We start from the raw sequence: 244133 nt of genomic DNA, 5'->3' as shown, positions 1-244133 counted from the left end.
ATCAGTGCCTGTACAGGTGTACCTGCTCAGCAAATCCATTTTGAATGAAGTGGCCTGCACACAATGTGCGTCAAGTTACAAAAATTGGGAGGCGCACATCACACGTGGCCAGTGCCTGGGGTCAGAAGTGCCAGTTACAAGGTATAAAACTGAGCCTAACTCACTCACTCATGTTTAACAAACTAAAATCCCCCCACTAGGGGGTGCTATTAGCAGTCAAAAAGCTTTAATTGTTTCAAAGGTGCTGTGCTTTGCATTAATGACACTATGTGTCCTTGTTAGACAAAAACGGTATATCAATTACTAAGAGACCTCAGGAGTCGTTTGTCATTCCATAGTATTCTATAACAGGAGCTCTAGGTCTAAGCTGGTGACAGACGTTAATAAGATTTTCAAAAATTGCTGCTACTGCAGCCTTTGGTAAACAAAAATGTTCTAAAGCTCATATGCTTTAATGTAGACATTTTTTTCTCTGAATGTTTCCAGATCCTCTGAATTCTGAACTTAATAAGGAGCTAAGGTTTCTACGTGCAAGCTAACACTGCTGTGCACTGAACTGACATCCTGGTGTTAATAATGTTGAAGTTTGATGGTAGACTTCTTTTCATGCGGTCATTTCAGTGTGCAGGAGTGTTAGCTTGCTTGTAGCACAGATGTAGCAATGTTCGTATTTTGACTCCTTAATATCCTCATAATTTGAGGACCCAATGATGTTCACCAAATACACGCAAGACAAAACGTGTCAGCCATGGAGCATTTCTGTTTACCACAGAACGCAACAGCAGTGCATTTAGAAAAACCCATTCATTTTTGTTATAGAGAAACCAGCTTAGACCCAGAGTTCCTAATAATGGTGTACCGCCGACTACAGAATGACGACATGACTTGAAAGGTCCATAGACTTCAACTACCATAACACACAATTTGTGTTTCCTTATTTTAACAGAGCAGATGGAGCAATTCAAAATCACATTTTAAGGTGAATTACAGTTTTTTTAAATTAATGGTCAATATGAAAACACAGTCATTCAGAGTGGTTTGATGTCAAATGCATCATTCTAGAGAAACATGCAGTGTCAGAATTTTCACAGCAGTGATGATGGGAGCCAGGTATCTGAAGAGGTCAGTGCCTCCAAGCTAATAATAATAAATTATTACATGAAATGGTTATGAATGCATTGCCTGCTGCCTGAAACATTGTTTTACGAACATTCTGAGATCAGGTTTTGAACTAAAATATATTTTTATGATCTATTCATGGAAAAAAGGTATACATTGTAAGGCAACAATCACTGGTCATTTTGGACAGTAATTAAAAAAACTATATTCGTGTTGCAGACAATGTAACCCCTGTTTCCTATTACCACTATTGTAGAGAAGTCTGAGTCTTTAGGTTTCTCTACAATGCTGCATTTCACATTAAATCACTTTGAATGACTTTGTTTACACCTCAGTGATTGAATTATATAGATATTCTAAACTATTGGTGGAATTCCCCTTTAACCATTGGCCAAGAAGTGATTTAGTGCCCAAAACCCCCAGAGAGTCTGCTTTTTTGCTTTCCCCTATGCCTCCCAACAACCCTTAATCAAACCGTCACAAACACTGAATGCCTAGGTGAAGAGCTGTGATAGAAAAAAAGGTCTGGACTGTCTGGGAGATCCCAAGGGCTGGGCTGGGAAAAAATAAGCTAATGATGTGACTCAGGTGCAGGAAAGCACAGAACTGCGCAGAGCGGATGGACTACAGTACTGGAGGTGGGAAACACTGGCAGAAGTATGTTATCTGTTCCCAGAGGCATCAAAGCTGGGGTTACAGTGGAACTGACAACAACCCAGAACCATTTGGTAGAGAGGTAAACCAAGGAGCCTGGACATTTGCTTTGGTATTCAGTTTCAAATTTGGGGAAAAGGCCAACATTTGCACAGGACCCAAGGTGTTTGTGTCACCCATGCATGTGACAACAATATTAGTGATCCAGCACCTTCTGGAATTATTGGCACCCTTGGTGAACAAGACGGAAAAACCCAATGCCACACTGACGTCCAGTTTTCAGTGAGGCATCAGTGATTCTGGAGTGTAGTGTACCCAGCTCTGTAGTGCCAGCTGAGCCTCCATTACTGGAATTGAGATATCCTGCTTCACAAAATGTTGTGGAATGTGTACACAGTGAGGTATGGTGGTGTTGTTGTGAAGCTCAGGTCAAGTACTTCCAGAATATTCACACACATATTATTGTAATATGTAACATATAGGAACATATACATGGTTCCATTTTAATACTTCTTTTTAACATGCTCTCACCAACTCTGGCTCACAGCACTAAGGAAAGAGGGGACAGTGAGGAGTGGAACACCTTGCCTTTAGCTGGGTTAGCCTTAGTGAGCTAATTAGCCACCCAGTAGTGCAAACATTTTATAAAGGGCTCTACGTCTGAACACAACATACATAACATTTATAATAATTGCTTTGTCTGGCTGTTAGCTTTAGTTTACAGCCATGGTGTGTATTGCCCCTAGTTTTGTTGGTAGCTGTGTATCCTTTAGCTTGCTAACTAGCAAGCTAGCAGGGTAAATTACTGAAGTTTCATCAGCAGTCATACACAACAGAAGGAGTAGTTTCACCATAATTTCCAGTTTGAACCGAAGTCATAATAAGGGAGGAGACTGGTTAATGGGTAGAAGATGAATGGTAAAGCTTGTAATGCTCAACATGGCGTCTGTTTAGCAAAAGTACTGCCGCTCAATAAAAAGAGCAAATGGACTTCTGGTTAAGCTGCAAGTGCGAAAAGCTCCTCATTGTTGTGGAGACACTTTGAAAAAAAACACATTTTTAGCCAAACATTAAAAACAATTTAGGCTGTTTTTGTCACATTTACCACCCTACTGAAAAAGGGCCATTAGAAACCATTAGAATTAAAAACTAATGGTTTTGCTTTATAAAGGGAATTGGCTAAAAGGACACCTCACATTTAGATCCCAACAGGAAACAATCAAATGCATTTAGAATCAGTCATTGATCACCTGTTAAACCAATAGGATCCTTCACACTGCGATATCAACCCATTAAAAAAGCCAAAACACATTGCAAAACCAGTAACCAACAGAAACACTTAATGGTTTCTGTGGGTTTTTTCAGCAGGACAGTAGTTTGGAACTCACACAGAGACAGTAGCCTGGTCTTCTATGACTGGAAATAATAATGGGGTGTCACGAAGAAGGCTGTTGAGTGGACAGGCTTTCCTATAAAGACCTTTGTTTGAACACAGCAAATTTAAGTTATAGTTTTAAAATATTATATATTTCCATATGGAAATCTGATATATGGCAATATATGGATTTCAAATATATGACATATATTAGCACATATGGATTTCCTGTGCATCCAACTTACTTTAGTCACATACGGACATATGAGTGATATTATTTGAAACTGGCCATTTTTATATATGGAACATACATTCCAGTCATATATCAACATATAAAACATATATGTGTAACATATTTACCAGTGTATGATAGAAAACATTATTCCTGGTGGCATATGTTACTCACATATGCTAGCTGCATGTTATTTAAGATTTTTACTGCATGTGTGTCGCTAGTGTATTTCATTTTGATTTTTCACTTAAAAAAATCTTTGGTGTTTGTATCAGACATATGATCCATGTATCAGACATATATACAATTCATATGTTATGCATATGTCCAATATATAATACTTATAGTTATGTATATAATATATATGTACATATATTTTAAAATGCATGCCAGACCCTTTAATATATATGTGCTTATATGGCCATATATCAGATTTCTGTGTGGGTTATTACATCTGAACCTCCTTATGTCCACCATTGCACCAGACTGTAATGATTTCTGAGCTCTTATGTTCACTTGATCCCTTGACCCTCTAAGGGGCCATCTAACACATTTCACTCGAGGTAGTAAAGTAATGTAACGGACCTTAAAATGGCATTCATGTTAAAATGAGTTTTCAGATGGGCGGCGTGTTTAGAAACTACCCTGAGAATGCTGATTGAGGGTCAATTTTTGCCTACCACATCCCTATAAGCGTAATGATGTGGACGTGACAGAACTCATGTCAGCAGTCTTAATCTGAGACACTCGAGCAGGTCATTGTTCATTTGTCCATCCAGGATGACTAACTCAGACTTAGGTTATATATGCTTTTTCCATCCAGGATGACTAACTCCAACTCCAGCCAACTTTTTCAGTGGCTCTGAAGTGCTTACCTGTTTGAAGTGCCTAGAAATTACACATGTTTAACAATGTACAGGTTATGGTATATTTTGTATGCAAAGTATATTAATAGCCACCCAAGAATATTTTGTCCCATTTTAACAATTCCAACAAGAAAATATTCTATGTTGTCATAAACAAATAAATAAATAAAGAAAGAAATGAATGACACAGTGTCAGTGATGCAAAGCAGCACTGTTTTTCCCTGTGGTCATTTCCACAGCCTAAAACACTTTAGCTGCGTCCAGGAGATGCTTCACAACAAAACGATGGAAGGTTTAACCTTCACTTATTTGATGGCTGGTTTGAGTACCCAAATAAGTAAACAAATGCTATGATAAGTTTGGATATCCCTATATTAAAAGTATCTCCCCCACACCCCATGGTGTGTCCCCCAGGTTTGTTTCTGGCCTGTGGGAAACACTGTACAGCCTTTTAAAAATGAAATAAATTAGTGTATACAACACTTTACCTCACCAACGTTTACTGTGTCACTGTATTTGTCAGTAGATTAGGTGCTGTATGATACAGTCTGTAGTACAAAGCCATGTGCTGAAGTACAAGTCAAGCAAGCAGGTTAGAAGCAGCAGTTGAACCAGGACTGTCCACTCTCTCATTCAGGCCTTCTCCTGTGAGACTCACTCTCTCCCTCTACATTCGTTTTAATTCATAAATTCAGACACCCCCCGACGCCCACACAGGTCTAATCGTCTTGCCGTCTCTCAGCATGCAGGGCTCAAATCTGATAGCTTTAATGCAGGAGGCTTTTCAGGCCAAGAACAGAAAGCTTTTATCTGCTAAAGAGTGCTTGAGTGTGCTGCTACCGCAGCCACCATATGCAAACACGTGCACATGCAAACACAAACACAATAATGTGCTAATGCTCTAAAACTGCTAGGGTAAACGCAAATGTACGAAAGATTTAAAATCATTGTTTCAGAGCAAGACTTCTATTAGGCTGTTGTAGCTTCTAGGCTGGGGCCTGAATGCCTGCCAAGCTGAGCATAAAGAGCTGCAGCCCCACATGAAAAACAATGCATTTAACAGCACGCAATTCAACAGACATGCAAGAACCTCCCTGCTCTGCATACACATGCACACATGCATGCATACACTTATCTTCCCCCTCATCCCTCCCTCTCTCATACTAAAATATTAGTGAGGCGTGTCCAGTAAAGTGGAGCAGTTTCAGCTGAGGGGGGTATATATAATTCAGAGGTGAGGGTCTGCGAGGGAGATGCCGCTCCCTCAGGGAGCAGCTGTGCATTAGCTCTGCAGGTAGCGCAGCCTCTAGGAGGCCACTGCCAGAGCCGAAGCATAGAGGCTGTGTCTCACAGACGCTCATTAAAGGAACACTTCAGCTTTTTCAACCTAATCTCGATCTGCCACATCTGCAGCATATGGCCAATTACCAGAGACAGTCATTTCTGTACTTAGAAAGGAACAGAAAATTTGTTGACTCAAAAAAAGCACTTATATTTGGGACACCAATAGGTCAGGAGGTTTACTTTTCATTTAATAATATCAGGGAGATTTACATTATTGATTAATCATGTCATTATTTGTTTAGCAGGCCAAATATTCTCAAAAGTGGAGCTAATAGCACTCAAGTTAGTTTTGTGTTCATCACTGAAAAAGAGGAAACCCACACCAGCAGGATCTCACAAATGCATGCATGTTTGTAGTTATGAATTGCATGTATATGTAGTAAAATTTAATGTTTGATGTTACAAATTGCAGGTATATGAAGTGAAAAGGTTTTGTTTAACTAGGTCTAAGCTGAACAGCTCATCAGACACTCAAAGCAAAGAATATGCTACTTGAATGTACGTTACAGGCTTCAAATGTTCAGAGCTAGTATTAAACCCTGTGTGGGAAGTGAACACCACTACTAGTTTGATGCTAACATAACACTGAACATAGAAGTGCTAGTCGAATTTAGCATAAAATAGCATATCATAGCAATCATACTTGGGCTACTTAGATTTCTGCAGTAAATGCTTTATAACATGCGCAGCCCAGTTTATGAAGTGACTGGTTAAAAGCAGCATTGAAGACAAAATGACGTTAAAATGGAATTTGATGATACATGAAGATACCATGGTACTGATATTTAAATAGTCCTACTGGTCTCTTTTTCAGTCTAATAGTCACACATTTTTGTGTATTTTTGCCACAGTGTTTTATTTCTATATGAAGCATTTTTAAAGTATTTTTTATTTTTCAGTATTACCAATTTTTTAAAATACTCTATTTTGTATGTTATTTCTAAGCTTATTTTTATTAGGTGACCTTTAAAACGACCAAATAAATAAAACGAACGAATTAATCATCATGTTACTCAATTAATCGTCCCAAAAATTGCTAGATTACTCAACTACTCATATATCAATACTGACAGAAGACTGTAGGCTACAGATACATAAGATAGAGATAAGGTTAAAAAAGCTGCAGCCTTCCATTAATAGGAGTGTGAATCTCTGACCATGATTGATTCAATAAGTTCTTTAGGAAATGATTCAATGATTCGATTCCATTTGTTATGATTCAGAATTATTCTTACATTAAATACACTGAATATTTAAATGCGACAGAAGGAACTATTTACACAATAGTAGAATACAGACAATCAAAACTACACTTTTTTGCTTAAAAATTTCAGACTATATTCATTCTGGGCATAGAATTAGCAACTTAGTGAATATTATTATAATTAATAATAGTCAGTTCTAACATTCCAAACCCTGTACAGCTGAATCAGCACCTTCAGATCAAGGCATCATTATGCATTTTTACACCGTTACTTATTACACTCTGACTCCACTCCCCAGCATCTTCCGCATTATGACCCAGCCCTTTCCAGTGGAGCCCCTGCAGTGTGTTTGAAGAATGAATGATGGCAGGATATATCAATTACTGTGATCCCCCTGCATCTTGAGGAACCATGTTTATCTTCATTGAATTTCTGATAGCCTTAACCGCCTCCTCTTGTACTCATACAGAAGTGTTACATACCATAAAAAGTCACTATTTTACATGTAAAAACACATTTACATTTAAATCATTTAAATCATTACAGTTTAGAACCTTGTTATTCGTTTCTTGGTAGACCTCCTTTTTTTGGGATGGGGTGGGTGGGTGAGTCTTGGTTAACAAATTGTATATATAGTAATATGCAAAATTCAGTGATCCTCCCCCCCTTATTTATTTCACTTCCAGTCAAAACAGCCATTAAGTAAAATTATACGATTTTTAGCATCAACAAAAAAAAAAGAAGAAAATATACAATTACCAAACATTTTATTAGGAACAGCTCTTTGTTTCTACACTCATTGTCCATTTTATCAGCTCCACTTACCTCATAGGAACACTTTGCATACTTTGTTAGCCCCCTTTACCCTGTTCTTCAATAGTCAGGGCCCCCACAGGACCACCAAAGAGCAGGTATTATTTGGGTGTTGGATCATTCTCAGTACAGCAGTGACTCTGATGTGCTGGTGGTGTGTTAGTGTGTGTTGCGCTGATACGCGTGGATCAGACACAGCAGTGCTGCTGGAGTTTTTAAATATCTCAAAGTCACTGCTGGACTGAGAATAGTCCACCAACCAAAAATATCTAGACAACAGTGTCCTGTGGGCACTGATGAAGGACTAGAGGATGACCAACACAAACTGTGCAGCAACAGATGAGCTACTGTCTCTGACTTTACATCTACAAGGTGGACAAACGAGGCAGGAGTGTCTAATAGAGTGGACAGTGAGTGGACACAGTGTATAAAAACTCCACCAGCACTGCTATGTCTGATCCACTCATACCAGCGCAACATTCACCAACAGCTCGACACCACCACGTCAGCGTCACTGCAGTGCTGAGAATGATCCACCACCCAAATAGTACCTGCTCTGGGGTGGTCCTGTGGGGGTCCTGACCATAGAAGAACAGGGGTGAACAAAGTATGCAGAGCAACAGACAGACTATAAAACTTTAAAGTAAACCACAAAGTGCTCCTATATAGTAAGTGGAGCTGATAAAATGGACAATGAGTGTAGAAACAAGGATACGTTCCTAATAAAATGCTCAGTGAGTGTATATTTAACAGAAAATTGCACAGAAGACTAAATGTATTATCAAATTTTCAGTATTTATTGTGTCCACTCTTTGTCTTTATTTCAGCTTGCGTTGTTTGCCAGAGACTTGCTTTCAGCTTTTCAAAGAAATCTGTAGGGATATTTTTCCACATCTCCAAAGTTAATTAACCTCAAGTTCAGTCTTAGAAGTTGGTTGCATTTTCTGCTTCTAACGATCCAAGCAATCCCAAACACATCCAATGGCTGCGTTTACATGCAAAGGTTTTTGCCATTCTGATTGAATACATTCCGATTATAGATTAACACTGAGGTGTTTAGGTTCACTCGACTCAATAATCTGATTGAAAAACCTCCATTTACATGCACACAACAAGTAATCCGATCCAAAATGATGCGTGTGCGTAGAGTACCACTTAGTGTAGACGTTACCATGACAACGAGCATCACGTGAGTCCAGTCAGAGTGAGACAAGCAGTAAAAAGCAGCCCTTGTGTTTTTAATTACTTTAAAATTATGTCAGGCTCAGGAAAATGTGCTTCACATGTCCTTATTAAAGAAGGCCGAGAGGAAGACGTCGTGTTCTGAGACACATAAGCTGGACGCCCGTCCCACCGCTGTCTTTTAAAGATCAGAGCATAAACTTCGTCTCCTCTGCAGACCAGTTTCTGCTCCGCCATGTTGAACATTATAAACTTCCACTATGATGCGACGCACATGCAGAACATACTTAAACTTTCTGAATGGGAATGTAATCGGATACAGGCATTTACACGGATATTATTTGTTTTTATTATTTACAGGATTACCCACCTCGTTCAATCGGATAGAAATTGTATTCCGAATGGCCTCAGTTGAACTTGCCTATTCCGATTGAGGTGTATGCATGGATGTATTCTATTCCAATTGAGCTATTAGATTTTTAACGGATTATTAGGCTCCAGGTAAACGTGGCTACTGAAGTTAAGCAGCTTCTTTGCAAATATTTCACCTTTTACCTTTTCTCAGTGAGGTTCTTCTTGACAGCTACACATCCTTTCAGACCCATAGCGCTGAGTTGTCTTCTCACAGTGGAAGGATGGACAGAAACACCTGTGGATTTTCTCAGATCAGAAGCAAAAGGTGGAGGTTGACTGTTAAGAGTCTCATTTTTTGAGCTCCATTTTTGGAAACTTATTTTCCACTTATCTTCCTTTGACTTTTTGCTTCCTTATGCAAGTGAATTAACTAATCTCCCCAGAAATATCTCCTTAAAAATGTTTGACTTCAAATTGAATAAATTATGTGGTAATGTGGTGGGCGTGTCATTTGAATGTGGGCCGTATTGCTGAACTCTCAGCGTATCTCCCTCTCTCTCTCACTGTCTCTCTCTCTCTGTGTCCCACTTCTGCACCTCCTGAGCTCCTCTGCTTCAGCTTCCTCTCTCACTGTGCTGTAATTAAAACAGATACTCTACTGCAGTCCCGTGCTGTTTTTCCCTCTCACATCCACTGAATCAGCCATCAGTACGTTCCTTTTTCTGAACGCTGATTGATTTGGCTTTACTCCGAATACTGGCACACGTTCAAACCTGTGGAGAAAAAAGCACTTCCAACAAAGATACAAGAGGACTTTTAATGTGCAGATGGGTAGGTGGGAGCTCACTTGGGACGAAAGAAAACGGGACAGCAATGAGTGAGCTGCAGAGAGTGGACAATTAGAGACATGATGCAATATAAATGCATAGAAAGGGTTGGGGCTGACTGTCTCTTTAAGTGCTTGATTTTTCTTATTCATATACTGAACCAGATGTCCTTTTGAGCACTGCAAACAATGATATCTTGGCAAGTAAAAGCTTCTTTAATGTAGAATATACCTAATACTTCTTATTATGAGATTGGTTTAAAAATATTGTAAGACTACACAACCTATTTCCAACATTTTTACTTACATAAACTGATCAAGAGAAATGATCGTACTGCACTGATTTTTAAATAACATAATTTGCTGCAGTATGTAAACATGTTAAAGTTAAAAAAATGTATTCACTCCTCACTACATACAGTCCATATATGTAAATTAAGCTGCAAATCAACCCATTTTGAATTCTTTGGAGCAATACAGGGCAGCCAATTAGAACGGAGAACAGAAATATCCTTTATAAATGATAGAAAGAGCAGTTGGAAAATGGCCATGCGAAAATCCATGACTATTTTTGGTAGAAAAAAGACAGAATAACTGGACCTGGAAAAAATAAAACATGAAAAAGTAAACATGCATAGATATGGCTTAAATAATCTTAGAATATTCTCACAACAATTGAAGGGGTTCATTCCAAAATGCTGTGCGTCCATTTAAACCAGCTTTTGAAAACAGAAAAGAGTGGCCTTTATTGTTTCTTAATGAGAAGTAATTGGACACATCATCTACTGTTAAGATGCTTTCACAAAGCATCAAAACAAAGCAGTGCTTATAGGATATGCAGGCTTCAGACTGATAGAGGGCAAATGTTGAAAGAGCTTCTTCAGACTGTCAATGGAGGGCTCCTAAAGGGTTAGAGGGAGGGAGAAAGAGAGGGGGAGAGAGAGAGAGAGAGAGAGAGAGAGAGGGAGAGAGAGAGAGAGAGAGAGAGAGATAGTGAGGAAGACAGAGAGAGAGAGCAAGCGAAAGAGATAGCGTGAGAGAGAGAGAAAGACATGGCTTGAGAGAAAGAGATAGAGACAGAGAGAGCAAGCAAAAGAGAGAGATAGAGATTTAAAGTGAGAGAGGCTTAGGAATAGAGAGAGAGAGAGAGAGAGAGAGGGAGAGAGCGCGAGAGAAAGAGAAGTGTATAGGAATAAAATGGAATGGAATGGGAAGGAAACCTGAATGGTGTTTAATAGTGTGTGGCGGGTTAAAAGAGAGAGAGAGAGAGAGAGAGAGAGAGAGAGAGAGAGAGAGAGAGAGAGAGAGAGAGAGAGAGCGCATACAGTAGGAACGTGAGAGGGTCGAAAGATGTGGAGAGAAAAAGACCCCAAGGGAGAAAGGAAGCGTGAGTCAGAAACAAGTTCTGTGAGACGAAGCGTTTGCGTTTGTCTGCATACAGTAAGCAGGCGCACGCATGCACACACACACACACACACACACACACACACACACACACTAAATGGAAGAACGGAGATGAAATGTGAAAAAAGCAAGTGAGGAACAGAAGAAAGGCAGATAGAGAGAGTGAAAGAGAGGAGAAAGAAGAGACTACTCTGAGGCTATAGTCTCAATCAATCCAATCCTGCCTATTCCCAGCACTCTATCCCATAGCGAGGGCAGCGCTGATGTTTTATTTATGCGAGAGATTCCGGCTGCACATGTACCCTCTCCATAATTCATAACGCCCAGCATTAGGGCCTGCCTGCAGAGAGATGGCGAGTGTTTGTGTGTGTGTGTGTGTGTGTGTGTGTGTGTGTGTGTGTGTACTAGGGAAGGTTAGATAACTGTGGCATTGCCTCGGTGGTAATGAAAGCAAGATTTGGATTCATTTGAAAGGATGATAGTCCTACACTGAAAATAGCCTAGCATCATCACTACTACAGCCACACCAACGCTTCTGCTTGTTTTTATTCTAGTGCAAAATGAGGACGAGAATAAAGGCTTTTGTCTCCTCATCATGCCTCGATGGCCTTAAGAAAGGAGATAATGCACAATTAATATTTATTGCCTTCATTAAGTGCCAACTTTAACTTTTAGCTGGTTCAATTAACACAGCATTTAATTTTGCAGGGCTGTGCAGGGCAGATAGAGCTTGTGCATGCTGGAATGAACTGATCAGACTGTGAGAGCTGGACATGACGCTAACAAGATTTGAGGGTCGGCAAAACTCCTCCAACACGCGAGCTGGGTATGAGTAACTGCGCCTGCTGAGAGGGTAGAAAGCGGTTTTGACTCCTAGATTTAACTAGACATGGCCACGTTTCCTGTTTTTCTGTAGCCAAACAGCACTGAGACAGCTTATTTCATGCTTCACTCAGGTGCAGCTCCACATTGTTGCCTATGGGTACTTTATTTAAAGGGCCCATATCATGGAAAACATGACTTGATTTCAGAAAATAAGAGTTTGATGATAAATGCAAGTTTCATTACCATTCACTCCCCAGTCCATATACGGTGACTAAGCTACAAAACCGTCTGTTTTGAATGAATTGCTTTTGTGATATCACAAAACATATTTACATAAATCCTCCTATTCAGCTTTCAGCTCGTACTTTAGCTCTGCCCATTCAGGCTTTAGTTATAAGGAGTGTTACAGCCCGGATTACTTTATGAACACGACACAACACAAGGCAGCCAATCAGAACAGAAGTTATTTACATGTAGTGCTGTGCAAAAGTCTTAAGCACTTAACAGCGTTGTTTAAAACCGTTTCTTCAGCAGTGTGTTTTTCTTGTAAAATCACCATATAATATTAGATCAGATGTAGGTAAACATAAATACACTAATGTGACCAGAGTTTTTTAATTCCCCAGGCTTTGCTTGGATTTTTTAAATTCCATCGTCAGCAAGGGCCGCGGGCCAGATCGGGCCCACAACACAATTCTATCTGGCCTGCAAAAGTATTTCAATTTCCTGTTAATATTAGCCCATTTCACAGTGCGCTGCACTACAGTCCCCAGCATGCACTACAACGTAATGTGTGCTCTGACTCTCCTACCCTAACAACAATCAACAGGACAGCAGTTACACCTCAGTTCTACACAATTCTAGCAATTCCACACCAGTCATATCACCAAACACACTAGCTGCATTTCAGCTGCAGTTAAACCAACATAAACACTTAACATCAGCTCAGCAGCTCAGAAACTGAGCCCAAGTAAAAATGAACTTGCAGCAAAGAAAGGAAGCCTAGTTCAAGCAAATAGGCAGGTTTAAAAGACTGAGCTCCTGCAGACATTTAAATTTTGAATATTTCAGGTATTCATCTAATATTTCAAGGTCTATTATACGTGCCTATATTTTACTGCTGAAGTTTTTTTTGCATATTTTGAATAAACAATGGCCAGTTCACGTTACAGCACCTTAATTAAAAAAGAAATAAAATTTTCTCTGGCCCACGTATTAAAAAATCTCAACAAACTTAACTGGTTAAGTTTGCCACCCCTGATTTAGCATAACGAAGCACTGATTAACCAAAAAAAATGATAATGTAAGAATGAATTAGGACTTTTTTGTTATCTATCCAATATCTATAATATATAGTGCTGTATATCTATCCATCTGTATAGCCATTGAATAGGAATGTTTCACTTTGATGAAAAATGTTTTTAACCTGATTGTTATTTATTGTCATTATGAATAATAATGATAATAATAATACATTTTATTTGCATAGCGCTTTTTACAATCACAGGGTTGTTTTACAATGCATACCTTGATCATAACATTAACAAAAATAAAAAATATGAGGCAGAGGAGGGACAGAATTACTGTTTAAAAAGGAAGGTCTTCAGAAGAGACGAAGAGAAGGAAGAAACAGAAAACAGAAAACAGAAGTACAGTCTTGAAGAGACTGGTGTAGGTAATTTCACAGTTCAGAGGGCACGGCCCTAAAAGATCTGCCCCACTGAGGAGAGTCTAATGTAGGGGACTGTGAGAAGACTGCAGTCAGAGGGGGGGGCTGTAGGGGTGGAGGAGCTCCAAAAGATACTGCAGGTCAGACCATAAAGGGCTTTGACCCCACATCTTATGCAAATAATAAGACATTGGCTCAGACAATGAAGGGCTATGGAAGTAGTGAGCAGTGTTTTACACTTAATATGTGAGGTTACTGTTAACTAGAGCAGCTGACTAAGAACAAGGCTGAGTAAAACAGAATTACAGCAACCAATGTTTTGTCATCACTAGTGGTGGGTAATGGCGGGAGATGGGCAATATTACAAAGACGAAAAAATGCAGTCTGGGTTAGTGATTTAACTTGAGCCCCAAAGGTGAGTGAAGAAACAAACAGTACTCCTAGCAACTAGCAAATGCCCCACTGATACACCATTCTATGTCAGTAATGTTGTTGGACATTCTAGTAATGAGTTTTTATTGCCCTACAGTACCTCAGTTTTTTCTGTATTCAATTTTAGAAAGTTGTTATTCATCCAGAGTTTTAATTTAAGGATGCATGGTGCCAAAGCATAGGATGGAAACTAGGATTAAGGCTGCAGTCAAATTGGCAAAAGGGGTAGCATGTAAATGATGAAAATAAGGGGACCAAGAACAGAACCTTGGGGAACCCCTTAGGAAACAGGTGCTCTGGCTGATCTATATTTACCAACAGTAATGAATCACTGTCTGTCTGAGAAGTAGGAATGAAACCAATCTGTGACTGTTCCTGAGAGACGGGAGAGAAGTACATCATAACTCATTGTATCGAACGCAGCACTAAGATCAAGGAGGAGAAGAATGGTAATGGTACTACAATCACTATCAGCAGCCAGCAGATCACTGGCAACAGAAGATTCAGTGCAATTCTGTGTACAGAAACCTGATTCAAAAGGCTCATAGAGATTGTTTTCTATGAGAAAAGCTTGAAGTTAAGCAGCTACCACAGTTTCCATTACTCTTGCTAAGAATGTTGGGTCAAGCTGACATTAGGAAGAGGGAGGCTTACTGATTAATTCTGAAGCAGAGGGGGGATCTGTCATAGTAAAAGCAGTGAAAATTTTAAATATACTATATGGCCAAAAGTGCCATGTGTGGACATCTGCCCATCACCCCTATATGAGACATCCCATTCCAAAACTATGGAGTTGGCCCCACTTTGAAGCTATGACAGTCTCCACTCTTTTAGAAAGGTTTTCCAAAAGATCTTGGAGTGTGTCTGTGAGAATTTGTGCCCATGCAATCAATTTGTGAGGTCAGGCACTGATGTTGAACAAGAGGGCCTGGTTCACAATCAACAACCCAGTTAATCCCAAAGGTGTTCAGTGGGGATTAGTTCAGGGCTCTGTGCAGACCACTGTAGTTCCTCCAGACCAAACACGCCAAACCATGTCTTTACGGACCTCACTTTGTGGACTGGGGCACAGGAAAGGGCCCTCCCCAACCTGCTGCCACAAGATTGGAGCCATGTAGTTGTCTAAAATGTCTTTGCATGCAACATTACTCTTCACTAGAACTAAAGGGCTGAGCCCAAACCCTGAAAAATATCCCCAGGCCATCAACCCTTCTTCAGCAAAATTTTCTATTGGCACTAGGTGTTCCTGTAGGTAGTGTTCTCCTGGCATTTGGCAAACCCAGATTCATCCATCACCGCCACAAGCATGATTCATCACTCCACAAAACACGCTTCCACTGCTCCAGAGTCGGTGTGCTTTACACCACTCTGCCCAACGCTTTGCATTGTGCATAGTGATCTTAGGCTTGTGCGCTGCTGCTCAGCCATGGAAACCTATTTCATGAAGGTTCTGACACAGTTATATCTGATGCAATATTAGAATAAATATTTTGAACACACTATGTGGTTCAGCATTCGTCAGCCCCGCTCGGTGAATTTGTGCAATCTGCTATTTCATAGCTGAGCTGTTGTTGCTCCCAGATGCTTCCCTTTCAAAATACCAGCGCTTACAGTTGACTTGGGCAGATCTAGCAGGGTAGAAATTTCACTCACTGACTTTTGGCAAAAGTGGCATCCTGTTATAAGCCATGTTTAAATCACAGAGTTCTCCAAAATGACCCATTTTACTGCCAGTGTTTGTCTAAGGAGATTGCATGGCTGTTTGATTGTATACATGTGTTAGCAATAGGTGTGGCTGAAACACCTGAACTCGGAGGGGTAACCACTTTTGGCCATATCATGAGGTACCGCGGATGGTATTTGAAAAGAAGAAGAGGATGGTTGTTTAGGGTAATGGGAATTAGTTTGTCATCCTGAAAAGGGTTTTGGGGTTTGAGCGGCTCTTATAAGAGCAGAATAGTAGGAGGAGGAGCCACATTAAAGTCATGCATATTCGTCTTGTTTTGCTGAATGTGGAGCACAGATTAGATAGTAAGACCTATGTTTTCCTATACAGACGTTCAAGATGTCTACCAAAAAGGTTCAGATGTGAATCATGGGGAGGAATGGGAGGCAGGGACCATCCTGGTTTCTAGAGGGGCATTATCATTCAGAGTACCAGAAATTATGTTGTTATAGTGAGAGACGCTAAGATCAGGGCAGGAAAGCTCAGGGAAGTCAGACACACAGCCTATGAACTCTGAAAGGAGACAGAAAACAGGTGAGGAGCAACGGACATATTATGAAAGGAGATACAATGTTTTCCAGCAATTTGGGAGTACTGACCCTACACTCAATGAGTTTGTGACCTGACATGCTAGCAGGAGAACCAGAAACAGAGATAGGCCATTGAGGCCAGTGGAACATAGTGAATCCAAATCATGACCATGTGAGTAGCTGGTCATTTGTGACTACTGTTATTATCATTATTATTATTTATTTTATATTAAAGGCACAGTGTCCGATTCTGGAGACTGATAATATTTAAACAGCAGCAAAACAAGTACACTCCACCATTCTGTGCTCTTTCAGAAGCTCTTTCCCTCAAATTCATGGATGTGCATTGCCAAGGCAAACGACAATGGCTAGCAAACTTGTTTTTTAAATCTTTGTGGCCATTAAACCCTTTGCAATTGTTGTACAGTCTAATATCATAACATAACATTAGACCAAACAACCACACAGTAAGTAACTAATGTTAGGAAACTGTCTTTACAGTTGCTGCCGCGAATATAACCAGTTGCTATCAGAAAAATTAGCATACAGTACAAAACAATAATGACATATTGGTTCTGTGAAACAGCAGAAATAACGTTACACACCTGTCAAGCAGAAACGGAACAACCTCCATATCCCTTTTTATGCCTTGCAATTCTCGTGATGAAGCTGCAGTCAGCTTATTCTTCGCCAGCTTTTTGTTCAAATTTTCCTGTTCCACCTTAAATTGTGCAGCAGTACCATTCAGGCGCCTCAGATGCATAATGGAGCTGCTACATGATTTAAGGTGGAACGGGACAATGCAAATAGAAAGCCTACTTCAGGAATATTAAGTATTTGGAAGCCTCTTAAAGCTCGAGGAATATTCAGTGGAATATTTGGAAGCCTTGTCAACTTCAAGGAATATTTGATGGAGGAATATTTGGAAGGTCTCTTTCACCTGAATGTTTCCCACTGCACTCTACTATCTTGCATGCACAATGCTGTGTATGCAGTCATTGTCTTTGTCTTTTGGGGAGCACTATACAAAACGGGAGGGCCAACGCTTTCACAAGGCAGGATAACATGCATGCACGGACCGATCGGCTTTGAAAACAAAAAAACAGAAAAGCTCGGATTGCAACACAAACAGATGTGGTGTGACTTCTTTCTCTGTTTAGGATGCCGTTATTCCACTATATCTTTACATAGACAATAGTTGTTTGCTGCTAAATTAATGTTAAAAATGTTGTATGTAGAACCTTTAATATTATTATTCACCATTAATGAAACTTAATACTAGTAATGGAAAAAACACTGAAAAACAACTACCATCATAAAAAGTAGCATAAAATGCTATTCTGAGGGATCCTGTCCAATCTGGCAACCCTGACCACATTACTGAAACTGTTAGAACGTAGTGATGATTACTACTTTTAACCACATTGTCTTAAGAACTGAAAACAGCTTTTTGGTCAAATTTTGTCACAGAGTGAGAGGGTGACCATGTTTTAGATTCTATTTGAAGAATCGACACGATGTAAGCAAAACCGGTTCATACTCAAGCATGTGCTAAACTCATCTGTAGTATTGCTTCAAATAAGAAATATAGGAGTCCCAACCTCTGACCTACTGTCGAGATAACAGAGGACTTGACAGGAAAGGACCATCTGATAGGCATGAAAAAATGCTAACCATAAAGTTTTTGTATGATGTGCAGGGAGATTATCTTTAGATGTGCTGCTCCTGTGCGCTACTGGTGATTTGCTAGTGTTTAGCTTCATAAAGTATATTTTCTGTCAGACTGATAAAAACTGATGCATAGAAGTGTACACTTTCACAAAAACAAGTAAAAGTACCAGTTATTAAAGTTGCTTTTCTGTTTTCGCACATTTTAATAAATCAACTTTCTCAAATTTTAATTTTAATATTCATCGCAGCCCTACATGACACCACACAAACGTTATTAAAAACAAATTAAAACATGGAGAATTTTACCATATGGGACCTTTAATGCAAAGAAGTTAGAGAAAACACTTTAATGGCAACCAAAGAAACAAAGAATACTGGAAAAAAACAATGAATTGTAGCACATTATAAAAAACTTCTGTCCGTCCATTTTCAGTCTGATTTAACCCAATCCTGTCTGACGCAACCATCATTTACAGTATTATACTGTACTATAATGTAACTTCAGGGAACCTCAGGGATAAATTCTAATGGGAGAGGAAGAGAGTAATTAAATTATAAAATATCAAAGCTCTGCCCCAGATTTGGCTGCTTTACCTCAAGTCGCAGTCCAGCTCTAGGGATCGGTTGGCACTGTTACTTCTCTCCTTTTATTCTTTTTTTTTTTTCTCTCACTTTCTCCTTCTCTCTTCTCTTCCAGGAGAAAATGGAACGAGGTAGGAGAAGAAGAAAGTAGGGCATGAGCTTGGGAGCTGATTGATGTGCTGTGGCTAAAGCCTGTTTTTCAGACTGTCACCTGGTGACTCACACACTCCGGCCTTCTCCATCCTACCTCGCATCTTCCTGACAGCGCTGTCCAGCGCAGACATTGGCACGGCTGCTTTAACATTTTAATTTCATTAGCTGCGCTGAAATCCAACTGCAGGGGTCCAAATCACGAGATGATCAAGAAGAACCCTTCCTGGGAATTGGACCATGATCTGTATGGTCTGTAGTTGTTTGGCTTTGGGGAAAAATGCTGAATTTTGGTCCTCATTTGCTTTGCATTCATGTGCACTTGGCCTCCATGTCATAGAGCTGCAGCAGTTGAGTCATTATGTCTTCAATTTGAGTTCTGGTAACATCCTCACAAAGAACCTGTTAAAATATACAATTAGTGATTCCAACACATGCAATTGGTTTCCCAGGCAGTGGTCAAGTCTAGTCCTGGACTATATAGCATTCTGAATGAAGGTTCTCCATTAAAAGAAAATGTAGTCCAGGACTAGACTTCATCCCTGACCAGGAAACCAAATCTACATCGTTTAAAAACTGTTACAATTTTAGATATTTATGACCATGATTCTCTTAAGGTTCAGCCAGTTTCACAAGTTCTGTCTTTGCCACATGCCCTGACACTAATCTGGAAGAGCAGAGGCTGCAGACACTTTCAGTGTACATCAATCTTAGCTGCTTGACTCTTCCGCACAACCTTGCGTAAGTGTGATTAGTCGGCATGTTGAGTATCAAAGAAGGCAGATAAGGGCACTGCAAACTTTGCTGCCAATTACAATATGGTCAAATGTATCCTCGGAAATAGCCTGACCATGGACTGCATCTGAATCTCAATGCCAGCAGTGTGACTCAGCTAAGCAGTAGGACTCACCTAAAAAAGGGGAAGTCCACTGATTTTTCACAATTACTGCATAATTCAATAACAGAGATGTAAACAAAGTCATTCAGGGTGGTTTGAAGTGACATTACATTGTAGAGAAACATACTGACTTAGGTGGTGATAGAAACCAGGAGTCACAATGTCTACAACACAAATATAGCCATTTCATTTACTGTTAAAAATGATCAGAGACCTACATGTGTCTTCTGAGTTTTTGTACATGATGTTGATAATGGTAAAATAGTCATAAATCTGGGAAAATTAGCTTTCTTTAGGGACTATTTTGCCTTACGACATCTTGCATGTACCTTTCTGCTACAGATAGATGTTTCAAGCATCTCCCAGCAGAAGGATTAAACTCTTCAGATGTTTTTGTTTCCATCACTACAGTACAATGATAAGAACAGTTCTGACTTGACAGGTTTCCTTAAAATGCAGCGTCTCACATCAAACCACTTTGAATGACTTTGTTGACAATGATTTCATTTTGCAGAAATGTCGCATACTCCACCTGAGGCATCTACCTATTGGCTTTTTTTTTCTAGAAAAAAAAAAAAGTGTTTTAAAGTGTTTTACAAGTATTCTGTTCTTTTCTAGGTACAGGAAAAGTTTTCAAAGATACTGTCTGTGGTAAATGACTACGCTACAGATGTGGCAGATAAACATTATGTTAAAAATGCTATTCAACTAAAAATTACTAACAAAAAAAGATGGAATGTTAAGCTTATTATTAAGCTATTCTGACAAATAACATTATGAGACAGCAATACAACAGCTTGTTCTTGCAGTGTATCTTGTGACTTTAGAACAAACTACTCTTTCGTCTTAAAAATCATTATCCTAAATCTTTGTTCTTTTTTGGTGATCTAATGTTCTGCCTCTAAAGCATAATTTTCTTTTAATGAATGTGCCTTAAAAACAAATGAATCATGGTGTACAATGATTTCCAGAATTCAACTACATCAGTAAGACAAGACGGTTTTCTCTTCTACAGAACTGTGATTGTCCTCACCTGCCACCATTCCCTTTCCCCTCTGGGGACCTGCACTCCATATGTGTGCAGAGCGAGGTACAGTGCAGTGAGGGCGAGGTGCTGGGGTCGATGCTGGACACAAACTGGCCCATGGTAGCTGTCTTTGAGCAGGGCCCAGGCTGTTTCCGCGATGGGTGTCCGAGACCAGGCATGACGATTCAGCAAACTCCTCACAGACAGCAGGTAGTGTAGCAAGTACTGGCACCACACATAGAAAAGAGTATGGCTGAAAATGTATTGCTTTTATATCAAAATCATAATTTAAAAGTAAGCAATTTTCAAATCACAAGAGCTGCAATTTTAATTATATGTTACATTATTCAGTACTGCCTTAACGAGGTTTAATTGGGTAAATTTAACCTAATAAAGCAAAGCTTGTGAACTGGCAGTCCGGCACACCACAATCAGCATTCAAGCTTCAAGTTTGAAAAATAGACGTGCTGGTCTTCTTGGCAAAAATGTGTAGAGAAAATTATCACATTTAAATCGCAAACACAATACTGGTCAGAAAAATTGTAATATTTTACCCCAAATCATTCAGTCTTAGACGAGAGTGGCATACAAAGCACAAGTTTAGCAAAAGAAAAAAGTAGCCATAGGTGGTCAGGCAATCTCAGATGAACTTTCTAATGTGGATTCTGACACTGTAGGCCTGTTATCTGTGTGTTATCAGCATAATTTTAACATAGACAAAAAGTAGTCTACAAGAAGCCTCTTACTACTGACTTCAGCTGTACATAGCACTTGTGTCTATTCTTTAGAGAACAGTATATCAAACATTGTCAGGAACCACAAAGTAAAGTCTATCTGAGTTTAGTTAACAACTCAAAGCGGTTCTGTGGTTTAAAGCTTCTGGGTGATGATTTAGAGACATGGCATATCAGTATCAATGGCCTCTTTTCCACAGTAGAGCCAAATGGTTCCCAGGGCGGTACTGTGATGGTTCACGCTAATGTGACCTCATGAGATTGGTTACGGTTTCTTTTCCATCTGCAGTGTTGCTAAATCAGAACCAGGAAATCCTTAAGAAAACTACAGCAAGAGTGGTTCAGCAACGACTAACAGGCTAAACGCTACAGAACACATCTGACTCTGGCTGCCAATTCAACTCCAATCATTCAAATTTTGTGCTCTCAGAGTCGCTATCATTTAAAAGGGTGTTATTTAAGCTTCAGTTAGCTGGAACCGAGCCTGTGCTGGGTGGAATCTTAAGCCTTCGATCTCAAACAATATTCAAAATTTTAATATGAGTATCAAAAAAGAAAAATTGGTATTGTGTCATCTCCAACTGGTCAGAAGCTTCATAAGCTGCGCAAAGCAAAAGAAGCAGACTTAAGACTTTTCATTTAGCTTAAGGGGGAAACTTTTTTTTTTTGTTTGCTAAACTACCACTTTAGCTGAGAACATTAGGAAACTCGTTCAAACCAATATGTCTTACCTTATGAGGGTGCTCAAAGGACACTTGAAAGTTGAGCTGTCTGAGAATGAGGAGCTCACACTGCACCACGCTGTCTCGCAGCTCCCAAAACTTGCTGTCCAGCTCCAGCGGATCACGTCCAGGGTGGAAATACCTGAGAGACACAGAAATACATGATTGAGAGGAAGGGCAAAATATATTATCCCAAATGTAATGCGCTTAGAAAGGTTACTACTCAGAATGGCTGCCTACCTGTGACAGACATTAATAATGTCCCTTGTCCTGAGGTGCTGTTCTTCCACTTTACCTGCAAGGTATATGCAGGACATAGCTACTAGGTATGGCTCATAGACCTCTAAGCTGGCTGACTGGAAGAACTTGTGGTACAGAGCACATGCAGTGGCCACAGGGACTGACCGCATGCCCAACTTCACTCCTGAAAAACCACCACCACCACTTACATTTACAGCTTGTAATATATAGCCACACCACATTATGTAATCTAGAACCTAGGGCTAAGCAATATGACTACATGTATTATATTTTCATGATTAATTATGTCACAATACAACACAATATGCTTTTCTGAACATTTCGAGAATATTCTCAGTAGAATGCTGACCAACTGCATGCTTCATTATAAAGAAGGCAAAATTATTCATATTTAACTGGATTTAGTGCAACACAGTATGCCAAATATGGAATAAAAATCATTGTGCTCACAGTTAGTGATAGTATTTTTTTCAAATGTAACACTGTTGGCTCTGTTTCTGGTTGGTATAGCGTAGTGGGTAACACCTCTGCCTTCTACGCTGTAGACTGGGGTTCAATCCCCTGCCTGGGTAAGCACCCTACACTATACCAATAAGAGTCCTTGGGCAAGACTCCTAACACTACCTTCACCTACCTGTGTAAACTGATCAAATTTTAAGTCGCTCTGGATAAGAGCGTCTGCCAAATGCCGTAAATGTAAATGTAATGTTAAACATGATCAGATGACTGAGAAAAATTTATATCGTGACGTCAAGTATTGTGAAAATTTCCTGAAGTATCGCGATATTATATTTTTTGCCATATCGCCCACCTCTAAGGAAGTGCTGGTAACAGTGGGCAAATGGCTCATTTTAAGACATAATACCACTAATTAATACAGAAAATATGAGAGTGGAAAATGAGAGTCAGCTACCTGTCTCGATGATGAAGCGGCAGACTCGAAAATGTGTTTTAGTATCATTACTGGAATCCCCCACAGCCGCTGCGTTCTCCCCTCCACCGAGCCCCCCTGTTTCGGCCACAGGTGCAGACCGTGGCGCTTGCATGTCTGAAAGCTGAACTAGATATGCAGTTTAAACGGTTTTAAACGAGACATGTTTAATTCACGAAACACGCAGCGCGGCGGCTGCCAGACACACAGTCATTACGACCGCTAATGTTAGCTTGCTACGCTAACCCAGGTGAACGTTACTTTAAGCGAGCATTCAAAAGAACTGGCAACAGGACTTCACTTCGCTAAACGCAAATGACCCATTGCCGCAGAAAGATACCTGTATACAGGTAAAAATAAAATAAATAAGGTAAAAATATATTATGTACTTCTGGACAGCATGCACAGTCTGACGTCACCCATCTTTCTCGCCTACACTCACGTTGCTCTAGAAGCCGTCCACATCCAACCACCGCGAGTATCGCCACCTGCTGGACGGAGCGTTGAGTTGAAAGTTTTCGTGCGCAAGACACTCACCTCGGATTATTTGTTTTATTTAACCTACACAGTAATTTCCATATCCACTGCAATGTTGTCTGGAAGTTAAAAATCCTGTTATTTATCCTGATATAAACGCGTAACGTTAATACAGCACTGAAAGACTGCGGGGGTTTCCGTTGGTCTGGTTGCTAAGAGACGGAGCTGTCAACCATCAGAGCAACGAAAAATGTCGTCCAATTATACCGCTAACCAGGTATTTAAATAATCGTTATTTAAGACAGTTTTCGCAGTATTTATTTTTGTATCTATGCGAGTCAGTGTTTGTGTTTTGTAATGTGTTTGTGGGCTTTTTTGGCAGTATGAAAATGCTTTCAAGTCTCATAAACTGCAGAACTGGACCGTACCAAAACATTACAAAGAGGTTGGTTAAGTTAAGGCTGTTTGTTCCAGTTATCCGTTTACAACACAGGACTGAAATACGTTAAAGCCATAGATATACATACATAGGTATGTATATACATAGATAGAACGCTACATAGTTACATGGGTATGTATATACATAGGTATACATACATAGGTATGTATATACATAGATAGAACGCTACATAGTAACATAGGTATGTATATACATAGATATACATAGTTACATAGGTATGTATATACATAGATAGAACGCTACATTGTTACATGGGTATGTATATACATAGGTATACATACATAGGTATGTAACCTATATCTATGGTTAAAGCTATGTAATGTTTTGTTATAAGTAAACTAAATGAGAATTCCACCGTTTAATTATACCATCTGTATAATTCAGTCTTTAGGATAAACAAAGTCATTCAGAGTGGTCTGACGAAGTGCACTAGAGAAGTTTCTAGAGAAACTGACCGAGTCAGAACTGCTCAGAGCGTTGGTGATAGGAACCAGACGTCCAAACAGAAATGCACTACAAGAATTGGGTACGAATACAATTGTCTGATGCCTGAGACATCGCTTTAAGAGTTGAGATCATATTTTCTTTTTTCAGATTTACATTATTAACCTTACATTATTATATATAACTATACATTTTCAGAAGACGTTTGTAGGTCATTTTAGATATAAATAGCAAATAAAATGGCTATTTTTGTGAGGCGGACAATGCGGCCTTCGTTCCTATCACCTCTATTGTAAAGAAATATGAGTGAGTAAGTTGCTCTACAATGAACGATTGATTTATACAGAAATTTAGAGAAACATTTTTCTAAGATGAACTAATAACTAACTAAGATTAACTTATAACTAACTCGTTTACTAATATGTGTTCTGGCAATCTCAGAGACCATCAGCAGCAGAGGGCCACACTGCATTTATAGGCACAGACCGAGGTCATCTGCTTCCTGGTGTGAAGGTAAAAGTTTGAATTAAAGATATTAATGTGAAATATACTGTAAGCTATACATACACATAATGTTCTAAACTACATAATGACCACACTATAGTTCATAACTGTTGTCAGTGCAACATGATCATTCATCCTTTCAGCTTGAACACGTTCTCTTTTCTCATTATTACATCTTTGCCAGCGTGGAAGCCCCTGGACATCATTCCAGGGAACATGGGACTTACCAAGACGTATCCCTCCAGTTCATATAAACCCTACAGCTCGCTCCCTGGAGGGCCAGGAGCGCCTCAAGGCTTGGGGGCAGTCCCAGCGCCTGGTCCAGTCAGCTACTGATAGGCCTCATGAAGGACATGTAAGTAGCAGAGCCCCCAACAGAACATGTGATAAGGTACACAGAGCCAATTTTTACTGTGGTAAATTCTCTACTAATAATTCAGACACTGAATTGAGTAATCAGTCTGTATTTTTTCAGAACACTGACGAGGAGCTGCAGTATCCAGTGGGCACTCCTGCTCCAGATGGTCAAGAACCCATTCCAGAGAAGCCATCCAGTCAAGCTCAGTCCAGGCCTGGAACTCAACAGAGTCAAGCTCCGTCTAGACCAGTCACCCAGCAAAGCCATGTTGAGTCTAGACCAGCCTCTCAGCAAAACAAGGCTGACTCTAGACCCACTTCCCAACAAGACCAAATTGAGTCTGGACCCCTGGCGAAGGCCATCCAAGCTCAGTCCAGACCAGTGTCCCAGACCAGCAGAAGAGGGCAATGACCAATCATCCACCTTAGCAGAATAAGCATAGTGCCTGTCTGTGCTTTAATAAAATAATTAGATATTAGTTTGAAGACCTGCATTCTTAAAGATCTACACCAATATGCAAAATCAGGGATCATTTTTCAGCATCAAGCAACAAAGCAGAAAACATATACAACTCTCTAACACTAAATATGATATTAAATCTATCAGCATCTAATTTTTCCACTCTTTTGTGCACTCTGTTGTAACTTTAACTCTTCCATCCTTCCAATTTTAAAACCAACCAGTTACAGCTGAATCCTTTCAAAAATGGTACCAAAAATTACATACCCCTTCAAAGAGACACTATATTAACACACTTAACAACCCAAACACACCTCAGCTGCCTCACAAATTCCTCTTTCATGTGCATCTAAAATAGCTGAAGATTATATATAATATTGCTTAAGGAAGGGAAAAGCTAAAGGGAAATAAAAAAAATACAAGAGCTTCCAAAACTGAGCTCAAAAAATGATTAAAAGATATAGAATAAAACGGGTTTCCTAACATCCATGCACGACCTGGTAGACCACCAAACCTGTTACCTACATAGTTCAAGCTTTCATGTTAGGGAAATAGGACAAAATCAATCTTTACTCTTGCTTCAAATCTGGAAAAAGCCACAAAAATCTGTCCATCTTTCCACTGTGAGAACACAATGCTATGGATCTGAAAGGATGTGTAACTGTCAAGAAGCTATTGCAGAGAAAAGGACACCAAAGTAGAACAACGAAACTGGACATCTGAGATGTGGAGTGAGGTTTTTGGACTGATGAGTCTGAATTTGTAATTGGGGTTACTTGGATCATGAAGCATAAAATAAAACCAACATCTAAGACTGAACTTTGAAAAACTGAAAAGAGTGGAAGCTGTGCTAAAGGCAAAGGGTAGACACACTAAACACTAGAAAAAAATTAAATTATGTTTAGGTGTTGTGAGTTTAACTGGAAATTAAAGAAAGGATGGACATTTGCACAGTACTCTATATTACATACTGACCCTGTGCTGAATCCTGTTTCTCTATTGATGTAACACAGAGCTGTAAAATGTGCAAGTCTCATGCTTGTTTACCGGCAGTCATAATATACATACATACACACATGCATACATACATATAGGCCACCATAGTTTTTACCTGAATTTTAAATGGTTTGCGAGAGCAGATAACCAAGATATTTATCTTACAATAAACTGAACATTGTTTGACAGTGATTTAAAAAAGACAGATGGAAAAAAACAACAATAAAGCCACAGTAAAGTCCTTTCAACGTTCTTTATTTATCTGCTGAATGGAACTGTTTTACATAAAGCACTAGCACGCCTGTAGTCCCTCAGGAACAGAGCATCAGCCGGTTTCACTAGTCATCGGTAAATCGTTTTTAGTGCTTGGAAGCAAAATGAGTCGTTTTGTAACGCTACCAGCAGACACAGTAACCCTTGGGAACTGGAGGTGTGCTGAGAGTTCTTGAAAGTCAGTCACAGACTCTTAGCATCAATATTCAAGGACCCTTGTTAAAGCAAAGATTTCAATCCAGCCATCTGTTGACGAGAGTACAATCAAGCAGTTACTTCACACAATTTCAGTGTTGTCTGCAATGCATTAATGTAAATGTTATTTGATCTATAATCATTTGGCTCCCTACTATCGGCAGCAGTTACTCTTAGACCTAAATTATTAGCAACTGCGATGCTAATCATGATTCTTCACTGCAAACTAAGGGTCAATCAGCACTACCATTTGAAACCCATTATTAAGGTTTGTTTTGAAAATGACCTTTAGAACATGTTTACTTCAAAGAATATGGATTCATACTTTGCAATTAGATATGTGATGTAAACAAAAATAAACAGAATCTCTATAAACCAAGAAACTAGAACTATATCTTTATGCAACCGGCGTCAAGTCAGACGGGAAAATAATGATCATATTATAAGACTACCCATAGGTATTCAAGTAGATTATCACCATTACTAAACATATTATACAAAACTACTGTATTCACTAAATATATTAGGATCCTGCAAATGTTATAAGCAAAGAGGTGCCTTGGATACACGTTAGCAAGCCAAGATATATGTGGATCATTCATACTACTGTTTAAACTGTACCTTACAATTTTAAATGACTACAGTGATGAATAAATATCAGCTTTCATAATCATAATTGTATCTAACCATCCAATGTTTGGACTATAAAGGCATTAGGGAAAGCTGTTTGAGGCTTGATCAACTGCAAGTTTCACATATTTGCAAGTCTTTACACTGCTAGTCCCAATGATTAAAGATTAGGCAGTGCATAATCAGTAAAACAAAACAAACACCTTGAGACAGAGAACATTTCAACTTAATACATTCAAATAATCATTTGTGATATTAGAGAACACGAGTGATAAAGTCTTGTGTATCTTTCTACAGCATGAGTTTAAGGAGTACTGTTTATGCTGTTCAATGTTGGCAGATTCAAGGGAAAGTAAATGATCTCATTAACGGTCACATAAATATCTACTGCTAGTCAGCAAAGAAGTTCACATATTACATATGGTACTGTGCAAAAGTCAGAGATCACCCTTTGTTTATTTCATTTCTAATCAAAACAACATTTTTCAGGAGATATTTCTGAAGAGATTACATACAAGATATTCACTTGCATGAGGAGGAAGACAATCAAAGGAAAATAACTGAATTTTCCAAAGCTGGACCTCAAGGAATGATTTAAAGATGAAAAATCTGCTAACAACCGTGATAAAGATCTGGTAGACACCAAAACTGTCATCATCAGATAAACAGCACTTAAGCCTTTCATCTTTGAGAGAGAGGAGAAAATCAAGCTGCTTCAGATCTGAAAAAATCCACAAGTGTTTCTGTCCATCCTCCCACTGTGAGAAGACAACTCAGCGCTATGGCTCTGAAAGGATGTGTAGCTGTCAAGAAGTCTCACTAGGAAAAGTAACTTGACAAAAAGATCATTTGCAAATCAGACAAATAAGCTGCTGGCGTTCTTTGAACAACAGACTGACCACTCCAGAGTCCGGAACTCAACATGCAGCCAACTTCTAAGACTGAACTTTCCACACTGGAGGTGTGGAAAAATATTTCTGCAGGTTTCTTTGTAAAACTAAAAGCAAGTCTTCTGTAAAGAAATGTAATAAAGCCAAACATATTAAATACTGCAAAATGTAATATATAAAATAGAATTCAGAACCATTGGCCAACTGTGTTCGCACACAGAGGAATTAGACCTCTGCATTTAACCCATCCATGCAGTGAAACACCCACATACCTGCACACTGGTGAACACACACACACACTAGGGGGGAGTGAGCGCACCTGCCCGGAGCAGTGGGCAGCCCTATCCACGGGGCCCGGGGAGCAGTTTGGAGGTTTGGAGGTTAAAGTGCTCAAGGGCACTTCAGTCGTGTCCTGTCAGCTCAGGGGATCGAACCATTGGTTCCCTAACCTGCAGCCCATGACTGCCCCAGTAAGCAACTTGTACTTACTGGCCATTTTGACTGGAAATTAAATAAATGAAGGGTGGTCTCTGACTTTTGCACAGTACTGTATATAGTGATAACATTGGGCCTCATTCACTAAGTTTTTTCTTAAATTTGTTCTTGAGAAAGGTCCTAATAAAAAGTCTACATAAGACTCATTATGTGTTCTTAAAGCACAGAACTGTTCACACCTTTGTGCTTTTAAATGTGTGTGCAGATTCTGTTCTCACCTAAGAATACATAAGAAAACACTGTTGAACGTCAGAATCTTCATGAAAATTGCACAAGTGCGTTTTAAGAAGACAGTCGGTGAATGAGTCCCAGTGTTATGTGATAATTAGAAATTATTTTCAGTCATGGAATATTTAAATAAATAAATAAAAAAGTTTAACCGTGTAATATTTTGCATATGGCAAATGTTGGCTGGGGTAGAATTAATACAGCTGATGCACAAAGGCCCAGAACTATTTAGCATTATAGCAACATAGCAACAGATGGAGTTCACACCTCCTTAAAATTAATCCACTTAACGCTGATAACTTTAATACCTTAATAACAAAATCTATTATATTAGAACGTTCTAAACTGAATCAAACTAACAAGCTAGAGTAATTTATTATAATGATAAAAACTACGACCCATTTGATATATGATTTGCCACCTAGTTTACTTCTCACTGATTGTCTAACCAAAACCAAAATCAACAGAGGCACCATACAATAACTCGATCAAATATACTCTATTAGACTCCATAACAAAAATATAAATAGTGATTTGAGCAGCTTAAAGAAAAAAACGAGTCAGTGCTCACTGTTAGAAGAACAAATGTCTCTAAAACAAGAACACGAACCTGTGCAAACATGTGATGAACGTTTCCGGAGCAAGACCAAAAATAGTCCACAGTGATAACAGTCTGCTCAAGCGCAAGATCACAAAGCAGTGTGTGCTGATTAGAAATAAGAGGATCAGAAATTAAGCTCTAGTATTACTCCGACACACCAGTGCGAACTAATATGTGTTTGTCTTGGGGTTTGAGAACATATGTAGTAAGACGCTGATAGAGACTGGTTCTAGAGTGAGAAAAAAGGCACAGAGAGACAAACCCACACGGTGGGGTGAAGATTAGCAGCTGACAGCAGGCTGGCTGAATAAGCACACAGGGACTAGCACTGGTGCAAGTGTCTCTACAGCACAAGTGCACACGAACAGGTCACTTTCAGGATACTTTCAACTCGGCTCTCTCTCAGATCCGTCCCATGGCAGGGTGAGCTTCAGAAGATGGTACAGCAAGTTTGTGCAAATGACACCATGCCAGTGTTGGAGATCCTCCAGAGGGGAATGAGCAGTTAAAACGTCACCCCTGTTGGTGGACCTTCAGTGTAATGACACCTCAGTGCAAAGCTCCATGATTTTAAAACAGAAAACGAAGCAAACCGGCATGTTACAAGTGCACCATCCATTCGAGAAATTACCCTGTATGGTACTTGTGCCGATTGTTTACGGACTACGTGTTTGCCATCAACCAACTTCCTGTTTCACAACAGCTTTCTGAACAACACCTGAACTCTTGTTGGCCACTTTAGAGTGGGCATGCTCCAGTTTGGGTGCTTGAGTGGAGAAGACACCCAGTTTTCCCAGATCTTTGCTCCTGGCCATGGGCTTGGCTGTAGGGCGAGTGACATTCCGAGGGGGCTCAGACTTTTTCGGAGGAGGATGAGGGTCTTCCCCAATGTTAACGGACAGGTTCGTGTACAGCGGCTCGAGCTCTTTGGACAGAAGCTCATAGGTCAATGAGTTGAGACCATCTGATCTCCAGTTTAGCCTGGTGCGCTTCAACAAGTCAAACCTGTTTATCAGAGATTAGACAAGAGTTAATCAGACAGTATGTATGCGCCTATGATGGATTAGATCATTAGAACTTGTGAAGTAAAGGCAGAGGACTATGACATTCAAGTTCCCCCTACGTCAATGGTGGAAAAGGCAGCCATGCTTGATTACCTTCTGGGGTTCTGCTCATTACCCTGGTCCCCTTTATGCTTAATCATCTTATAATGGCCAATGGCCACAGGGGGGCGCACTATCTTCATCCCAGAGAGACGAACTCTGAGGAGACAGATCATACATCAAGGAGAAAAGTGATGCAAGAACAATATGAGAGAAGACACCAGAGAATGGATGGAATGACTCAATGAAAAGACAGACGAAAGAAAGAGCACTACTAAGTCTTACTAAATGTAGCTTAAAATAGGCTTAGGAGGTATGAAATGATCATCACAACCAGTGGCGTAACTAGGATCTTAAAGGCCTCTGTGCAAAAAATGAATGCCCCCTATATGGAAATTATTTGTAGTGAATAAACAAATGTAATTTTCTTGTTTACTTGTTCTTGATATGTCTCGTACAGATTGATCAAGGCATGCCATTCCACTCTCTAGCATCTAAAATGTACCTACATTTTTATGTTAGACCTCCTGTTTGGCTTGTAACACATCATAATAAGCTGTCTGAAATGCAACAGGCCAAATTAGAAGACCCCTGAAAACCCCTGCTGTGCGATTTTGCTAAAATTCATATTTTTATATATTATTTGAGCGGAATCATTATGAATAAGAGGGGGATGAACAGACATCACAGTGATGATGGAAGCTAACTGAGGTATGTTGCTAAGAAATTGGACCTTTCTGTAAGTCATGGTGTGTCAGTATCTATATAAGGGGCCCAAAAAAAGATTTTAAGGGGCCTGGTTGCCAGTGTCCCAGTGCGACTGCCCCCTCACACCCCCTGTAAACACCACTGGTCACAACTCATAAGCTAACAGTTACAATACTAAAACCCAATAACGTTGGGTTGAGGTGCCTTTTATCAGGTTCTTGTACCGTATGACATTTCTAATTAACTGCTGTAAAAGACGATACTGAAAGCTAAAGTTCTGGGTTCCTTTGTCTGGGTCCTCCCCACCAGAGTCATCTGGGTCAGGCAAAACGTGCTGATCTATTTAACAGGAAATCAATGGGACAAAGTACCTTCTGTGCACCCAGTTCAGGGAGCACACCAGGTTCAGGAGCGCACAATCAACGGATTTTCCAGCAGAACTAAAGCATCCATGCACTAAGAAGCCCTGCACTACTGGGAACGGGCAGCCAGTCTCAGTGACAGTTTCAGTGTTTGTATTATAGGACCACAGCAGAGACAAAGGAGAGAGCAAACCAGAGAGAAGGAAACCCAAATCTTAAAACAACTTATTGCGAACCTGACCACTGTTACAAAGCTTCAACTTTACTTTAGCTTCCCAACACACTGTAGCCTTTATCATGTAGTTCCACACTCAACAGTGGAGAAAAATGAAGGTTGGGGTTAAAGAACCAAACTTAGGTTGAAGCCTTGAACATCACATTAGGGCTGGTGATTCAGTTTACTTACTGACCCCTCCAGTGGCTATGCAGATGGACAGATGCAGTGGTAAGGAGCATAGTGATCAGAGGGTCAGTGAGAGCATAATGGAAAGAGAGGTAAAAGACAACCAACAGACAACATGCAACAAGTTCACACACTCATTTCACACGATGCATTTTTAAAATGGTTCTTGAGTGCAACTGCAAGAGGTTTGTTTGGTCACCTAGTCGCAATGTCATCGTCTTCTCCTCCCCAGCCCCAGTACTGGTTTGGAAAGCCATTCATTTTGAGGTATTGATCTGGAGTGACGGCTGACACCCCTCCAAAATACTGCGGATATGGGAGCCTACAGAACCAACGAGAAAGGAGACAAAGATCAACGCTGGTCAAAGCATGAATTTCCTTGAGAAGATCCCAACAGCAGCTCCTCCAGATGGGGCTACCTGTATCTGAACTTGTCCATAGCCACAGAAAGGTGAGTGGGGTACTGCGGGTGGCAGGTGTAGGTGTTGTGGTCATTTTCTGGGAGTAGGTCAACATCATGAAGGAAGATGCAACTCCAGTCCTCCTCCTTCAGAGCCTCTCGCACTCCTACGTTCAGTAGCTTCGCACGGTTAAACGTTGAGTTCCCTGACTGACCACAAAGACAGTAAAATCAATTCAAGTCTAGAAGTCAGCAGAGAAATTACACTAAAGAATTATTCCAAAGCAACTGTTCTTAGACCACACGGTCCCATTTTAACTGTATCTAAGCTGCCAACACATAAAGACATAACAAAAATGGGGATCTGTAGGGACCCTTTTGAGAGCCACTGCTAAGGATAAGAATTAAAGCAAGATAAAAAATTTCCTTTACTCAATGATACACTCATGTTTAAAAATAAAGTGCGCTGCATAGCTATAAACAGTAGTAGCAACTGTCTTGAAGCCTGAATTTGGTCAGTGGTTTCATCCATTTTTATAGATACCAGTATGTTATACAGTTATGAAGCAAATCTGCTTGAGAATATTTAAAGATGAATTGCCGTTTTTCCAAAATTTCTGCATCACTAAATGGTTAAGATGTAAACTAAGTGTAGTATGAGTGTTTTCAGATTTACCACTACATGACCTAGGGCTGGGCAACATGACATTTATCATTATCGTGATAAATTCTGTCACAACATAATGCGCTTTTCTGAACATATCGCGGAACATATCGCCAGTATGTCCAGAACACTGACCTGTTTCATTACAAAGAGAGCATTATTAATCCTGTTTAACTAGATTCTGTTCAGTGCAGTGTATGAAATATGGAACAGAAAATGTCGTATTCATAGTTTTTGATAGTATTTTATAAAACGTGGGACTACTGGTTCTTTTTTGTGTTTTCCAATGATGTAAGAAAAAATAAGAATATATCATGCATCATCAAAATTTCCTTAAGTATCATGATGTATTTTTTGCAATATCGCCCATCCCTAACTTTACCATTATAAACATTGCTTTTAAAAATTCAGCAGATACATGTAAATTCACTGGTGGTTCTCAATAGTAAATAAAATGATAATATTGGTAAAAGGCCTTGCAACCTCTGGTTCCTATCACCACCACTTTAAAGAAATCTGAGTCTCTAAGTTTCCCTACACTTTCACATTAAACCAAAGTGTAGGGAAACTTAAATGATTTTGTTTACATCTGAGTAACTGAAATAACCCAAAATTTTAAAAAAGTACATGCAGTTCGCACAATGCTTGTTTGGTGGTTATAGGCTTCTATTACTTGTGAACATGAGTCTCGTAGCTCTACTATAAAACTTAGGGTTAAAACTTCAGACACCAAACATTTCTTTAATTGGTTTAAAGGGAATAATATCAGACTTTATTCCACTGTAAATACTGGTGTTATGGAGAGACCTGGTGTACAATATAGATGCTGTAATGTATCTGCTGTCTCTGCAGGAAGGGATGCAGGTGGTAAAGGAGTGTTCTTAGGTGGCTCTGCCGATTCCGGTAGGGGACCACGATGGCCGTATGGTGCCTCGGCTCACAATCCGGTGGGCGGTAACGGCCCCCCAGCGTCACCAGAGGGTTCTTCTCTTTTATCTCTTCCAGGGACGGGGGAGAGGACAAGCGCACAGATACAGGCCCCACTACAACACAGAAACAGAAAGAAAACCAGCAATGCATCAGTTTAAACAGGTTATTGCGTACTTTGTACAGATACTACAGCGGCGTATAACACAGACTACTAGAAGGGTGGGTCTTCTAATTACAGGCATTGGGTATTAGTTATAGGCATTTTTTCTCTCCATTTACACTAATATTTTTCCCACACTCGTCCAGCACTTCCGCTATTCACTACATAATTTATCGTCCCTGTTCTAAGAATATTACAGACTATAAATGTCAGAGGGTAATTCCACTGATTTTTCAAAATTTCATAATTTAATCATTAAGATACAAACAAAGTCACTCAAAATGGTTTGATGTGAAATGCACCATTCTAGAGAAACGTACTGAGCTGGAATCGAGCACAGCAGTGGTGACAGGAACCAGATATCTGAACGCCTCCAAAAGCTGCCTGACAGAAATCTATTACCGGAAATGCCTGAGACATTGTTTTATGTTTGTTTTGAGATCAGGTTTGGTGTAAAAATATATATTTTTATACATTCATGGCAGAGAGGTACATGTAAGTTGTGGTATGGCACAACTGGTATTTGCATTGTAGAGATTGAGACCCCTGGTTCTTATCACCACCAATGCGAAGCAAAGGACACAGTTGTATCAGAACTTAACTTTGAGTTTAGCTTGGTGTAGCCAAAAAATAGGCTTGATGAGTGATAATTCTGAACCCTGGGAGTAACATTTTTTTAGACAATGCTAGTGTGGCTACTACCTTTGCTGCAAAGATGAACCCAGTGAGCTTATCATCTGTAAATAGCTGACAAAATAAACAGAACAAGTTGAAACAGACCGACTTTTTTCTCCTTAATATTGAGAACAACAAAAAATAAAGCTAACTGCTTTACTATATATACACTATACACTATATAAGTTTCGGGGATTTGGAGATCCCTCTGGTGGAAATATGTAGTTACATGCAGAGAGCATTAGAACATTCTGTAACACCAGTTGTGCTTTGGTAAAGAATATATCTTTCGCGTACGTAAGTGAATTATCAGCTACTTTTATCATATCTTCATCAGTATAATGTTGATTTCACATTTGAGACCTAAACTTTGAGCCAGACCTTCTTTTCGAATCTGTGCGTGTGATGTACTATGTAAAGATGCATGACACTCCTGCAAAATCCAACCTGACACCTCTGACTTTTAAATTATTATTTCAGGCTTCACAGGGTGATTCAGAGCAATGCACACGCACCATATTTCGCACCATACTATTTTTCCCTCCTGACTCAGTAATGCTACAAACCCAGTTCCAAAAAGTGATTTATAAATCTACTTTGACCTGTATTTGGAAAAAAAACCTACAAAGACAAGCTACGTCTTTGAAGATTGTCAACTTTATTCTCTTTTGCAAATATACTCATTCTGAAATGTATGCCAGCAACGTGTTTCAAAATGGTTGGGACAGTGGCAATTTAAGATTGTGTATACTGTGAAATGTTTAAAAAGCATCTTGAACAGGTGATGCAATCATGCTTGGACATAAAAAGAGCAAGTCCTTTATTAGCAAGAATGGGTCAAGGCTCACTACTCTGTCAAAAATGCATTAAAAAATCCAATAGTTTAAAAATATTGCAAGAATTGTAGGCATTTCACCCTTCTCAGGGCATAATATCATCAAAAGATTCAGGGAATTCCGATCACCCAGATGGTACTGCATTAAAAACTGGGATGTTTCTGTGATGCACTGCATGGGCCTGGGAATACATTGACAAACCATTGTCAATAAACACTGTTCGTCACTGCATCCACAAATGCAAGTTAAAACTGTGCTATGCACAGTGGAAGCCATATATCAACAGCATCCAGAAATGCTGCCGACTTCTCTGGGCAAAGCTCATCTGAAACAGACTGATGCTCACTGGAAATGTGTACTGTGGTCTGACAATAACCTTTCAGCTTGTTTGTGGAAATACTGGATGTTGTGTTCTACGCACCAAAGAAGAAAAGGGCCATCCAGATTGTTACTAGTGTAAGATTCAAAAGCCAAAGTCCACCATGGTTTGGTGGGGAGTATTATTGGGTAATCTGCACATCTGTGAAAGCAAATGTGCTGCCTTTTAGTTGCTTTCTTTTTTTTAGGGACACACTTGCTTATTTTAACATGACAATGACATGACAATTACAGCAGCATGGCTGCATAATCAGACAGTGTAGGTGCTAGACTGGCCTGCCACTGAAACTGTTTCTCATTGAAAACATGACCCTGTACGGTTGCTCAGCTGAAGTGCTCAGCAGACAGAAGTCTTCTGCTTTCAAAACTGGATCGATTGGCATCTTCAGTCATCAAATGATTATTATGTGTTGTTAAAAAGAAAAATGAAGAAATACAGTGGTAATCATGCTCCTGTCCCAACTTTTTTGGTATGTGTTTCAGGCATCATGTTTGGAATGAGCATATATTTTAACTTCATAAGGTAACACAAAATACTGTGGGTTTTTTGTATCATTTTCAACCAAATGCAGGGCAAACAGAATATACTAAAGCTTAAAAAAGCACTTCTGCCACCAAACATGCCTTGACTGAAAACATCTGAGGTGAGGTAAGTGACAAGTACATGTTTGGCCAAACCATTTCTTTAACTGTAAACTGTGAACCAGAGCTCACCCAGCAGTGGAGAGGGCAGCAGGCAGTCTCGGAGCTGCTGGTTCGCTCCGGTGGGGCCTGGCTGAGGAGGCAGCAGGGCACTGAGTTGGCTGAGGTTGGTGTAGACGTCATGTGGGCGGGAGTAGTCGAACTCAGGCTCCGAGGAGTGGACCAGCACGGAGACCAGACCACGGAAGCCCCCCAGGGAGAAATAGAGGACAAACGCAAACTGGAAGCCCACCAGCAGAGCCAGAGTACAGGGAGAGTCTAGTGCTCGGCCACAGCAGACCATTATGGCACTGGGCGCAGAGGAGTAGTGAACGGGGTACAAGACAAACAGGTGAAAGGTACAGAGGTAGAGAGGGGGAGGGCAGGCAGGGGCAGGAGGGTCAGAAGCATGAGGAAGAAAGGGCTGAGAAAGGTGCTGGAGAGCACGAGGAGCGAGAAAAGGAGGGAAGCTGAGGCGGAAGAGGTGAAGTGATGGGTGATAAAGTTAGCTTTGAGTGGCACATTTATAGTGTTACATGGAAACTAGCTGTGTGGTGGAGGGTAAGAGTGGCACAGCCATATCTTCTGCAAATGGGCCACTGCAAAAAAGGGAAGAGCTTGTAAACCCAGTGCAGTAGCAGCAGAATAATTTGTATATTCATTCATGTTTGCCATGCAAAAGAGGCAAACATTCAAGGCAATAATAAGCAACTGTGCATGCATATTTATTTGAGAGCAAAGCTGCATAAAACACAAAGGCATGAAACTGTGCGAAATGCAGAGTACCTGGGTTCTGGTGTTCTGGACCGGTGATGAAACAGGCCACACTATTCAGAGTGTTTGCCCTCCTCTTCCTCTTGAGAGCAACAGAACATCCTGCAGCCTGAATATGAACAAACCATTCAATTTACAGATCTGACTCCTGATCTTACAGTATCACACTGACACAAACACCACTAGCATCAACACCACCTGGACCACCAACACAAACAAAACAATGCTAACAACACAACAATACTAACACCAACAGTGATGACAATATAGGCTTGATAATAATAATAATAATAATAATAATTTACACAATATCATTATAAATAATAGGACAATGGTAACACTAATAATGATAATGCCTTTCAACGATCCTAGAGTAATTCAAACTAACGTTAAATCCAGATCAGAGTATTTTGTGCACGCATTAAATGTTCACCTGAAATTGTCCGATTCTTGGTTATCACTAACTCACCCTCTCTCTCTCGCGCTCTCTCTCTCTCTCTCTAACAGCGCCGTTTCAAATCCAGCCCGAGGCTCCAGCGCTGCTCGGCAGTCAGGCCTCGGTTGGAGGACGAAGCCTGTGATTTTAGCGTTTTCCGCGGTCACTCCGCCATGTCGAGCTCGAAACGAGTCGAAAAGCGAACGCGCTCGTCCACACGCGCCTCCATGTCGCTCGCTCTCTCACAGGGCGCGCGCATCCTCCGCTCTGCTCCGGCTCGTGCTGACGGCCATGATGGAGGGGCGGGGCGCTAATGGTCAATACAGAAACATGAGGGAGCGGAACCGGAGCAAAACAGCTGAAACACGGCGGGACAGACAGTGTAGAGTTGCCTGACTGCCGAGTTACCTACAGAAATGACAGACAGTGTAGCGGTGTCTACAGTACTGACAGTGTAGGGGTGCCTACAGGACTGAGAGACAGTGAAGGGGTGCCTGCAGTACTAACTGGCATTGTAGGGGTGCCTACAGCACTGACAGACAGTATAGGGTTAGTTACAGAAATGACAGACAGTGTAGAGTTGCCTACAGAACCGACAGACAGTATAGGGTTACCTAAAGAAATGACAGGCAGTGTAGCGGTGCCTACAGTACAGACAGTGTAGGAGTGCCTACAGGACTGGCAGTGTAGGGATACCTACAGTACTGACAGTGTAGCGGTGCCTACAGTACTGACAGTGTAGGGGTACCTACAGCACTGACAGTGTAGGGGTGCCTACAGTACTGACAGTGTAGCGGTGCCTACAGTACTGACAGTGTAGGGGTGCCTACAGGATGGAGAGACAGTGAAGGGTTACCTACAGAAATGACAGGCAGTGTAGCGGTGCCTACAGTACTGACAGTGTAGGGGTACCTACAGTACTGACAGTGTAGGGGTGCCTACAGTACTGACAGTGTAGGGGTACTTACAGTACTGACAGTGTAGGGGTGCCTACAGCTGTAGAAGTTGGTTTGGTTTGGTTGGTTTGGTTGCTTGTTTGCACTGACACAGTCTGTAATGCTGTCTGGCCAGTCTTCAGCCCACAAGCTGAGAAAAGTGATGACCACTGCAGTCTGTGACATAAAAGCAGAAGGCTACTCAAATGTCAACACATGATGATTTGAATTGATTTTGATCGATTTTATAGATGTTTCCAAGGATACCTGGTTCTGTATTGGACTTCCGACAATTTAAATCTATCCAATACTGAGCCATAAAGCCTCTTGAACTCTTGAACTCTTGTCATTCTGTTTTTAATTGCCTTTATGGATAAAAAACAAGTACCTGCTTGCCACCCCACCCCCTCCCTACCCCCCCAGCCTGCCATACACCCTGGGATTCATGCTTCAGGGCCGTTTTTTTATTTTTTATTTTGTTCTTTCTTCCATTATCTGGCTAAACCTACGGCTAGCAGTTCACATGTCTGCTAGGAAGCCCAATCGTTGTATGATGTATTTGCATAATGCATGCTGCGTAGTAAGAGAACAACTAAATAGAGTATTCTGTCAGACTGATGAGGCTGAGGGATGCAGTGATGTGCTAAAAAATATTACAAACCATGACATATAACATATTAAATCCTCATTTGTGTTTTTCCAATGCCACTCATCAAAACTGCTTAGTTATTAAATTATGTTTTATTTGTCACAGCTTTCAGACCATGATCATATGTCATTTCTGCTCTTTAAGTTAAGCTGAAAGGTTTTTTTTATTCTCAACATGCGGAAGATCAACAGAGTACAGAGCATGCTCACGGGGTTGCCACAAAACTCTACGGGGTAAACCCGTCGACAAACACCAGCAAGTGCATCAGGAGGAATGTGGAAAGGCATTGTGCAAAATAACACATCAGAAAGGACAGTCCCGTTTCCTGCTCCAGGACTGGTGAAGGTCCTGAATGGGTGTGGGGCCTGGATCTCTGACAGACTACATAAAGCGATAAGCTGAAGAAAAGGTAATGTGGTTCTATATAACATACAGTACTAATTTAATTCAGAACAGATCCCTGAAGCACAGGTAGCAAGGCAGTGACTAAAATCTTACTCCCCAAAAAGACACTCCTAGAGATAGGAATAGACATAAAGAACAACATAACATTAAAACTCATAATGAACTTCTCATCTCACCCGGTTTCAAGCATAAAATAACTAATATTTGATAATAATAATAATAATAATAATAGTAATAATAATTGCACTGATATCAATAAGAGTATATGTCAATTACACTACTGTTGAACATATTTGGTAAACAATAAGAAGCCCTTTAAATAAGAAGCTGGCGTTTATGAATTTTTGAAAATATTTGTGCCATTTGGCCATGTTTTGAACTTTTATTTGGAACGTCTTCAATGTTAGTTCATTAAAAGGTTGAGTGAATGTGCTTTGGAACGTAGCCAGTTTGTGCTGTCATGCTCTGCATTCTCCACAAATTTGAGCATGATGAAAGCCCAATTTCTATTTCACCTCCATGAATATCTCCTTCAACCTCAATACCACACAAACGTAGGCATACTGTGCATTATATCCCCCCTCCCCAACCTTCTGATTAACCCTCCTCTTTTCAGTTTGTTTGACTGTCCTTTATCCGTTGTTTTCCCCTCTCTCCCGTAGGCCTCCTCTCAGCTCTATTTCTTGTAGTTTCCGAAATGAATGGACATCCGGTCATTGACGCAGCGGAAAGTTGCGGGCTGCACTTCCCAGTACTGGACGGGGTTGCCGAAGAGACTGATGCCATTGTAGAAGCTCCTCTTCACGCCGAAGTTACGAGGGCAGAAGTCATCCACGTTTATCCGGCTTATGTTGTTGGAATGGAGGTAGACCACCTGAAAGAAAGGACACACACTGAGTTGCTGTAGTATCAGGTAGACCTTCTATGTAGATGTACTTTGCAGGTTTTTGCCGACTGTTGCGTTTCTGTTACTGCACTATTTATCAACCACTTCCTGATTGCCCATCAATAAAAAGGGACCACCACAGGATCCCTGCTGACCAGATATGGACCATTCCCAGCACAGCAGTGACGCTGACGTGGCAGTGGCATTTTAGTGTGTGTGGATCCGGTATGACTGTATCAGGCGTTGCAGCTTTTTAAACACCTCACTGTTAACACTGGGTTGAAAATAGTTCATTGACCAAAAATATCCAGCCAGCAGTGGCCATGTGGTCTGACCACTGATGGAAGGCTGAGGATGACTAACATAAATTGTGCATGGAAAAAGATGAGCTAGCGTCTCCTACTGCACCCTTACAAGGTGTACCAACAAGGTAAGTGTTTTCAGTAAGTGGCCAGTAAGTCTACTCATTGGTTTGTGTTTTCCCTGCTGTAACACACCCACTTCAACTCAGGAATGGCTTGTTAAGGAGTTGATTAGTTAGATCGGGTTTATAAGAGCAAGGAAAACAACAAAAAAATGCAGGACGGGGGTCCTTTAGGACCTGACATGGTAAAAAGTAGAAGAGAACGTACAGAAAATTTAAAAAAAAGCACATTTTTAACTGTTTCTGCTGCTTCTGGTGTCTCTCTCTATAATTTTAGAGACTTGTCACCCACTGTTTGGCTTTCCTCAGCCAGCCCTCTACTCCTGTGGCCTGCTTTTGTACTTTCGGCACTGAGCTCGCTGTTCCTCTCACACGGCGGTAGTCTGACCCTGCCAAACAGATTTACTGCGCTCTCTCTTCACTGCCCCCTCTATCCCCACCCACCTGCAGGTACTTCATGTCAGGCAGGCCCTTGGGGATGCGACTCAGCCGGTTGTTTTCCAAATGCAGCTCTCTGAGATTTGGCAAATAGGACAGGCTGCCGTTCTCAATCATGCGGATGTGATTGTAGCCCAGGCCCAACCTGGCAACAGTGAACAAGCACAACAATGAAAGCGTGAGAAACAATAGAAGAGGCCCGCAGATTAAGGCAGGCACCAAACGAAGTGTAATCACAATGAACCCGAACACACTGTAAACGGTAAAATGCTGCAGCCTCACAGGGCAGAGTGAATAAAATCCCTTGTCCCATTGCTGCTGCAGCCTAGTGGAAAAATCACCAGCACTAGATTAGCTCCAGTGCATTGGTCATAGTAAACACAAATGCCTCCTTTGGATATAAATAAACCTTTTTTTATTTGTTTTTTATTTGTATTGGTTGGTTTATTACAAAACAAATACTACACACCACTACCTGTTTTCTGCAGTGGTGTGACAGTCAAACAGTGTCTGTAGGTAATTTAATTCTGAATTTCACTGTGCATCCTCAAATGACTCACCTTGAAAAGCACCACTGAATTAACGAAAAAGCTTTTCAATGTGTCCTTATTCTCAAATGTACTTATAGAGTAAAGCACTAGGTGGCACCGTTGCCACAGGGAGGCCCCAGGGGCAGTGCTTAAAGGCCTGAGCTGTCATGGAGCGACTGACCTGTGCAGTTGCTTGTAGCGGCTCAGGTCCTCCAGCTCGATTGCCTGGATCTCGTTATGATCCAAATGGAGCTCATGGAGGCTTTCAGGGAGATCTAAGAGAAAATGGATCATTCAGAATATGATGAAAACAGGGAGGTGGTTTATATTGTGCACAATAGCATGAAACTCAGAACTTGCATAGTGTAACTTAGTGTAAGTTAGTATGCTTTTACATTTAGCTGGTCAATCTGGAAAACACAACAAAATATCAAAATGAACAATCATTGCTTTCAAGCCCGCATAAGACAACAGTGAGGTTGCCATCTGGCCAGGTTTTTTCTTGGATTGTCCTGGATTTTGGTTGTCTGTCCAGGAAAATTCCATAACTACCCGTTCACTAAATAGTAAAAAATCTAGCCACTTATCAAATGTCCCAGAATTTACATGGCTGAGGTGGTAGCCATAATTCCACTGATTTTTTTAGCATTTTTTTTTTTAGCATATACACATTTTCTGAAACCGCTTATCCTTCTGGGTCATGGGGTATATATATATGTATGATTGAATTAGGCAGAAATGGTAAAAATTGGTGAAATTGCCCTTTAAGGAACTTACTTGGCACCACACTGTACAAAAAGTGTCATCTGTACCACAATGTATCACTATCAAATGTCTATCTCACATTGTAAAATATTGTGGTATATCATGGTGTATAATTTGAATATCTTTTGAGACTTTGTACATATTTACTGCTTCCTTTTATATCTCCACTCTATTGCTTTAAGGCATTTACATTCTATCCTATTATACTTATAATTTATTTTAAAGGATTACTTTGAAGCAACTGAAGCAACCATTAGCTTATAATACAAGAGTTTTTGCTCATATCTAGGAAAACAACCTGAAATTATGTGTATGGTAATCAAATATATGATACAGATACAATAACTAGAGATGAACTTGAATAACACTGACGTTTTCCTTTAATTACACCCTTTTCCATTATATTTTGTGTTGCTCTTAAAAGTTTGTCTGTGCTTTGTCTGTGTATTGTGTTACATATTAAACATCTACACCGACCAAGATAAATTTATCATGACCTGAAATAAAACGGATACTGACTCTGATATAAAAGTCCTAAATGTGTGACTCACCTTTGGGAATGCCGGTTAGTTTGGCCTCTGAAATACGCAGGTAGTTGAGTTTCAGGCCTTTGAAAGCTCCAGGCTCAAAGCCACTGTTCTGGAGGGGGTTCCCACCCATTTCTATAAGAGGCATTTCAAAAGACAGTCAAACATTAGTCAGAACATCCACCACAAAACCAACCGTCTCCAGCTAAAAAAAGGGAGCTGTTGAGACAAACTGCAACCACTGCTACGCATAATGGCGAGGGAGCTTTCAGACCTATGCAGTTCATGGTGCCCAGGCTGGAGAAGGTACCCTCAGCCACCTTCTTAATGTGGTTCTCGTGGATCCTCAGCTCCACCAGCGAGGCAGGCAGGTTTTTGGGTATGGCCGTCAGCAGGTTTCTGGAGAAGTAAAGCTTCTGCAGGTGCCGCATTGGCACGAAGGCCCGTGGATGAACCTTTGAGATTTTATTGTTGACCAGTGACAAAGCCTGACAGGACAAAAGGAAAAGAAAACAGCAGGGACAGTTTTATTGCACCAATCCAGAACTGAACACAGAATGTTTGAATCACATGATATTATTTAATAGCATAATCTCATTGTTAACCAGCCTGTGAGGACAAAAAAGACAATAATTTTTATTTGTCACCATCTAAAATTGAACAAAGATGGTCAAATAATACATTCGCATGTATGAATCAAATGCTAGCCTATAATCTTACTGTTGACCGGTGACAAAGCCTGACAGGACAAAAGGAAACAAAAACAGCTCAGGCAATTTTATATAAGAAATAATGAAATAAAACATCCGCAAAATGTATGAGCCAAACGCTACTATTTAATAGTATAATCCTGTTTCATGCATTGCCCACATTAAATATTGTGTTTGGTTGGCGCTCTAAATAAACATAGAGAAAGAAACACTTGGCTGTGAGTCCAGGAGGGAACTAAAATATTCAGTTTGGCAACGGCCTCCGCTCTCAGAACAGCAGGGGCATTCTGCTTCAGGACAACTTGATCTGTTCTAACATCCTGTTGGATTGTTTTATCATCTATCCTCTCACACTTTCCCTCCCTTCCCTATATAACAGTCCATAAAGAACCATATTTCATTACTTGCCTCAAAACCCTACAGGAAACGTCTTTCTAAATAGACTCTTTTATTCTCTCTCTCAGTCTTAGCCTCATTAAGCAGTGATTTTTCTTACGTAGAGGTTGGAGAGGCCTTTGAAGTCATTTTCCTTCAGCTCGGTAATGCGGTTGTTCTGCAGGTCCAGCAGCTTGGTGTCACTGGGGATGTTTCTGGGGACTTCGGTCAACCCTGAACATGCACACAAAATGTACACATGCTAGTTTATGGCACTTGTGGAACATATACAGCTCTGCATACATCAATACATCTCACTGACAAGTATAGCTTAAAACGGGCAAACACACAAGCAAACAACCACAGTGGAATTCACATAGACACTCATACACATTCACACAAGCAGCACATCATATGCTCCCCAGCTGGTTTCAATCCACAAAGCCTCTTAGGCCAGGGCTTCCTCTGTGTCAGCAAAATAAAGGCAAATAAATAAAAATGTAATGAAATGGGACACTCTGACCGCTACATCCTCTGTCACACGCCCTGCAGAGATATAAGGTATTTACTGTGAGCGAAAGCTTAACGTGTGTGAGACGTGCAACAAACCATGAAGCTGTTCATGTTTGGGTCAGTACAGAAACCACTTGAGCGTCAGTTAAAATGTGCTGGCTTTATGTAAAAGTATAGCACATTTGTTTTATTTTCAGTAAAACAAGTTATACATTTCCATTGTATAATAAGGAAGGGAAAAGTAAAAAAATAATTAAAAGATATAGAAAAAATGGGACTCTTAACAACATGTTAGACCACCAAAACTGTTACCATCAGATAAACAGTGTTTAAAGCTTTCATCTGATAGGAGAAAATCAAGATCTCTTGCTTTAGATTTAAAAAAATCCACAGTTGCCTCTGTCCATCTTTCCACTGAGAGAAGACAACTCAGCACTATGAGTCTAAAAGGATGTGGAGCTTTCAAGACATCCTTACAAAGAAAGAAAACAGGAAAAAAGGGAGAGAATATTTCAAATCAAACAGACGCTGCTGGGGTTCTAAGAACAATGCACTGACCACCTCAGAGTCCAGACCACAACATCACTGAATGTGTTTGGATTACTTGGATTGTGAGAAGACTGAGCTTTGGAGGTGTGGAAAAACATCACTCCAGAATCCCTTGAAAAACTGAAAGTGAGCTCCCCGAAAAGAATGAAAAGCTGTAATGAAGACAAAGAGTGGACACACTAAATACTGAAATTTTACATATTATATTTAGTTTTCTGTGAGGGGCAATCACACTGGGGTCCACGGTGCAGGAGAACCCACAGCAACTGAAAATCTGTATTGGGCCCCTTGTTTATACTGACACAATAGGTGTTCTAAAGTAAACATTTCGAAAAATTAAACGTTGAATGTGGGTGGAGTGGTATACCTTAAGGGGATCAACTTCTTTGAGACATAACAATATAGAGTAAACAAGTAAATTAGATTGTAAGTTTTGTATGGGGGGCATCATTTTTTGCACTGCAGCTCATAAAACACTGGTTATCACAATGGAAGAAATAAAAACCCAAAAAATTGATTTTGCTTTTTAAACGATGTGTTACAGTGAATCATGCTCAATATGATCAAGAGCATAAACTAAATAAACACCTATTTTGAGGTTGACTTTATGAGTATATCAAGAACATATGTGTGGCCTTTAGCCAAGCTGAGCCCATGTCAGAAACAAAGACTCTCCTCTTACAGTAATTCAGTGCCACATAATCTACAGCAGGACATTCATGACCCCCAGTAGAGTCCAGTGATTTATACTAGCCCCTTTTGTGCCTCCGTCTAACTCCTGCTTTTTAAAGCAGTAAATGTGAAATGTCCAAAGGCTTTGCTCCAGCTTCTTAGAGGTGGTCAAGAAAAACATGAGTGAGAAATGAAATACCTTTCACCTCATTCAAGGCCTATATTTTTACTCATTTCTGGGCCATGTGTGTTTTACTGACTGTTATAAAACACAGTTCCAGTTTTAAAATCTTATTGGCTTATGGGTTTATTGTAGATATCATTAACAATAAATGACATTATGTAATTTACATAATTAAATGTATTATTTGAAAACAGATTAACCCCTCCAGGCTTATTGCTCTATTACAAAGTCTGAGAAACAGAAACAGATTTGTCTCTTGGTTGGAAAATATTGGGAGGATTTCTGCTTAATTTGCAGGGACGTTGGGTATTTTATCTTTGCTGGTCTCCCAGCCGCCACAGATGATGAGCACTAAGCCAGTACAGCCCACCAACCTACCGAGTCAGGCCAAAGTCTGACCACTAGCCCGCACTAAATTACACACCAACTACAGCCCACCAGCCACAGCTTCACACAAATCTGCCCCCCAAAAATGATGTTTCACAGTAAATGCAAACACAAAAACACTTATAACTATGTATCAGCATCTGCTGGGAATAAGCACCAGCAGTGTGGTGAGTTATAGCATGTCAGAGAGGAATATCTGTGGAATATAATGAAAAGGAAAAAAGGCACATATTGACTGATATTTGTGAGAAGATGTTTTTAACAGTGATACGACCAGCTGGTTATAAACAGCAGCGAATTACCTGAGCAAAATATGCATTTATCACTTACACAGATGACCCCGATAAGACAAAAAAGCAGGGGTGCTCATTCCCAGTCCTGGAGATCTACCATTCTGCAGAGCTCAGATCCAACACATCTGGCTGTAATGTTCAGATGCCTCTGAAGGCCTTCATTACCTGGATCAGGTGTGTTAGATTAGACTCTGCAGGATGGCAGATCTCCAGGACCAGGATGGGGCACCCCTACAAAAAAGTAAGAAAAAATAATGTGTGTTTTGTGAATAGTAAGCTCTTGTTTCCTGAGTTGATGCTGAGATCAAAGCTGTCGCTATTGATTGATATACTGTTGATTATATTAGTTATCATGCAATCTAGCAATTAATTTAACAACTGAGTAATAAGAGTTTTTAAAATGGGCCAAACAGTAAAAACGTGTCTAATGAAACCAAGCATAGCCATTTAAAGATTCTAAACATGGAATATCATTGCAAAAAAATAAACAAGGAAGCCTTCACAACAAATATAATGTATTGTCACTTTCTGTCAAATAATTTCTTAATAATTATCTTTTAGAAAATACAACTTGAGTGAAAGTGCAAAAGTATCAGGCTACTTTTTACACAGGAATTATACAGATTTTTATATCTTTCTGCATAATTCAATAGGTGCAATGTAAACAAAGTCATTCAGAGTGGTTTGATATGAAATGCATTATTCTAGAGAAATATACTGAGTCAGATGTGTTTACAGTGGTGGTGATAGGAACCAGCAGTAGCACTGTCTACACTGCAAATTTTATTTACAATCCAGGACGACCAGCAAGCCTACACAGATCATCTTATTGTTATATGTAATGTTGATAATGGTAAAATAATGGAAAATTAATTTTAAAAGTGGAGAAAAAAAATCTTTGAGGACTATTTTGCCTTACAACACCCTGCATGTACCTCTCTGGTTTCGGTCAAAATCTTATCTCAAAACTACAGTAAAACAATGTTTCAGACACTAGAGAGTGTATCCATAAATATATTAGGTAATAACTCTCTGTGAGGCAGCTTCTAGAGGCATTAAAACTCCTCCCACATCTGGTTTCTATCACCACCACTGTGAATCATTCTGACTATAGAATAAAGCATTTTACATCAAACTGAATGACTCTGTTTACATTTTAATGATTGAGTTATACAGAGATTTAGAAAAAAATCAATGGAATCTCTCTTTAAGTTACCCAGTAAGTACTTTTGGTCGAAAATCAACTGTTTAAAGCCTAAAAGTTAGTGTTGTGAGCAACAACAAAGCAGTCCAGGTGCTGAACCAACAGAACAGAATGAAATTGAACAGAAAAAAAGAATTAGTAGCTAAATGACAAACCTGGGATTGAGTAAAACATGGATTATTTTCTTCACATATATAGTTAGGTCAAAGTAAAAAGTATTATCATTTGGAAAAACTGGATATACTACTTACTACTGCCACCCACCTCTGAAAACAGTCATTTCTGATTCATAGAGATAGTAAATAAAATTTTTAAAATATATATTTATTCAATGTCTGTCTGTCTGTCTGCCCTGCAATGGACTGGCGACCTGTCCAGGGTGAATCCTGTCTTCGTCACGATTGCCGCTGGGATAGGCTCCAGCTCTTGCCGTGACCCAGAAGGATAAGCGGCTTAGAAAATGTGTGTGTGTGTGTGCGTGTGTGTGTGTGTGTTTATTTAATAATTTAAATGGATTGAGTTAATGTGACTGCAAATTTGCTGCAAAGTGGAATTGGGAAGAAACTAGCTGGATGAATTATACTTTTATATGTATGAGTGAAAGTCTTTATGTAAAATAACTGTGTAATAACTAGGTGATCTTTAACTCACATTAATGACTAATAAGAAATCAAAATATGACTTACGGCAAATGACAAATTTATTGCTGGTACGTTTCTCCACAAAATAACAAACTGCCGTATTTCTGTTATTTTCCACCAGTGGAAAGAAAAACAGAGGGAGAAATAAGCCGTGTGAAGCGGACCTCTGTTTGACTCGAGCTTCTGTTTGCAAACGTGACCTTTTTGTACACGTCTATTGGTTGACATGATGGATTAATCATCCCTTATTTTATCCTTAATTCATAAATAAACAACAGCTCTTCAACCCGAGGCTTTCAGCATGTCTCCGTGTGCAGGATGCTCCCTCTGCCCCAACTCTCTTTCTCCACTCCTTCCTGTCAAACATCCTCTGCGTGTCCCAAGAACAACACGCCATCGCTCCTCAAAGCTTGCGAGGAAATTACACAGAACCATTTCATCGTTTGAATCAAAGCCTCAGTTTCCTCCATGTTCTTTGGGTAAATCCCTGAAGAATGCCTTTCTTTTTCTCCCCATCTCTTCCCCACCTCTATCTCTCTCTCTAGCACACGCTTTCTTTTTGAGACAACACTTGTGACTGACCACTCTGACTCTCGCTCCTTATCGCTTCCTGACCTGGAGGCTATCCAGTTGTTCCTTCCTTCTTTCACTCATCCACCACACTGGTTATCCCTTCATACTATAAACATTCATCAACACCCTAAAATAACAGCTTACGCAATTTCAAGCTCCTCATCTCATCAAGAGGCCCAGCCATGCCTCCATTTCCTCGGGAGGCTGATTAGAGTCAGCCTGCCACATCAGCTGCTCTGCAACCTCTGCAGGTCCACAGTGGAGAGCACACTGACCAGCTGCATCACAGTCTAGTACAGCAGCTCCACTGCTGCGGACAAGATGGCCCTGCAAAGGGTGGTGAACACTGTCCACTTCATCACTGCAGCTGTCCTCCCAACCATACAGGGCATTTACAATAAAAGATGTCTAAAAAAAGCTAGCAGTATCACCTCAGACCCTGAACACCCCAGACACTTCCTGTTCCCTTCGCTGCCATCTGGGAAGGGATAACAGAACATCTGAGCCAGAACCACCAGGTTCAAGGACAGTTTCTACCCTCAAGCTGTTAAACTGGTCACACGCAACAGCACCTACCAGGTCATAAATTCAAACACAGCATATGCAAACTACAGTATATGCACGTTGCACTTTAAGCTTAGTCTGACTGACTTCGTATATATGCTATATGGACAAAAGTATTCGGACACCTACACATTACACCTACAGGAGCTTCTATGACATCCCATTCTAAATCCGTAGGCATTAATATGGAGTTGGTCCCCCTTTGACATTATAACAGCTTCCACTCTTCTGGGAAGCTTTCTACAAGTTTTTGGCACATTTATGAGATCAGACAGTTGTTGGATGAGAGGGCCTGGCACGCAATCTCCATTCTAGTTCATTCCAAAGGTGTTTGATGGGGTTGAGATCAGGGCTCTGTGCAGGCCAGTCAAGTTCTTCCAAACAAAACCCAACATGCCTTTATGGGCCTTGCTTTGTGCACTGGGGCTCAGTCATGCTGGAACAGAAAAGGGCCAGTGACAGCCGGCTTTACACCACTCCCCCCGACGCTTGGCATTGTGCATTTTGATCTTAGGCTTGTGTGTAGCTGCTCGGCCATGGAAACCCATTTCGTGAAGCTTCTAACACGCAGTTCTTTTGCTGATGTCATTAAAGCTGCACTATGTGAGTTTTGAGATATGGAGATTTGGAGACCTCTTTGATGGAAATTAATAATTGCATGCAACATGTGGAAGAACATTTTTTAACTTCAATTATCAGAATAAATGATTATATATGAATAAATCTGATTATTGCGCGTGGGTTGAAAAAGTATTAAAAGAGAACTTGGCCAAAACTGAGGACGTGTTCCGAGAATGTAAGTGAATTCTTTACTACTGTCAACATATCTTCATTAGTATAATGTTGATTTTGCATTTGAGACCTAAACATCAAGCTGGACCTTCTTTGTGACCCTGTATGTGTTATGATAATATGTAAAGACATATGACTTGGTTGGAAAAAGTCATTGGACCCAACACCTCTGTCTTTTAAAGGATTATTTCAGGCTTTACAAGGGGACTCACAGCAGCGCATGCACACCTTATGTCAGTGTGTTTTTTCCTAATAACTCAGGACTCATAAAACAGCTTACATAGTGCAGCTTTAACTAAATAAATTTCACATCTAAACCAGTAACCGTGCAGTTTTGCTGTCACTCGAAAACTGCAGTACACATAACTGCAGTAAGACACGCTGGCTTGCTAGTCGACCAAAACAGATAATAGTTTAATAGTCATTTAACGATGCTATGCACCTTACACTTTACAAGGATTTCCAGTCAAGTAATATAAATACTACTCATCTTTTAATTCTGTCTATTCTGTTGTTGGAGTGGATACACATTGTTCTTTTATACACACTCATATAGTCCACTCTGCTGGTTAAATTTGAAAAATCTACAGCACAACTTTCTCTCAGGCAGTGTTTGTTGCCTCATATAAGTGGTGCCTTGCATCAATGGCATGTAAATAACAGTATACCATACAATGAGCATATCACTGTCCAGAAAACAACAGGTATCTCCATTTTTTTCAGATTTTTAGTTTTCAACATCATTTCAGCACAGCAGTTGTTCATTAACTCACTTTAAATGTAACAACATTTTTGGCCTTTTCCTGTAAAGTTACCATTTTGTAGATTTTTTGGACAACAATGATCAGCCTGTTCAAGATCACTTAAGAAAATGATACTAATTTATGAGGGTTTCAGTACTTCCATTACTTGTTAGCTACATTAGTAGCTGGAGGCCAAAGCTAAAGTAGCAAACTGTGTGCATGTCCTGGGTTGACTGACTACATTTGAAGTAAGAGGAAAACTGTATAAATGTGATTTTTTTTGGTTGAATTGTTGCCTCAACATCTCTCTTGTTCTCTCATCATCTCTATTACATGCACTCGTGTCTCTAACACTCACCCAGATCTGAGCACTGCACGACTTTCAGCTGACAGTGACACCCAAACGGACACACAGGGAATTCCGGAGGTGCCGGGTCCTCCACGGCCGAGCCTTCTTCCACATCCCTCATCATCATCGTCGTCAAGCCTCCGCCATCACCATCGATGCCGAAGTCCCAGAAGCCCCTCTGCTCAAAGGGCAGTGCCAGGGAGAGGGGGGTCAGGCTGAACACACTCAGCAGCAGCAGGATGCAGCAGTGGGAGAACATCACTGAGACACTTGTGCCACACTTACACACTCTGACCTGCAGGGCAGAGAGAGAGAGAGAGAGAGAGAGAGAGAAAGAGAGAGAGAGAGAGAGAGAGAGAGAGAGAGAGAGACAACATTGCTAAAGTTTCATTCACTCAACAAACATTCACTCCCCAGTTCATACAGTCCATCGTACTGTCGCTGTCCAAAGAAAAATCTCCAAAATAGTTTCTTCTTCACAGGAGAAGGCAAAAACACTTACTTTTCAATGTAATGTAAAGAGATTTTATTTCAAGTGATTTAAGAACATTCCTATTGGTCCATTCATCATGAAATTTTCACATGACGTGAAGGACAGCTGGTGTGTTGAAATGACGCAGAAAAATAAAAATCGACAGAAATGGAGATGCATGGTTTTCTTTGGACAGCAACGAGACGCAAACTAAGCTTCAAAAACAGTCCGTTTCAAATTCATTGTGTTTGTGATGTCATTCATCAGCCTATTCAGCTTATATATGTTTTGCTCTGCCCATTCACAGTGAAGTTATGAGGAGTGTTTCAGCCCAGACTGCTCTTTGAATGAGGTACAATGCAGGGCAGCCAATCAGCTGTGGTGTATTTACATATCACTGCTGTCGGGACAAAATCTTGTATCTCCATTTTTAATTTTTTGACACTATTCTTTGACAAAAGGCACTATGTTGTGTCAAAATGTCATGATGAACGGACCAACAGAAATGGTCCAAGTTTACTGGGAAAAATAGTTCTCTTTTTACTTCCATTACAATTTAAGAACATTTTTCCTTGTCCTGTAAAGTTACCTTTTTGGAGGTATGAGGTTTTGTTCCAACAGATATATCAGTCCTAAAAGGCACAGTACTAGAAACAGCCTGTTTAATTCTAAGGGATAAAGAGAGGCTCAAAAATAGTCATATAAAAATGAATTAAGGTTGTTTTTGAATAAACCCACCTAACCATCATAGGTAGACATCTAGGAAAACAGTAAAATACCCAAAAAGTGGATTTGGGCCTTTTAACATAACAGAAAGTGGTTTAGATCTTGAAAGAACATCTGAAAACGTAGGATCTTAGGAGTAACACCATATCTCACACATTTTATACCCCCGGGTTGTGCTCTTCAGGGCCTACAGCAGGGCATCTTGCAATCTATCACCCCTCTATGTAACATGCATACAAAATGCAACACTTTTGAGAAGTAACAAACATTATTGTATAAGTTTGTCCAGTTACATGCAGTATATAATATTAATATGCAGTCGTGTTGCTTAAAATTATATTCACAGCTTGCTGCATGCTAAATAAGAATTGGAGTTATGGAGCAGTATAATGCTGTGATAAGGGGGAATAAGGTAAGATAAGGGGCCCATGCTAAATATTTTCAGGGGCTGCAAAACTGCTACTGACACCTATGCATGAAGTTGAGTGCCTCAAAATCTACCCTTTAGTAAATAAGTAATATACAGAATTATTAGTAAATTGATAGCTATTATTAAATGTCTACAGGCAGTTTTGCATAAAACGTAACTGTGAAACGTTATTTGGAAAATTACAGAAGAAGGCAAGGTGCTCTAAAACCTTTGTCAGACAGTCTTTTAGTCTGAATGGTGACTTGTTCTTCGCTCTGTGAACTCTACTAAAGCAGGTCCTGAGTGTGGACGTGGAGTAAAAAGACAAGTCAGTATGTTTCTCTTCAACATTATTATAGTAGCAGGGCCATTTTCCCTCCGGCCGGAGGTCAGTAAAATCATTATGTGGTGACTGTCTGCTGAGTGCTCTTTTCAACAGAAGGCTATGAATAAATAACCGAATGGTTCGCTGCCTTCTGCCATGCATAGATTTAATGTTCCACCCAGCACGGATCACCACACACCTGCACTGGAAATGAATATTACACAGAAATCCATTTAAGAAATTTTTGCAAGCACTTGCAAAAGGTTTTTATCTGTGAAAAATCCCCCAAATTTTGGCAGAAAGGGGAGAATAATGAGACAGCTGGCATGCATGCATGTGTGTGTGTGTGTGTGTGTATGTGTGTGTGTCTGGGGCGAGACTGGTCATACAGTTTGTGGTGGCAGTGAAAACGTCTAACAGGGATTTGCAAACACTCAAGCCATTCATTAGACAGGAAGGGGGGGGTAGTATTTCTGAACGTCAGTCAGTGTGTGTGTGTGTGTGTGTGTGTCTAGGAGGGTGGAGAGCATGTTCATGATGTCATAGCTGAACCTGCTCCAGCTGAGCATGATGATGTCTCTGCTGTGACAAAGACTGAGCTGAGCCGAGGGTTCACTGTGTGGCTGAGGGGTTGCAGTAACTACTGCACCACTGATGATACTCCAGCCATTAAAGGAACACTTCAGCACTGCTCCTCCTAATCCTTGGCCCAATCCCATGTCACCTCTTGCCCCTACCACTTAGCCCTTAGCCCTCCGTTTTGCACGTTCACACCTAGGGGTAGGGAGTCCCAGTTTTTGTTGAGATAGAGGGGTATGGTGAAGTGTTAGGGCTCCATGGCAATCTAAATGCTTTTTCAGAGGCACACTTTAAACGGAGTGTTATGAGAAAAATTAAAAACCGGCAAGACAAGTGACCAAAGAAACCCACAAATGTAGCTAGCTAAGTATTTTCTCTATTAAAAAATTCCGATAACCATTTTATTGTCTTAGTTTAAAGTTGTTTCAAAGTATTTTTGCCCTTTTCTTCATAATAAGGATGTATATAGATATATACTATATACTAATATATAGAGATATATTTTATTTACATGACATCTATCATATGTTTTTGATGAATCAGTGTGTAAACACTTCTGTTCTGAATGTATGTGGGGTATAAATAGACTAATCTGTTTACTGTAGGAAGCTTAGTTGTAACACTGTGTTAAAACTAACCCCACCCAAATTTGAGGATAACATTGCTATGAGATTGTGAGAACATGGCTAAAGTTATGTCTACTTGAATCGGATTAACTAGAAATCTCTAATAAACGTCCATGTTACATTTTACCTCATAATAGTTTGTGTCCTGCTCTCCCCTACATGCAAAAGAATCTGTTGATTGAAACCTTACAATACTTACAATAAAATGCATTGGGCAGTTGCTGAATTCCATCAGTTCTTCAGTCAAATGTATTATTTATTATTTATAAATAAAGCAGTCTGCATAACTTGGTCTTTTAGTGATGGGACTGTTTTCTAGAGGGTAGAATTCAACATATTATCAGCATAGCTGTGTTATTAGAAGTTTCACAGGGAAACTGTGGAGAAAGTAAAGGTAAAAAAGGTTGTATTCAGTATATTGTATCCAGTATTACACAGTTGGATAAAACGTCACTAAAACACCATGTCTGCCTCAACCTAATAACTGTGTTGTTAGAATGTAATAACTGTAGTTTTGAATTCTTGTTAGATTTCCATTTCAAACGTTTATTTATAGAATTCAGCAACTGCCCAAAAGCATCTATTATAAATGAGTTTTAAGTGAATGTGTTTTCTGTTTTTTTTCTGAGTGCAGGAAAATGGCTCAAAATGACTGTCTGTGGTAATCAACAGTATGACACAGATGTGTCAGATAGAGAGTGGGTCGAAAAATGTTGGAGTTTTCCTTTAAAGTCACCTTTAAGCCAAGGCTGATACACCTTCCAATGTCTTGCCACTTGACAGCCTGTAAGTGTGACCCTGGCATTAAACCTACTCAAACCACAGCTTAAATTCTGACTCGTCACCTGCTTCCCGCTTCTAAACGTATACTTAACTCTATAAAACAAAACTGAGCAATTACCACTCGCTGCCAAGAGTATTTTCTTTCCTCCTCAAAGTTAGAACCTTCTTATCCGTAATGACAGAGATCATAATCTTTCATTTGTAAGTGCAATGAAAGAGAAAAATAAGAACCAAGTTTCTGTCTCAAACACCACTCAGCCTCCATACAAGCCCTTACTGAAAACTTGTCCTCCGTCACTTCATTACCATGCTGTCATCATAAGAGACACATGGCTGAACCAGAAGGACCAGATGTCATCAGATCTAATTTTGTTCCTGGAGCTCAGAATCCCCGACTTTTCCTCTTGGAGGAACTTCAGTGATGCACAAGCAAAAGAAACATCTGCAGTGGAAATTCCGCCCTCGTCTCCGTCACTATTAGAACAGAGGAGATGGATCCTCAACATCAGCACAAGATGGACAGGACGTTGCAACAGGCAGCGGATATAAGAGTGGATATTAAGCTGGTCCAAAAAAAGACATTATGTCCCAGACAGTGGCCTCATGCAAGATAGTGGCCTTAATAAATATACTTCCTCAATAAAGTAGCAACCATATCAATGACAATACATACAAATAGTAATGAGAAGAACTTAGAGGTTGTTTATACACTACTGTCCAAAAGACAAAGGACAATAGGTTAAAAAACAGGAGTTTCCAAAACTAGAGTTCAAAAAATGATACAGAGAAAGATACAGAGAGAATGGGACTCCTAACATCTGTGTAAGACCTGGTAGACACCAAAACGTCACCATCAGTTAAACAGTATTTAAAAGCTTTCATCTTTGGTAGAGGAGAAAATTAAGCTCCACTTTTGCTTCACATGGTGATCCTGTCCATCCTTCCGCTGGAAGAAGACAACTCAACACTATGTGTCTGAAAGGATGTGCAGCTGTTAAGAAGCCCTTACAGAGAAACGGAAATAGACAAAGTAGAAAATGTGCAAATCAAACAAATAAGTTGCTGGTGTTCTCAGAGAAACGGACTGTCCACCCCAGAGTCCAGACCTCAACATCAGTGAATGTGTTTGGATTACTTGGATTGTAAGAAGCAGAAAATGCAACCAAGTCCTAGGACTGAAAAATATGCAGATTTCTTTGAAAAAACTGAAAGCAAGACCCCTGACAAGAATAGAAGCTTTAATATAAAGGGTGAAACACCTTATACTGAAAACAAAGGGTCACTCATCCGTATGTTATGGTCTTGCTCACATGTAATATCTTTCTGGAGGAGTATTATTGAACATCTGTCTAAGATCACTAATGTTAATATACCTAATCAAGGCTAATCATTTTAGGTGACACCTCTGTATGTACGCTCAGTAAAGTACTAGCTAAAATGAGTTTATCCTCTGCACTTGTAGCCAAGAAAACGATTTTACTTTAATGGAAAGAGCCACAACCACCCTCTCTAGCTGCATGGAAATTTTTTTTACTGGAAAATGTACTACTGGAACGAGTGTCCTATTCTTTTAACCCAAAATGTATATTATACTGTGAAATGTGGAACAAGGCTGAAGAGTATTTAAATTCAATTGACTTGTAGCTTTGTAACACTTTGTAATACTTCTGTATTGATTGTTTTCTTATTGTTACAATTATTATTAAAAAAAAAAAAAACTCTGAAAGTAATGTATGCCTATTCTCCTAGATGTGCTATCATTAACTGTGCCTGTTTGTTTGTTGAGACGGAATAATATGCTACTCTCCTGTGCATAACAGTTACTGTGAAAACAATAAAAATTAAATCTTAAACCTTAAAAAAAGATAAAAAAAACCCCATGATATTATATCAATTATATATTTATATATTATAGTATTATAAGTTGTTGAGGCTTCTGTGAAATCTCTTGTAAAATATACTGTGTATAGACTATATTGACTATTTGGCTCTTTGTTATCTATTATCGTCTACCAGCTAGATGACTAAAGGAAAACTGAAATCAACCTTACTGGGAACAAGATGAAGAAAAAAGGTGCTACCAAAGGTGAGGTGCTTCCGAAATTTCAAAAAGCTCAGATGAAAAGGTGCAACGCTCACTCTATCCAATGCAAAAGGGCAACTTAATTTGGTTAAAAACATGTTTCGCCCTACATGCAAGGCCTTGATCAGATGTGACAAACAATACAAAAAAAAAACTCTCTATTTAAAAACAGTTGTGGCCTCCTAATCAATCTCCCAGCTGAAAAAACCTGAGCTAATCGCTTAAATCTAAGCTGTACTCCCCTAAACTCTCTGCCATGTAGAGGGAAATTGGTCATAAAATGCTCATAAAATTCCAGTAGAATGAACCCTAAAAATTCAGGCCCAACCAATTTATAGTTCTCTATTTCTTATTGTTGAGTTTATTTTCAAAAGTTATTTTATGTAATTATTTGTATAATTTATCATAGGACTAATTTGGCTTTTAGGTGTAAATGGTTCTTCTGTTTTTTGGTAGCACACTTATTTTTTCATGTTAACAAATGTAAAGAATAATAGCTATTTCAATGTTATCAGCACCTCTAAAGTATAGAAGACACTGGTAAGTTAATCAGCCCAAAATAGTTTTAGCAGAATCACAGTGTGGTTTCTGAAAATATCGCGGCACTACTACATCTGTCAATCATGGTTGTGTGTATTCCCGGACAAAGAATTGCACAGATCAGCACTTTTTTGCCCTCCTTGTGGCGCTCCACAACCTTCACTCAGGCATAATGAAACAAGCCAGGCTATGAAATGGATCTTTTCTGCACAGAGGCCTATTACATCTTGGCAGTGTAAACCAGGCCATTGAGCATGCATTGGTCCACTGGTTATCATTCAAGACTTTAGGACTAGAACAACTTCCATCCTGCCTTTGTTAATGGCTCGTTTTATTATCAACTTTAAAATGCAGGTTTAGTGCATCTAAAAACTCACTAAGTTTGGCAAAAACACCCTCATGTTCTCTGCTGCCTCTGAAGGGACTGATGATCCCCAGCCTAATAAAACTAAAAGCTTTCATTAGCCTGAATAAAAAAAATGCAAAAAAAAGAGTTCTTCTTGGTGCTTAAAGGAATGATTTAATGAAAAAATTCAAATTTACCTTTGTTGTAGCTGATCAGCCAAGACACATAAGGTGTCCAAGTTTCACTTCTTTATTCTCGCACTGGAGCTTCAAGGCTGACATTGCTAACAAACACTTAAACACTTACCCAAATCTTTTTTGTGGATACATCCTCAAAATTTCTCTCAACCCACTGAAACATCATCCAGGTCTTCATTAAGGTCACACAGGCTTGTCAGTGTGGTTTAGGACATGGGATGACTTGCTGTAAACTATAAAACTGAGCAAAACATCACCATGTAGCTGAACACTGAGGGCAGTCATTTCAGACAAATTAAAGATTTGTACACATAGTTAAAAAGAAACAACAGAAACTGAGAACAGGATCTGTAGCACTCATTCCCTATCATTTCAGCACGCTGTTGTTTAAAATGACTCACTGCAGTGGTCAGCTACATGGTGAAGTTTTATTTTTGTGGTTCATAGATAGTAATTGTGTTCACTAGACCCCATTCGCAAACTTAACGAAGACGTGGATGTGGTTTGGACAGGTTGTTTGTGTTTGTTAGCAACGTTAGCCTCATAGCCCCAGCACTAAAATAAGAAGCCAAATTTAGACACCACACATGTCTTTGCTGATCTACCACATCTGGGGTAAATGGAAAACTGTTGAAATGTGATTTTTTGCCAAACTATTTTAATCAAACAATACCTTCAATCTGTGGACAACTACATCTCTCTTTTTCTTTGCCTCATCCCATCTCATCTGACTCATCTCTCCCTCTTAACCTCAGTTCAATACATTTATCCCACTCCATCTCTCTCTGAGTTACTCTCTTTTAAACAGAATCTGTACACATTTAACATTAAAATGAATGCCCTTTTGTTCTCTAAGGCCAGATGCATTATCCCAACAGTTTGGCCAGATTTTTCTTGTTAAATCTTGGCATGTCAGGGTGAAAGGCAAACTGGGACTGATGAATGTACTCTTAATAAAAGATGCCAGTCAACAAGACCTCTAGGCCTAAATGTAGTTCTATGAAAGTGTGTTCGTACATCCCTCTACATTTATCTGCATAAGTGATAGTTAAATGAAAGAAAAATAGAAAGGCACAATTACAGAGAAGTCTGCATCCTGCTCAGCATGACACAGCCTACAAATTATATTATGGACACCATAGCACCATAATATAGATAAGTATATGTGCTTCTACATGATTCTACATAGAACCATGGACATTTAAAGAACCATTTGCATGATTAAAAGGTTCTTTGCATTGTGAAAGGGTTCTTCAGATTGATGGAGAATGTACGGTTCTATATAGCACCAAAAATGTTCTTCTATTGTTACAGGCTTGACATCATAACAGTAGAAGAACTCTTTTTGGTGCTATATAGAACCCTTTTCAAAAAAGGTTCTATATAGAAACATACACAACACATTCTCCATCAATCTCAAAAACCCTTTCACAAAGCAAAGAATACTTCAATCACGCAAAGAGTTCTTTGAGTGTCAATGGTTCTATTTAAAACCATTTTCTTTACTAAAGAACCTTAGAAGAACCATCTTTTTTAAGTGTGTATGTAAACCCACCCAAATGTAATTATATAATACAGGGGAGCCACTTCACTGATAAGAATGAAGAATGAAACACAACACAGATTTATGATATGGCCTGATTAATGTCTGCTAGTTGAATCTTTGATACGACTCTTCAGACATACCAACCCACCCTTTCTCACTGCTTCAGTGTGAAGTACTAAATCAGAATGTGTGTGTGTGTGTGTGTGTGTACTCAATTACTCAGTTACTAACTGTATACCAGTATTTGAATACTGAAATCAAAAGGATGTGTTGTTAAGGACACAACTGAGAAGATAGTCATGGCATGGCAGGTTCTGGTGTAGCCTATTTGCTAACTAAACTAACTAGCTATCTAGCTGTTATTATGTAGGTCCAGGTTATATTTCTTTAATGAACTAATATGTTCTCACATCATCCACTGAGAAGAAAAGACTTTGTGTAAAAGACGATGGGATCTACTCAGCAGCCAGTGATGTATTGGTTATCGCATCATTTTTTCTCCTTTTTGTTGCTTGCAGTTAACCAGATATCCATTCATGAACAATTACGGTTCCTCAAATATCCAAATTTGTCAGGATTCACATCCATATGCTGAATTCTTTTATCCTCTCAGGTATAAAAATGACCAGAAATGGTCATAATTCATTTTTGCATGACCATTTTCCAACCTCTCTTTATCTGCTAGAATTAAACATGCTCTTTTGGTTCCTGTGCCTTTAAAACTGATATATGTAAATGAGCAATGTTCTAATTGGCTGTCCAGCATTGGGCCTCATACAAAAAGCAGTTCTATATAACTTCAATGTTAATGAGCTAAGCTAAACTGCTGTAGACTGAAAAGTGGATGTACATAAATGCATTGTTTTTTGTGACATCACAAAAACAATTCATTCAAAGCACGCTGTATGGACGGGGGAGGGAATGATACCATTGAAAACTTTAACAATGTGTACACACCAAATCAACTCTTATTCAAAAAAGTTTGTTTTTCCATGATATGGCCCCTTTAACAGCTCCCCTTATCTACTTCTAAATCATCTCCACATATCTAACATTCTTTCTGCTTCAGGGACAATAAATACAGCTTGACCATTCATGCGAGGGCCTACAGAATAAGCCTTTGGTCTTTTAGATTTAAAATGGTATGTAGTACATCAGCATCCCCCTTACGGCCCACCAAAGAAAAAAGAGTCTTCAAGCTTCACTAAAGTATCTACTTCACAACAGTATTTCTCAGTGGGTTTACATTACAACCTAGAATATTATTCATAGAGACAAGTCAGCCCTATAGATCAGCAGCTCTAAATGCTGTGTCCACCCTTTGTTTAAGAAGTAAACATACAGGAAGGTGGCAGCATTTTTCTTACTGTTGAATAGAGAAAAACAATCACTATACAGTGTCCCTTTTGGTAAAAATAGCAGCTAAATTATACTGTGCTCCCTAAAAATGGCCCAGTTTGGCTTGGCTGGAGGAATGCAAGAGAACTGAGGCTGGACTACCAGACGTCTCTGCATTCTGCTCACCGTGCAAAAGCATATGAAGTATATTATGAATGCCATAGCACCATAATATGCATAAGTATATGTGCCATTTTTATAGTACGGAACATCGTTGTGCACAGCAATTTCTTTTGAGAACCTTTTTTTAATCAGCTGCTGCTCAACAATACACAGAGGAGGCTATGAAGGTTTTAAAGTCCAGACTAACTTCCATCAAGGGCCCGATTAGCAGGCTAATGCGGCAGCAGAACACGCAGATGGGGGCCGCAGGACGGATCTCATTGTGAGCTGTAATTGATAACAGAAACATCTGGCTGTAAAGTGGGGCTCAACCACTGCTGAGTTGATCCTATTGACACAAGAACAAAGGGAATGAGAGACAAAAAGGAAACAGTATTAGGAGAAGAGGAAGCCTAATCGCACGGCTAGAGCCAAATATACGGGCTGACAGACTGACACTTCCAGTTTCCACTTCTCAGGGCCACTGTGCACTCGTGGAAATGCTGTAAACATGAAAGCACGCCTGTCTAACACATGGTTATACAACAGAATGGCCAGAGTTTGACAAAAGAGTAGCTTCTGCTTACTCCTGGTAATTACATACACCACATTCCCCTTCGACAGGGGCTGCAGGCTGCTATTTCTGTCACCCTCACCCCATCCATCTCTGGGGAACTTTGTTAGTCTTAGAGGCGCGGTGGTGTGTGAAAGGGACAAGAAAAAAGAAATGAAAACAGAAGGGAGGGAGGACAGAGTGTGTGAGAGAGAGAGAGCGACAGAGAGAGAGAGAGAGAGAGATGCAAAAGATGGAAGTTGCAGACAGAAATGCTCAACATGAAAATAAATATGAACTAATAACACATGCACACACTGCGCACATGCAGAGTCATATTGCACAATAAAGACAAAGACAGAATCTTACACTGTGTGCAAAAGATTGTAGACACCTTCTCTTCTAAAATCAAGGGTATTAACAGGGAGTTTGTCCCCCTTTTCCGCAGTAACAGCCTCCACTCTCCTGCGAAGGCTTTGCACTAGATACGAGTAAGGATCTGATTGCATTCAGTGACAAGAGCATTAGTGAGGTCAGGTTCATTTTTGCATGACCATTTGTCAACCCCTCTTTATCTGCTAGAGTTAACCCCTAAACAAGCCATGGGCCTGCTGGTGAGTTTTATTACACACTTCTATAACCTCAGAATAGCTCCACTAGTTTGCACTGAAGTCCCTGTAGTTACTGAATAATAAGATAAGCCTTTCTATGAAATATACCTGGAATGTCAAGGGGTAAAACACGCTGGTTTTTTTGCTGTGCCTTTAAGACGGATGTATGTAAATGACCTATGTTCTAATTGGCTGTCCAGCATTGGGCCTCTAACAAAAAGCAGATTAGCCTGAAGCACTCAATGTGAATGGGCTGAGCTAAACTGCTGTAGACCGAAAAGTGGATGCACATAAATGCATTGGTCAGGTGCTCCATCACTCCAGAGAAGGCACCTTCTAGACAATGCTTGGCACTAGACATGGTGACCTTAGGCTCTTGTGTTGCTTCTCCAGAGTGTCACAATCTACTGGCAATCTTTCTTTCCCTCCCCACTTTAGCTGTAGTGAGTTCTCACCCGCTAACTAGGTCTCCCCATTACACAATGCTACCAACCTGGATGGGTGAAGGTTAGCACATGCTTCTTCTGAGTCAGGTGAAGCCAGCCACTGTGTCTTTTCGAACTGCTGCTAACACTCCATCATTGTACATCTCAAGATGCTAACGGCCAATTCTGCAACAGATGCCTGCAATGGCTAATGCTTACTGACACTAATTCACCCAGAGGAAGTAGGGCCAACTGCCTACTTGGACTCCCAGTCACGGATGGCAGTGGCATCGCCAGGGATCTAATTCGTGATCTCCTGATGATAGAGCCAATTATAAAATGGTTGTGCAACTGGGGAGCCAAGAGGTCTTTTCTGTGAAGATTAAACAAGCTTTGTGTGCGCAATTAAACATTTGTGTCAATAGTGGGTGCATCAAAAGTAGTTGAATTCACCAAATAGAAGAGGTGTCTGGATGCTTTTAGGCTACCAGTGCATGTCATTGTTTTTGGTATCAATTCAGAGCATTTCAGTATCTTGAAGTCGACAGAAAAGTCAGCAGAAAAGTGAAGATGTCGTTCGCCTTGCTAGTGATAACGACTTGGCAATGTAGTAAAGTTTTTAGCTAACATTAGCTGCTAGCTAGAGGTAGTTTCAATTAGGACTGTAGCAATATTTGTAAGTCTAAGGCATCAAAAAACCAGCAACTGTCAGTAATTAACAGTCAAATGCAACTTAGCACAGCAAGCTATGATGTAGCTCACTCTCCCCCTTCCACTTTCACACAAAATTAGACACCCATGGACTAATGACAAAGTCACATCAGTTAAAAAGGCCACTCCCGAGTGCATTCAAAAGACTTCAGTTTGGTCACTTAATAAAACAATAGTCTTTGACCTTCAAGCCCGTTTGAGGCTCTGAAATGCACCAAATTGCTCATAAAAGCATTTACTGTGGTACATTAGTCTGTCTCCACCTAGTCTGAAGAAATACTATATGTCAAATCTTTAATTAAAATATACTCAGCTCTCTAAAATGAGATGTCATTTATCTAGACAACATTTGAACGTGTCATAGTCAGTGCATGAAGGCACATTGGCATATTTGATTCGTGTAATAAAAAAATTATGAGCTAAAAACCAGCCAGAGGGAAATTTCTACTCTCATGTGTCTGTTTATGTTTGTGTCTGTATAAAATATGGAGCTTTTAATATGGAAAAACAGCTATGCAACACTACCACTGCTGTAGCACTAAACCCGAGGTAAAACATGGAAAAAGGTAGGCCTCTTTCTCACCAGAGGATTTGTTAGCCTTCTTAGAAACTGACATTAAAATAACATAATTTCTCTGAAACACCCCACAAACAAAAACATACACTTTTTGTCTATAGACTGAAAAACATTAGGGGAAGTATTAGGTACAGCCAGGAAGGAAACTGAGTGTCTCATAGTGTTGAAAAAAGTAGCAACATTCAATTAAGATAATGGCACAACTTTGGCCGCTGGCATACTGAAGTTGGGAGGAGGAAAGTGTGAAGTTATTGGCTTTTCACTCTGAATGGCAATGAACTGAAATGACCTCATCCTGCAACTATAGTGCATTTGCCGGTGAGGCCAAGATTTTGTCCTGCTGTGCCTTATTCTGTGCCCCTGACACATACAAGTGCTGACATCCAGGGTCAAATAGGCTGAATATCTCAGAACACCATGCTGATCCACTCCAGTCTAATATTATTAATATAACATTATTGCTTTTAATTTCCCCTTATATGTGTTACTGAAGTAAATACCAATAGTGTTATCAGTGTTTATGGGAATAACTCATCTATGCACTGTTCTAATTCCTCCAGTAATGTGCACCCACTGCTCTTGTTCTCACTCTTCCTCTGCTCCCTAGCTAACCATTGGGCGGTTCCAGGTTCCAAGCACTCGGCTGGAATTAACTACCGTCTCGACTGTAATTTGGTGACTTGTGTCCCTAAAAAAGCCTCTTCCTGGCAAAGTGTCTGCTACCGCTCTGCTTGGATGTGGTGCCTGGCACGAAACCAGGCCAAGGCAGGCCTAATCAACAGAGCACAGAACCAAATCCAGGCCTGGCCAGAAGAAAACCGAGCCTGTGAGTCCAGGAATCATTGGAAACCTGTTTATTGCCGTGGTCAGCTGACTGTCACTGGAGTTCTATGTTATAGAGTGTAATTTGAAAATGATGTACTCATTTCCAGCACTTTATTTAAAAACAGCACTCAAAGGCTGATGCTTCCTATTCCCTATACAGTGCACAGAGGGGAATGACCCCAGTTAAACATGGGAACTAACTCTAGTTCAATCAGGTTTGTTTAAACAGAAAAATCTGTGCTGGAATCTGGCCCTACAGGACCGACGTTCCCACCCTCTGATCTAGGTCATGAAATAATGGATTTGTACCCAAATGGTTCACTAATGAACTATTTCATGTACAGTGGAGCCATTTGAGACTCAGAAAAAGGGTTGGAAAATGGATAAAGATATTTGGACAAAGAAACTATTTCCTCTGTTCTTAGAGAACCAGAACCTCAAACACAGTTTTTTGGGACTTCTTTAAATACTGGAAATAATTCACCTGAGTAAAAAAATAGCTACAACTTTATGACCGTCTAACCAGATACACATCCATATCTGCTGGAGTTCTTGTATCTAACCACAGTTGTCCGCACCTTGTGATCATCCACTGGCTAAAAATGTCCCCCTCAAACCACAGTCTGAGTCTTTCCAATACTTCATCCTAAAGCCAAGAGAGCGTGTAGTGTGTCTCCAACATTCAGCCGCAACACTCTTGTTCACCCTTTCACTCCTTCCTCTCTTTATTGTTAAAGGCACCACTGGAAATCAAGAAATGTTGGCGCACTTTTATTTTCCCTTTAATACCATGTCTCAGTGTAAGTACCCAAAGGATTCTTCTATTACAAGCTTGACATCTAGAACCCTTTTCAAAAAGGTTCTGTGTAGAAGCATATACAGCACATTCTCCATCAATCTGAAGAACCATTTCACCAAGCAAAGATTCCTTTAATCATGCAGTAGGTTCTTTGAGTATTCTACACACATGTATGTACAAATAAATATATATATATATATATACATATATATATGTGTGTGTGTGTGTGTGTGTGTGTGTGTCTGTACATATACATACGTATACATATATATATATATATATATATATATATATATGTGTGTGTGTGTGTGTGTGTGTGTGTGTGTGTGTGTGTACATTCTGTGCATACACATGTATATGTATATACAGATGCATCCTGTTTAGTATAATATAAGCATTTAAGTATAGTATGATATACTAGTATTTTAGTATAGTATAAGCAAGTATAAGCATTTACATTTCACTCAAAAAGGCAGTAATACTCAGCTTAATGCTTAACATTTATATTATAATGCGCTGTATTATAATTAATATCACCACAAATATCACTACAAAATCTCAGACTGGACAGTTATCATGTAGATTTCTGAAAAGGCATCCTTGAACATCCAGTTATGAGCCTGTCTGCTCGTTTTCCCTCGTAATTCGTAATCTAATAACTTTTCTTTCTCCTTCCAAGGCCAGAGAACTGAACTCTCGCAGACAGTCGCACCTGAGCGCTCTGAGTGTTTCAGGTGCGCTGCAGCGACATCTAAAGGTCCTGATGAGAATTACCACACAATCACAACAGCTACTGCTTCATGTCAGCGCGTACATGGTGGACCGCGATAAGAGCATAAAGGAAAGAGGAGAGAAAAAACAAATACCACATACGAGTTGAAGTTTTTCAGAGGTGTTTTCTTTGGAGGGTAAATGTTCAACATGCCCCCCGCCATCGTTTCCCATCGTTACTTCATAGCAGTCCATTAATAAAACTACTATAAATAAAAGTTAATCAAGATATTTACTTGAACACGAAACAACAGGAGCAACTTTTGGCCTCGGTTCAAGAAGATAAGCAGGCCAATCTCCTAAATAATGCGATATGTGCAACAAATGAAGAACTTACGACGTGCTAGATAGAACTTTTAAATATATCTGTGAAAATTCACAGCTGACATCTTAAGTTACCTTAAACAGCGGAATCCCAGTGTTGTGGCGTCTGAAATAGTTCCTCGATGATTCGAATCTCTCCGCGTAAAAAAACTCTAAACATTAATGTTTTTGTATTGTTACAATTACAGAAGGTGTCTCAGCTTTTCAGGTCATGAAGTCTGTGTGTCCGGCTGAGCTGCAGAGTACCGAGAGCGCGCGCACCACTCTGAGGAAATAGCGGAGGAGCAGGGGGGTCCAGCCCAAAACTTGAGCCAGCCTCTCACTGAGGATGCTGGAAACACGACCAGGGAGTGACTCTCCATAGGACAGCTCAGTCAGCTTTAAAGAGCGCTTATAAGTCAGTCATATTCGTTTCTTTTCTAATACTAGTTTAAATAGAATTCCTTCTTTTTTATTTCTGCCACACTGAATAGTTAAGATAAAAAGTCATTAAGTGGTTTGATGTGGCTGTTCTAGAGAAGCTTACTGAGTCAGAACTGCTCAGTGGAACATTCTCAACAAAGAGGATTATTGTGCCAAAAGGCTCTGTGGCCGGCAACAATAGAGGAACTCTTTTGGGGGCTGTAGAACCATTTTAAAAGTTTCCTTAAAGAACAATACAATAGGTTTTTCATCATAAGGAAGAACTCTTTCAGCATTCAAATGGTTCTTTGAGCCTTTGTCCTTACTAAAGAACCCTTGAAGAAACATTTTGTAGGGTGTAGGAACCTGATCCAAAGCATTTACCACCCCAAAAACCTAAATCACAGAAAGTTCTTACATAATATGTTGCCTGATGCCTGACACATTATAGTTTTATGATGGTTAAGTGCATTTTGTAGTTGTACCATTACAGACTGTAGTCCATCTGTTTCTCTGCATACCTTGTTAGCCTCCTATCACCCTGTTCTTCAATAATCAGGTCCCCCACAGGACCACCACAGAGCAGGTATTATTTGGGTGGTGGATCAGAAACAGCAGTGCTGCTGGAGTTTTTAAACACTGTGTCCACTCACTGTCCACTCTATTAGACACTCCTACCTTGCTGGTCCACCTTGTAGATGTAAAGTCAGAGACGATAGCTCATTTGCTGCTGCACAGTTTGTGTTGGTCATCTTCTATTCCTTCATCAGTGGTCACAGGACACTGCCCACAGGATGCTTTTGGCTGGATATTTTTGGTTGGTGGACTATTCTCAGTCCATCAGTGGCTCTGAGGTGTTTAAAAACTCCAGCAGCACTGCTGTGTCTGATCCACTCGTACCAGCACAACACACTCTAACACACCACCAGCATGTCAGTGTCACCGCAGTGCTGAGAATGATCCACCATCCAAATAACACCTGCTCTGTGGTGGTCCTGTGGGGGTCCTGACCACTGAAGAACAGGATAAAATAACAAACTACAGTCTGTAATTGTAGAAGTGCATCTATATAGTAAGTGGAGCTGATAAAGTGGACAATGAGCGTATTAGAGGTACATATAATCTATTAATAAATGGAAGAAAAATTTGTCACCTGTGATGTTTTTTTTAGTTTGACTCCGTCTGCATTACATAATGGCTCTCATGCAGGCTCTTGTGCACAGTAAACTCCCTGCACTTCATCAGAGAGTTATTCAGAAAGATGGTTGCTTTAGTTTTTCTAGTCAAAGTACTTTTTCGAAAGAGCCAGATTATTTAAACTAAACAAAGCAATGAAATATTTCCAGCTGCTTTGAACTGATTTATATGACCTGGTAACAGGCTGTGTGCCTCCTGGAGACTGTTCGTTTTCTTGTCGTAAACCAGAAAAAATGTCCGCAGAGAGAGAAAACAGTGCTTTAATCTAACATTCGTAAAAACAGGATTCGTGGGTGCGTGGCATGTGCACCTATTTAAACATAAAAACCAGTTGTGATGCCTGAACCCCCTAAGAGATTTTTCTGTTGGATTACTTTGTAAAGAACCTCACCAGCACAGCAATGCTAATACCCTGAAGACTAGGCTGGTACTGGTGCAGTGCTAAGGGGCCCTACAACCTTCAGTGTAAAGTGAATCATGTTATAGTAACAGTACATGTGAAGGATCTTCAGGACTCTGAACATGCGCATTAGACTGTGACTCCTTGGTGATATGCAGGTTAGCAAACTTTACCAGGTAGAACCTCTAATGAAAAGGTTCTTCTGATCCAAGGCTTGTCTTGTAATGGTTAAATGGTTTGACCTGATGTGAAAGAACAGTGCTTTAATATCTTGATGTTATTTTGTGCTGTGTCTAAATCAGTGTGCCCCCTGGTGCCCCTCACGTCTAACAGCACTGCAGGAGAAACCTGTGATTAATGCATGTAATTAGTCAGTTAATCAAAATCTAATTACTCTTGTGTTAACTGCAGAGCTTGAAAGCTCCCCAAAAGTGACAGCTGTCAGAACAAATCCAGCTCCCTTGGGTGCCACTTATGAAAGAAAAATGCGGCATATTTCCTCAGTGGTGCCTTTTGTGGTGAGCGAGCTGCTGAAATGTAGCATGCACGAAGCAGAGGAACCGCAACGGAACGTGTGTTTAGGGTCCATGTTGCACACTGCAGAGTGGCTTATAGCTGTGGTTCTCGTAAGTATGGTTTCAGCCTCGGAAACTGTGGCTCTTGCTCAGACTCCCTAGGGTGGTTCTAGAGAGAGGCAATACCTGCTACTCTGACAGCACAGCGGTTATGGTTCACACAAGGCTGTTTTGCTCTGCTCACAGTTTTCAGCTTGGGTGTAACAGCTGGGGCACAAAGCAAACCAGATGCATGATGGGAGGACCCATCAAATTTTTGTGCAAGATTGAAATCAGTTTATATGGGAAGAGACAGATACAGTGTTCTGCTAATGTTATTATCATTCATGTTATCACTTGATTAGGTTCTGTTGACTGCAGTACTTGGCTGAAAGCACCCACAGATAGGAGGCACGCAGAAACATGTACAATACTGTGAAAAAGTTAGAAACCATCTTTAATTTATTTAATTTCCAGTCAAAGAGATGATAAACCTCTTAAAATCCCAGGCTTATTACATACTAAGACTTATTATTCAGTAACTACAGGGACTTCCAAAACGACTTGGAAAGAATTCTGGTTCCATTGACTTACATTAAAAGTAAAGTAGGTTTTTTCCTTCTCCTGTAAAGTTACCATTTTGGAGATACGAGGTTTTCTTCCGAGAACAGCGATAACTAAGAGGGAAATCAAAGGACTGTACATGAAAAAACAGGATTTTCCAAAACTGGCATTCGAAAAAATACTGACAAAGCAAGACCTGGTAGACACCAAAACTGTCACCATCAGATAAACACCACTTAAAGCTTTTGTCTCTAAGAGAGAGGAGAAAATCAAGCTGCTTCAGATCTGAAAACATGCACATCTGTTTCTGTCCATCCTTCCACTGTGAGAATACATCTCAGTGCTTAAAGGATGTGTAGTTGTCAAGAAGCTGTTCCTGAGAAAAGGAATCAGAACAATGGAATGACCACCTCAGAGGCCAGACTTCACACTTTCACCAATCTGACTGGACATAAAATAAATGAAAGGTAGCCTCTGACTTTTGCACGGTGCTGTATATACATCCACACCTACACATACTTTTAAACACATCAGAATGGACCATTTCTGATCACCATCTTAAAGATTTATGATCATGTGTGTTTGATTTATTTGTAATCTAGAATAGTGAATAAAGCATTACACACCTCAGAGTGCTGATGTGTTTCTACAGCCTGTTTCAGGTTTGCCATTGGCAGCATATGCTGTTACTGACTTCTGCTTTCATTTAGGTATCACTGCCAGCACCCACTTACCCACAGCATCTGGAGGCCTATGAAGTTTCAATGAACAGTTTCACCAAGTGAGAATGTACAATCGTTTACCTGCCAAATACAGATATCAGGCCAGGTACAGCGTTTTATAAACTTAGAAATGATGAACATATATGATATTTTTATTCTGTATTAGTTAACATAATGTGGAACAGCCTGGTCATGTGAAGAGCTTCAAAGAGTAGTGGTTGGTTGGTACTTGGTACTATTAGCTGTGTTACATCTTCCTTGGTCCATCCATCAAACTCAGCCTGTCCAGTGGGGGTCACTCCTTTGGTCTGCTGCAGTGTACTGTTTATAACTTTTCGTGTTGCGTGATGGTGAGGATGTGTGCCAAGTATATTTTGGCTTTAAGTACTATTAGATGGGAGTGTTGGGGGTGTTGATTAACTTTAGTTTAGTATTTTGTAATATATCGGTGCTGTCAGAACGAAACCTCTCCATTTTTGTCGTTTTTCAGTTTTGGCATTATTTGAAAGTACCTGTGGTCCTTTATATTGTGGGCAAATTTCATGATGAATGGACCAACGGAAATGACCCAGAATTACTTGGAGAAATGTCTGGTTCCATTGACTTACATTAAAAGAAGAGTATGTTTTTACCCTCCCCTTTAAAGTTCACATTTTGGAGATACAAGGTTTTGATCCAACAACAGTGATATGTAATATTTGTAATATGTGCCACAATTTCTGATTAACACAAACTCTCAGCTAGCTCAGAGAGCCTCCTATTGTGTCTCTGAGCTAGCTGAGAGTTTTACCTCTGTGATGGGGGGAGTTGGTGGAGGTAAAAGACAAAATTATTGATTAATATAATTCTCCGTGCCTGCTGGTGCACAGTGCGGTGATGTAAGCAAAAGCAGTCTATATTTGGGGACAATCAAAAGTCCATTTTAAAGGAAGATTACAGAAAAACTCCCCCCATTCCAGCCCTGACCCAGACACATGGGACTTACAAGAGAAAAAAAACATTGCTACAATATAGGACACACGAGAATTACATCATTCAGAACTTAAGCACAGCATATAGTTAAGCAAGCACAAGGGTCCTGACTTTAGACATTCCGTGAATCCATGTATTAAGAGTTTCAGGGCCAGCATTGCCAATTCTTGCAGATGACAGTTCCAGAATCAGGTATGGAGCCAATGACGTATAGACAGGTTGTGAGGGGATGCTGTCCAATGCTGGACAATGACTTTTTTCACTGCTGTTAGGCCAGCCAGCCGTATTTTCTGGGAACTTTCCGTAATGGGGAACTTAGAGTCATCATTCAGTAAATGAAGTTCAGGGTCCATGGGGAAATATGTCTTGGTCAGAGAAGAGATGGAAACAACAACCTCCTCTCAAAAAGCATAAACTTTTGGGCAGTCCCACATAATATGCATAAAAGTCCCCAGAGTCCCATGTGGACAGAAAGTACAGAAGGAGTGAAGGCTTAAGCCCATCAAATGCCTTACCCTGGGTGTCAGATATGCCCTGTGGCATATTTTCAGATGGATGAATTGATGATTGGGGTTATGTGATGCCCTAAAAACATTAGCCCATGCAATTTCCCAGTTTACCTGCCTTCCTCTCTGTCGCATAACTCTATCCCACTCCGTTTGTCCAGAAACATTTACAGACACATGAAGGATTTTACTTTTAAATAATATGATGAGTCGTGCATTATACACACTTAAAAAAGATGGTTCTTCAAGGGTCCTTTAGTAAAGAAAATGGTTTGATACGGAACCATGAACATTCAAAGAATCCCTTCAAATGATTAATGGGTTCTTTTGCATCACGAAAGCGTTCTTCAGATTGATGGAGAATGTGCTTATTATGGTTCTATACAGAACCTTTTTGAAAAGGGTTCTATAGAGCACCAAAATGGTTCTTGTATTGTTACAGGCTTGATATTGTCAAGTCAAAGTTTATTACTGTAGCGTTTTCTTACAACAGATGTTGTCACAAAGCAGCTTCGCAGAAAAATCCGGGTCCAAGCCCCCATGAGTGGTGTCAATGGTGACAGTGGCAAGGAAAAACTCCCTAAAAGCAAGAGAAAGAAACATTGAGAGGAACCAAGTCTCAAAAGGGGAACCCATCCTCTTCTGGTCGACACCGGATAGCAAACAGACACAAGAGCAAAATGAACAGCAGATTTAACGTTAATATACAATATTAAAACGTTTAAAATTTTAACATTGTAACAAGAGAAGAATCCTTTTTGGGGCTATATAGAACCCTCTTCAAAAAGGTTCTATATAGAACCATCATTTTTACAGTGTAAGACCAAAGACATGAACTAACAATGTAACAAAGGTTAATTTTGATTTTAGAATTATTAAATACTTCACGGAGTATCGATAATATGTTGCACTGTGGAACCAGGGTCAGGGGGTCATTTAGAGGCAGTGCCCCACCAACCAACACCAATCAATGCCTACTAAACCACTACACCACTACACTGTGCACGCTTCTACAGTGTCAATGCTCGTCACATGCTTGGTACATTGTGGGGATGTAAATTAACAGACAAATTTCCTAAATGGACTGACTTTTGGTGACCCTCCATGAGTGTTGTTGAAAGCCTCACTTATGTTTTAGTTCTGGTGCCAGGTCTGCCCCTTTAGCTCATATATTTGTATATGAGTGGAATGTCAACGAAGTTGAGTTGAACAGTTGGTGCACTTCTGCTGCTGCTGCTTGGCAATATCTCCAACGCGTCAGTTCAAAAGTTTTCTCTGCCTTGTCTTAAGGTACTTTGAGGCCTCTGTTTATTTGGAACAGCAGGTATTAAGAGTTGTAGTGAAATCATGAACATGCTGCCTCACACTGATAAGACATGGGACTGGACTTCAATCAGCTAATCCTCTTTACTCCAGGCCATCTTTATGCAGATTTTGTAGTTTATTGTATTTATGTTCTCCTGTTCTCTTTTAGTTAATCTGATTGCGTGTTTGTATAGGATCCTGTTTGATTTTGCTATATTAGAGTGCTTGTGTTTAAATTTCATTCTCGTGGTTGTGTAGCTGTGTATTGAACACAATTGCAGCACATCTCTTTCATTCTAGCTCTCGCTCAGTACCTCAGTGATCTCACGACATCCCTCGTTCCCTCTCAGTGACTATGGAATGCCCTTTGGGGTGTGTGTGTCGTTTTGGTACATGTGTGCTTAGGACATTTGGGGGGATATTGGCCTCTGCCCCCCTCCTAACCTCCTCCAATAACAAACACAGGAAGCTGCTGTCGCCGGGCAAGAGCAGACAGAGAACAGGCAATAGAAGTTAAGAGTTTTGCTCTTTTCGAGATGAAGGAAAAACGAAAAAGCTTTGTCCATTTGTCATATTGATATCGGTGTTATAATATAAACCCAATTCCAAAAAAGTTGGGACAGTAGGTGAAACGCAAATAAAAGCAGAAAGCAGTGGAAGGAATTTAGGGGTTTCACCATCTACAGTCCATAACATTATTAAAAGATTCAGATAACCTGGAGAAAACTTTGTGCATAAAGGGCAAGGCCGAAAACCAATGCTGAATGCCCATAACCTTTGGATCCCTCAGACGGCATGGCATTAAAGGTGACATGCATCTGTAATGGATATGACCACAGGGGCTCAGCAGTACTTCAGAAAATCCTTGCCAGTAAACACAGTTCGTGCTGCATCTACAAATGCTCTACTACTCTACTACTCAAAGTGGAAGCCATACAATTAACAACATCTAGACTTTTCTGGGTTAAACTTCATCTGAGATGGACTGATGCAAAGTGGAAATGTGCTGTGGTCTAATGAATCCACCTTTCAAAATGTTTTTGGAAATAATGGACAATGTGATCTCCAGGCCATGGAGGAATAGGGCTATCTGGATTGTGACCAATGCAAAATTAAAAATCCATCATCTGTCATTGTATGGGGGTGTCTTAGTGCCAATGGCATGGGTAAATTCCATTTGTTAAGGCACCATTAATGCTGGGGGGTATGTATACATTTTGGAGCAACATATGCTGCCATCCAGACAACGTCTTTTTCAGGGATGTCCCTGCTTGTTTCAGCAAGACAATGTCAAACCAAATTTTGCACGTTACAACAGTGTGGCTTTGTAGTATGAGAGTGCAGGTGCTAGACTGGCTAGCCTGCAGTCCAGACCTCTCTGTAATACAGATATTGGTGAGATACAGTGTGAGAGTATGTGTGTTTGCTTGTAGGGCTTTGTACAACATCTCAGCATTAGGTTTATCTAGGTGACACGTGTTTCATGTGTTCAGACATAGACCCCAAGGTCTGCTAATGATAAAGTTGTAGAAATACTTACCAGAGCTGCATGAAATCGTAGCATTTACCGCTATTAAAGAAGACTCTGTTTATGCACAAGTCATTGTGCTTTATTAGGCAGCTGTAGTTGGCCACAGCTACGCTGCACATAAAGAGAATTTTGGCTCTAAGCCTATAAGCTCTCAGCTCACATTTGCACCCTCTAGGCTTCCAGCTCCGACTGACCCAGTACTTGCTGTTCTACAGGCATTAATACAAACAGCGGGCAAGCCCTGCCTTCATAATAAAAGTCCTTGTCAGAATAGCCCAGTGAGTAAATGCTACGGAACACATTAACCTAAAACTAACCTGAAAACATTTCCCAAACACGCTACAATATAATCAAAATACCATTTGAATATATTGCTACATGATGAATTATATACTCTTGGACAATGAGATTATTATAATTCTTATTCTTATTCTTATTCTTATTCTTATTCTTATTCTGATTCTTCTTCTTCTTCTTCTTCTTCTTCTCCTTCTTATTATTATTATTAATTTGTTTGTTTTCAATATTTACCTAATTTTCTCCCCAGTTTAGACATTCCACCCATTTGCACGGTCCCCCCCAAGCTGAGAGATGAAGGCTAGCACATCATTCCTCTGAGTCAAGTGAATCACCACTGCATCTTACTGAACTGTGGAATCACCAAAGATCAAACCTGCAACAGTCCAACTACAGGACCACATCGGTCAAGCACAAGGCGTGTCAGGCCCGTAGCACCTATGTAGGTCCCAAAATTATTATAATTTTCTATTAATATTAGTCCATTTCACAGTGCGCTGCACTACAATCCCCAACATGCACTGCAAAGGAATGTGCACTCTGACCTCCCTCTCCAACAACAACCTAAGGGACAGTTTAACAGTTATCTGTAGCTAGTGTAGTTGTTTTATATACATATGTGTGTACACACACACACACACACATATATATATATATATATATATATATATATATATATATATATATATATATATGTATGTGTATACATATTTATGTAGATATGGGCCAGAGAATTGAATATATATATATATAGGCCTACCGCAAGTCTACCACTGCAAGTGGGTCAATTCTCGGGCCCATGCTTTTTTTGTAATTTTTTAATTTGACCCTTTTAGCAGTTGAGTTTGACACCCCTAGTTTAGCCAGTTGGACCATTGCTGGTATTATTAAAGACTGTGCTACATTATACTGACCAAAATGTGAATGCCCTGATTCAAAATCAAAATATCCACAAAAGCTCACTTCTGTGATATTAGTAATGCAAATCAGCATCACTATCAGAATAATGATCAACAAAAATAATTGTACAGCTAGCTAAGGTGAAAGTGAACGCCAGTGGCCTGAGACTGAAAGCCGCTCATCTGTCAGTTGCTGTTGACCCCTTGCATGTCTAAGAGCGTGCGTCAAAGCCAATCCTCGCTTTCCAAACCCATGCCACATGTAAAAACAGCCCGAGGTGGGACAGTGAAGAGAGGATAAAAGATGGAATTGATTTTGATTTTAGGCCAGCGAGGATATGATGGATAAGGTAGATCTCCTCTTGTCCAAATAGCAAACAGTCATACATCCTCTGAGTTCCCTCATCAAAGGAATTGAGGCCAGTCACAGTAGAGGAAGCTGGCAGGGAAATAACGAAGCTGGCGCTGGAGCACTGCTGAGGTACCCGAGCGTGCTGAGATAGCTGGCTTCTAGATGATGGTCAGCAACAGTGAGGGAAGTGCATAGAGGAAGATACTGCTGCTGAAGCATGACATTAAAGATGACATTTTCTGAAATGCACTGAGGCCAAATACAACACAGCCAGACACTTTCTGTAAGACAAAGTGAGAGTGTGAGGAACACGAGCACTGCTGGGATGGATGACTGGTTTCGTAGACAGTAATGCTCGCTCCAAAACGACTGTGCAATTAAGGTAACCACACGCACACAGCGGAGGCAGCAGGCGGTGAGGTGGGTGGACACTAAGGAACTTAGAGGAGTAACGTGTGATTACATGCTCAGCAGAGAGGGAAAGATGCTTTGCTGTACATACTGTCACAGGGCAAAGATGGAGGTTGGGTGCTCATTAGGGCCAGACACTTAAGGACAGAGTTTACATCCTCATTATGGCTGCATGAGATGTAGGCAAAATATCAGCAGTATAAGCAGCATAAATATTGCATTTTTATTGCTGCACACTGCCATTGCACTAAGCTTTGCAGTATTCAGTTAAACAATATACAGTATAAGGACAAAAGTATTGGGACACCTACAGGAGTTTTGACAAACCATTTTAAATCCGTAGGCATTAATATGGAGCTGGTCCCTCACAGCTTCCATTCTTCTGGGAAGCTTTCTACAAAATTTTGAAGTGTGTCTGTGGGAGTCTTTGGCCATTCATTTAGGAGAGCATTTGTGAGGTCAGACACTGATGTTGGATGAGATGTCCTGGCTCGCAATCTCTATTCTAGTTCATCCCAAAGGTGTTTGATGGGGTTGAGGTCAGGGCTCTGAGAGGGCCAGTCAAGTTCTTCCACACCAAACTCACCCAGCCATGCCTTTATGGACCTTGCTTTGTGCACTAAGAAAACTAAGAAAAGGGTCTTGACCAAACTGTTCCCACAAAGTTGGAAGCATACAATTGTCCAAAATGTCTTGGTGCTGAAGCATTAAGATTTCCCTTCACTGGAACTAAAGGTTCTAGGCCACCCCCTGAAAAACAACCCCATAGCATTATCCCTCCTCCACCAAACTTTATAGTTGGCACAATGCAGTCATGCATGGAATGTTGGCCTTATATTCGCCAAAGCCAGACTCATCCATCTGACTGCCAGATAGATTAGCGCGATTCGTCACTCCACAGAATATGTTTCCACTGCTCCAGAGCCCAGTTGTGCCATGCTTTACATCACTCCATCTGATGCTTGGCATTGTGCATTTAGATCTTAGGCTTGTGTGTAGCTGCTCAGCCATGGAAACCCATTTGGTGAAGCTCCTTACATGCAGTTCTTTTGTCGATGTTGCTGCCAGAGGCAATCTGGAACTCTTTAGTGAGTGATTCAACAGAGGATAGGCACTGTGCGCTTCAGCACAGCTTGCGTGGTCTACCGCTTCATGGCTGAGCTGTTGTTGCTCCTGTTGCTTCTATTTCACAATAGTAACACTTGCAGTTGACCAGGGCAGATCTAGCAGGAAAGATATTTCACCAACTGACTTGTGGCAGACGTGGCATCCTATGACAGTGCCATGTTTAAAGTCACTGAGCTCTTCAGTACGACTCATTCTACTGCCAGCGTTTGTCTATCGAGACTGCAAGGCCATGTGCTTAGTTTGATCCACCTATTACCAATGGGTGTGGCTGAAACAGCTGATCTCAATAATTAGGAGGGTTGTCCCAATACCTTTGTTTAAATTATGTATGTACACATATACAGTAATTCCTAATATGTAAATATATGCACAAAATATGTCAAAATATGATACCTTTCCAATTATCAGTAACAGCTCTTCTTAACAGCCACACATACTTTCAGATTCATAGTGCTGAGATGTGTCTTCTCACAGTGAGAGGGCGGACAGCAACAGCTGTGGTTTTTTTAAAGATCTGAATGAAGAGTGGAACTTGATTTTATCCTCTCTCTCAAAAATAAGTTCGAAGTACTGTTTATGTGACGGTCTACCAGGTCTTGCACAGCTGTTAGAATTTCAGTTTCTCTGTATCTTTTGATGATTTTTTTGAACTCCAGTTTCGGAAACTCCTGAAATGTCCTCATATCCAAAACACATTGAGGGTGTAATGAAACATGTTCACTGGCCATGTTATGAGAAACACCTACCAAATAGGTGCACTTCGTAGGTTAACAGTTGCTGACTGTTGCCCTGTTAATTTACGATTTGTCAGCCTCCATTTACTCCATTCATCAATGGAAAAAGACCATCATAGGACACCACATGATGCAATGCACAGCAATGACACCAACATAGTTGTGTCTGGAATGACTGATATCACTGTATCAGGCACTGCAGTGCTGCTGGGGTTTTTAAACACTGTGTGCACTCACTGATCACTTTATTAGACACACCTACCATGTTGGTGCACCAGCAGCTAGAGACCATAGGTCATCTTTGTCTATGCATAATCTGCATTCGTAATTCTCTTGCCCTTCATCAGTGGTCATGAAGAGAGAAATATGGCTGGATATTTTTGGACTTTGCTCAACTCAGCAGCAATAATGAAAAAAAAAACAGCAACACCACTGTGCATAATACACTCATAGCAGTGCCACACACAATACCATGTTAACAACATTCAGCAAATGAGTTTCCCTGCTGTGCTGAGAATAGTCCACCACCCAAATTATGTCTGAGCAACGGTGGTCCTATTCCATTGTTGCATGGCTGAATGGCATAGACGACAACCACAGGTGGGCTACAGTCACTAACTGTAAACCTGCATATGGTAGGTATACCAGAAAAATGGCCAGTGACTATTTCATGTGATGTTCCTGTTACTTTGTGCATCCTGTATATCCCAATATGTCAAAATGTGGCCTGTTTTAAGGATGCACTATTTTGCATTTGTTGGCTCACATCAATGCCTTGGGTTAACAAATCATCCAGGAACACTTAACAGGAACACTTGTTGTGTGTCAAGATGTTCCCTGTATACAGGACAAATTTAGAGAACCCTCTGTGCTGTCAGCATTGAGAAGGCCAATGTTGAGATGACGACTAACAATATATTGTATGACCTATACATTGTGGTACTACATATAGTATTGTATATAGTATAGAGGCTGCATTTTGTTATCATGAAGCTGCTAATTATAAAAGCTGGCTGGACCTTTTGGCTCACTGAGACGATCTTGAAGCTTGGAGGCATTAGATTTCAGAGCTGAACATGTTCAGTCAAGAGGCTTCATTTAGAGTCAAATAATTGTCAAAAAATCAAAACATGGTATTTCACATCTAGCTTTGCTGTATTCCACTGTGCTGACAGGTATAAGAGTGGAAACATTAGGTAGAGAGAAACCCTCAGGACAAAAACTGATTGAACACAGCTTGACTTAGCATGCATTTGAAGTGGGCGCTGTTATGTGGAACACTGATGTTACACATTGAGTTGAAATAGCAAAACAATCAACATCATTGATTTCCACATGTCTTGGACACTGAAAAAGTGTGCGTAGCTGTTCCACCGCACTGACATACAAGGAGAGATCAACAACATTAGGAATCAGATAGAAAATTATTGTAACATGAGAAAATATGGAAAACATGGCTTTAAAACAACATTAAAATATGATTTTATGTTCAGTGGCAGAGGCTGTACAAATGAGATGAAATACAGTTGTGGATTTTGTGGCCTGTACGACAGCAGGAGGTGAAAATCTAAAGATAAAACCAAAAGTTGAAATATTAGGAGTGACAGGAATGCCAAAAAACAAAATTATGATATATTAGATCTCATATTTACTGTCATGAAATAGTGGTTTGCTCATTTATGAGCAGAGCAGTCTAGAGTTTTCAGCAGGGAGATGAGGCATACTGGGTAATTAAACCAGTGTGTGGGAGGAGGAGTACGAATAGAGGAAAGAGAAAAAAGAGTCTAACAGAGATGAGTTATATTCTCTGTGGAGGAGACATGGGGGATTAACCAAATCTCAGAGTCCTTGTGGAGATCTCGCTGGCTTCACTTGCTGTCCGACTGCGGAAAGAGAGAGAGAGAGCGACGAGCAAACAAGAGAAACATTGTGGAGAACTGGAAGAGGCACAAACATGACCAAGATCGCCTAAAGCTCAAAATTAGAGATTGGAAAAAGTGTTTTAGAACATTTTTTTAGAGAGGAGACGGACTCGGGCCATGCTCCAAAGCAAGAAAAAAGGTTTATAGTGATTGCTGTGCGATTTGAACATTTTGCACAGTGAGGCCTAATAAGTTAATGATAGGACAGGGAACACTGAGAACTAAGAACACTGTGATGTCACTGATTGTTCAGTGTTGGCACAGCTCTGGAGCTTTTATGGCTTGGGTGTGCTGAAGAGGAGCTTGGAGAGGTCCCCAGCTTGGAGCTCCACGTCTGGCCCTAATTTCTTTTTTACAGAATTTCTTTACCCCCATCTCCCCCGCTGCTCAGGGAATAGAAGAGCTGTAAGAACGTGGGCATTGTATTCTGCAAACGGAGCAGCCACTGGGTTATAAAACCATCTCCTCTTGGGCAAAGCCAAATAATCACCCCAATACACACGTGCACACACAGCATGTACTTCACGGGTATTATCGATGCACAAAAAACTGGACAGAGTGTCCCATTCAAGGAAGCAACTTTGGTCTTTTAAGTGGGGCGGAGGAGGTAATGTCAGGGTTCTATAGTTTGCATACAACAATTTAAATGTAAAACTACATGAATAAAGTACCTACATTAGTTAAGGACTAAGCTAAGTAAATTAGTTAATGGAATCATGTCCTGTGTTTTCCAGTACATACTCAGTATAGAGTAGTAATAAGAAGATTTTTAATAGTATCACTGAAATACCTCTTTTTATCTGATATGCATGCTACTAAAATATCTCGTATCTCCATTTTTGTCATTTTTCGGTTTTTGACATAATTAGAAAATGCCTGTCCTTTATATTGTGTGTGAATATCATGAAGAATTCCATTTTTTTTCCAAAAGAAACGGCCCAAAATGACTTGGAAAAAATTCTGGTTCCATTGACTTACATTCAAAGTGAAGTAGGTTTTTTCCTTCCCCTGTAAAGTTACCATTTTGGAGATCCAAGATTTATATATATATATATATATATATATATATATATATATATATATATATATATATACTATAAATATTTGAGAAAATACTTTGAATTACTATAGATTAATATTCACAAAATGATAATAGTACAAAAAATGTTGCAAATCCTTCATTTATAAAGGCAGGGCTCATTCTCCTCATTCTCATATCTTCTTAATTTCTTCTTAAATTTGTTCTTGAGAGAGGTCCTAATAAAAAGTCTGCGCCAGATTCATGACGTGTTCTTAAACTACAGGATTGTTCACACCTTTGTGCTCTGCAGTGTGTGTAGATTCTGTTCTTACCTAAGAACAAATCCTAAATAAGAAAACACTGGTGAATGTCAGAATCTACATGAAATCCATGTATGTGGGTTTTAAGTGGAAATTTCTCAGAAACAGTTGGTGAATGAGGCCCATTCTGACCTTTGATGAACTTCACACTGTTCTGTCTGTAGGTAATCAGATTCATATTGATGACTTACAAAACTGAATATTCACTCATAGTCAAACAAGTAAAAATCAACAATTTTTACAGTGTTTTTCTTCAAAAAGTAGCGATCTCCACCCAGACCCCTGGCCAATTCTTCTGCAAAGGCAACAAGTCTAGAATGTTTCATTGCCCTTTGATTCTGTAGTCCAGATTACATATTCATTTTGCATTTACATTGTCTAATCACTGTAGTACTTCCACTCCAATTTCGAATGCACCTCTTATTCTTGGCCCCAAAGGAGTCCCTGGGGTGAAATTTTATTGCACTTACTTAGAAAGAAGCAAACATTTTAGCACTTTGCCCAGCTGCCTTTGCATGAAGACCTATGCAAACCAGAGAACGCACTATAGAAGACAACAGCTTAACAAGAAATAGGAGAAGAAACTTATTTACATTGGCATAGTTGAATTAGTTGGAACTGACAGGTACAAGAAACAATAGGTTGTCTCCTCCTTCAAAAGGAAATCCCACATATGCAAAAGTGGGCCTTAAAGGGGGCAATTGCAAATTCCTAAACTGTTCTGTAACAGTCTTGACCCAGTAATATTTACACCCTAAAAATGTACATACAACAGCCCTCTTTGTAGCCCAGTGAAACAACGACAACAGAGCAACAGGAATGAAAATGGAGGCTATGTGCAGAAATGTTCCGTTCCAGACTGTGAAGGGGATGTCGACAAGGAACCAAACGTCCAACAGCATGGCTGATGTTCATCTTTAATCAAGGCTGAAGCTGGCTTCCTATTGACAAACTTCCATTCCACCTTAAATGCTGCAGCTTGTACAGGTAACTTAAGATGGAAAATTCCCAAAACAAGCTTCCACGTCTTTAACAAGGACAACCTGGACAACTTGAATTCAAAGTTGTTAGTTCGCTGTGCACATTTCACCCTGTACAGTTTCTCAAACCTTGGACATTATCGAGCAGCTTCACTCAGCGTTTGACACTGAAGAGATGATGAAGCAGTTCCAACTTTATTAGCATCACAACCCCAACTGCAACCTGTAAATAGCTAACCATGCTGTGATTTTATCCATTTTTTGACGTTTGAAGACAGGTCACCTTAAATTGAAAGTTTCATAGTGAGCTAACAACTTTAGTTTACTTTGTGTTGCTGTTGAGATCGAAAGCAAGTAGCTAGTGTAGGTAGAGTTAGCTACTAGCAAGCTCCAAGTAACTAGCATAGCTAACTAAATAGTATGAGGACCTAGCTTATTTATACAGAGCTTCATTTCATTTTTCTGTCTGTGTCTATTTCGACATGTTGCTTCTGTTTGAGCCATCATGATGCCTCACTGTAAACCAGCAAATCAGAGCTCATCAAATTATTCATGAGCCCAACAAAAAAGGGAAAACAGCTCATTTGATTCTAGAGCCAAATCATAGGGATGTAAATGGGAGTGTAAAACCACATCTGGGCATTTTTCACCCCGACCAAAGTGACATACCTTCTATGTAGACGTCAGAGAACAATTAAAAATACTGAATAAATGCATTCTTTGGCAACTTCAATGCGTCTCAAGCTCTTGGTTATGAAAAACGTAAGGTTCTTAAGCACTGAAGTGAACTTCTTCACCCAAGGTCTCTGGCATCGACTCTGCCAAGAGGCCCTACTCAGACATGAAGGCACAAGTCATTTACACCTGAACTAACAAGACATCATAGCCCATAAGCTCCATCTCATTACCTTGTCATTCAGATTATCTTAAGTCCTTTTGAATTATTTATCTACTCACGCAAAGCCAATGACTGTACGCCATTCTGCATGCAGTATGATAGACTTTCAGTTACTAACCCGTATAAATGGGTCCAATTATATAAACTATTTATGGAAGGGACATTAGTGGCCTATAAACATGTACTATCACTGTTGGCTAAAGTCGAGCAGACATCATGCAGACATTAACATTGCAGGTTCTGAATTCTTCACTGCCAGTTGTCGTTGTGGATTGCTTTGTGTTGTAAGTGATGATTCATATACATGCGAATCAAGAAGACATTTAACATAAATCTGGTTTATCATGATAAAGAAATAAGAACAAACATATACTGCAGAAAAAGATCATCACGTATTTGTGAAAAGACAGTTTATACACTTACAAACATTTGGCAAAAGAACTGTTATACCAGCACAGATATCAGCACATACTGAAATAGCTTTGGCATCAAGACAGCCCCGTCCAAAAAGAACAGTCTTGTTGTTAGAATAAGCAAAAGTACTGCAATGGTATGGAGACAGGAATGAGCAGATTGGCTGGGGATAAACACACAGGCTGCAATCAACAAAAACATTAAGACTTCATGGGAAAGAGGACAAACGTTGACTGAAAAAATGTAGAAATATCATGCTTTTAATTTATAACTGAATAAATAATTCAGACGATTGTAATTTAGCACCAAACACAGTTAAAAGAACTTGAGCAGAAAAGTACTGAGGCATTTTGTAGGGCTCTACTGGATTTCATTAGTAGTTTGGGGTTCTAGTTTGACCCTGTGACGGTCCCGGATGCAGGAGAGAGCGGTTGGGCGAATTTTCTTCACATCGATGTGGTTGTTCTCCAGGTGAAGAGCCACCAGAGGGGAGGATTCAGTCATTCTGACTTTACACACTGACTTCACTGGAATAGAGCTGGAACACATAAGTTATATACGGAGTTATAAACAGATAAACCTCTGGCGCGTACTTTAGCACTTTAGCAAATGTGTTTAATCAATGACATCCTGTAATGACTGGTTAAGTTGTTTTTCTGCTCATGTCTCTGGAGACAGACAGTTTGCTGAGGCTCAGTGTCACGGAGCTATGGAAACATGACGAGCGGATTCAGAGTTATGTACTGTATATTTGAATCCACACAATTATTGGCAGGCTGCCAAAGGAAACACACAAATATTCTAATTAGTCTGGAGTTTTCAGTTCATGCAGTGCACTATTCCCTTGGGTAGGGCATGCACACTGTTCAGCCTGCCATACTTGGATAGGATGGCCTGAAGGCAGCGAAAAGCTTATGACTGTGAAATGCAATCCAAACCAATAAAAACTATGAGTGGATTTTGTGAGAGAAGAGAGGGGAAAGCGAGGGTGAATGGAGTGACGATGGGAATAGGGCACGACAACAAACTGAGCTCAGTTTCAACCCGTTGAAGTCTCAGTGAATCCCTGGCAATAACGAAAGCATGCTGCAGTGTTATATCAACTATATCTCACTAGTTTATTGAAACAAGTGAAGGAATTCTATTGAAAGTGCAGATTCTAGACCTACAGTCGATACCACATTTACATTCGTACATGGAATCAAATTTCATTAAAAAGTTTTAATTTGCGAAAAGAAAAAACAGGATTTTTTGCAATTTTTGCCATTGTTTAACCCTGAAACAAAAACGTTGGGAATGCAGACCTAAAAACAAATAGAGCAAATGCAGACATAAAAACGTAGCACCAATATAGGAATTTTGGGCGGATACCGATATTTTTCATACACACATCTGCCAATGCCAATACTGATTATAGAGAAATTTAATATTTGCTGTAAAATTTCTAAGTGCAGATATTTTAATGCAGTAGCCTGGTGTGACTAAAACATTCAGCTGTTCCAAAGTATAAGAAATACATCATTGCATATTAGTTTGAAATATTGGTCAATTATCATAATTCCTAGAAATATGTATTTACATTTATATAGTATAACAAAATAGCAGTAATAACTGTAGACCTCTAAAGGTTGCAGTGCCTACGTGCCAAGTTGAGGAGGTCAGCACCGCAGTATGAATATGCTAAGATGAAAAACTGCAAAGTTTGATTTAGGCTTCACAATCACTTCTGAATCTAGTTTCATAAAGTAAAGTCTTCTATCTCTGCCTTGATATGAATTAGACTGCGAGCACCAGGATCACGAGGTGAGACAAAGTTGTCCAGAGTGTTTTAAGAGAAGGTTAGAAGAGACTGGCTACAGAGGCTGTGTGGAGACGACAGTCAGACTCCAAACTCCACTCATACTCACGTGATGCGGTTGTGATCCAGTCGCAGCAGCTGCAGGTACTTGAAGTGGCGGATGTTCTGCGGGACGCTTTCAAGCCAGTTGTTGTCCAAGAGAAGCTCCACCAGTGTTTTGTAGGCACCCCGGAAGGACTTTCCCTGGAGCCCCTCCTCCACCAGCTGGTTATGGGAGAGGCGCAGGGACTGGAGGCCTGGACGAAGGTGACTCAGCGTGTAGTGGGGGATAGCACGGATGTGATTGTGCTGGAGAGACAGTTGCCGTAAAACTCTGGGCAGGTAAGGGGGCACCACAGACAACTGATTGTGAGACATGTCCAGAGCCTCCAGCTTCCTGTGAGAGTAGGGGAAGAAAGAGAGAGATGTACTCTATGTGTGGCCTCGACTACACTCCTAAAAATAAAGGGTCTTAAATAGGCTCAGACTGTTGTAGAAAAATCTTTAATTGGTGGAGTCCAGGGGTAACCCTAATGTTAAGAAGAGCCATTTTGTCCTTTCAACAAGAATCAAACCACTTTGGCAGCCACAACATTTTATGTCCATTTTACCACCTTGGCTGTAAATATGTCTCAGTATGTGTTAATGTACTAGCATAGGCTAACAAATATAATATAAATGAAAATGCAGACTCACTTTGCTCTGCTTTAAGTTTTAGCTCAGCTATAGCTGCTTTTTTTCGCATCTCCGGCAGGAAACTTTTCCAGAAGTGGAATAATTTCTTCTAAAATGTTTCTTAATGTTCTATTTTTTACGAGGCTGAAGTCGCTTCTCATTCACCAGCTTCTTGTTTGAATTTTCCTGTTCCACCTTAAATGGTGAAAATGAAAATATAAACACTCATCTCCTGCTGTGTAGTCAATTCCAGTCTGTTGTCCATTTAGAAAGCAAAATTGACATCTATTTATATGACGATCAGCTCTGTTTTTTCACTATTTTGCACAATAAAAACATTTTAGACTAACTTCAGTTGTCAGTTGGCCCTTATATCTGCTTATACAGAATAATAAGACACTGTTAAGCCTGTTAAGAGCTCCCAACACACCTGAACCAAGCCATTAAGAACACTGAATACCTTGTACAGGTGTGCTGGCAGCTAAATGTGGTCTGTCTGGTTGGGGCCATCTAAACATTTCACAAAGTAAGACACAACAAATCTGCTTAAACCCAAATAAACACACAAGAATAATACTTTAATTGCCTTGTTTAGTGTAAGCAAATAAAACTTGTTTTCATACAAGACCAAGTGAAAGTATAGTTTATGGTCAGCGCACAGAGTTTACATCGAATTCTCTGTGGTTGATGTTTTCCTGAAGGACTGAAGATGTTATATGGGCAGGAAGTTATTCACCAGTGTTTGCTTTGAGGCTGGGCCTCATGGCGGGTCATTAACCCTGCATTAGGCTGCCAGAGCTAGCGTGAGCCACAAACGAGAAAGGGTAGACGCATGAGCGTGTGTGTTTGTGTTTATGCTGTTGTGTGTGACTGGAGAAGGCAGGAAGACAGAGAAGCACATTTCCTTTGGCACTAGTTCCCTCACAGCACTGCTGGACGTGCAGTCTGCAGTCAGCATGGATTTTGAGGATATAGCTCTACCATGGATGAAGTACATTCATCATCAAAAAAGTTCTGTCCAGTTTTCCTTCAGTATTAGTCATGATCAAATCCCACCCACATGCGCTTCATCTCTATCACAGCACAGCTAACAAGAGTTTGGGTGTTCCTTCACTGTAAACACTAACTTGTTAACACTAACTTGTTTGTTTATGTATTTATTTATTTATTTATTTATTTATTTTTGGCTTAGTTTATTTATGTGCTAAATTAGTCATTTTAGCAGCTAAAAAACTAATTCAGATCTAGTCACACTTCTTATTTCTGGTATAACCTTTAGTTATTTAGGAAAATTTAGTTCATCTGGATAAATTCTACAGGCTAAAGAGTCTTTTGTTCAAAAAGCTTCCTAGCTTTCTTAGCAGTCAGTTGGTTTCTGTTAAATAACTCTTATTTTACAAATTTTAATTTACAAATATATATATATTTTTGTAAAATGTTATTTTTATTGCCCTGCGATGGACTGGCGACCTGTCCAGGGTGTATCCTGCCTTCTGCCCAATGGCAGCTGGGAAAGGCTCCAGCTCCCCCTGCAACCCAGAAGGATAAGCGGCTTAGAAGATGTGTGTGTGCATATGTTATTTTTAGTTTTTATAGCATATTCTCAAGTTAAATGGGAAGTTTGGACACATTTTGCATGTTTTTGTTTTGTGTTCAGGTTTACTAGTTCAGTCTATTAATGTAACAAGATTTTATTTGAAGTAATTTTGCACTTTTTGTTTTGGTCCATTCATCATGAACTGTAAATGATAGCTGCTAGACTTAAATGATGTTCACACACTCACACACACATTATCTAAGCCGCTTATCCTTCTGGGTCTTGAGGGGAGCTGGAACCTATCCCAGCGGGGCAGAAGCCAGGCCCATCACAGGGCAGACAAACAGACATATACGTTCACACACACACACTCACACCTAGGGGCAATTTAGCGTGTCCAACTGGCCTGACTGCATGTCTTTGGACTGTGTGAGGAAACTGGAGCACCCGGAGGAAACCCATGCAGACATGGGGAGAACATGCAAACTCCACACAGAGAGGACTCAAATTATGTAAAAGAATACAAATCTAAAACGACATGATGGTGACAGAGGAACATTATCTAACGTTGGTGGTGCTTGGACCCCTTCCCTTCCCCAAAAGGATGAATCCTGATGATAACAAGCACGCTGAAGAAGCATTCAAAGAGAACTCAGTCAATACTTGGTAAATGTCTTCTGAGCATCTAAGTGAATTATCTACTATGGCCTCATATATACATCAATATAATGTGTTTTCCTTTGAGACCTGAACATTGAGCTGGATCTTCTTTTCGAGCCTGTGTGTGTGACGTTAATATATAAAGGCGTATTGCATAGTCCGAAAAACTCCTATAAAATCTGACCTACATACTGATTTGAAGAGAACTGAAGAATTTTGGGGAAACATATGCTGAAAATAAATCATGATTTTAATATACCACATAGCTTACTTGTTTATTTTTTAAATATGGTGAAAACTGCATAATCCTTACCAGCAAATCTACAAATTGTTCAAGCTCAAAGTGAGCCTTGTCAAAGCCGTTCAGAGCCAGTACGAAATTACAACGATGGACACCCTGCATGGGAAAAAACCTCAACAGTCAACCAGCACTAAAGACAGCCTTGTAAAAAAAGTGAATAAGGCATAATTACAGCGCTCCAAAGAGTGACAGATTGTAAAAGTGGTTTTGATCTTCAGGGTTATTGGCTGGTGCTGCCTGTGACGGATCTGCTGGCGCTGAGACCCTGTTCCTTTGTGGATCTGTACCAATAAGCCAAAAGCAATCAATAAGACATGGTGGGGGGGCGGTTCCTGAGGGAGCGCTGGCTTAATGAGAAGCAGAGATCCTGTCAATGCCACCACACATCCACGGGCACACACCGTAACCAGAGTTACACAACCAAGCTTACGCAACCCCCACACATGCTGGCCAGGACAGTCGCTGTCATGATGAGGCAGATTTCACCAGTCGGGATGCTGCGGCGCAGGCCTGAGCCCGGCCTGCTTCGCTCCCTTTATTTCCAGCTTTGTGAATCAGATAAGAAAACTGCGGGGGAAAGGGGACACTGCCATAGCTGCATTTTGTCGGTTCTTGATTGGATTACAAAAACTTTCTGGTTAGGTAACCTTTATTTATTTTTTTTTATTTGTGAGTGTGTTTGGCTCAGTGCGTCCTGCCTCATATTTGCCCAGCTGTTTGCTCCCAGTCATCCCCACAGGCAGGGGGACTTTTACATAACTCATTATGAAACTGCTGTTGTGTGCGTTTCTAAAGCAAAATCTCACCATGCAGAATGCTAGCTTGTGTTTTTAGCGCTCTGAACGAAAGCTTAGCATGTCCTCCAGTTCACCCTCCCTTAACCCCCCCCCCACCACAACACCCCCAACCACTGTGATTCCTGCTCTTTGCCCAGAGCAGAGTGCCTTCAGCCTGGCTACAGAAGCATCATACACTGCAAAAAGTGATTCACTGAGTTTAACTGATTCAAATGTGTGCATCAATTGCCTCATGAATTAAATTATAAAAAATGAATATTATTATTTTATAATAATAATAATAATGATAATAATAATATCACCGCTTAAAGACATCAAACTTACACAATTTTCCACATACCTCAGATATCGTCAATCAGCCGTGACATGTGCGGTGTCCAAATTTTTCTTCTTTAGTGGTACAAAGCTAACGCTGGTAACAAACACTACAAGTCAATAGTCACCCAAATCTTTTCTATAAATATACAAAACTGTATGCAGGTCATTATTCAGGTCACACAGGCTTGTCAGTGTGATTTAGAGCATAATATGACTCACCAGCCATGTTTACATGCAGTCTAATAATCCGTTAATAATCCGACTAATAGCTCAATCGGAATAGAATACGTCCATGTATACGCCTCAGTCAGAATAGAATAGACTGATGGAGACCATTTGGAAAACAATTTCTATCTGATTTAACGAGGTGGGTAAGCCTGTAAATAATCTGTTAAATAGAAGAATAATATCCGTGTAATAGCCTGTATCTGATCACATTCCCAATCGGAAGGTGTAAGCACGTTCTGATCATGTGCGTTGCGTCATAGCGAAAGTTTATAACGTTCAACATGACAAGAGCAGAAACTGGTCTGCAGAGGAGACGACCTAAAAGACTGCCGTGGGACGGGCGTCCAGCTTATGTGTCTCAGAACACGACGTCTTCCTCTCGGCCTTCTTTAATAAAGATATGTGAGGGATGTTTTCCTTAGTCTGACATCATTTTAAAGTAAATAAAGCACAAGCACTGCTCACTGCTGCTCATGTCACTCTGACCGGACTCATGTGGTGCTGGTTGTCATGGTAACGTCTGCACTAAGTGGTACTCTACGTATGCGCGTAATTTTGGATCTGATTACTTGTAGTGAGCATGTAAACAGAGATTTTCCATCAGATTGTTGAGTAGAGTGAGATATAAACACTTCAGTCTTAATCTATAACCAGAATGGCAAAAATCTTAGTATGTAAATTCAGCCATTGTGAACTACAAAGATGAATCAGACTTCACTGTGTAGCTGAATGCTGGCATGCCACATGCACATTGACGCTACTGATTTCTGTTGTTCCTTTTCATAAATGATGTTAACTGTTTAATCTTGAATTTTCTAATTGAAGATAGATGTTTAAAAATAGAGACAACAGAAAGCCTTTTAGCTCAAGCACTGAACTAAAAAAGCTAAATCTACACATCAAACATGTCTTGACTGCATCTGGGGTAAACTGAAAACTGTGGCAATTCAACCACTCAACCTTCTATCTCTGAAACAGTAACAGTAACGTCTAGTTCATTTGCATTATTTGCATTGGTATCATTAATGGATAAAGGGCAGGTGGCATTTTCAAATATAAAAACAGAAAAAACAAAACTGTGCTAATGTAACTTGTTTTATTCATGTGAAAATAATGTACACATTTGAATGGAATAAATTCCGTGCATCACTTTTTTTCAGTGTTGCAACAAACGATCCACAACAATCCCCCCTGCCTCTCTGGCCCGCAGCAGGACCTAGACAGCCTGTTCCTGAATCCGATCTAACCAGAAACAAATGGGAGCTCTCCCACTGACACAGGACCCCCATGTCATTTCTCACACAACAAACACAAACAAGCGCACATTTGCGCACTCATGAGCCCTGGGGCATCACCCCCGCGGATCTCCACAGGGCCTTCACCCCCGAGCGCCTCCCATTCCCATGACATTAGATCAAACAGCACAGACATGAAGTCAGCGGTCAGCATTGGTTCACTGCTAAAGGAAGTTCATTACTACTTTGTAGCTGCTTCACATGGCTCTCTGTGCTTATGCATACTTATACATAAAGTATACGCTGAAAGAAACATAGCTATGTGTATAAGTTAGTGGACTTTTAAGGGAGCACATTGCGAAAGCTGTTAAGAGTAACCCAAACATGGAATGAGAGTTTATGAGCAAGCGCCAGGGTCTGAGGGAGGGGCAGGAGGGGTGGGGAGGGAGGAAGCCTGGTGTTTTTAAGTGTGCCCCTGGCTTTGTGAGTAAGCAAGGATACATTCTGTGGCCTGCTATGCATTTACAGTCTATAGTTTAAAGACATGAAATAGCAAATAAAGAAGCAGCAATTAAAAGAACTACTGCCTTTGCGAATGTCAGCATTTTAAAGCGTGAAATAAAAATGGATAAAAGTAAGGATAAAATTCCAGCTTCAAGGTGGTTGTTACTACCTTTTTTTAGCTGTACGATGTAATTTGTCCATTTTTATAGATAACAATATGTCATACAGTGTCAGTAACCACAAGTCTATATGAGAACCCTAACCAGCTCTACATAGTTTGAGGCATTTTCCTTCCAGAATGTGAAACATCAAGGAGGTATCAGGGAGAGTTTCTGGGCTAGCTGAGCTTTTTTGCTTAATCCCATAAAAGGCCAGGGCCCAAAGTTTTACTACACACTTCTATAACCTAAGAACAGCTTAGCTAGTTTGTCTTAGTATGTAATAAGTCTGGGATTTAAGGGGTTAATTACAGGTGGGAGTGGTGGGAGGGGGAGATGAAACAATATTATTTGTTAATATTATTTTTCCCGACCTACTTGCAATGGAGACTGCCTGCCTCAAAAACATGTTCTGAGTTTTAAAGACAGGCAATCACCATCAGCAGCAAGTCATTATATTTTAATGGAAGATTACAGAAAAACAAGAATTTTGTCTTTTAAGCGATGAATCATGCATGTACTCTTTTTGCAGGCTCCCTAGTGGCAATTCTGCTGATGGAATGAAAATCGACTTCATCAATTTATTTTTTCATTGTAACTGTGTTATCAGGTTAACTACAACACTGTATGTCAAATATTTCTCAGTGGATGTCACCAAATTTTCTATATTTAAGTCATGAAAAATCTAAAATATTGTTACTTGGTACTAAAACTCAGAGAAAATACTTTCTGAGAAAGACGGCTCTTTAGCTTCATATACCAGACCTGAAGTACAAAACCCAGGTGTGATTTTAGACTCTGAGCTCTGTTTTATCCAGCATGTAGACTTTAGAAAGGCTAAAGTTCTGCCTTTTCTATCTCAGAGCAATGCATTTTTTACACACAAAGTTGATCACTGTAATTATCTTCTTACTGGACTTCCTACGAAAATAATCCATCCCTTACAACTCATACAAAATGCAGCAGCAGCATCCCAAAAAAAACAAAACAGAGAGATCAGATCACTCCCGTTTTAAAAGAGCTACACTGGCTACCTGTATCATTCAGGATAGATTTTAAAGTTCTGCTACTAGTTTTTAAGGCTTTAAATGACCTTATAGCACCTGCGTACATCACAGAGTGTCTGTCTGTTTATGTTCCAGCATGTGATCTTAGATCTGCAGATACTGACCTTCTATAAAATACAGAAAACATGGACAGACTCGTTCAGTTATTATGCTTTGAAACTGAGGAGCTCAATTCCACCTTTTATCAGACAGTCAAGCTCAGTGTTCACTTTTAAGAAGCATCTAAAAAGGCATCTCTTTAACTTTGCACTTTAATTAAAACTCTACATCCCTTTTAATTTGATCTGTCATTTTCTTATATGATTCCAAATTAATACTCATAATTTCTTCTATTACAGCTGAGCTTTATCATCTGTCTGTAAAGCACTCTGAGCTGCCACCGGCATGAAAAGTGCTACAGAAATAAAGAATATTATTATTAATATTATTGCTGATGGCTCTGTGTGTGAGATGTGACTATGTTGAGCTGCTAGTGAACAATGAGGGGTGTGCTGAGATAAAACGGACAGCAACTGCAGCTTTCTCAATATCAAAAATCATGTAGCCACAATAGACAACAGAATTTTAAACAGAATAAACACGTTAGAAACGTTGACTTGTTTGCTTACCTACAAAGACAAAAATCCTGTTCGCTTCCAGTTTTGTAAATCATACACATTCCCTTCATGCTTATATATCATGAGGAAACAACTGCATAGTTCATCTGAGGAATCTCCTCCAAAACAGGAGGAAAGTGCATTTTATGGCTAGAGAGATTAATCTGACCGAGAACATAAACTAACAAGGTCAAAAACAGGTTTTAATTTTATGTTGACTTTAACTTTGTTTGCTACTTTAGCCCTCTAGCTCCAGTACAATGCTAAAGAGACAAACTCTGAATAGCAAGCATGTGTTGGTTGATCAATCACACACAGGGTAAGAGGGAAATGTACTAATTTGATTTGTGGCTGAACCGTCGCTTCAGTGCTGTGAACTATGAAGCAGCTGTGCAGTGTGCAGGAAACCTAATAAAGGAACGTGTAAAGGTTTGTGAGACGAGCAGCGAGTTTGGGTATAGACTGTGAGCTTTATGGAGGCTCTAAGGCTGATGGCTGTCAGGAGAGGAAAGGGATGGAGGTGGTAGTTAGGCTGGGTTCAGGGAGCAGATTTAAGGAGCTTATTTGGACTGACAGGCACTTACAAGCAGTGAGAAGATGAAAGCAGACAGTGAAAGTCTCAGTCGGGGAAAGGCTCAGATTTACACTGAGATAATAGCATGGTGCAGGAGTGGCTGGGTAGATCACAGGACAACACACGCACACACAGAGACACACGAGTATTAAAAAGTTGGGAACAACATAATTTAGCGGCGCTGGTATTGAGAGAGTGCGACAGTGAATTTGACATGGGGCCTGTATTGAAGATGACAGTAATAGATTACTCATACTTACTGAGAACTCATAAACTCTACTGTCAAACATGGATAAAACAACAGCGACAAGAATTACGCTGATGATGTCTGATTTCTTACCATGAAAGATGGTGATGAAAGTAGTAGAGGAGGAGAGATGAGCAGGGGTGGGAATGTTTTACTCAAGTATTATTGGAATGGAATACATGGATTTTTACTCGATTACTTTTCCGAGTGTGAAGACTTACTTTTTATTCCTTATATTTTCATTTAGACTGTTAATCATTACAAATCTCAAACACACTGAGATATTTTTTCATTTTCTCTATCGAGTTCCCCATTCATTTTTTTTATGAAAACATCATTTCAAATCCATATTAATATAAAATTAAATTGCTCCCAACTGTGCTAAATGGTCTTATCCAGACAGGCTGACAGTTTTAATTAATGTGAAAGAAGTAGGCGAATGTGGTGTTAGGTGTCTTGCCCAAGGACTCTTGTTGATATAGCATAGTGTGCATGCCCAGATGGGGATATAGCATAGTGTTATAGTTGATATAGCATAGTGTGCATGCCCAGATGGGGATATAGCATAGTGTTATAGTTGATATAGCATAGTGTGCATGCCCAGATGGGGATATAGCATAGTGTTATGGTTGATATAGCATAGTGTGCATGCCCAGATGGGGATATAGCATGGTGTTATAGTTGATATAGCATAGTGTGCATGCCCAGATGGGGATATAGCATGGTGTTATAGTTGATATAGCATAGTGTGCATGTCCAGATGGGGATATAGCATGGTGTTATGGTTGATATAGCATAGTGTGCATGCCCAGATGGGGATATAGCATGGTGTTATAGTTGATATAGCATAGTGTGCATGTCCAGATGGGGATATAGCATAGTGTTATAGTTGATATAGCATAGTGTGCATGCCCAGATGGGGATATAGCATGGTGTTATAGTTGATATAGCATAGTGTGCATGCCCAGATGGGGATATAGCATGGTGTTATAGTTGATATAGCATAGTGTGCATGCCCAGATGGGGATATAGCATAGTGTTATAGTTGATATAGCACAGGGTGCATGCCCAGATGGGGGATCAAACCCTGGTCTACCACATGGAGGTCAATAGCATCACTCACAACACTACATCAAAATACTGTAGCATACCAAGCTATTGATGTGACAAATACAAATCACTTTTACTTTTGATTTTTTCATCAAGGCAGTTTTTTTATCCATATTGCCTAATTAATTTAATCCATATTGTCCATATGCATTCAACTTATCTTCTTCTTTTTAAGAAAGTAATCAGACAGCCCTAGCACCCTCTGAATCTTCATTTAAAACTATTTTAAAAACGGTTATGTATTCAGACCACAGATATTTACAAGGACTGTGTTATGATCTATTTAAACCCAACACATTAATAGAGATAGTACTAATCTAAATGTATACAAAACCATCAGTTATAGGGGAGGTGGCTGTCCAAAACCCTCACCCCTAAATGTCAACGTGTGAAAATAATAAATACATTTTTGTGTATTTTTTTCTTTTTGAACTCTTTCAAAGTGAAGTTAAAAGATTTACATTTATCATGGATAAAAACCTACATTCAAAATAGTTTTCATGTCACTACTGAGTTTTAATCCACAGACAGAGCCTTATTTTAGCCACACCCCTGCATTTCAGAGCAAGAAGTGAGACTGCATCCCTGTCCCTCATGGCCACATGGTGAGCAGTTAGACCCCATTGTTTTGACATGAATGTGTCACAAAGTCTGAAAATTAATGTGTAACCTTAAGAACTGTCACTACCAAAACACATTATTTGCAATTCAGTATTTTTTATGTTTTTTTTAATTAAAAATATTTTGATTTAATGTGAATAGTTCAAAGCTGTGTTTGCTCATCATGTACTGGCTTGCATTTTTGAGTTGTGCAAATATTGTCACTACCGAAACAGTCACTACTGAAACATTTGGTAAAGTGTCAGCAGAGTTATGATTGTTTTGGTAATGACAAAGTGGAATGTTCTATCATTCATTTTAATAAAATAAACATAATTAAGGGGTTATGTCACTCAAAGCGAAAGGATTTAAGTCTAAAATCCAAAGTAGGCTTTCAACTCTGATTTTGAAACAGTTTGGCAGACTGATCAATACAGGATCTGATCTCTCTGTTCTCTAAATCTTTAAAAGCTTTGGACTGCACTGCAGAGAGAGGAGTAACAATGGGAGGAGAAATGAAGAAAACATGTTGGATTTGAAGGAAGGCCAGAAAAGCTTCACTAGAAACTGAATGAGAATTAGAAAAGATGGAAGAAAGGCGAGACTGTCAGTGAGCTAATAAACAGACAGACCTCCTGCTGTGTTGTACTAGAAAGCGTACACATATGTACTGGATTATCTAACGTCAGGCGTGCCTGTGTGACACATGCTGTGTAAAGGACTTTAGGAAAGAAGACATTCACCCTGTCAGAAACCTCAGTGTGAGTGTAAAATTCATGAGACTCTTCCTTCTCTCTTAACTTTATGTCTTCTCATATTCCCTCCATCTCCACATGTCATTTCTCCCTGAAAGATTTCCTCTACTTCTAGCCACTCGCCCCCATACACACTACCCTACAAGTTTGGAATTACTTGTCTTAATAATACTGTTACTTTATGTGTAATGCTAATACTGTAAGTTGCAATATTATAAACTAGAACTCAAAAGGTCATTTTAAATGTTTAAATATTTCTACAAGTATTTTGGGAACAACAATGATAAATAATATACTATATATATTTACAGTCAATTGTTTTTGAAGTTATCTGCCTCAAGACCTATTTCCACTATTTCCACCAAATTGTCAAAATTCCTACGTAATTCAATCACTGAGATATAAATTAGATCATTTCCAGTAGTTGTGAAATGGTGCATTACAGAGAAACCAGCTCAGATAGGACTCAGGGGTTGCAAAGCCTAACACACAAATATAGCCATTTTATCTACTGTTCAAAATGACCAGTGAAACTATGAGTCTTCTGAGGATTTTGTAATTATGTAGTAATGGTACATAATGGTAAAACAGTGGTAAATCTAAAAAAAAAAAAATAACGTTTTTGTTGGCTGACGACGAATGTTGTTTTGCCTGACAACATCCTTCATGTACCTCTCGGTTTTACCCCAAAACCTGATCTCTAAACTATCGTAAAACAATGTCTCAGGCATCAGGCAGTATATTCATAACCAATTTTATGTAGTAATTTTCTGTGAGGGGGCTTTCAGAGGCATTCAACTCTTCAGATGTCTGGTTCCTATCACCACCACTGTGAACAACTGTCACTCTTTCTGTACGATTAAACATTTTACATCTTACTACTCTGAATGACTTTGCTTACATCTTTCCCTTCAAATTCTGCAGAAATTTGGAAATATTGGTGGAATTCCCCTTTCTTTTTATTATAACTTGAGATGCCACGTAGCTTTCTCGGTCATTTTAGATTCTTCTAAATTCTGGACAACTTCTGAATAATTACTCAGTACCTGAGAACCTGAGGGTTTGCGTTTTAGAATGATTTCATAATGTATCTGCAGCTAAACTGTTATATATACTTTGGAAAACCCTGATTCCAAATGTTTGAACTGTAGTGTAAATAAAAAACCCACAGATCCTCCCTCGCATAGGCTAAAGCCACCCCGGCCTGCCCGCTAACCCACCCTCCGTCCCACTACAGTTGGCTGAGCTTCCACACCGCAGCACAGGCGCCCCGCAGGAGGCCTCTGGGGACACAGCTCATCCTTAATTATGAAACAGCCCTGGGCTGCAGGGCCCTGCAGGGGTCAATGACTGCACCACTGCCCGCCATCTTAATCAACCACCAACCGAAGGGCCTCATGCCCGCGGCCGACAGGACGAGGGACGAGTGTTTGCGAGCTTGCTCTTCTAATCTTATCACCATCACTCGGTGTGTTTGGCAGTTGAAAGAGGCTCAGTAATGCTGAGTGTGCTGGCTGTCGGCTCGCCGCAGTCACTGGAGCGCTTCTGTAGTGCATGAGTGAGTGATGGGAAACCCTGGAGAGATACACATCTCCCCTGCAGGAGAGTGACCCTTGGGTCCCAGGCTGAGGCTGAGAAGTGCAGGACAGAGGATAGGCCAGCTCACTTACTGACCATGAGAGAGGCCAAACACATAGGGCCAGCTCAGAATGTAATTCTGGGACACTCTCTCACTGCAGCGTCCTTGTTGGAAGCACAAGGGTGACGGATCTAAACATGGCTGATGTGTGCCCTCTAGTGGTCACTAAGGAAAATACATCACAATCAGTGGACACCAATGGGACCTGTCATCTAAATCAGTGGTTCCTAGCCCTGGTTGTGGAGGAACCCCAGCCCTGCACTTTTTGGGTTTGCCTGCCAAAACACACCCACTTCAACTCAGGTAGGGCTTGTTAATTAGCGGATTTGTTGGATCAGGCATGTTGGGAGCAAGGCAAACACTAAAATGCGCAGTGCAGAGGGTCCTCCAGGACCGAAATTGGGAACCACTGATCTAAATGAACTGATTAGATACTGTACTTGGAGCAATGGAGGGTATTAAGTTTACTCCGTTATCTGTGTTGAAGTAAAATGTTGTTGCGTTTGTGCTTATCTGAGTATTTTCAAATGGTAATACTTTTACTCAAAAATATCAGTAAGGAAAGAAATCTACTTTTCACTCTGTTCCACTTAAAGGGAATTTTTTTTTTTACAATTTCTGCATAATTAAAGTGGTAACATGTAAACAAAGTGATTCAGAGTGGTTCGATGTGAAATACTCTTTTCCAGAGAAACTTATCGAGTCAGAATTGTTCACAGTGGTGGTGATATGAACCAGACATCTGAAGAGTGTAATGCCTTTAAAAGCTCCCTCACAGAAAAGCACCACGTAAAATAATTACTAATATGTTCCTGATGTCTGAGACATTATCTTGTTTTGGCCTATAGAATATTTTAAATCCATTCATGATGGAAAGGTACATGCAGGGCACTGTCAAACAAAATAGTCCCAGATGAAAAGGTTTCTTGTCTATTTTAACATTATCAACACTATATATGAAAACTCAGAAATATACATAATGTATGTACATAATATAAATATAAACAAAAAAATGGCTATATTTGCATTGTAGACATTGCTACCCCTGGTTCCCATCACAACCAAAGTAAAAAAAAAATCTGAGTTGACAAGTTTCTTTAGAATGAAGCATTTCACATCAGACTGCTCTGAATCACTACTGACTCACTGAATCTCTAGTCTACTACTGAATGATCTATTTAAGCAAAATTTTTGAAAGATCAGTGGAATTCCCCTTTAAGCCTTTTACATTGAGTTTTTAATTCTCCTTTTGTGTTTGATATCATTGTGTTCAGTTGGTTTAACGCCAGCACTGCTTGCTGTTACTCACACCAAGTGTTAGCATTTTAATGAGGCCAGAACTTCAGTTACGATATTCCTGATGGATGAGAGATGCACTAAGAAGTTCCAGTGAAGTTCCAGAGGAGAGTCAGTACTTGAGTTTGAGCCAGTGATGGGCAACACCGCTACTTTTCTTTTTGATCCGACGCCAAGTGATTACATGGCTGATCTCCAGATAGCAATTCCAATATTGGGCCTCATTTACCAATATCTTACTAAGTTTTTTCTTAAAGTTGTTCCTGAGAAAGGTCCTAAGAAAAAGTCTATGTCGGATTCATGACGTGTTATTAAACCGCAGAACTGTTCACACATTTGTGCTCTTGTGTGTGTGTGTAGATTCTGTTCTTACAAATCTTAAATTACCCCAAGGTGTGAGTGTCTGTCTGTCTGCCTTGCGACGGACTGGAGACCTGTCCAGGGTGTATCCTGCCTTCCGCCCAAAGACCACTGGGATAGGCTCCAGCTCCCCCCGCAACCCAGAAGGATAAGTGGCTTAGAAAGTGTGTGTGTGTGTGTGTGTGTGTGTGTGTGTGTGTGTGTGCGTGTGTTTTAAGAACAGTTGTTGAATGAGGCCCACTGACGCTAAGTCTCCTTGTACACATAAAAATTCTACAGTGAAAAATAGTAAAAATAATAACTAAACACATTTGCATTAGTGTTAAATAAACTGCCACATAAACTGACTGTTTAAAATAACTCTCCCAAAATAGACCGTTCACTACATCGGATGTGGACCTCCGTGCCTGTGAGTGTGAAAAGCAGGAGGAGAGCACGGAAACGTAATTCCCTTCCCACACATTTATTTGTATATTAATACTGTTTGTTTAATACTATTTATGTACAGTATATTCAGTTTCTGCTTAAAGAAAAAAAAATGACCAACACTGTCATGAGAGGATCAATTCTCAAAAAGAATCAGGATCAGAAGTTTTAATATTTCAGTATTTTTTCGCCCACCCCTTGTTTGAACTGGTACTTTATTAACTTCTACTCCAACTATTTTTGCCTAGTTTTATTTTATTTCTGTTTAATTGAAATAACACTACAGTTTACCAGGATTAAGGCTGTTCCACCCACCTTTGGTACTCAGGACGTCAACCTCAAACCGCGCCTTTTTTAATGAGAATTTTAGGCTTACTGAACGATCTTAATTCAAATGTTACACTCGTTTAAAAATAGTTACCGACTAGTTTTAGATACAGTGGCAACAGCAATGCATACCGCATTCTGTCACCACTCCGGTGACCACCCACCCCTGCCCCCACATATAAGCGTTCAGAAGTTTAGCACAGTCACAGTCTGTAAGAAGAACGAGTTTGTTTTAAATTAAGATGAACACTGCAAATAAAGAAGGACAGAAAAAGGGGGGATGTCAGCCAGTTAAAAGTGGGTGATCAAGATATACTGGCACTGTTTAAAAGGAAGCTTATGCTATAGTAACTGCAGCCGTCAAATGGAAATGATGTGACACAGCTGTCTAAACAGAACCTCATGCTTTTCCCTCATAAATTAATACCCTATATGTCCAAAGGTTTGTAGACACCTGAACATCCAGTGTTTCTTCTGAAATCATGGGTATTAATAGGGAGTTTGTTCAGCTTCTACTCAAGGTTTGCACTATATTTGGGAGAATTGCTGTGATGATTTGATTGCATTCAGCTAGAAGAGCTTTAGTGATCACGTCCTGATGCTGGATGATTAAATCTGGATCACAAACATTACATTATTCCAAAGAGCGCAGTTCTGCTGCTCCACAGACCAATGGTGGAGGGCTTTAGGCTTTATACCCCTCTAGACGATGCTTGACACAGGGTATGGTGACCTTAAGCTCATGTACTGCTACTCCAGATTGCCCCATTCTATTGTCAGTGCTTTTCTACAGAGATTATAGCTCTGTGGGTACAACTGAACACCTGTAATGGATGGACCTTAAAGCAGCTGAATGCACTAATTAGGAGTGTTCACATACTTTTGGACATATAATTTTGCAATGCAAATATTTTCTGTATCCCAAAAGTCAAAGAGAAGCAGAGTGAATTTCATGATCTGTAGCTGGATAAACGAGTAGGTTTGTAGAGATTATAGTGAGTGATTGAATAATGTATGTACGTTTTAATACTAGTCAAAAACAGTTCATTATAGAGTTTTGCTTCAACACATTACAGTTTCAGCTAGTTGTATACAGTACATTGACATACAGTCATGTTACTTATATTCACAGCGTTACAATTATGAACGTATAACAAAATTCAGTGCGAAGTTCTGAAAATATTGTAAGGATTTAATGTTGGGACAAGTTATGTTAACGCAAATGAGGTGAGGCAGGGAGCCCATGCAAGAAATTGTCAGGGGGCCCGAAATTCTTACTGGTGCCTGTCTTATTAAGCAGATAAAGGTATGTGCATTCTCCATGTGGAGGACTCTTACCTATTACTAAGGGTCTCTGAACTTAAGCAATAAAAGATACATTAGAGTGACTCACGGCAGGTTGATCCAGGCTCCAGGGTAGAAACTGTTCTCTCTCAGGAGATTATGACTCAGATCCAGCACTCTCAGGTGGACAGACTTATTCAGAACATGGTCCTGGACCTCCACTATCTGATTGTGGGACATCCTCAAATCCTGTAAATACACACATAATGGTTTGTTTGTTTTATCAAAAAGTAATATTTGATGATTTCAGTTACTGATACTGACACAATGAAGTATGTGCTGAACCACTGATCTCACCTCTAAGGAGCGAGGCAGTCCAGTTGGGATGGAGCTGAATCGGTTGTTGTCTAATTTCAAATGCTTGAGCACCTTCAGAGGTCTGAAGGCCCAGGGCTCTACACTGCCCTCATACAGGATGTTTCCTGTCAGCTCCAAGACAAGCAGGTTGGACAAACCTACAGGAGGTTTAAAAGACATACTTGTAACAAAGATCTCTAACATTTCTTGGAATTCTTCTATGAAATTCCCATAAAAATTAATGAATGAAATATATGAAATGAAATGAATGAAAATATATGCGCTTGAAATATATACGCTTACTCTTTACTGGGACTTTTAAATGAGGATTAAACAAACCATCAGGCCAAACCTTTGAAGCTTTGTGTAAGCAGTTGGCTTATTTTGTTGTCATTGATCCTCAGCTCCTCCAGAGACGGCGGCAGACGCGGGATTGTCACTAGATCATTACCGTCAAGGGTCAGTCTTTTCAGCTTTGTCAGGTTCTGTTAGGGATAAAAAGAGAGCGTATTTTCCTTCTTCCCCGAGGACATTTATGAATCACTGCAGAATATAGCTTTGGGCTCAGTGATTAAACATCATCTGTTTAACTGTGATGCCAATTTAATCTGGCCATATTTCCAGGATAACCACCAAATGAATAGTCTCCATTTTTGCCAGGGACTCTTATGCTGGTGGGTTATTTTGAGGTAAAGGCAGTTCTTTCTAAACACTGCCATCAGCTCAGCCCAATGGCACTCTTTGTCTGTCCCTGTCAGCCTGCTAGTCTCCTGGCCCTCGACACTGGTGGCACATCAGGAGTGGACACTGTAAAATCTGACCCCATTTCCTCCCCTTTAAAGAGCACTTGCTTCTCCAGCTCGTTACACGGACCTGCAGAGCCAGAACACCACAGGATGCTGAAGTTTTCCAGAACTTTCCACTGGTCAGACTGTGGTTCCAAGTGTTTTTTGAAGCAGCTACTGCCCTAGGAGGTCTATGTGGCCAGTCCTCAAGGTCTCAGAGAGACAAATGGTTATTCTGGGAGAATCTGGGCTCAGCTGAAACCGCCATGTAGCTGGCACATCAGTTGTATTTTGAGGGCTGACATCTGAAACCTTTCTCACAGTATGATTTGCTGAAAAGGCTGAGAGAAATGGAAACCCTAAAACGTCCTGTGGCAGTGACACCAAAACTATAATAAACCCCAAAAGTACTTGCTGTTTTCATGATAAATTATCTCAATCCTCCTCTAAGTCATCCACCTTTTCCAAATAAGTGACAAAATATCAAACTATAATAAATAACTTTTATTATTATAATTATTATTATAGATTTATTATATTCATTATTTTGCTATCTTCAGTAAAATATTTTGACATTTTTTTATTGTCATGGCAATTAGGGCCTGATCGATATATCGATTGGCTGATAATATCAGTTCATATTAAGGTTCCATCTATTTATGGGAATCAACAAAAAAATCCCACCAACAAAGCACTTTGAAGAAGAGCTCTTACTGATCCTGAAATTTTTGTCTCAACCCAAAAACAAAGACTTTGTGTCCAAGCCCAACCATATCATCACATTTTGAGTACAAACCTGATCTAAGCCCGACCTGAACCACATCATCAGGTCTTGAATCTGAAACTGACCCAAACCCAACAAAATAGGCCTATCCTGTCCAAGCCCAACCTGACCCAAATCACATCATCAAGTGTTACGTTCAAAGCTGGCCTAACCCCAACAAAATTCTCTCTCTGAGCCCACCCTAACCCAAACCACATCATCACGTTTTGAATCCAAAACTGACTCAAGCCTGAAAATGACTTCATAAACCGCCTCAAACAGAGCCAACCTCACTCAGTGCGCCGTGTAATGAGCACTGGTTAAATTACCATGTAACAACAATTATAGCCGTCTTTAGGTCATGGATAAATAAAGGATCATGGATAAATTAAATAAAAATAACCTGCCCTCCACAATTAAGTTTAAAATCCACTTTAATGAATTCATCGACCAACGCTTTCGAACAACATCCCAAAAGTTTGAGTCTGGATAAACTCTTCACAACTTTTCACAGCTCACACTGCGCAGTGCTAATATAGCGAGACATCAGGCTTCACTCGTTTAATACCAAAACTTTATGTTACAGATGACATATTAAACATATAAAAACATTTTTGCCAAACAAAATAACAAACATAATTTAGACAGCACTCAACTTTTGACATTCAACATCCATTTTCTCTGGAGTGTGGGTTAAATTCTATGAACAACATGAATGAGTGACTCCAGCATGCCAGATTAAAAATGTTTTACGGTAATAAAGCAGTCTGGTTCCATTGGGCTTGGACAAATATTTCAGGTTTTATTTTAAAGTGCCTTGTTTCATAGCCTATTATAATGAACACAACTTAAATGTGAGGAAAATGATTCTTTCCTGTGGACTTTAAATGTTGTTACATCACTCTTAACTGCAAAAATGACAGTTACCAGCTGCTCACCTTTCTTACAGCAATACAAGCTGAACTGGTAAACCTGACCATGAAACTTTATAATGGTCAAGATCACAAAAACATTTGTTGGGAAGTTCCACCTCAAGCACTGCAATATTGACATTATTTAAGACTTTGTGAATTTCTACTTTTGAGAATTTATATCAGTCAATAATGTCAGTTATCAGATTTTTAGCTCATTTTTTTGATACTAGTTTCGGTATCATAGATAAAATGTTCATATTGGCCAGGCCCTAGTGCATGTTCGATGTAGCAACTGAATAGAGTATAGATCTTTGCTCCTTGCTGCCAATATAAGTAAGTGATATAATTAAGTATAGTGATATTTGAGGGACCCAGAAGGATAAGCGGTTTAGATGATGTATGTATATGTATGTTCATATGATATTTGAGGGATTATACAGTACCATGAAGAAGTTGGGACTGATAGAGGAGTCATCCAGGAAGTTCCTGCTCAGGTCAACTTCTTCCAGGTTAGGCAGACCAGAGAGACCCCGAGGAGGTAATATAGTGAGGTTGTTTCCTTTAATGTAAAGCAATCACAAACAGGAATAGTTACCACATGTTTCAAACTGACGTTTTTTGTTAAGGAGATTCAGAGATGTTTTCTGCATGCGACTCACCCGATAGCTCGATTATGGTGATGCTGAGGTCAGTGATGATGGGCAGATGGGACATGCCAATGTCTTTACAGGAAATGCGGCCTCCGCCCAGCTGGCATTCTTCCGGCAGCAAGTCTGTGAAGCCATCTCTGGACGCAGTGCTGTTATTAGCAGCTTCATTCTCCTCTTCCTCCTCTTCTTCCTGTCCTTCCTCTTCCCCTTCCTCCTCTTCTTCCTCTTCTTCTTCTTCCTCTTCTTCATCATCATCCTCCTCCTCCTCATCATCGTCATCATCTTCCTTCTTCCTCTTCACCTGCTCATCACTTTCACTCTCCAGGCCCAGGAGGCGTTTCTTTTCCTCTTTGAGCTCATTCAGTATGGTGTTCAGTTTACCTGTTACTCCGCCCCTCCTTGCCAAGACGGAAGCGAGCTCCACCCACACGGCCAGCGTCCGCCCCAGAGGCTTCTGATGTGTCAGCAGCGCCGGCCAGCCCAGAAAAACGGAGCCCATCATTAGACATCAAATACAGAAATGACTGGATTTGCCATGGACATACAAACAGACTAAATATAGTGGTCAAATAGCAGAGACAGAAAGAGAGAAACAGCAATTTGTGAGACGGAAAACTGCAGTTAAAAAGATAAAAATGACCAGCACTCTCATTATAATGCGGGTACATCATACTGAGCTGAGCTGGAGCCCACACCAAAGGAGCCGGGCCGTTTAATGGACATGGACAAAAGAATGCTTTGATATAGTTGTACTGGCAACTTTTTACTTGTATTGCTTCAACTGTCCACTTCTCAAACTTTCACAAAAGACGTCAGAAAGGGAGCAGAAATGTGAATAAAAGACAAGCAAAATTTTTTGGTTGGCAAATATTTGCGCTGCGGATCCAGCCCCACCTCGGTGTCTGCAGCCGTACCCCCAGAGTGTGTCTTTCTCAGGCTTTCGTCTGCTCCCTCACCCTCTACAAGAACATATCCATGATTTAACACATTGATATCAACACTGAACAGCAGCTCAACACAAAACTGGACATATGATGTGAGCCAAGAAGGGGGCACTTGGCAGTGAATGCTACATTTATACTCGTGTGGAAATCAGAGCCCTGTCAGGCACATATAGAGCACAGTGAAAAAGTCAGACCATGCTTCATTTATTTCATTTTCAGTCAAAATGGACAGTAATTTTTCAGGAGTTTCCAAAACTGAATTTCCAAAAAATGAATAAAAGCTAAACTATGTAAGTTGAGGGCCTTTGGAGACCCCTCTGGTGGAAATGTGTAATTACACACAGTGTGTGGAAGAACATTTTGCAACATCAGTTGTGCTTCAGGCCCCCATGAGTGGATAAACCTGACATTTGTGAGTGCATTGAAAGGACATTGAAAGAGAGCTCAAAGCTTGCTGAAGGATGTGTCTTCCAATGATGTAAGTGAATTGTCTACTATTGTCATCATATCTTTATCAGTATAATGTTAATTTTGCATTTGAAACCTAAACATTGAGATGGACCTTCTTTCTGAGCCAGTGTGTGTGACACTAATATATAAAGACGTATGACGTGGTTTAAAAACACCCTCCAGCACCCTCGAAATCAGACCCAACGCCTCTGACTTTTAATTTAATATTTCAGGCTTTAAAAGGAGACTTGCAGCAGCACCTGGACACCATATAAGGAGAAAATGGGATTCCTACAACCGAGCAAGAACTGGTAGACCATGAAAACTGTTCGTGAATGCAACCAACTTCTAAGACTGAACTTTGTTTGAAATTGAGCAACAATGAACTGGCCACATCAGAGTCCAGACCTCAGTGTCACTGAATGTGTTTGGGATTACAGATTAAGACTGAACTTTGGAGGGGTGGAAAAACATCCCTGCACATTTCTTTGAAAAACTGAAAGAAAGTCTCCTGAAAAGACTGGAGGCTGTAATAAGGACAAGGGCGGACACACATTATACCGTATTATATTTAGCTGTTGAGGCTTCCATGTAATTTTGAGTTTAAAATATATGCTTTCTGCCTGACGCCGAAAAATGAATGGAAATTGAACATATGAAGGGTGGTCTTTGACTTTTGCACAGTTCTGTATGTAAAACTGCAGTAAATCCTCGATTAGAACCAGAAAACAATCACTGGTTTATCAAAATCTCATAACACCTTTTTTTTGTTTACATTCTGTGAGCATTTTATGATGAATGGAATATTTACAATGGTCCTAAACTTAACTAACATTAAAGTTAAGAATATTTCTTGCCTTCTTCTGTAAAGTTACCACTTTGGAGAAACAAGATTGATCTTACAACAGCAATGCTATATAGATAGAACAAAATTATGTATATATGAAACAGACATCCTATAAGAAAGATATTTCCATTAAAAATCAGTACTCGACGGCTCATGTACTCTACCTTTATTCCAGTAAGATCTGAGAACTCAGCGTACTGCAGTCAGTGAAACTCATGTAATCGTACAACAACTTACTTGATATCTCACTCGAATCTACCATCGCTGTCTCCGTTGCAGGTGTGTTTGAGATGTCATTGGCAGGTGAGTCTGAATCTGTCCCGTTCTCACTGTCCCGTTCTACCAGTGCGTTCGGATAATCCGTTTCCAGAGCTAAAGCTCCCACACACACACTCACGCACACACACAATAGCCACACTGCCTGCATGGTGCTGATCTGGTCTGCTGTGTGCGTGAACACTCTCACTCAGCATGTACCTGCACTCTCACCTCCAGCTGCCCTCTTAAAGACTCGGAGTCAGCCAGGAGAAGAGGAGGGGGAAGACTGCAGAGATGACGGGGGAACATCCCTGACTGTGCTTGTTCCATTTCCAGAAACATCAGCCCTCTCTTACACAGTCTGTGTTTATCTTACTGAAACATATTTGGGGAGAGAGAGAGAGAGAGAGAGAGAGAGAGAGAGAGAGAGAGAGAGAGAAAGAGAGAGAGAGAGAAAGAGAGAGAGAGAGAGAGAGAGAGAGAAAGAGAGAGAGAGAGAGAGAGAGAGAGAGAGAGAGGCAGTAGAATAGAGAATGAGAGAGGCAGTAGGTGTATGAGGCAGCAGAATAGAGAGTGAGAGAGACAGTAGGAGAGAGAGGCAGCAGAAAAGAGGGGGAGAGAGGCAGTGGAAGAGAGAGAGGCAGCAGAATAGAGAGTGAGCGAGGCAGTAGGAGAGAGAGGCAGCAGAAGAGAGAGGGAGAGAGGCAGTAGAAGATAGGGAGTGAAGAGATGCAGTGACAGAGGCAATGAGACAGAGAGGCAGTAGGAGAGTAAGAAAGAGAAGAGAGAGAGACAGTAGAAGAGAGAGGTGACAAGAAAGAGAGGAAAGGTGTAGTAGAAGGGAGAGAGGCAGTCGAAGACAGAGGCAGTAGAAAGGAGAGAGGCAGTAGAAGGGGGCAGTAGAGGAGAAAGGCAGTACAGAAGAGAGTAAAAGAAAGAAACAGTACACAGGAGACAGGCAGGAGAACAGAGAGGAACAGAAAGAGAGAGGAAGAAGAAAAGAGAGAAGTAGAGCAGTATAAGAGTGAAAAAGAAAGAGAGGCAGTGGAAGAGAGAGAGGAAGCAGGAAAGAGGGAGTGACAATAGGAGAGAGAGAGAAAGGAGAGGCAATAAAAGAGAGAAGGCGAGGGAGGCAGTAGAAGACAGAGGCAGTAGAAGAGATGAAAAGAGAAAGAGGCAGGATGGAGAGAGGGAGAGAAAGGGAGAGGCAGTAGAAAAGAGAGGCAGTAAAAGAAAGAAACAGTACAAAAGAGAGAGGCAAGAGAATAGAGAGGAATAGAAAGACAGAGAGGAAGAAGAAAAGAGAAATAGAGCAGAGAGAAGCAGTATAAGAGAGAAAAAGAGAGAGGCAATGGAAGAGAGAGAGAGGCAGTAGAACAGAGAGAACAGAGAGGCAGTAGGAAAGAGGGAGTGACAGTAGGAGAGAGAGAGAAAGGAGAGGCAATAAAAGAGAGAAAAGGCAGTAGAATATAAAGAGAGGCAGTACATAAGAGAGAAAAGGCGAGAGAGGCAGTAGAAGACAGAGGCAGTAGAAGAGATGAAAAGAGAAAGAGGCAGGATAGAGAGAGGGAGAGAAAGGGAAAGGCAGAAGAAAAGAGAGAGGGGGGCAGTAAAAGAGAGAGAGGGGGGCAGTAGAAGAGGCAGTAGAAGAGAAAGAGAGACACTGCTGACAGTGATGTTGGGGGGTTGGTAACATCCTGCATGCCAGAATGACACAGTGTTCACACCTTGTAACACTTGAGATGGACAAATGAGGGAGATACGAAAAAGGGGTGCAAAACAGGGGAGTGGACAGGCTGGCTCGTCCAGAGTCTGTCTCACCCTCAGCATACTCCTGCCTGGCACAAGGCCATTGGCACATACGTCCGAAAAGCAGAAAGACATGGGCCAAAAATAAAGAAAGCGCTGTCTAACTCAGAAGACAAACAGAGGGAGACAGACACACAAATGGAGTGTCTCTCGGCCTCCGACACACAGCTCCCCTCCTCCAATCACCCGCTGCTATACATACCCGCAGCTCAAAATACTCCATAATTCAATGTAATTAGAACAGCTGCAAATATGAAATGATATACAGAACTTCCTGCTGTCTAGCCTGAGTTCTGACTGTATTGGCTGGTTTCCCAACCTCAGACTAAGTCTAATCTTAATATAAACTGGATTTTTAGTCTAAGTCTAAGAAACTGGCCCTCAAATTTGAGTGGACATTTCTTACTTGCCATAGTAAAAAACAAGCACTATGGGAGTATAAAGAGTTATATGTTGTGAGAGACGGAATATAAGGTCATGCACACCCACATACATGCTCTGGGGGTCACCACCAAGCGCAATGTTGACCACAGGGAATCACTGTAGAGTGAGAGAGAGCCTTGTGACTCCCTTAATGTTTGCTTGGAAAACACTAGCTACAACAAGAATAACACCTATTCAGGTTTATATAGCAGCTATATGTTTTTCACAGTCTTTTCCAGCCTAGTTGGCATCCCTCTGGCCAGCCAGCTTTCCTGAACGTATAGCATCCTGACACGAGGGTTTTAAGCTAACGTCACTAACTTTATAGCTTACTTGAGAAAACCAATGTGTTCAATAAAAATCTACAGCAGGAGAAAAGACAACTGCATGCAAAACCCTGAAAACTATGGAACAATTTATCAGGTAATGTTCAAAATTCAAAATTCAGATACTGTGTGTACACCAATCAGGCATAACATTATGACCACCTCCTTGTTTCTACGCTCATTGCCCATTTTATCAGCTCCACTTACTATATAGGTGCACTTTGTAGTTCTACAATTACAGACTGTAGTTCATCTGTTTCTCTGCATACTTTGTTAGCCCCCTTTTACCCTGTTCTTCAGTGGTCAGGACCCCCATGGACCCTCACAGAGCAGGTGCTATTTAGGTGGTGGATCATTTTTAGCACTGCAGTAACACTGATGTGGTGGTGGTGTGTTAGTGTGTGTTGCGCTGGTATGAGTGGATCAGACACAGCACTGCTGGAGACACCTCAGTGTCACTCCTGGACTGAGAATAGTCCACCAACCAAAAATATACAGCGTCCAGTGGGCAGCATCCTGTGACCACTAATGAAGAAATAGAGGATGACCAACACAAACTGTGCAGCAGCAGATGAGCTATCGTCTCTGACTTTACATCTACAAGATGGACTGACAAGGTAGGAGTGTCTAATAGAGTGGACAGTGAGTGGACACAGTGTTTAAAAACTCCAGCAGCACTGCTGTGTCTGATCCACTCAGACCAGCACAACACAAACTACCAACACACCACCACCACGTCAGTGTTACTGCAGTGCTGAGAATGATTCACCACCCAAATAGTACCTGCTCTGTGAGGGTCCATGGGGGTCCTGACCCTGAAGAACAGGGTAAAAGGGGGCTAATAAAGTATGCAGAGAAACAGATGGACTACAGTCTGTAATTGTAGAACTACAAAGTGCACCTATATAGTAAGTGGAGCTGATAAAATGGACAATGAGCGTCGAAACAAGGAGGTGGTCATAATGTCATGCCTGATCGGTGTATATATGTATGTCGAACAAAACCTTGTATCTCCATTTTTGTCGTTTTTCAGTTTTTGACATCTGAAAACGCCTATTGCCCTTTACATTGTGTGTAAATTTCATGATAAATGACCCAAAAGGACTTGGAAAAAATTCTGGTTCTCCATTGACTTACATTAAAAGTCAAGTATGTTTTTTCTTCTCCTGTAAAGTTACCATTTTGGAGATACAAGGTTTTCTTCCAAAAACAGCAGTATATATATATATATATATATATATATATATATATATATTTTTTTTTATTTTTTATTTTTTTTTCCTATATATATATATATATATATATATATATATATATATATATATATATATATATATATATATACACCTGAAACTGAGAACAAGTCTGAAAAGAAAGCTGTAATAAAGGCACAGAGTGGACACAGTAAACACTGAAGAGTTGATGTTATATTGAGTCTTTTCATTTTATGTTTTGATTACAGTTTTCTGTTCTGGAAAGCTGCCTTGTGATACTTTTAAAATACACGAAACCTGCTATAATAATAATTTTGAGGTGAGCTGAGGTGAGTTCAAACGTCTGTACGGCTTAACAAACAACCGAATATAACCCCAAACTGTATAAATAATACATTATTTACTATAGCAGGATTCACCTCTTGGGTTTGCTGGAAATGATGTTTCAAATCACAGTTTAATTTAAGCTCTTCTGCAAATAGAAGAAGACGCTAGGAGGACACAGTACACAAACACTGTAGGCTGAGTTTTATGTAGATTATTTCCCAGCTTTGTCTCAAATTAGCTGTGGGGGCAGGCTAAATAAACAATGCCTCTGTGTGTGAGCAGTACTGCGTCTGTGTTCCTGTAAGTGTGAGTGTGGATGGATGACCCTGAGAGACTCTCCAGACAAACACAGGTGAAGACACCGGCACACCGGCAAACTGTGTTATTTTAACTATCTGACAAACCACCCAGACTCCTGTCCAAACTGAAATACCAGGGTAGTCCGTCCTGCTGGACTGTCCAGCCCCCCTCTCTGCCTCCTCCACTCGCCCGTGTTCCCAGTATATCGCCCCCTCCCCCCTGCCCGCTCCTCAGCTGTGACATGTTCTCAGTGTGAGGTGGCCGTGGTTGGTGTATGCAGAGTGTGGAAAATACGAGCACAAACCACAAGCTACCTGTTATTGTCAGCACACTGCTGATATTCTGGAGCAGATTAGATAAATATTAGGTCACCAGCTCAGCTTGCAGTGCGCAGACAGTGGAGAGGATGAGACGAGGTTGTACTGTTAGATAATGGGTCATTAAGAGAAATGATTTGTGATGTAAATGTGTGCTGGATAACACACTTTACACTGTGTCCACTCTGGCGCATGCTTTCGTGCAGAGCTGAGAACTGGATGGCCTTTGCTTGTTAAGGCCAGAGGAGACCCACAGCAGCTGTGTGCGTGTTATGACGTCAGTTCTGCAGCCTTCACCCAACCCGGCCTTAACACTGCTACCCTAGCGTGACACTGAGTGACACTGTGAAAAACAAGGGAGGGAGGGAGGGAGAAACAGAGAGTGAGAAATAGATAGATAGATAGATAGATAGATAGATAGATAGATAGATAGATAGATAGATAGATAGATAGATAGATAAGACAATATATGGACCATTCAACCAAATTAGTACATACTGCAGTCCCACAATAAAAAAACAATTAAGTATTCAGATCTTAGATGTTTATGAGGACTACATTATGATCTATTTAAACATAAAGCATGAATAGAGATATTAATAAGATAAATATGTACAAAATCATAATTCATAGGGAACTATCATTTGGAAGGTGTCTGTCCCAAACCCTAAGCCCTAAATTTTGTAGAAACAATACTTACATTTTTTTTAAATGTTTTTTAAAAGACTGTTATGATTTCTTTGAAAGTGAAGGTGAAAGATTTAGATTTCTCGTTAGTTTCATTTTTAAATTATAAGAAAAATATTTTTAAAATGCCCTCCCAGGTTTTCATGTCACTACCGAAACACAGTTTTAGTCCATAGGCGGAGCCTTATTTTAGCCACACCCCTGCTTTTTAGAGTAGGAAGTGAGGCTGCATCCCTGTCCCTCACGGCCACTTGGTGAGCAGTTAGATTCCTTTGTTTTGAAGTAAATATGTCCAAAAGTCTGAAAATCAGTACTTAACATCAAGAACTGTCACTACTGAAACATATTTTCTAAGTCAAAGTCCAACATGTGTTGACTTTAAACCAGTTCAGCAGAACAAACCATATAGTACTGTGCAAAAGTCCAAGCTTCATCTATTTGATGTCCAGTCAAAATAGCCAATAAAAAATTTTCAATGTTAGGAAGACAATCAGGAAACGCTTATTGAACTGAAGCCTCAACAACTAAATATAATACAGTATTTACTGTGTCCACAATTCGCTGTTATTACAGCTTCCTTTTTTCGGGAGACTTGCTTTCAGTTTTTCAAAGAAATCTGCAGGGATTTTTTTCCACTCCTCCAAATTCAGTCTTAATCTGTAATCCCAAATACATTCAGTGATGTTGAGGTCTGGACTCTGATGTGGCCAGTTCATTGTTAATCAGTTTCTTTGTTTGATTTGCATATTTTCTTCTTTATTATTTCCTTTTCTCGGGAACAGCTTCTTCACAGCTACATCCTTTCAGACCCATAGTGCTGTGGTGTCTTCTCACAGTGGAAGGTTGAACAGAAACACCAACTGAAGTAAGAGTGGAGCTTGATTTTTTTCCTCTCTCTCAAAGAGGAAAGCTTTAAGTGCTCTTTATCTGATGGACAGTTTTGGTGTCCACCAGGTCTCGCATGGTTGTCAGGAAGCCCATCTTCTCTTTATCTTTTAATCATTTTTGGAATGTTTTGGAAACTCTTATTTTCACTTGATATTCCCCTTCCTTATACAAAAGCATTATTTTATATCTAATATATAAAATATATATCTACATCTCTGAAAAATGAATAACTTGTATCAATGACTGTTGTGACTGGAAAATAAAACCGTGCTCTAAAGCACACAGCCTAGCAGTGAATGATGAAGTTAATACATTTATTCTGAAAAGACTGTTTGTCAAATAAGACAGAACTGTTTGATAGAACAGATATTATCAGTCACTTACATAACCTGATGGACCATGTAGCAATTGAAATATTATGCAGTTGAATATAAATTACTAAATTTAGCCAATTTAATTAGTCAATTTAAACGACATATGTAAACACAAAACAGCTGGACTACCAAATTCAACCCTTAGTCCAGGATTTTTATTACAAATGTTTATAACCTAAGAGTAACCCGGTCAGTTTGCATTGCAGTCCCTGTAGTTTCTGAATAATAAGCCTCAGGATGTAATAAGCCTGCATCTTTAAGGGGTTAAATATATTTTTTCAATCAGACTTATAAAAATTGATCCAGTTTTTTTGGTTGGCATTTGTTTCAAACTTTTTATTTTCCCAAAGGTTCTTCTATGAAAAGCTTAATAAAGAGGTTCCCAACTCTCTGAAGGCCAGGCCTCTTCCACAAACCCCAAAGCTGCTCCAGCCTGAATTAATAGACCAGCAACAGGTGTGAAAATAACAGTGCCATAGCAGTTTGACAAAGGCCTGGCTGTTTATGGCCATTTCCCTTTGTGTTCACGTCTATTGGCCTTGCCTACAGCCTGATGCTCTTCTAACAGTGATTGGCAAATGCAGGTGACCAGCAGTTAAGTTTAGAGCTTGATATGGGCCTCCTGGCTGGACAGCCAAAGGGAGTAGTGCCAAGGACTTATTGTCATAACTCATGCTCTCCTGCCTGTTGTCTCTGACATTCTTCCCTATTTATAGCCCATTCCATCCCTTACCCCATTCTCTCCTGCCCCCTTTCTTTTTCTACTCCCCCCCCTTCTATCTCAGATAGGAAAGGGGAGTGACAGCAGGCTTTGTCTTTTCTGAGACAACCATTCCAGGCATAAAGGACCGGGAAGGTGGCCCTGCGACTCTTTGTCCTGTGTCCGCCGTGGTTTGAGGAGTGCTGGATTTACCTGCAGTAACAGTTTGAAGACAAGAGCCCAAACTCCGGACAGCCATGGATGATGTATATAAAGCAGCGGTAAGCAATGATGACTTTTTTTGATGGAATTCTGGAAAAAGAAAGGAATTAGATTTGGGAACTTTAATTAGTTTAATTTGTATGTAACTAATTACTACAAATAGGCACTATTGAAAAACCTCTTCGCTTCTCTTCAGAGAGAATCTTGGTTATTGTGTCTTCGACCTTTCCATAGCCAAAAATGAACTAAAGCTGCCTGAGCGTCAAGCTCGCAAGTTTTCAAGGTTAAATCATCTTATGGGGTCAGAATGAAGCCTCGAAGTGAAATTTTAAGGGCTTCTGTACTTCAGTGAATGTAAAAATCTGACCACATATGAATCAAATGGTATAAAGCAAACTAATGATACTAAAAATACCCTACAATGCCTGGTGAATGATTGGAGGGTCAGGAGGACAGCAGTTACTGAGATTAACACAGGCTAGAGTATCTGGTGTCCGATGGCTGATGCTGTTAACGCGGGTGTCAAAAATAAAATGAGTAACTTCTCCGTGCGAAGATCAGAGCCCGCACAGTATCCGAGGAATGACATCTTGTCACGACATATCAGATTACTGTTTAAAAGCTCCAGAGCCTTCAGCTGTTTCTCTTTCCTCCATATAACAGGTCGAGAACTTGACAGAGGAACAGAAAAATGGTAAGGCTTTCTTTCTCAGTCTCTATCTATAGATGAAGTGTTGTAGGCCACATCTCTGTTTAGACCTGGTGCCATGGCAGCACCACTCTTAAGTGCTATCGAGTCATGCCTCGTGTCTGCCTGGTGTGCGTGTGAACGTGTCTCTGGCAGAGTTCCGGGCTGCCTTTGACATCTTCGTGCAGGACGCTGAGGATGGCTGCATCAGCACTAAGGAGCTGGGGAAGGTGATGAGGATGCTGGGACAGAACCCCACTCAAGAGGAGCTGCAGGAGATGGTGGACGAAGTAGATGAGGACGGTATGCTGGCAAATGCAAGACATTACACAAGGAATCAAGGCTGCTCCCCAATTCTCTGAGCCCTGTGGAAATGCAGTATCTATGGGCCTCTTTCATATCTTGTATAAGGTCATTATACAGTCATATGCAAAAGTTTGGGCACTCCTGGTAAAATGCCATGTTTTTCTAAGTGAAAATAAGCACATCCACACTTTTTAACACACATTACTGGTTATTTGTTGAACGTATTGGGGGAAATGAATGTGGCTTGTGCAAAACTTATGACACATTTTAAATTTTATGTTGAGTTTTTTTTTCAAATATGCTAAACTCAGCACCAACTTTTGCAGACAAATGTCATATTGAAGTTTGTTCCCTGTAGGGGATATGTAATTTATCTTCACATCCACAAAACATGTGATTTGACCAGGGATGTCCAACTGCATACAAGCATACATGGAAAAGGGCTAATTATGCCAATTAATTTAGTTGCAATATTAATTACTTAGACATGTTAACTTTGTACACCAAAGCAGACATTCTAGTCCTGTGCCCTTGAGGGCTCCTCCACTTAGGCACCCTAGTTGTCAGTTCCACTGTTTTCCTAATCTAGAATGCATTTAAGCTACTAATAGATCACAGTTGTAGTTTCCACTGGGGATGGGGGAACATATCTCCCTCACTGTCAAAATTAGCTAGAAGTTGAGAAAGATGTCATGAATAAAGATCTACTTTTGTTGCCTAGGATCATATAGAATTATAACATAGATTGATTATTAAATCCATCTGAAGAAGAACTACACCTCTAATGTTTGGATCAGTGGTTGATAAGTTATTATAGCAGCGGCTAACAGCTTCATACTGCCCACCCTAACCCCCACCCCCAACATGGAGCACCCCACTATTCTACAATTGTGCATCAAACATGTTTCTCCATAAGAACAAGTTCAGGAAACAACCCCAACCACATCCAAAATTTCATATTCAAACTTGTTTATATTCAAAACTCATAAACTGTGATATCCGGAATCCCCATTGTGCTTATTGTGAGGTACTGTGGCTGTATGCAGGCAGCGGGACAGTAGATTTCGATGAGTTCTTGGTGATGATGGTGCGCTGCATGAAAGAGGAGAGCAAAGGAAAATCAGAGGAGGAGCTGGCAGAGGTCTTCCGCATGTTTGATAAGTAAGGAACCTCTTCAGCATCCAGAATGATCACCCATCATCAGTTCTTCACCAACTCAAGCTGTGTCAATTTTGTCTTGCCTTATCAAAACTACAGTAAGTGTAATTCTCTCTCTCAGAAACGGAGACGGCTACATTGACTTAGACGAGCTGAAAAACATGCTGGAGTCTACAGGAGAAGCAATCACTGAGGATGACATTGAGGAGCTCATGAAGGACGGAGACAAAAACAATGACGGCAAGATTGACTATGACGGTATGTTTTCACGCCAGCCTGTTCAACATTATAAGGGACATGTCTAGATACACTTACTTGCAGCTCACCCTCTAAGTCAGTGTTCACGAACTCTCCTCTTGGAGACCTACTTTCTTGCAGAGTTTAGTTCCAACCTACATCTAACACGCAGCTCCTCCCCTTACTACCACTACTGATCCTGATCCAGCCAATTAAGAACATCTGAAGATGTTAATTAGCTGGTCAGGTGTGGCTGACTGTGGGTGAAACTAGACTCTGCAGGAAGGTAGATCTCCAGGAACAGAGTTGGTAACCACATCTCATTCCTGTATATCTTCTCAAACCTACAGAGTTCTTGGACTTCATGAAGGGAGTGGAGTAAAAACTCTGCCTGTCTGAAGACCCTGATGCATCTCCACTGGCTCCATGTGTCCACCTCATCATTCCCTGTCGCAGAGATGGGACACGACCCCAGAGTCAGTGCCCTCAACTCAATCTGGAGAACATAAAACTAATGCACACATATGTTGAGAAACATGCTAGGAAACGTGTAAATAATATTCATTACTACTTAGTATATATTGGTTCTAAAACAGTGCTTTTAAGTCCAAACAGTGTATCTGTGCACATCAAAGCAGCAACTTTGTGATGAATTAAAAAAATAAATAAATAAAAAATGTGTGCTTGTCCCATCATTTAAAGCCACCAGTGTATCTGGGCTGAAATTCATAAAACAGCTAATACTCAACAGATGTAAAACATGTAGGATAACTTGGAAGAAGTAGAAAAGGAAAAGAAAGCCTCCAGACAAGGGGCAAAAGGCCCCCTTTAGCCTTGTGCCCTAAAAATACTTAGTTAGATAGTCACTGATCAGGTATTAGTAGCATTACATGCTATCAACAGTGATCATTCCCTAACATCAGGACACTTTTTGCCATCTTGTCAGAGACCTGATATGTTTTCTCATATACATTGAATTTCTTTGCATTTCAAGTTACATGTATATGTTGTTGCCTTAGTTACTGTTACTATAAGAATGAGAATTATGTTATATATTATCAATAACATCACCAAAATGAATGAAACGATACTTTAAATGTTCCTAATTTGCTGTCATTTATCTTTGGCTCAGAAATACAAGACATGATTTGACAAATTACACATTTTGCAAACCACAGATGACCAGTTGTTGCAAGATTCAATGGGGTCCTCTTAGCTTAAGTTTGGTGCACCTTTTAAAGACTTTCTTTTTTGTGCTATAAATTCAGTCGCCTGTGGTTCCAGTTTATTTCGACTAACTGTATGTAGATTATCTGTGCCCTTTATACCGTATACAACAAACACGACACAGATCCGGTTTACAGTAAACGCACTTTGTTCTTAAGGAGGACTTCCTCAACTGTCTCACTAACATTTGTGTACAGCAGAATAACATTCTTAACCCCGAACACTTGAACAAAGACCATAACTGACGTTTAAATCTCATTGTTAATGTTGAATAGACAGAGTCTGTGTGAACAGGTAATTTTATTACAGTATATTAAAGGCAGTGCAAACCAGATATATATAAGTTCACACAAGCGATGACTGAATACTTCAGTAACATGACATACAGGTACATCTTATCAGATCACAAGATCAGCTGCATCAAAAGCAACTCTGGCATAACTCAGTAGCTTACACACAAGCAATGAAACAGAGACTACAGCCCTCTCTATCACCCCCTCTTAAGCACCATCATTTAAGAATAACTCATCAAATGCAAGCACATTTAAGCACTCATACAGGACAGAAATGACCAGAGGACAAGTACAGCCATGATGTGATCGTTTTAGCAGGGAAGAAAAGATGCTGGAGGAATGCCAGAACTGGAATGCCACTGAAGTTGAGCTTAAGTGATACGTTGGAATCTTGATTTTACGAATGAAATGCTTACCAACATGTAACTGAGCATGAGCTTTAAAATGAATGTGTAACAATGTGGACACTCTCTCAAAAGCTGCTGCATCTAAAGCCTTAAAGGCCAAATAAAGTGAAATATGAACACACACAAGTGGGGTAGGAATGAAAATCTATAAGATTTCATTAATTAGAACGTGCCAAGCAGGGGAGAACTTCTTAGAGAAGAGAATCGATTAAGCTCTAGGTTAGTGCTAGTTCGGGAGAAAGCAGTAGGAGGGCAGACTTTCAGAAGAGGATTTCAGTTGGCGAAGGTCTGTCTGACAGCAGCGACAATACACTTGGTACTGATGCCAAACATGTCCAGCAGCTCCTGGGGTTTGCCACTCTGGGGCACACGGTTAACAGCCAGTCGATGGACGACGATACCTGGCTCTTCTCCCACTGCTGCCAGCACAGCCTCTCCCAGACCACCTGTGCAGAACAAGAAGACACTGCTAAATAATGGCAGAAGAGATATGACTCAGTTTACAGTCCGACATCTACAAAAGGGGTAAATCTGTCATAGATGGGGCCACTTAGTTTATCAATTATCAATCACAGAAGCGGACTTTGCATGTGCTCCAATGCATTATCCGTCTCCCACCCTGCACATCTGCACATGCAAGAGTTAGATGCCTTGTGGGCTACAACATGGAGAAAAGGCGATCTAAAACGTAGTAGTATTTCTCTCTTAGGCTGTTTTTAAACCTAGTTTGTTTGCCAAATTCTGCACCAGAGTTTGGGTTTTTGTGAGACTGTAGCTTCCAGTTGGCTTGGCTGGTAAACAATGTTCTTTGATCAGTCAGAATTCGGTGGGAACTTAAATGTTACCTTCACGTTTGCCTTCATTAGTGGCAAAAAAAGAACCTTTCTTTTGCAAGTATAACATATAGAGCCATCCCTCACAAATCGTCTTAATATGTATAATTCTACCCATTAAAAAATGGAGACACTTAACATCCACATCAGGGGTGTCCAATCTTACCTGTAAAGGGCCAGTGTGGTTTACATTCAATGAAGACTGAGACCAACTGATTAAACAAGCAGAATCAGATGAGTGCCTGCTTGTTCAAACTTGCAGCCACACTGGCCCTTTATGGAGCAGACTGGACACCCCTGATCTACATCACTATCAATATTTTTGCTTCTTTAAGACAGATCAGGTTAATGTTGTGTCAGTTTGAACTTAAATGAGCACTTATCAAAAATGTGTTCCGCATTTGTGTGATAACAGCAGGCAACCAATATCAAAGCATTTGATTATCAGCACCTCATGCTGCAAGAATGATACAATGTCTGTAGAGTCAACAGACAGATTATAGTGTCAGTAGAGCACTGCCATGCACTGAAGGCATGCTCAGATATTAAATTCCCTCATTTGGTGTGGACTAACATAAAAATGTGCCCCCCACCAGCAACAATCTGAACCAAAGTTTGACTGGAAGGGAGCAGAAAGCCATGTCTTAGGGTGGACCATGGTTCATTTGTATACTGTGGACATGAGCTCCAGTGAAGTGTTCACACCTCAAAACTGATCAAACTAAAACGTTTGATTTGTCCACACTAAACAAGGTAGGTGTGAAAAGACCACCTCATTTTAATTCAATGTTTGTGACCAAAGCTTTTTCACCACCTGTGTTGGAAATGGAAACTGTAAAGCATTACTCAGACAGGATTAGTTCTCCATGGGCAGGTGGGGTAATGCAAGTTTAGCAAATGTCGTCCATAGTTTTTACGACCAACATGCACAGAACAAGAAATCCGAGTATAAAAGACAGATTGGAGTAGCGACTTGATTTACACACTGCCTTTACCTCAGAAAAGCGTGGAAAACATTTAATTTAGCTGTTATTCCATTTACCCTAACCATTTGTATCACTGCCTTAAGTGAATATGCCATGTTATCAGCAAGGTAATTAGCTTGGGAATTCACAGCTTACAGACATCGGCGCATAAAATCAGACTTTTTTCTGTAATTTTTACATCTTAATGTTTGGAGTTGGACACTTGAGGAGGGCAGCACCTATCAGCTTGAGTTTAGCCACAGAACACAAGTAAATGCTTCTTCAAATGCCTCCATACTTAAACTCCTTTTCCACAGAATATCACATTTTACAGACATGTCTATTTGCACAAAATTAAGACAGCTTGGGGTTAACTTCTACCGCTTGTTTTAAAAAAGGTAAAAGGCAATGGAATCTTTTCTAACGCAGGAGCACACAGTCCGTAAAAACAACTGACATGCCACATTCGGACTGGACAAACAATCACTGATGAACACTTAAAATTTACAATTTACACACCAAAACTAATCCCGTCTGAATGCAGTTTCAGACATACTGAATACTGAATCTTAAATCTGTCAAATGTTTTGAAATTGAGATAGCACAAAGCCTATACCAGGTATTGATAGTCAAAAATGCTGGATTGGATAATAGAGAGAAAAAGAATATCTTATCCAATCCTGTAAGCAATCAACTTTGAAATATGGCATAATCATAGTATGATGTGATGTTAGCTGTGTATCAGAGTTTTGAGCATGATGGCCTACTTTTAGATCCTCAGTGAAATGCTTACATTAAAAATAGCTCATTTTAAAGCTTAGTATCTCTTAAATAAAAAAGGTACTCAACTTGAATATTGGTATCTAAAGAAAGGCTGCATCATCTGCATCATCATCTCTAGAGTTAAATATTTAAAGTCATTCATGGAAAAATACTGACTTAAGAGTTGATCGTTTCCAAATTGTTCATAATCAAACCAGCCACAACCACAGAATTCAAACTGCCGCACTTAAAACATCTTTCTGACACAAACATGCAGTCAAACAGCCAAGCTCCTAGCTCTGAAACAGAACCCCTTTACCTTCTTTGTAGTGGTCCTCCACTGTGATTACTCTGCCTCCAGTGGCACGAGCACTGGCAACAATAGTGGCAGCATCCAGGGGCTTAATAGTGAAAGGATCAATCACACGGATGTTCACACCTGAGAAAAACAAACAATTTAGTTTCTGGAACTTTTAAATAGGACTGCATGCCATAATGGAAATTATTATTTTGCATTTGATACACAGGCATTTGATTTTGATGTGCTGCAAGCGCACGTTTCCTGTTTGGTCAGTAGAGGGCACACTAACCTTCTTTGGCCAGTTGCTCGTGTGCAGAGAGGGCCTCATGTAGCGTAACTCCAGCTCCAATCACAGTCACTTGATCTTTGTCAGACTGACGCACCACCTACAGGACAGAGAGTGAACCAACACTGAGGTGCATTAAACAAACAGTATCTGGAGATTCACAATCTCATAGCAGGAGCCTCTGTGTGCATACTGCATACTCCAAGCACATTTAACACTCAGCTGTAACATGACCAGAAGTTCTCTCTTGTTTAAGTGATGTGGCTACTACTAGAAGATGCAACTTACACTTGCCGTAGACTTGATCATGAAATTTTAGCTGAAAATTAAATCCTATATAAATAATGGTGATGAACAGATGATACTTGTTAGCTTCCAACTAACGACAGACACAGCTTAAGCTCAGCTAAACTTCTTTTTCTAAGACCCATGTCGTCTTTTAATTACATACATTTGCCTCAATACTACAGATGAAAAATAATTCACTTTTTTTTTGTTTGTAAACTATACTAAATAAGTGTGGTCAACTTTGCGATGAGCTCAATTATATGTGATCAGGCAAATAACTGAACTGAAAGCTTGTCTTTAAATATAACTGGAGCCTGACCATCAGAGATGCCTGTACGTGAAACAGAAGAGCAGGTGAAAGTTTAAAAGCTGGTCAAGAGGGTGTGCTTGTTCGAGAGGAGAATGGTAGATACAATCACAAGTAATGTATGCAAACTGGAAAGGAAAAATGCAGTTTTGGTTAACATGTGTCCTTTAATTTAGTTGACAACATAGCCTAGTGCTCAAACCAGACTTACCTTGGCCTTGCCGACTTCAAATTTCTCGCCTGACTCATAGATGGTTGCTGTGTCTGGCCGGCTGGTCCGGATGAAACAAATACCCTGAAAAAAAGGGCATAATATTATTGAACCCCATCAGTGGCAAACAGCCAATTGTGCATCTGGCATTCTGCCATTCTAAAGAACTGAAATCGGTCTAAAAAATAAACTCTCATACTATCTGTATGTGGTGATGAAGCATGTAACTATTCTAACCCTACTACACTTGCACACAATCCACAAGGACTAGTATTCGATTAAATGTAATAAGTGCGCAACAACTACTATTTAAATCAGAAAAATGCGTAGTTCGCACCTTTGTATTGGCTGCCAACTCCACAGCTCTCTCAGTGGACACACCATCACTGGGGTAGAAGACCGTGCATGTTGGGATAGCACGGAACATTGCAAGGTCCTCCAAAGCCATCTGAGAGGGGCCATCCTCACCTGAGCAAAAGAGAAAGATTGATTATGCACAAAAAAACTAAAAACTTAATGTGAAAAGTATTGAGGCCTAAAAAAGGCAAACAAAAACTTCAAAGCATCCACTCACAAATTAACAGTCTTACCGATAGAGACCCCACAGTGGGAGCCTACAAGGTTGACATTAGACTGAGAAATGGCTGCCATGCGGATCTGGTCATAGGCACGGGACAAGAAGGCAGCAAATGTGCTGGCAAATGGGACAGTGCGGTCACGGGTGGCACAACCAATCGCCACGCTCACCTATGTAAGCACAGGAAGAAAAAATAAATAAATAAAAATGTGACCGGTGATTTAAATCACAATCATTAAACACAAATCACTACAGCATATTAAATCAAAAACTTCAGGGACCTCCAACACTTGTGTACATAACTTTTTCTGTAATTAGATTTTAAATAGTTCAATCAGATCATACTTTTACTCAGAAGCAGCTGTTGTGTGCATGTTTGAGTGAATGGGAAAGATTATCATCCAGAGCATTTGTGTGAAGTCATGTCCTATTGAGCAAGCACTTGTGAGCGATAAGCAGTAAGGAGAGACTTGGCCAATGAATGAACAGTGAGAGATTACAGAGCTGGAGCTGATTACAGTTCAATGCAGTGAGGTCAGACTCCTTTAGTGCACGGTCAGTATTAATAAACCTCCCTCCACACCCTTAGATCATACTGTCCCACAAACATTTTAGATTCACTTTCGCTGAACTTTTACACCTACTGATATAAGGGGTGGGATATCTTTAATCAACATTTCACATACGGCGCTGTACTAAATCTAATGAAATGGGACTAATAATGCTCTCTTTAATGAAACATGCAGATATCAGTGTTAAGCATCAACTATCTAACTATATCCACGAAACACTCAAAAGCATACTGTGACGATTCATCATCGCACAAAAAATATTTTCCTATTGCCCAGCCCTTCTGAAAACGGATGGCAAGCATTTTCACAAGTTGTTAACAAAAGACAGAGAAGGCTCTGGTTAAGCTCACACATACCATGTTCTGCTCAGCAATGAAGCACTCAATATAGCGATCAGGATGAGCTTTCCTGAAGATGTCAGAGAAGGTGGAGTTTTTAGTATCTCCATCCAGTGCCACAATACGCTGGCTGGCATCACCCATCTTCTTTAGGGCCACACCGTAGGCTTTTCTAGTAGAGATCTGCACAAGAAACACTGGTTTTAGATGAACATCTAAAGAAATGATCTATTTCTTAAAAAAGTGACTAAGCCTAGAGTTTAAGGTGTCGCACTATGTATATCTCAAAAATAAGAACATCTTATTGTGAATGAACTATTAAAAGTGTTCTCATCTCTTGATCACCTTGTCACCAATCTTGTATTCTGGAGCACAGAGCAGCTGGATGGGCTTGGGGTCTACAGGAGCTGCATCCTCGTTGGGCAGCTCAGCCTGGAGAGGTTTATTGGGAGCCTGAATCTGAGCCTGGAGTTCAGCGAGCAGTGCATCCACACGGTCCTTAGGGATGGGCTTGCCATGCCAGTTATCCTGATCCTCAATTCCTGAAGCCAGAAGTACATGGCAAATTTTAGCAAGCATGATAAATTTGCTTAAGTATTCCAGGGAAGATATTAGCATCCATCACAACTACATGCACTAATAAGAACATTAGGAGAGTTTACATAGTAATATGTTTACTCTGATTTACATACTGACCCACCTTTGAGACCTTTGCCCTTGAAGGTTTTGGCAACAATGGCAGTGGGCTTCCCTTTGAAGCGCTCTGCATGCCAGAGAGCCTTGCAAAGCTCCTCCACATCATGGCCATCCACCACGTAAGTGTTCCACCTAAAGAGACATGGGTATGCATTACATGTGCTATAAAACATTCTCCATGTGGTCAGGACAGGAGAGAAACCTTGGTGTTGGAATTAAAATCAGGAAGTGACGGAAACCACAGAGAAGGAACAGGCAAAAAGAGAAAAGGAAAGGAAACTGTTTGTTGCACTCACCCAAAAGCCTTGCAGCGTTCCTGGAAGGCAGTTGTATCATGTTTCAGCGGGGCAGCCTCACTCTGACCCAGACGGTTCACATCCAGGATTGCCACCAGGTTGTCCAAACCATAGTGGGAAGCAAAAGCCATGGCCTCCCACACAGCCCCCTCAGAGCACTCACCATCTCCCAGCAGGCAGTACACACGGTAGCTAAGCAACAAGTAGGGGTTCAATAAATAAATTAAAGTAAAACAATTACATTGAACTGACAGCAAAGACAAAACTACTCCTCTATGGCCAGATCACAATGTGAAGACCAGTCGCTGTACCTGGACTTGTCAAAGTGCTTTCCTGTGTAGGCCATTCCACATGCAGCTCCAAGACCCTGACCCAGCGATCCGGTGGCAACATCAACAAAAGCTAATTTCTGGAGACAGAAAGAACAGAAAATCAGGGAAGGCAATGCTTTAACTGGAGAACAAACAACAGAACAGCGCACTGCAATATATAGCGATGCCCCAGTGCATGACAGTGCTGCTGTAATTACTCTATTTAAAAAAAAAAAATCCATTACAAATTAAACTCAAACTGTAAGGGAATTATACTACTTATTACTTCCAGGAAAAACTCTCACCAACTCTCACCACTCATTACTTTACTTGTAGTTTACTCTTAAACACTCCTGCACAGGGTGTATAAGAGAAAACCCAGTAGTTGTTTCACTTAATTTGGAAAGAAATAGGCAATCACAGTAACCATCACTTAAAAAACCTGCCCGTATCCCTGCTATCGAACAAGACGCATTTAATTATGCTTGATTAAAACTACGAATGGCTGATGCTGATTAAAAACCTAGAAAATAGTCAGCAAACTCTTAAAAAAAAAGAGTTGCCACAATTTTTCTTCTTTAATTAAAAAATGTTAAGCTATTCCTGAACAAAAACCTAGTGTAGACTGTTAAGGTGAAGCACTCTTCTAAAGCACAGAGATCTTCATACATCATTTTTGTGTCAGCTTGATTAGACTTTTCAACAGATTACTTGCATAGTTTGAAGCAATTATAAGATAACTTTACACTGCTCATATTTATGATCAGAGTCACATGGCCAGCTGTTACAGGAAGTACATGGAAGTAAATTATGTACAAGCACCAGCATGGATAATCTATAAAGAAGAAATTTATGATTTAAAAGCTTTGAGCATAACTAATAGCCGTGTCTTCAAAAATATGAGTAATGGAAGTATTTAGACAGTAAGTAATGATTAAAAGAATTTAAACTGTGGTGTGTTACAGAAAAGTAATCAGATTACTGCAACATGTTACTTTGTCCAGTATTAACCCCGAACGTCCCGGCCCAAAACTGATGACAAATCACTGCTGCACGGCAATCCATCATATATACTGACCATGTTCACTCTTAATATTTGTATGATAATAAACACAATAATATATTGAAACTTTACTCACAGGTGTAGGATGGCCCTCAAGGTCGCAGTCAATCTTGCGCAAGTTAAGCAGGTCAGCCTCCTTCACGTAGCCAGCCTCTGTCCAGGCTGCATAGAGGATGGGAGCAGCATGGCCCTGAGATGAAGGAGATTAAGTTAGACACGTTTAAATAGTACATACAAATTGCAAAAGCAGTTCAAATACTTCAGGAGGGCATTTTACACGGACCAAAATACAACCACCTCAAACTCTTTATTAAAAAAAATAGTAAAATAAAAAAGTCTTACTGACCACAACAGCAGTCTAAGGCCTACCTTGGACATGACAAAGCGGTCATTGCAGGCATTGCGGGGGTCACCAGCTTTGTACCGCATAGTGTGGAAGAACAGTACCGACATGAGCTCGGCAGCACTGCAGCAGGAGGTGGGGTGCCTAAACAGGGGAGGACACTACAGTCAGCAATCAGCCAATCAACCATTAACTATGAGCTCAAACATTGCCACACGTTAGACATCAAACGCATGCAGTTATCACCCTAATTTCTAATTTCAACATACTGTGAAATACAGGGCACTCGAGAGTGTCTGTGTACGGCTCTCCTGTTTTCCTTTTGGGACTTTGTGTGTGAAGTTAGGGGTTATGACGTTTAGTTATGTAGTATTTTTTGTGCATGTACAACTGACCTAAATATTAGCTTATTGTGATGAAGGAGGGTGATTTCTAAGAGGAAACATTAATTGTCTGAGGGACTACGAAGGTTTCTGTTTTAAGTATAACTGAGACCTGAATAATTCAGTCCTGCAGAAAAGGCCAAAGTGCATGTGTGAGAGACAGAGGGGGCAAGGCTACTGTCCTCTACAGGCCCTTTAGACAGTACAAAAACAAAGCCCCAGTCTTTTAACTGAACTGAACTGTTAGTCAAAACACAAATTTGAGTAATAAATAAACTATCGTACGCAACAAATGGTAAATTTCACCAACTCAAAGGGATGGTTCGGCAATAAGAATTTTTTTTTCCTTACCTAAAAATGTCAGACACTTTTTTGGTGCTGGACCTACGAGGCTAATATAATATGTCCACTTCCATGCTTTTTTAGCTACATTAGCCTTGTAGCTCCACCAAATCCCGCCTTGGTTGATCAACTATGTTTGGGGGAATAACTGAGCTAATGTTATTTTCATTGTACCACTGCTTTAAAATTCTATTCCCAAAACATATGTGGACATTGCACAACCGTCTGTTTGCAGGTTGCATAAGACGCCGAAAGGAAGCCGCAAGATTTCTAAGGTCAGATCAGTTTGGAAACCAACCATGCAACTTGTCAGTGATCACATAACCAAATCCAAGGTTATTGCGCAAGTAGCCATCCGCACAATACATGCATTCATGTTATTTTGTAACACATTCAGTATTTAAAACTATACATCATCTCACTGATGAATTACCATCCGGGGTTCTACAGGCCTTTATTACGCTGAAAAGCAAAAGGAAATGAAGTGAGCAAAGATGAGCAAAAGGAAATCCTAAATGAAAAGAAAACTGCTGAGCCATGTAAGTCAAGCTCCATTATTCTTTTCAGGTACCTAAAGGTATGAATCAGGTTACAGTATGCTTACGTCACACAGACAGGAGTTACTGGCTGTTACAATAAAAAGAATGAGGAAACAAAATCAAAGAAGGAAGTGTCTTCACTGTAAGTGATGAGTTTACAGATCATTACAACAAGCTAGAACTTATTTATGGTTCCTTTGATGAACAAGGCAGCATTACTGTTGCCCAGCTTTACTAAGTTATCTTTTGAGACACTGCTGTGAAATGACAGATCCATGTTTTCTACAGCAATTTAAATCGAACCTATACGAATTTTATACAAGCAGCTTTAATAGGGGAACTCCATATACATGATTAAATGGTTGAGATGTAACAGTCATTCAGAGTGGTTAGTGTGAAATGCTCTGTCCTAGAGAAACTTACTGAGCAAGAAATGTTCAGTGGTGGTGATGGGAACCAGACGTCTGAAACGTTTAACTGCCTCTGAAAGATTTCCCACATAGTTATTACATGAAGTGATTAAGTATATGCTGCCTGATGTCTAGGACATTGTTTTATGACAGATTTGTGAAGAAGTTTTGGATTTGAATGTATTTATCCCTTTATCCCTCCACCATGAATGTATTTTAATCCATTCATGGTGGAGGGATAAAAGAAAGAAAGAAAAACAAAACAAAACAAAAAAAAAAGTCCTCCAAAGAAATCTTTTTTTCAGATTTATTTCACTATCAACATAATATATTAAAAAGATTCACTGGTGGTTTTGGATAGTTAATAATATGGCTATATTTGTGTTGTAGACACGGCAGCACCACTGTAAAGAAATCAGAGCCAGCAAGTTTCTCTACAGTGAACCACTTCACACCAAACCATTATTCTGTTTACATCTCAAGGACTGATTTTTTCACAATTTTCAAAATTATTGGATTCAATATAATTTACTATTATATGCCTATACTAGAACAGCAGTGACTGCAAGGGATTTCTGGGATAGTTTCTCAAGAGTCCTAATAGTGCTGCAGATAAAATGACGTACTTTAATGACGCAATAAATCAGATACAGACGACCCCACATGCATCTCCCCCGATAAGCACTTCATAATTAACTTGACCATAACAATAGCTAAATTTTATACACATAAAATCTGCCTGGAAAAATACCTTCATACATGATCTTTGCATGTACAGATCTATATAATGACATCTACAGTAGTGAATTTGCGCCAGGAGCAAAATAAGTGTTGTTGTGTTAAAGCTTTTCAGTTTTATTTGAATCCCAATGGTATTTTTTTTATTCTGGTATGTGAATGTTGGTGTTATGTTTCCTTATGCATGTTATTTCTGTTCATGTATATATGCTTCTCTGCATTAAATAAGAAAAAATAATAATAAAAAGTTGAAAAAATGCCCTACAACTCCGACTGTGCCAAGGGGACCACGAGACCACCAACCCACCTGCACGTGATAGCATTTAGTGAAAACTGCGTAACGGCGAGTTAGCACGAATAAACCGGGCATGTCTACGCGAAAGCAGTTAACAAGCATATAAACAATGACCGACAGTGACCGGTTATTTTACCATTTACTCCAACTGGTCCTCTTTAAGTGCCTTAGCTGGCTACGTGAGGCGCGACGCACGTCTTGCACATCTAGTCAAGTTAGCTTGCTAATAATAGAGGGTAAGCCAATTTTCTCCTTCACCTCACCACATGGGAGGGCCATGACAGACTAATGATGCGAACTAGCTTACTACAACTACCTGTTACCGGAATCTGTAACCTGAACTGGATACAGGTGGGTTAACTAACTAGTGAAGCGACCAGAAACAGCTCCACTGAATGAATGACAACCAAACGTGAACACATGCTGCACGCTGCACGACCTCGTAGCTAAGAGCTAACTGGCTAACCAGAACTCACGCATTATGGTAACCAATACGTGCAAAACATTTATGCAAATAAAGTCGGTTTGTGTACCTGTCACCTCGTCGAACCCTAAACGTTCTTAGACCGAATAAAAATGGCTAATATATTAGCTAGAAAGCTACCTAACTGCAAAAAAACTTACCCGGAATTTGATGCGCATGTTGCCTTGATGGAGTGAATCCTTAGCTTGTTGGCGGCGTCTTTCAGGCCCTGGAGAGTTTTCTCGTCGGGTTTGTGGTAGCTTTCCATGTTCACTGGTGTTTGTTGGAATAAAAGCCTTACACGACTTGTGTTCTTGTGAGTGAAATGTAAATTTAGCGCTCTTGCCTCGGTGAGACAGGGTGAGGGGGCCTGGCAACGTGGTTGTGCAGCCGCTTTAAACGGGGCTGAATACAGACTCCTCCTACTGCCCATTTCTCATTGGCCGCGACTACCATAGGAAGACATCATGTCTGGCATTCACGAAGCAGTCGCGAGTTGGAGGCCTGATCTCAGATCAGATTCCTCCGGTTTTGTGACAGTCAAGAAAGACAGACAAAAAACGATTCTAGATCAGCAGAGGTGGTGCGGGAATTCAGGCCCTGGGACGGCTGCTCTGGGGTTGCCAGATTGCATTAAGTTCATCCCCTTTACGGAAATCTGTCATAAATATCTGTATAATAATATAATAACTATTAACAGTTATTATAATAATAACCGATATTTAATACGATGGATATGCATTAACGTAAGTTTTAGTCCCAAGGTGGAAACTCCCTGCATAGCTGATTTGGAGAATGACGATGGGTATTTTTGAATTTACAGGAAAGCTGTTAAAGTGCAAATAGGCGAATGCGGGTGAAGAAACAGTGTTAGACCTTTGTAGACTGAATATATGGTATGATTTTTCATCAAACTTTCCCCGCCCCTTTAAAAGGGAGCGCAATGAGGACAGTATGACTCAATCAGGAAGTGGCAGTTTTTGCCCTCTCATTCTTACACAGCAGAAAAGCAGCAGGGCGTGATTTTTTTCCAGACTGAGGCTCCATACAATATTAAACAAACAAACAAACAGCTTCTTATTGGCTTCTCTTCCTATTTATATCCTTTCATAGCAAGAAAATGCCAAAAAAAAGACACAAGGTTTTGTTTGTATATATATATATATATATATATATATATATATATATATATATACACACACATATATATCGCTGCTGTCGAAATAAAACCTTACATAATTGGCATAATTTGAAAATGCCTGATGCACTTAAGACTGTGTATAAATTCATGATGTTCTACCAAAAGAAATGGCACAAAATTACTTGGAAAAAAGTCTAGTTCCATCGACTTACATTAAAAGAATGTTTTTTTTCTCCTGTAAAGTTACTGTTTTGTCAGTAATGCAGAAGGTTTAATAAGTCATTTGTGACACAAAGGCTTATTTCATCATTCTTCTGACGTTTCTGATTATTAGTCATGAAAAGTGGCTGTGGTACCTCAAAAACTATAGTCATGCTGATCCTCAGATACAGTGCATGTGTCTTGGTCTGCTTATTGATATTTCTCATTAAGAAACTGTTATTGTACATTTTTGGTACTTTAATAAGAGATGTAATAATACTATACTTTCCCAACTAGGAGCTCATTTCATTTTCAGATGAAAACCTGAAATCCTCCTAAAAATGAAGGATAACATACAACAAATTGAAATGAATGAATGGAATCAAACTGTCTACTGACAAAGAATGATGGAATTAATTTATTTAGGCACAGTGAAGCATACACACCTTAGTTAGGTGCTACGGCCAACAATGTCCTTAACAGAAATGCAGACAAATGAATGTAACTCTGTTCCCTATTGTCACATTTAATGGTCCTCTTGTTCTGGGGAGTCTTGAAATTCCTAAAATGACGACACATTGAAAGAATGATTTGACTTAACTCTCATACACGCATCTTTATAATGTATAGTGCTCTATATCAATATAAAATGATACAAGCAATTTATTATTATGTAACTCTATTACATCCTAGTCATCATTACAGCAGTGATGAACACTGTTACTCATAAAGTTACTTATATTTTGATTTACATTTTAGCAGAACAGTACAACTATGATCATTCATAAGACATATATCTATCAATGCAGTAGAAAGGTTTATACCCTGAATCTTTCCTGAGCTTCGGACCTCTCCTCAGAGGAGACAGACTCTTTGTCTAGTCTTTCAAGAAATGGGAGTTGTGCAAGCACAAAGAGCCGATAATCCTCTGTCTCTGAGAGAGGGTTCTCTGCCAACACCAGGGCCCGCAGTGTGTGCATAACTCCCATTAGGCTTTGCAGTGCCTGCTGGGACGATACCAAGTTGCCCCTTCAAGGAGAGTGAGCAAAACAGAGAAAATGAGGAGTGAGAGAGACAGATGGACAGAGAGAGAAAGGGGGCGTTTAGAAAATACAAGCATTTGAAGATTTCCCTTTTTTTAAATAATGCAGGTTCTGTGTTACTGTTTCTCATACATAGAGACATAACTGTTCAAGTATCATCAGCTGGTCTGAGCAAAAATCTTTGCTATATAGTTTAATTCTCTGGTTGTGTACATTGAAGTATTTGTCATGTACCTGACATTAAGGTACTGCAGAGATTTCATACTGGGACTGATTCCATCAAGTGTCTCTAGCTGGTTGTCTCTGAGGTGAAGAATTGTTAAGCGCTCCAGTTTCTCCAGACCTTCTAACCGTTTTATTTTATTCTGGGCCTAGACAGTGAGGGTGAAAGGTTAAGTTATAGTTCAACTTTTGATCTTGTTAATACATATTCACCAAATGTCACAAATGGCCAGCATACCAGATAAAGACGACGCAAGTTGGGGAGGTAAATTCCATCTGTAGTTTCTAAGCGGTTCCCTCGCAGCTCCAGAGTCACCAGATTGGTCAGTCTGTGATATTCAAGACCGAAAACCCTCTGAATGCCATTACCTGAAAGCCCAGAGAGTGTAGAGTCCAGAGACATTATGAGCTGAGTACATTGTTTGGAAACGTTTAATCAACTTCAAAACAAAATCAGACGTATGAATCATCCAGAGGTGTCACTAACCAATTAGATTAAGGGTTTCAAGGGAAGGCCCACCAAGCCCTTCCATATCACACAGACGATTGACCGCCAGGCTGAGCCATTGCAGGTATGTGAACTGATCCAGCGGCTGACCTTTAAACCTTTGAAGCCGATTGCTATCACCCTTTAGCCAAAGGAGCTGTGTTAAGGCAGCCAGTGGAGAAAGGTCCGTCAGGTAATTGGAGGAGATGTCCAAGAAACGCAGATGGACAAGGGAGCTCAGCAAGACAATATCAGACAGGTGCCTCATTAAGACAGTGATGAAGAAAACAAATGTTAAAAGAAAGTTTGCATGTTCATCTCTAAAACACAACTAAACATCTATTCTATATAAACATGTATATCTATATCTATCTATCTATCTATATATATATATATATATCTAGATATATATATATATATACACATATATATATATACGCATATATATATATATACATATATATATATATATATATATAGATAGATAGAGAGAGAGAGAGAGAGAGAGAAAGAGATACTGATCAGCCATAACATTAATTGTACATTCATTGTCTATTTTATCAGCTCCACGTATCATATATGTGCATGTTGTGGTACTTTGTACAGCCCATCACTTGCTCTGCTTACTTTGTTATTCTCTGTTCTTTAATGGCCAGGACCCCCAGCAGTATCGCTGCGGGACTGAGAATAGTCCACCAACCCAACAGCATCCTGTGACCACTGATGGAGGACTAGAGGATGACTAACACAAACGGTGCATCAATGGATCAGCTACTTTCTCTGACTTGACATCTACAAGGTGAACAAGGTATGAGTGTCTAACAGAGTGGACAGTGAGTGGACACAGTGTTTAATAACTTCAGCAGCACTGCTGTGTCTCATCCACTTGTACCAGAACAACACACACTAACACCACGTCAGTGTCACTGCAGTGCTGAGAATGATCCACCACTCAAATAATACCTGCTCTGTGGTGGTCTTGTGGGGGCCCTGACCATTGAAGAACAGGGTAAGTAAGTGGAGGGGGGATTTAATGTTATGGCTGTAAAAATGTATAATATTCACATTCCACTCAACCCCACTCACTCTCCAAGAAAAGCTACCTTTCTTTTAGATCAAGTTTGACAAACGCATGAGCAAGTCCATTTCCTGTGCGGCACAGTAAAGACAGGCCTTGGACTATTATGTCCTGTGTCAAAGGACAAGTCTCGATCTGGAACCAGAGAAAAAAAAACAAGACTAAGCTGAGTTAAGGAGTCACGTACGCTTATGTCCTCTCGGTTTGAAAAATAATAAGGCAAGTTTAGTATCTACAGTAACTCACTTTAAAGGAATTAATTTCAACCAACTGAACCAAATTATGTATCAGTACCATTTCTAGTCCTGTCTTTTTAACCCTTGTGTGGTGTTGTGGTGTTTTTGTTACTCAGTGGTCTGGTGGACCCACCACATTATTATTTTTTTTTTCAATCTATACAGCCATAAAAATACCAGATGTTTAAAATATCACAAGTGTCCATCGTAGGATTTTCCTTTAGCAGCTGTATCCAATCAGCAGCCTGTCCATGTTGTCCACCCTCACACACACACACACACACACACACACACACTAACAGCAGGCCATGTAGGAGAAGAACAGAGTGAAGGACACAGCACCTCCACACAACACCACATGTGTATAAATGTATAGGGGGGGACAGTGTGAAGACACTGAATATGTGTTATTTTATATGCTCTTCACAGAAAATGAGCAAGGGCCAAGGAATTTTGAAATAGTAATAAATTGCATCATTTTTTCTTTTTTGGTAAACACTGAAAATTGAAAAACACCACAGAAGGGTTAACTGTCCTAAATGAATGATTAATAACCACCATTATGCAACTTTAACGTTACCTGATCCTGTTCAGACGTTTCCTCTTCTTGAATATCTTCGCTCTGCCCTTCTCCCTCTGAATCCCCATGGAACACCTCATCTTCATCAACATCTGACATTTTTCAGTTGGCTTTACTGAGTGACCAGTCAGCTAACTTACCTGTTCAAAATGTTAAAAGCTATAGCCGGACAGACGAGTTAGCTAGCTAAATAGCCAGCCTAGTTTCCATAAGCAAGTGGTAACCTAACTAACCGTTACAGCTGGCTATTAGTAAACTAAATTAACGTTACTCCATGCTTACCTCAAGTTAATGAGAAGTGCTTCATATAATGAGAATTAAGACCTAACAACAAATAAATTGAACACAGATTGTGTAAATGCTGGCGTTTTAGCCATTGGCTAACCATTCATAATGTTGTTTATAGTCGTTACCACAGTAACAGACGGTCTCGAGACCCGAGAAAGGCCGAAGCAACGCACCGCGCGCCCCATTCAAAAGCGATCCTGCCTACTCCCTACTCCCTACTCCCTACTCCATACTACATACGCCCTACTCCCTACTCCCTACTCCCTACGCCCTTCATAGTGAGAAGTCGTAAGGAAGCAAGCAGGGTTAGAAACCAACTGCCATTCACTTCTGTAGACTTCAGCTACATTTCTCAAACTCAAACTTAGGTAAACAGTTATTGTTATCAAAGCGACCCCAGTATATTACACCATTTACAAGTTACAGTAAATTTAGCATGGCTGTTATATCAGAGTTTCAGTTAATATCATGATTTAATTTTACATGATCTTAGCTGATTCTGTAGAAGGGTCATTCTACAGAAACGTCCATTTTTGTGTCCCTAGCGTTTACAGGTATGTTACACTTGAAAAACATGTTAGGGTTACAATTTATTTATGTTTTAAAATGAAACAATACGTTATTTTAACAATTACACCTTCTTGATCTGTCAATTTAGCAATATTGGTTTTTAAGTCAGTTATGTAGAATTCCAATCACCACAGAACTGCTCATCCTCACAGTCATGCGTAAAGGGTGAGCGCCATATTTTGAGGTAAAAAAACATGTTTTTCTGCTATTTTCACTGCAATATTATATACATGACTATAAAATATATGATTTAATTGGCATAAAGACAAGAAATGCTAAGTAAATATTCTAAAATATATAATGTGGTCCCCAGGAGTCGTGTCACTGGTGTTACTATGTAACAAAAAATCTCTTATTTTGAAATAAAAATCAAACTGATGACATCACTTGACTTCCTTTTACCTATTTTCTGGGGATCTATAAAGAAAAGCACATGGTGAGTCCACTGTGTCTTTTCAGTGATCAGAAATTTTCTCATTTAGCTCATGATTTCATATGAAGCTTTTAGTTGAGGTCACTGGTGTGACCGACTTTATTATTAGGTAATTGTGAAAAAATAGAACACAAATGGAGTAAATGACATATTTTAGTGGAAATTCCACGACTGACATGTGGTTTGATGCTCTGTAGTAGCCATTTTTGTATAATGCGTTTTTCATTAAAAATGTCACTGTAGTTACTGTCTCTGGTGTTACCTTTCTGATGTGTAACAACAATGACGATCAGTAACACCAGTGACTCCTATGGATAGACAAAAAAGTGGACGTTTCTGTAGAATGACCCAGAAGTGATTTAGAAATGTAGACATCACACATGATCAGACATTAAATGAATGACAGTTTTCTCAATACGATGTGCGTGGACATCATTTAAGGCCACTAAACAAGCTTCTTCCACGCCTTTACGACCACAGTGATTAATAGCACAAGGGCAATTCCACAGACATTTCTCAGCAGGAAGTCACCTGTATATTGTTTTATGATGACTGATGGATGACAACTTAGAAAGAAAAGGTGTGTTAGGAAATTATGGATGAAACTAAATGTTGTAGATGGGTTGATCTGCAAAGAGTTGGCCAGCCATAATCTAGAACAGGTTCTCAGTTCTGGCCCTGGAGTACCACTGCCCTGCATGATGTAGTGTTAGTTGCATCAGGTGTATCTGGAACAACGTGAAGGGCAGTGAAGTTCTCCAGCACCAGGACCAAGAACATCAAACTCCCATTGGTGTGTTGTATAGTAAACAACTATGTTCCTATTGTAGTGTGTGATGCTGCGGCTTACTGGAATTTAATCACCATTCACATTTAATGGTAGGCCTCATCAATGATTGGCTGATGTAAACCTACTCACTATATATATATATATATATATATATATATATATATATATATATATATATATATATATATATATATATATATATATATATTAACAAAACAGATTAGATGTGGAGGCTGTTCGGTCAAGACCATCATAATTAGGCCTATGACCACCAAGATTCAATATGCAAATAAAGTGTGATCAAAATGCTGACTGCTGTTATAAAACAGTAACAGGAATCTTATGTATAGAAGACAGTTAAGTCCAGTCTACTCATCATCTGTAAACACTCTTATAGGTAAAGAGGCATTTATGTCCTAATAAAACACAGGCATGATTATCAGCACATCTCTGGAGCATATTTATTCAGTTTATTCATAATGTAGAAACAAAGAAAATAGCAAGAATAACTCAAACAATTAAAAAAAATGAAATAATCATTAAATATTACATATAACCTCACTGCAAGCTCAAAAAATAAATAAATGGTAATGATAGTCACATAACAATGAACTAACATGAAGCAGTTGTTGAGTGTTTTCAAAATAATAATGTAACATTTTTTTAAAGCTACATTTTCTCCCCTAAATGATAAAAAAGAGAAAACAGACATGGGGATGATGAAGTATGTAAACAATGAACATTGTGCATTCACTCTTGGCCAACATAGTCAGTTAAACTGTAGATTAATAATAGGACTGAATGATTTGGAGAAAATATATAATTGCGACTCTTCTGACCAATATTGTGATATTAATGTGATTATTCTCTATAAATTTGGCTCCAGGCATTTTTACCCAAAGATGAACAGCACATTTAAGTTTTTTGAGACTTAAACACTGAATGTAGTGTATCAAACTCTGTGTTTTTAGGTTAAACTTCCCAACTAAAAACGTAAGACAACACCAAATAATGTTATCAATATAAAGATAAACAGACATTCAGCCCTAATTAATAAAATATATTTTATACACTAATAAAACTTTGGGCCAAATGTGAAATTCAACCTGCGTTGTCATTTCTTTACCAAAAACTTTCATTAACCGACAGCAATTCTCGTCAAGTCTTACTGTCAGTCAAATGGGGGAAATAAACAAACATCTCTCTCTTTCCTCTCCCATCCTCTACATTTTAATAACAATTGGCAAAAAGATGCACGCATAAATGAGAAGTACATTCTGGAAAGATATAACATTTTCCATAACCTATAAAGTAAGCTTACCTTCAAAGCAAAACAGTCTAAAAATTCAAGTATGATGATCCACAGAGGATCCTAAGATGTAAAATATAATTCAATAGTCCTACAAAACCTCTTAATACTCAATGTTAAACATCGCAAACCCTGAGAATACTGACGTCAAGAGAAACATCTCTGAACTAAACTACAGAAGCTGTTACTGCATATAAAAGTCATTTTTCTTGACTATGCCACAGTAAAATAAGCCAGTAGTAGAACTGTACTGTCACATGACACAGAATCTACTTTGATACTTTACGTTAAGCTCATCTCAACTGATGGTTCAGTTATTAACAGTTTTGGAAACTTCAGGTACAAATCTTAAATAGAAGGTGACTGTACAGCGGAATTTAAGATAAAGGATAATATTTCAAAATTTGTCAGGCATGAACCAAATAACAGAAGAGACTTACTAACTCCTTCCTTTGCATTACTTGTAGAAGTCTCTTCCCTCAATATTCCACCCTTCCACAGTTATAACAGATCAGAACTGGGAAATACGACCATATCGTTATCGTGACAAGCTATTGTGGGTTTCTTCAGTACTTAAAGAACACAGACAGACTGTATGTTTCATTACAAAAAGATTTAGATGAGGTTTCCAAGTGGAGTAGCTAAGTAATGTTTTACACTGTTGTTAGAAGATGGCAAGCTTCGATTCTGACAATGTCAAAAGTCCACGAGAACATACAGTCATATGCAAAAGTTTGGGGTGCCCACTAGTTACATTCCATGTTTCGTTGATTTTCTAAGTGAAAATAAATTATCATATCCTCCACAGAGAACACACTGTTTATTTGCTGATTTTTTTTATTGTGGCAAAAGTTGTGGCACATTTTACATTTTATTTTTCCAAAAGTTAAACCCAGCAAATAAACAAAGTGTGCACTAGAAATTGTTCACTGTAAAAGATATGTTAACTTATTTTCACCTAGAACATCAACAAAACATATACATTGACAAAGGGTGTGCAAACAATACAGTAACTGGTCCTGTATAATTGGATGTAATACAGTGCAGCATAGAAAATGTTGAATAATAATAATAAAAAAACTGTAATTGTAATCCAACGGTAATCCAAATAGTCAAATCTTGGAAAAATCTAAGGACATGTAATATGATATATATTGTTATTATTAAATATAAGGATATGTATTATTACATGAAAATATTGAAGTGTCATGATATGATATTTTTGCCATACTGTTCACCCTTATAATGGATATTTTTATTACGGAAACATTCTCCTTCCTCCTGCCTAACCTCCTCTCTAGCCACTAGATTGTAACATAAGGTCTTTTTGGCTTACAGTGTTCCTACAGTGTAACTTCTGTATAGGCAAGAGTTTAAACCTCAGTGCTTCAGTCAGTGGTGCTGATAATCTGAAGTGGTTATGAACACACACCCAACTTCTTCAGGAGATCCAGTGTGATACAGAACTCTTATAATAATATGCTCATAATAGGATGAATCGAGGTTTAGTGCAAGAGACTGCATATTCAAGTTGATCTTTTAAGATCGCGGATGTGATCAAATGACCACAAACATAATTCTTCAAACTTTTTTCCACCTCTTTCCTGGTGTATAAATAAAACATAAAAATACACAAAGTCAGATTAGCTTAATCCCTGCTGAAGGTTCCTCTCATAGTTCTCCATGCATATGCGGATGCGCTGAGTGAAGTAGGTGGGATCTGAAATGGCTCTGAGAAGGTCATTCTGTATCAGACACAGATCATACAGTTCTGAAGTGGAGGCTGTACGTGTCTGTGAGCCTTCTGGATCCAAAAATACCTGCAGAAATTGATTGTAAGCATAGTTGTTTCATTGACATAAGAATAGAGAGTATTTACTGAGGCAGTGACAGAGCCTCATCACGTACCTTAGGATGCACAATTGTGTCCTCATCATTTTGGCGGATGTTGTCATCGATGAAGATGTGCTGGACTGTGGAATCAAAAGGATCAATCCACAGTGGTTTTCCTCCCAAAATGGAGTATGTGTTCCGTGCCCACCTAGTGTAAAATAAGTTCATCATGACCAGCCCCTTCTTAGTAAGCCTTGCATTTACACTTGTAATTTCAAGAAGCACTCCAGATAAGAAATAAAATGTAACCAAAATAGTCTTTAGAATGAGACTTTCCAGTTTGAAGACTAAGTAAACCACCTTCTGATGTTGTATCTTGAAGATGGGAGGATTTTTTAAAAACTACAAGAACTTTGGGGCGGATACTTGAGGGCAGGCTGTTTGAAATGTTTGGCCAAGGAAGAAGGCCAGATGGCTAACAATTTGGGAGCTGAATATCGCATCTGTATTTACTAGCCTTTATATCAAAGGATTTCTTTATTGTATTTGTGAAATGCATGCTGGGTGTTGTAGTGAGAAACCATTGATCAACAAAACCCCTAAAAGGATAGAAAGTCATGAATTTAGACCAGAATGCCTCTTTAACTGGAGGGCCAGTCTGTTTGACGTGTCACCGCATGATATATAAGATATATGTTACAGTGTTTTCTGAACCAATTAGCATTACATATACCTAAACCATCACAGAACAGTGTCTGTCTCAAATTGACTTGTCTATATAGTTTGTAACACTGTATGACATATTGCATATAATGTATAAAAATTGGCAAAACTATATAGCACAAATAAAACAAACATCATGAAGCCTAAATTCAGTTCAACGTGGTTTAAAGCAAGTGAGGTAATTTAAGCACGCAGTTCGGGCCGTGTTTTCATCACTTGTTTGCTACATTAGCCTCATATCTCCAGGGCAAATCTAAAGCAAACTGGTTACCAAATGTGTTTTGGCTGGTTGACCAGATTTGGGGTACGGAGAAAACTGTGTAAATGTGATTTTTTTTCACTGAACTATTCCATAAAAACAGAACAACTATAACCAGGATGCTTCTCAGTACCTCTTGGATTGGATTCTTACCAGTCAAAGTGGTCCTGGAAGCCACCCAGCCCCTGTGAAGAGCTCATGTACTGATACAGACTCCGCTCCCCCTCCCGCGAGGACACACGCTCCTCTCCTCGAGTCAGAACTGCACCCTTAGTGCTGCACCTGATCCGGCCTGCTGTTGCATTCACACTCAACTGCAAGTGGAGAAATCCTTCTTGAATATCACTTTCAAATGGAAAGGTTATTTCTTTGAATGGCTACTTTCAGCTCCGTAAAAAACTAAGTAGAGAATGCTTCACATAGGTGTTACAAATACAACTGAATATTCACACGACTTCACCCACCCTGGTGTACTGTCTCGAATAACAAAAAAAGCACAGATAAGAGAGTAAACAGAACATAAGCAAACAAACCAAAAAAAGCATAATAAATGCAGAGAAAATTTAATACACAACTATTAACAGTGTTGCATTCAATGGCAAACAAAGACCCACCTTTAGTGCTGGGAGGTCAGGAAAGAGTGGATGGGTTCCTTGCTCAAGGGCTCGCTTAACGACCATCAAAACACGGGGCAGGTCAGTGCCAAAGGTGCGAAATATGATGGAAAATTCCAGCCCCTGTGACGCCAGGTCCTGCAGCAGTTGAAAGAAGGAGGGAAGAATCCAGTGGTATAGCTTACCATCTTCTCCTCTCACACACAGCTCCTTGTCTGGCTGCAGGTGGGAAGGCCACTGCAGGAGTTCCAGATGCTCCTCAAAGACCTTTCGGAAACGTTTGCCCGGCCCGACTGTGGTGAAGCTTGCTACTCTACCAAAGTGGGAGTAGTAAGTAGCAGCACCCTCACAGGGTGGAAGAAGAGATGGAGTCTCACACCTCCACTCCCACTTTCCTACAAAGAAAACAGTGATGTGGTGTCTAGGAAGAATAGTCCAACCCTGGTGCAGTTACTAGTGTAAAAGTCAGAGAACACCTTCATTTCTTTCTTTTCCAGTCAAAATGGCCATTAAGTACAAGTTCTTCAGGATTAGATATAAGATAATTCACTTGCATAAGAGAAGTTTCCAAAACTGGAGTTCAAAAAATGATTCAAAGATACAGAGAAAATGGAAATCAGAAAAACAGAACAAGAGAGCTCTACTCTTTCTTAAGGTGACCAGTCCAGGGTGTATCCTGCCTTCTGCCCAATGACTGCTGGGATAGGTTCCAGCTCTCCCCGTGATCCAGAAGGGCAAGCAGTTTAGAAAGTGTGTGTGTGTGAAAAGACAACTCAACGCTATGTGTCTGAAAGAATGTGGAGCTGTCAAGATTTTCCAGTTTAAAAACCAGGTAAACCCCTTTCTGATGTTGTACCTTGAGGACAGGAGAAAATTTTAAAAACTACAAGAAAATTGTTTGGCCAAGGCAGAAGGAAACCAGACTGCTATTAGTTAGGAAGCTGAATATCACATCTGTATTTATGAGCCTCTATATCAATGGATTTCTTTATTGTATTTGTGCAGCGCATGCTGGGTGTTGTGGTCAGAGGTCATTGATGGACGAAAACAGAAAAAGAATAAAAAGTCATAAATTCTGTCAAACAAGTCTAAAGGGTGCAATATTACATAACATGACAAATAACTGAATGGTAGTTTTAGGCCAGAATGCTCATTTAACTGGAGGGTCATACTGACATCTGTCACCGCATTATATACAATATATTAATACAGTGCGTTTTCTAAACCAATTAGCATTACACCTGCCTAAAACATCACAGAACAGAGTCAATTTGTCTCAATATAATTTGTAACACTGTATGACACACTGCGATGCATAAAAATTAACAAAGCTATGTAGGATAGGTAAAACCAGTAGCAAACAAACATCATGAAGTCATGGGTCTGAAAGGATGTGTAGCTGTCAAGATGCCATTCTTGAGATAAAGGAAATATAAAAGAAGAACAAAAACTTAACTAGAACACCAAAACTGGACACCTGATATGTAGGTTAAGGTGTTACGGACTAAAGAGTCTAAATTTGTATTTAGGGTGCATGTAACCAACTTTTAAGACCGAACTTTGGAGGTGTGGAAAAATATCCCTGCAGATTTCTTTGAAACTGAAAATAAGTCTCTGAAAAGAATGAAAGCTGTCAAAGGCAAAAGATGGTCACACTACATGCTCAAAAAAATAACATTAAATTAAGTTGTTGAGGCATCCTGATACTAAAAACTGAACAACTTGTACCTCCTGGCCATTTTGACAGTAAATGAAAGTACCGAAGGCTTGTCTCTGATTTTGCGCAGTACTACACTAAACCAGATAAATTCATACAATGCAAAAAGTTATAAACAAGATTCTTCCATTAATCTAAGATCTACACAGTGCCATGCTGCTCTCTAAAGCAGGACCCTGGCAGTCAAGACTTTCTAAACCTTACCTTTTGCCATCCGTCCCCAGGTCACAGTGGACAGAAAATACTCAAGAGCAGCAACTGTTCCTTGTTTAGTAACAGCATCGGACACAAGGATGGTGTTGTTGAGATCAAAGTGAAGCACTACCTTTTTCTTCTTGACTGACAGTAACCTTGGAACCGAGGGAGCTGGACTTGTAGCAGTGTCAGAGTTTGCTCCACATCCATTGACTTCGTTATTACTGCTCTCTGGTGTTTCATAAGAATCCTCTGAGTCAGACATGATGTTAAGAGCAAGCTCGGCTGGTCCCTTTGCCCCCTGACGGTGATCCCGATCCAGCTAAGCTAAATGAACCTGAGTTACGAGACTGTCACGAGTTTTATTGTCAACAAGTCAGCAAGTTTACAGTGTCCACAAACAGATGTCCCAAAATCCTTCCCATGGCTTAGCAAACTCTGCTCAAGGCAGCCAGCAAGTCTTTCAGTAAAGGAGGACAGTAAATCGTTTGTTCATCCTAGTTCTGAAACTAACAGAGGACTCGACCAAACGACTGGACATTCTCGTCGTGGTGAACCGGCTAATATTAGCTGCCACACTGCAGCAAGAAAACTAAGTTAGCCAACTCGCCAGCTAAGGCAGTAAAAACATAAACAACGCCTTATATAAACATGAGGCCACCTGATAACAGCACACTCACATCTCTGTCCTCTTAACCGCTGTGATGAGCTCCACAGTTAGCGGGTCTATTAAGTGTTTATTTCTCAACAAACTTGAATGAACCTCAGCCGGCTTTAGCAGCGACGGTACATGAGTAACTTCCCCATTCCTGTCAGACGCAGTCGGGGAAACTAGTAGCGCTTACTGTGCTGAGCGCCCCCTACAGGTGGGCGTTAACACCTCTAACGCATTCAAAATCGGCCTGCCATTTAGTTTAGGACACGCACTTTGAGAGCACTTCTGAATTACCTCCCTCTCTCCACACTCTTTATCCATTTTATCAGCTTCAATTACCATATAGGTGCAGTCTGTAGGACTACAAATTACCCTGCTCATCAGTGGTCAGGACCACCACAGAGCAGGTATTATCTGGGTGGTGGATCATTCTCAGCACTGCAGTGACACTGATGTGGTGCTGGTCTGAGTGGATCACACAGCAGTGCTGCTGCAGTATTTAAACACCGCCGTGTCACTGCTGGACTGAGAATGGTCCACCAAATAAAAATATCCAGCCAACAGCGTCCTGTGGGCACTGATGAAGGACGAGAGGATGACCAAACTTTGTAGCAACAGATGAGCTACTGTCTCCGACTTTACATCTAGGTTAGGACATAAGGTCAAATGGGGCAGTATAGATATGCAAGGTTTATTTACTTGCCTCATGAGTTCATGTTACTGACCTGTTGCCAGTTAACCTAATTAGTTGTGAGAGGTTCCACCAGGTGTTTGTTTTAGTGTTGCACAACGGTGTCAGTCTTTTGTTGTCCCTGTCCCAAGTTTTTTGAAATGTGTTGTGGACATCAACTTCAAAATGGGCATATAATTTTCAAAAAAAATATTACAATTTTTCAGTGTCAACATTTCGTATGTTGTCGTTGTACTATTCCCAAATAATTGTAGGGTTTAAATGATTTGCACATCATTGCATTTTCATTTTGCACAGCGTCCCAGCTTTTTTGGAAACAAGGCTGTACACAAAAGTGTATGCCAGGACTCCTTGGAATACAATATAACCTCTTTTCCTCCTTACCTGAATAGACAACATCTGCAGTATTACAGAAATGTATCGTGTTGGGCTATTTTTTTTTTTTAATTTATGGGAAAAAAAGCTTACACAAGGTATACATTCAAAAACTGTCCCAATCACCATTAATTCACCCTACAAGGTGGATCAACAAGATAGGTGTGTCAAGGTGGAGAGAAGGTGGGTACAGTGTTTAAAAACTCCAGCAGCACTGCTGTCTGATCCACCTGTACCAGCACAACACACACTAACACACCACCACCACATCAGTGTTACTGCAGTGCTGAGAATAATCCACCTTCTAAATGGTACCTGCTCTGTGGTGGTACTTTGTGGGTCCTGACCACTGAAGCAGAGGGTAAAAGGGGGCTAACAAAGTATGCAGAGAAACAGATGGACTACAGTCTGTAATTGCAGAACTACAAAGTGCACTTAAATGCTAATAAAATGCACAAGATACAAGTAGATACAAGTAGGTGTGTTTAATAAAGCGGCCAGTTGGCGTATATCAGCTATGTGATGAGATAAAAGTGTACCATGCTAGTCAGAAAGCCTTCAGTTTCCCAAAGAAATAAAAAAAAAGACTTTTATGTTGTAGTTACACAAGCAAACAACAGATTCTTACTTTTATTTTTATAAATCTGTAAGTGGTCAGATGGGAAGGTTAAACGTCATATTTGCTCGTATTTTTTCCCCACCCGCTGGTGCACAGTGACGTACAAGAGTCATCGCATTTTGATTGAAGGTTACATGAAAACGATCATTTCTTTCTTTTAAATGACATTATGAATTGTGCTTAATATAACCAGGGACACAGATTTTTTATATATATATATATATATATTTGCATAATTCAATGGTTAATGTGTAAAGAAAGCCATTCAGAGTGATTTGATATGAAACACTCCATTGTAGAGAAACTTTTAGTCATAACTGTTCGCAGTGGTGGTGATGGGAACCGGATGACAGAAGCATGTCTCCAAAAGCCACATCAAAGTTGAAAAATGGAGTGGTTACAAATGTTACCCACAGCCCAAGACATTGTTTTTAGTTTTTGATATAAAGTTTTGAACTAAAATGTATTTTTTAAAATTCATAAATGGCAGAGAGGTACATGTAGGGCATTGTAAGGCAAAATTCAAAAGAAAACGTTTTTTTCCCCGATTTATCACTTTTACCATCATCAACATTACATATAACAACTCAGAAGACGTCTTGGTTCACTGGTGGTTGTAGCAAATGAATCAATGAGTCAGTTTCTCTGCACTGAACTATTTCTTTACATCAAACCACCCTAAGGATGACTTTGCTTACATCTCAGTGACTGAATTATGCAGAAATTGAGAAAAATCTAAAAGTCTAAAGACTGACGGGCAGGTTTGGATGCAAAGGCTAATCTTCCTGAATCAGAGTCACTAAATGTCACTTTATCACTAAATGTCTATTAACTCTTGCTGAAAATAAGAGTTAAACAAAAGCAGTATGCACACAACCGTTGTAGATTTCTGAGTTAACTTGCTCAAAAAAGTTTTATTTATATTAACCATTTATATCTTTATTCACAGCAGCATTCTTACGCCCAATCCCCCAGCTCCTGCTTAATATGCAGTCTAATACAAAAGAAAATGAAGGTGGGGAAACAAGACAATCCACTCCAAATTAAAAAAAGTGTGGGTAATGATACACAATACACTACAATTTGTCAACATGCATGTCTCTGTCAATCTCCGTCAACAGTTCCACAGGACATAGAAAAAAAAGGAAAAGAAAAAACCCAACAACATTACACGCATGGACAAAGTACAGGACAAAAACAGTTGCTCAAGTTTCTGTCCCAACATTAATTCAATAATGAACTTAAAAAAAAAAAACAAAACAAAAACAAAAACAAAAACAAAAACAAAAACACAAACAAAAAAAACACTCCTGATCATTTCAGGCTTCGCTTAGCGCAAATCCTACAACTGAACAGGCTGCACTCCAGAGAGATGCAAAAAGAAAAGCACTCAAACAAGCCAGCCAGTCCACCTCGTGTCAATAAGGGTGTGAATAGTACACTATTTGTCCACTGTGTTAACTATTAATCAGTGAATGCCAAAACTGGTGGGGTGTCAAGAACGTTTCCACAATTTCATAAAATGGCGTGCGGGTGTGTGATAAGCAGCTCAACACCATTCAAAGGGGATGAGAGACGGAGCATGAACGCCTCTCGGCAGTGCACCTTCCCCCCTGTGACGTGTGTTTGCACCCTGTCTCCTCGTGAGAATCTCGGTGCACGTCTCCGAGTTCAGAGATAAATCTACATCCTCTGTGAACTTGTTTGAGTGAAGGATCAGCTTGCTTTCCTGTGGAGCTATACACAGTCTTAGTGTTGGGAGACATACAATTTTTTTTTCTGTATTTTCATTTCATCATTTCTAATGTGAAATGTTGCGAGAGTGCAACGTAAGCACCTTTGCTGTGCTTGATCAATTGATGAGCACTGAAGTTTCTCTTTCGAGGAAGAAAAGTCTCCCTGAGGCGAGCGCCGCTGTTTCACTGCCACAGCTTTAGGTCAAGTTTAGTCCACCTCCTCCATGCTGGTATACGACGGACCGGAGCATTCTGCAGAGCGGGCAAATAGGTCAGAGGTCACCTCCGCGCCCAACTGAGGGGGTCCTTCAGAGTCCAGGTCGGTCCCAAAGAGGGCCTGGCTAGAGGCCTGTAAAATAAACCAGGGTTATAATTGGAGAATTCATACACCCTGTCTGGCACACATGAAAGCTGAGTAAGAAAAGGTTGCAAGTGCCATGATTAAAGCAAGCAGACTACAAAACATCAGGTCCCAACACAAAGCTAAACAGGGACACCATTCACAGCAGCTGACAGTGAAGTGATGAACAAAATAATCCATTCAGGCAATATAAGAGCAATATTTATTTGTGTTTTACAAAAAGGAAGTACAGGTTTTGTACAGTTTATTGCTGTGACAAACGTGCAGCATCATAGTATTCGGTTTAAGGATCTGTTACATTAGAATTAAAAATGAACACTCAAACATGTAAAAGTACTTTTATACAGTACAAGTCAGCCTATGTTTACATATATAACAGATGTAGTAATTACATTAGTAATCTAAACAAAGGAATAGGAATTTAATAGGCATTTAAAACACAACAGACTACAGATTCTTGTACATCACCACCTGGACAAGTCAAGCTTTATATTTCTCTTCTCTTTCAGTACTCCTTTTCAGAATAACCCATCATGAGAATAGCAGTTTCATTTACAATCTACTTCAATTGTGTGTGCAAATATGCATTAGCGTAATAAAATCACAGCGACGGAACAAGAGGTTTAGTGGTAAATCTGTTGAAGCAGTCATGGAGGCTAAATGGACAAATTGCCTGTGGATGAACCAGAACATAAAACACCTATTTTATCCCTGAGGCTCCAGCACTCCAGCCAATATTACATTCCCTTGTATAAAAACTCTGCATCCATTGCTTATGAAATTTCTCAAGTATGAGAATGCAAAGTGTCTTTACAAGCTATTAAAAACATTAGTGAACCTATGCACAATGAAGGCAAGCAATAGTCTGACCTAGAAAATTACACAATAAGCTTTTTTATCTCTGAAAAAGAGACATTCAGCAAGTAGGACATGTTGCAAGCTTTGCAACAATAAGGTTTGGACAGTACGGGGATATTAACTGTATCTGGGAAATGCACAAAGACAAGCAGAAAAAGCACACTGTCGCTGTCCAAAGAAAACCATGCATCTCCATTTTTGTTGATTTTTATTTTCATACATTGTTTCAACAAAGCAGCTGTTCTTTACGTTGTGTGAACACTTCATGATGAATGGACCAGTAGAAATGCTCCAAAATCATCTGGAATAAAATCTCTACATTGACAATGACCTACACTGAAAAGGTAAAAGTGTTTTTGACCCCTCCTGTCAAGTTACTAATTTAAAGATACTTGTTTTTCTTTGGACAGTGACGATATGCTTATAACAGCAAAGGAGTCCACTTAAACCCAAGAGGTATTCTTAAAGGCCACTCAGAGGCCAAACACTACATGACATTTAAATCAAGCAAACAAGTTGGACTGAATATGTCTTTGTTAACGCTGGAGGGATTGCAAGGCCTATTTATAGGATTAATCTCAAAAGCATAAAGTAAACAAAAAAAATGAATTCTCTTTCATACGGAACACTACTTCATACTTTACAGTACGTCAGTTAATGAAAACGATCATCTACTTAATGTTAGTTATCAGCAGATGGATCAAAGGACTTGAAGGACTCCTATCCTATATTTTTCTTGCTTTTTTCTCCTCTGAGGTCTGTTGATTTTTTTTGTGCGTTTTTAAGTACCAAAAACAGTTACTGAAGTGTTTGTAACTGAGCCTTTAAGCCTGACACATGCAAATGTGCTTGGTTCTGAATTATGCAGCTCTGTATTATGCTTCATATAAAAAGCATAAAAAACAAAACACAACCAAAAACACTCCTAGTATCTTCAACATACAGCTAAACTGCTGCAGGCTGAAGAGAAGCACATATGAAAATGTGTTTTTTGGTGACGCGTTCAAAGTAGGCTGTTACTGCAGCTTAGTTTCTATTTAAAAAATGTTTGAACTAAAGCAGTGGTTTTCAACCTGTGGGCCGCGGTGGTACTGCTAGGGGCATTTGGCCATTAGTTTTTACCCACAAACAAGTGTCACATAGATGTTCAACCAATCATTTTTAAATATGACAAATATTGTGGTAACTATGTACAAAAATAAAATATATTCTTGTTGCACTTGTTGACTGGTCTGGCAAATGCTAAGTAGCTAGGATTACATTTTCAGTCAATGAGTGTGTATACATGCACTCAAAAATCTGATCATAATGTTTATTTAAATACCATACTCCGGTCTAGAAATACGATTAAGAAATCTGATAAAGAGAGCCTGGACTTTGGATTTCTCAGTGCATGTATGCTCGTCCACCGATTTCTCGAGTTTTACATTATGTTTACGTCACATCGTCTTCTGTAAATTTATTGGCTGGTTGCAAAGCAGAAATCTGATTACCACCTGACTCATGTAAACCTGGAGTTTCCACATTATCTGATTACTCAAGTGCATGTAAACTTGTTGATCGGATTACTCACAAAATCTGATATTCTGCAGTTATCGGATTATTAAAGTAAACATGCTCAGTGTTAAACGTCTCTCTCTTCGATCATATAAAGTTCCTCCCTCATGGATTAATGGCTTTAAACAGGGTCTCTAAAAAGGAAAGACCCTAAGACTGGCCCATCTACAAGTGAAGCGGCCAACAAAAAGAAAACAGTAGCAAATGCCTTGCGCTTGGCTTTATGCAAGTGGGAACTGACACTCTGTTGTGTGCTGTCTTGTCAAATTAAGTGTCAAAGCTCAATTTACACTGTCTTGGAGACTGAACATAGCGAGTATACATCTAAACCCACTGAACTGAGCTGGATCTCCATTTGCAACTTCTCTTTTCAGTCTCTTATCCAGCACCTGGTAGCTGCCAAACACCAGCCATTCCATTAAGGTCAGGAACCCCTGAACGACACGTTCTATTATGTTTACATACTGCATCAAACTATATAATAAAAAAAAAATAAAATAAAAAAATCAGTTGTCCATGATATGAGCCCTTTAAATACAGCTATTGTAATATATTCAAACCTTAAACCCAAAGCTAACATAATGACATAACTTGCATGTTTTGGTTTTTAGCTACATTTTGGCTTTGATTATCAAACCTGTCACATTAGCGACCTGACAGATTACTGCTTAGCACTGCTCCAGACATTAGACTGGTACAATTTAACAAAGTAAACTAAGTGAGAGATCATGCGGAGAATTAAGAATTCATGCTATGCTAAAGATACAGTACATAATTAATGTTTAAAATCAAATAAATAAACGCACAAAGACCAACACCTCAGATGGTACTGGGTGCACAGCCACTCATCCCAGAGTTGAGAAGGAGGTTTAAAGGCATCACAGAGGTGAGCACAACCAGCCTAACCTTCACAATATGTAACTGATCCAGCTACAGTAACAGACCAATTCTTACTGTAAAGTGCAAACGGCAGAAACTTCATTCTTTTGTGTGCATGTGGATTGTAGACTGTGCATTTTATCCTTAAGATTCATTACTGAGTATGTGTGAATAAGGGCTGGGTTACAGCTTTCAGTCTACGCCCAGTGAGACCTGTACAGCAGAGGATAGATGAGGTTGAGCAGCAATGCAAACATCGCAGCCACAGTGCCCAAGATGAAATATCTGACACGGTCGTCATCTGAATAATCAGAGACGCGGTCCCGTCTCCGCCGAGCTAGCCCTCCATGTCCATCCTCCTCTTCCTCCACCCTCGTCCTGGTTCTTCGTCCTCGCAGCCCGGGGCGGAACAGGCCCCGAGAAGGAGCGCCTCGCTGCCCTTCCTCTTCTTCCTCCAGTTCCTGCCATATTAGAGACGCCTGCGATTGGCGGAAACCTGTGTCAGCTTCTGGGATAGGGCCAGGCCTCAAAAGCACCCAATTACAGCCATAGCAATACCTCTGATCATCCACATTACCACCAAGAATGAGTTAGACGTCCAACAACACATGAACTGAGAGCAAATAAAAATACTCTTAACTTGCTCCAGTGCCATTGTCAATCAACCAATGGCATTTAGCGTACTGCTAATTAGGGTGATGCTATTTCAAAAACCACAGCGGAAAAACAACAAAAACACAGTCTAAGAAGAACACATTTCTTCTAAAGAACTCTGAATAATCCCATAACTTGAAAAATTTATACTTTTGAAATAACCTAACAGAGCAGTGCAAGGTGTACCTTGATCACTGTGTGAACTCAAACATGCAATTGAGTTTTCTTTGTTTTATGTGGCTGGAAACACTAATAAAAACACTATTATACTGACCAAAATATAAACAACTGCTTCATACAAGTTTCAAAAACGGCCCTTGCCGTGACAGAAATCTGTACTTTCAGAAAAAGAGTTATTATCTAATTGGCTCTATTTACATATCCCTGCCTTAAATGAATGCCTAAATCAGCTCCACTGTTTTGCTAGCAAGAACAGAAAGAGTAGGAAAAGCCATGTTAAATGTGCTGCTGTTGACCGACAGTCAGATGACAGCTACTGCACTACTACCAAAAGACAATATAACTGACAAGTGTCTGTCCATTTTCAAAGGTAATAGTGCCAGACAAAATATTACATTTGTAAACAAAGGAGAGCCACTTGTCTGTCCAGATGAGCGCATTGAAAATGAAGCCCAAGGCAGGTTTGGATTCAATGGTAAACTGCTAAACAGTTTGTAACCCAATTGCCATGCAACCTTCAAGTAAACAACCCTTTACCGATATCAGCCTACCAGTTGGTAAGGTAAGCCAATCTACACATAATTCTCTGCTCTAGTTTTAGAGCCCCCTCTACAATACCATTTTTTGGTGTATTTATCTTTTCACTTTCGCACAGTATAATATTACTACTCAATAAGCAAGCTGCTAATTAAGAAGCTTGTTGTGAAGTGCACCGGCTACGTCAGAGCAAAAAACACATTGAACATGACACTGAATAGAAGCTACATAAAGCCTATTCATGGTCCGTATTAATTCCAGTATTAATTCTGTTTTTGTAATCCTCAATTTCCCACTGTATGGGATGCGTGTTTCACATGTAAAGCTAAAGCAAAGAAAAACGCTTTTGCCAGTTTCTTATCAAACTAATACCCACAGACAGGACACTTTGTTTTGTTCATTTGGTGTCTTTGGGGTGTTGGGCTTTCACTCTCTGCCCCAAGCTTTGTTATCCAATCAGAGGAATAATTAAATAACTGCCTAAAACAGCATGTACACTGCAAAAGGGCATCAACGGAAATGCTCAGTATGCATTTCAGAGGCCATATTCACAGCCACATATGTCATTCATGCCACACAGAGTGGCATCATGAGATTAAAAACAAACTATAAAAGACTTTATTTTTATAAGACTTTAATTATTAAGAATTTTTAGGCAGTGACAACTGTCCATTCAAAAAATTTTGTTTCAAATTTAAAAGCAAAATAGATAATCAAAAACTTACAGTCCTTAGTCTTCAAAAACTGTACAGAAAAATAGTAAAATAGTTCATACATTAAAAAGATAAAATAAAAGAATAAGGCTACTGTCAGGAAGTTTGAATTGCTGTACCATCCACATTTCTCACTTTAGGATACACCAACAACTGTTTTAATGGTCATAGCTCATCAAAGAATACTGATGTTCACGATAGACCTTCTCAGGTAACCTATTCAACCTATTCTCCTGTAACATCACCTAGTGTAACTTAGTAAGTAACCTAGTAAGAAACAAACTTTTCAAAACATAATCCGTCAAAACCAATGCAGAGAGTCCAGCTACTCTGGAGTGGGCCAAAAAAAAAAGGAGATGAGTGAGAGAGTGCTGAGCTCACCTGACTGGCTGCACCTCCGGCCGCAGCAGGGGATTCAGCTCCCAGGGGCCCTAGCAGACGGGGTGGTCGCTCTACGGGAGAGTTCCTGCGGCGGTAGAACAGTACGTAGGCATAGCGCGTCACCACCTGGCTCTCTTCTACCGTTGTTACAGTGCTGTCATCAAACAGACGCCAGCCTGGGTGGAAAAAGACATGAAAACAAGCATTTTTCAATAAAATAATTAATGATAAAATAAAGTTATTCAATCAAAATTGACAGAGATACTAAAATTTCAGGAGAAATTGTTTTATAAAACTAATGTCAGGTGTGAGTAAGCATATAGTGACACTACAAAGCACTACAAACCTCTATCACCAGTAGAGGAGGTACTCTGACAGCATGGACATGCTGTATCGGAGCATGACCAAGTATTAGTGTGCTGTGCGAAACCATATTGTTGTCTTGCTAGTTGTTATAACTCTCAGGGTTTACATACAGCAGTGTCACATTAAAAGTCATATACTTGCCCTGAATGCACAACAGTGAAGATCTAACACCTACCAACATCACTGCGCTGACTGTTCTTGTCATTAGGTAGACGAGCATATGCTGTGTAGTGACCTCCAATCATCCCTCCATAGTGGTTTATTACAGCATAAAGATCATAAATGGGGGGTTGCTGGACATCTTCCTTTTGACCAATACAGAACTTACTCAGGTCCAAGTTCCTGTGGGCAATGGGATCAGTGTAAAGTGCAGTTTAGTATGTGATTCATATTTACAGTGCACGCACATACAGCACAAACAAAACCAGGGCATTTAATAAATGCTGAGTCTAAGCCAGGCCAAGAGCCTCTGCGCACCTCACAGGAAAGTCAACCATGTCATTGATCTTGTCCCTCCAGATGAAGCTGCGGAAGGAGAAGCGTTTGAGCTGGATGATGAGCACATTAGGCAGACGCCAAAGTAGGAGCTGTTTGGAGGCCTCCCTGTGCTGCTGACATTTTGGACAATACCTGAACCAAACAGGGAAAGGACACAATAAACCACACAATCTTTGTGTAGAACTGCATATAATAAACCAACAGGTATTACTTTTTAAAACTGCTACACCGCCCACTAAAGGTTTGGAGCTTTTCGCTGACAAAACATCTGACAATTCCCTTAGTCATTACACATTTAATCCTCTTGTTGTGATGTCAGCACTGATTAACACTCATACCGTTCAGATGCTCAAACCATGTTTGGGGCAAAAGATTTCTAACTCCTTTTAATAATAGTTAAAAAATAAAAATCATATTTTGGCGGGGGAAAGTTTTCACAAGCTTCAAAGCAAAAGAGGGTATTTTTCCCTTACTTAATTGAAATATACCATTGAAAACCGAACATTACTCTGACATTGCTGCTAACACTGTTTTACTCAAATACTGTGTATATCCTACCTCAGTAACTGCTGTGCTCACATATGTTATAATCTGACTGCGTATACTCACATATCACAGCATGTTAAATATCTCTGCGCCTTATCCTCACTACCTCATGCTCAGAAATGAGTGCTGTGTCTGCGCTGCCCTGTCTGTTTACTGTGTCTGATGTCTGTTTTATTATCGTATTTATTGTATTGTTTCCAGTTTAATGTTTGCACACTTGCGTCTGCACTTTTGCACTTTGTACTGTCACTTTTGTTCCATGTTGCACTTTGTTGCTGGAGGAGCATAATTTCACTCCACTGTGTGCTTGTACATAGACGGAATGACAATAAAAGCCTCTTGACTTGAATTTACATTTAAAAGGTTCATGAACTGGCTCCCAAAGTTTTGACAGGCAGTGTACATGCTTGTAGTCCTACCATGCCTCCTCTGGAGCTAGCACCTCAGGCTTGGTGAAGAGGTTGAGGCATTGCTCTAAAGTAAAGTGCCCTGCTCTGGCAGTCTCACTGGCAGAACCCTGGTCTTCATCAAACTCCAGCTCTTTGGAGCGCACCAACACATACTCCTTGAGCCGCTCATTATTCTTCCACACCAGCTCCAAAGTGCAGTCTTCAGGGACCTCCAGCACTGCATCACCTACAGGGGGAGACATTCACTAAGACTGAACGAATGAGCAGGTTCCTACGCACTTCCACAGTAAAAGGAAGTTTGGAAAGAAAGCTGACAGTTAATTACAGAGAAACTCTAACCTTTGTCTTCAAGTTTTTGTTCTTTGCCACCGATGTCCAGTAATGAGATATAGAATTGAGAAGCACTTCCATAGCTACACTCAGATGGCTGCTGGTATCCAGGGACAACAGCTGCACCACACCCACAAACACACACACCCACAAACAGACAAAAAAAAGAAACAACGCAATAATTCATTTGTGAATGCTTTGATTAAAAACAGAAATGACAGAATGATTTCTCAATTCTAGTTCAAGAGCACCCTGCCCTGCACATTTTAGTGTCTTCTCTGCTTAACCACACTCACTTTAGCTCAGAAATGTTTTGTTAAGTAGCTGATTAGATCAACACACTGTTACAGCAGTAAAACACCCAGGATTGGGAACCACAGCCCAGTTATGAGGATACCTTCTTGTTTCACAGCCTTCTCACAGGATGTCTCCTTTTCTCTGAAAGGATCCTGGGAACTTGACGCCTGCTCAGAGAAGCCAGAGTCCGTGGTGCGTGTGGAGAATGTGTCTGAGTCTCCGGCTGAGTTAGCTGAGGCCTGCCCTGTCTCAGTTTCTGGCCCTGAGAGGCTGGCTTGAGCTTGTGTGTCTTCTGCTCCACTAGCAGAAAGTGCTTCCTCCTCTGGTCCCGATCCTTCAGGAACAGTCCCTGTCAAGGGAGGCTGGTCACTACGGAAAAGGCTAGTCTCTGGAGATGTTCGGCCAGACTGGAGGGGAGGCCGAAAAACATTCACAGAGTACCTAGAAAGAAGATGAATAAGTGTAGAAGAGTAAGATGAGTAAGATGAGTAAGAAAATGAGTTTGTGTAAAACATGTGGAAGCAGGCACTAATTCTCAGCCAACAAAACATTAAGTGACACAGCATTATTTTATTGGAACACAACTAACTATATCAGTGCATCAATTATGTAATTAACACCAATGTGTGTTCCCAGCTACACCTGTTCCCTTTACCAAGCCAGGTGGGACATGAGATATTTAAAGGTAGAGGAAACGCTGTAGACCTAAATTTAAAAGCTAGTAATCGCAAGTCTCTGTCCACCAAAACCCCTACCTGGAATAGCCTTCCAGTAGCTGAGTGAGACGAGCATAAGTCAGCCTGGATTCAGGAATGCTGATCAAAAACGGCAACCCTACGTTCTCAGAGTTGGGTCGGCAAAGCGCCTTATGATTGGGCCAGTGAGTCCTCTGGCATATCCTAAAGCACAAAGGAAAAAGAATTACATTCACTATGATTAACATTAACTGTGCTTTTACATTCAGGAACCTTGTTAACTAGGACTTGCGGGGATAACTGGGGAGTATCATAACTCACTGGTTGCAATAGCCAACACGGTAGCACCGTGTACAGCGCCTCAACTTCTCATCGTCTGACACAGGAGGCTTCTGGCAGGCAGCACACTTGGGTATTGGAATACTGGGAACCTGAAGCCTCTGCAGGCAAGAGGCAAAAAAAACAAACATGTAAACGTCTTTATGAAACGTCTGTGACAACAAACCAGCAATTAACATAAAAAAAAAAATCCAAATCCATAATCTTAATAATAACCAAACTATGGATTTGTTGCAGTTGTGTTTTATACCTGATGGACCTTTAGCACCACCACTTTCTCCTTGATCAGCTCTTTGGACAGCATCTCAAAGCAGAAGAGCATATCAGTGGATGAGACCCTATCAAGGGAATGAGATGGCAAGAAGATCCGTCCTATGCGATTCTTCACCACCTAGGAAAGAAGCGTCAGATGGGTGTCTTGTTCTTCACATACTGTAAATGAGTGAAAAGTTTTCAAACAGTAAGAATATAAGCGTTTGAGGCAGAAGCTTCATACCTCGGCCAGCCTCAGGTTCTCTGGTTTGACCCTCACACTCCGAGAAATTGACTCCAACACTTCTGCTGTGCTTGAGTTCTCCTTACTTACGCTGACCAAAAACTACACAAAAGCAGGTCACAAGTCGTTAGTCAAATCATATAAATGGAAATATTAAAATAATAATAATAATAATAATAATAATAATTAATTGTTTAAATAAAATGTAAATTATGCGTGCAAGTGCTTTTCGAAATAACATTATTTGCTTGGCTTTACCTTTACTGGTTTCTTGTGAGGCTCCTTAGCAAAATAAAAAACAGACAGCACCTTCTGTTTCTGAGGTAGGGGCACAGGCAGATACAGGAAGGGGTCAAAGGTAATAGACACCTAGAGACACAAAGAAATATTTTTAGTGACAGACTAATTAAAAAAAATAAATAAAAACTGAATTCATTTGAAACCCGTACACAAACAACCAAGATCTCCAGATAACTATTGTGTACGCACTCACAGCACATGTGCATTTAAGCAGCAAATGAAGCTCCAGAAATTTCTCTACTCAATCTTTGTCATACTAAATGAGCACTATTATCCCAGCTAAAAACCACAGACCCAAGCCCATGACATCATTCATTCAGAGGTACTGTGCCCCAGTTTATGTACCAAAGGCCCATGTTCAGGAATCCGACATAATTAAGAGATTTGGTTTTACAAACTGTGACAGAAAACAAAAGTCCTGCTCTAATGAGGCACCATGAGAGGACAAAAAAAATGTATGCACTGACATTTCAAGTGTCAACCACACAGACAATTACCTTTTCTTTTCTTCATCCAATACAGAAATGTCCTTTCTTTGCTTACCTTAGAGCACACTGGACACACCAGCTTTGACTTGTACTGGCCTTGGAACAGATCAACAATGAAGGAATCATTCCTCATCTTATGCCTTTGCCATGCTTCTTCTGCTACAACCTGTCAAATCAGAAATACAAACACATCATGGTTCTAGCCATCTCTCAGTGTTTATGCTGAAAGTGCATGTGCTTGTAGGAGCATGAAATATCCCACAAGTACCTGTACTTTCTCAGCATAAAAATGGAATACACTGCATTGTATTAACAATCACGTACACATCATTATATAACAGGGCTTAATGTCGAAACCTTTCTCCACACTCAACACTACACAGCTCGAGTCTACATATGAACAATTGAAGCTTACAACAAACATTCAGGTAACTTTTTTTCACTTTGTATTTTCCAGGTTTTTAATTAATTGTTTAGTATATACTAGAACATAAAAACTAAATGTGGAGCAGTTGACTCTGGTGCAGTGGAAACATTCTGTGGAGTGACGAGTCACGCTTTATCTGCCAGTCTGATGGATGAGTCTGGGTTTGGCGAGTGCCAGGAGAACGTTACCTGCCTGACTGCATTGAGCCAACTGTAAAGTTTGGTGGAGGAGGGATAATGTTATGGGGTTGTTTTTCAGGGGGTGGCCTAGAACCTTTAGTTCCAGTGAAGGGAAATCTTAATGCTTCAGCAGATCAAGACATTTTGGACAATTGTACGCTTCTCACTTTGTGGGAACAGTTTGGGGAAGAACCTTTTTTTATTCCAGCGTGAAATAGAAAGCAAGGTCCATAAAGGCATGGCTGGGTGAGTTTGGTGTAGAAGAACTTGACTGGCCCATGCAGAGCCCTGACCTCAACTCCATTAAACACCTTTAGGATGAACTAGAACAGAGATTGTAAGCCAGGCCCTCTCGTCCAACATCAGTGTCTGACCTCACAAATGCTCTTCTGGACGAATGGGCAAAAATTCCCACAGACTTCAAAATCTTACAGAAAGCTTCCCAGAAAAGTGGAAGCTATTACAGTTGCAAAGGGGAGACTGACTCCATATTAATGCCTATGGATTCAGAATGGGAGGTCATAAAAGCCCCTGTAGGTGTAATGTGCAGATGTCCCACAATTTTCCTCCATATAGTGTATGTTTAATATAGTGGTATGCTGCATTACCGAATACCAGCACATGTCTAATGCTGAATAACAGTCTTTATTCATATGCCTTTTTTTTTGGATGGCAAATAATGTAAACCTATTTGCAACAAGGAAACATCAAATATGCACACAAAGAAGAAAATAAACCAAAAATAAAAACAACACACTAGATTTCAATACACCCCTACCCTCTGTAATCCCAGAGTTGTAAAAATGATTTTATGAGTGTTAACATTTGATATGACTATCTCTTGTAATTTACAATGCATACTCTGCAACAACAGGCCAAATTTGTTTACAGATTATGCCCAGGCAATCGATGCCCACTGTATGAACTTGTGAGCACCTAACAGTGCTACTGAAGTAGTGGTCCCACCTCATCCTGGCGGCCGTCAGAGTCCACAGTTTCCGTGTAGGGTTTGTTCTGGATACGGTTCAGGTCCTCATGCAGCCCATCCAACAGGAAGGCCATAAATTCCTGGGCATCATGTTGAGCATAGCCTGTAAACTGGCTGGCCTTACTGGCTACTATTGCCTACAGGGAGAGACAGAAAAAGAAAGAAATCTGTTCAACTTGGCTAACGTGTGCTGACAACAGAACATGGGCGGTGAGTGATCAGACGACGCACCACCAAAGGAAGAAAGGGAGGAAATTTTGTAATCACATTCTACCACACTGTTACACTAGCTGTGACCTTTGTAGACAGTTTGTCTTGCCTCTGAATATCATAGTCCAATCAGCATCAAATTTTGTTCCATACAGTACCACCCCTTTTGGGTGATTTTAGTCTGGTTGAAAACTGCCAAGATTGCTCTGAAAGACTCCCATATTAAGGCAATTGTTTTCAAACTGTATATAGCTGTCCACAAATACTGTAAAGCATGCAGCTTAAAGAGAAATCTTTGTTTATGCCAAATGGCAACAGACACCAGTGCCCCCCTGAAAGACTTGGCAGGAGCCACAGAAACAGTGCAAATTGTTCAGAACTTCAGGTTGGGACAGAACAGGAGTAGGTAGGATCAGTTGACTGGTACCTTTAACTTTGAGGGCTGGAAAGCATGGTGAGTGCCTTTCCATAACGCCCGGAGCAGCACCGCAAACCCAATGGCCAGCCTTCCACCTGTGCCCAGTGGGTTATTACAGTTGATCTCTGTTTCAAATGCCCGATCTGAAAGAGAGGGAAGTGGAAATGTTCATATACATGTACATACATGACACATTACAGGCAGACATTACAGCTGAGTAGTAAGGACCTACTACCAACATTAACAAGCAGATGACCCCTCAGCACAGGTCAAGGACTTTTAATTTTTATTGCTAAAATGCAGTCCTTATTCTAAATAATTCTTCTAGCGTGATTTACTGGGTAATGTAACACACACAACGACAGATTACAGAGAATAAGCAATATCAAAGCACTCAAAGACTGTAGTTAGTGTAGAGACGCCTAATCTTACTTACCATGGAAATAGTCCCTCAGCTCCCGCGTGTTGGAAAGAGACTGGATCACGCTGTTCATGAAGCAGGTGTTGCCGAGGTTGACTAGTCCCGTGAAGCCAGGGAGACACACTTTCTTCTCTTCCTCTTCCTCAGTTCGCTCACTGCCTGTGGGAGGAGCGTGGGTCATAGGCTGCACCATACAGGTGGGCTTTGGCTGAGGAGACGAGACAAGACTGGATTAGCAAGAACAAAGGTGTAAGGCTCTCTGAGAATAGGAGTTATTTCTCTTCTCCAAGAAGGACCTTAACGTGGACAAGTAATATCTGATGAGTATGAATATTTGATGAAGCTGGCAAGTATAATGCTAACTAATGAAGATGGACCAAGTAAGCAGGAGGTTAAACAGTGTAGGTGAATGTGGGCTTACTAGCTGGCAAGTAAGAGGACATTGTTGCCCTTGTTATGTGCTGTGACTGCTTAATGATCTAATTAATCATCATTAATAAACTAACATTAAACCATTAAAGCCATTACAAGGGTAGTAACTATTGTACAGTGTTACCAAATTTCCAATTATAAAACCTTCCACAGGCCCAAAGATGCTGTAAATCACATTCCACGTTCTTCTGCTTGAATCTCACCGTGGCAACAGCTGGCTCTTGCTTGATGGGAACATGATCAGAGACGGAGCGAGGGACCACAGCATCCAAACCAGCATCCTCTGCAGCCCGTGGGGGCTTGGGCTTCTCCTCCCCTGCCCGAGGCTCCTCCTTGGCAGGCAAGGCATGCTGGCTACTCCCTGGCTGACTTTTGTCGAGGGAGGAAGGGCCGGAGGGCACAGCGACCTTTGCGCCCCCCACTGCACCTTAAACAGAGGAGAATGGAGCTTGTGGTTAGAAAATAAAAGGTCAAAGCCTAAAGGTCAAAGTGTGAAAAAGCTTCAGTAACCTCTTTACTCATGGAAGCAAAACATTAAAAGTGCATGCTCATTTTCATTTTTACAGAATAAAATCCAAATGTCAATTCCAAGCTAAAATAGCTGTGCAAGACAAGTCGAGCATTATAAAACAGCAATTTTAAAAAGAGTGGCAGTCATTGGTGAGAACTATAGTGCTGTCTGGATTGGGGGATTGGCACAGTGACAAGGACACACGAGAACACAGGCGCTTGGCAGGGTGGAGCCTTGCTCTGGCTTGTATTGAGTTACTGGATCATTCTCTGCTAGGGCTGATCCAGTTGCAATTTTTCTGCACAATCTTGTGACTGCAATTTAAAATGCATTTTTTTTAATGACAAATTCCAGTTTAATTACAAATACTCCTGTATTAGTGGTACTATTATCTATCATAAATAATTATAAACTTTCTATATGAAAACTTCCTATAAACTTCTTACATGAAAAAATCTTCAGGGTTCACAGATGAAAGTTTTTATTTTTTTAAAATACATTATGTAGGTTTTATCAACATAAAGTGCACAGTAAACAATCGCATTTTTAACAGTGAAAAATTACATTTCTTGCATGTACAACTGGTCAGTAATGGACAGTCATGTAACACTAAAACAAGCTGAAATTAGCCAAACCAGCCATTTCCGTTTTATCTTTCAATATTTTTCTTTATGTTCAATGTAGAAGTTTAAGAGAAATTTAAGATAAATCCTTACAAAAATTAATAAACAGTAAATCACAGTTTTTTTGGACATAAAATGCTAAAATTGTATCATCAAAGGAAAATAATATCTCTTGCATGTAAGCCTAGTCAAAACCAGCGTTCATGGGTTTCTTGCGAAAAAGACAAGCATATCTACTTTACGTGCTGAAGGCATGAACACTGACATACAATGTTGCCTCCTGTACTAAAGAGCCTTTCTGCGGGTGAACTTGTGGCTGGTACAAACAGATATCTGCAGGCCTGCCTGCTCAATCTTGGAAAGCTCACTTGGTGAAGTTTCCACCAAACCAGGGGATCTTCTTCTCCATCAATAGTGGGTGTCATCCGCTCTGTTTCCATTGCATCATCAAGCTGTCTGGAGACAAGGGAGCACTCTTGAAGTAGCTGCCAAACAACCTCTTTGGCTTTTCAGGCAAGGTTGCTGAACTCTGTGGCTCTATGACACGTGATCTTTTCTTCTGTAACATCCATTAAATGAGTCAGTATTTTTCTAATTTTATTTAATTTTGAGAAAATGCATATTTAATAATCAATATCTGTAACGGTTAATGTTACTCGTGTAGAATGAATTATCTCCTACAAACTAATACTAATCCTAACCCTCTATCTTCCTTGCTTCTTCTTCCACCTGTGTCTTCATTCTTGCTTTAATGGCAAGGACATTCTTTTGGCTGATATAGTTAGTTTTGAATCAGGGGTCCAGAAAATGATGCAAAGTCAAGCAGTTCTTGGATGGCAGGATCGTTGTATTTTTCCTGGAGGTAGCCAATGACTCTGGACTTGACTGACTTTGTGAGGTCTGCATCCTCTTAATTCTCTCCTCTAAAGTGTTTTTTGTCTTTAAAACGGTAGAACTCTGGCTTCAGATACGAAATGCTGGCATATTCTTCTCAGGAGAGTGCATCAGTAAATCTTGAAGAGGACACAGTGCCTTGTGAAATGACTAGCACCTCTGTGTCTTGCCAGGTAAGCACTGGGTGCAGACAGCACGAGAGTGAGGGAGCTTACTTTGCTCCAGAACCCTTTCACTCATGTTCTCATTGGTTCCCAACCGTGTGGAGCACCCTGTAATGAGTGGATGTTCAGGAAGACTGAAGTCTTTCTAAGCTGTTGCCAGTGCTGTCTTTTTCTTCCAGCTGACAGAAAAACGGCCAACAAACTTCTTACACTCACTGCTTGGTTTAGCCTTTCATCTTTAAGTGCGTTTTCTGAAACAGAGTCAAGGAAAAACAAATTAGCCTGCTTTGTTTACTATAAGCAGATATAGAATATAATCGGTAAGGTACAAAAACATACAAAAATAAAGCGTAAACTAATACTATGTAACTATTCATCCAACTTATTTGGTTTCTTCATTTTCTAATTACCTGAACATGCCTCCCTCTGAGTATGCCTCCCTTGTCTTTCTCTCTAAACCACGTGCAACTATCAAAGTGACACAGCTTACATAGGGAGAAAAAGAGAGAGAGCTTTACAAATGTGACACTTACCGATTGCACACCGTGGCCAAAACGTAGTCTGGTCGTTTATTTCGGCTGCCTTTACCATGTTGGAGGCGTTATCTGTGGCAATGCACACTTGTCCCTCTTCATTCAAACCCCAGCTGGCCAACACACACCTTTCATTCCAGTGGCAATGGTCTCTCCCTTATGGGCACGAGGAAAGTACGACGTCTGTAGACAATGACTCTTCAACTCAAGATCTTCACTTATGAAGTGAATAGTGAGTCTTTGGTAAGGTTCAGTTGTTCGGCTCAAGCACATGTCTGTAATGTCACGTAATACTCAACATTTTTCAGCTCCGTTTCAACTTTGTTTCTACATGGCTGAAGTATGTGTGAGAAGAAATCTGGTATCTTTTGTCAAGTGTTTGGAGAAGGTTTTAGAAGCCATCTTTAGACACTGTGTAAATCAGCACCATATCTTCAGCTAAGTACTTCGCAATAGCGTCTGTTATCTCGTGGTGCATTCGCAAGCTTTTTTTCATATGGCGTGATGCTTTCGAATGCCTGTGTAATGGAGCTTTGCCTGGTTATCACATTAAGAAACTGTGAGCTGGGGGGTTCATGACCGGACCTTTTAGACGTGCAATCATCACAGAGATGTCTGTGATGTTTCTTTAAATATTGATAGAGGTTTGTGGCGCTGCCTCGTGAGGTTAGCACCACCGCTCGACATGTCTTGCACAGCAACCTTCTGACGCATGTCAGTGTTCCTGAAACCAAAACACTCCCACACACATGATGTGCTGATTTTCTTTGGTAGCAACCCGTCCACTGGACCGTGGGTCTCACTCGCTTGCTCAGATGACGCGCTCATCTTTTCCCTGATGTCTAGTGCCAAGCTGCTTGTTAACAGTTGTGCTTCTTTGTCACACACAGCATATGCATGATTGGCATCTTCTTATTGTTCATCTTCACAAAGTTTACGCATTCATTTTTTGGGTAGATTTTTCTCTTGTAGAACTTGCGGGCTATTGGCTAATTCTAATCGCAGCTGCTGCAATTCGAAAATTGCATCCATTCGAACCATGATTTTGATTAAAAATGATTACTCGTTCAGCCCTATTCTCTGCATTCACATTCCTTCCTTGAGTGGTGCCCTCATTTCCACATGTAAACACTAACATGCTACTCTACCACCGACATCAGTCAGTCAGTCAGTCTTATTCACGTTAACTTTCTAATAGGGTTACACAATACGGACAAAATACCACATTGCAATTACATGGCCACATACAGCAACTGCAAAGTGCCTTGCAATATATTAATTACACATAAACTAAGTCGTGATGTGGTTGAACATTTCTCTGCATTAATTTAGGCTTCAATCATTTGTCTCGTGGCACTCAAATGTCCACCGAAATCTGAATCATACGTGACTGGTCAGGTTGATCACAGCCTACAAGTAAATTAATAGCAGCAGTTTGTTAAAGGCTCATCTGCATTTTGCTTGTGGGAATTACATACTACCAACTACATTACATACCCAACATTTATACAGCCAGCAGCCAAAACTAAACAAGAGGTATCATGTTTCTAAGACAAGAATTTTCTTGGAATGATTGTGTCAGGCTCATATGTGTGAGTGCACTAAGAGTTCATTAAGAGTGCATTATGTAGAAACCAGGCAGCAGACCTTGTGAAGCTGGAGCCTCCAGCCCCCCCCAGCGCTGGCTGTGTCTCTTCCTCAGGCTGATGTCTATGCGGGATGGCGTGAAGGAGTAACTAGACTGCTCCGGCTGGATAAGGTTCCTGAAATATCGACAAAGGAACAAATATATATATGATAAACAAAAGATACCTGGTAAGTCAATTTAGATACTGAAATTAAGCAACATTTAGAAGCTCTTGCCTGAGTTTGACTTGCCACTTGAAGACAGTGTTTGGTCCGCAATCCGGATGAAGGCGCAAAAAATTGGCATCACTGTGAAAGTAGATACAACGGTTACAATTTAAATATGCATATGCAGACATTAACTATGGTGACTTAAAGATTAATTTCTCTCCCAGTTTTCATGAAACATGGTGCTACACTCACCATACCTGTAACTAAAGCTAGTGTGAGCAGAGGACTAGTTATGAAGCCAAGTTTTTACGATTCTGCACTTTTCCTTTTAACGTTACTTGTGTGCATACTTTAGTCATGGCCTCACACAGAAGAATAAAACATTTCTAAACTAAAAGTTCATAATTGCACTCTACCTAATAGTGACTTGTTCCTAGGCCTGTCACAATTATTACGTAAACACCTAATGACAATCATTAGAGCTGATAGCAATTATTTACGCTGACTGCAATTGTTTCTCACAGTTAACGTTCACAATCCTATGTTTACGTTACAAGAAACACAATGAGAATTGGATGTGTTTTCATCCATTGGTTTAGGCAATTTCATGCCAATAAAACGAAGCACAAAAACACATTTATTGAGACTTACGAAACAGCTAAAGCTCAAACTTCTAATGAGTGCTATAACATCTTTAAAAGGGCAGCAGTGAGCAATGTTTGCTTATTTGAGCTTGAGCTGTGTCTGTCATCAGTCAGGAGCAAGGTTGGGCAAAATACCCTGAAAAAGCAGTGAAGGCTGAATACTGAATACTCTACCCAAAATGTATTCAGTCATGGATTCTGTTACAGTATATAAAAAAGTAACATATTTAGAAGACATATTGATAAGACACATAGGACATTTTACTCAGACTCACACTGTTCCTTGCTGTTACTGGTTGGCAGTTTTCATGTAATTCTTCTGTATGTAATATGTTTCATTGAAAATTTGCTTATCATTTAAATTAGGTTGTGAAATTGTTAACTTTTTTTTCTTTTCTCCATCATTGTCTGCTTCAGTCCACTGCTGCTCCTACAATCACCTGAGCAGGAGTCTAGTACAAAACTGATGCTAAACTTTTCACTCACAAATGCCCACTACTGAGATTATTACTTTGATCATCCCTAAAAGGAGTTTAACACTGAGATTAATAACTGATCATCACCTTGCTTTATCAGTCTACTCAGGCTTTAGCAGGAACTACAGTGTTTGTATATAAGTCATTAATTGAGGACCTCTTTCATCGAATGAGCATGTTTACATTACATGCTGTGTGCTGATTTTAAAATAGTTAACAAACAAGCATTGATGGTGTTTCTGTTGAAGGTTTATTTTTATTTATAGTTAGTGGGTAAGTATTTGAAAAGTAAAAATAAATGTATTCTGAATACTCGCTTTACAAAACGGAACTTGGACTGAATACAGCTACTTAATTTCTGTACTCTGAATACACGGTCCCAATAACTAGTATTCCATTACATGCCAATCATGGTTAGGCGCTACAGAGTGCCAATAGCTAGGAAGCAAGCTTGTGACAGGCCTATCTATTCCCTTTAAAACCAGTAGCAGAATCCAGAAAACTACCACTGAAACTGATCTCACAATGTCTCCCTCTCTCTCATATCTACAGCCCTCTGCATTTGTCAAGCATTAGAAGGTCACGTATCGTCCCACCTGGTCTGGAAGATAAGGGTGAAGTCTTGTTCCCTGAAGAGCACCCTGGAAGTCTCCCTGCAGATTTCCTTCAAGTACACATTGACAACCATCAGGTCCGTTCCTTTCTCATATGAGTCATTCTTCACAAACTTCAGGTTCACCATTGGCTCCGGGCCTGAAAACACACACTTGTCATTCATCTGTAAGACACCTTTGAGGACATTCGCTATTCACGTCAGTCAGTTCCCAATCACTATAATCCCCATGAATCCAGAGTTCTTGAATGGTGGAGACTGAGAAAAGCTCCTCTATGGAGAGCAGTGCTGGAGGAAAATGCTAATCACTTGCCTTGCTACATGACTAAATGAACTCCTGAGTGAAATACTATCTAACTATAGGGAAGAGTGTGTGTGAACATCCAATCCCTCCCCCAGTGTGGGAACACAGCCAGTCGCAACCCTCCCTAGACTCGCAGCCACACATGGCAAATGCTGCTTCTGCTGCTGCTTGGATTCGACCTGAGCCACAGGGAACTGCTCTGTTATTAGGCTTAGCTGCTCTGTGGCTGTACATACATCGGTCATGACTCACAGCTATGAAACAGACATTTGGGAAGGAAGGAACATCCCAAATTTAAACGAGGTCATGGAGAAGAGTCTAAATACTAAATCAAACTGCTTCCCTTTTAAAAAACGCTGTGGAGTTGGGCTTCAGGGCATTTGCCAACTTGGACTGTTCCAGTAAGTGCTGAACTGACCTGCATCCTCTTCCTCGTGACTCTTCTCACATGGCTCCTCCTTGGATCTATCTCTCTTCTCCTCCTCCGTGTGTGTGGATTCCTCCCCCTTGGGGGTAGTTTCTGGAACAAGTCCTGCAGCTCCTTGGTGGTGGGGCAGGACCTCTGTTTGTCCTTGACTTTGCACAGCAGTATCAGTCCTCCCTTCCTCTCTGTTTCTCTCCTCTGGGGCTGTCGCTCCTTTGCAGCTCTCCTCTTGCTTGTGTGTCTCCCTGGGTGTTGGAGTTTGTACTCTGGGGGCAGGAGGCTCACACGGCTCTACCCTTGGCTCAGGCACCTGTTGCTTACTTTTACTTGCTTCAGCCTACAAGTCAACACAAGCACAAATGTTTGACAACATAACTTCTAACCAGCAAAACAACTGTCACAATTAAGAAATTTCATTTATTTCTGTTGAGTATGCCATAATTAATAAGAAAGTCAGATAGAGATATCATAAATGTGCATCCACATTTTTCCTATTTTGAGTTTTAGCAATCTGTACTACTCAATTTTTATTATATCTCTAAATCTTGAATTTAAATGAGATACTTTGCTTCTTTTAATTTTGTTATTCACAATTTTATGTTGTACATATCAGCACTTACATATTTCTAAAGCACAAAATGTTTTATAAATAAAGATGAGCTGAACAAAGGTAAGAAGCATCTTTTTATAACCACCTTTATATATTCTTGAAGGATTGTTGAAACTCACCTGTTTATGTTTCTCTAGCTTTTTATCTCCCTTCTCTTTTGGTGGCCCTTGGCACGCTTGATCTTCGACTTGGGGTTCTGCCCTGCTGTCTCGAGCACTAGACGATGGAGAGGGAGAGCCACGGCCGACAGGTGTGACGGGTTTACCGTTGACCACTGGTTTGTGCAGGGGCTCCCGTGCAGGGCCTGATGCTACAGCAGGCTCCTTTGTGTTTTTCATAGGGCGCACAGTGCGCTTGGCTATTGGCTCAGGGGTCTGGTCTCCTTTAGCACCAGGTTTGGTCTCAGTTACCTTAACCCCTGCGCTCTCAGAGTTCTCCACCTGTTTGTTCTTGATCCCCCTTTTCATGCCCCGGTCAGGTTTACCGCGCTTCGTGTCTGATGGCGAGGGCATCTGCTGCGCTGGAGTTTTGAGCGTTTCTGAACTCAGGCTAGATTTCTCTGTAGATAACTGATCACCGTCACTCAGTATGTTTACAGGTTCATTCTCTTTGTTGCTCTGCTTTAAAGCAAACACACAGACACAAAAAAGTCAAAGCATGTATAGAACATCTTTGGATTGCTGTATGATAGACAAATTAAAGTGACAAAATGGAATTTTTTTTGTCCCACTTCCCCTAAACACAGCTGATCAGCCAAGAAGGGCCTGTTTACACATTTTTAACATTTAAAATCAGGCTGTCGTGGCATTGTTTGCAGCGTGAAGACACTGCCTTTAAAGCATAAATAAATAACAAAACTCAGAGCTTTCCTCTGTGAAACTAAACACTGTCACGCAAATATATCTAAAAACAGATGGCCACCTGGCATCCTTGTTAGTACTGTAAAAGATGAGTTACATCTGTTTCGGAGCCTTTTTACTCCGGTAGGTCTCCCCACAGCCTACCTGCTGTTCTATATGTGCTCTGACAGGAACAACAGGTGAAATTAAATGTTTTATGACTGACAGCAGAAACCATAATCACGGCCAAAAGGATTTAAAGACATGTTGAAAACGAATACATGAGCCAGACACTGGTGTTGTGTACATTCTGCTAAACAGTCACAACCTAAGCACAGTCAAAAGAGAATATGGGTTAAATATCACAACCATAATAATTGTGTATTATCCTTTGTAGCTTTTCAGCTTTCATGTCCAAGTCTACATTGGAAGACTACTTCTGAATATGTGCACGCACACACATGCACACGCACACGCACACACACGCACACACACACATAAACACATGCGCACACACACACACATAGACACACGCACACACACGCACGCACAATCACAAGGTGTGCTCAACTACCTCTGGATCAGGACATATAGATCCAAACTTTCTGCAAAATGCATTTACATTTGTCTTCTAAACACACATACTACAAACATCAAGATACAGAACGCATTATGATGCCAAGTGCAAACGGGATCAAAGTGCTATCATGCCTGATTTTAGTTTTCCACTGGAGTTAAGAAGCTATAGCTTATAACTACTAATCATGATCACTTCATCAATGCAATCAAATCGCCTATTTTTATAGACAGAGTATGTCATACACTGTCAGAAACCACATAAGACTATTCAAAATTACCTACCTTAGTTGTGGCTTGAGGCAAGGATGTGATTTAAACATACACTTCACACTATACTGATTGGTGGTCATAGGCTTCCTTTACTTGTTAGCTACATTAGCCTTATAGCTCCAGTGGAAAACTAAAAGAGCAAACATGTCTTGGCTGATTAACTACATTTGGCTTTTAAGCGGTGCCTATTTACATTCTGCCCATTCAGAGCTGTGCATGCACTCCTACCATAAGAGAGGGCCAGGAGTTGAAGGGGATCTTCTTGTGCATGACGAGCTGCAGGATGCTGCCTTTTTCCTTATATTGCACTTTACTGCAGGAGCTCTCGATCTCACTGTTCAGGTGACAGCTCCATTCGCGGCCATCTGAGAGCACAACACACATAGTTCATATAGCAATACAGTGTATGACTGCATAAAGACAAAAATAGACAAGGAGAAAAAAAGCCTGATAAGCACGGAATGAATTATTGGCACGAACAGAGAAACAGGGGTTCAACAAAATGAGAAAAGCATGTTTTGCGTCATTTTATTTACCTGGAAAGCGGACTTGGCAGGCTGTATCTGAGAAGGCAATGTTCACATCCTCCACTTTCAGTGTTCCCTCTCCACATCGCAGCCTGACTATCACCTCGTTGGCATTCTGCTTCCAGTCCAGAAACACATCTACCAGAAACACACATCATACACAAGTCAGACACACACATGTACGCATTCATGCTGTCTTCCATCATAATGACATTTACAGAAACATGGCAACTACACAGTTGTATTGTTGTCAAAAGACGTCTCAAGAAGACGATTCAGTTTTGTAATTAACTATTTCAAAAAATCATGCAAAACCAGTTTTGTTTAGATATGAAAGTAAGGTTAATCTTTGCAAAAACAAACAGATACGCTGACCTGGACAAATTACCATCACTCAAGGAATAAGCTAAAATTAGAGATCTTAGACATCCAACAAACAGATGAATCTGATATTTGTGAGCATTGAAAGAGTATCAAAAGAACTAGATACTAGTTTGATGAAGGACATGTTATCCAAGGATGTAAGTGAATTAACTATCTACGCTTATTATCATATTTTCATCAGTATAATGCTGATTTTGCGATTGGGAACTAAACACTGAGCCAGACCTTCCTTTCGAGTCTGTGCGTGACATTCACATCACTGTTGTTGGAAGAAAACCTCATTTCTCCCAAATGATAACTTTGCAGGAAAAAGAAAAAACCTACTTTACTTTTAACGTAAGTCAATGGAATCAGACTTTTTCCCCCCAAGTCATTTTAAGCCATTTAAAATCCATTATTCATGAAATTTGCACAGTGTAAAGAGCAACAGGCATTTTCAAATTATGTCAGAAACTGAAAAACAACAACAACAAAAAAATGGAGATACGAGGTTTTATTCTGACAGCAGCGATATGTAAAGACGTATGACTGAAAAATTCCCGCAAAATCCGACCTGATGCCGGCTTGATTTTACAGGGTGACTCGGAGTGTTGCACATCATATTTTAGCATGTTCTTTTTCTCTCCTGACCTAGTAATGCTACTTCTTTCAATTTTAATGAAAAAAAAAATCATTAAAGTTAGGTAAGAGTTAGGTAAATGCAGCACTAGGAGTCTTGCCCAAGGACTCTCATTGGTGTAGCATGAAGCTTTTTGGCCAGACGTGGAATTGAACACCTGTGTGCTGCGCAGAGGACAGCAGTATTATTCACTACACTACACACACACCACACCAGCCGCTATGCAAGGTTTATTTCTCTGACTCTGTGTTACAATAGATATTGTCTGTTGTCATGCACCATAATGAGTTGAATTCTACTTTTAATCAAGAGTATGTGTGAATGATAGATCTGGATTTTATACTATGATAAGCTACTGACAGTTAAAGTTAAAATAAAATGAATTCTTTTTTTTTTTTCTTCAACCTGGCACTAATGGCGGGAAACCTGAAAGTAACCTGAAAGTAACAGAGCACTTGCACCCATGCCAAATTTCTGTTCGAAGAACACCCATGTGTGTAATTTGGTGCACATGAACCGCTGCAATGTGAAACCAGCCTAACCTAATCTAACCAAATGAAAGAGACACAACATTACAGAAACACAATACTCTGGTGTGGACTTCAGCAAACAAACTAGTGTGAAAATACCCTCAGAGAAGGGAGTGAGGACCGTCTAGAGGATAACATTCTTGCTGTACAAAAAACCCTCACTTCAGTGTAGTGCTAAAGCACTAATGTCTCAGCACAGTGGGCAGGAAGAGGAGCTTGCGTGCGCTGATCTGAGGAGAGCTGGTGCAGGGCAGAGCCACTCTCATGACCTTGACAAAGCCCTGCTTCACTGAGCCAGCCTCTCACAGGCTTGGATTACAACACTTCGGCATTCAGCACTGCAGCAGCCAAAGAGCACAGATGCAAACACACACTGTCCCATTAACAAACAAACAAAAACACTGCATGACCTCAGTGCAACAAAGGAACCAGTGCACACAGGTCTATCAGTTGTCACAGGAACCTCAAAACAAAAAACTCAACATGGATTTAAAAGATATACACACACAAGGCCTTTGTTAGTCAATACAGTGTAACACAAGGTTGAAAACCAAGACGGTAGTGATGTAACAGTTCTGAGCCGAAACTGAAGTCAGTGGTTCGGCAGCCATCTCATGGTGCACGTGAACAGTGTTTTTTTTGTCTCTCTGAGAGAGCATGCTGCTCCATGTTTGATCACAGAGCACACAGGCTTCCAGCAATGCTCTGTGCCAAGCTCTGCCCTACTACTGATGGTGCTCAAGCAATAACAAAGGCAAATGACTGATTCATTGCAGTTGACATGAGGATATTTCAAAAAAGTAGAGAATGAAGGACCCCAACTGTTGTTAGGATGTGCTCAAGCTGTGGCACGAAATGATGTGCACCACATACACACATGGTGCCAAAAATGCAAAAAGAAACAAAAACACCTTTGTGAAGAGTTGGGTGAGGCACAATTAATTGTAGATAGCCAGACATCTCAAGTTGTTCTACCAGCTACTCACTGTATAAAAGGAAAAGTTGAAAACAGAGTGATGGATAGATTTATTTTACCTGATGTTTACATTTTATTTGTTTGCTGTTTACATTTTTATACTCACTGATTAGTACAATTTCTCTACTCCTTGATATTTACATTTTTGATTCCTGTTCAGATGTTTTGTTATACTTGCTGATATTTACAATTTTTACTTTTTTTGCAACATGTATTTCATTTTGAAGAGACTTCTGGTTTGAATTTGCACATCTGACATTAAACTTGGGTTTAATTTAAAGAATTAACCATGACACAAACTACACTGTGGCACAGAAACCGATGACTGAACTGAACAATGAAAGGGGTGAACATCTCTATAAGACATGTTAATTTTTAAATTTGTAAGCTTATATTAAACTGTGTGTAAAAGTCACACAGATTTAGGCTAAAAGCCCAGGCATTAAAAATCCAAAACACCGTGGATGTGATATTCTGCCTGAATTTACTGCATTAGTTCTGCTTATGTAAAGTACGGGTGAATTACCCAAGTGAAACACTTGGACATATCAGCAGAACCAAAGCGGGAAAGGAATTTATAATTCTCTTCATAGAGTCAAGAACTGGTCCAGCAGGAAAAGAAATGATAGCCAAGTAAACATGCAGTGGTTTCAGCAGATGATACAGTTAAAGACAATAAAACAGGCTGGCAAAAACGATAAGGATTAGCTGTCCTTAATGCCAAGACAGACGGGTTCATCCCCTGCAAGCATGTAACACTTAAAGTCACACTTTCCTTATTGGTGGAGACAACAATCCTAACCATTTCTGGTTCGAGTTATCAAGTAAAATCTGGGCAAGTTCATCTGAATATTTATGCAAGACAAATTTGTCAAAGGAGACCGAGACAAGTCAACAATTTACCATGAACCAATAAGTCAACCACTAGTGCTATCAGGAAGACTAAATACAAAAGTAATCAAATAGACCAAAATAAACCAACAGATATACAGGCAACACTCAGGAAATGACATCATGATTTTATCTGCAGTACTCAGTGGTGAATACAATGGCTAATCATTTTCAAAGGCACAAATTATTAGCTGCACCTAATGGCCTAGCTAAGAGACAACGTTTTACTGTGTCACCCATCACAGAACTCCTCTGCAATACTCTAATTTTCTACTTCACTCTGAACATAATCTGTATTGGATACAGTGAAAATTACAGGTCTAAACCCAAAGCTCTGAGGGAGAACATGCTCCAAGACAGTCTATTACGATGCCAACAGTTTCACTTTCAATCTTTGTATTGACTGCACTGCCACGTAAAACAATAGACATATGACTATCATGTTAAAACAAACGCTTTTTGCTCTTAATTTGATTTCAAAATTTACATCCAATGCTGTACTACTGTAATACTATCAAAGGCTACACATTTTTAGAATATTTAGCCCACAAACACCTCAGTGTTGCTATACAACTAATTCCCCACTCTTTGTCTGACTTGACAACAAACCAATCCGAGAGTGTAAGCGCAACCACATGCTTACTCAGAGACACGTGAAACTGGCCACTGTATCTCTTTCAAATGGCTGCTGGCAGACGCAACATAGTAAGGCAGCTGCACATTTGTACTGCCCGATTCTGAGTGTGTGAGCTGCAAGATAGCCACAACTGGCCAGCCAAAGATATACAGGAGACAGAAACTAAGCCACCCTTCCCACATAGAAAGTAGAGTTCAATTGTGCTCCCTAGAACACAGATGCCACAGATGTACACAACATCATTGTCTATGTTTCAGCAATCACTCTTCAGAAACACCTGCTATTCAGGAGGTACATTCAGTAGGTTCCCAGGGTTGGTCGGTTCACATACAGAGCAAAGACATTTGATAAATAAAAACGTACTTATATAACGTTCCTATGACGCAACAGTTACATTACCAAATACATCACGATAACTGTGTGCAGACACCAAACTAATTTCAGCCTGAAACAATTTATTATCTTTTAAACCACACAATGAGTTGGTGCTGTTAACTTACTTCTCAACAATTCAAACACAAGCATTAATCACACGGCTCAACTTGATATTCATAAAGGTATAACAAGTCAAACCACTACAGCATATGGACATGTAGCTTTTCAAATAGTTTTTAGCTTATTCTAATACAAAAATTCTGGTATTTTAGAGTAGGTATTCAGGTATTTTAGAGTAACTGCAGAGCTCATAGAAGGTGTGCAAAATATCAGGGATTACGGGAAGTGGATGATGGACAAAGAGGCTGTTTACATGGGCCTTTCCACAATGAAAGAGTGGAATAATCCTTTAAAAACAAGCCAGAACACATCAGACATGCACAACAACATTTGTAATTCTTTTCAACTGACCACCTTTGACCGTCTCCTTGAAGGTCAGAAGAAACAGATGCAAAGTCATACAACCAAAAGCCAAACAACTAAAGAAGGAAACTAAACAGGACCTTAAATTAGAGATCCAACATGGCCCTCTGTGCTCACCTTTCTTAGCCTCCGTGTTGGCGACTGCAGCAGCCCGCTTGGCCTCCCTACTCTCTTGGTTGGCCCGATCCTTCTGTTTCTTCTTGCTGTTGCTGGTGGAGTCATCAGGTCCTCTCTGAGCTCTCCTACGGCCTGCCTCACTGGACGCAGTGCCACTACTTGCCATCTTAAGCCACTTGCCACTAATGGGTCGGCTGTCGCCCACCTCGCTCCCGCTAGCGCAGCCGCTTTCACTGGGGTCAGGTTCCGAGTTGTGCCGTTTCCTGCCCGGTCCAGCTATCTTGGCGGCGTTTTTAGGCTGAACACTCCCAGAATAGAATCGGGGGAGGCTGAACAGAGGATAAAAATGTTAATAAATAGTTGAACATCGCATTAAAAAAACATATACACTTCTTATGCACTGATGGTGCCGCTGTGAAGTCGGCCTAAAGAGGTTAAAGCTCTCTTAACGGTGACAAATATGGGCATGGGACCAAGCTCGATGTAGCTAGCTTTGCTAACAACAAAACGTTAACCTACACATCTAACGTAAACATCTACAGTACATTTTAATGAATACACGCTAACATAAATATACACACTCAGACAGGTAGCTACTGTACCCACAAACGCCGTGAGAACAGAGTCTAGTCTGTTGTCATTAGCCAACTAGCTAGCTAGCTATAAATCATCAATGCCGGTGTCCTGTATCACAGGCCAACGTTAATCCCCGTTGGCTAGATTACTCAGCGGTCATTGTTAGATTAGCGAACTAGCTGGGCGAAAGGAAAGACAAGTAGAAGAGGAAACCAGGCAGCACAGAAAACAATTCTCTTTCAGTCACAGAATACGGGCTACCAGTTTGTTAGCTAGCTAGCTAACTTAGCTAGTTGCCAAATTTAGAATATAACAGCTGTGCCTGGTCTGAAAGTTAACGTTAGCCGGTTAGCCAGTTAGCCTGCTTTGACCCAGTTTTATCTTCCTTCGCAGTCAATCTCACGATTACACTGACAACGCTTTAGACTGCACTGTTAGCATCAGGTTTTTACTCTCGGCGGCGATAAAAGTCATGGCGTTAAGTTTTATTCGCCACCGTTGAGTGGTTGTGTAACCTAAGGCAGGTAGTTAGTAAGCAGGGCCACGCTTCCCGTTGTTGACACAATCAACAAGACCCAACGGCGCAGTTGCTATATTGCTAAATAGAGAACCCAGATCTCTAACGACCCGGCTAACGTTAGCTAACACAACCTGGTGGCCAACCTAGCTGCTAGCCTAGGTTACTTAGCTTGTTACTTACAACGCGACCCAACCGGACACCTAAAAGACGTTAACGGTGGCTAAGTCGGTTAACTTAGCTACCGCAAAGACGGGCGGAGCAGCAAATTAAATCATTCACTTCTAACTACAACAGCAACACAGTGAACTATTAATGTAACATATAAGGAATTCTCGTCTTTTTGGCGACGGCTTACATATTTGTTGCAGGAGTTCCGACTGTCGTTATCCTCTTAGTTCACTAGCAGTAAGCCGGCCGCTCGGTGTCAGCTTAACCCCGGGACACGGAGCACGGGAGCGGGCCGCCGGTAGCCTCTGCCCGCATTAGCTTTCGGAGGCTAACGTTACCAACTTAAAGCTCTGCGGTTCCAGAAGATTCTAACCAGGGCCCATTCTGTTCGGTAAAGAAACCTCAGTGGTGTGTAGAAACAAAAGAGCGGAGGTAATGTGCTCTCTCAGCCCGCTCCACACGGCCCCGGCAAATGACTCGCAATTCGTTGTAGCTCGAAAACAAACCGGAGGAACTGGGATTGCGATCACACCCGTTAACCTGCCTCAGTGCAGACATGACTTCCGGGCAGAAGCTCTTTGTGAATTTTAAACCAGTAGGGGTCAGTAATAACCAGGGTGATCTTTGGCCAGCTCCGCAGACCCAGATTAAGCCTAAACCTAGACTAAATGGGGTTTTCAAAGGCGATTCAGTTTTGGCCCTGCAATTTCGAGCTGGATTATTCCCATTAGAGTAGGTAATGTAATCCGCAGGAGCTTCGTGCGGGGTAACGGGATTTGTGTGATTTACCAGCGAACTTGTAGAGAGGAGAAGTACCACTCTGCAATGTCTTCCGGGTTTCTCAAACGCTAGAGGGCGCTCCCGAGCGAGTCCAAAATGAATGGGTTGATATGGAGCATTTGAGCAAAATCATAGTTTATAAATGCTTAAACATTTTTAATGTAAAAGGATACAATCATTTCCTGAACACTGAATAGCATAAAACATTTGAACATTGCTGTTATATTTTTAAGAGCTTTTAAACTCGAGCTATAGGAGTTTAAAACGGCGCCTCATGTGTGTCCAAACGTTCTGGACGAGTGATTAGAAACTATTTTAACTTTTCGTTTTTAGCCATTGAGCTCTATTTACTCCCATTCATTGAGGACTTTTCTGGGGGGCACCCTCTGCTGTTGAGCAGTCCTGTTTTTGATATAACGGGGGAAATAGGAAGTGGCCAGGTTCCTCATAAACCGGCTCTGGATTTACCACAAATTATCCCAAATACCCCAGATCGAAATGTCATCACAAGGACGTTCGCGTCACTGTTATGCGACAGGCGTGGCCTTATAGCTATTTCAGAGCTGGTTTCTGATAAAGTAGTGGCATGGGAGCAGAAGCGCAAGGCTGAGGCTATTTGCAGTTTTCCAGTGCCTAACAATCATCCAGAGTTCCGTAATTTCTTTGGTATGGCTGGTCATTATAAGAGATGTTGTCAGAATTCACCTCTGACTGATCTTAGTGCAAAGGCACAGTTCAAGTGGTTGGACACGTGTCAGTAGGCCTTCAACAATGTCAAGGCCTTGCTTTTTCATGCCTCTGTATAAGTGGTCCCAAGTTCCAGTGACGTTGGTGCAGTTCTAATACAGTTTGGCCCTGATTGTGTTTATATAGTTGTATCACTTAAGGAATTTAAACTCCCATCAGTGAGTTTATTCCACTGAGAAGAAAGAGGCAATCTTGGCATTTTATAGTCTGAGTTCTTCATCTAGCATCATGGTCTGTACTGACTGTAATCTGTTGGTCTTTGTGGACCCAGTGAGGAAACATAATCACCAGATCTTAAGGTGGAGTTTGGCCTTCCACCTCGTGTTAAAGCACAACTGGAGCAAGGATAATGCGGCGGCCGATGTCCTTTCTATGGCTTGAGAAAAAAGGGTCGGGTTTTTCTCCTTCTCTCTCCATTCTCCTTCTTTCTCCTGTTTTACAGGGTCCAGGATACAGGGGACATGGATGGAGTCGAGCAGGATTGCAGGGGAATCTTTTTTTTTTTGGAAACTTTTTGGAATTGGAGGTGTTAGTGCTACTGTTTCTCCACTTGCTCGCATTTTTATTTTGAATTTCTGTTTTGCACACTTGCTAGTCCACTCATCTCCTTGTCTGCAGGTTCTATTTCTTTTTTTTTTTAAACCATTTTCCCTAAACTTCTGTATTGATGATTCCTTGATGTACTGCCTTTGCTATTTTTATTTAATAAAGGTTGCATTTTTCATTTGAACTTTAATCCATGTTTGTCTCCTCTTTTATGTTGTGGTCTTTAAATGAGCTGGCTGTAACACAGGCACAGTTTTAATCCATAAAATGAATGGGTCACAATCTCCAGTCCGTTCTTTTAGTGCCACATCAATCAACTCTATCTGTAGAGAAGCAATATTTACCCATTTGAAGACATGATTGGATTAATCTGAAAACTCTTGTCACATTCCTGAAGAGGAATTCGATCTGAATGCAAAGGAGTGTGTTTTTTAGGGTAAGGTGGTCAAATAGTTTTGGAAATGCACACATTCTCTTTGGAAATCAAATTTGAACCTCCAGTGTTTCTTGCAAAGGTGTTATCAGATCACAGCAGGGATCTGATAACATTAACACAAAAAAAATAAAAATCTGGGGGCAGTGGCGGGCTGGAGCCTTGTGACTGGAAGGTCGCCGGTTTGATTCCCTGATCTGACAGTATGTGAGTGAAGTGCACTTGAACAAGGCACCTAACCCCCAACTGCTCCCTGGGTGCTGTGGATAGGGCTGCCCACTGCTCCAAGCAAGTGTGCTCGCTCCCCCCTAGTGTGTGTTCACTAGTGCGTACGTGGTGTTTCACTGCACGGATGGGTCAAATGCGGAGGTGAAATTTCCCCGTTGTGGGACTAATAAGGGTCTCTTAATCATAGCCATGGTTAGGCCTACCCAGCCCATTGGGGAAAGAATATTGTAATTCTAAGCAAACATCTAATTCAGTGCATTGAGACATGAAAGGTAAGATATTAATTGTTCATAAACATTTTTCATGCTGAAGTTATATAAATGATCTCCCATAATCAAATTTGAATATTTTTACTATAGAGTATTTTGCTTGACAATATATTTTTCACCCCTAGGAATCATAGTTTTTTGGCTTTTGTATCTCTGTGAGGCTTGTGACGTATCAGTAATTGTATTTGTAGATTGTCTATTTTATATATAATTTACATAAAACTATAACTGCTTGGCCCAGCCCTGCGATTGACTGGTGACCTGTCCAGGGTGTATCCTGCCTTCCACCCAATGACAGCTGGGATATGCTCCAGCTCCCCCTGCAAACCAGAGGGCTAAGTGGCTTAGAAAGTGTGTGTAAGTGTGTGTGTGTGTGTGTGTGTGTGTGTGTGTGTGTGTGTGTGCAAAATATTTTAATAATCTTTTTTTAGAATCTATTTTACTTTTGAAATTCAATAAATTGTCTTCTCTTTTTAGTTTTTTGTGGTATATTACATCAGAGAAATTACAAATGGCAGTATGCTTTAGCCTGGAAATATAATTATTAGGTTTAGATTTTAAGTTTGTTGTGTTGTTTTCCTTGCTATCTTCGCTGTGGGATATTAAATAAGTTATGTTATCTTCATTGGGTAAAAGTTGTGCCTGTGGTGAGTGGACACATGCTTTATTGTGAGCGTTATTATTTCCCTGCAGCTTGATATTGAGCACAGAAATATGAAATGTGTTCACCTCCACACAGGACAGACTGGTGGATGGTACAACAGTAAGATATGAGGTCACTGGTTCTCCTGTTTCATATGTGCCATCATTCCCTTGTCTTCATCTGGAGCACCAGCTGAAGCCTTCTGAAACTTGCCTCATTTTCAGTTACTAGTTCTCACAGCATCTCTTGCTCACAGTAAAGTGTCCTCATAGTACAGATCTTCTTCAATAGAAGAATTCAAGCCTCAATACTAGGAATTGATTGAAAACATAGAGGTTTAAATGATAATTGGAGCAGTGATCTGTGGGTAGCCCATCAAGAGCTGTAGTGTCTTCAAGTATGTCTTGCATGGGTTTCCGCTCTGTATAAAGAAATGATCTCATTAGTCTTTAGTGAAATCGGGCAGCTGAACAGGACAAACAGAAGCAGATAGCATAGCCCTTAATGGTTGAGTTCAATGCTCTTGTATTAAAGGGAAATATCATGTCATGAGAAACTGTATTTCCTTTGCTTTTTTGAAATAAAAGAGCTTGATGTATCTTCACACTGTAAAAGTTTCAACATTGTTCCATTCATAGTGCAATGGCAATGATCACTACGAAAAATAATCCTATTTACTTCAGGTTTAGGCTGATTCTGGCTGTATAAAACCAGCCCTAAGAGACTGTAATACATCAATTACTCACTGTTGGTGGGACAGTGTTTTTGAACTGGGCAGATTGAGATCTCCAGTGTTCCTTACTGGAGTCTTGGAGGGTCTCATCAGATTATTATCAGCCTTTTCATGTGTTGAATCTGATGTGTTGAAGCATAAAGCAGAAAAAGCATGAAAAGTAATGCAGGAAGTATTTCAGCAGCTGGGGTGGGGAGGCTAGTGAGGATTGAGAGAAAGATTGAATGGATCAAAGTACAAAGAAAACCTTTAGAAAAATCTGCTCAGGAGTCCTCAAGACCTCAGATTAGGGCTAAAGGTCACTTACAATGGCAGGCAAATGTAGTGTTAGAAGTGTTGTTCAAACTCTTATTGGTACAGCGAGGGACCAAAAACAAAACACATCCACCAGATTTCGTCTCACCTTGTTCAGATTATCATTCTCTCTTTTTTCAGACACAAGAGGGACCTGAACTTCTGACCTTCATTATGAGACCCTGGACTAGAGGACTGTTTCAGTTTATGGACGAGATCAGAGACATAATGACCGACATGAAGAGGCACAAAAGGGGAGACTGATGGACACAAATCTTCATTGTTCACATCACTAACTTTGTCATCTTCAGCACCATCACCATCATCACCACGGTGTTCTTGAGGAACACCGGACAAAATCACCATCCCTGGTTTTCTCAACATCATCACAATCAACCATTGGTTTGGATATCATCATCAAATGTTGTTCTCATCAGGAGCAGCAACACAATCAATCAATCAACCAATCAACCAATCAATCAATCAATCAATCAATCACCCTTTATTTTCACTTGGAAATACATTGAGGGTGACCCCTGTTTTCAATGCAGCTGAGCATTTACAACAAAAAGGAACTAAAAATAAAACATAATTTCATAAGTTTAAACTAAAATGAACAAAACTACATGAACAAAATCAACAGTACAGTCAAATAAGATCATAAAGGAAAAAAAAATAAGAGAACAATTAAGATTTAATTAAGAAAGAGAACAATTAAACAAATAAAACCAAGATATTGTAGTTAAAACCAATTAATAAATTTCAACATGAAAGGATTTAACAAATGTTTAAAATTTTAAACAAATTACAAAGTGAAAGTATTGAAAAGTGAAAAGGTAATAAAAAAAGTAATAGAATTAAGATCAAATAAAGGAATTAATTTTTATCAGGCTAATAAAATTAATTAAAATATTTTTTGGGGGGACAAAAATGAAATAAAAAGAAAGGAAAAAAATAATATATATAACTAAACAGTTCCAGTCGGTCTCAAGGTGGCTAAAAAGAGATTAAAAGTTAAAAAGCTTAAACTGAGTTTGAGAGGCTCCTGTACTCCACCTCACTGTTGTTCTGTAGCTAAAAGCAGATTTTACAGTTCAGTAAAATCTTCAGGAATATGACAGGTGATCCAGTCACTACAGAGCAAGTCTGATAATCACTGTTATTTACAGAGATCAGAGATGAGATATAAGCCGGTTTATGGCTGGAGAGTGATTTATAAATAACATAAGTCAGTGTGTTTCCTGGTGTAGAGTGTTTTAAGACGGGGTTTACAGGAAGGTTTTTGTTTAGAGACCCCCAAAAGCCCACCTTCTCGTTGTTCGTTTTTTAAAAGCCACGTTGAAGGAGAAACAAGAGGCTAAATAGATTCTATCTCGTATATCATGATAACATCTTAAACATGTGCGAAGATCTTTAATAGCCAAAATTTATAATAAAGGAAGCAGATTTGTAACAAAACTAACCTCAATCTATACCTAACTAGCTTATCAACTGACTGTCACTAAATAAATACAATAATCCTGCATGCAGTTATTATAAGGAGCCCCTATATCTCCGTCAAGCTCGTCCCGCATATTGAACTCTACAGTTTAAATGTCGCTGTTATGTAAACATGTTGTGAAATAAACGAGGTTCTCATGGTGAAAGAACGTTCTATGGAGCTCCAACAAAGCTGAGACTCTAAAACCGATCAGTCGTTTACCGACACCCAACTGAGCAAGACGCTTTTTCTCGAGCTCCTGCAAAACGCACAAAAAAATGCCCTTTTCTTTCTCTCTCCTTGGCGGTCAGCTGCGGCCAGTGGTTCTCTGTGCTACTGGCGTTTCAGCGGCCGCTGTGACCTCTTACTTTCTCTTTTACAGGTGGCGGAGGATCCTGGACCAGCGGCGGACGAGCGTCGACGCTCCGACTCAGACCGACGCTTTCGACGGTAAGTCGGTTATTTTTGTTAGCATAGCGGCTAAAAGACCGTTTAGCTAACTAACTCAGATACTGTCCGGATAGCGGAGCTAGCTAAACTTCCGTTACTGCATTTTCTGATACATTGGCTAATTTAATAACAAATTCAGGCTGCTGTGTGTTAAAACCTTTTAAGACATTTTCGTGCTTATTTTCGTGTTTTTTTGGTGATGATTTTAGAAACTCGGGCGGCCAAAAAGGGTAAGAAGAGGTCGGTTGTGCAATTTTCAAATTTTCATCCACAAAGACAACAATAAAGTCCCTTCCTCAAGTTTAGCACCAGCTAATAACATTAGATTCTTAATAAAAAAGAAACTTTGTGAATGTAAACTGAGAAACAAATGAATATTATTGTCCTATTTAATATTTTTTGAGATTACATTTTTTCGTGTTCTCTATCTAACCTAGTACTGTTAGGTACTGTTAGCTGATTTTAAAGCTAAACTAAAGCTTGTTTTGTTGTGAAAACAGGTCACCATAGTAACAAACCGTCAGCGCAGTCCTTCATTCATGAGAACTACAGTTAGTCTTTATGCTGCACAAACCTTTCTGAAATATTTCAGTGATGATTTAAACATTTTCTTCAGGAATGGAGGATCATCGTGCCCTCTTTCCAGGCATCTGTGTCCCAATCCCAGAGGTAATCTTTTACACTAAAGATCATGAGGATAATTATTCTGACTTCATGAATATCTCTGCTCTATATTAACCAGATTTCCATGTCTTGTCTTTGCTGTAGGAGGTGTCTGTGCAGGACTGGCAGCAACTGCCGTTTGATCTGCAGCTTTCTTGTGGACCACTGGCAGAAATTCTGGTAAGAATCAGCTCCAGCTCTCGTTGATTAACTGGAGCAATGTCTTTTTCTTAAGCCTCCTGTAAACGTCTTCTTTTTTCTTGCATCCATTCCTGTAGCAGTACAGCAGAGAGGTGGACCGAACACAGAAGTGGTTTGCATCCACGTATAAAAAGTGGTCTTCTGATGGCAGAAAGGTTCCTTTCAGTTTTTGTTTATAAGACACTTTTAGACTCAGACAAACCTTATTAGCTGACTGTAGATTGACTTTGTCCAAGGCAGCAGTAAAGTTGAGATGTTTTCCACATGATTTCTGCAGCTGGTGGAGGTGACACTGCAGCACAAGGCGACCTACAACGGGCTGGAGAGTGAGCACTGGTGGGTGCTCACCAACGAATTCTACCATGTGCGCTCACTACAGGTAAGTCTAAGGGTGCTTTCACCCCTGCCTTGTTCAGTCTGGACCTTCAGACTTTGCAGTTTGGTCTGAACCAAAATAGCAGGTGTGAAAGGTTCCTCAGACTACGGATCAAACTGAAGAGAGATAATTATTTTTCTTCATTTAAATGGAAAAGGCTGCCCGCTAAATCAACAGCACGCTGATGTTAGGCGCATGCACCTCTACAAACCAGTCAATGTCAAGTATAGGGAGATGCAGCCCATGTGGGTGATGATGACAGCAGAGAACTTGTCATTTCTAGCCACTTGCCCAGAAGTTTTCTTTAATTTAGAAAGTAAAAGGATGAATTTCACTAAAAAAAGCGAAAAAAAAAAAACACGTACTTTGCGGAAATAGGAAGATGCCAGACTCCCCTTAAACCAGTTCTGATGACAGGACATAGGCATGCCATGCAAACATCTTTAGTGCACTCGCTCAATTGCAATGTGAAACCAAAACTAACCAGATCAAATGTATACAGTGTAGGAAAACATGAACCTTGGTTTAGTCTTTCAGGTGTGAAAGTCCCCTAAATCACTGAAATAGGTTCATAATTTCAGTGTGAAAAGTTGTTCTACAGTCTCTTTCTTTTAATTTCATATGTGTCTTTGTATTTATAGCTTCCACCTCAGTATTTTGCCCGTGCCAGAGCTGTGGCCTGCATCAAGGTAAAGCTATAGAATCATTTGGTGTTTAAGGTTTTTGGTACCAGGTTGTTTCTTTCTGATTTTATCTTCATTATTATGTCTTTGTTCATTCAGCTCATCGGGACGAACATCAGTGAGGCGAAGATCTACCTGCAGACTGAGTCCTCAGAGTCATCAGTGCAGGATGTTCTCCTGGTTAGTACTTCCTTGTGTCTTTTAGTCATTAGTTACATGTTATTAGAGTTTATTAGAGTATAAACATTTTCATCATCTTTCTTTGGGTATTTGCAGAACACACAGGTCTCTGTTACATTCAAGGGGGTTTACATCGACACGGAGGGCCGCTTCAGGTGTCACGACTCCAGTGGTGCCCAAACCCTTGAGACACCTTTTGTGTTTCCCAGCAAACCACGAGGACCACCACCAGGGTTTTAAACAGCTGCAGGACACTTTAGGCTTTGTATCATCTTTTTGATTTCATTACTGTAGTGATGGTTTCTGCACATCCATATGTTAACATTCTGTATGTGTTTCTGTGAGGGTGTGTGTGTGTCTGTGTGTGTGTGTGTGTGTGTGTGTTTCTTTCAGGTGCAGTTGGTGTTCTAATAATGGGAGGACCTGAATGTTGGCCTGATGGAGCATGGACGAGGAGCATCCCGTCTATGGAAAATCTTAAGACCCCCCCCAACAACTCTCCACCCCCAACCAAGGTTCCTCCCTTTTTACTTTTTGCTGTTTTAAGATTTGTGAAGCAAAACACATCCACCAGTTTCATCTAAGCGTGTTGAGATTATCATTTTCAGTTTTTTTTGTCCTTCTTTCTATCTGTCCTCCATGCAGGGACCCAGTGCAGCATTCTTCCTGGATTAGAGACTCCAGACAACAGAGGGACCTGAACATCTGAACTCCACCAGGACACCCTGGACTAGAGGACTGTTTCAGTTTAAGGACGACGTCACAGGATAGAAACTTTTGTCTACGGAAGGCTTCTTAGAAAGTTTCACACAACCATCAGAGACAGTATGACCTACATGATGAGACATGAAGAGGCCCAAAAGAGGAGAATGATGGACTCAGATCTTCATCTTTGTCATCAGCACCAGCACCGTTACCATTGACCATCGTTTTGGAGATTATCATCTTTGTTACGATCAGGACCAGAATCACCATCATTCTACTAATCATCATTTCTCTCTTCTATCTGAACAGTGGACATGGACTAAGTCAGTGGACATTACTTCCAAAAGATCCCATCAGCTGACCAGTGTTAAAGCTGTGTATCTGAAGCTAAAACATGGACTTCTATTGAGAAGCAGCCGAAAGGCCTCCTAGCCTGAGTACTAGACTGTTGGTTGTAGTTCAGTTTCTTCTGTTTGGCTGTAACTGATAGTTTGGCACTTATGCTGGGACTGATGTCGTCATCATTCTACATACTTTCATTGAAGTAAGAAAACAGGATTCTCTTAATTGCATTTCAATGCAATGATCTGTAAAATGTGTATTTATTGCAGCCTAATAAATAGTTTTTATTTCTCAATTTGTCTTTTTTTGTTTACTCTGATATCATCATCATTGACGTTTATTAAAAAAAAATCCAGTTCTGAGTTTTTATCATGAATGCATTTCATCATGTGGGCCGAGCAGCTGATTACTCAGTCATGATGAGCAACATCAGAATGTGGAAGTAGATCTATTTCATCGTCCTTCTTAATCAGCTGGACCATCTGTATATGGCTACTATTGGTTATTATTTGGACCATCTGTATATGATATTACAAGCTTTACTCCATGCTCCATAATTTATAGCAGCAGATCTGAACTCCAATCGCAGAGAAACACTGGACTGCACAGTTTTAGGTCTCCTCTGCCCAGCACACCTGATAAAGAGTTTAGCTGATGAGCTGGAACAGATGTGTTGAGGCAGAAAACAGCTGGATCTGTGCAGGCAGTGGACCTTGAGGACTGAGAAGCCCTTTTATCACTCTTGCACTGTTTCTAATACTAGAAAGTTATGAATAATCCAGCTAATACCTTTTGCTTATTGTCTTCTGAAATTACATAGTAATTTCCTAAAATATATATTTAATTGCTACTTTAAAACATCTTGATTGAGATATAACTCCAGCAATGTGACTGGCAAGGTACATTCTCTATCTTGCAACCTGACTGACTAGATGAACTCTCCTTTCTGCACTCTAAATTGGTTAGTTCAACTTTCCTTCCTGTGATGTGATTGGTTAATTGAACTCTCAGTCCTCCAATCTGTTGGAGTTGAATTGTCTTTGCTGTTTTTGTCAGTTATTTTTTGTCACGTTTTGCAATAACAAAGTTTAGACAGACACGTTGCTTAATATGAACATAAAATCTCGTGTCAGTGTTTCACCAATGCTGCTCCTGAAGATCTACCTTCCTGCAGAATTCAGCTCCAGCCTGAATTGACACATCTGATCCATCTAAATAAACAGAATGATGATCTGGATGATCAATCAGGGTTGAAACTGAACTCTTTAGGAATGTAGATCTCCAGGAGCAGGGTTGGTGACCACTGCAATATGATGACCTCTATACAGTCCACTTTGCTGGTCATCAAATTTAACCAACCCGTGCGACAGCTAGGGGCATCAAGGAGACGAATGGAGCCAATTCTAATACACACTTACTGCCCAGTGCATACATATTGAATGTGTATTGTATGAGGGGCTTATCCAGATCAGGCACTATGGCTGTAAACTACATACAGCACCAGTATATATTGTACACTGCATGTTCCTCTTTATCAGTTAAGAACAGTCCTGACAATGTCTGCCTGTCTGCCAAGAAAATCTACTCCAGCTAAGTTAATGGAAAAAAACACCAAATGAAATAAAAACAGTAATAATAATTGTCCAAATAATCATGACAGAGAGAATTCCAGCTCAGCACTTCAGCTTTATGTTCAACAGTGTGTCTTTCTTGGTACAAAGAGCAGGTTTTACCTGAATGACTTGATTGTTTGAAAATAAGACCATATTAAAATGTTACATAAATTAGAAGATAAAAAATACATAATGACAGCAAAGCAGCCAGTTTGTCCTCATTAATATGGAAAATGTAACAGAAGCCTCTGATATTTGTCTCATTTTCAGATACTTGTTCTAAAGCCATCTCTCTTTTTACTCATCTCTTTCTTCTCCTCTATAAAGTGTGTCCCCACAGTGGAGGACATGTGGACAATGTGGCTATTTCTGTTGATCTTGAAAATATTTTCCAGTGTTTATTTAATGTGTCAAAAACTGAAAATATATATATTTTATATATATTTATCTCTTAATGAAATACATACAAAGGCTGAAAATGATTAAAAACCAGAGGTTTAATTAAGGCAGCAGTATGAGCAGTGATTCATGGGTAATCCATCAAGAGCTGTAGTGTCCAGTATTTACTGCATAGGCTTCTTTTCTGTATACGGAGCTCATCATTAGTCTTTACTGAAATCAGGCAGCTGTACAGAATGAACGAAAGCAGATGCTGTAGCCTTTGATGTCTGAGTCCAGTGCTCTTGTATTAAACTCTTTACAGTAACACCAGTGTGTTCAGACAGTATTTACACAAAAACACAACAAACACTGAAAACTGTGCTGTGTTGTGTGATGATCAGTTTAATCACTTCAGTTTTACCTTATAGCTTCAACTGAATGATTTCTCAGAAATGGATTAAACTTAGTGCTGGACTAAATTACAACGGCAGTGGTCACCATTAAGAAATCCTCCTGTTTGGCTTAGGTTTAGGTTCTGTCTGGGTCTAGGAAGCCGGCCCTCAGTAATACAGTCAGAGTAATACACCAACTGCACTCATTCCTGGTTGTTGGTGGGAGAGAGTTACTGAAATGAGCAGACTGTGATCTCTAGTGTTCCACAACTAATTCAACAGATTATTATCCGCCTTTACATGTGTTGAATCATTTCTCTGAACTCTAAAAGAAATACAACCCCCATTTCCAAAAAAGTTGGGACGCTCTGCAGAATGTAAATAAAAATAGAATGCAATGATACGCAAATCATGTAAACCATATTTTTAAAGGAAAATACTACAAAGACAACATATGAAATGTTGAAACTGAGAAATTTTATTGTTTTTGAAAAATATATGCCCTTTTTGAATTTGATGCCAGCAACACGTTCCAAAACAGTTGTAACGCTTTGTAAGCGTTTGGGAACTGAGGAGACCAATTGCTGTAGTTTTGAAAGTGAAATGTTTTCCTGTTCTTGTTTGACACAGGATTTCAGCTGCTCAACAGTTCAGGGTCTCCTTTGTCGTATTTTTCATTTCATGATGTGCCAGATGTTTTCAGTGGTGACAGGTCTGGACTGCAGGCAGGTCAGTTTAGCACGCGGACTCTTTTAATACGGAGCAATGATGTTGTAATACATGTAGAATGTGGTTTGACACTGTCTTGCTGAAATAATCAAGGCCTTCCCTGAAAAAGATGTTGTCTGGATGGCAGCATATGTTGCCAAAACATGTTTCTATCATTCAGCATTAATGATGCCTTCACAGATGTGCACCTCACCCATACCATGTGCACTAATGCACCCCCATACCATCATTTATACTGGTTTTTGAACTGTGCACTGATAACAAGCTGAGTGGTCTTTCGCCCGGAGGACACAGCGTCCATCATTTCCAAAAAGAATTTCAAATGTTGATTCATCTGACAACAGGACACTTTTTCACTTCCACTCAATCCATTTTAAATGAACTCGTGTCCAGAGAAGGTGGCAGGGTTTCTAGATCCTGTTTATATCTGGTTTCTTCTTTGCGTTTTAGAGTTTTAGCTTGCATTTGTGGATGCAGCAACAAACTGTTTTCACAGTGTTTTTCACAAGTGTTTCTGAACCCATGCAGCAATTTCCACTACAGAATCATGTCTGTTTTTAATGCAGTGCTGTCTGAGGGCCCAAAGATCATGGCTAGCAAATACTGGTTTTTGATGAAAAGCAAAAGTTCTTTGCTTTCTTACATTGAGAAACATAATTTTTATTCTTGAATTGTTGCACTATTTGATTGTGCAGTCTTTCACAGAGTGGTGAACCCCTCCTTATCCTTACTTCTAAAAGACTCAGCCTCTCTGGGATGCTTTTTTATACCCAACCATGTTACTGACCTGTTGTCACTCAGCCACCAGGTGATTTAGCATTACACAACTTTACCAGCCTTTTGTTGCCCCATCCTAACTTTTTGGACCATGTCGTCGGCATCAAATTCAAAATGGGCAAAAATGTTTCAAAAAAACAGTGAAATTTCTCAGTTTCAACATTTGACATGTTGTTTTTGTACTATTTTCAATTAAATATGGGGTTTAAATGTTTTTTATATCATTGTATTTTGTTTTTATTGCCATTTTGCACAGCTTCCCAACTTTTTTAGAGATGGGGTTGTACACTCCCCTCAGTGATAGTGCTCTGTGTCTTTCTGGCCAAACAATGTAACAATAAACTTTCAAATCTATATTTCTATGAATAGATAATAAGTGTTTTATTTGAACACAAGTGATCACACTGATGACACTAGTGCCAGTCTAGTATCCTCCATATGCTCTTGGAGCCTTGTGGGCAGTACTGAACTGTCAGTGACATCAGTCCTGCTGGCATCTGGCAGTTTACTGGCAGGTATTGTAGATCTGGATCTGCTTGTTGATAGAATCCAGAATTGCCTTCATTTTATCTTCCAGACCATCGAGCTGCCTGGCTTTGCCCTCCAGTGTTTTCTGATTCTCCTCATAGTCTTTCTCAAGTTCTAAGAACACACAAAGAAAACCAGAATTAGGTTGTCAGATGTCCACAAGAGGGCGACATCACATTATTTTATGTCACATTATTTCTATGTCACAGAAATAAACACGAGTACAGATACATCAAAAAGTAGAGATAAAACATATCAGAACACAGAGAATAAAACTGGGGCAACCTGTGTTGGAGTTCATTTGTGAATATATGAACTATCGCTTTAATCTTCAGACATTTGTGTCTTACTAGTTATTCCATTCCAATGTTTACCTAAATAACTTCCTTCTGTGTCATTTCATTATTACAGTTTTATATCTGATTTGTACATTACTCTTCCACAGACAGCAGAATGAGCATTTATCCCGAACACGTCTTGGATAGGAATGTTTCTGAAGGATCCACATTAGCATTATGTGGAAATGACTGGAAGGGTTCATTTTGGCTTCTTTCTGTAACTCTCCTGTTGGTCTGGGTGAAACTGACCTGTCCAACCAAATTTTATGCTGAAAGTATTAAAATGGATCAGACCTCAATCCTCTAGCTTCCGCAGCATTTTCTCTTTACCTCACACTCACCTGCTAATCTCTGCAGTTTGTCCTGAGCATCCTTTAGCAGCTGCTTTGCATCGTCTCTCAACCGCTCTGCTTTTTTCTTGGCGTCCTGAACTGCATTTGCCTTCCTGCCTACCAGATCCTGAACAGTGCGGTACTTATCTGAAAGTTCACCATCCAGAATCTGAACAAAAAAAGTTGAGGAGGTTAGTACAGGAGAAATAAAACCAAATACCAACAATCACAAAGATAATGAACAGAACAATCTCACATACCTGCTTTGCTTCATTAGCCTTGTCTTGAGCCATATTAGCAGTCTCCTCAGCTCGTGCTGCAACCATGCTGTTGTTGGCCCGTTTGGCCTTCAAGGCTTCTATCTGCCGCCCCAGATCACCCAACTTGTCCATGGCCTCGTTCAGGTCCTTCTCACTAGCTGACGTTTCTGACTGAATCTTTGGAGACAGAATGTTTGTCAGACCGAAAACTTCAACATCTCAAGTTTTAACAGATGGTCTATGAAGTTGTACCTCAGCAAGTCGGTTCTCAGTCATGCCAATGTCATCTCTTGCCCTCTGGATGGCCTTTTCAGCAGCTGTCTGAGCCCTACGAGCATCATCCAGTGCCTGCTTCACACTGTCTGCTGTGTTCTTTGCCCTGTCTGCTTTATTCCTACAAAAAAAAAACATCAAACTGAAACGACACTGTCATGCTTTAAAACAAAAGACACACAAAAGGTAAATATCCCTCACACAGACATACACAACTATTTGTATATATACCTGGCCTTTTTGGCCTCCATCAGCAGCTTTTCCGCTTTTCGGACATCATCTTGTGTCTGCTCCAGAATGGCGTCCACGTTGGACAGACTCCTGACGCGATCTTTGATCTCATCAGCTAAGTGTTTGATTTGCTGGGGTGAGGCAGGGATGGACAGCTCAAGAACCCGATTGGCCACTGCCTCAATGCTGTCAGGGTCAGCTCCCTCTTCTGTAGCGGTCCAAACATTGAACACAGTCAGTTTAAAGTGACTCAAGGACCAAAGTGACTGAATATAAGCTGTACCAAAAACTAATGTTTACTTTCTTTCTTCTTCAATGAGAGTTTGGTTCTGATTATTAACAACACTCACTGTAGCAGGAGATTTTTTGGAATATACAAAGAGAATTCCATGAGAGGTGATCTAGAACATGACTGTACAGCTTGCACTTAGTAGAGGTTGTGTGTTACGTAGAGGTTGTGTGCTACAGTTTTACGTAGTCGACAAATCATAAGCAGACTACATATGACTGTGCTTCACTGAATGTGCTTACAATGTAATTTTCACATAAAATAATATAGAAGTAACACTACAGTAGAAGCAGTGATGAATTTTTAAGACTTTAAGAGTCTCACGCATAAGAAAGCCACGAATCTGCTTGATGAGGTCACGCAAGTCGTTGTTGGAACGCTCCACTTTCTTCTTGGTATCACTGGCTTTCTTCAGAGCAGCCTGAGCTTTATCTTTTGCTTCCTGAGCCTTCGTCTTTGCATCTGCAACCTGAAAAAGTCAAACAAGGAAAACATTCTCTGAAACACTTTAATAATCTCCTCGTGTTGTTGGTCCAGCTTCACTTTAGGTGTTTGATAACAAGTTAACTTCTGTAATAGAAACAGTGGTACAGCTACTGTGTGAAGCAGGAGTGCTCTTCACCTGCTTGAAGAGCTCCTCCACTTCTCCCATGGCTTTGATGAGTTCCTTCTCTGCATGTTTGGATCTTTCCAATGCATTATCAGCCACTGCAACAGCTCCATTACAGTTCAGTCCCCCACAGTGCCTGCGTCCATCATCACGACAACCAACACCACCGCAAGGGCTCTCTCCACATGGGACATCACCTGGAGCACCACATACCTAGGATGGACATGATGTGAACAAGAGTCTTTCAGTATTCGTGTGTGCTTTACAGTGTTTCGGCCAAGACAGAGTTTCCCAGAGTTTCTTAGGAGCAACATTAAAGCCTCTGACCTTCTCATTGATCTTCTTTATGTCAAGACCCTGTGCTTTTGCATTCAGGTCAGACAGAGCACGCTTGTTTGCAGCATTCTTGCGGTTAAAGTCATCTTTCTTCTCTGCAATGAGCCGCTCTGTCTTCTTGCGAGTGTCTGCTGATTGGCTGACGGTGCTAGGGGTGTCAGTAGTAGACTGGTTGGCACGGCGCTCTGCATCCCGAGACTTGTTGTAGGAAGCACGGATGCTATCGTATGCACCTGTGGTAGAAGGACAAAGGTGATGAGTGGCCTTGCAAACATTAAACAGCAAAAAAATCAATTCATCAATTTATTATGTACAGGTGCTTTACTTTGGGGAATGGAACATGTAGGATATACGTATATTTGAACTGTCTTTACTCTTGCAGTTAATATTTTAATTTGAAAGTAACAGTAAAAAAAAAAAAATACAAAAAGCCAGGTGCCCTCAAACTTTTGACAGGCAATGCAGGTCTAATAGGTGTGAATGAAGGACTGTTGGAGCATTTGTCCACTGAGTGAGTACACATGCATGCACATAGTCTGAAGAGGATCCAGTGCTAACCCAAGAAGTTGGAGTTTTTGAGGATGTCTAGCTGCTGGTTGAGCTGCTTAGAGGTGAGATTGAGCTCTCTGGCCTCTCTCTCCAGTGTGCTCAGCTCATTGCTGGCCTCATAGTTGCTATCCTGTACAGCAGTCAGGTCTCCTTCCAGACGGTTCAGTGTGTCTGTGGTCTCACCAATACGAGACCTGGGAGAGCAAAACAACAAAAAATGCACAGGCTGATGTTATAGGCAGTTGATTGAACTGAATAAAAGAATAAGAAAAACCTTTCAATGTAGTTTAATCTAGTAACTGCAACAATAAATCAGTGCTCTACCTGAGCTCCTCCATCATGCCCATTAGGGTGGTCACACCTTCAGCAGTGGCATTGCGTGCATTAACAATGCTCTGTGCCTGTGCCAGCTTCTCTTCCAGCTCCTTGAAATTCTTCTCATAGGCACCAATCAGGCCTGTGGACTGGATCTCCTGAGACCGGGCTGCGAGAGCCTTAGTTTTAGCAGCTAGATCTTGGACGATGCGGTCCCAGTCTCCAAAACACTGGTGACAAGGCTGACAGTCAGGGAACGTGCCTGAGAAGCCGCGGGCACACTGATCGCAGCGGACGCCGGATACGCCCTGTCGGCAAGCACAGTGACCCGTCACGCGGTTACACTGAGAGGTCTCAATGCCCCTATGGTCACAGTCACAGGCTGCGGAGAGAGGTGAAGGATAAGAGGTCAGTTAAATAACAGGCTTTACTGACGATTCAAGATCCTTTAGAATGACAGTTTAAGACAGACTAACCCCAAACTCCTCTTTATTAACTGAATTGTGTTACTAGTGATGAAATGCATGCAGCTTACATGGTGGTATTCAAAGTAGGGGTGGGCAATATGGGAAAAATATGATATAATATACTTGCGGTCAATATTGTCACAGTACATAATATGTATTATAATAGTTAGTGTTTCTAAGGGTTGATACATTGGAAGAGACAAGTAGTGGCAAATTAACAAAATACTACAAAGACTAGATTTTGGAACAATTTTACACATAATGTGTTACACAATAAATCCAATTAAACAGAACTTCTTATGCCCTCTTTTTAATAAAACACACGGTTAGTGTTCTTTAAATACTGATAAAATCCATGAAATTCTCAGAAAATGAAAGTGTATTGTTATGCATTTCATCAAAATATAATAAAATACTGTCAAACTGCCCACCCTTAATACAGACAGCAGCACACATGACAGCGACTTAATTCAATATTAGTGCAATATTAAGTTTAATGTAGTGTAAAGGAAAGTACCTCTACACTGGATTCTGGGATCTCCCCAGTAGTTCTCTTGGCAGTCCCTGCAAGTCCTTCCACCAAAGCCATCACGACACTGACACTGACCTGTGAACTGTGGGAGAACAGGTTTAAATACTAAAATAATTCCATGCTTTATTCCCTGGGATTTGATTCCTCCAGTCAACAGAGTGTGAACTGCTGAGTGCAGCAGAAAGAGAGAGAGAATGAGAGAGACAGGTACCTCATTGCAGGCAGACGTGTAGGCGTTATTGGGCTCACAGCCACATGGTTCGCAGCCTCGTCCACTGGCCAGGTTCCAGTAGTTTGGGGCGCAGTGGTCACAGGTGAGTCCGGTGACGTGAGGTAGGCACTGACATTGTCCTGTGGAACGCTGACACAAGCAGTCATCTCGGGATAGACACTGACTGCGCTCTGTACCCAGGAAGTTGCATGTGCATTCTGGGAAGATGAGAATAATTGCATTAAATGGCGTATGTGCATTAGAATGACGAGAGAACTGAGATTATTTAAAAAAACATATGATTTCCACAACATTTCACCACAAAGTTGATCACCCAAGTCATGTTTGGTGTCTGACGCTGTATTACATATAGCTATGTATGAAATCAACAAATGTATGGTGCATATCTAAAAAATCATCACTGAAGTTTGTCCACATTTTTGTCAATTTTTAATGAATGTCATATATGAATGTTAGATACCAAACATGACCTGGAAGACTGGAGACACCGCTGGTGGAAATAAGTAATTGTACACAACATGTAGAAGAACAATGTTGTTATGTCTGTGCTTCTGACTCCTTTCTCGAGCAGATGAATCTGTTGTGAGCGCCTTAAGAGTATCAAAAGAACATTCAGTCAAAACCTGGAGAAGGACTTCCAAGGATGTAAGTAAACTGCTACTATAATATCTTCATCAATATAATGGTAACTTTGCATTTGAGACCTAAACATTGAGCTGGATCTTCCTTTTGAGTCTGTGCATGTGACGTTAACATGTAATAACTAATAATAAGTAAAGATGTATGTCGTGGTTTGAAAAGTTCCCATGGAATCTCACCTGACACCTCTGACTTTTAAATTATTATTTTAGGCTTTACAGAACTCGCAGGACCACACGAACACACCATATTTCAGCATGTTTTTTTCTTTTGACTCAGTAATGCTACTTCTTTCAGTTTTCTTAGGGCTACTTTAAGCATGCAGTATGCGTGATCCTAAATGGTGTACATATGCTTCAAAAACCTGTGGCTCCAGGGCAAAACTAAAGACGTTCACATACACGCCTAATTGCACAAATCCGATTTTTTCTCAAATCCGATCTCTCTGACAGGATGGTTCACACTTGTTTAGGTAAGTAATTCAAATCTGTCATTAATGTGAACAGTCCTGGAATGACCTGCATGTGCACATCCTACTCAGTAAGGTCACGTGAATGAATCACATGCGTCACGTGCATCATCAGCAAATAAATGAGCAGAACGAGCCTTCGCTGCGAAGATAATTAACTCTGCTGCTCATTATTAGAGCGAGATGAAGGCGAAAAGGGTAAGATGCGTTGCTTTTCCACTGTTTACAGGCTTTAAACTCTGTTCGGTGCTGCTGCCATGGTAACGCTAAACGATGGTGCATGCACAGTGGAAAAAAAGGTCATGAATTCCTATATGAGCGTTCACATTATTGTCGCATGGCCACGAATTGGATACATATTTGATCTAGGACTACATATGAAAGTGGCTCAGGTCGGATTTGAAAAGATCAGACTTGTGTGTCCACACAGTTCTGAAAACATCACATCAGGGCAAAAAATCGGATTTGTGCCACTTCAACATGGTGATGCGATCATAGCCTTAGACACCAAACACTCTAAAAAGTAATAGAGAGACTGTTGTTGTCTAGTTGATTGTTAGTTTGCGACTCATAATAACTCACTCCTGCAGTTGCGGCGAGAGCCATCCCCAAAGTATCCGCTCTTACACACACTGCAGTCAGGCCCCTCGGTGTTGTAGAGACATTTACGACACTCCCCAGTCCGCCTGTCACACGCCACGGGATCTGATAGGTCGATGTTGTTGTTACAGCGACAGGGCTGGCACTGCCCACCAGGTTGAGAAGGATTGCCATAGTAACCAGGCGCACATTCCTCACAGCGCACACCTGGCGGACACAGAGTTAAGGTTACAGAGGAATAAACACTGATATGAAGAAAAGGGCAGTGCTGGAGTGAGAGACATGGAAAGTGCATTTGAGTGAACAGGGCCTTCATTCAATATATTCAGTACTACAAGATGGCCAAGTTCAAAAGAATTAACAGAGCAACTGTTTTTCCAGAAGTTCTCTACGTGAAGCCCTGTAGCGATATATATTCCACATATAAAGACATTTGTTATTTGAATGTCATGTTTATGGCACAGAAGAGAGCAGCTGATGCCCCAGCCCAGTGGCTCTTCTATTTCTAAAGCCAAAGCCCTGTCAAATTCACCTTTAAAAACACTCAAAAAGACTGAATAAGGTGGAATGAAGCTGAACAAAAGCAGAGCATTCCTTCCATGTTATCGGAGTTCATGTGAGAACAGCACCCCTGAAACTGAACCAATTTTTATTAAACTGAAGGGAGAGACTCAGAGATAAGCATGGGTGGGACTCCTGAAGCTGGAATCTCTGTTTATTAGCCAAATCACTGCAGCTCACTTTAGACTGTTTTGGCAAACCCAGTCAGGGTGTGACACTAACATGGTGTTGAGACAGAGAGAAGAAGAGACATTCTTGGTATTTTTCCACAGCTGATGGCTGTGGTAGGGTGTAGAAATGCTGCTCTTAGAATCTGGATTTGACATCTGCAGCTGTACCACTGGGCCTGAAATCTCTCCATTTATTTATCTTTATGTCTGCTCTGTGGCATAAACACAGTACACTGATAGGAATATCAGCTGTATAAGCTGTTCTTGAATGTACAGAGGTTCCACAAAGCTATGGTGAGCAGAAACAAGTATTCAGACACTTTTGTTTTTGTTATTAAAACCCTTAAATGGCCAGGGGCCACCAGCGCACCCAAAGTTTTATTATACACTTCTATCACTTAAGAACAGCTCAACCAGTTTGCACCGAAGTCCCTGTAGTTACAGAGTAATAAGCCTTAGTATGTAATCAGCCTGGGAATTTGAGGGGTTATTATACTTCCAGAGCACACAGCCACTTGTGACTATGAACAAAAAGTATTTATTCATAAGCATAAACAAATATATTTTAAAAATACAAAATTGATAGGGAAAAAGGAATTCAGACATCACATATTAATAACATTAGTATTTTTTTTACAAAGCCAATGCTGGACTAATTACATCTTACCATAACTTTGAGACAGTTATGATAAGAAGCAATTATCTTATTGCAGCATCGTGGTTAAATTTTGGCACATTGGCAAACCATCTTCAACGGCCCAAAGTTATGAGGGACCCCCGATTGGACTTGCATTTTCAAAATCCTCCACAAATTCTCATTGGGATTCAAGTGAGGAGTCTGGCTGGGTCATGCAAGCACCTTCACCTTCTTTCATAAAAACTAGTATTATTTTGGCAGTATGTTTTGGGTCATTGTCTTCTCCTCAGATTCTGTTTCTCGGCCGATGAAATAATATTTCCCATTAATACGTCCTGAGACTCTGTTTATGTTTACTTAGATGACCTGTAATGCCCAGGTGACTGAAATAACCCATCATGATGCTCCGCCTCCGTACTTCACTGGTACTGTTGGTGTTTTTGGGCTCATATGTGCATCCTTCTTTCTTCGAACATGTCAAACTGAATTATTTCAAAAGAGTTCCATCATCATGACTGCTACTTGTTGTGTGAAATCTCCACGGCTTTTAAAATGGGTCAAATTTACAAGAGAATTCTTTTGCAGCAGCAACATTAATGTCAAGAACTGGTGTTCATGAATATTTATATAACCATCACATATACATTTTTAATATAGTGCCAGTCTGATTATTTTTTGGTCTTTTGGTTTTGTATTCTATTTTCTTTGTTCATGTTTATGAATATTTACTTTTGTACCTATTGTATTTACTTTTTATTTAAATACAAAGTTAAAAAACGTGTGTAAATGTGAAGTGGATATATGTACTGGGAGTACAATACATAACAAAAACAAAAGTGTCTGAATGCTTGTTTCCTCTCACTATATGAGGACAATTGTATTTACTGTATTTTTAAGAGAACTTTTGTATTTTTATCACATATATGTACAAACCTAGAGTGGATCAATAAGTGGATTATAAAATAAATAAGTGTTTGTAAATGCCAGTCCTAAATGACACATAAAGACAGTGGGAGCACATTCATTAGGAAGGTGTGTAAACCACATAGGGAAGGGATGGTATATTAGCACAATCTACTCATGGACAACATTTTAGAACGTTTTCAAACCACAAATCTTATACCAAATCTTACGGGATTACTGTCCAGGATATACCAGCTTTGGGTACAGATTTATGGGGCCATTACACTTACGAGGAAAAAACTAGCAGCTTATAACACATAACAACAGAGTGAGTAAGACAGGTACTAAATAAAATAATGTTCTTTTTCATAAAATAGAGCCAATACAGCATTTAAAGTAGCTCAGTTTAACTCCCTGGTGGAAATTATTATGTGCAAATGCATTGGACTGCTTCAGATATATACTTACATCTATCCACTCTGTTGATATGTTACAATGTCTATACTATCAAGTGGCTAACAGCCAGGCAGCGCAAGCAAGCCAGCACTTCCAAGTGACAGCTTCTCTGCCTCAAACACTGGTTCAGGTACAGGGGCTGCAGTTTCATTCACACACAAACAACATTTGGTCTGGTGAGTCAAAACTGCTCTTGGATCAGTCTCTGGGACATGGCGTGTGTGGTGGTACAGCACCGAAAAAGGGACTGGGGTGCTGAAAGCCATGCGCAGGGAGGAGACAGGGGGATGGTGGGGGATTGGATGGCAGAGGTGAGTGTGAGGTCTTCATGGCTACTCACGCTTGAGGACTGTCCCTCCAGAGCGCTTAACAATCCCTGTGTCCAGCCGAGGAGGGGGAAACAATACACAACATCACTTCACATCAGTCCAAAGTCACAGAATGGGTTATATCTGTGATGATCTTACTGACTGCATCACTCTCAATGCAGTTGGACTCATGGAAGGTTGCCAACTGGCAGCTAATCAAGCACCAACCAAGCACCTTGCATTTTTGGGATGCCAAACCATACAAAAATGAACCTGTTGGTTTTCATTTCCATCCCAACCCCTGCTGGCACATAAATCTTTAATACATGAAGTGTAACCAATACACTATGCAGGAGAGGTGCACGCACCTGTGTAGCCCTGTTTACAGTTGCAGACCACCTGTCTGCTGTGGTTGTCTTGGTAACAGGAGGCAGCAAAGTGACGTCCACTGTTGGGCCCATCTGGACAAGGGCAAGGCCGACACTGGTTTCCTGAACCCAGCACTGGATTTCCATAGAATCCATTGGCACACCTGCATTAAAAATGTACGTATTACATATAAGAATAAAGAGCTGTTTATCTCATCACATACGATTATCTATCACTTTATACTGTAAGACCTTCTAATCTTAAGCCTTAGAAGTCACAGTTATTGCTGGTGATTATAAAACTTTTTGAAATGTTAGATTCATTTTTTCTCCTGCCGAAGAACCTGTTAATACAGATTGTAAATCAAATGTAAATCTAATTTATTAATTAACTATATGATTAACATTTGCATAGCATAACAAAACAATAATGACTTTAAACTTCTAACAGACTTTTCCTGCTACCTGTCACTCAAATCATCTGTATTTTTGTGCTTCCTAGTCCATCATATCCTCAACAAGGACAGAAAGCAAATCTAAAAGCCCTATAGTTATCCTGTGTGGTCTGCTTCTTGCCAGATTCCTTACTTTTCACATTTGTCCCCTGCTGTGTTGCTCCTGCAGTTGATGCAGACACCGGTCCTCTGGTGGCACTCTTCTGCATGCCCGTTACAGTGGCACGGTCTGCAGTTGGGGAAGCCCCAGTGTCCAGCCTGGCAGCCGTCACAGCGCTGACCGAACGCCCCTGGCAGACATGGACACTGTCCCGTGTACACATCACAGAAGCGACCACGAGAGCCTTCCTGACTACACTCACACGCTACACAAAGGGACAGAGAGCATTAAGCATATGTTCATTTTTAGATGTCAGTGTTAAAGGAATAATTTATTAATTATAAATTATAATAATTTACAGTCTTTCATCTTAATCTCTATCTACAGCATCTGTAGCACACAAATGAAAATAATTCAAACAAAAACATACAATAGATGCCACTGTGAAACTCGATTATTACAAATTATCCTCGAGAATCAACAGTACAATACAAACATGGCAGATAAGGATCAGGTTGAAAAACGCCAGGGTATTCTTTTAAATTTTGGTTTTGTTAGAAGTTAATCTTACGTTTGCATCCTGAAGGTCCGAAGCCATAGGTTCCTGGAGCACATTTATCACAACGCCTTCCAATCACATTCGGCTTACAGCGGCACTGACCTCCACGCACATCACATTCAGAGCTGACTGAACCCTGTGGATCGCACTGGCAAGCTGAGTGGAGGGGGAACAAACAAATGCATACGTATATGTATATATACATAAATAAACAACAATACAGATATATTGTTATAGCACTGTACTCCCAATAACAGTCACTCCTTTCTGCTCTTTCAAACACTAACCCCCCCTTCCTGTCACTGAGGTAACTCACGCAGGGCTCCGTCGTTAATGATGGCTGACATGCTGGTGATGAGTTTGGCACACACATCACTCAAGGCTGGACGGGACACACTCTTGGCACTCTCATGGCAGCGGTAACGCTCATAACTCTGCTTCCGGGAGAGAGAGGCAGGATCACCCGCTACAAACATCTCCAGAGAGGTGTATCGAGGGAGCAAGGCGATCTGGAAGAAGAGCAGTTAGCGTTAGAGGACAGGAGTCTATGAACTTAAGTGGATGTTTCCTAATGATTTTACTTACAGAGTCTATTAGAATGTTTGCATTGCTGAAGCTGGGAATGCTGTTTTTGTCAGCGTAGCGGACAAACTCCAGACGGAGAGTGTACCTCACTCCTTTCTCCAAACACACAGGATGGGGAAGAACCATGAACCTGTAGCAAAGCAGAAGAACAAGTGAGTCAGAGCTCACAAACCATCAAGTTCAGAACTGAATTAGGGCAAGATCAGAGGAAAGAAGAACATCCTTATACATATTACACACTATACATATAACAACCACATTCTTATAGAGTACATAATAAGAGTGTACATTTCTGACTTCACAACAATTTGATTTGATTATGATTGTTTAGAGAACAGTTTAATTCATTATGAAAGCTCAAATTTCAACATCATTTATCTTGATTTGATTATTTTGGTGTAATTTTAAATCATTTAAATCATCAATACACTTAACACAAATAAGCCTATAGAAAGTATTTACACAGTAGTGGAAAACAGACATTAAAAACAGCACATGATGACATGTATTGTTTGCATTTTACATTTAAAAATAGTCTGAGAATTTTATTTTGGTGAAAAAACAAGTGCATACTTCATTATTTGTCTTTTTTTTAATTTATATTATAATTTCATAACAATATTATTATAATCATATATAATCAATTATAGCAATTGTGAAATTAATGCAGTTGAATCTCCACCTTTAGACTGATGCATCATGATGTATCAATGCATTCTTATACCCCTTGTATATAACATTACTGGCGGTGTGTGTGAGAGACCTGGTGTGTGTGTGTGTGTGTGTGTGTGTGTGTGTGTGTGTGTGAGTGTGTGTGTGTGAGACAGAGAGAGAGAGAGAGAGAGAGAAAGAGGCAGACCTAGATCCAGAAGGCAGAGAGACAGTCAGCAGATCATCTGCAGGGATGGTGTTTCCACATGGGCTGCTGGTGGGAATTGGACCAGGTCTCACAACCGTTATACGCACTTCCTCCCAGTCCCGAGGCATCTATCAAACACATACATGCATACAGCTTTAAACACAGTCAAAACATGTACTCAGGACTACTGATCTATGAAAAGGTAAGTGTGATTACCTGAGGCTCATAGCGAATGAGAACATCATACTCCATAGAGTAAGGGATATTAGTGATGAAGAACTCCAGAATGCCTCCTTCAGGAACGCGTGCAAACCCAGTACCGGTCCAAGAGGTGGGACGACCTGACTGGTGCTCCCTCTCTTCGACAGTACAACCCTACAAATGCACACATAAAACACATCGTCAGTTGTTCTGCTACTTTGAAGCCTACGACAATGAGAAGCTGAATATCCTGAGGCTTAAGAAAAATTCTTAAAATGATATTTCAGTAAAAAAAAAAAAAATTCTAAATTACACAATTTTTCTCCTATCTCAAATAAAGTCGATCAGCCAAGACATGTTTGGTGTCAAAATTTTGCTTCTTTAATTTTGCCCTGGAAGTAACTTACAATTAATATAAGCTTATACCTTGCATGCCTAAATAATCAAACACTTATCTCAAACGAGTTGTTAAGCAATCTCAAATAGACAAAAGTATGTTACAAAGTTAAAAAATTGATGTATCAGCCATTCTGAAGCCTTGAATTTTGTCCTTACTTTTGTCCATGCCTTGGCTGATTGTCTACATTTGAGGTAAGGGGAACACTGTGCAAATCTGATTGCATGGTGACTTTAATTCTCACTTCAAGGTTTTACACTACACTGGATAAACATCATTGTATCAATCTATGGAGGAGGAAAAAACTGCTGGTAAATAATGGTCTAACACAGGGATCAGCAACATGCAGCTCTGGAGCCATATGCCACTCTTTTACTGCCCTGTTGTGGCTCCACAGCAGAATTAGATTTTTAGGTAAAAATGAAATAACTTTGTTACGGTAAAACAAAGCTTTGCTGATCAATTCGAACAGTTTTTACAATAAATGGCCTTAAACGTTGGCGTTAATGTATAACTGGTAATTCACCGACCTTTAACCCTGAAGACTGGCGCGCAGACTGCTGGTCACTATAGTAATGCAAACAATAATCTCGCCTAGCTAGTAGCTAACTAAAAGGCAAAGAGAAAGATTTAAGATGAATATCGTTAATTTGGTGACAGATGGACTTTTGCAAGCACTCCAACTGATTTTCTTATATGTTTAATCTGCAACAAGAAACTAACACTAAAAAGTTGTGAAGCTGAAGTCAGCTTCTTGTTCAAATTGTCCCGTTCCACCTTAAAGAATGGAACAGTTACATTCTGGTGCCTCAGGGATCATTAAAGGTGGAACAGAAAAATTCGAACAAGAAGCCGGCAAATATGAAGCTGACTTCCACTACGTAAAAATTTGAACGTTGGGAAACATTTTACAAGAAATTATTCCACTTTTGGAAAAGTTTCCTGCTAGATATGTAAGAAAGGCTTAAAGCAGAGCAAACTAAGTCTGCATTTTTGTTTATATTTTTTAGCCTTTACTAGCACATTAGCACATACTGAGACATATTTACAACCAAGATGGTAAAATGGACATAAAATGTTGTGGCTCCTCCCTAGGTGGTTTGATTTTTACTGAAAGGACAACAAAATGGCTCTTCTTAACATTGGCTCTTCTACATATATATATATATATATATATAGAGAGAGAGAGAGAGAGAGAGAGAGAGAGAGATGTCTGATTGTTTTCAGGTCTGCTCTTACCTGAGACAATTTTGCTAGTTCTGCCTCATAGAGATAGTGGTCCAGGGCCATGAAGAAATACCCAGACTCCACCTGGTTACACTGGCGGCCCACCAAGTGACTGCGGCAGCGACACTGGCCCGATTCCATAGAGCACCTGGCAACAAGGTAAAATACATCAACTCCTAAATATCATCTCCTAAAGTATGTATATGTTCACAAAGTGAGAAGCAAACAATTCTAGTGCATCAATAATACTGGAATTAAGATGAAATAGTCCCCAGAATACAGCACTTACTGGTTATCTACAGCGCCTCCTATGTCACAGTCACATCTTCTGCAGCCACTGCCATCATGGCTTAAGGCCCAGTGCTCTGGCTAAGGGAAAGAGTGTAGCAAATCATTTACTGTATTCATTATTGACTAAGACACCAACTATAGCTTTGAAAACACTAAATCAGATGGCATATAATCTACACCAGAAAATCAGATTATCACTATCCTCTTAAAAAGGGACTGTCACCAGACTAAGGTGAAATGCATCCACTGCTTGTCTAATTTCAGGATGTGGTTCTTTCCTTGCTGTCCATTTTAAGCACCATGTAAACCAACACCTTGCAGGCAGAGGGTCTTATATCCCTGGGCTAAATGTAGGTGAAAGGCCCCCACTGTGCTATTCAGATTCATGGGTACTGTTACTAGTCAAGTAATAGTGTGAATATTAGCCAACAGTGTGATTATGTGTGTAATCATATAATAATAATAATAAAAATAATAATGCAGCCTATCCTCATAGTGTTATCCATTATGATGCACCCACTGCAACACAGCAAAATGAGTTCAAAGCTGTTTTAAAACAACCTGGTGTCAGCAGAACTCTCAAATAGTCAAGAATGGCGTACTAGAAGTGTAGGCTTACAAATGTGTGTGTAATCTCCACTGTACTTACCAGACACTGGTTGCAACTCCGGCCTCTGACCAGGCGCTTGCAGAAACAGTCCCCTTGGACGGGGTCACACTGGGGACTGCCGGAAACTGTTCCCCTGGGGTCACACTTACATGCTAATGGAAGGCAAAGCAGGGAAGATAAAGCTGGGGTGAAGAGATAAATTAACCATAACAAATTTGATCAGGTAAACACTGCGGTTTGTTCTGCTGGACAGGGATTAGGCCCGGTGCTGGACTACACAGCTTTTTATACAAAAATTCTTAAAAATATTATCAATGACTGGGCCTAATTTTGGGTTGACCAGTAGCCTAGTGGTAGGTAAGGTGAGCCTACAACTGTAAGGTCATGGGCCCCAAGACTGACTAGCTATACCTGGTTGTGCCCTTGACCAATACACTTAACTCCAACTGCCCCAGGTGGTGCCACTCTGCTAGTGATGATGTGTGCTCTTGGACTGAGCCCTCAATGACAGGTTCTAAAAGGGCTCTTACAAAAAACAAAACTTATGGAACTCTTTAGAAAACCTCTGTCGATACTCACGCTGGCAGCCAAGTGGGTCATTTGCATTCAGCCCAAAGAAGCCAGACTTGCACTTGTCACAGCGAGGGCCTTCCACGTTTGCCTTACAACGGCACTGTCCCGCAATCATGCCCAGAGAGGGGTCATCATGCCCGTCACACATACCATTGTTTACAGAGCCGTCTGGGTCACAGTCACAAGCTGGATTGACAGAAGAGAGACAATAAATAAAAAACGAGTACCAGTCACTTTTATCATCTATGAACATTTTGGCTCCATTCCCAAGCGATTTTGTGAATAGATCTGACTTTTCTGTCTTGATGGCTCACCTTCGTGTTTGTATGTGACTCATATCTGTCATCAACTTAGCTGCTAATGCTACACTGTCCACACTATGCTGATGTGCATGTGCAGCAAAGTGTTATGTAAAAAGAAAAAAAAAGAAAAAACACATGAAATCCAATCTGACAGATCAAATTACTGTCACATGGCCATGTATCGAACATGTACTTAATTTAGGACCAGATATGAAAGTGGCTCAGATCTGAATTTCTGCCACTTCATGAAATGTACATGTAATGTAATGCAATGTGAATGTAGCCATTATCTTTCTAAGCTTCCCCTGAGTCACTCTCACCTATGCAGACCCGGGGGTCTCTGATGTCCCTGGCTGGGTCCTGATAGTAGAAGGGTTTGCAGGTTTCACAGTTGCGGCCCATTGTATTGTGGAGACAGTCGTCACACACGCCTCCACTAATGTTGCCCGTGGACAGATACACCGCCATGTCAAAGTGACACTTGTTGGAGTGACCATTACAGTTGCATTCTGAGAGAAAGGTTTCAGAAAACAGTTCATTTTAACATGTGATTTTGTTAATACATTGTATGTGTAATGGTAGAGTTTTCATAAGAAGCTTTATTTACTCTTGCAGGCGTTGGTGTTGCGGCCCTCAGCTGGTCTCCAGGGCTGGTCATTATGGAAATCATCACACAGTTCACAATTTAGCCCTTTTGTGTTGTGCTTGCACACACACCTCCCATGCACCTGGTTACATAAAAGGAGAATCGAAATCAGTTTTATTACTTAACTTTTTACATATATCAGATTTATTCCGGCAAGTGCTCTCACAAAGACAGAAAATATAATAAACATTAAATGTAATTAAACAAAAAATGTACATACAAACAGAAAACAGAGAAAACAGAAATGTGGAATACTGTATAATTTCAAGTGTAAAAAAAGACAGCAAGAGAAAGTTTTGTGTGTGTATATGTGCAATTAGGTTATTAATCAGTGTGTGAAGCTATTTCTACAGATATCACCTGCAAATTATGAATCCATTCTCCTGTTATTTTTCTGCACATTGTATTGTTATTCTCCCTGTCTAGATAAACAGCTTACCATGCCCTCGATGTCATCTCTTATTCCATCGATGGGCGCGCACTCAGAGGCATGGCCATAGCAGAAGCAGTTGCCCCTGACGACCAGCTCATACATGGCATAGTAGTACTTCTCTTTGATCTCCAGTCTTGAGTCAAGCAGGTTATCGCCCAGAGTGTGGAGCCTGGTGAAGTTCACACGCAAGTTGGTGATTTTGAGCTGATCTGTGAAGGAGACAAAAAGAAGGAAAATGGATCAGAAATATAGTTGCTTGGAAATAAACATGATTGATTTCTTTATGTGATGCTGAATGACTACATCAGTGTAGTAGCCTCTTTCTTCAGGCCTCCTTGTGGTCATTCCGCTGGCAGAATGGAAATTGACTTGGGCATTTTTGATTAATATAACCTAATAAAACATTTTTTCCCACAACTGTGTTTTCAGATTCATCAGGACACTGTTGGCTCTCTGTGTGAAATGTTGTGCCTCTATGGGCCTGTCTACACCTTGCATTAACATGTGCTTTTTGTTGTAGGATCGTATCTGGATAACCTTTGGCTGGACTCCATTTGCACTTTTCATTAAAATATTTTAATTTTAATCACATTTTGACCAGATGTGATCCTGTACTTTTCAGTGTCCTTCATCTTTCATTCTGTTGTTTATTCTCTCACCTGCTAGTCAGTGCTTAGCAGACTCATATCTGTACGTAATTCTATACGAATAACAAAAATACATTCCATTTACACTTGTGTTAAATGTGGTGAAGATCTGTCCCTGACCACCTCAGAATGTGGTTTGAGTGACCCAACTGTGATCAGATCATGATTCCTCCTGAGGGTGTTTACACCTGGCTTTTCACACGGTTAAGTGAAATCTGAATGTGATCCGATCACTAAAAACACATATTTAATGCAAGGTGCAAACAGGCTCTTTGTTGAGCTGCTAGCAAACAATGAGGGGAGAAAGGGGAGGGGTGAGAATCCCTTTCTGTGAAAACAGTTCACACCTCTCCACAAAGACAGCCATGCAGATATAAAAATGGACAGCATAACTGCAGCTTTCTTGATGACCGAAAATCATATACTAATCGTGTTTCATTAACCTCTGAGACTAGTGCTGGCCAGAAGTCTTGTGCAGCCGTGCATGAGAGCACGCAGTTGCAGAGCGTCCAGCTCACACACCATCATAATCCATCATAATTATAAAGAGACGGAGGGGTGAGGACATCTGAAAGATTCTGGCAAACGTGTGTTTGCGTAAGAGAGGCTGCAGAGGGAGATGAAAAAGTGGCAGAAGTTGAACTGCAAGTTTTTTTCTGCCGCTACTGTGCACAGCCTGTTCTTTCCATTCACGCTCCAGCTGTTCAGGGCTAAAGCGTGAGAGATGCATCACTGTCTGCACTCCCACTCCCTCCTAAATATACGGACATATGCAGTGCTGTGGGAGTACTACAGCCTCCAAGCTGTAGAGCATATGCTGTTAATCATTAACTACATCCTACATCCCACAACTCCGAGAACCTAATGAAGGAGTCTTCACAAAATCAGTAACATCAAGCACTTATCATGCACCATATGGCACATTAACGCAATATGTAGACAGCTGAAATGAGCAGGAAGAGGATGGAGAGTCCGGATCAGGTTAAGTAGCCGTTAGGCAGCTTGAAATCATGTATCAAGCAAGAAAGGGAAAACATTTCACTTTCAAAACTACATCTGCTCTCCTCACTTCCCAATTGCTTACACAGTGATGTTAAAAGAAGATGTGATGCAACACAGTGGTAAACATGCCCCCGTCCCAACTTTTCTGAAACTATATTTTTCAAAAACAATAAAATTTCTCAGTTTTAACATTTGATATGTTGTCTTTGTACTATTTTCAATTAAATATAGCGTTTAAAGTATTTGTACATCATTGCATTTTGTTTTTGTTTAAATTTTGCACAGTGTCCTAAATGGGGTTGTACTGCAGAGATGGTGGTGAATAATGAGGAAACTTATGTAAATGATATTTTTTATAATGTTAGGACAGCCAGCTAAAGCTTTGATAAATGGAAAGTGAAACTAGGGTGCGATGGCCCCCATTAAACAGCATGGAGCACCGTCACAACAATAAATAAGCTAACTAACTTAAAATATTAACGCTATTTTGAATACATGAGTGCGTTTCAGCTGTGCATGTATCTTTAGTTGCTTGGAAACATACATGACTGATTGTGGACCTCGATCAAACAGTTTAGGTTTTCCTAACAATGAGATGCAATAAGATGCTATAATTTAAGATATGCTTCCTAAATTACGATAAAATTTGTTTCTATAAAACAAATTTGTGAAAAATCTTATCTTGACCTTGTCAGATCTTAACTCCCAAGAACTTTTGAAAGTTTCTGTAATATGGCCCATGGACAGTAACATTATTAACTTAAACTAATTACTTAAAATAAGCAAAATGTCTGGACATAGGTTGCATAATCGTTTAATATTCTGAAACAATCACATAATGTGAAATTTAAGATGTTCATGCAGTGTATATTTAAGATATTTTAGGATGCAAAGACAAATTTTTTGCAGTGTAGATACAGCCAGCCTGACAGACAGATGGAAGAGAAAGAGAGATTAAGGTAAAACTGTGGACTGAGAGAGAAATACAGAGAGAGGAAAGCTGGTTTGGTCAGAGCGGCTGCTCATGGTTAGCTGAGCGTATCGTTCTGTTCACACTGCGGATGCCTGATCTCTGGACCTTGACCGATGAAAGACTCCCTCTGCTTGCTAACGCGAGTTACACTGTGTCAAAGCCTCTCAGAGTTATTAGACTACTCAGTAAGGCCATCCTCTCCTGCCCCAACTCATTTGTCGCACTGCTGGATTCCATATTTCAAACAAATAACAATATTTTCATACGGGGGAGAGAACTCCAACTCAGCAGCAATGAGCTTTATTTAAGAGTCTTTCTTGGTATGAAGAGTAGGTTTTGCCAAAATAATGATTTTGCTGTTTTCTTTTTTTAAACTGTTGTTAAAAGTGCATACATTTTTTTTTTGATCCAAAAATTTGAGTGCTGATGAATGTTTACATCACAACAAGTGGATACAATCTATTGTTTATTCCATATAAATGTAACGAATACAGTTATGATACTAATACCCTGCATTTTAAGGTGTCTGGCCTTTGTTTATGTTCTCTTATCTTACTAGTTTCCTACTCACATTTAAAACACATTTAAAGACAGGACATTTGATTTATCTGGCCAGTCTCTATTTTGCATGAACCATAGTACTGTCCAAACATCACTCCGGTTGTTTTTCGATTCAGCAGGGACTCCGTGTTGAACCAGAGAACACGCCTTCACCATAACATGGAAGATCTACACATGTTGTTCCTGGCAACACATTTAAGTCACAGCAGTGAAAATGAAAAGGGGACAAATTGAGTGGGAGGGAACAGCTGCTTTTCCCATTAGCATTACTTTATTTTGTTGCTCTCTGTCTGCAGTGAACCACTGAAATGGACAGAAATGAAGCAGAACTGGTGCAGAGTGGGGCCATGAATGGATCTGTGCTCATGAGTTAACAGCAGAGGGAATCAGTTGGAAGAGGAAAATTAGATAGTAAAGACAGCAGTGCTTTAAAAGTGGAGAGCAGGAAATTCCTTCCTCTTTCCATTGTTTTGTGTTGTGTCACTTTGGCAAATACAGATCAGATCTTAAAATAGCCAGCAGTCAGGGGCTATAAAAACCCTTTATTGTTGATGGACTACCTTTTCAATATTTAGTTTAATTTATTTAATCATTCTCTAAAAATAAAGAAAAGAGTTCTTTCTTTTACCTACAAAATGAAAAGTACACTAAATATAATATTATACAGGTACACTAAATAAAATAACAACAACAGAAAATGTTGGCTGCACAGTGCGGGTCATTTATGAGTATTAGTCAGAATAAGGCCATTGGCATTTATAAATATTGAAGGTGGACTCACTTTGAATACGGGGGCTGTAGGGGTCTTCAATTCGGATGGCAGGGTCTAGAACTCGAAAGATTACCTGGACGGAGAAGAAGGGTAGTAGAGGGTTTTTAAATTGTACAGCTCAAATAAGCTTTCCTGTGCCACCAGTACACTGCCTGAATGCATTTTCAGTGTGCACAAAAAACAAGAAGAAAATACTGACAAAATGTTCTAAACATACAAAAAATTAAAGCTTGTTAAACGTGATGGCAAGACCCAATATGAGTTTTGTGCATCTTAAAGACATAGATGGTGTGTTTTTGGAGAGTTAAATCTTGATTGGTAACTGCGATAGATGGAAAATATTAGCAGCTGATGATACTATATTCACTCACTCAAGCCTAGTTAGAGTCAACGGCATCGGGCAGATGTGGATCTTAATTAAATGAATTCAATTTGAGAATGAAGTAGAATTACATAATCTAGTAAGTCCAAAAACTGTGGCCCAATTACTGAATTGCTCCTATTTTCTCACCTCTCCTTCCGTTGACGGCTCGATGTCAGAATAACGTGATTCACAGATGACATCATCAACCTTGCGGAGTGGACCTTGAGGAATCCCAGGGAAGACCGAGGCGCAGTCATAGGCAAAGTAGCGATAAACTTGCCAGGTGCGTCCAAAATCCGCTGAACGCTCAATCAACAGGGCTGCAGGACGGAATGTCTGAACACAGAGGAAAAAAAATGCCAAATATGACAAATCTATTGACCTGTAAAGGAAAGAAAAATCAATGCATTTCATCGTACCTTAAAGGTCATGATGAGGTGAGTGAAGTGAAACTCTGCTTCAAGGTCCAACTGAATGTAAACATCAGACTTTCCTGAGGAAAAAAGCACACACTCCGCTTTTAATGGGCCTTCAATTCTGAGATCAACTGTCCACCTATCAGAACACAGAACTGTACTGTGTCAGAAAGTATTAAATATACACTGAAATTTTTCATAAAACACAACATGGATTATCATATGTTAGAAAAAACGTGACTATAAATTTAATGTTGCTGTACTGGTGTATAAACATATTCACATTGTGTTATATATAACATATAATGAGAGAATTTCATTTTTATTTCAATTTTACATTTTTTTGCATTGTATTACGATATAGACATAAAATGCACTGTTCAATAAAGTTGTTGTATATCGCAATGACATGAGAATCGCTAAATTATTATTAGTGTGCCTCTGACTGAATGTGACTTCACATCAATGATACTTTCCTTGTTAATGTCCTTGTTATTATTAATATAGACCTGCAAAAATGTATAAATATTTATTTAATTCCTTGAAAAGCTTTATATGCATGATGATGCAGATTTGTTGTGACTAAGGATGCAACGATACCAATACTGATATCGGGAATCAGCCTGATACCGTGCTCATTTTGTCATACCTGACCTTATAAAAATGCACTTGTACTAATATCTAACATCAGCTACTACCACGCAACGTAAGCCTACCGTACACTGCTGTGCTAATAAACCAAGCAGTTTTTACAGTGTGAGTACAGGCTTTGTCATAGGCTTTGTCCATACACGATGGTCTAATCAAACATACTGTGTGAGCCACCAAAAAGATTTCTAAAATCGCAAAGTGTTTGCCTGACTTTACAGGACATTCAACTACAGCTAAACCAGCCAATCAAAACAACATGTAGACCTGGAAACATAAGCTTCTCGGGTTAATTAGCCTGGGATGTGATTCTTGCTGTCACTGCGCTACAAACTGTTGTTGAAAGAGACAGATGAGGATCAAAACTATGAGATGTACTATATCTACAGCTGCAATTTTCTGACATGGAACAAAACCCACTCCTCTCCACTGTAGTGCTACTCGATCAAAGGTAACTAATGCAGCATAGCTAGCTAATGCACTTCGTTTATATTTATAAAGATTTAAATGATATGACTAAGGTACATTGCACTGATTGCACTTGTTGTTGTTAGTAACCTACTTAGAATTAAGCACTCGTTAGTGATTCTAACAAGTGCTTAATTCTAAGTAGGTAACATGGTAAGGTATCGTGATCAGTATCAGTAAGTACTATAAAAATATGTACTTGTACTCCTAATCGTTCTGAAATGGTATTAATGCATCCCTGTTACAAAAGTAATCATTTCTGCTTCATACATTTTACCACACAACTTTAAGAATGAGCATAGTCATCATGTTTTAAGCATTTTCACAGGCTAGTAGTCCAGGATGGAGCAGTCTTTCTGTACAGGTGTTTTGTAATTCACTGTTTAGTTAAATGGTTAAGTTCTAATTTAATTTATTGAGTTGTCACACTGACAACTCACATAATACAGATGCTTCATTCATCACACTTGAACAGAATAACCTAAGTGTAGTACTACCATAAATAAGCTCGCAGTTAAGCTGCTGAAAAGCTTACACAGAGCAAATTATAACCCATCCCTCTTTCTTCTACTTAGCTGCTTTTTTCTTCTCAGTACAAATGTTATGTGGTCATTAGCTCTGCAATATGAAGCTCTGGGCTTTCCACTTTGTATAATGCTAAGCAGTTCCTAAAGAGGAGGAGCATAAATTAAAAAAACATATCTGATGTATTCAAAAGGTAATGTTCTTGACTAGAACGAACACTGTTCAAAGACTCAAGAGATATAAACACTGGCACAGGTTACATTAGATCCTTTGATGTGTCATCATAAATCAAAGAAGATGTTGTATGAAGTGTAGTAATTATAAAGTGCTGCTACCATGTAAAACCTCTCATGTCTCTTCTCTACAATAACACTTCAGTCCATAAACATAATGAAACTGTACTGAGTGAGAGGCAGCCAGAAGCCAACAACGGCTACAGTGAGCTACCTGTCCTATTCTCTATTCCAATAAGACAGCTGTAACCTAATCCCTTACAGCAGCAAAACCTGCCTGCCGGCTGAACTGCACTTAACCTGCCTCTTACAACCAGCAGCTAAACAGGAAGAAAAGTGAAAGAGAGGAAAAGAGAGGTGGGGTCTATCCTGGACTGAAAAGAATGAGCTGGAGCCAGGGTGTACATAAAGGAAAAAGACGGAACTGATTCAAAGATTCTATTTTTCTTTTTTCTTTTTTTAAAACCCAACGTGTCAAGGCCACACCCCCCCCTTCCCTTAATCCCTTTTTCCTTTTCTATTTTACTTTTAACATAATGATTAGGGCCTAGAAGTGTTGCTGACACTCATAAATCTGTGGATGTTTAATATCGGCCCAGCATGTACTGAAGGTTAAATCCTATAAATGTTTTAAGTTTACAAGTAACTTTTAAAACCTCAAATTTGTTTCTTTTTTTTTAATGTGTACTCATTTAGAGTTTACTCACTTTTTCTTAGAGTATATTCCCTAATTCACCTTTTGAGATTTCTTTAAAAAATCAAAGTTGATGTATCCTGTTTTTTAATAATTTCGGCTGCAGACAGCTCAGTTTCATTCAGATGTTCCCTCTCCTCCTCCCCTCCATTACCTCCCAGTTCGATTCACAAATCTGAAAACCAACCTATCTAATGCAGCGTTTTACACCATGCAAGCCTGTTTTCTGCTTGTAGAGAGCATCATGCCACTAGAAGCATGCACTAAATACTGCCACAATGGTTTCAGTCATGAAAACACTTCATATTTTGGTCAAACTCGTTCAGTTTGAAACTAAACGCCTGCAGAGAATAAAAATGTCAGAAAGCCAGAATGTGTAACATAATTTAGTTGTAGTAGAACAGAAACACTTTCTCCTGATTTTTAATAAGAATTATCAGACGATTCCCAACCATATCCAGGATTGACAGTGGCAAATCCATATTAACAAAAACATTATGACTTGATATCATTTTAATATTAAGAACACTTTTCCAGAAAATGCTAGAATTTGCAGTTTAAGAAGCAAAACAGCAGTGCAGCTCAAATGAAATAATAAACATATATAGTGATTAAAGGTATGAAATGTTTGGTTTATGTATGTAGTTGTCTAATGTTTCACAGTTATACAACTAGGCACCCACTGAGGTTTAGGGTTTACACTCTTTTTTATGTATGTATATCATTGCTGTTCTGGTTGCTACCTCAGTGACTGCTATGCTCATATATGCTAGGCTATCTGCTAATATGTCATAGTATGTTACATCCTCCACATGCTCTCAGTACTGTGTACTGCCTGTGTTCTGTTTTGTATTTATTGTAAGTCTTTCGGATTTATTTACTGTACTGTATTGTCTGCACTGTGTATATGGTATTGTCTTGCACTTGTTCCTCTGTTGGTCCTGGAGGAATGTTGTTTGTTTCACTGTGTACTTGTCTATGGCTGAAATGACGATAAAGCCTGACTTGACTTTACCACTACATCCTTGATACTGACCAATCAGTCAGGCCCTAACAATTATACTCAGACTTTACTGAAAAACTCTACTGCATGGAAAGAGCCATTAAGATTTCCCAACGCAGGAGAAGTCGAATACACACAAAAGACTGCCCTCTTGTTCAAGACTGCCAAGCACCTGTCTCTTTTTCTGTCAAAAGGCAAGTGGTACTAGTTGTTCAAGAGACAACCAAACTAAGCTAATTAACATCCACCCCGTCCAAACGTCCTCCTACAATTCATTACTTCCAGGAGCCAACAGGAATGTCCTCTCACTTTGACGAGTGCTGAAATGCTGGACAAGTGACCTACTGTTCACTACATGACATAGTCATCGCAAAAGGACTGACGCCATGGTGACCAAGAGCAAAAATAGCCGCCATTTCCTGTCAACTCCCAACTTTCCATGTTCTTCACAGCTTCCAGTAACATAGCACAGCTGATAAAGACACAAAAGCTTTCAGTCCCATATATATATCTCCAAAACAGGACTCTGCTGGCAAGTATGCTATGCAGTTACTGTATCAGACAAAGTTCTAAAATGAAAGATGTATTTGTGCATCAGATCTCACTTCACTTTAATACACTGTAACATCCACCATTTAATTATTCAAGTCTTTTAAAGGAGTTTAGAACTGCGAGCCTGAACACCAAACACCAAACTTGAAGTGTCCCAAAGTTATCAGACAAAACAAACCACTAATTCATTTGGCCTGTACTGCACTCTCAGACAAACAGTAGACAGTACTGCACTAGGTGGAAATTATTCCGTTACTACAGGGATACCAGAAGAAACTGGTTGAACTGTTCTCAGGTTACAGAAGTATGTAATAAAACTTTGGGCCTGCCGGCAGGCCCTGACCTTTTAAGGGGTTAAATGATCCAAATTAATGTCAGGCCAACACTATAAATCCTATCCGATGTTCAAAATGTGAGTGAACAAACAGATTGGCTGATTTCACCTATTGTTTCGTCGTTGGTTGTTCTAACAGAAATTGTTGTGAACAAATAGAGAAGCGTGATAAAGTTAAATTACACCACTGTTACCCTGGAACTAACAAAACAGTTCCCATAGGGATGCTAATGGAAATTAGCATTATCATAGTGGTGGTATTTAAATCAAGTTCTACCTTTCCATTTAGCTCCACTCTCTGTTCAGCTCAGCTCTTATTGCTTATTGGTCTTTCATGAAACACATCACTGGGCTTCATATAAAACATTCAGACTCCCGTCCGCACAAAACATGTTTACAATTCGAAATCAGGGCAGAGGGAGTAGATCGGAGGAGCTAATATTGGATTATACATGCCGCACACCACAAGAAAATCCGGGAAGATAATTGTTTAAGACCAGCTAGAAATCATGACACCTTTTATGATTGTTGGGAGGGGCTCAAAATCAGCCTGATTGCTTTGTGGTGTGGGAAGAACAGCTGACTCTATCAACAAAACTGATTTATGCATTTTTAATGTCATACTAATTATGTAATGACACTGAATGTTATGATTTACACAAGATTAACTTTATTTTCTCTTTCTTTTATTCTTTCTGTGTGTTGGTCTCTGTCAGTCTGTAGTGTTTGGGTGCTCTCCCTATCTCTGTTGCTGTGCCAGCAGGAGGCCTACTCTGTAATTATCTCCATCAACAGTACATCTGGGGAGTGTGTGCCAGGGAGATGTGCTAGACGTGGAGGTCTGGCCCTTGAAATCGTGCAAATCAACTATCACCCCTTTCTGCATCCTTCTTTACTGCTTCTACACTCACCTTTCCACCATCTCTATTAGTGACCATATTCTACTGTTTTTCCTTTATTCTTATTGTTCTTATCTTATTTATCTTTTTTATCTTATTTGTTTTTTTTTTTTAACCTAATTATCATGGGAGTCAGTTTCAATATGAATGAACACTAACTGTGCACTCTTTTCATGGTATTAATAGACTACCCTGAACATTAGCGTTCTAATACTACAGCACAAGTGTTTTCATTGAGGGCACTCAGACAGATGGGTTTAGTAGGCTTGGCAATCCCACTGGCAGCTGATAAAGTTCTTTACAGCCCTGCTAATAAGATTGGACAACTACTTTAAATCACTTCATCACTTTATTCTTCTGCCTTTAGGAAAATATCTCTAAAGCTATACTGAATGCTAGGGCTGGGCAATTAATCGAAAAGTAATCGAAACCAACATTCAGAACTTCTAACCAACGTAATCTTGCCCATGTCGGTTATCTAGATTATTTTAAAATTCTGCTAATCCTTTCCCCACTCTGTGTGTTCATGTAGTGTCCCCTTAAAAACTTACTACTGCGTGTGTAGTCATGCGACTCCACCACGTCCAGTCTGCGACATGGAAGCTAAGGCTGTGTTTACACTGCAGATAAAAGTGTCCCAAATCTGATTTTCTTACCAAATCCGATTTTTTGTTTGGCTCTTCACAATATCTTTTAAATGTGACCTGTATGCGACATTAGTCTGAACAGATGCCTCCCAAACTGACCCACATGCGGAAAAGAACAGAGGTAAACAATCCAGAGGTGAACAGTCATGACTATGAACGAACACCAGTCGCTCGCAGATGGTTCAGCTTCATCTTCGCCAGCATCACAGGAACCATCATGAAGCTTTACTGACTGACAGCTGGGTTCATCACCCAGAATGTGTTCGAGCTCACCGTAAAAAGGGCGGGGTCACTTCTTTGGTTCGTCCTCTTTCTTTACATTTTGCTTTCAGACTTTTAACTGTTCTTTGACCCTGCAGCCTCGTTCTCCTACGGCCACGTTTGGCCATTTCTTTCAAAATCTCTTCAAACACAGAGGTGTTTCGGCTAAGTCTCTTCTAATTTTTGTACAGAAATATCACCCCAAATGTTTATTAAGTCTCAGCAGTGCGAAATTATGACGAATGTAGAGTTGGATTCACGTAAAAGCCGCGGGAATTCTGATCTGGCTTTTGAGACGATTTACATTAAGATATGCAAAGCATATTTACAGTACAAACCCTGTCAGTGATCTACGAGGACAAAAAACAAACAAACAAAAACAAAACAAAATAATTGTTCATTATTTGTAATCAAGGTAAAATATTCAATTAATCGTGATATTGATTTGAGGTCATATAGCCCAGCACTACTTAATGCCCTGTACTGTATGAACTCTGAAACATCAGAGAGCGTAAATTTAAAGCTAAACGAGCTGATAGTCTTACCATTCTCAGACTGCCACCAGCACTTCTTGCGGTCTGGTCTGAAGGTGGTGATGACGTTCTCGATGCGGTGACTGATGGTGTTGTACTTAGGATCGTATGCTCGCCGTGAGTCGCACTGGAAACATTTCTTCTCTTCCTACAGGTCAAATGTTGGCAATCTTTTGGGTCAAAAGTGAACCAGTTCCCCATATTTCCAAAATGAGAAGGATCTAAAAGCCACTAAATGTTTCAGTAATCAACATTGGCCGGAACATTTGAAGATCAAACAGGCACTGGCTGAGGCTTTACCTGTAGGTGACTGACAATGCAGTAGGGTTCTCTCCTAGTGAGACCACAGGTGGATGAAGCTTTCAGGTTCTTCTCTCGACCCACCAGGAGGTCACCGGTTGCTGGGTAACAACTTCCATGGGTGCATCCATGGGCAAGGTCAGGCTCCTGAGCAATGGTGGTAGCCAGGGCTGAATGAGAAAACAGGAGGGTGTGAAGGAGAGAGTCCCTTATACACAGACTTCAATCACTTAATAATCCTAAGACTTATTATTATTTACCAAGTAACTAATAATTAAGTAACGTAGACAAAGAAGTAGGGAATTAAAGAGTGAACCCAGTAATGAGCCCTTAGACTTTAAGGGCTTAAAGACTACTGTTGTGAATGAAGTGCACTAGCCCATTTGGGTTATTGAGGATTTTCTGCACAAGTGACCTTCGGCGAGCCCCAGTCACAGCAAAGTCTGGATACAAATATAGTCCTTCCTGAGAAAGTAAGAGAAAATATATGCCTGCATGTGTACATTTGAGCCCAAGTGTCCTTCATGTTGGCCAAATAAACTTTTACAACAGCTAAAAGCCATTAGAGGTCCTGAAATAAATTCCATGTGAAACATCAGAGGGTCATGGAGACCTGATGTCTGGACAACAAGAGACAGAAGGCAGAACAAACTGAGCACTTGGAACAGGTGCTGACACACACACACACACACACACATACCCACAAACAGTCATCTACACACACTCTAATATGTTAAGCCAAAATATATTAAAATCATACCATTGAAACCAAAACAGAACAGGTAATCACACACAAAGAACACAATAAAAACATAAAATTGGCTACAATAATCTTAAGGTGTGTTTACATGTGTAGTTCGGTTCCCTTGGCCCAGACCAAAGCAGAATATGGTACATTGTTGCCTTTTAGCTCAGATTCACCCAGTGTTAAAACTGAACTTTTTGACAGTGAATCAAAAGTCACAACTGATTGGGCAGATTTTATGGTAAACATTAACTCTAAACTATGCTGTCCTCTGAATTTATTCATAGGTCTTGTTTTATTAACTTTATAAGCTTTCAAGTGGTTTTATTTGGGAAAAAAAGAGTTTCCAACCAGGAGGCACCACACAAACGCCCTTCAAATTTGGACAATGAAGTCGGGTACATTAACAGTGTTTTCATCACTGCAAAGGATAGAAGTGAATAGTCAAATAATGGAAATATAAAAAATGGTTAAGTACATTTTAAATATGTACTGTGAACTCACAGTTTAAAACAACAGTAAAATAGGCCAAAACTATTAACAATTCATGGAGATACTATAAAACATGTCTATGTGCCAGAGTGAGAGCTTTATCTGCTCTATGTTCCAAAGAAGGTGTCTAGGGAAAAGAGTACATTCTGTGTTTGGTCAACCAAACTGCAGTTCATTTGGAAGTGGGCCTAGACTGACCTCCTCAGAGTGTCTCAGGCTGCTTATTTAGTGCACACCGAGGTTCGACTGACAACATTCTCAGTTGTTTTAACCAACTGAAACAGAGCAATCGCTGCAGCGTTTGTTTTAATTGAACCAAACCTGCCAAGCGCGAACATGTCCATAGTTATATAAGTGGACCACGAAGAGCCTGGGAAAAGTCTGAAGAGGAGAACTCACGGACAATATCAATGGAGACCTGTTTCAGTCTTCACACCAGACAGCTGTGTTTGTCTGGCACCACACCACCTTGCAAACTGCTGCCAGGATCACTACTCTACATAAGCTGCACCCACCATCAGACAAACAGTAGACAGTACACAACTTCACACACACAGTAGACAGACTCTGTAAACTGTAAACACCCTTCCACTTCACATGCTCTCGGGCTGACAGTGCTGGGAAAGTAACAGAACACGCTGGACTCTTTCCGCAAAGATAGCGGCAGCGCTAATGCCAGCGAAGAGCTATCTCTGCCCCCTTTCCTGTAGTCACTGCAACTCCCAACAGATTCCAAGCTCAAGCTACAGTGAACATAATTACTGCACAAGGTTATATCTCACCTAGAGGATTCCTTCTAATCTCCCTAACTGCGAAATTAAGCAGGAACATATAAAGGAGTGGAAATGAGGGTAATATGGGCTACAGTGAAGTCAAACAGCCAGATTCATCTGCTTCTTTTTCCCTTCCCTCTGATTAATTTTACACAAAGTGGGTGGCAAGGCTGAGAGACAGATATGGAAGGAGGCTCAGGGAATCAAGAAAGGGTACTTTCCCTTAAACATGTCTAGGCTCTTTCAGGATACTGGGAGAGTGACGCTAGTCCTTATATTACTGTTAATATGACCTTCATTCCAAATGAAAGAAGAAACCTGCCTTGAAGCGCTGCCTATGGAAAAAAGGAAAATAGGGCTCTTACAAATAATCAGTTAAAACTATATATGATTAAAATGGAAAGGACATTCATGGCTTGTTCACATTCAGTTAAGTCAAATTTTTTGTTACTAACATAATGAGAACCTTAAATGTGTGAATACACCTGTCCTGCAGCTCAACAGAAAGACAGGAAGGACACAGCATAGTTACTTTTTTTTTTCAATCAAATGCCCAGCTCAGAAAAGATCTAAGGATCAGGTCAGGCAGACTGGCTATCTCCCAGCTCCTCTGCCACTCTCTCCTTACATGGACAAGAGGCTCAGGAATGTAGGAGGACAGCTGGCAGGGGAGGCAGCTAACAAAGCCCTGCTGTTGGCTTACTGTTGGCCCTGGGGAACATAACTCATAACCAGAGTTTTTTGGTCAGCTGTTTCACAGAAAGACATGCAGTCTATTAACCTGCCAGACTCAGAATTCACTGACCATAACTAAACAGTTAACAAGCATTTATATATGACACACTATAGGACATGTTCACTGTGTTGATGCAGCCAAGATTTATCATGCTCTACAATGAGCTCAATGGTCACATGGACATTCAGAAAGATGATTTTTTAGATGTAGAGCTGCACGATATGGACAAAATACTAGTGTCTGAACCAGACCAGAGGATGACCAACACAAACTGTGCAGCAGCAGATGAGCTATCGTCTCTGACTTACATCTACAAGGTGGACTGAAAAGGTAGGAGAGTCTAATAGAGTGGGCAGTGAGTGGACACAGTGTTTAAAAACTCCAGCAGCACTGCTGTGTCTGATCCACTCAGACCAGCACAACACACACTAACACACCACCACCACGTCAGTGTTATTGTAGTGCTGAGAATGATCCACCAGCCAAATAGTACCTGCTCTGTGAGGGTCCATGGGGGTCCTGACCACTGAATAACAGGGTAAAAGGGGGCTAACAACGTATGCAGAGAAACAGATGGACTACAGTCTGTAATTGTAGAGCTACAAAGTGCACCTATATAGTAAGTGGAGCTGATAAAATGGACAATGAGCGTAGAAACAAGGAGGTGGTCAAAATGTTATGTCTGATTGGTGTAGAGTGCCTGAACAGCGACATTCCTTGTGATACATTAAAAAGGTGTTCGTGAAACAATAAAGTGACTAAGTTAAAACTTGGCATGCATTATTTTGGATAGTTTGCCGGATTAAATCAGGGAATCAGGGGACCTGAGAGCTGATGTCCACCACAGTTTGGTCATTTCCCTGCTCTAACACACCGAACAAACCTGGTAACTAACTGGTGAGTTGAGTCAGGTGTGCTTGAGTGGGAAAATCACCAAACTGTGCAAAAATCTGCATCACTATGACGGCTCGTCTGAAACCGTGATCATAACTAGCTCAGGATGCTCCAGCACAGCAGTACAGCTATGTGATTGGTTAGAGAGTTCATTTGTGAATTGCAGCCTTCTGCTGTTACAGTAGAACAAAAGCCAATATTGTGATAAGGATAAACAAGTGAAATATCTTGCTGCCTTAGGTTCTAGTCTTTATATGGCCTGCCAGAATAAATCCAAGCCCCTGCAGAGGCCGCTAAAGCCTCTATTGAATCTGCTCTTTTGGGTCGAGGGGCGGCACACTATCTCCATTGCTTTAAATAACAAGTGTAATGAGTTTGGACTGGATATTTCCCATCATGCTCTCTGGCCTCCTGTCTGCCTAGTCTCGGCTAATCTCCCTGACATGAGCTGGAAGATGAGACAAAGAGAAGGCTTCTCTGGCTCTTCCTCTCGCTCTGTCTGTCTGTTGCCATCCTAAATCCTCTCCTCAATTTTTCAATCCATCTCACATATCTCTCACCCCCTCACCGCCCCCCCCCCAGCCCCCCCACTCTCTCTCTGGTATGTGTTGTGCTCTTCTGCCCTCAGTTCCTGCTGCTTTGGGCTTGGCTTGGCACCATGTGCCAGGTGGGGATTATCACTGCAGGGCCTATTTGCTTTGTTATAAAGTTGGGAGACCAGTGGGTCCTTTATTTTCTTCTGCAGCTCTGGCCGTCTCAAATTTCAGGAGTGAACAGTTCCTCCATAGTGTAAAAAAAGAGCAGAGAATTCCCCCCTTATGCCTGTCTCTGACTCCAGAGAGTTAGTCTGCTCTTGGCGACACAGCACTGGGTTCTGTCTGCAGACTAGAGGGGAAATGTGACACTTACACAACACATTCTCCACCTGCTGAGCAACTAGGAAGCCTGGCACTTCCTAAACAGTCCATCCAGAACCTCCTGCACCTCTCACAAACACGCCATCATAAATCAGATGTGAGTAAGATCTTCAAGTGTTTTGGGATACACAGAGGAACAGAGAGTTGACAATAACTGTGCGTGCCAAATGTCAGTGACAGTTTCTCCTTACAGGCTCCTGCCTAATGGGGTTCTCAGCCTCTCTCTAAGGGCCTCCCACTCACGTTTCCCTTTAATGTATCTACTTTTGGTTCAAAAATCACATTTACACAATGTTCTCCTTAATCTAGTCAACTGGTCAAGATATTTGATATCAGATGTTTGCTTCTTTAAAACTTCAATTTGTTTTTTATAGATTACAGTTTGTCATATAGCCAGAAACCACATGAGCACGTCTATTTCAGAATACCTAACAACATGCTGTGGTTTGAGACAACTGTGTGAAAAACAGGTGGGGTTTGAGCTTCTATTACATGTTAGTTACATTAGCCTCGTAGCAAAGAAGCAGACTTCAAACATCTTGACTGACTCACTGCCCTTGGGGGTAAAGGAAAAACAGAGTAAATTGATTATTTTTTTTTGGCAAATTAACGCCGGTGGGCTGTGGAAGGAATTCTGGAAGGAATTTTGGAAGGAATTTTATCCTGAACTGTAAATCCTCTGAGGACGTGGGATGAATGCAAACCAGAAGCCCTGATTGCGTGCTGAGGTTCTGTACCTGTGTGAGCAACCTCTGACCCTCCCATGAGATCACTGTCAAAATCCAAACCCCAGAATACATGAACCACCTGCTCCATCTGTGATTGTGGGGCTGAACCAGGGGTCTGTAATCTCTCCACAAAAGGCAAGCCTGAGAGCTCCACTATTTGCAGACCACCTATTTCCCTCTATAGCCTTGACCCGTAAGAGTCTGCATGTGAGCCCACACCTCAATTCCTCACACTCATAACTACATCCATACTTCCATAGTAGTTTCAGAATAATTACTGAATAATGCATAGCAGTTTCTGAGTAATAAACCTAGAGTTTAACATGTTTCAGAGTATTACAATATGCTAAAGTGTAAAATAAAGATATATATTTTACATAAATATAATATCTAGTAATACTGGTGTTCTTTTGATAACCACACTCTACACAGAGCATTATTTAATGTTAGCAGAGGTAATCTTGGCTGTTGGAAATGCTAATTCCAGCCCAAAGGCTAGTCTCAGTGTCTGCTCTATCGTTAACACTGCTGCTATTTCCAGCTCTCACTCCAGCCCTCTCTCCACCTCTGCCACTTCCCCTCCTACAGTAATGCCCTTCAGTCACACAGCTGAAGCCTCCAGCCCAGGGCACTGCTTCTGTTAGAGCCAGCAGAGACTCACTCACAACACTCTATGGATGAAGTGACAACTTTATTGTCATAGCCATTGCGCATGTGTGTCCACTAGAATTAAAGCAGTTTCCTGAGAGTGTCACACAACAAGACACTATAATTAACCCTTTAAAGTAGCTATTTCTGCTTATTAATCTACTCTTCTAATGTAGGTTCTTAGTGCTGTTGTTGCATTATATGAAATGTATAGAACGCGGTCTAATAAAGCTGAAAATTCATAGTTTTTCATTGCATTTGTCTCACAAATTCACTTTTGAAGAAGAAAACACATAAATAGGAATATAAATTTCACATCAGTCGTGTTCGATTGTCACTCTGATTAAACAAAACAATAATAAGCAATTACCGACCAGAGCTGAGCTGTGAATGAGCTCTTACACCCACTCGGAACAAAACCACAGTGCATCCAGCAACAAAAGTAAGCATGCATTCCGCACACTGACATGTTTCACCGTGGCCAGCGCAGTCATGCACGTGCCGTAAAGTTAAAAGGGCTGAAACCAAAATCTGGATCACTGGTGAGATTCTCGGTTCAACAGGGTTAAACAGTAACAGACAGAGGCCCAACATGGAATAGATACGCTGATATTAAAGTGCAATAAAAAAATGAGACTGTAAATAACCTGCTGAAGGACATTTCAAAGCAGCTGATATATTTGTGAGTTGAGGAGAAAAGCAAGTCTGATGGCTTGGGGACAATTTCATTCTGCAACTTATTCATCTATAACAATTCAACAACAGCTTTAAATTTATACATCAGCAAAGCATTCTGTCTGTGACCTAAACCCATAATTAATGCTGCTGTTTTTTTTTCAGACAGAATGACACACATGGAGGGCAGATGTTGGCCACCAAAGTGTGGCAGTGCACTTCATATGCATGCTGTTCTGTCACTCAAGTTACAAAGGTCAAATATATGTTTATAAATGTATAATCACTTTCAAAGATCTAATAACTACTTAAAAGCAACACAATTTCACATTTACCCACACTAGTATTCATGTTTATGCCAAAAAGTAATTTAAACAAAGCTACAGTAATTACCATCATTTCCTATTATTAGGCCATTCAAACCATTTCCTCTCTACTGCTTAGTAAAACGAATAACCAGCATGTTGCTTATACTTGATCTTGTCTACCAAGCACATTAACTTCCAGACATGTCTGCTTTAGAAAGACATGGCAATGTGTTTAAGCACACACACACACACACACACAAGCACACACACCGTTCTAACCAGACCCCAAAAGAGCAGTGCTCAGGGGAATATGGACAAACATTGTCAAGAGTCAGGTCTCTGTAAAGTGCTTGGGCAGATCTACATCTAAGTAAACCCAGTATGTACACATGTGTGTGAACATTTTCCTTTCAGTGAACCCACATGAACTGCTGACCTTTAGCTTTTTCTGCAAGGTGTGTGGGGAACATCAGGTTTCCTGCTGAATTACGTTAGGAGACATGAAATCATAAACAACTAATGGAACATTTCTTCAGGTATAAGAGATGCAGATGTGGCATAAAATTAGCATTGCTAAACTAGATACTTTCACAATACATGATATGTATCACAGTATTTTGTTTTTTTCTGAGATTGGCAAACAGGTTCGACCAAAATGCACTAGCAAAAAAGCAGAGCCAAAGTACAGGGTGATTCAAAAAGATTCATCCGATTTTCAAAGTGCCATATTTTTACAACCATGAGGTGCCTAGGAACCAATCACATACCAACTCAAAGGGGGGGTCATAGAGTTTCTGTCTGTCACTGAAAGATGGCTCCCTTCAGTCTGTGAGGAGATGGAGACCCCTAAGCAGAAAGCAATGTGCATTCTCCACTTCAATAAGAGTGAATCCATCATAACTTTCATCGGCAGTGAACTTCCAACAGCTCAGAGCGTTCGTTGTTGGTTCCACAACAATGGAAATCGCACTGAAAGAGCCGTGAGTGCAGTGACATCCCACATGCTCAATGGAGTATGGGACGAATTTGACTACATTGATTTCGTACGTACAGCTGGAGGAGGTTCATACTGAGCACTTGTAAAATTACATTATAAACTGTATGCTCAATTAAACCATTTACAATTCACTGTTCTGTAATGATTTACAGAAATAAATCATTTTGAAATCAGATGAATCTTTTTGAATCACTCTGTATTAAAGTACAGTTATCCAAAAATAACATAATTTTTAGAGTTGTAGCAATGCACAAAACACATGACTGGGTTTGTTACAGTGATTTTCCGACATAGCAAAAATATCAGAATTATAGCAACAATTTATTTCATAACTTGCATTGGGCATTATTTAAAAAGGAGGGAGATGAGTGAGACTTAGCCTGGGCTTGATGCTAATTAAGGCACATGTGACTAAAACATAGTCATTTGAAGCATTTAAGACTTTCAAGTGACATATTCGTCAGTCTTTTTATTTATTTATTTATTTATCTGTAGTTTTACAGTGAATCATATAATAAGTACTTCAATTCTTTTTGTAAGCCTGTGATATTAAGGGAGGAGTAATAGATCTATCTTTTAGCATGTTCGCTAGCATCAGCCTAGTTCTTGCTAAGAAAATAAGTTGTCAGCCCTTCAGTTAACACAAAATCAGGTTCTTGCTTCAATAACACACTTGGAGGTCCATCTGAGCAGCAATACTGTCAAAGATTATTCACAGCACAAAGGTCTGTCGTGACTTGATGCAGAAATACAGAATTAAGTTGGAGGCAGTCACAAGTGTGCGTATATTGAGTACTTAACAACAGCTCAGAATGCGGCTCAGCCAATCAGATTTTAGGACCAGCATAGAGACAATATTAGAGACAACTGACAAGTACAACATTTGAGGCTTTACAATGGCAAAGTGGAGTTCCACCACATCCATTCACCCTGGCTGAAACACCAGCAGCATTGAAACACTAAACAAAAGCTAATTAAACCAGACTTTCCTCTGCATTCAATATTTAGTATACTCATATCACACAGCTAATGAATCACTGATCCAGACTCCATGTGTCCAGACTTGATTACAGGTGCTCTATGACCCTCTGTAAGGTACTCGTTTGAAAGCCACACCAAAGGCCTATCCATTGTTCAGAGGTGAGTGTGTTCTACAAGCTGTTAGCCCTGCTCTGTAATTACATGGTGATAGGAAGGAGGGAGGAGAGGCCAGGAGCAGAAGTTCAAGCTATTTAAACTGATAGCACACAGACACAACAGAAGGAAAATCACCAAGCACATCTCCACGAACGTTAGGAAGGCACAGATATTGTAAACGATAACAAAACAAAAGTGTGCTGTAATTTTATATTAATTATTTCTTATTCTGTAGCTCATTAAGGTATATTATGTTTTTTCCATCTGAATTTACATGAACAAATCGTAAGGCAAATTATTCAGTAACTACATGAAATAAATGTACATTTTTATTTTATGTATTTATTTATTTTTTTTTTGTAAAAGCTCCCCTCAAATTAACAGAAAATGTGTTTATGATCATACACATATTGCTATATTCTTACAATTTACTGCTGAAAGCCAAAACTCTTTGACACTCTTTGTATTTTTTTTATAAAAATCAGTTTTACAGAGCAGATCACTGAAGAGACGCCATCTGTTTATAGTTTATAGCCCAGATTTGTGGAAAAATGGGTCGACTTTCAGTGGACAAAAAATTGTGAGTTCAGCTTCTTTTATTGTGAGGGTTAAAAATACATTACCCATCTATTTGACTGGAAAGAAGACAGTTACAGCTCTCATACGACACCCACCTTTTGAATGTAGCTTATGAAATATGAAAGTTATGAAGAATATGACAAAGTGCGTTTTGGAACCACCGGTGGTCCCAAGGAGTTGAAAAGGTTAAAACAAGATGGTTAAGTCTAAACTTTCAATCAATAAAATATTTGTGTTGACAAGTAGAACAGCAGATAGGGATGTTTAGGGATTTTAGCTCACTACTCAAGCTTTTAGCGCATATATATATACACGCATATACATATACGCATATATATATATATAGTATAGCATGTATAACTACAAATGGTTAACTGAGTAATCTTGAACATCCCTACTCCAGCGGAGGGTGGCTGTAAAGATGGGGAGAGACCCTTAATAAATTAAAAACCCTTGCATGGAAGTGACATGCAAGAAGGCAGAGAGGGGACGTATATACACATATACTTTACATCTGGGTTTAAAATGAGAAAGTGACATGGAGCAAGGGGGTAATTAGAGGGACAGCCAGAACAGGAGGAGGAGACAGGGAGAAAGAGAGAGAGAGCAGTAGGCAGACAGAAAGACAGGCTACAGAAGGAGGCCACAAAACTGGAAAAAGGGATGTGCGTTGTTTTAAAACACAGTTTTGTTGATGAGGTTAATGAATGGATATTCAGTTAACCATTAATAAAAACTGTAAATACTGAATGAACATTAAAAAGTTGTCAACCCATAATCTTATTACATACCATACATCATATGTAGTTCACACTCATGGTGCCTGGTAAACTGTTAATGTCATCATTAATGCTCTTACTTATTGAAACATAAACGTGAGGGAGATTATACAATGATGTTTTTTCCCACTGTAATTGCACAAAAATCCAGGTGACACAGTATAACACAAGTAAACTCTACCACAAACCCACCCATTTTAACAGCAAGCTAGTTACTTAGCTAGTGAATGAGCTATTATCTATGTTACGTTGTAGATTCTATAGAGCTAATTCTGGCCAGTTGTATAGCAAATATGAAATAAAGAACCCAATGTATTATTTACTAGCAATGGCACTAAAGGGGCACAAAACAGGCCTTGCTACAAATGATAGGGCGAGAAACCATTGTACACATAGCCAGCAACCTAATGGGTTACCAAGAATCTTATGTTTGTAATGAGAAAGTCAAGCTGGAGGCACTGACAGCAGTTAAGAAACAGTATGGTCCACTTTAAGAGTGTTGGAAAACTGTATTACAAGTGCCTATTTGACATGGCTGGGGAAACATACTGCAGTTTTCACTGTTATCAAAAGAGACAGTTTTCGCACGAGGCGTGGTGCTTTATTAACCAGCTGTTGTTGGCCGCAGCTACGAGCCACAGCTCGCTCGCTACTCAGCTCACATCGTTCTCTCAGTTCTCAGCTTCTGACTCTCTAAACGCATCCTATCCCCACAGCTTTGAACAATTCTTACTGGCAAGTTTCTCTAGAATGACACATTTCACTAGAAACCACTCTGAATGACTTTGTTTACCACCTTAGTATTTAATTATGCAGAAATCTGTAAAGGTGCAAAACTCGTTTAAAATTACAATCATGCACTGTCAGAAAAAAGTACTGTACAGTATATTTTTGTCCATGAGGGCAAAAACAATGTGAATGTAAGCTTAAAGGTACAGCCACGGTCTTAAGGTTCAACTGTGTTCCTTAGACAAGTTTTTTTTCAGGGGAAAGGTGGACAAAGGTGCATATTTGTACCTATTCATACCTTAATCTTTTAAAACAGAAAAATAAAAAAAAGGAGTGAAGTCTGGAGTGAAGACAGGGTGTATAAAGCTAATGCAACTTCAAAAATATAACTGCAATTAAATGTGGTACAATTACCATTCCTGACTAAAAGCACCTAAGACATACCCTTATAGGTACCACCTCCCTTGAAGGTACCACCTCAGTAGCCACGTTTACATGCAGCCTAATAATCCATTAATAATCTGACTAATAGCTCAATAGGAATAAAATACGTCCATGTACACACTTCAATCGGAATAGCCTAGTCTGATTGAGGCAATTCGGAATACAATTCCTATCCGATTGAACGAGGTGGGTAATCCTGTAAATAATCAGTTAAATAGAAGAATAACGTCGTATAAACGGCTGTATCCAATTACATTCCCAGTCAGAAAGTTTAAGTACGTTCTGTGCATGTGTGTCGCGTCATAGTGTAAGTTTATAATGTTCAGCATGGGGGGAGCAGAAACTGGTCTGCAGAGGAGACGAAGTTTACACTTTGATCTTTAAAAGACAGCGGTGGGAGGGGCTTCCAGCTTAGTGTCTCAGAGCACGACATCTTCCTCTCGGCCTTCTTCAATAAGTACATGTGAAGTACATTTTTCTGAGTCTGACATCATTTTAAAGCAATAAAAACACAAGGTCACAACTGAAAACTCGTCTCACTCTGACTGGACCTCACGTGATGTTCGCTGTCATGGTAACATTTACACTAAGTGGTACTCCAAGCATGCGCATCATTTTGGATCGGATTACTCGTGGTGCTCATGTAAATGAAGATTTTCCATTGAATTGTTGAGTAGAGTGAGATATAAACGCCTCAGTCTTAATCTATAATCGGAATGTATTCAGATTGGCAAAAATCTTTGCATTGTAAACACAGCCAACGATGCAAAGGGTACCAGCCCACTGACAGTGTATTACCTTTTTTCTGAGAGTGTATAACACGTGTAATTTTCGAGAACTTTCTTTCAACATTCTGACTTTACTCCCTTGGATGGGTGGGTCAACCCCCCCCTGCAATGCATCATAACACTCAAACAGGAATTTTGGGATTTGAGCACTGGCAACACACTTTTGAACTTCAAAATGTGCTTTTTAACTTGTGGTGTGATGGATGGCAATGACTCATCTCGAGCTGGGTGTCATGTTTAAAGAGAACTGGAAACGCTCTCCAGAAATACACAAGCTTAGATTAACCCTGACAACCAGTCAGTATTAACAACGTCCTCAACTCCAGCCAAGACTCTGCTTGGAAAACAGGGGCTGAGATAGCCAGGCTAAAGTTAATCACACATCTTACACTTACACACACACACACACACACACACACACACACACTATCCAACATAAGACAGATGCAGTGAGACAGGTTAATGTTTGGCAGATCCTTGTGCAGCCTGAACTATAACCAGCACTTCAGACAGAAACAGACTCCTCTCTGTGTCTGAGTCCTCTACTGCAGCTTTGTTGTATTTATTTGGTTTAATATCTGACACCTTAACTCTCTGTGTCTCTCTACCTCTCTCACTCTTCTCCCTTCTTCTGTCTCTAGCCCTCTCTTCTACTGCCTCTCTCGCTCTCACTCTCTGTTTCTTTCTCTCTCACCCATTCTCTCTGGGTCTCTCTCCCCTCTCTTTCTCTTCTTCATCCTGTTTCTTTGTTTCTTTCCCTCTCTTTTTCTCCTTCTGTCTCTCTCTCTCTCTCTATCTTAACCCCTACCCCCAAGGGAGAAACCTTATTCAACACTGCTCTCTCTCTCATAAACAAAACTACTCCTGCCCTCAACACCCTCTTCTCTTTCATTTCTCCACCCCATTTCTCCCCCTCCGCTGAGAGCTCTATCAAAGACACTGCCTGGTCCATTGTTCTGCAGGGTGCAGTTCCGGAGGGCTGGTTTAGGCTCTGTGGATCACTCTGCAGGCCCTGCGGGCTCAGGCCTGCGGCAAATCCTTACCTGTCCAATTCCCTCTCAACACACAGCTGCACAGATTAAAAAAGGCCTACTGCAGTCGGAGGAGGCAGAAGGTAAACAGACTGAAAAAAAGAGGGTGGAGGAGTGGAGGAAGCAGACTTCTCTCCTCCACTCAGCACTAAAGCCGCGCCTTTCAAAAAGGGATTTGCCAACATAAGCCCTTCTGCGTTTTATGTTACTTTTCCTCAGCTATCCTTGTTTATTTCTTTTTTTACAAGCATAAACATGGGTCTGAGACATGCTGCTCTTTCACACTATTATCCAGGTAGAACAGGGTAATCCTGCTCTTGTTAGAGCTTTAATCAGGCCCTAAATTTTGGTCTGAACCCAAAAAAACAGATTAAGAATTTTGTGTGACCTGAACCACATCATCAAGTTTTGAGTCCGAACGTGATCCAAGTGTGGTAAAATTTTGTCCGATCCCAAGCTTCTGATCCCAAAATTCTGCTTCAAACTGACCTGTACCACACCAAGTTTTCAGTCTGACACTGATACAAAATACTTCTGTTCGAAGCTCTAAACATGACTCAAAACAGCCCATCAATGACCCAAAGTGATGAATAAAACCTGACGCTGCCGGTTAAAACCTTGCATAGCTACAATAACAGCCATGAGATGAGAGACACACACACACACAGATTATCTAAGCCGCTTATCCTTCTTGGTCAGGGGGAGCTGGAGCCTATCCCAGCACTCATTGGGCGAAAGGCAGGAAACACCCTGGACAGGTTGCCCATCCATCGCAGGGCAGACACACAGACATACACCATCAAACACACACACTCACACCTAGGGGCAATTTAGCATTTTTGCATGTCTTTAGATTGTGGGAGGAAACCGGAGCACCCAGAGAAAACACACACAGACACAGGCAGAGCATGTAACTCCACACAGAAAGGACCCTGGTCACATGGCTGGGGAATCAAACCCAGTTGTACAAAATTAAGTTTAAATTGTACTTAAACAGATTCATTCATCAGTAAGTTTTTTGCCTGGATAAATGTTGAATAACACATCCTTCTTCTCACTACCTTGGGCTTTCAGGGGTGGATGACATTAGAATGCCAGATTAAAAATGTTTTTTAGTAATGAAAGTTGAGAGGAGTCTTGTTTTATGGAAAGAAATAATCATCCTTTATATTTTTACTGTGTGTTTGTAATTTCCTAAACTCAAAACAAACAAAAAAACTAAATAAAGAAAGTGAGTCAAATGTAAATGTAATTCGACTGTGTGATTATGTAATTACATTGTCACTTTTAAATAGAATATGAGCGTGACAGTAATAACTGTACACTTCTAAAGGTTAAGGTAAAAGTAAGCTTGACCCAAAATATAACTAAATCTCAGTGAAGTGTATGCTTGTGCACAGAATCACACAGACTGAATGTAATGTCATGTGACAACTTAATTTGTTAAGGAAATCTAAATAATTCAATCGCAGTTAACACACCATCATGACCAGACGTGTCTTAGAGGAGGTCTCAGTCACACGACTCAGGTCTGATTAGTTCAAATAACTCTAATTTAACTCAGACAGTAAATGTAACTGGAACTAAATGCGTCTCAACATCTGCTGACCCTCACCTCACGCCTCCCACTACGTTCATTAGAGCTGGACTCCACCAAAAATAACACTCTGCTATAATCATCCCTCCCTCCTCTCTGCTCACCCCCACCATTTACACATTCTCTCCCTCCGTACGTCAGCTTTATCATCCAGCTCTCACTGAGAGGCCCGCACCAGCCCTGCAGCCCATCACCTATAGACAGTACTGCCAGATAATGGCAAAGAAAGAAAAACAGATGAACCGATTAACGCAAGGAACAGAAAAAGATGGGGAACCTCAGAGAAGCCCTGTGTGTCTTATACATGGCATACATTCAGACCAGGTTGTAACCCTTACACCCTTAACACCCACACACAGGCCTTTATACAAGGTCTGGAACTGAGGTTATACATACGTTCCAGATGTATTATACATATGTACCTATATGTAATAATAATGTTTTAAGCCTAACACTAAAACTAACCATAATCTTAAGGGAGCGCTTTGAGGCTAATGTTGCTAAAAACACAAGAAGTCATTAGTCACCCAATTTTTTTCCAAAAATAAATGCCCAGGACTTTTCTCAACCCACTCAAACCTCATCAATGTTTTGGTTGATATGGTTTAGGACACAGTATGTTTACCTGAGAGCTATAAGAATAAACAACTCTTCACTGTGTAGCGGATGGCTTTCATGATAGAAACAGTATTAATCGCGAATGTACTCTATGGTAAGGACTGTGTGAGCTGTATGTGACTGCCAGCATTATTTTGACGCAACACCTGTTGTCTAACAACAGCCTGCGTGACTTCAATGAAGCCCTGAATGAGGTTTGAGTGTGTTCAAGTTTTAAAGATGTATTTATGGAAAGGATTAAGGTGACTATTGGCTGCTAGTGTTTGTTAGCAACATTAGCTTCATAGCTACAGTTTAAAACTAAAGAAAGAAAATCTGGACACTAAACACGTTTTGGCTGATCTTCTATATCTGGGTGAATACGGAAAATAGTGAGAATTAGATTTTTCTATAAGCCATCCCTTTAATCTTTATCCTCAGCACCCAAAAAGAAATGTTTATACTATTTAATTTACAAAGCACTTTACAGAGTCAGGAAAAATTATTCTCTCTACAAAGCTGAAAATGAGTAAACACACACACACACACATACACACACACACACACACACACACACCACATCTCAGTGATGACCTGAACATTTTATGTTCCTACCCCAAACTGCAGGAATTAAATAGTGTCACTAAGAATAAAAAAAGAAAAAAAATGCAAAGGCACAAAAAATAAGACATAAATGAAGGAAATCAGTCCAAAAGAGCAATTAGCATGAACATCAATTCAATTGAATCAAGTGCGCACATCATTTTCCCCCTAAATATAATATATTACACCAACGCAAAAGTTAATTCCAGACTCTCCATATCTTTTATCAATCAATAACATGTCTACACAACCCTTCACTACACTCTGGGTTCCTATCCACTGCTGTAGATCTGCTTGTGACAATCTTGATTGTGAAAAGCTCTACACAAATTAAATCAAAAGGCAAACAAGTCTCACAATATCAACTGCAGTGTTCAGACAACACTTAAACCAGACATCTTCAGCTAGCTGTAAGTGTTTAACTGTGGTGCAGCTGTCGGCTGCAACCCAAAGCAGAGGTCTCACAGGTTTAAAACTAACCTTATTCTGAAGACAGTCATGACTTTTCACCTCCTGTTTCCCTTTAAATGCGGCAATAAATTCATTTCAGCTGCTAATTGAGACTGTAAAGGGATAACAGGGCAGACTAATTGACAGCCTGAGGGGGCCCATAACTGGGGGAGTCAGGGAAACTGTTAGTGGGGTCAGGTTTAGTTTAAGCATTATGGGCATAAAATTAGTCCAGTTACTGAGCAGACTGGCCGACGAACAGATGGGTTAACTTAGAATAAAGCACAAAAAAGTACAATGAGGCAATCACCTGGAATTAGACAGACTCACAAACACGCATGAACATCAATATTGTAAATAGACAGAGCAGTCTTTATTCTGATCTGTCTCGCTGATGGTCCAGGACGAAGATGAGTTCTAAAAAGAGTAAAATGTTCTAAATTGTAAACTGGGATCAGCTCATATATTAAAAACTAAACAAAGATTAAAGCGAGCCCCCTAATGCTCACTCTGCTACCCCCTCCTACTCTCTCTCACACACACGTATGCCACCCAGGCAGACCCTCCCTGGGTGGTAAGTGTAAGAATCTTCAGGTCAAATGGTGGAAACCAATGACAAAAGTGTTTTATGAGAAGGGGCAGAGGTCAGATTAAAATAACTATATCTATTCTTACAGCTCCCCTGCGCTTACATCACAACAGAGACCCAGTACCAGTTCTAAATCTGGTCTACAAGCAGGTTTTCCATGTTTTCAAAACATACTCTCAGATGAAAAGCTTTGGTCATTTAGACTGTTTTAATAAAAACAGTCCACAATGGGTAAAAAGAATAAAACATTAACACGATAAACAGACTATTCCAGCGGTCCATCCCTCTACCGTTCTCAAAATGACTGACCGCCATGTAAATTAAGCACCGATAGGATGCTCTAAGTTTATGGGCCATTAACTAAGACACTTTAACTTACCACAGCAGACCAGCAGCAGGACAGTGTGCATGTCTTCAAGGTGGTCCTTTAACTGCTTTAACTTCCCCTCAGGCCTCTAAAGGGCCGAAGTCCCCTGTCAGTATCTAAAATGACATAAAAAAAAAACAAATTATAACAGACAGTGGTGTTATACTGAGACTGAAATTATAACCAAAGGTGCCTACAGGAGAGAAAAAACATCTTCAAGTAAAATATCATTGGGTACTTCAGTGCTAACATCAAGAACTATTAAACCAGCTAACAAAAACAACCTGAGAAGCAGCAGTATCAGGTCAAAAAACCCTCAAGTACTGAGCTCCCAATAAAACTGCAGACCTTCTTAGTGCATCCAGCGTATTTGAGCAAAGGAACTGAAGTTTGTAAGAAGCTATTCTTAACTTTTTAGGATACGTTTAGTATGAGATAAAGTACTTAACCTTAAAAGAGAGACGTGTGACAAAGGTAACGTTAAATCAGTCCAGGTGCTGAACTAACGTGAGCAGAATAGAATGAAATAAACCCTCAAAAGGAAAATTGAAAGGAATAAAATGGAAGTTAGTGAAATGTAAATTCCTTTCTTTAGAAATACACGCCTACCTGAGAAAAAGTGAAAGTGTTATCATCTGAAAACACTCCGAAAAGGATCAATCCAGCAAAGTTTAACGTGACTAACAGAGTAAAACGTAGTGAATTTACTACCCACCTCTGACTAAAACCCAAGTACATTCCTGACATCGAATAACTCAAAACCATGAGGTGATTTCCGAAGAAAGCAGCTCAGCTGGGTAGTTCAGATACTCACAGTGGTGCTGTGATGCTCCTCAGCGCGTCCCTCCGTCAGACGGCGGCCACTGAGGGAGCTGTAGCCGCAGTAGCTCCGTCTGATCGGCTGAGCGGAGGTTTGGCGGAGTTGCCGAAAGTCCGACCGACTCTCTGTGTTTGATGGAAGTCACGCAGTGGATTAACCGAGACCTGCGCGCACCTGCGTGTTCCCCAGTCCAGCTGAGGAGGTTTTAGTTTGAAAAGGGGTCAAGCGGCTCCTGAAACTCTCCGAGTCCACTTCAGGTTTTGCTCAGCGACCAACCGACCCCTCACGGGTGAGCGCGCGCTTTTGAACCAGGAATGCGCGCTCGCGAGGACAGATTTGCCACATAGACCATGTGTACACATTAACACATGCAGATATATAAGACTGACCGAAATACACGAATAATTAAATAAAAGACGGAAATCTCACTCAAAATGTCAGTAAGAGTGACTTTCTTTTTTTACCTGATCAACATAATTAATGAAGGTCTGCAGAATGGAGAGAAGTGATCGAAGCTGATTCAGCTGAACATTTACTTTTAGCAGTCTTTCTCTCAGAGATGTTCTGTCTTACTGAAGCTGAGTAAAGTTTAAACATTTATATTATATGTAGTCT

General features: G+C 40.1%; 11 protein-coding genes across 19 annotated transcripts; 2 read left to right on the top strand and 9 right to left on the bottom strand.

Moving 5' to 3' along the window:
• Window positions 1-18524: 18524 nt before the first annotated feature.
• Window positions 18525-23982, bottom strand: ccnq (cyclin Q). Of its 2 annotated transcripts, none has more exons than XM_036592172.1 (5): window positions 23515-23982; window positions 22581-22764; window positions 22350-22482; window positions 20891-21109; window positions 18525-19361 (listed from the first exon to the last, which is right to left on the bottom strand). In XM_036592172.1, the coding sequence occupies exons 1-5, from the start codon at window positions 23645-23647 to the stop codon at window positions 19272-19274; spliced, it is 759 nt and encodes a 252-aa protein (XP_036448065.1). In that variant the 5' UTR covers window positions 23648-23982; the 3' UTR covers window positions 18525-19271. The 2 variants fall into 2 exon arrangements, with proteins under 2 accessions (XP_036448065.1, XP_036448066.1); XM_036592173.1 differs by having other exon boundaries at window positions 22581-22635; window positions 23515-23957.
• Window positions 23983-24199: 217 nt separating this feature from the next.
• Window positions 24200-26193, top strand: cfap126 (cilia and flagella associated protein 126). The gene is made up of 5 exons (XM_036592174.1): window positions 24200-24286; window positions 24392-24454; window positions 25355-25426; window positions 25602-25772; window positions 25893-26193. Exons 1-5 carry the CDS (start codon window positions 24260-24262, stop codon window positions 26184-26186), a joined length of 627 nt encoding a protein of 208 aa, XP_036448067.1. The 5' UTR covers window positions 24200-24259; the 3' UTR covers window positions 26187-26193.
• Window positions 26194-29470: 3277 nt separating this feature from the next.
• On the bottom strand, window positions 29471-38781 carry b4galt3 (UDP-Gal:betaGlcNAc beta 1,4- galactosyltransferase, polypeptide 3). The gene is made up of 7 exons (XM_036590946.1): window positions 38629-38781; window positions 37876-38441; window positions 34990-35225; window positions 33538-33728; window positions 33318-33440; window positions 31700-31804; window positions 29471-31547 (listed from the first exon to the last, which is right to left on the bottom strand). The coding sequence occupies exons 2-7, from the start codon at window positions 38144-38146 to the stop codon at window positions 31220-31222; spliced, it is 1254 nt and encodes a 417-aa protein (XP_036446839.1). The 5' UTR covers window positions 38147-38441; window positions 38629-38781; the 3' UTR covers window positions 29471-31219.
• Window positions 38782-40709: 1928 nt separating this feature from the next.
• On the bottom strand, window positions 40710-69216 carry bgnb (biglycan b). The gene is made up of 8 exons (XM_036590947.1): window positions 68964-69216; window positions 53170-53455; window positions 45818-45930; window positions 44886-45099; window positions 44636-44746; window positions 43501-43594; window positions 42796-42934; window positions 40710-41915 (listed from the first exon to the last, which is right to left on the bottom strand). The coding sequence occupies exons 2-8, from the start codon at window positions 53417-53419 to the stop codon at window positions 41718-41720; spliced, it is 1119 nt and encodes a 372-aa protein (XP_036446840.1). The 5' UTR covers window positions 53420-53455; window positions 68964-69216; the 3' UTR covers window positions 40710-41717.
• A 17180-nt stretch (window positions 69217-86396) lies between these two features.
• On the bottom strand, window positions 86397-111411 carry si:dkey-32e6.6 (extracellular matrix protein 2). 2 transcript variants are annotated; one of them, XM_036592522.1, is made up of 9 exons: window positions 110896-111411; window positions 109312-109376; window positions 108427-108871; window positions 108211-108326; window positions 105658-105790; window positions 105306-105463; window positions 105058-105197; window positions 88325-88651; window positions 86397-86955 (listed from the first exon to the last, which is right to left on the bottom strand). In XM_036592522.1, the coding sequence occupies exons 1-9, from the start codon at window positions 111083-111085 to the stop codon at window positions 86778-86780; spliced, it is 1752 nt and encodes a 583-aa protein (XP_036448415.1). In that variant the 5' UTR covers window positions 111086-111411; the 3' UTR covers window positions 86397-86777. The 2 variants fall into 2 exon arrangements, with proteins under 2 accessions (XP_036448415.1, XP_036448416.1); XM_036592523.1 differs by having other exon boundaries at window positions 108427-108868.
• A 6982-nt stretch (window positions 111412-118393) lies between these two features.
• On the top strand, window positions 118394-121571 carry tnnc1b (troponin C type 1b (slow)). The gene is made up of 6 exons (XM_036590804.1): window positions 118394-118562; window positions 119167-119197; window positions 119348-119494; window positions 120544-120658; window positions 120777-120913; window positions 121243-121571. Exons 1-6 carry the CDS (start codon window positions 118539-118541, stop codon window positions 121272-121274), a joined length of 486 nt encoding a protein of 161 aa, XP_036446697.1. The 5' UTR covers window positions 118394-118538; the 3' UTR covers window positions 121275-121571.
• Window positions 121572-122400: 829 nt separating this feature from the next.
• Window positions 122401-134533, bottom strand: tktb (transketolase b). The gene is made up of 14 exons (XM_036590803.1): window positions 134300-134533; window positions 130995-131112; window positions 130702-130815; window positions 129563-129660; window positions 129252-129443; window positions 128960-129087; window positions 128605-128801; window positions 128278-128442; window positions 127363-127519; window positions 127110-127240; window positions 126773-126856; window positions 125970-126066; window positions 125699-125818; window positions 122401-123265 (listed from the first exon to the last, which is right to left on the bottom strand). Exons 1-14 carry the CDS (start codon window positions 134404-134406, stop codon window positions 123093-123095), a joined length of 1881 nt encoding a protein of 626 aa, XP_036446696.1. The 5' UTR covers window positions 134407-134533; the 3' UTR covers window positions 122401-123092.
• Window positions 134534-135885: 1352 nt separating this feature from the next.
• lrrc23 (leucine rich repeat containing 23) lies at window positions 135886-139572 on the bottom strand. Of its 2 annotated transcripts, none has more exons than XM_036591845.1 (8): window positions 139409-139572; window positions 139127-139285; window positions 138336-138445; window positions 137233-137495; window positions 136984-137114; window positions 136758-136894; window positions 136305-136509; window positions 135886-136042 (listed from the first exon to the last, which is right to left on the bottom strand). In XM_036591845.1, the coding sequence occupies exons 2-8, from the start codon at window positions 139223-139225 to the stop codon at window positions 136007-136009; spliced, it is 981 nt and encodes a 326-aa protein (XP_036447738.1). In that variant the 5' UTR covers window positions 139226-139285; window positions 139409-139572; the 3' UTR covers window positions 135886-136006. The 2 variants fall into 2 exon arrangements, with proteins under 2 accessions (XP_036447738.1, XP_036447739.1); XM_036591846.1 differs by having other exon boundaries at window positions 139127-139266.
• Window positions 139573-141771: 2199 nt separating this feature from the next.
• On the bottom strand, window positions 141772-148340 carry si:dkey-32e6.3. The gene is made up of 5 exons (XM_036592495.1): window positions 147867-148340; window positions 145946-146340; window positions 145485-145645; window positions 144425-144557; window positions 141772-144336 (listed from the first exon to the last, which is right to left on the bottom strand). The coding sequence occupies exons 1-5, from the start codon at window positions 148120-148122 to the stop codon at window positions 144160-144162; spliced, it is 1122 nt and encodes a 373-aa protein (XP_036448388.1). The 5' UTR covers window positions 148123-148340; the 3' UTR covers window positions 141772-144159.
• Window positions 148341-151079: 2739 nt separating this feature from the next.
• On the bottom strand, window positions 151080-182538 carry usp19 (ubiquitin specific peptidase 19). 5 transcript variants are annotated; one of them, XM_036590884.1, is made up of 26 exons: window positions 182165-182538; window positions 180714-181042; window positions 175711-175839; window positions 175403-175539; window positions 173606-174106; window positions 172871-173213; window positions 172132-172288; window positions 170482-170553; window positions 170266-170381; window positions 166097-166320; window positions 165477-165669; window positions 165050-165183; window positions 164391-164549; window positions 162874-162984; window positions 162289-162399; window positions 162031-162132; window positions 161785-161925; window positions 161517-161635; window positions 161256-161399; window positions 160601-160941; window positions 160213-160323; window positions 159883-160099; window positions 158897-159049; window positions 158595-158761; window positions 158054-158229; window positions 151080-152282 (listed from the first exon to the last, which is right to left on the bottom strand). In XM_036590884.1, the coding sequence occupies exons 2-26, from the start codon at window positions 180877-180879 to the stop codon at window positions 152142-152144; spliced, it is 4365 nt and encodes a 1454-aa protein (XP_036446777.1). In that variant the 5' UTR covers window positions 180880-181042; window positions 182165-182538; the 3' UTR covers window positions 151080-152141. The 5 variants fall into 5 exon arrangements, with proteins under 5 accessions (XP_036446777.1, XP_036446778.1, XP_036446774.1 ...); XM_036590885.1 differs by having other exon boundaries at window positions 166097-166314; XM_036590881.1 differs by lacking the exon at window positions 151080-152282 and adding an exon at window positions 152771-156067.
• A 13060-nt stretch (window positions 182539-195598) lies between these two features.
• On the bottom strand, window positions 195599-243760 carry lamb2 (laminin, beta 2 (laminin S)). 2 transcript variants are annotated; one of them, XM_036591497.1, is made up of 34 exons: window positions 243513-243760; window positions 242711-242814; window positions 225096-225265; window positions 224808-224943; window positions 218002-218075; window positions 217730-217918; window positions 217228-217291; window positions 213270-213472; window positions 212792-212912; window positions 212505-212693; window positions 211889-212068; window positions 211349-211461; window positions 210698-210777; window positions 210421-210556; window positions 208800-208958; window positions 208584-208711; window positions 207725-207854; window positions 207456-207648; window positions 207152-207295; window positions 206614-206845; window positions 206026-206189; window positions 202605-202829; window positions 200894-201111; window positions 200668-200764; window positions 199693-200065; window positions 199378-199562; window positions 198811-199052; window positions 198496-198696; window positions 198198-198342; window positions 197585-197792; window positions 197333-197474; window positions 197081-197257; window positions 196830-196989; window positions 195599-196264 (listed from the first exon to the last, which is right to left on the bottom strand). In XM_036591497.1, exons 2-34 carry the CDS (start codon window positions 242739-242741, stop codon window positions 196128-196130), a joined length of 5346 nt encoding a protein of 1781 aa, XP_036447390.1. In that variant the 5' UTR covers window positions 242742-242814; window positions 243513-243760; the 3' UTR covers window positions 195599-196127. The 2 variants fall into 2 exon arrangements, with proteins under 2 accessions (XP_036447390.1, XP_036447391.1); XM_036591498.1 differs by having other exon boundaries at window positions 243414-243522.
• Window positions 243761-244133: the final 373 nt, after the last annotated feature.

This window comes from Colossoma macropomum, unplaced genomic scaffold (assembly GCF_904425465.1).
Source record: "Colossoma macropomum unplaced genomic scaffold, Colossoma_macropomum, whole genome shotgun sequence".
NCBI lineage: Eukaryota > Metazoa > Chordata > Actinopteri > Characiformes > Serrasalmidae > Colossoma > Colossoma macropomum.
Note: the sequence above shows the minus strand (reverse complement) of the source record. Positions and strands in the feature narration are given on the sequence as shown.

What these genes read in the sequence shown, in the direction of transcription:
- ccnq (XM_036592172.1), bottom strand. Translation starts at nt 23,647, where the DNA reads ATGCAAGCGCCACGGTCTGCACCTGTGGCCGAAACAGGGGGGCTCGGT. An exon ending in CCGCTTCATCATCGAGACAG is followed by an intron (nt 22,765 to 23,514) that starts GTAGCTGACTCT and finishes GTGGTTTTTCAG; the next exon opens with GAGTGAAGTTGGGCATGCGG. An exon ending in CCTTTGAGCACCCTCATAAG is followed by an intron (nt 21,110 to 22,349) that starts GTAAGACATATT and finishes GTGTGGTGCCAG; the next exon opens with TACTTGCTACACTACCTGCT.
- cfap126 (XM_036592174.1), top strand. Translation starts at nt 24,260, where the DNA reads ATGTCGTCCAATTATACCGCTAACCAG. An exon ending in CCAATTATACCGCTAACCAG is followed by an intron (nt 24,287 to 24,391) that starts GTATTTAAATAA and finishes CTTTTTTGGCAG; the next exon opens with TATGAAAATGCTTTCAAGTC. An exon ending in ATAGGCCTCATGAAGGACAT is followed by an intron (nt 25,773 to 25,892) that starts GTAAGTAGCAGA and finishes GTATTTTTTCAG; the next exon opens with AACACTGACGAGGAGCTGCA.
- b4galt3 (XM_036590946.1), bottom strand. Translation starts at nt 38,146, where the DNA reads ATGGTCTGCTGTGGCCGAGCACTAGACTCTCCCTGTACTCTGGCTCTG. An exon ending in GCTGCCCTCTCCACTGCTGG is followed by an intron (nt 35,226 to 37,875) that starts GTGAGCTCTGGT and finishes TCTGTGTTGTAG; the next exon opens with TGGGGCCTGTATCTGTGCGC. An exon ending in ATGGACAAGTTCAGATACAG is followed by an intron (nt 33,441 to 33,537) that starts GTAGCCCCATCT and finishes TTGGTTCTGTAG; the next exon opens with GCTCCCATATCCGCAGTATT.
- bgnb (XM_036590947.1), bottom strand. Translation starts at nt 53,419, where the DNA reads ATGTTCTCCCACTGCTGCATCCTGCTGCTGCTGAGTGTGTTCAGCCTG. An exon ending in CGTGCAGTGCTCAGATCTGG is followed by an intron (nt 45,931 to 53,169) that starts GTGAGTGTTAGA and finishes GTGCATGTTCAG; the next exon opens with GGTTGACCGAAGTCCCCAGA. An exon ending in CGCTACAAGCAACTGCACAG is followed by an intron (nt 42,935 to 43,500) that starts GTCAGTCGCTCC and finishes CACTGTTGCCAG; the next exon opens with GTTGGGCCTGGGCTACAATC.
- si:dkey-32e6.6 (XM_036592522.1), bottom strand. Translation starts at nt 111,085, where the DNA reads ATGCAGGCAGTGTGGCTATTGTGTGTGTGCGTGAGTGTGTGTGTGGGA. An exon ending in AGATTCGAGTGAGATATCAA is followed by an intron (nt 109,377 to 110,895) that starts GTAAGTTGTTGT and finishes ATGTTCTTGTAG; the next exon opens with AGGGTGAGGGAGCAGACGAA. An exon ending in CTGGATCACAACCGCATCAC is followed by an intron (nt 86,956 to 88,324) that starts GTGAGTATGAGT and finishes TATGTGTTCCAG; the next exon opens with CTCTATTCCAGTGAAGTCAG.
- tnnc1b (XM_036590804.1), top strand. Translation starts at nt 118,539, where the DNA reads ATGGATGATGTATATAAAGCAGCG. An exon ending in GTCTTCCGCATGTTTGATAA is followed by an intron (nt 120,659 to 120,776) that starts GTAAGGAACCTC and finishes TCTCTCTCTCAG; the next exon opens with AAACGGAGACGGCTACATTG. An exon ending in CGGCAAGATTGACTATGACG is followed by an intron (nt 120,914 to 121,242) that starts GTATGTTTTCAC and finishes TCAAACCTACAG; the next exon opens with AGTTCTTGGACTTCATGAAG.
- tktb (XM_036590803.1), bottom strand. Translation starts at nt 134,406, where the DNA reads ATGGAAAGCTACCACAAACCCGACGAGAAAACTCTCCAGGGCCTGAAA. An exon ending in CAAGGGCAAAGGTCTCAAAG is followed by an intron (nt 128,802 to 128,959) that starts GTGGGTCAGTAT and finishes TTCTGGCTTCAG; the next exon opens with GAATTGAGGATCAGGATAAC. An exon ending in CCACTGTGGGGTCTCTATCG is followed by an intron (nt 127,241 to 127,362) that starts GTAAGACTGTTA and finishes TCTTTTGCTCAG; the next exon opens with GTGAGGATGGCCCCTCTCAG.
- lrrc23 (XM_036591845.1), bottom strand. Translation starts at nt 139,225, where the DNA reads ATGTCAGATGTTGATGAAGATGAGGTGTTCCATGGGGATTCAGAGGGA. An exon ending in AAACTTGATCTAAAAGAAAG is followed by an intron (nt 137,496 to 138,335) that starts GTAGCTTTTCTT and finishes TGTCTTAATGAG; the next exon opens with GCACCTGTCTGATATTGTCT. An exon ending in AAGCTCAGGAAAGATTCAGG is followed by an intron (nt 136,043 to 136,304) that starts GTATAAACCTTT and finishes TCGTCATTTTAG; the next exon opens with GAATTTCAAGACTCCCCAGA.
- si:dkey-32e6.3 (XM_036592495.1), bottom strand. Translation starts at nt 148,122, where the DNA reads ATGTCTGACTCAGAGGATTCTTATGAAACACCAGAGAGCAGTAATAAC. An exon ending in CTGGGGACGGATGGCAAAAG is followed by an intron (nt 146,341 to 147,866) that starts GTAAGGTTTAGA and finishes TTTTCTTTGTAG; the next exon opens with GAAAGTGGGAGTGGAGGTGT. An exon ending in ACACAATTGTGCATCCTAAG is followed by an intron (nt 144,337 to 144,424) that starts GTACGTGATGAG and finishes CAATTTCTGCAG; the next exon opens with GTATTTTTGGATCCAGAAGG.
- usp19 (XM_036590881.1), bottom strand. Translation starts at nt 180,879, where the DNA reads ATGGCAAGTAGTGGCACTGCGTCCAGTGAGGCAGGCCGTAGGAGAGCT. An exon ending in AAGTGGCAAGTCAAACTCAG is followed by an intron (nt 170,382 to 170,481) that starts GCAAGAGCTTCT and finishes TCGATATTTCAG; the next exon opens with GAACCTTATCCAGCCGGAGC. An exon ending in CTGACGGCCGCCAGGATGAG is followed by an intron (nt 162,985 to 164,390) that starts GTGGGACCACTA and finishes CTGATTTGACAG; the next exon opens with GTTGTAGCAGAAGAAGCATG.
- lamb2 (XM_036591497.1), bottom strand. Translation starts at nt 242,741, where the DNA reads ATGCACACTGTCCTGCTGCTGGTCTGCTGTG. An exon ending in AGCCGTCAACGGAAGGAGAG is followed by an intron (nt 217,292 to 217,729) that starts GTGAGAAAATAG and finishes TTCTCCGTCCAG; the next exon opens with GTAATCTTTCGAGTTCTAGA. An exon ending in ACACGTCTGCCTGCAATGAG is followed by an intron (nt 200,765 to 200,893) that starts GTACCTGTCTCT and finishes GTTCTCCCACAG; the next exon opens with TTCACAGGTCAGTGTCAGTG.